Raw genomic sequence first — 288,358 nt, 5'->3', positions numbered from 1 at the left:
AGAACTAAACATTGTACAGATGTCATACATATTGCATTTTGAAGAGAAACTCTGAACGTTTTTTTTTTTTTTTACAAACATTCGATATGCGAAACACAACTGACCTGACAGACATCAATACGGTAATCAAATTCTTGCCATACACCTCCCAGCATGGCATCATCAACTGTGGCAGTCGCTTCCAGTATTCTGTACTGAAGCTCTGCTACATCACATGGTAGAGGCAGTACATATACTAGGTCTTTAATATGTCCCCACAGAAAAAAGTCACACAGAGTGAGATCTGGTGATTGGGGAGGCCAATTCATGAAATAGCTGTCCCCTTCTGTAGCACCGCCGATCCGTTGATGCGGCAGCTCCATGTTCAGGTACACACAAACTTCACGATGAAAATTGGGTGGAGCCCCAACCTGCTGTAAGATGAATGGAGAGTCTGATTACATTTGAGGCATCAGCCATTGCTGCAACATGTCCAAGTAGGAATACCCAGTGACAGTGCTCTTGGCAAAGAAGAATGTCCCCTACAGTTTTCAAAGTGACAAGGTGGCAAGGCACAAAAAATATTTATCTTTGGGGAACCATGCTCAAATTCAATGCATTTGTGTGGATGCTTTGTACCCCAGATTCGACAATTATGCCTGTTCACTTTCCCTTTAGTGTGAAAAGTGGCTTCGTTGCTAAAAATTAAGTGATCAGCAATGCAATCCCCATCCTCATTCAGTTGTTGCAACTGTGAATAAACTCAAAACGCTTGTCTTTGTCGTCGTCATTGAGCTTCTGCACTAGCTCCAATTTGAATGGTGTCATAGACAGCTTCTGTCGCAGGACTTTCCACACTGTCATTGGAGTCGTTTTGAGTTCACAGGATTCACAACGCACTGATTTCTTTGGACTCATGAATGTCTCTCGAACGTGCTTCACATTCACTTCACTCACACTGGGACGTCTGCTTCTCTTTGCTGGGTAAAAGCAACCCATGGTAATGAATTTGTTGTGCCAGTGGTAATTGGCCTTCCTTATTGGTGGCTTCTTACTGTACTTGGTTCTAAACATCTGTTGAACACTTGTTTTTGTTGAATTCCAACACACATAAAGCTCACTCCGCACCTGAACTCCCCATGTTTGCGACTAGCGCTGACTTTCAGCAAACTACACTGTGGTGGTATAAAAAAACCTTCAGGGTTTCTCTTCAAAATCACATATGTATGATATCTTTACTATGTTTGGTTCTTGTCCAATAAATAACTGAAAGTGTTCCCGCCTTTATGCACACCCTATATTTTTTCATCATAAAGTTTGTTGTAGGTCTACTACAGTTCAAAAGGAACAATGATGCACATAATTAGAATACCAGAAGGGAAAATGACATTCATTGATCTAAACTCTCTGAGGGAAAGCAAAATAAAATTTGAAAACAAACTAAAATATAATAAAAATTAAATAAAATATAAATTATGTGGCAGATGACAAAATAAAACTTGAAAACAAACAAAAAGGTTCTCATTGACAACTCCTATTCTGTAGAAGAATTTCTATTGTTGTAATGTGTAAAAGTAAAAGGTGGTGTATAGGATTAACTAACTCACGTCTCTAGATTTTTTTTAACACCTTATAAATGTGCAGCATGTAGCCATATTTAAGAATTAAGTTATGATTGTATGTAAAATGATTCATTCCTTTGCATTATGATTTATCACACAAATGATCCATAGAACATGAAACCGACTGACTTTGAATCAGCAGAATATATTTCTGAGGGATTCACAGGTATTGTTTTGTGTAACTGTAGTACTACAGTCAAAAATTGTTTGACCCTATGATAATGTGTGTTAATAAAATCTTTTGTAATACACTGATATTATGGAACAACTTGACTAAACTAAGGGATAGGTTGACAGGAATGGGGAATATAGTAATGAAGGAATGTATGGTAATTAAAAATTGTAGAGGTAGATGAAAGCCTAACTAGAGTAAAGAGGTTTGAGTGGATACAGGTTGCAGTACTTGTACTTGGGAGACGAGATTTGCGTAGGGTAAACCAGTCTGGAGAGTTGCAGCAAACTGAATTAGAGCATAATATACTGCATTGAAGTTTTGCAATAAACTTGCCAATAGGCATTTAATTCAAGAAAAGTTAATGAACATTGGGGGAAATTGGAACAGTTGTAATCAGTGACATAGCCTTTGTTTTGCATTCATTGAGAGATGTGAATGTACCACTAACTTCCCTAAAGGAAATAGGAACAGACAAAATTTTTGAAGGTGCAGCCATAAAACTTATAAATCTAATTCTCACTGTAGCTAGAATTTACTGTTCCCCCTCCAGTAAAATTAATGATTTCCTGTTCAAATCGGACTTGTTTTTAACTAAAATAAGTTAGTGGAAACATGATGTCAGTATATGTGGCGACTTTGATATTGACTCCCTCACCTCGTCTACTTGGCCTTGTATATGAGCCCACTAGAATAACACCCACACCCATGTCAGCCTTAGACTAAATTCTTGCAAACAGAAATAAACTTAGCTGAACACTACAAGTTTACAATGCAGGATTCTGCAATCACCAAGTTGTTGTACTAAATGTTGATGTAATCAAAGATCCCTCATATCCAATCCCAACTAAAACATTACAAGGGTGGTACACTCTGGATAACTTAAACTAAATGTCCTCCTACGAGATACGTACAACTACTGATGCCAAAATAAAATTCAACATATTTGTTGACACAGTGGTCCACCATTTCAAAGAGGCTTTTCAACAAAGATCAGTGTGAACAAATAATAATAAGGAAAATAAGAACTGGATTACACCAGCTATAAAAACCTCTTGCAAAAATGAGAGAATTACCCATATGTTATGTAGACATTTTGACTCTCATCAGCCAATCAAATACTATAAAAGCTACACTTATATCCTAAGGAGAGTAATAAGACAGGCTAAAAGGATGCACAATGGTAGTATGTTGTCAAATCCAACAACAAAGTAAAAGCAATGTGGAATATTATAAAAACGGAAAAAGAGGAAAACAAAGTTACACCTACAAACATAGAAATTAAACACAGCAATGAACTGATATCTAATCCTGTAGCTTGGTGAACATCTTCAACAAATTCTTTACAAGCATACCCATAAAATTGGTGATCAAAAGTAATCCAAACACAAAATGTCAATCAGAACACCAGAAATATCACACATGTACAGAATCTATATTCATTGCTGCAGTCACGGAACACAATGCAGCAAAAGCCCTCAGAGAGTTAAAAAAATCCTTATCAACTGGCATTGATAGTATTCCAGCAACTGTCATCAAAAATTGTGAGCAAATTATTGCTGAACCACTAACTCGCCCCAGTCACTGTTCTCTCCAGGCAGGTGCTTTCCCAGAAGCCCTGACATTAAACTATTTCCTGTTGTGTAAAAAAAGGTGATTATAAAGATTGGAGCAACTATGGGCCTATCACAATTTTGTCCTGTTTCTCTAATGTATTTGAAAAAGTTTTGCATAAAAAGCTGATTGGCTTTGTAGATAAAAAAAGGTTTACTAAGCTTATCCCAACATTAGTTTAGAAACAATAAATCTGCAGAAACAGCTGTGCATGAACACATTAATACTATAATAGATTCAGTATATACAAAAGACTCACAACAGGCATATTTCTAGATCTGTCAAAAGGCTCGTGGCACAGTGGATCACAAAATTTTGCTGGAAAAAATTGAACAGTGGTATTGTATCAGAGGAGTTGCAAATGAATGAATTTCAGCTTTCCTAAGCAATTGTATATAGAAAATCAGTATGAATATAATAGAGGGAAACATTCCACGTGGGAAAAATATATCTAAAAACAAAGATTTTGAGACTTACCAAACAAAAGCGCTGGCAGGTTGATAGACACACAAACAAACACAAACATACACACAAAATTCAAGCTTTCGCAACAAACAGTTGCTTCATCAGGAAAGAGGGAAGGAGAGGGAAAGACGAAAGGATGTGTGTTTTAAGGGAGAGGGTAAGGAGTCATTCCAATCCCGGGAGCGGAAAGACTTACCTCAGGGGGAAAAAAGGACAGGTATACACTCGCACACACACACACATATCCATCCGCACATACACAGACACCAAAAGGTGTCTGTGCGGATGGATATGTGTGTGTGTGTAAGGTAAGTCTTTCCGCTCCCGGGATTGGAATGACTCCTTACCCTCTCCCTTAAAACCCACATCCTTTCGTCTTTCCCTCTCCTTCCCTCTTTCCTGATGAAGCAACTGTTCGTTGCGAAAGCTTGAATTTTGTGTGTATGTTTGTGTTTGTTTGTGTGTCTATTGACCTGCCAGCGCTTTTGTTTGGTAAGTCTCAAAATCTTTGTGTTTAGAAAATCAGTATGAAGTACACTAACAAACAACTCAGTTCAGTAGCCAAAATTCTACCTACTAGTAAAACTGTTAAACAAGATGTGCCACAGTGCTCAATATTGGGCCTTCTTGATTTCAGCTGGAATGGAGATGCACACAGAATCGTAATATTTGATGATGACATAACAAAGGAGATGACACAGAGGCACTTCGAAAGCTGTGAATTTGACTTCTGAACAACTCACCAACTGGACTATATTCAACAGATTAACCATTAACACTAAAAACACAGTTTAATGAACTTTCACACCACATATAAAGCAAACACCTCTCAACTACTCTTAACAGTAAATAACCAACCGATAAGTACTAACACTGTGTTCAAATTACTGGGTCTGTAATGGAATAAATGTACTGAAAAGGTAAATGCCAAAATAAGTACTGGCTGCTACACACTGAGTGTGCTGAAACTGTGTGGCAGTGCATAATACCTGTACGTAAAGGCCGAGCCGGCTGCTGTGGCCTAGCGGTTCTAGGCGCTTCAGTTCGGAACCGTGCTGCTGCTATGGTCACAGGTTTGAATCCTGCCTTGGGCATGGATGTGTGTGATGTCCTTAGGTTAGTTAGATTTAACCTAGGGGACTGATGACCTCAGATGTTAAGTCCCATAGTGCTTAGAGCCATCTGAACCATTTTGAACCATTAAAGGCTGACATAAAATATGGTGTGATATTGTGGGGAAACTCTTCAACTGCACTAACACTGTCAGAATCCAGAAGAAAGCCTTGAGGATCATTAATGGAAGCAAACCTAGAGACTCTGACATATCCATCTTCAAGAAGCTGGAGATCCTAAAACTACCTTGCCTATACATTATCAAGACTAAGATTTTTCAAAAACCACTTAGTGCCAATTGTATACAGACTGAAAACAAGTAAATAAATAAATAGTGAAATACACAAACACACCATCAAAATAGACTAAAGTCTGCATGTGTTACATGCAAACACTCAACTTTGTAAAAGGATGCATTACACATGGGCCTCTGCCTGTTCAACAAGCTTCCCATATGTATTAAGACTATTGAAGACAACTCACAATTTAGTAAAGCTGTGAAGTCCTATTTGCTGTGTCACTGCCGTTACTCATTGAAAGAATACAATGAAAACTAATGTTTAAGTGCAAAACATGAACTGCTCATGAAGATACTTTAATCAAACTGTTACAATGTATTATAATACCATAATCTATCCATAATATAGGTTAACAAATTTTATCACATTATTTGTACTATATATAAAAACAAAGATGATGTAACTTACCAAACGAAAGCGTTGGCATGTTGATAGACATACAAACAAACACAAACACACACACAAAATTTAAGCTTTCGCAACCAATGGTTGCTTCACCAGGAAAGAGGGAAGGACGAAAGGATGTGGGTTTTAAGGGAGAGGGTAAGGAGTCATTCCAATCCCGGGAGTGGAAGGACTTACCTTAGGGGAAAAACGGACAGGTATACACTCGCACACACACACATATCCATCTGCACATATACAGACACAAGCAGTGTACACTCGCACACACACACATATCCATCCGCACATATACAGGCACAAGCAGACACTGCTTGTGTATGCGGATTGGTTGGATGAAGAATGTATGAAAAGAACGGAGCGTAACATAGAATGAATGAAATTATTTCAGAGAACAACCAGAGAAAATCGGAATGAATATAATGAGAAGCTCGTTGTAGCTAAGAGGGTTTGCAGACAGAAGAAAAGAACACTAGAAAAGAAAAAAAATTGGAATACATTGAATAGCTCGGAGAATAAAAGCAGTTACGTGAAATGTATCAAAAATTAAAGAAGGGATGCCCAGATTTCAAGCCAGAGCAGTTATGTGTAGGAGTAAAGAAAGGGATTTGATAGAGAAGAGTAATAAAGTATTTTCAATATTTACTGAATCCAGAAGTAGAAAGATTAGAACAAGAAGAACTGGTGGAAATAACTTATCATGGACCAGAACCCACAGTGGAGGAAGAGATACAACTATTAAGACCTTAAAAAACAAAAAAGCACCTGGAGAAGATCAGATCCAAGTCAAACATCTTAAATATGGTAGGGAAACACTGTGGAAAGCAGTACATAAAGTAATACTGAGCATCTGGCGGGAGGAATGCCAGTGGAGTGGATAACAGCTGTAATGTGCCCCATACATAAAAAAGGAGATAAATTAAACTGCCAGAACTATTTAGGAATCTCCATGCTGAGTACTACATATAATAGTTCTCCAAGATCCTAACTAGGAGGCTTACTCCCTGTGTAGATGAGAGAATTGAAGACTTATCAGAGTGGCTTTAGAAGAAATAGGTCAACAACCGACCAGATATTCATACTGCGCAAACTACTTGAAAAATGTCATGAACATCAACTGAACATACACCAGCTGTATATCAGTTTTAAACAAGCCTATGATAGCATCTCAAGAGTGGCATTATGGAATGTAATGGAAGAGGCTGGAATAGCTAAGAAGCTCATTAAAGTTACTATGATGACCCTTGGTGAACCCAACTGTAAAGTAAAAATACAAGGCGAAATCTCCATAAAAGTGGAAGTGAAGAAGGAACTGGGCAGTGTGACAATATCTCCTCACTGCTACTCATCTTCTGCCTAGAAACAGTCACAAGTCAGAGATCAGTAGAGGAGGAACCATTTTTAATTGTTCACTCCCTAGGCTATGCAGACCATGTGGCATTACTCACACAAAATACTGTTGTGCTGGCCAATGCCTGTCAACAACTGGAGAGAGGTACAAGGGAACTTGGCCTGCTAGTCAGTGTTGAAGACCAGCTATATGGCAATGACCGACCAACAAAGCGTACCAAATCTAAGGTTAGCCAACAAGGAGTTTGAAAGGCTGAGACTTCAAGTACCTTCAATTGACTGTCACAGAAATAAATGACACTGGCTGTGAGGTGAAAGCTAGAATAGCAGCAGGCAGCAGATACTAGTTTCCTTAACTGCCCATGCATAGGAGCCCACATCTATCATGAAAATCTAAAGTCCCCATTTACAAAACAATTATAAGACCGGTTGCTATGTTTGGTGCTGAGACATCGAGCATGACTACAAATGCGGAGAGTATCCATAGCATGTGGGAGAGAAGGTTGTGTGTGAAATATGTGGCCCAGTATATGATCAAGAAGGTTGGTGCATCCATATAAATGCAGAACTAGAACAACTTTTTGAAGAACCTGACATTGTCACCACTGTCAAAATAAGAAGGCTGTGGTGGTCAGGACATGTGGCCAGAATAGAGGAAGACAGAACCTGTAAGAGTATTTTTGATGGCAAGGTTGGAGGCAGAAGGGACATCCTAGAAAGAAATGGGTGGACAGAATTGAAGACGACGTGAAGAAGCTGGTTGTCAGAGGATGAGACAGAAAGCCATGGACTGGACACAATGGCAGGATATTGTGATGCAAGCCAAGGCCCTTCAAGGACTGTGGAGCTGAGAAATAAGTGAGTAAAGTTCACATTTTGTATATGAATATTTACAACCACATATTTCACTGAAACTTGCCTCCATATGGGCACAAAACATAATTTCATTGCTGTGTGCTACTCAATTGTTATCTAGGCGTGGCAATATAATGTAGTGTCTACATCATATATGTAGTAAATATAGTAGGAAAACAGATTTTCCATGCCTTATCTTCATACATTCCACTCCTCCCACCAACCCCAAGAATCAGCTACAAAGGACATCCTCTTATCACCTGTGATCACTATGGAGTGAAACAAGTGAACCATATACTTCGCCTGGGCCCTGATCATGCCCTGAAATGAGGGACATCCTGCCCAGGATCCTTCCCACCCCTCCTAAGTGATATTCCATCACCCACCAAACCTACACAACATCCTAGTCAACCCCTATGCCACATGTACTCTCAACACCTTTCCATGGGTATGGTATCTCCTTGGAAGACCCAGGTGCAAGATCTGCCCAGTTCCCACCCAGAAATTTCTACTCCAGTCCTGTCACATGCTTATCCTATCCCATCAGAGGCAGAGGCATCTGTGAAAGGACCCATTTCATACACCAACTCTGCAGCAATCACTGCATAGCATTTTATTTTGGCATGGCAACCGACCAGCTGTCCACCAGAACGAATAGCTACCATCGAACTGCAGTCAAAAACAAAGTTGACCACCTGGTGGCAAAATATGCAGCTGAGCACAACATGCTCGATTTCAGTGGCTGTACACTTTACTCCACCACCAGCTTTTCTGAACTATGCAGACAGGAGTTTCCTTACACCCCTACAAGGTGCCAGCTGAATTTTTCATAACTCCAAAAGCTAGCAAGTTTTCTTTCTTTGTTGTATGCCTGTAGACAACTCAGCACTTCTGCTTTTTGGTGAGTGGTCTCCTTTAATCTCCTCCTAAACCACTGGACTGGTTTCATCCAAATTTGGTACACATGCCACTTACTGTCTGGAAAGACTCATTGTGGGGATAAAAACTGCCTACTTATCAAAGAGTGAGGTTGGGGTAAAAAAGCAGTGTAGTCCCTGATGCACGAATACCCATACTTGAGTCATCCAGTATTTGAGAATGGGAGTACTTAGAGTGTTGCAACAAACTTTACACATAATTCCAAACATTTTCAAAACTTTTTCTCACTGACACCCCCACAAAATGATAAAAGGATAAAAATGTATTGCTTACTACATTTTTGCTGTTCATGCAGTAATATTCACATATACCACTGAATGTACCAGCTAAATTATATCATCGCATGACATATAGCTCAGGAGATACGACATCATGATGTGTGAAAAACTGCCACATAATGTGAGACATTTAAATTTATTAACTTGTTGCTGAAACTCTATTCACAGTATTTTTTGCAGGCAGTATCCTTATCTGCCACTGAATGTACCTACAAAAATATATCATTGTATGACACATGGTTCAGCAGATATGATGTCAAATGCTGAGATTCATGAAAAACTGCTGCAAAATGCATAACATTTTAATTTATAACTTCTTTACTACTAACTCTATACACATTTCACAGTCAGTAGCCACAGAGGAGATGGACAGACAAAGGAAAGAGGAGGAAATGGACAGAGAAAGGAAAGAGGAGGAAATGGACAGAGAAAGGAAAGAGGAGGAAATGGACAGAGAAAGGAAAGAGGAGGAGGATATGGATGGAGTGGGTGGGTGGAGGAGGTAGATAGAGAGTGGAGCTGGAGGAGATGAACAGAAGGGGTGAAAGAGGAGAGCAACTAATAAAAGATTGGAATAAATACATATCCAGGCAACACCGGGTACTCGGCTAGTAAACTATAAAGAGCAAGGGCTCAAGAACAGAGCCCTACGGAATTCCACTCTCTGTTTTTACAAGTTTTGACTACTTCTTATTAATATACCTTAGCTTTTACCTGTTGCTTAGATTGGATCTAATTAAATATAGTAACTTATGTACAACATGATAATTTGGTAACCGTTTTGGAATTATACCCTATGACACACAATCAAAAGCTTCACTCGACTCTTATATGTGTAGCACAGGCAGTTATCTCCTTTATTAAATGTTAGAATTATGTAGAATTTACATCCATGAGGCCAGAAATTCTGATGAATTGGAGGAGTGGCTAATGGAGTATTCCTTTACTTTATTTTTTTAATGTTCGAGGATTTTTAAATTTCTTCCTTATTCTACTGGCAAACTGACTCACAAACAATTAAAATATGATATCACACTGAAAAAAAACTTACATGATTTACAGACAGATGGCACTTCCTGTGGTTAACTGATGACACAGGAAGGGTATCTGACCAAAAAGTTAAAATAAATTTCGCAACTCATATAAAACAGTGGACCCTGTAGAACGGAGTAGGCACTGATTTATATTGGAGGGAGGGAGAGAGGGGGCGGGGGAGGGAAAGGGAGAGGGAGGGAGAAAGAGAGAGAGAGAGAGAGAGAGAGAGATTAACCACAACTACCATGTACTGGCATGTAAGTGTAAGAATCACAACGTTTTGCTGTAGAACAAACAGTATTGAGTGAAAGCATGCTAGCAGTCCTGCCTGCAGGTCAGAACTGTGGGAGATATTGTGGAAAGCGAACAGAACTGAGTTGATAATATATCCACATGCTGGGGCCATTTGAGTTTATTATTCATCCCAGTTGGCAATAAACATCAATAAAATTTTTACTCTTAGAACTTGCCCTAAAACTTTTTGTTACTGCCTCCATACAAAGTCTGATTTTAGCTCCATGTCAAAAATGCCAGAATTTTGTTGTGAAGATGGTTACCATTCAGCATTTACCTGGCACACATTTAATGTGCAATTTACCTGTTTGATACACCTCTCATAATAGGTGGAAATGTACATCAATATGCTCTATGCAACTCACAATTCCATGCCAATTGGATTGAGCTTGAATTATGCACTCAGAGAATGCAAGCAGTGTACAGTGACACAATTTCCCTAAAGAGTCGGCAGAAACTATCAACTTGGTAGGCAAGTACAAATCCAGTTCCAATTGTTGATAAGGGCATGGTGGCTTCAATTTGTGTTAAAGTGTGCACTAGAAGGATAAGTCCATTTAGGAAGTGGTGAGTGGCTGTTTCAATGGAATAGTGAGCATCAGTAAATGCTTCCAGCTCATCTATAGTTCTGCAGGTCGGTAGCTATATCAAAATAGCCTAAGCAAGGGCATCCATCCAGTAGTTTGTGGTGGTGGGAAAGGGGAGGGGGGAGGGACCTGGGGTTACGGAATATTTTTAATATTTTGGGAGATGAATGACAACTTGTAAATAGTCATTTAAAAACTCCATTTCAGAACCTGTAAAATACCTGTGTAATACTGACTTTTCAGTCATTTTCTTGAAAGAAAAACACCTGACTACATTATATTTTTTTTCCTTCGCCTACACGCTGATAGGGAAAGGGCTGCAGACCCCCTTGCCCACTTGTATGGGTGCCCTTGAGCTTAAGGTATGTTTAATCTCTGACCTAAAATTATCACGGTTTTTTTGCAGAAAAATGTGATATATATTTTACAGCATCTAAAATGTCTGAAAATGTTGCTAGTACTGTTAGATGCATCAACCATCTCATTGCTTCAGTTGTTACAATTGTTAATTTTTCCATGTGTATCAATTAGATGAAAATTTATATGTTGTGATTAAAAGTAAATAAAACTCTGTTACACGAAATAAGTCTGAACAACGAGTGCCAAATTGGATCTTACAACAACTTTGCCTATGTATTCATTTTTATATGTTATATATCTAAAAAGAAAGATGATGAGACTTACCAAACAAAAGCGCTGGCAGGTCGATAGACACACAAACAAACACAAACATACACACAAAATTCAAGCTTTTGCAACAAACGGTTGCTTCGTCAGGAAAGAGGGAAGGAGAGGGAAAGACGAAAGGATGTGGGTTCTAAGGGAGAGGGTAAGGAGTCATTCCAATCCCGGGAGCGGAAAGACTTACCTTAGGGGGAAAAAAGGACAGGTATACACTCGCACACACACACATATCCATCCGCATATACACAGACACAAGCAGACATTTGTAAAGGCAAAGAGTTTGCCAAACTTTTAAATCGGTATCCGGTGATCAGAAATATAAGATGTAATTTACAAAGAGTCACTTTCCGAAGTGAAGATGTTAACAATTTGTAGTATATTATCTGGGCTGAAAGATTAAGGAGTCCTATTAACTGTATGAAAAATGTCATAGTTTACTGTGAAGAAATATGTATTTAAATGGCATACCAACAATTGTTGGTCTGTGCCAGTCATAAATATTATCACATAGTTATTGAACCAGAATAGAGCATAAACAAAAGCTATTTAATATAACTGAGGAAGTAGCCACTTTATTTCAGAGAAGAGGCATTCCTGTTTACTTTAGTTTGGTAGATCTAGCTTAACAATACAAATAGTTTATAGCATGTGAACACTAGTTACTTATCTGCCTGTAGCCAAGGGCATTAGTACATGATTCATTTGTTAGTGCTCAAATTGGAGGTAGCTGGTTGAATACTGGTGTTGTAAGAAATTTTTATCATCAGTGTTTGGCCAGCATAGAAAGAGCAGGTGGTGGCATTCATTTAATGATTGCCAGATTATACACAAATGTCTACGATAAAAGTTCAAATATTTCTACAGTGTCTTATGGGATAGAATTTTGTAATACTGTTGATAGTGACCCTTCCCATCCTCTGAGGATAGTAAGAGGAAATTAAGCTTAGTAGCTTTCTTGTTACTATTTGAGAGGAATGGGTTATGTGCTGGCATATGGTTGCACTCTTTCCTTTCTCACTCTCAACATCAACAACACAAACACCCTACTAAGGGCTCCAACCAACTCTCTTCAGTCACATACTCTTAACAGATACTCTTAAGATGTGACCCCCCACACTTCTCAGAGATAAGATGCCATTAGGCCAGGAAGATGACTTCTTTTTGAATCATTCAGCTGCATGGATCTCATAGAGAGGGGTCTCTGCAACAGGAAATTAGTCAAAGACATTAACTCTATTGAAGTATAGTACAAAGAAATGAATTAACATCCTGAAAGATATTGTATTGCAGAGCTAATGTTAATTGTAAACTAACCTAAAAGTTGATTTTAAGAGTTTATGTGATGATATTCTTTAATAAACCAGGAGAAGATGCTCAAGACAAAGACCCTTGCATCAGTCTTAAAATTTCACCATGTTACATAGAGGACATTCAGTACTTCCCAGCAGGCTGTTGAATACTTGTTTACTCATGTATCTGATGCATTTCTGTACACATGGTAATGATGAAGGATGTTAATGGATATATACAGGGTGTCCATAATTAAAGTTCCAGTTTCAAAATGCTGTAGAAAGAGAACTACTGCTCAGAACGACAGCAAATTTTAACAGGATATTACTGACACAAGGTTTTATATAAAAGAGGGAAACATTCCACGTGGGAAAAATATATCTAAAAAGAAAGATGATGAGACTTACCAAACAAAAGCGCTGGCAGGTCGATAGACACACAAACAAACACAAACATACACACAAAATTCTAGCTTTCGTAACCAACGGTTGCCTCGTCAGGAAAGAGGGAAGGAGAGGGAAAGACAAAAGGATTTGGGTTTTAAGGGAGAGGGTAAGGAGTCATTCCAATCACGGGAGCGGAAAGGCTTACCTTAGGGGGAAAAAAAGACAGGTATACACTCGCGCACACACACACACACACACACACACATATCCATCCGCATATACACAGACACAAGCAGACATTTCTGCTTGTCTGCATGTCTGCTTGTGTTTGTGTATATGCGGATGGATATGTGTGTGTGTGCGAGTGTATACCTGTCCTTTTTTCCCCCTAAGGTAAGTCTTTCCGCTCCCGGGATTGGAATGACTCCTTACCCTCTCCCTTAAAACCCAAATCCTATTGTCTTTCCCTCTCCTTCCCTCTTTCCTGACGAGGCAACCGTTGGTTGTGAAAGCTAGAATTTTGTGTGTATGTTTGTGTTCGTTTGTGTGTCTGTCGACCAGCCAGCACTTTCATTTGGTATTGTGTTCGAGTATAATGACTTTTCTGGAGACTAGAAATCTACTCTGTAGGAATCAGCATGGGTTTCGAAAAAGACGGTCATGTGAAACCCAGCTCGCGCTATTCGTCCACGAGACTCAGAGGGCCATAGACACGGGTTCACAGGTAGATGCCGTGTTTCTTGACTTCCGCAAGGTGTTCGATACAGTTCCCCACAGTCGTTTATTGAACAAAGTAAGAGCATATGGACTATCAGACCAATTGTGTGATTGGATTGAGGAGTTCCTAGATAACAGGACGCAGCATGTTATTCTCAATGGAGAGAAGTCTTCCGAAGTAAGAGTAATTTCAGGTGTGCCGCAGGGGAGTGTCATAGGACCGTTGCTATTCACAATATACATAAATGACCTGGTGGATGACATCGGAAGTTCACTGAGGCTTTTTGCAGATGATGCTGTGGTGTATCGAGAGGTTGTAACAATGGAAAATTGTACTGAAATGCAGGAGGATCTGCAGCGAATTGACGCATGGTGCAGGGAATGGCAACTGAATCTCAATGTAGACAAGTGTAATGTGCTGCGAATACACAGAAAGATAGATCCTTTATCATTTAGCTACAAAATAGCAGGTCAGCAACTGGAAGCAGTTAATACCATAAATTATCTGGGAGTACGCATTAGGAGTGATTTAAAATGGAATGATCATATAATGTTGATTGTCGGTAAAGCAGATGCCAGACTGAGATTCATTGGAAGAATCCTAAGGAGATGCAATCCGAAAACAAAGGAAGTAGGTTACAGTACGCTTGTTCGCCCACTGCTTGAATACTGCTCAGCAGTGTGGGATCCGTACCAGATAGGGTTGATACAAGACATAGAGAAGATCCAACGGAGAGCAGCGCGCTTCGTTACAGGATCATTTAGTAATCGTGAAAGCGTTACGGAGATGATAGATAAACTCCAGTGGAAGACTCTGCAGGAGAGACGCTCAGTAGCTCGGTACGGGCTTTTGTCAAAGTTTAGAGAACATACCTTCACCGACGAGTCAAGCAGTATATTGCTCCCTCCTACGTATATCTCGCGAAGAGACCATGAGGATAAAATCAGAGAGATTAGAGCCCACACAGAGGCATACCGACAATCCTTCTTTCCACGAACAATACGAGACTGGAATAGAAGGGAGAACCGATAGAGGTACTGAAGGTACCCTCCGCCACACACCGTCAGGTGGCTTGCGGAGTATGGATGTAGATGTAGATGTAGATGTAGAAGTCACATCATCTTTGTTTTTAGGTATATTTTTCCTTCATGGAATGTTTCCTTCTATTATAACCATATATATATATAATACAAGGAAACATTCCATGAAGGAAAAATATACCTAAAAACAAAGATGATGTGACTTACCAAATGAAAGTGCTGGCAGGTCGACAGACACACAAACGAACACAAACATACACACAAAATTCAAGCTTTCACAACAAACTGTTGCCTCATCAGGAAAGAGGGAAGGAGAGGGAAAGACGAAAGGATGTGGGTTTTAAGGGAGAGGGTAAGGAGTCATTCCAGTCCCGGGAGTGGAAAGACTTACCTTATGGGGAAAAAAGGACGGGTATACACTCGCACACACACACATATCCATCCACACATATACAGACACAAGCAGACATATTTAAAGACTGCTTGTCTCTGTGTCTGTATATGTGTGGATGGATATGTGTGTGTGTGCGAGTGTATACCCGTCCTTTTTTCCCCATAAGGTAAGTCTTTCCACTCCCGGGACTGGAATGACTCCTTACCCTCTCCCTTAAAACCCACATCCTTTCGTCTTTCCCTCTCCTTCCCTCTTTCCTGATGAGGCAACAGTTTGTTGCGAAAGCTTGAATTTTGTGTGTATGTTTGTGTTCGTTTGTGTGTCTGTCGACCTGCCAGCACTTTCATTTGGTAAGTCACATCATCTTTGTTTTTAGGTATATATATATATATATATATATATATATATATATATATATATATATATATATACATTAAAACAAAGATGATGTGACTTACCAAATGAAAGTGCTGGCAGGTCGACAGACACGCAAACGAACACAAACATACACACAAAATTCAAGCTTTCGCAACAAACTGTTGCCTCATCAGGAATTTTTTCATACCAGATCTCCAATTGCTTTCTAGTTCGCCTTCATCTCTTCCCATATATTTCTATCTTTCTTTTTCATTTCAACCTCATGTTAAACTTTCCACCTTCTAATACCATGTCACCCTCACAACACCCCCACAAAAAGTCGACCTGCCAGCACTTTCATTTGGTAAGTCACATCATCTTTGTTTTAATGTATATTTTTCCTTCATGGAATGTTTCCTTCTATTATAACTATATATATATATATATATATATATATATATATATATATATATATATATATATATATATATATATATATATATATATATATCATCAGAGTACGCACACCAACAGACATGCAGCATGTGGCTGTTCATCAATTTGCATCTTAGGTGACCAGCATTACTAAGGAGGTCTCATGCTGCTCGTAAAGCTCTTTTACGAGAATGGTGACTGTGCTCCAGTAGCCCTGCAGAAGCATTCAAGGGTATGAAGAAAGGCATTGGTATGATGTCTGATAAGGGATGGAGCAAATGATTACAAAATTTGAAAATACAGTTTCTTTTGAAGAAGTACAATGAGGCAAAGGAAGGAAAACAGTTGATCCAACATCTGCAAAGATGTGCCACAGCATTGCAGGAGGGATCGAGTGGCAGTATGCAAACATGCAGTGCATGGGGAGTTGCCTGAATGTTGAACAAGCCTGTGAGCATGGTGCATAAAATCCTATGAAACATCCTGCATTGCTATCCGCATGAAGTCACCTATGTTCAGGTGTTGCATTCTGCTGACATGCAGGAAAGCCAAACATTCATGTGGAATTTCTTGCGTTCATGGAAGTGGATAGTGAGTGGCCATGGAGCATTCTGTGGACAGATAAACCCCATTTGCATCTCTCAGGACAATTCAGTATGCAGAATTGCAGAATATGGGCAGAAAATCTGCACAAACATCAACCGGTACCACTTCACTCTGCAAATATGACTGTGTGAAGCAGGTTGACACCATCATTTGTGATAGGGCCAATATTTTTGAGACGATGAATCCTGCGGGTCCTATTACCTGTACCGATACTGGGAAACGATGTGGGAATCTTTCGTGTACCAATGTCTTTCCAACCCTCCAACAGCATGGATGTGTAGGGAGGATCATTTTTATGTATTATGACTGAACAGCCAGTGAAGTAGCTGGCTGCAGAGGGATTTTGGAAATGCTAGAGTTATAAGACATCATTTCTCTGCAGCCGGGGTGGAAAAACTAGAGTGATCAGCCACCATTTCCCTCCAGTCTGCCCATCCACATCACCTGATTTTAATCTGTGTGCCTTCTGGCAGGGGGATTATCTGAAAGAGGTTGTGTTCAGTGCTCCAGTTATGAACGTAGTCAAATTGAAAGTACACAATGTGCAACGCTTTCTGAACATGATCCCTGAGACACTCCAATCTGTTGTGGAACATGTTTTTTGATTTCAGCTTGGAGCAGAAAATATTGGACAGTATATTGAACAAGTCTTGTGCCATCTCATGACAACTACAAACCAATATCATTTTGCTTTTTATGCAGTTTTTGGTCCCAGGACAATTAGAAACCAGTGCCATTCTGCTTTTTTATGCAGTTTTTGACCTCAGGACTGATTTTTCCTCTCTGTTGTGGTATGAGCTTGATGTGGGGGTTGGGCTTGCCTAACTAAAAGTGCCACAACTGTTGACTGCCAAACTTGTACAGCCTCACACATTGAACAATACGGATGGTGTAATGTTGAGGTCGAATCATAACCACAATATTGCAATTCATCTGTCATTTGTAGCCAACCCCATTTACATTAAGATGCATACAGTGCATCTATTGGTAAAATTTTCATTAAATTCTGTTGCTGTTCAAATTCGATATCATTCTGAGTGCTGGTTCTCTTTGTACAGTGTTTTGAAACTGGAACTTTAATTATGGACATCCTACATATTTTGAAGCAGGTGTCCGAATACCAAGTTTTTTAAAGACTTCCAGGCTGTTATAGAATTAACACCAAATATAGTTTGACAACATTCTTTTGTATTCCAAAAACACTATGTCTAGAAGTTCAGTTCCCATTCAAAATGATTCCAAAATTCATTAATAAATGGAAGTATGGAATAAACTAGTTTCAGCATTTCTATATCACCCATGCATATTGCAAACACAACTGAATTAAAACACAGAATCAATTCTAGGCCATGTGTTTTTCAGTTAAGGTTCTGCACTTCCAGAATCTTAACACTTTCTATTTCTTCTACTTTATTGTCTAAGCATATTATTTTTATTTCTAGTAGAGTTCAATGAGAAGGACTGAACTGCTTGTACAGAGTCCTGTTAAAATTTAATGATATCCCATGCTCCTCTTCTTTTATTATTCAGATTCTGTTTTTATCCAGTACCTAATAACCTACTACAAACAAACTTCATGCAGTACATTATCAGTTGTGTACATACTGGGTAATCTGAGGTCTGTTTAACACAAACACAGGAGTTAATCAGAATTTACAGCCCTGAATCCATTATGCTGCTAAATTGTAAGTGTGGCAAATAAGGTCTACTTTTACTTTGTTTTGAATATCTGGAGAATTTTAATTCCCTGCCTGATCTCTACTGATTACCTATCATAGAATTTTGCCCAGAATGTTAAATTCCATTCTGAATCCTAGAAAGAGATTATTTTTACCCTTGGTAGTACTGATATGAATTGCACAGTTCATCCTAAATACATTCTTGCTGTTTAACAGTAATACCATCACAGGCCAAATGCTTACAGAGAAGTTGGGCAAAAAAAAAAAAAAAAAAAAAAGTAAATGCTGCACGAAATGCATGCTCGAACATAAATGCGGATACACGTTAGCTGAGTCTGCAGATGGCACTGTTGTGCTTTCGACTGTGGCTAAATTGTTGGAGCGCATATGGTGGGTGCTTCTGTAGCAAGATAGCCGTAGTGTCGGTTTTTCAAGAGGCATTATATTGAATATTTGTGTTACATACAGGGAAAGCAGAAAAACATCATCTGCTAAGTCACCATGTGGATGAAAGTATATGTTCAGTGATTGTGACAGACAGTCACTGAAGAGGATTGTGATGAATAAGAAGACTACAGCTGCAAAAGTCAGTGCGGAACTGAATGTCAAACACACAAATCCTGCCAGCACCAAAATGACACGAAGAGAGCTGCATAATCCGAAAATTATAGGATGAGTCAGAATTCCAACATCGCACATCAGTGATGCAAATGATCATAACAGGAAACATGGTCTCGAAGTAATAAAACCTGGACTATGGAGCAATGGAAGATAGTCATTTGGTCAGATGAGTCTTGTTTCATATTGTTCCCAACTTCTAGCCATTTATGTCTGGAGTACACCATCCGAAACCTGTGATGCAGACTGCTTGCTGCCAACAGTGAAACATGGCGGGGCCGGCCGCGGTGGTCTAGCGGTTCTGGCGCTGCAGTCCGGAACCGCGGGACTGCTACGGTCGCAGGTTCGAATCCTGCCTCGGGCATGGGTGTGTGTGATGTCCTTAGGTTAGTTAGGCTTAAGTAGTTCTAAGTTCTAGGGGACTTATGACCTAAGATGTTGAGTCCCATAGTGCTCAGAGCCATTTGACCCATTTTTGAAACATGGCGGGGTTGGATGACAATTTGGGAAGCCATATAATGATATTCCATGGGACCTTTGGTTGCTCTGCAAGGTTGCATTACTGCCAAGGATTATGTCACTATTTTGACTGACCAGGACCATTCCGTGATGCAATATTTGTTCCCCAGTTGTGACGCTGTGTTCGAAGACAACAGAGTCCCGGTTCACATAGCTCGCATCATCCAAGATTGGTTTTGTAAGCAAGAGGATGAATTGTCACATCTCCCTTGGCCACCAAAGTCACAAGAACTCAATGTTACTGAGTCTTTGTGGTCTACCTCGGAGAGAGGGGTGCACAATTGCTGTCACCTCCATCATCATTACCTGCACTTGCCACTATTTTGCGGGAAGAATGGTATAAGAGTCCCTTGTAAATCATACAGGACCTGTATTTATCCAGTTCAAGAAGACTGGAAGCAGTTTTGAATGCCAACAGTTTCTCTACACCATATTAGGCACGATAATGTGTCGTCGTCTCAGTGTTTCCGTATTTTTGTCCACCCTTGTGAGTGAGAGAATCCTTAGGTCCCTGTAGTAGTTTCTGCAAGATGTTCATTTATCAACTTCAGACAATATTCGTACTGCAAGCCTCTATGGTATGAATATTTTTTTGGCGTTAGCCCCACAGCCCAAAAGATTTTTCCAAAGGACAGAACTGAGTGAAAGTATTGTGGTGGGACTGGGCAGTAGGTTGGAAATGGTGGGATTGAATGCTTGACTAACAAAAACCTTTAAAAATAAGAAGATGTTAACTTGACAGATTGCTCCCTAGAGCTTCTCAGCAAAACATATTTAGCTTGAGCTCGAGGAAATAACAAGTCAAACACATTAACTGTTGTAAAAACCTGCTCACAAGGAATTTAACTCAACCTCTTGAGAATTTAAAGCATCTTAGGAACTGTTTAAACATAGTACTTAAGAACCAGAGCCTCTTCCTAAAAATACAACTTAGTGGCAGTAAAGACAGTGTCTAAAACGGAGCTTGGAAGATAGCTTTTCTTTTCTTAATGACTCTGACGGTTCCTGGTTTGGATCCCAGATGACCTTGGTCAAACTTGGCTGCTATTAAACATCCACCTGTTTCCATTACACACACAGATTGGTTACAAAATTTTGGCTGCAAACTCAATCATCAGCAGCACTTATATTTTCATCAAAACTAACCACTTCTCAAAGGTTTATGTGAAAAGTTCAGTATTAGACACAAGACACAACATGTTAACAACATCAATTTGCATGAATTTAAATAATCTTTCAGTGCGGCATGTAACCTGATTACTAACAGCCATGTCATCTGACAGTCAGTTACAACAGATTCCAGTGAACTAAAACAATTCAATCACTGTGGCTAAGCTACAGGAGAATTAACGAAACAACAGCTCACAGTGCCTTATCAAAGCACAATCTTTCTAGGCATATGCTAATCACATTCAGGTCACTCCATAATGTACCATGTCCAAAATGTTAGAAATCACAGCCACAGCAGTGGGCCACAGGTCGCAAAATGTCAAGTGTGTACTCTGCCTGATAGGACACAGGAGTGCCTCAGCTGCTGTTTCCCAACACAATGTGCACTCTGAGTCCACAAACCAGAACTCAGCTCACAGTGAACTTCCCTGACTCTGTATGGAGCTGGGAGATATGACTGTTTCCGCCTGAAGGAGTACACACCATCTCTGTCCAGCAACTCACAGAACAAGAGTGGTACCAACCTAGTACAAAACCCCAAAAATAGCATCACAATATGTAAAATGTGTTAGTTATGCTTGGTGCAGTTCACAACAACAAGAGAGATTTCTAGTTGCAAAGCAGTAATAATTTAGCTTTTTGGTTAATTTATTTACAAGCCAGTACCAACTCAGCTTATTATCCATTTGTATGGATAGGAACTTCACACTTGAACTTTATATAGTACATATCCACTAATCTCTACTTCCAACATCTGTGAGTGATTTCTTAATTTGTTAAGAATGGCACAATATGATTCTTTGAAAATAATTTACAGGGTAAAGGCAACTGCTCATTGAATACTAGAGGTGCTGAGTTGTCGAAAGGCGCACAAATGAGACAGTGCTTTGTTAACTTTCATTCAAATCCTTTTTTCTTAGTTAACATATCTCCATTACAAAATTAATCTTATTCCTGGTGTATCATTTGTTAATTTGATCCTCTGTTTCCCGCTGTGAAAATATGACACCATCCACACAAGGAGTGTGTCTTTAATTCCATACCCTTTTAGTTTTCTTAGTAGAATTTTATGTTCTACACAATCAAAGGCCTTGACAAGTTTCCATAATCTGCCAAGAGAGTAATTTTCCTGTTTAGTTAAATGAAAGTAAGTCCATGAGAATATTGCTTATCATCAGAAAAGCCATTATGGGAACCAAATTGAGTTTATTCTCAGAAAGAGGATTCAATATTCTGGTCTAAATTACTGCCAAAAAATTTTTTAGAATGTGGAAAGCAGGTAGAAGTGTCTGCAACTTGATATCACTTCCTTATTTGCACCATTCTAAAAAGTTGTTACTGCTGGATAATTCAGAAATTACACATTGACCTATCGATTAGTTACAAAGCAATGAAAAAAGTTATTAAAAGTGTCTGCAATTTAGGAGCTATCTTTGATCAGTTTCTTATCTTCTTTCAAATAACATATACATCTATATTCTGCAAGCTACCTTACAGAGTGTGGCAGTGGGTACTTCTGGTACCACTATCTATTCTCCCTTCCCTAGTCCATTCATGAATAGTGCATGGGAAAAATCATCAGCAAACACTGAGCCACTTGATGTGGTCATTGCATGACTATTTTGACTATGCATAGTTATTAGCTTTTGTTATAAGGTGAAATCAGTAATTGTTTCGTAAATTAAATTCTATTGTTGGCGTATAACCAAATATAAATTCTGTACTAAGTATAAGCATTTGGAGGAACAACTAATAGTATTCTTAAAGGATCTATTTGGTTCTATTCGAATACATGTTAGCAAAGCGTGCCCTTAATTAATTCCTAAGTAATTAACAGTTTTGTCAGAAGCATTGTTTGTGTAACTATATATGTTAATTTCATGATTGAAAAACAAATAATTTGGCTTAACCCTTGCAGTTAATTTAATGAGTGAAGTTTTAATTGTAATTTCTGTAACTTAAAATTCAAACAATGTGTAGTTTCATCACATATTATTGTGAGGATATATAAGGGCCTGATTTTTGGTCCCGAGACAGTCAGTCCATGGCCGAGTTTCAGACAAGGAACCTGTGTTGGTTAGAACGACAACAATGCTTCAGCTTAACAGTGAAATAAGTGTTACACAATTAGGCCGTGTGTTAAAATAATGGCAGTGTCTCCTCCATACATACCTTTCTATTCTTCAAGAATTGTGAACTTTGTGAGTAGGTTTTTACTGCTCATAGATGTTCAACAGGGAAGTATTGTAGCAGTATGTGGATGTTCGCCTGCAACCTATTAATGAGGCTTATCGAAAGTGTAACAACTGTGCACTGGCCATAAAACTGTGTATTATTGGTGGGTTGTGACTAGTGAAAGTAAATAACTGTGAAACACTAATGTGCACCTGTCAGCTACGTCATTTAAAGTAGACAGTACTGCACTCCCACCTCCTATTTTTTCAGCTAGTTCATCAACACCAAGAACAATCAATGAAGAAATAAAGCAGGGAACATTGTCATACTGGCTCTCCCAAGGCTATCAGTAGTTCTAATGGAATCTTGTCTACTCCCAGGGCCTTGTTTCTACTTAGGTCTTTCAGTGCTCTATCAGGCTCTTCACACAGTATCATATCTCCAATTTCATCTTCATCTATGTCCTCTTCCATTTCCATAATATTACAATCAAGTACATTGCCCTTGTATAGACCCCCTCCATATACTCCTTCCACTTTCAGCCTTCCCTTCTTTGCTTAGAACTGGTTTTCCACCTGAGTTCTTGATATTCATACAAGTGGTTCTTTTTTCTCCATAGGTCTCTCTAATTTTCCTGTAGGCAGTATCTATCTTACCCCTAGTGATATATGCCTCTACATCCTTACATTTTTCCTGTAGCCATCCCTCCTTAGCCATTTTGCACTTCCTGTCAATCTCATTTTTGAGATGTCTGTATTCCTTTTTGTATGCCATTAGCATGAGTGACATAAAAGTAGATATCTTAGATGTTGCGAAACAACTCACATCACTTAAGAAAGGCAAGTCTTCTGGTCCAGATGGTATACCATTAGGTTCCTTTCAGAGTATGCAGACACAATAGTGCCTTTCTTAGCAATCATATACAACCACTCACTTGATGAAAGGTCTTTTCCTAAAGACTGGAAAGTAGCACAGGTCACACCAATATTCAAGAAAAGAAATAGGAGTAACACATTGAATTACATACCCATATCACTGACCTCAATCTGCAGTAGGATTTTGGAGCATATACTGTACTCAGACATTATGAATCACCTTGAAGAAAATGACTTACTGGTACATAAGCAACGCGGATTCAGAAACTATCGTTCTTGTGAAACACAACTAGCTCTTTATCCCCATGAAGTAATGAGTGCTGTCAACAAGGGATCTCAGATCATTTCTATATTCCTAAATTTCCAGAAGGCTTTTGATACCATTCCTCACAAGCAACTATTAATCAAATTGTGTGCATATGGAGTATCATCTCAGTTGTGTGACTGCATTCATGATTTCCTCTCAGAGAGGTCACAGTTCATAGTGATAGACGGTAAATCATTGAGTAGAGCAGAAGTGATATCTGGTGTCCTGCAAGGTAGTGTCATAGGCCCTCTGCTGTTCCTAATTTACATAAATCATCTAGGTGATAATCTGAGCAGCCCCCTTAGATTGTTTGCAGATGACACTGTAATTTACCGTCTAGTAATACCATTTGACGATTAATTCCAATTGCAAATTGATCTAGAGAGAATTTCTGCATGGGGCGAAAAGTGGCAATTGGCACTAAACAAAGGAAAGTGCGAGGTCATCCACATGGGTACTAAAAGAAATCTGATAAATTTAGGGTATATGATAAATCGCACAAATCTAAGGGCTGTCAATTCGACTAAATACCTAGGAATTACAATTACGAGCAACTTAAATTGACAGTCCTTTCACAAATCCAAACTGTTCATGTACCTGCATACCAAGTAGACTGACATCTCTAAATCTTTGGTTTATTGCCTTGGTATACGCCTCTGCCTTTATTCCTTTTACTGTTAATATCTACTCATCATTACTCTTAGTATGAACCTCAACAACAGAACATTATATCAAGATACAGTCCACCTTTTTATTCATTAACCAGCTCTGTAGGTTTCATCGATAAGGAGACTCTTAAGAATATTCAAAGCACTCATCATCACAAATATGAAGCAACTAAAATACTGGACCACTTGGGCCAGAACTACAGAGCATGACATGGACAGATTACTACTCACCACACAGAGAGGACACTGAGTGGCAGACAGGCAGTTTGATAAGAAACTGCCAAATATTATCAGCTATTGGACCAAGTCCTTTGTCAGACGTAGACGAAACACAGACATTCATACACACAGTGTATTGTCTAATCTAATGAAGGACTTAGTCTGATACCAGATAGTATGTAGATTCGTAAATTTGGAGCAACTGCTAAAACTGCATTAAAATTAATTACTAAAGATAACTGTTGTTGTATGAACTAGGGAATTGAACAATTATTTGCAAAATAGAGACTTGAAAGACATACAAAGAGCACATGCTGATAAAAAAGTATAATGCACTTTATAACATCAACACAGCTATTTTAATAACTACTATCCTGTGTAAGCTGCTTGGTAGAATTTTGCACAGAGCATAACTTAATCATAGGTAATACTTGGACTTGGTTTAAGAATCATGAATGAAGGTTTATATGTGGAAGAGGCCTGGAGACACTGGAAGACTTCAGATAGATTATATAATGGTAAGACAGAGATTTAGGAACCAGGTTTTAAACTGTAAGACATTTCCAGGGGCAGATGTTGACTCTGAGCACAATCTATTGGTTATGAACTGTAGATTAAAACTGAAGAAACTGCAAAAAGGTGGGAATATAAGGAGATGGGACCTGGATAAACTGAAAGAACCAGAGATTGTAGAGAGTTTCAGAGAGAGCATTAGGGAATGACTAACAAGAACGGAGGAATGGAGGAAAGAAATACAGTAGAAGAAGAATGGATAGCTTTGAGAGATGAAATAGAGAAGGCAGCAGAGGATCAAGTAGGTAAAAAGATGAGAGCTAGTAGAAATCCTTGGGTAACAGAAGAGATATTGAATTTAATTGATGAAAGGAGAAAATATAAAAATGCAGTAACATCTACATCTACAGGGTTACTCTGCATTTCACACTTAAGTGCCTGGCAGAGAGTTCATCGAACCATTTTCATACTACCATTCCACTCTCGAATGGCTTGTGGGAAAAAGGAACACTTAAATTTTTCCGTTCGAGCTCTGATTTCTCTTATTTTATTATGATGATCATTTCTCCTTATGTAGGTGGGTGTTAACAAAGTATTTTCGCATTCGGAAGAGAAAGTTGGTGATTGAAACTTCGTAAATAGATCTCACCACAGAGAAAACCGCCTTTGTTTCAGTGACTGCCACCTCAACTTGTGTAGTCCGCTTATTGAGTTTGATGTGGACTCTACCAGTGTAACGTCAGCCCTACATTCCGTCAACCTGTTCACCATGGACTACCATTCCATGCCAACTGATTTGTGGCCATTATCGTACGTACTGGACACATGTTGTCTCATCTGCACCATGTGGCAGGCCGTCCTTCCTTTAGTTTGTGCAGCTGCCAGTATTGCCAGCCACCACCAACCTGCAGTTCTTCCCATGCTAAGTGGCCATATTCTAACCACATTATCTAACTGAACAGTCAACTACTTCAAGGCTCATGTTACCCCTGTTCAGTATGGACAATGTGTGCCTTTGGTTTGCAGTCATCGAAAGTACGTTCACTTCACATGCCATCATCACAAATGACATGAAGTATGTCACTCTATCCAGACACTCTGGCACTCACACCAACATTATCTACGACATCATCCTGGCATTGCCATCTATGGACAAGTATGGGACAAAAAGAAAATGCTCTTACGACGCCACTCCCGGACTCCCATAGAGCAACTACACCAGGTACTTTACGTTTATAGGATGGGACCCCCTCTCAATTATGGGGACATCTTCGCAGCAAAATGGACCCATGCCTCATTCCCAGCAAGACACTGTGGATGATCAGAGTCATCAAGCTTCCATCTCAGGTCCAGATGACTTTATTCAGCACAATTAACCAGTCTCTTGACACCCACCTGTCCCCAACCCTGACATTACAGTGGCCATCGCCACCCATATTTACAGAAGAAACTCAACTCCAGCTGTCACTCCAGGTACATTGGCAGCTGTGCACATGCAGCCTCGTCTGTGTTGGAAGCACATCTGCTTTTGTGATACCACAAGCCTCTTGACTTGTGACTACGCAAACTTACTTCATGGCCCACGAGAGGTGCCCTGAGCTGTGAACGAAGTGTATACTGCCTCGATACACACAAAGCTGCTGACTTACGATTTCTCTCAAAACAAACACCTGTGTATCCTCGACCGCATCAGCGGACTACCTTTCCTGGTCGACACTGGATTGCAGATCACCATGGCATTTCATACACTTGCCTTGCCCATGTCTGAAGACTCATGCCTTTGCTTGGCAGCTACTAATGGCTCTCATATTGCTGTTGGCTTATCAAGACATGGACTCTAGAACTTGTCTTCACTACATCCTTTACTTAGTTGTTTATCACCACTGACATTGTGGAGCCAGTCCTGGGTGCTGATTTCCTATGAGTTTTTCACCTTGTGCCCTTAGTGCATGCAAATGAACTCACCTACATGCCTCCTCACCTTGCTACTGACAGTGCACATGTCCCAGCTGTCTCTTTGCCCCAACGCAACAACATCAACACTCCTTCACCCTCAGCCATGCCCATTCAATGGTACATACAACAGTGTGTGGTCTGTGCTGACCACTTACTACATTTCTGTCGACGCGCAAGAGACACTCGCACACCTCTGGCAGGACAATACGTCCATATGCAGTCACATCCAAGCAGCACAGGCAGAATTCGCGGAGGCTCGCTCCAACCATGGGAGTCTCTGTTTCTCACCTATCACCTATGCTTGCGGCCTGCATCTTTTACCCAAGCCCTCAAGTCTCCTGATGCTGCCAGCGCCCACCTCATTATTTATACAGGTCAGTACACTGCCTGCTGCTTATTCTGCACCTATTCCTCTGCCACCTAAGGATGCATGCGCCACACTTGCACTATTGATGGTCACCTCCCACATCCCTCCGCCACCGATGCCTCATCTGTGCCTGTGTAGTATTCTGCATACCACGCCGTGCCTGTGCAGGATGGCCTTGCCCATGCTGTGCCTGTGTAGAAAGCCGCAGGTCATGCTGAACCAGCAGCTGCACCCATTGCTGCCTGCTGCACTGCAAACCGAACCTCCACAGCTCATCGACTGCGCCGCAAGTGCACATGGCCTAGCCTCGTCCAGGCAGTTCAGCTCCAGTCTGTAGCTGCCATCTGCCACTGTTGCCTCCTGGTCCAAGCCAGTGCCTTACGCAGCGCTATCTACTGCATTGCATCTGCAGCTCACTGACCACACCGCGCATGAGCAGAGTACCATCTCAGTAGGGCTATTTGGCACCAATCTACAGCTGACATCTGATGTCATTTCTGCTCCTTGGGACACTGACCTCCACGCGGCCTGCACTGGCAAACTCTCAACCAGTGGGTCTTGTCTGGAAGACCTTTTTACCTTCTCAGCCCAGCCATCAACAACGGTCCGGTGCATGGCATTAATATTACACGCGGCCTGCCAGTTTGTCAGAACCCAAGGCATCTACCCCATACCACTTCTGCATGGTGAAGGCAATGGTGGACGAGTTGTTACAAGCCAGCATCATTTGCTCATCATATAGCAACTGGGTCTCACCCATTCACCTCGCCTCTAAGAAGAGCAGCTCAGCCAGACTTTGCACGGAGCATCATGGCTTGAATCCATGCATAATAATGGACAGTTACCTGGTCCCTAATATCCAAGACTCCAGACACTATCTTGCTGGCACTAAAGTGGTCATTGCAATTGATTGTAAGGTGTATCTGCAGATACCGATTTACAAAGATGACATTCACAAGACCACTGTAACCACACCTTTTGGATTGTTTGATTTACTCTGTATGCCTTAGGGACTAAAAAACGCCGCAAAAACCTGGGACTGTTTTATAAACAGCCAGCTTTTTAAATTTTCTTTTTGTTATGTGTATGTGGGCGATATTCTCATTTTTGCACCAGGCATGGACTCACATTCCATCCACCTCAAACAAGTTCTTGGCACTCTTGAAGCCAACGGTGCAGAGATCAATACTGACAAATGTACCCTCTGTCAGGTCCGAGTCACCTTCTTGGGCTACATCAGGCATCGCCAAACTTTTTAGTCCGCGGGCCACATTAACTCCTCCACGAAGTCATAAGGGCCAAGATCTACCTAGTGGGATTAAAGCACCCTATCACTCCATGATCACCGTAATGTAAGGCTAAAGGAAAGATGAAATCGCAAAACTCTAAGGTTGTGGGAATAGGTAGCACTGAAATGAACTATAATTTTTATTTAGTTACATAATTTTGATTCGTGGACGTACCTGACCGAAATTCTGGTGTATTTTATTCTGGTGAATTTCACCAACAAAAAAGTATGTCACTGCACATTCTTCACGAAAGCATCCTGCAAGTTAATGAAATCTCAAAATCATTGTTAGCAACACTATTATTGCAAGACATAACAGAGGTAGAGTATGTCAACGCATTATTATTTCAAGTGGCGCAACAATAAGTTTGATAAGTTTGTTTATGTAGTCTTGTGGCGAGTAGCAGAGCCAGAGCATATATTTGATAGGTAGGGAGGGGGGGAGGGAGTTGGGGGATTAGCAGAAAAGAAGAGAGTTAAAAAGATTGTGGGTGGATTGGTGGAGTGAGGACTGTGTAGTGCAGGAATGGGAACGGGGAAGGGGCTAGCGGGTATGGACAAAGACTAATGAAGGTCGAGGCCTGGAGGATTATGGGAACGTAGGGTATACTGCAGGGAGATTTCCCATATGTGCAATTCTGAAAAGGTGGTGTTGGTGGGAAAGATCCAGATGGCACAGGCTGTGAAGCAGTCACTGAAATTTTTGTTGTGCCTATCTGTGACTCAGTATCTACTGTATAGTGAGTAGCAACTATCCTTTTCATAATATTGTTACATTCCATCTTGGATTTTCCATTGCTGTATCCTTTTCATTATGCTGTTGTTATTCCATCCTGGAATTTCCATTGTTTGAGAAGGGAGAGCTTACAATTTGTAGCATTGTGGCCCTAGCGGAAAGCTCTTTTTGTATTGTCAAAGAAGAAATAGAAAGTTCCCTTCCATAGTAAAGCAACCAAGTAACAAATCTGAATCTCTCTGGGAGGCCGCAAGGTGCTTTTCAGGATCCATTAATTTTTGTGTGATGCGGAGGTCCTGCAGTGTCTGACCAGCCCTGGGTTAACACTGCTGTGAGCCATGTCTACACTGAGTTGAGCAGCCTGCTGCTGACTGAAATGAAGTGTCATATGAGTGCAGTGCCTGTTGCTACAATTAAGAAATGGGGATATAACAGACACAGCCTCATCTGAATAGGAGATGGAAAGATAGGTTGGCTGTGCTTCTTGCAGGTAATATCCGGAGGTTACCATCACACAAAGCAAGATTCCAGTGGTTACTGATATCAGAGACACCCCTTTTTTTATGTTACAATCAGGTTTCAGGTGCGCTGTTTTGCAAAAAGTCAAAATATCAGAAAAGCTTGACCAAATGCTTCAGAATGCATAGAAAAATAATGTTAGCTTATTTCATCAAATATTGGAAGAGTGAGTAATAAGGTAAAAGAGCTACTTGTCTGTTTGGAAAATTAGAAAGTTCTTGAAAGACAGACATCCTGTGCCTATCTGAGCACCAGATAACCACAAGGTTAGATAAATTACACATAAAAGATTACACTCTAGCAGCTTACTCACACAGAACTAGTATGGGAAACGGAGGACTTGTTACCTATATTAAGATGGAGGACATGTTCAAACACTATGAGATAATTAGATTTTGTAGTGATCAGTATGTAGAAGTCCATGCTTGTGAATTAACACAGAAAAATAGTTCACTTTTAATTGTAACTGTATACAGATCCCCACTAGCAAATTTTGAATTGTTTATGAGGAATCTGGATTCCTTACTATGCTATCCATCAGACCATAGCAAGCAGTTAATTGTCTGTGGTGACTTCAGTGTAGATTTCCTAAATTATTATGATAGGAAAAATGATTTGGAAACCTTATTTGGATTCTATAATTTGATTTTAGTAATTAACTTTCCAGCACAGATGGATAAAGACAATAGGATGATGAAGCTCAATGCAAGAAAATAACTGTTTACCTAGTAGCAAATGCTCTCTCTGATCGTGATGCACAGCTAGGACAAATAACACAGAGCCTTATATCATAGTATGTATACTCCTCAGTGGAAATCAGTTAGAATAATTAATGACACCAGGAAAAATGTTTTTAAGATCTTTTACAATAGAGGACTTGGGATGAAATTATTAATGCGAACATAAAATTCAATCTATTCCACAATCAATTCATATCATTATACGAAAATAGCTTTCTGCATCCAACATTCAAAGAGGACATGAAACAGCCATGTAAACAACCACGGACCACTACAGGGACTGAAGTATCCTGCGACAGGAGAAGGGAATTTTTTTTGTTAACAAGGCCAAGTAGAGGTCCTGCAATAATAACACACTGCAGAAGTTGCTCAAAATTATTAAGAAAGGCTATTAAAATCATGGAACATGATGATAATGTCAGAAATCAGTAATTTCAACAACAGACTTAAGGCTATACAGAATGTAGTGAAATGAGTGATAGGACAACCAGCCACAGAACAGGATAATGTCACTACTGGACTGAATGGAAGGACTATACATGATGAGTCAAGATAGCAACAGAAAGTCACAGGGACAAACATTTCAAGAGAAATTCAGAAAATTGTGCATTCTCTCAAAAATAAAAGCTCATCTGGTTTTGGTGGTGTTCGCAATAGAGTACTAGATATTTGTTCCCATGTAATAAGCCCCGTCGTATCTTAAATATGTAATGCATCACTAACTCAAGATATTATCCCAGAGAGACTGAAATATGTCATTGTCAAATCCCTCCATAATAAAGGTGATACAAGAGATGTCAGTAACTACCAACCTATTTCACATCATTTCCCAAAATTTTTGAGAAAGTGATGTATTCTAAAATAGTGTTTCATCTTAGCAACCACAATCTCCTCAGCAAATCACAGTTTGGATTTTAGAAGAGTTGCTCTACTGAGAATGCCATTTACATATTCACCCACCAGATTTTACAGGCACTAAATAATAATATAATGCCAGTTGGTATTTTGTGTGACCTAAGATATTTGAATGTGTGAATCACAGTATTCTCCTAGATAAATTGAAGTTCTATGGGGCACTGACTGTGTAGTCAACCAATGGATAATGTCATATCTAACCAGAGAATGCAGAAAGTTGTATTTAGTGATTCAACCAATATAGCTGGGACATAATTCTGACTGTGGAGAAATCACATATGGGGTTTCCCAAGGCTCAATCTTAGATCCACTATTGTGCCTCATATATGTAAATGATCTTTCACTTAATACACAACAATCAGAATTTCACACCATAAGGTCACGTAGGTTCAAATACTTTTAACAGCTTGGCCATTTTTGGAAATGTAAAAGAATAGTATCACACTTCGCACTTCTTGGCACACGGTTCCCCAATAGCACGAATGAAAACCTGTTTCATCATGACAAAGTGTGAATTTTCCCTTGTACCAGCACAAACAGAACCTCATCTATTCACAAAGCATGGACTCATTCAGTTTCTAATTGGCTGATGTCTTATATGGGATGCTCTGCTGCTGCTAATTTGAGACAGTTGGTCAGCTTCACCTCTTTGATGATGTCCTGTGAGTGGTACTACACTACCTATTCCAGCACACCGGTCCAGTCTAGGATCAAGATGCACTCTCCTCAATCCTCCACAGCCAAAAATTCCTTCTCTCCCAGTCATTTCACCTGGACTTCCTCAGCCCGATGTGCCATCCCCCTGGACACTGACTTTCACTGTTCTAATAGCTCCATTCATATTTCTGTCTGTATCAAGCCCACTAAACACCAATAGTATCTGGATTCTGGAGGCTTGCCATCCCTTCCATGACAAAAAAAATCACTCACCTCTAGTCTGGCCATCCATGGATGGCACATCTTCAGTGATGAGAATTACCTTGCCCAGTATGCTGAAGGTTTCACGAAGGCCTTCATAGACAAGCATGATCCTCCAAACCTAGTCCAAAGAAAAATTTCCTGCACCATTTCCTCAAACAGTCCTAATCCTATCTCCACCACCATTAGCCAATTTTATCTTGGACTGGAAGAAATGGACCATATCCTTTGTCAGGGCTTCAGCTGTCAAGCACTGTGACCAGAAGTTAGGAGCATCAAACCTACAATCTTTCCCAACCTTCTCCATTCCAATGCTACACCCAAGTTCAACTCCTTGTCACATGAGTCATATCCCTGCATAAGACCCAAATGCAAAATCTGTATGATTCACTCACCCACCATATCCTACATATCTCGCCACAAGCTTATCTTATCCCACCAGAGGCATGGCCACCTGTGAAAGCAGATATTTCACATACTAGGTCTGCTGCAATTTCTACGTTGCGTTTTATGTGGACATGATCAGGAACAAGCTTTCCACTGACTGACTGGTCAAGCTATGGCCAAGAGCAAAGCTGACCATCCAGTGGCAAAACATGCTACTGAGCACAACATGCTTGATTTCAGTGGCTGCTTCACAACCTGTCTTCTCTTGATCCTCCCCCACTCCACACACACACACACACACCAGTTTTTCTGAAATAAATAAATGTGAGTTGTCCGTGAAGCACATCCCTCATGGCCTCAGTCTTCATTAACACCCTGCCCACACTTGATTCCACCTTGCCCCTGGGCCTGCAACCACATCCTCCCCTTCCTCTGTTCTGTTACTCCCTCCCAATCCACTCCTCCATACCACTGTGCACTGCATAAACTTTCTGGTGCCATGTGTTGCATTTTTATTCCATGCATCTGCTGCCTCCCTCCAGGCCACAAGCCACCCTTCCCTCCCACTTTCCACCTCCCTTCTCCCTTCAGCCATACCGCCCAACACAACCCCTCACCTTAATCAGCCTGCATAACTATAGTCCCAGCATTGTGCATTCAGCCAACACAATGTACAGATGGTCCCGAGTTCGAGTCTCGGTCGGGCACACAGTTTTAATCTGCCAGGAAGTTTCAAAAGTTTGGTACCACATATTTCACACACTTTCAGTACATTTATGGCATACTGTCATTCACTGGCATAATAAACTACAGTTTCTGAGAAACTGATCAAAATGAGACCAGTACAATATATACAAATAATCTGCATGTAATTTCATACCCCATACAGAGTACAAAAATTTGTTCCTCATCAATATGCACACCTTATTAACAAATTGCCCTTAGTCATGCAACAACAAAAAAATAAATAATCCGCATAAATTCAAAACCAAATTAAAACCACTTTATATCCACTACATTACTGGAATATTGGGAACCTAGGCTTATGATTCTTTATTAGCACCAAAGGAAACGAATGTATGAAGACCCTGCCATTGTAACACCAAAAATGTTATAAATCATCAACCAATATACTCATATAATGATTAAGGCATGTAGTAGTAGATGAACCCAGTAAATGAACAGCATCAGTAGACGAACACCTGCTGAAAGCACAGAGCCTTTGCTTTTCTTTCTCTTTTATTTTTTGCAGCCTTTGTTAGTATGGACTAAAATATAGTAAGTGCTTTTGATTAACAACATGTCATTTCTTGTATCTTTAATGATCAAAATAGTAATGTACTACTACTACTACTACTACTACAACCACCACCACCATCAACACCACCACCAACTCCATTTCTCACAGGGTTGTCCCTCATGTGGAGAATAAATAAAATGATATGTGAATAGATTAATTAATACAGCTAAGCAAAGTAATCTATTCAGATACATGATACACAACAGGCAGTACAAACTGGTGAACCTTCTGGAGGAGATGCTTATCTGCACAAATTTGTAGCACCTGACAATCTCTTTAGAGTTCATAAAAGTAGGATACAGCTACTGATGCACTGAAGCTATGAGATGGTGCGGAATCCATATCCAGATGCCAGATAGTATTCTGTAGCATGCATGACCCCCGCCCCCGCCTCTACACACACACACACACACACACGCACACACAGAACCATAGTAACTCCTATACACTTTTATCTGACACAAATAGATGTGACAAACAATACACATCATGGTTCATAACTGAAGAGGTCAGCAGAAGAAATTGGTAACCCACAAGAGTACATTCTGAGTTATTGCATCTTACATATTCTGTTAAATATAAATATAAATAAAAGGACATAAATACTATAAGAGAATACAATTTCTATGGATGATAGTTATTTCTATCAGTATATATAGAATTATTATTACTATAATTTGGTTCATGTGAATAAACAACAGATAAGTTGATATGAGTATACTTTACCAGACTGAGGGTCATTGCTTGCTGCCACTGATCTCTTCTATTGGCCTAACCAACTACGGTTTACACTTGCAGCAAACTCATTCTGACATAATACAAATTTTTGATCTTCAGTATACAAGTAATAGTGCGCAGAGGGACAGAATGAGGGCCTCACTGTGTTCTTTCTCTGTTAGCTATCATGTTATGTTCCATGGTAAACAACACATTCTTCCTGTACCATTGTAAGACTAGTGTATTCTGAATGATTCTTGCAGTTGGGTACAATACTGAATAGCCTGGAAGGTATTTAGGAAGTCACAACAAATAAGAAAATTTCTTACCTGTTCAATACTCAACTGTTACTGTGTACTCAGAGATTTTTATAGTTGTTCCACAAAATTTCGGGCAAACCGCCGGATGTCTGTAACTTCCTGCGACAATACTTCAGCGCAGTGTCTTTTAGCCATCTTCAGGTGACACTCGAAAACGCACTGAGCTCTGGTATTTCAGGCCCTGCTGGCACATGCGTGGTGGATTCACTTGACGTTGCGCATGTGCTACTTGAGCATGTTTGATTCTGATGCGCCGCGTGCCCTCCTTGGTGAAAACTCACTGCATCAGTATCAATTTGATTGTCTTCCCACAGTTCCATCAGAGAACTATGTTGGCTGTGGAGGTCACAAAGCTTTTTAACAATTGGATTCTATGCCATATTCAATTGACATCTGCCGTCTCGATTTATAAGAGACTCACTGTCAGGCAGTCGTATTTCCACGGATAGGCAGAATACTAAGAAAATATGAAGTGAAAGCAATCTTTCGCCCTCCTGCAAAAATTTCATCACTGTTGGGATCTGTCAAAGACGACCTAGAGCTGCGCAAGGCAGGTGTGTACAGGATTCTGTGTGAATGCAGCAAATCTTATACAGGGCAAACGACGCATACTGTGCAGGATCACATTGTAGAATATCAGTGGCATACTCGCCTACTTCAGCCTTGTATGCCTGCCATTGCCGAACACTGTATTTCCACAGGTCATTATGAATTACAAAGAGACCAAACTTGTGGCCCATACGTCTAACTTTTGGAGTTCTGTTATTAATGAATCCGCGGAAATACGACTGTCTGACAGTGAGTCTCTTAGTAATCAAGACGGCGGATTTCATTTGAATTTGGCATGGAATCCAATCGTTGAAAAACTTCGTGACCTCCATAGCTGGCATTGTTCTGTGATGGAACCGCAGGAAGACAATTGAAATGATATTGATGTGGTGAGTTTTCACCATGGAAGGCTCGCGGCGTAGCAGAATCGAATGCGCTCAAGTAGCACATATGCAAAGCCAAGTGAATCTACCACACATGTGTCGGCAGGGCCTTAAGTACCAGTGCTCAGTGCTTTTTCGCCAGTATCACCTGAAAATGGCCAGAAGACTCTGCACCGAAATATTGTAGCACAATACGTATGCGAGGAAAGTTTTAAATCTCACATGATTATAGTTATCTAGTAAAGTCACTGCAAATGCATATACCGGGCCAAATGCACATTACTTAGGTTAAATAGTGTAAAATAATGTTTTACTAGCATATTTAAGAGACCTGTTAGTTCCTAAAATTTTAAATTAAATTTAGTAACTTAAAAAGCCTTTGTGGTTATGTACTTTCAGACTGGTTAAGACATTTAACTGTTGCATCACATTTCATGGTGCTGTGTATACAATGAATCTTGCATGATGTTGCTGGTAAGTAAAGCAATTGTTAAAATATTTGTGTTTGCCTGTGGACAGAGATAAGCACAAGAGCAATCAAATTTAAACACACATTCCAAGTAGCACGTAGCAGTTAAAGACAGCAATAACATGTTGTGACATGAACTTCATGGGAAACTAAAAGTAATGGGGTGCTGTACTGATCCATGACTGCTCATCTGGTGTCTGAACAAATTCCATATAGCATTGGAACTCATCTATCTGAGTGTTAATTTCAAGTCCTGGTGGAATGTAAACAATTTAAAGAGTAATCATCACAGGCAGTGAGCTGTCATGACATAATGGAACCACACAGGTGTGTGTGTGTGTGTGCACACTATAGCTCTGAAAAAGAATTTGTCCAAAGGTAAGCAAAGTTCTTAGTCTCCTTCATGCGCCTTTGGTGACTCAGCGTCTCTACTATTCAGTGAGTTCTTTAGTAATGAAATTCTTCAAGCTTTCCCGGCAAGGCGTTGTCACGTGGATTAATCAGTTTCTGTCAATTATTCACATCTTGCCTGCACAATATGTCAACTGTGTGGCTTGCAGTCTTCTTCTGGTGCTGTTTAGGTATTAATGTATTTAGGTTTAGTAACTTTTTGTGACAAAATCAAACACATATTTAAAATATTTTTTTGATTAAAGGAGATCATTCACTGAAAAGCAGAAGCGCTGAGTTGTCAATAGGCACACATGGAAGAAAAAAGCTTCCTAGCTCAACCCTTCTGCTTTTCAATGAATGGCCTCCTTTAATCCAAATGCATTTATATTCTGCAAGAACTTTTCTATGACACTTGTATCTTTAAAATTGACTTTTAGAACCCTATACAATTTGTATGATTCACACTTCTGTAAAGTCAGTCAATACAATTAAAAAGAAAATGTACATATTTCTGTGGCAAAATTTTGAAACCTACATTCTGTATTTTCCGCAGCTAGCTCACGTTTCACTGCAGCTGAGAGCTGGGAGTGCGGATGAAATAGGGCTATCTTTCATGTGTATGAAGGAGTTAATAAATCCTGGTACAAACCAACTGCAGCAAAAATGGCCATACTTAAAAAAAAACACAAAATATATTTCTGAGGCTTAATAGTATAAATATGAGCATTGTTTCATGAGTCTAGTAAAGTTGCACGAAAAAATTGAATATTTTTGTTGCGCTTTCATGGTAGGTAAGCTTGATTATTCCAATAATCATATAAAGAATTTCAACACTGTACGGTGTACAACCCATTGCTGACAGCTGTCTGAACTGGCCAATGTGTCGACTGCAATTGAAAACGGCGAAAACTGAATTTCGTGCTGTTATTTAATATTTTCATTTGAACAGCTGGACTACTGCACAAATAAAAACAGAATTGGATGAAGTTCATGTGGAGTCTGCACCATCACTGAAGACCATTTACCTATGTAGTAAAGAATTTAAACATGGTTGGATACAAGGACGTACACTTAGAAAAAGGCAGAACCATAGGTGGACCCTATTCTGCTTCACTGATGGATTTTTTGAAACTTGCACGGGCTGAAAAAAGACCAAGATTGGCATGCAAAAAAGTGCTCTTTCACCAGGATAGTGCATCATCCAACACATCAGCAATAACAATGGCAAAAATGCATGAACTGGTTTTGTGAAACAAACACTTTTTCTTGGTTTTTTACCAGTCCTAAAACACTCTCATGTAACTTGTCACGAAAGGGAACTTCAAAAATACAAACACTTATCAAGAAAATTTAGTTTGTAAAAAGACTTTCCTGTGCCAGGTCAGGAATAATCCTGATAGATTACTTGTAAAAATGCAGAACCATAACTGGACTCTATCATAGTTCACTGTTGGATCATTTGAAACTTTCCTTGGCTGAAAAAAGACCAAGACTGAAATTCAAAAAAGTGCTCTTTCACCAAGACAATGCACCATCCCACAAATTGGCGATAATAATGGCAAAAGTGTATCAGTTGGTCTTTCAATTGTTCCTCATCCACCCTATTCACCAGACTTGGCCGCAAGTGATGTCTTCCCATTCCCTAACTTGGAACTCTAGCTTTTTAGGAAAAAAATTTCATAAAATGAGAAAGTGATAGTTGCAGCCAACACATATTTTGCAGAGTTTGATAGAAACTATTTTTCTGATGGGATGAAAAAGCTGGAGGATCACTGGACCAAGTGTATATCTCTCAAAGGAGACTATGTCAAGAAGTAAGGTGAGTTGTTTATGAAACAAACATTTTTTCTTGCTTTTGTAACTGTCTCATCAAATCACCCTCATATCATTTGTCAAGAAAGGAAACTTTAAAAATATAAACACTTATCAACAGAATGAACAATTAGTATCAAAGCCCTTGCTATGCCTGGTCATTAATATTATATTACCATCTTATAACTCTATACAGAAAGTTAAACAATTGAAATTCCAAGGTAGGAAGATCAACAATGTAGGAAACAATAAATTGTTACTTATGATAAAGATGACATGTTAAGTTGCAGACAAGCACAATTAATAGGCACTTACACAAAGCTTTCAGCCTTAGTTTTCACCAGCAAAAGAGAAACACTGAAACACACACCATTCATTCATACACACAAGCAAACACATCTCATGCAAACATGACCACCAACTCTGGCAGCTTTGGCCAGAATAGTGAAAATTAATACTAAATATTAAAAATTAATGAGCAGCTTGAGCTTCCCAGTCTGTAAAATGCAAACTATGGGGGGATTACAAGCTTATCGAATATCTTCCCTAATATGCTATTTAGAACATTACTTCACAATTATATTGATTCCTAAGAATCAAACAGTCCCCACGAGTAAGACAGAAAATCATAACATTTGTCAAACTGTCAATAATTTCATCACTTAATTTGTATCACAGCACATCCCTTAATCGGGCAGGTAGGTTAGAAAATTTAAAAAGGGAAATGGATAGGTTAAGGTTAGATATAGTGGGAGTTAGTGAAGTTCGGTGGCAGGAAGAACAAAACTTTTGGTCAGGCGAATACAGGGTTATAAATACAAAATCAAATAGGGGTAATGCAGAGGTAGGTTTAATAATGAATAAAAAAAAATAGGAGTGCGGGTAAGCTACTACAAACAGCATAGTGAACTTATTATAGTGGCCAAGATAGGCACGAAGCCCATGCCTACTACAGTAGTACAAGTTTATATGCCAACTAGCTCTGCAGATGATGAAGAAATTGAAGAAATGTATGATGAGATAAAAGAAATTATTCAGGTAGTGAAGGGAGACGAAAATTTAATAGTCAAGGGTGACTGGAATTCGACAGTAGGAAAAGGGAGAGAAGGAAACATAGTAGGTGAATATGGATTGGGGCTAAGAAATGAAAGAGAAAGCTGTCTGTTAGAATTTTGCACAGAGCATAACTTAATCATAGCTAACACCTGGTTCAAGAATCATAAAAGAAGGTTGTATACATGCAAGAATCCTGGAGATACTAAAAGGTATCAGATAGATTATATAATGGTAAGACAGAGATTTAGGAACCAGGTTTTAAATTGTAGGACATTTCCAGGGGCAGATGTGGACTCTGACCACAATCTATTGGTTATGAACTGTAGATTAAAACTGAAGAAATTGCAAAAAGGTGGGAATTTAAGGAGATGGGACCTGGATAAACTGACTAAACCAGAGGTTGTACAGAGTTTTAGGGACTGCATAAGGGAACAATTGACAGGAATGGGGGAAAAAAATACAGTAGAAGACGGATGGGTAGCTCTGAGGGATGAAGTAGTGAAGGCAGCAGAGGATCAAGTAGATAAAAAGAAGAGGGCTAGTAGAAATCCTTGGGTAACAGAAGAAATATTGAATTTAATTGATGAAAGGAGAAAATATAAAAATGCAGTAAATGAAGCAGGCACATAGGAATACAAACGTCTCAAAAATGAGATCGACAGGAAGTGCAAAATGGCTAAGCAGGCATGGCTAGAGGACAAATGTAAGGATGTGGAGGCTTATCTCACTAGGGGTAAGATAGATACTGCCTACAGGAAAATTAAAGAGACCTTTGGAGAAAAGAGAGCCACTTGTATGAATATCAAGAGCTCAGATGGAAACCCAGTTCTAAGCAAAGAGGGGAAAGCAGAAAGGTGGAAGGAGTATATAGAGGGTCTATACAAGGGCGATGCACTTGAGGACAATATTATGGAAATGGAAGAGGATGTAGATGAAGATGAAATGGGAGATACGATACTGCGTGAAGAGTTTGACAGAGCACTGAAAGACCCGAGTCGAAACAAGGCCCCGGGAGTAGACAACATTCCATTAGAACTACTGACGGCCTTGGGAGAGCCAGTCCTGACAAAACTCTACCATCTGGTGAGCAAGATGTACGTGACAGGCGAAATACCCTCAGACTTCAAGAAGAATATAATAATTCCAATCCCAAAGAAAGCAGGTGTTGACAGATGTGAAAATTACCAAACTATCAGTTTAATAAGTCACAGCTGCAAAATACTAACGCGAATTATTTACAGACGAATGGAAAAACTGGTAGAAGCTGACCTCAGGGAAGATCAGTTTGGATTCCGTCGAAATGTTGGAACACGTGAGGCAATACTGACCTTACGACTTATCTCAGAAGAAAGATTAATTAAAGGCAAACCTACGTTTCTAGCATTTGTCGATTTAGAGAAAGCTTTTGACAATGTTGACTGGAATACTCTCTTTCAAATTCTAAAGGTGGCAGGGGTAAAATACAGGGAGCGAGAGGCTATTTACAATTTGTACAGAAACCAGATGGCAGTTATAAGAGTCGAGGGACATGAAAGGGAAGCAGCGGTTGGGAAGGGAGTGAGACAGGGTTGTAGCCTCTCCCCGATGTTATTCAATCTGTATATTGAGCAAGCAGTAAAGGAAACAAAAGTAAAATTCGGAGTAGGTATTAAAATCCATGGAGAAGAAATAAAAACTTTGAGGTTTGCTGATGACATTGTAATTCTGTCAGAGACAGCAAAGGACTTGGAAGAGCAGTTGAACAGAATGGTCAGTGTCTTGAAAGGAGGATATAAGATGAACATCAACAAAAGCAAAACGAGGATAATGGAATGTAGTCCAATTAAGCCGGATGATGCTGAGGGAATTAGATTAGGAAATGAGACACTTAAAGTAGTAAAGGAGTTTTGCTATTTGGGGAGCAAAATAACTGATGATGGTCGAAGTAGAGAGGATATAAAATGTAGAGTGGCAATGGCAAGGAAAGTGTTTCTGAAAAAGAGAAATTTGTTAACATCAAGTATAGATTCAAGTGTCAGGAAGTCGTTTCTGAAAGTATTTGTGTTGGAGTGTAGTCATGTATGGAAATGAAACATGGACAATAAATAGTTTGGACAAGAAGAGAATAGAAGCTTTCGAAATGTGGTGCTACAGAAGAATGTTGAAGATTAGGTGGGTAGATCACATAACTAATGAGGAGGTATTGAATAGGATTGGGGAGAAGAGAAGTTTGTGGCACAACTTGACCAGAAGAAGGGATCGGTTGGTAGGACATGTCCTGAGGCATCAAGGGATCACAAATTTAGCATTGGAGGGCAGCGTGGAGGGTAAAAATCGTAGAGGGAGACCAAGAGATGAATACACTAAGCAGATTCAGAAGGATGTACGTTGCAGTAGGTACTGGGAGATGAAGGAGCTTGCACAGGATAGATTAGCATGGAGAGCTGCATCAAACCAGTCTCAGGACTGAAGACCACAACAACAACAGCACATCATGTTGAGTTTTGAAACAGCTGATAATGTGTCACAAATTTCAGACAGTGGAAGAAACAGTTGTTGCGTAAACAACATGCCTGTTTGGTGTCACAAGTCAAATCACATTGTGTTTATTTTTTTCAATCATAAAAGAATTTGTTTTGCGACTGGCAATAGCAATAACTCAAATAAAGGATTCCAGCATTGTCTGGATAATGCCCATAGATGGTGATACAAAGCAAACATTTCCATCAAAATTCCTCTCATAATCCTTTCGTATTTCTGTCCAGCTGAGTGACCAATTTCTGTGGATCATTCCTCAATTTTTTTTTACAAGGTGGAGATATAGCACTTAAGTGACTTGACAGAAGGTATGGTTCACTAGAGACGTTTGAGTGAGCTGGAACAATGAAACAATGTTTCACGTTCTATCAAGGGACAGGTTATGGTAGGAACACATTTTGTTAATACTGCGGATTTATGGAAACTTACTGTACGGGTTGGGAAGTCATTATTTTTACCAGTGCTCTGGCAAAGTGGTAAGTTTGCTGAAAAGGATGTTAACACACATATGCACTTGCAGTCATCATTGCACAAGGGCAATCACATGCTGATTCAACTTTCTAAAGGTGCAGGAGAATATTTTTTTTTTTTTAAGGCCTTGCCTAGAGGTAAACAGTATTTTCCCTTACTTAATCTTCAAAGTGCTTCTTGTTTCCACTGTGGACAATCTATTTTCCAGTGGATGTTGAGCAACATGCAGAGATGAACAAGATGTACCTTCCTTAAGTTTATCTACAGAGCATTCCACACAATTAGCTTGTTCTTTGGAATACCTCACTGATTTGGATATACAAGGTGTTGGTGTTGTTGTTGTTGTTGTAGTAGTCTTCAGTCCAAAGACTGGTTTGATGCAGCTGTCCACACTGCTCTATCCCATGCAAGCCTCTTCATCTCTGAATAACTACTGCAACCTACATCTCTCTGAATCTGCTTACTGTATTCATCTCTTGGTCTGCCTCTATGATTTTGCCCCCCCCCCCCCCCCCCCCCAAAAAAAAAAAAAACACTAAACTGGTGATTCCTTGATGCCTCAGAATGTGTCCTACTAACTGATCCCTTCTTCTAGTCAGGTTGTACCACAAATTTCTCTTTATCCCAGTTCTATTCAGTACCTCCTCATTAGTTACTTGATTTACCTATTTCATCTTCAGCATTCTCCTGTAGCACTACATCTCAAAAGCTTCTATTCTCTTCTTGTCTAAACTGTTTATCGTCCATGTTTCACTTCCATACATGACTACACTCCATACAAATACTTTCAGAAAGGACGTCCTGACACTATACTCAATGTTAACAAATTTCTCCTCTTCAGAAAAGCTTTTCTTGCCATTGCCAGTCTACATTTTACATCCTCCCTACTTCGACCATCATCAGTTATTTTGCTTCCCAAATAGCAAAACTCATCTACTACTTTAAGTGTCTCATTTCCTTATCTAAATCCCTTAGCACCGCCTGATTTAATTCGACAACATTCCATTGTCCGCATTTTGCTTTTGTTGATGTTCATCTTATAATCTTCTTTCAAGACACCCTCCATTCCATTCAACTCCTCTTCCCAGTCGTTTACTGTCTCTGACAGAATTATCAATGTCATCTGCAATCATCAAAGTTTTTATTTCTTCTCTCTGGACCTTAATTCCTACTTCAAATTTTTCTTTTGTTTCCTTTACTGCTTGCTCAATATACAGATTGAATAACATTGGAGATGGCTACAGCACTGTCTCACTCCCTTCTCAACCACTGCTTCCCTTTCATCCCCCTCGACTCAAACTGCCATCTGTTTTCGGTATAAATTGTAAACAGCCCATCCATAACTGCTTTACCAAATTTACAGCTGGCTTCTTTCACAGTATCTACTTGCTACAAAATTCCTTTTTTTCACACTCTTTAGTAAAACTTCTGTGGTAGTGAACTCAGGATTATGGGTTCACTAGCAGCGTACTTATTCGAAATTTGTCGAACGACCTGAGAGGCTCATTATTAAGCACAATATGCTGCATCTGTGTATATCCACATTTAACTACCCAACGAATATGGTCTTCTCTATATAATTTTGTTATTTGTAAACCTGACACCACTCAGATGATGTTTCATCGCTTCAAGAAACTACAGTCTACTCAAGTCCTTGTTTGGTGCATGTCTGTAGTATTACTGTCTGTTAGTATCCACTAAAGGAAGAGTGTACAAACATATGCAATAATGAGTGAGACAAGTATGACAGAGTATTAGCAATATTTTGAAACACTTAAAATTTACTAGAAACTTTATGTTTTCAAACTGCACATATTTTGAAAAACTCAAATATTTGTACTCGGGCGCTCACTGAGTGGTATCACTATGACAACACAATGAAACCATATGTTTTATGTATTTGTGTACTTTCAATAGGACAGGGAAAATAATGAAAAAGGGTTCTCAGACACACTTCTAATCTTATGTTCATGTGCTTGTAATGAATTTTAATTTTTCTGTACAGTTAGTACATGTACCACATAAATATTTTTTCTCTTGTTGGCACTGAGAAAAAAACATTTGCAATAAAATCACTTTTCATATAAAGAAAAAAACAGCATTTTAATAAAAGAAGAACAAACAGAGAATAAATTATGATATTGTGTGTAATTCACATTCAAAGGGGAAAAACATCTTTTGGTGGTCTTAATCACAACACTGAATATATGCAAAATTATCATTTTCCTGTATTACTAATATTTACAATATACCTTTTAAAATAAAGGTAAAATATTTTGACAATATACATATAAACATACTTTACATAATAATACAGTTATTTTTCTCAAGTACAGATTTTTTTAAAAATTTAGAGAATATAAACTGCAAACAGCAACCTCTAGCACCATAATGTTTATCTTCAAACATTCAAAATATCTCATCATTTTCCAAAACACAAATCTATATTACAATATATTTCTATAAACACACCACAACCATGATCTGTGAAGGTACGGGAGAGTTAAGGATAGAGTTCCTGAACAAAAGTAAAACACCAAATTTCCATTTTTTTTAAACATTAAATATATCATAATATGCAAACCGAGAGGGAAAAATTAAGTCAATGATTTCAAATTTCATTTCATATTTTTGGATTCTCCGAAGATTCTAAATGAAAAAGAACTCTTGGAAGCACATTCTATCTTGAAGTGAAGCTCTCAAGTTACTATATCAAAGATTCAAAAGCATACAAAACAATTTAAGAAATTAATACTTCACATTTATTTTTAACCTAAAGACATACAAAGCACAAGAGCTTGTACTTTGGAAACTGCTGAAAAACAATGTGATATACTTTGCTACAGTACAATTTTTTGTGCTCAATAATTGAGCTTTTTACTAAAGTTTGTAGATCTCCGTCACACACATTCTTTCCTCAACTACTTCAAAGTTCATTTGAGAGCATACATCACACAGCTGAAGTTGTTTCTGAACTGAGGCAATTTTTCAATCAGACTCGTTGTTGTATAATCCAAGATAAAACATTCTTAAAGGTTTCTCATGTTTACAAAAGCTGACATCACAAAATTTCTATGATATTTCAGCTAGGAGATGTTTCACCATGGGAAGTTCCTTTCACTCATAACAAAAATAATATATGAGGCATGGCACACATATAAGCAAGGATAGTAGATTTTGGTCCCATGTCCCAATGCCATCCACTACTCTTCAGAAGTTTGTACTCACTTATTGCAGCAGTTTGTCTTGAAAAGCTAGACTGGTGCCCCCAACACTTCTCCTTAGAATACAATGCACCTAATGCTGCAACTCATCTTATGCAGAGGGACATACAGTTGCATAAATCTTCTCATGAACACCATCCCAACTGCTGATTGCTGCACACCACCTTCTTAGAATATCATGTAAGTTCTCTGACTTCACCAGCTACACACTCCATGAACTTTCCACATGAAAGGACTGTTGATCTCAGAGGGTGTCAGGAGTTACACCAGTTACACACTGGCGTCCACAAACTTCATATCTTCATTACTTATGTATTCTTTGTAAGTAAGATGAGTCGCTGATTCTGTTATGTATGTAAAACAAATTAAAATTTGGTTGCTAACTTGTCCTCCAGACAACAATTACTTACTAACAACTTTTCTTTAGAGTCCTTAAAGATGATTTAACATTATAGTGTGAAACAATCAACATGCTTCTTGTATTCTCGCAATAGAAAATAAAAGTTTGTAGTTCAGTGATGACATTCTGGTAATTTGGGAAGACACTATGAAATATATGAGATCTATAACACAAGCATCACACATGGAAAGAAAATTATCAGTCAACTCACTTGACATTCATTGTTCTTGTAGGTATCTGTCTTTTTCATTTTTGACAGTAAATAGTTTTGGCACATTACAGAAAATTCTGATAAGCAAATTATATACAGGTCATCAAAAATAATATGTTTAAAATATAATTTCTAACATTTACCCAGAATGACTGGTGAAGATATATTTCTGGGTGACCAACCAGGTTGACTAGACAATTTTTCTACAGAACATACTCAATTCTCTTCCTCAGGCACTATGAGCCATAGTCTTTGTCAGTTTGGCTAGAGTCCAGGCAGTGAGCACATTATGATGATTAATCACTCACAACACCTGATAAAGATAACCAGGCTACTTGTCAAAATACCGTGCAGGAAATGGAATTGCCACTGTGGTTGGAAACCTGGAAATATATCTTCAGGTACAAAATACACTTCAGAAACTTCATAATAACACCACGTATACATGTGGAACAAATACATACTAATACATATGATGTTGAACACAGCACTGAAATACATACTACATAAAGAGGATCAACTCTACAAGTCTTAACAAGAGCTTGCATACAAGTGACACTCAAGAATTTAGCACGCAATGTACTACATACGGCAACAGATACAATTGCTGTACATGCCACTTACGTGGAATGTTGTGGACCTACTGAGGGGGAGAAAAGAAAATATTGAGAATCTCAGGCTCTCTGAAAGAGGGTTCCTCAAAAAAAAAAAAAAAAAAAAAAAAAAAAAAAAAGGAAAGAAAGAAAGAAAGAAAGACAGATAAAGGAATACTACAGGAAGTCATGGACAATGTCAATTACTGCAAAGGTGAGGCTAAGCAATTCAGGAAACTAACATGACAGGGTGAGTGACGCAGAAAGAGAGAGTTATACAGAACTTTTTTATGAACTTTCTTATAAAAATAAATAAATAACTTTGAAATACAGTAAGAAGAAATGTTCCAAAATTGGGAGTTTTATTATAATTTGTATTTGTTTTTCATATTGTCCGAATAACGTATCTGGACTCCTAATCGAAAAGGTGCCATTCACTCATTTCAGTCATATTATTGATGACACTAATCACAACAGTGTTTTCTATTTCACAAACTGTCAGTTTCAATAACTTCCCTTACTCACTCAAAGCTTTTCTTAGACTGGCATAAGCTCACACAAGTGATAGTTTTAAATGTCACTCTGAAAAAATAAAGTTATTACATAATGATTTGTTAATTTGCAGGTACATGTCTGCTGTCTTGATACATTGTACTCTGCATTGCAATACTGCAGCAGGACACTGGAGGGGGAAGAAAGGAGTCACAGTGCATTGATAAAGTGGAGTATCATGTAAATTCATTTTCAGCAGAAATGAGGTACTGCACAATACTCCATTTTATCAAAAGGCTGCGCCATTTTGTTTTGGCTCCTCTAGTAGCTTTCAATGATATTGTGGTGCAGGGATTTCAATGTGTACCAGGGTTACAGACATGTAATGCAAACAAACAAAAAAACTAATTATGTAACTTTTTTTAAATTTTGAGGTGATAGTTAAAATTTTATAAAAACCACTTTGAAGTGACTAGCCCAGTGTTTTAATATTATTTGGAGAAAGAAAAATGTGTGTGTGTGTGTGTGTGTGTGTGTGTATGTGTGTGAGAGAGAGAGAGAGAGAGAGAGAGAGAGAGAGAGAGAGAGAGAGAGAGAGAGAGAGCACTACATGGCAAGACACACATATAACTACCAATACACACTATTTTTAAAAGAAGAAGAAGAAGAAGAAGAAGAGGAGGAGGAGGAGGAGGAGGAGAGAAAAAGAAAACAAAAAAAGGTCAGGCGAATTGAGTACTGGATCATCACATTGCAAATCTTCATTTTGTTACCTCAATTAATATTATTATCCTATATTATTATCCTACCAAAGGTTCTGTTCATGAAGTGCATTATTTTCTTTTCTTTTACTACATATACTGCCACTGTCCGTATGACAATTTCAAAACACCACTAGCATGTGGTCAGAGAGCTCTTACTAACAGTGATAAATTGTAATTGTCTCATAAACTGTTCAATTTCATGGCTTACGGTTACTGAATTTCTGACCACGTTTATAGGAATTTCTCGTTTCCTCAACTGTCTTGGCTCTGTGGGGGGGAACAAAATAAGAAACATAGGTTAAAAAGATGTTAATTCAACACACACTGATAAGGTAATGATAAAAAGCAACAGTAAAAACAATACAAATTTGGTGTGTTTTGAAGGAATCATTGAGGTAAAAAACAATTAGAAGTAATGTAAAATGTTGCCAGATATTGTGAATACAAGCCTGGGTAAGTCAGAAATACAATTTAAGAAGTAAAATGGAAAGACACTAACAATGTTCTTACATGACATCGGGCATAAAACATGAATGTGAATAATGGAGTAATAATAATAAAATTCAAGCAGCTTGCAGAAAAATGTAAGTAATAAAAAACAAAATAAAAAAATCACAAAAGTACGGGACGGGGGTGTCAGAATATAAAATGACAGCATAAGGATGGGAAAAAGAGTACAGGAATTAAAAAAGGAAAACCAGACACAAGGGAAAAGGTTAACACAAATTTGGTAGCTGTGGGGGCAATAAATCAAAGGAGAGAGAGAGATGAGTACAGACTATTTGCCTGAGCTTTTTCAATATGAAAGTTCCATGATTATGCAAATTAAGAAGTAAAACAGTGCTCCAAAATGACTTACTACTTTGAAAGCAGCTTTGTTCATTACAAAAATCAGTCTCTACAAGGGTCTATCAAAGTGTTCAGTGAGCAGAAAATGTATTTGCAATAACAAAACAAATCTGGACCATAGGAGACAGTCTTGTAGTGCCATGCAGTATGATGAGAATTTTGAAAACATTAGGTAATACGTAGTTGCCTCATATATCTTAGGACATAGTAGTATTTCAATGAGAAAGGTACATACCTTCAGCTTTAAAGCAAGAACAAAAGAGAAGCTAAAATGTCATTATAAATCATCTCAAGACACCAATGGCATGAAAGGAGTGGCACGTAAACAGCAGTAAGGAGGATAACCATTTACCTGATGAGAAATATGGCATGTGAAACACACATCTGATGTGAAATTTTATGGCTTATGGGAGGAGGGGAGAGGGGTGTTTGAAACTCAACAACTATTAAAATGCTAAAAGTGGGGCCCGTTAACACATTTTGTATCTATGGCATTGTCATGACAATCACAGAGCAGGTGTACTGAGAAAATGAACACACAAATTTATTTCACTGAAAACAAAGTAAAGATTTCATACCATGCTATTAAACTCAGACAATACTATACAAGTAAAGACATTCATGAAAGCCTTCAGCAATACAAAACTAGAAATGATTGGGACAGTGCTGTACGAAGTAAAATCAACAGTGACATGCTGTAACTAAAAGGGGACTGAGATAAGGAATGAAGTAAGAACTTCTAAAACATATTGACTTTACTAAACAAAGTGAGTTTTATGAATTGATTTGCAATATTGATCAACATAGGGGTAAAGTTTATTAAGTGATTTTTTGTGATTGAACAATTGTTTGATCAGTTATAAATGATATATACATTATGTAATGGAAGTATAATAATTTGTAAATGTTTACAAATAATGTGTGAATTACTACTAAAAGGAGCTTATGGTAATGAGCATACATGCTGCACAACCAGCTATGGGACGATAGTAGTGTGTGGACGATAGTAGCAAATATTATTCATCGCCTTATTCACTACCGCCTCCAATATCCAGTTTTTAATTCCTTTAATTCCTCCACTATTTCTATGACTATTTTACTTTCCACGAGTGCCTACACATTATAATCCACCTTCCTGATATTAACTGAGTGAATCCTGCCTTATATCCCTATATAAATCATTTGTACACTTATTGTCGTTTTTTCTTTTCATCCGTTTCACATAAATTCTTCTTTCTTTTTAATTTCTTTCATTGTCCTCTATTTGGTTCCATTAATTTCCAACATGGAATTTCTACGTAACTTCTCTCTCTACCCCCCCCCCCTCTTACCGCGCCATCACGCCCTGTAGAGCATTCTCTTTATCTATCCACCAAAGAAGGAAGTTCCCAAACTCAGAGAATGTGTTACATTTTTCACCACTGTATTTGTGGGTTTTAAAACTAACTGAATTAGACTTTTTGATTCAGCAAAAGGTCAACAATTTTTGTTTTCATCTCACTTGTGTGGATATATTTTGATAAGAAGAAGGATTGGGTAACTGAAATTTGCAGAAGGTGAATACTTATGAAAAGATATCCATACAAAGAACAAGAAAGCATTTACATCACAGTTGTGAAAAAGTGCACCTACAACAGAAGAATATAAGCTATTTGTGACACTATGAAAAACAAATGTAATGAGACACCTTATCTCTAAATCAGTTGAAATGGTCAAATGCCAGCTGGAATAATGAATTTACAAAAAAACTTACTTAAAAAAGGCTTGCTTTCAGGCAAAATCAATACTGGGTGATTAGAATAAATATTCATGCCACATTCTCATTAATCTACGAAGAGTAAGTATGTTCATGCATTTTATTGCACACATAATGGAGTTCCATTTGTCCTCCTCACAGAGACCACATAAAACTGCTTGACTGACCAAAAGACTGATTACAATCCCATTACTTAGACACCACACTGAAATTCGCCTTAAGTACATTATACGTCATAATGAAATCCTGTATTACCAGGAAAACTTATAGAATGAGAAATATGGGGAGTAAAACGAAAGAAAGGAAGCAGCTTTATAATCACTGTTTGCTGAATGTTAAATCAACACTTATTTGTACAAAATGTTCAAAACCATTCCCACTTGGTAAGTGTAGTTTATAATGCCTTTAACCGGTTTACCATATTCTTTTCCAACATATATGATTTGGTCCAACATCTATAGAACATTACATTGAAGAAATTATATATTTATATATATATATATATATAAAAGAACTGTACAGGTAATTTCTTTTAGCAACTCACATTCTGCACACATTCCAACATAATTAATAAAATAAAAATTTGCTTAAAATTGCACATTGAAGTTTTCCCTAACAGATGTAGAACTAAATGCCCAAATTCCATATGTTGTGCCACTCAATATTACCTTCATATTGTACTTAATACGAAGAGAATTCTAGATTAATACAAGAGTGTGTAAATGTATTGCTAGACAGACATCAATACTTCATTATATACATTTGAGCGGTCACATCTGGAAATCTCTATCACCGTTCCAAAGTATTGCATACACAAATGGTGCATAAGTACAAGGAATTGCAAAACATGAGGCACATAATAGCATCTCCACATTACACACTAACTGGTTATTTTGTTCACCTGCCATATCAGAGAAAAAGTAACAAAGTTCTTCACAATATTCTCTGTGCGAAGAAATAAACACGAAGATACAGAAAAATTTAATAGGCAAAAGTCTGATCATGAATTGCATTCCTGGTATAGTCTAAATTTAAGAACCATATTGAAACAAAAATTTAGAATGACACACATCACAATCATGGGACATTTCATGTCAGTTGTAAAGGCATAAATGTAATACAGTTACACTTATTCTCAGAAAATAAAATCAGGTAGCACAGAGACAACATGAATCACTGTCAACCTTACAAAAAAGTCTGAGTATAAGAAGCACTTTTCAACACACAGCAACCACACATAGTAACTTCAGTGACAAGTGTAGCTTTTGTGGTATGTAGCACAGTAACAATGACACGAAAGTTCACATATCACCAGCTGATGCCCACGACAAACCCGAGGAGGAGCTTGACTGGGCAGGTGCCGTACCTCATTTACCCATTCCGACCAATGCTTCGTCCATCAATTCGTCATCAGTGATGCAGGGTGACACAGAATGGGGAGAGGGGGTCACCAGGGGTGAGGCAGCTGGAGCTGGTGATTTGACTATGTGCACAGAAACAGATGGTGAACCTGCAGGAAAGGCAGGTGGTGGAGGGGGAAGAGGAGGAGGTGGGCTCCGTCTACGGCAAGGAATAGACGGCCCTGCCACTTGTAATGACTGTTTGGCAGCTGAAAAATCTAGCAGCAGCTCTGCTGCTTCCTGTGCAGAGGGAGCGTGCGAAGAGACTGTATCTGCGATAGGTCCCGAGTCCGACATTTCAGAACTATTATCACCGGATGGCAACACCGAAAGTGAACCCGCTACTGTTGGTGCTACTGGAAACCTTGCAGAAGGCGAAGGAGGTCGTGGTGGGGCTACAGGTTGTGAGGGAGTTTGCTGAAGCTGTAAAGACAGTACCTGTCTTGTACCAGGTACAGGACTTTTATTACCTTCGGCTACTACTGATTTTCCTGGCACAAATTTAGAATCGGGTCTATCTTGCACTGGCTGAATCACTCTGTCCACCACAGTTGACCTGTCGCTGCCCAGGGACACTGCTGTTGAGTTCGACCCACTGTTGCGTGCTGATAATTTGGGTATCTGAAATTTGGTATCAAGGCTTTTAAGTGGTGGCAGTGCTACCTCCAGTTTGGAAGATGTTCCAGTTCTGAATGGATCAGCAGCTACAGTATCCGTTCCGAGAGCTGCACCACTGCCTTTACGACTGTCACCTGGTTTACCACCAGCACCAAATGGAGATCCAAGTCTGTCACTGGATCCCTTGGCAGGGCGTGCCGTTTTCCCATCTCGTGTGCCCGTCTTCGGCGAACCACCGAGTTGCTTGGATCCACCAGTTTTGGAACTACCAGCCTTGCCACTGCCGCCAGTCTTGTTCGACGTGTTTGCCGGTGAACGAGCTCCACTCACAGACCCAGATGACGCAGCAACTGTCATCACTCCTGTTCCGGTTGCTGCTGTAGATGCAGATCCTGATGCAGTACCATTTGATGGTGATGTCTGTGACCTAGGCGGGCCACCTGAATGTGGTTTCTTTGAGGCAGGACCACTATTGACACCAGGCTTCAAACCAGTATGTGTTTTTGGGGATCCCGTACTTCCTGTCGACGAACCACTCGACTGATTGCGGCTTGCTGGCTTCGAGTCTTTGGTTCGTGTTTTATTGATAGTAAGTTTTATACCATCAGAACTGGGTTTTACCATGTACTCACCAGGCTGCTTAGGTCCAGTGGTGTTTCCACTATTTCCTCCTGCTCCAACTGTACCAGGAACACCACCTGACCTGGAACCATCTTTTACTATACTGTCACCTTGTTCACAATGCTGTGCCGTTAGCTTATCAATGACAGCTGACAGTGAGCCCTTTCGCTTGCCTGTGGGATTAGTGCCAGGTGCTCCTTTGCCTCCACTGCTGCTTCCACTGCCACTTGTGCCACTAGGAGGTGTTGTTCCACCACTAGAAGCACAACTCGTATTCACTCTCTCGAGAGTAAGATTGCTTGATGACAAATCCAGTTGTTTCAATTTCACACTTGATGACTTCAGTTTTGGACTTGATCCAGATCCTGTGAAAGGACAAAACACAGTGCCTGGATACCACTCCAGAATGATATAAAACGAACTTAACGTAACTACTATCAATACATGAGACAAGAAGTTTTTGATATAATGAGCTTAACAACAGACTATGTTTCTGGCAATGGCTATTTTATCCTTCTGGATGATGGAAAAAGAATCACTAAGTAATATTTCTGTCTGAGAATGGTGTCATGACTTGCATATTGTACCAATAATAGGAACAAGAATTATAACACTATTTGGAATTTAAAAAAAAGGACTGACTACTTACCAACTGCTGGAATAAGACCAAGAGGATCAGAAATATATGGGGTACATACAATGTGACTCATCACTGTTTTAGCAAGGCACTAATTCTACAGCTCAAAAAAACTCAATTGCACATGTCATTTATCAGTTCTGGAAGTCATCAGGGTCTGTAAGAACACAGATACTAATGCTTTTATTAATTAATCCAGCTATTGCTAACTGGGGAGATTCTCACATCTTATGTTATTTCACAATCAAATCACCACTGGTTGGTGGACTGCTAAATAGATCAGCAGGCAGAAGGGTAACCATCAGCAGAAAAACAGAGTGCATTGCATCATTAAGCTATGAAACTTTTGTCCACCACCTAACACATTGGCAGCAAGAAGTAATTTGCAGTTCTATATCTGTTCACCTACTGAACATACCATGAGCAATACAGCAATAGGTAATAAGTGAAATGTTGTTCTCATACTGTTAAGAAGTCTTTCACAGCAGCATTGTTAAACAGAATGTTTTCAGTTCTCTTTCCACATCAACTACACCTAAAATCTGAAGCTTTCAAGAAAGGTCCCCATCACTTTTGATAAGAACAAATAACTATCAAAAATACATACATGTTTTACTTTTTATGCTTAATTGTTAGTTGTCAAATTACAATTGGCTAGCTTGCATCACCATTATGTCATGTAGACTGTAGGGAATTTACAACCCATCTTTCCCACCCAGCCAGAAAAATAATAGAGCTGAGGTGCTCTGTTCAAAAATGTCTTGGTATCAGGGTACCAGATATTTACAATATTTCCCAAGTATTAAGGTAAGAAAGTTTGTTTGTACAGTTTTAGAAAACAGTGCTTGATATCAACACTAAGTCAAATAAAGAAATCTTGAAAAGTTAAAAGTGTGTAAACAAAGCCTCATGAAGATTATTTTTCAGAATACACTTCTTATATCAAGCATGTGCTAAATTACAGATATTAGCAATGTACTTCGTAATGCACAGTAGTATAAACTTCATGCAGAAGGACAGCAGAGCAGGGTACATTCTGACATGATATAGGCAACCAAGTGAACTCTATTTGAAATTGTTTAAAGGAATAGGTGTATGGCATTGTTTGATGGGAGACCTCAAGAGGTTGTTCAGTTGCCTAGTAAGAGAGGGTTTCCTCTTCTGCACACAATGATCTCTTTCCATGCAGTTTATGAGGCTTGTGTCTTAGAGGTATCTGATGGATGTAGGTGAGAGTAACGAGTATATGTATAATGTGGAGTCATGTTTGTGTTTTATGCTATTGACAGAAGGAAGAGGGCGAATCCTGGTGCCTGCACATACTCCACTCTTGAATAGCACAACTGTGGACTGCTGGACTTAACATCCCTGGCTGATGGACACAAAATATTTATAACACTTGCTGGGAATACAGAGTAATAATTTTGATAATTTGTTCACATGTTGTGCCTTTTGAAACATGAAAGGTGAAAATAACAATGAAACCACTAATAGATAATTAGTGGGCAAGAATGCCTCATCCAGGATACGAAAATAAAAGAGTTTTTCCCTCTCTGTAAAAAAAGGAGACAGGTGTCCATTTGTGGTAAAACTGACAACATAGTGCAATGGTGAGGATGGTGTATGTCTTTCATATTAGACTGTGTACTGTGCATTCTTGTAAACAGGACTACCAGCTCATGCACGTTTGTGCTTTTAGGCCAACAGTATCATCAGCTATGACTCATAAACCCTGGAAATACTATGATCAGACTATAGAAATGTGGAAATGATTTTCAGGGCCAGATGAATGCATTCTACTTGTTTCATATGATTTAAGGGCATGCCAAGATATATTTTCTATCAGGATAACATGTCCTTGACACATGCATCCCATACACACTCATGATGGTGGTGACAATAATGTGCAAGGGGAAACTATTCATTTGTGCCTCCCTACAACCCCTGGTTGTTGCAAAAAAAGCAGCTATGAAAGTGTAATTATTAGTGACTAAATGGATTCCTTCACAACTGATGTCTTCTCCACTTAACATCACATTTTCCACAAGAGTAACCGTTCATAGCACACTCTCAAAATAACACTACAGTAGTTTGGAGGGCATATGATAAAATTCCATATGATACCATAGCTCCCCAATTTGAAAAGCTACGATCTCTTAAAACACAAGGCTGTGTGATCTCTGTACGAACATGAGGTGTGTTGTCTACCTCCAGCTGCACATCAAAGACTACAATAATTCTTACTATGATGAGTTGCTGTCATTTTGTTACAGGAAAGTCACAAGCAATCAAGTGGATTGTTACAATGTTCTGACTGATCGATGGAATGCACTTTGGTGTCCATCTGCAGCAGGTGTAAGTGTTCTGTTGCTTATGTTTCATTAACCTGTTTCTTTTTATTTACTTTTTTTAAAAAGAAAAGACGACTACTAATCTGCAAACGAGTGATAGGTGACACACAGGCATACTTAAAGAAAAAAAAAAAGGCATATGCCTCCTCCCCACCTCCAACACAAACCCTCTCTCCCTCCAACACACACCACCTCTTGTTAGCATTCCACTATGAATTTCCCATTGATTGTTGTACATTTATCTCACATAATTTAAAAGTCAGAGTGCTACAACCTCATTAAAAGCAATTTTCCTTGACTTTTTAATATGAGATACATAACAAATTCTTCAAATGGTTGAATTTTCAAAAAAAGTATTACCACTAAGCATTAATTAAAGATATTAAAAATGCTTAAAATGACTCCAAAACATTATGAAAGGTAACAAATTGTGGGTTCAAACAAATAACATTGGAACCAAAGGACAAGATATCTAATTGAAGGAAGAATATATCAGGTTCAATCAGTTTCTTATACATTAATGCACTGTTCAGTGAATCAATGAACTACACATTAATCAATAAAAAAGGTACCTAAAATTTTACGCTGTTTATGTGGAAACAGTGTGAATCATTGAAAAATAACTTATGGGCATTGGATCACAGTAACTATTAATTCTGATGAATGAGCAACACCTATGTAATACTCCAACACTGGACAACAGTACTCTATTACGTCACAATTAATACCAGTAGTTGGCAAAATAGCATCAAAAATGTAATACTGCAACTTAGATATTTACCACATTGTCACTGTGCCCAGAGATGAAAATGATGAGCTAACCTTTAGTTTTATGACCACTGAGAAATCTCAGCTGAAACTGCAATACAAGCTGATGGGCATACTAGACAGAACGCATATCATAGGTTTTACAAACAGACAGGTAGGAAACTTATCATGAATGACGCCTACTCTCAAATTACTTCTCTGATTGAATCAATAATTATACTATTGAAAATCAAACAATGGAAAATCCAGGATGGAATGTAACAATATTATGAAAAAGAAATCTGATATTTACCATACAGTGGAGTCGCTAAGTTGCAGATAGGCACAACAAAAAGATTGTCAGAATATAATCTTTCAGCTAACAAGGCCTTTGTCAAAAAAAATTCACACACATGACTGTGTGTGTGTGTGTGTGTGTGTGTGTGTGTGTGTGTGTGTGTGTGTGTGTCTGTGTGTGTTTTGTCTATTTTTGACAAAGGTCTTGTTGACTGAAAGCGTATATTAAGAAAATCTTTTCGTTGTGCCTATCTGCAACTAACCATCTCTGCTATATGGTGAGTGGCAATTTCCTTTTCATAATTAAACTGTTGAAGAAATTATCACAGTTTATAAGTTCCAATTAAATAAACCCATTCCCAGATTAAATGCACTGAAGAATGTTTCAATCACTCATGAATTAGTGAGAAATCCTGTTATTACTCCTTACAGAATCATGTGCAAATGAAGGATTTAAAGTTACACAAATCTAGACTGGGTGAAATATTACACTCTGTACAGCTACATCCATGAATTATGATGATGATGATGATGTAACTAGGTAAAGATCCATAGGCAAACAGTACAAATAAATAAAACAAAGTACAAATTTGAGAAAGTGATTACATTATTGACCTGTCAAAGTCTCAAAAGACATAATACAATAGATTAACTATTCTGACTCTATAATGTGTCAAGTGTTTATCACTCACTACTTCTCTTTATTTGAAAGAATTTCCATTTTTTACATTAGCTGATACTGACCTATATTCTTCTCTATTCATTCCTTTTAGGGGACTACACAACCAGAGATTTGTTATGCCTATGTACTACACGCAGATACTGGTTACTGGTCAACATGTAACCCATAGAAAGAAATTTTTCAGCATTTTCATATTTAAATTATAAGAAAATAAAATTCTGACATTTATAACTAACAGCGATAAAAAGAAACGAGTAATGTTTCAGAATAATATGACTATATTACTTACAAAAAACTAATACTTTTTGAAAGATACATGAACTTCAACTGGAGCTTCCAAGTGCTACTGCATCAACTCAAATAAGACATTGGATTTGGCTATAATGTACTGACCAGCAAAATGTTTTGAATCCAATACTGCTATGCCACCAGCCAAGTGAGTATATTTATACAAGTTCCACTGGCAAAATATTTGATTAACAGTCAGACCTAGGAAGATTAGAAGTGATGTCTGTTAACCTCTAAAGAATGGGTTCATATTCCAAATGGCAAGTAGTTGGGCATCATATAGAAATACTGTTCTAGGACCACAGTGAGGAAATGTAAGAATTTATAATATGAAGGCTTTCACGAGGAAGGTTTACCAGAAGATATGTGAGAATTTAGCTTTACAATCTGCAAGAGTTCTGACAGCAAAATAACTATACTTTATGGCAGGCATGATCTCCAATGACATCTACATACTGGATCTCACTAATACCACTCTTGTTCATCCAGGATCATATGTCAACAGAGAGCTTTCAACTCGCATTCCAACTATCTGCCCATGTTGGAGAGCATATTTCACACAATTGGGTGCTGTGAATAGCACATTGTTACAGATGTGAGAGCCTAATTGCACTTACAAGAGACTCTCTCTCTCTCTCTCTCTCTCTCTCTCTCTCTCTCTCTCTCTCTCTCTCTGTGTGTGTGTGTGTGTGTGTGTGTGTGTGTGTGTGTGTTTTATTATCTCAAATTTTCTTGTAACTGTCCATTATCCTTTCAATTAAAAGACTGTCAGCTTATTACATAAAAAAAAGAAACATATAAAGAAGTTCAGTTCTCAATAATACTTCCTGTTTATCTGAGAACTCCATGACCGTGTTTATTTTTATTCATTAGGTCCTAAAAAATAAGATTTCTTCCCGAAAGCTACACTTATAATACGCTAATGTGATTCATTTTTAGATTTCTGAGGGGGAAAAAAAAAAAAAAAAAAAAAAGGAGGTACAATAAATGAGGGCTTGTGGACACTCCCTGGGGGCTGGTACAGTAACAACCCAAAGGGTTAATGAAACTCGACAGTGTTTGGCAAAAGAGCCTGATGAAGTGTGTTCACAGCATATATAAAAATGAAGCCACATTTTTTTTTTTTTTTTTTTTTTTTTTTTTTTTTTTTTTTTTGTGGGAGATCAGTGGTGGCATTAGGTTATTTAGAATTGTGTTAGGAACTACTTCAAACCATAAAAAATGTGATGTTACAGAAGAGCAAATAGAATCCTGGGTAATCAACGCAACACACACAAGACAGTCTTCACATAAAAGAAGAATTAAAGAACTGGCCACATTCAGTTTAAATATACAACTATGGAAAAATTATAGAAGTAGGCATGAGAGGGAGGGAGGGGGAGCCTCTTATGAAGTTAATGATGATGTGGTACTACAAGAACTGAATAATAAGGACACACTTTACAGTGAAAAGTGATATACATAGTACACCAGAGGGTGGGGGGGAGGGGGGTGGGGGGGGGGGGGGGGGGGGAAGAAAAGAGAAAAAAGAAAAAATTCAGTCGTACAACAATGATAAGTGGAAAGAGAAAAAAATATTACAACTGACAGCCATAAAGTTATTTTATTCAAACTACATATTAAAATAACACACTTAATCTAATGACCCAGCCTTCATTTATTTTATTAATTTAGTTATAAAGTTCCAAAGCTACTCGATCACAGAATGAATTAGTATTTAGTTTACTGTCAATTTATAAACAAAGAATTAAAGAACAGATAAAACATGAAGAAGCAGGGTGTATATGAATAAAAAACATGTTTCCGAGAAAATATCTCAACTATTATGAGGGAGACCTGTAAAGAATACAAGGAATGTTTGACATGGAAAGCTTTCAACTTGGATTTGAATGCTTGGGATTTATCACTCAATTTTTTTCAGTTCTGTTGGAAGCCTAGTAAAAATGAAACCTGCTAAATGGTGCAGCTCTTTCTGTACATTGCTTAGAAAGTGTTATTAAAGTGTGTATGGTTTTTCTGTATAGTCTTCACTGAACAAATGTTGTTTCTGCTGAATGAGTCGATATGGTCAACAGAACTAGAGCTCCAAGAGACCTGAACAATGGCCTACTTAAACAAAATTGCTTCTTTCCTGGCTAGATCTCTCTCCATCTAGGTATGGGAAAAAGCACATAAAAGGGCACTACTGCTTGAAAATGTCAACCTCAATGACTTATAACTGTCTCTTTGAAGTAACTCCAGGCTCAAAGTCAATCCAGCAGGTAATGCCACAGGAATACATCCTGCGTCTCTCTCATTTTGTTCCAAGTTGTATAAATGCTTTTCTTGAAGTTTGCATTGGCTTCATATTAAAATGTTGCTAATAATGACACTGTAATAGTCTGAAACTTTAACCATTTCTATCACAATTAGTCAAATATGCCATACAACCTACATTACCTGATTAAAAGTAGGCCTATCTGGGTACACCTACGTAATGTGGAATTTACCACTAAGTGTCCTGAATGTGGGTCCACCCATATGAAAGAAGGCAGGTAGTAATGTTTTGTCAGTAGGGAAAGAAGAAGAATGGGTTGGACCGGAAAATTCAGTGACTTTGAACATGGACTTGTCACTGGACATCACCTGAGTAACAAACTAATCGAATTCATTTCAACCCATCTAAAGCTGCCCAGGTCCATTGTTGGTGATGTGACTTTGAAATGTAAATGCAAAGGAACAACCACTGCTAAACTGAAACAAAACAGACCTCACGTACTGATGGACACGGACCATTGAGCGTCAGAGAGCGCAGTTATACAGAATCACACGAAATCAGTGGAAGGAATCAATTGCGAGTTCCAAAGTGTAACCAGCAGTCCATCTACACAATGAATATGCACAGGGACTTCAAAAAATGGTGTATAATGGTTGAGCAGTTCGTTGTAAGTGAGACAAGTGATGCTTGAGGTGGTGTAAAGGGCGATGTCACCTGACAGTGGATGACTGGAATTGAGTGGTTTAGAGTGATGAATCATGCTATAACCGTGTGACTATCCGATGGAAGGGTTTAATTTGATGAGTGCCTGGAGACTGTTACCCGTCATCCTGTGCAGAGCCAACAGTGAATTACAGAGGAGATGGTGTTATGGTACGGGGATGTTTTTCATGATCGAGGTGCAATCCCCTTAGTACACTTAAGAAAACTCTAAATGCAGAGGAATACGAGCACATTTTGCATGATTGTGTATTGTGTACAGCAAAAGAAAGTTTGGAGATGATGACACAGTGTGACACAGCACCCTGGCATAAAGTAGCATCTTTCTGGCAATCGTCTGTGAATAACAACATTCCTGAAAAGGACTGGCCTGCCCAGAGTCCTGACCTAAATCCAATGGGGCACCTTTGGGATATGTTAGAATGTTGACTTCACTCCATGACCCAGTGTCCCAACGTCATTACCTGCTATGGCTGAGCTCTTGGGGAGGAATGGTGTGTCATTCCTTCACAGACATTCAGGACCTCACTGGAAGTGCCCTCAGCAGATTTCAAGCAGTCATGAAGACGAAATGTGGACACACCCCATATTAATGTCAAAATAGGTGACCAGATACTTTTGATACGATAGTGCATACTTCGCTTATGATTTCTTCAGGATGTAGTACTTCCCTTGCGGAAGTGTACAAGGCTTCACAAACACTTTAAATTTGCAACGCCACCTCTGTTTCCCTTTTTCTTTCTCACTGCACACTTTACATCCTCGATCTGTTCTTTTCCCTCTTTGCAAAATTATTAGGAAACAGAATACCATTTATATATTTTCTACCTAGGAGTGCGGAAAGAGAATAAAACAATTTACTTTGCAACAATCTTCCAACTGTTCGCTGTTGGAAACTGAATATGAATGTCCACGTTATTTATACAAAGCTTTAATTTCACACAGACACCTCATGTATTCCACTGACAGTAATGTTATATATCCTTGTTGCCATGTACAATACCACACACTCAGAATACAGAAGTAAAGATCTGAAAATAAATGCAGTGTAGAAATAAAACGGCACTTACTAGTCATACTTCCAAAAAGGAAGAACAGAAGAAATGCCCACCGAAATAAATAAAAAGATGTCAAATGCTAAGTCTTTGGAAATGCCAATTTAAGAAATGCAAAGAGGGAGGGGGTTATAGTTTGAGAACTCTCGGTCATGGAATATAAAATGTGTAAATGATGATTGGTGATTGGTACTTCAATGCTCTATTGCTGGCACTCTTAAAATGTGCTATGAGATACCTTTTCCTCATCAATTATAATTTGCCATTTTACTAAGTTTTACAATAAAAGGGGGTACAACCAAGGTTGCCAAAAAATGTATACACACTTTAATATGTGAAAACAGCGTAATTTCTTTCAAAATTGGACACTTAAATACAACAAGAGAGTACTGCATGTGAATAGTACATTTACGAGCAAAATGGAGATGCAGCTCATTTTAAAAAAATGTGGCTGTCACCAAAGTGAGTCACAATTTTGACATTTATAGTAAGTTTGGCACTGTGTGTGATGTGCACAAATGAGGATGCGGGAAATCTTGTCCAGCAACAAGCTCTGCTTGTTTGGTCACCGTATTGAAAAATTTTGCAACTACAATGTAAAAGTGTACATCCATAGAGATACACAAATGTGAAATATGAACACTGATGACCAGAGGATGGCACAGTGAAAGATTTCAGAATATGTTGCATGAGAATGATGGCCTTGTTGGGAAATGGTCTACCCGATGAAGCACAATTTAAACAGACTGGAACAGGAAACTGGCACACTCATATCTAATGGCACGTGCAGACAATCCACATACCTTCGCGGAAAAAGCCAATTTACCACGAATGCAAATCTGGACTATTCATTTTTGATGGTCCATTAAGTGGTCAAGAGTATATCAACACACTACACAAGTCCACCTTACCTGTCATTGGTATGCACAGTCAAAGTGAAGAATTTTACTTCCAACATGATGGTGCCACCACATTACTGCACAGATGCACAAACTTATCTTGAGAACAAGCTTACAGGATACTAGAAAAGGTGAAGGGCTGTGACTGATATCAATATATTCTCCAGTAATAAGATTACTGGACTTCTAAGGGGAACCAGAATGAATGTATATACAATAGAAAAAGGTATACTGGAAGATAATCAAGATAAAACTGAAATGGCATGTACAGCAATCGCAGTGGATCCTTTGAAAAATGTCACTCGAGATACACTTCATCATAATAAGAGGAATGTGTATACATTTTTGGCAGCCTCTTTGTTAGGTTGCCATTACTGCAGTCATTATCCTTATTAAATACCAAAACTACTATTATTTTCATTATTAAAAAAATAAGTTTAAAGCCACAATTAGGAACAAGTAACTGTATTATGGTATATTTCCTACAACATTTCAGGCTGAAAATATTCTTAACGTAACTGACCTGATCCAGATGATACAGAGAATGTCGCCTTGGCTTGGCGATCACGCTCACGATCCTTGTCTTTGCTAGAGGACTTGAGTGGTCGCTCTGAGCTGCCACTAATACTGACAACAGATGTAACACTATGGTGCACAGGAGATTTCCCCGGTGAGGCTGCTGCAGACTTCAGTGCAGACATGCTTGGTTTTCCTGAACCACTTCCTGCTGTTCCACTTTTTGGTGAGCCATGATGTTTGGGACTACCTGTACCGTAATGACTAGGTGAACGTTTTGGGCTATGTCGTGCTCCTGACGGTGATACTGTCACTGCTCCTATAGGGGCTCCCCCAACAGGTCCACTCCCTGAGACATTTGTAGTTCCACTACCCGATTTGGAGACCCTCGTAGGTGATACAGACGACTTGTGTTGAGGTGAAGAAGCCCGTACTTCGCCTTTGGGGCTTGAAGCGGCAGCTGGCAAGCCGTGTTTCAACGTCCCTTCTGAACCTGTTTGCTTCAGAGGCAGTTTATCAGGTGGTCCCATACCCGGACTTTCCTCACGCTTCCGTTTACGTTTCTTCTCTACCTGTAGGTAAGAGACTATGATGTTACATACATATCTACTATAACTACAAACAATAATTTTATCAAGGTCATCCTGTCATTAATAATCACCAACAACATCACTTGACGTTTCCAAATTCCTGTAAACACTACAATAAGTATAGAAAGAGCTCCTTACCGAATATGACAAGAACAGAAAATCAAAAGAAAGCGAGGTCACAGCAGGTCCATTTCCCGTGACGTAAAATTACATGTGCCCCAACTAGCTACATTATCTGGCATTGTGTGTCTGTGGGGATTAAGTGTCAGGCCACAAATTCAAAGAATGTTCATTACCCGATGTGGTTATAAGAATTTTTTCTGGTACCCAACACAACTTTCATCTCCGGCAAAGCTTTGTGTATCTGAAAACTGCAAAATTCTAACATTTATCAGATTACACATCAAAATGTTAGCATCCCTTCAACTTGTTGGAAGAGATGGTTCTTGCTTCTGATTACTCACACTATCTCTGACAGGATTATATGTAGGAAATCTTTGTGGCGATCAAGTTGTGTGTTAACGGCAGCTTTAGCTAATGCTACAACAATGACTGCAAAATAGTCCTAAAGTAATTATCTATGTCAGTGAAAATGACTTTTCAAGGCTAAAGTCAGTAGATCCAACGCATAGTTAATTCCAAATGGATTCGTTGCACGAAATAAACATTGAAGTATGAAATGATATTCGGGTAAATAAAAAAAATTAAGAAAAATCTTCATTAGTTACAATTTTTATTCCATAGATCCACAGTTAGGTGATCTCCATGGATGTGGAACATGTTGCACAACAAGAATACACAATAAATGGTTTAAAAAATTATAATGTCCCTTACATGGATCCTAAGTGAAATGATCCTCGTAAATGTGGAACACATCAACAAAATCTGAAAACTATTTTAAGACGTAATAACAAATTTGACACAAAACATGTATATGTAATATGCACTGAGGTACCTACAATAATCTTAGACTATTGTAGCCACACATCATCAAACAAAAATTCAGTTAAATATGTTTGTTTACACTGATCACATTATTGCACTGAAGGTGTGCAGAAGTCAGATTTTATATAACACTCATGCACCATGTAATTACAAATCCAAAAATTCTGTCACATCATTTTGGATTATATAATGTTCCTAAAAGACATATACAACACAGTAGGTCCACAAGACTACAAATTTTTGACTCTACTCATGTAATATATACATCAGTACTACTAAGAATTTCATCAGTGGAGTAGAAGAAGTTATCTACCCGTAAATCCTCCAGCCTCCTCTTAAACTGAACTTTATTAATAGCTAAACTTTTTATGGCTGCTGGCGAGCTCCTGAATATATATGATCCTGAATAACAGACACAGTTCTGAGTCAAAATAAGTAACTTTTAATCTTCTGAAGATTATTCCTATTTCTAGTACTGACTTTATGAATTGGTCTGTTTGTTTGAAAAAGAAATATGTTATTTATGACTAGTGTCATTAAGAAATGACAATATAGGGAAGCACTAGCTAGTGTCTCCATTTCCATAAATAGGCCTCCACAAGGTTTTCTTGAGTTCATACCACAAATAATTAATATTTTATGCTTTTGGACCAGGGAACTTTAGCTTGGCTTTATGAGTTACCCCAAAAGAATGATCCCTCTTGACATTATGGAATAAACTAAATAAAGCTTGTTTGTTTTTATATCATGTATGTCTGACAACATTTACATTGCAAATAAATATTTGTTCTGGCATGTCAGCAGATCTGGTGGTGGGAAGGATCTTGGGAAGAATTCCCCTCGTTTCAGCGTATGATTGTAGATAATCAAAGCCCTGACAGAGGCTGTGGCTGATTATCTATCATGTCGTCATTTGTCAGCTACCTCCTTTGAAGTGAGTTACACTGCCCTAAGATTCTTCCAATGGATCTATCACACATCCGCCTTTCCTTCAACCACTTTTATTTCACTCACATTTAAAACTGCTCTAGATATATACTTTCAGATATTAGAGTGTGGGTGTTTCCACTGACAGATGATAAACTGGGTTATCCTAGAATAACAGGTTCCCCTGCTATTTATCACAATACTTTGTATTTGTTTTTGTAAACAGTAAACTTCAGGACATACACCAACAACTGAATGTCTATAGGTCTACCTGGAATTCACTACAAATTTCTAGTATTAATACTTTCTTATATACAACAGCTTAACTCTTGAATAACTGTACAGAATTTCCTGCTGCTACTTTCACATATAACAATTTCAACCCATTTCGAATGACATACTGAGTTTTACGAGCTAAGAAACTTTCAATCCAATCACAAAGCTGCTTATATATTCCACACTAGGTCAATGTAGTTTTTTGCAGCAACATAATTGATATTCCATAAGCTTGTATTCTGTTCAATAAGTAACAGCTACTTTCACATCTGATGATTTATTCCTTTTAAGAATAACACGATGGGTTCCCGAGACAGGAAGTTTTGCTTCCAGTTATGAATATGGTCTCATATTCCACGAACTCATATAAAACTGACAGTGTGAAACTTATTGAATGCCTCTCAGAAGTCACAGGAAGCAGCAAGAACTGCTCATTGCTACATGTAGCCTTCAGGATATTGGGAACAGAGTTTGCCGAGTAATGCAGGATCACTATTTGCAGATTTTTTTCTCTAAATGGGTTACAATGTGCAAACATAATGTGCACTATGATTCTAGAACAGACTAACATCAGCAATATAGGCCTACAGTTATGCATATCTGTCTGTTACTGGTTCTTCAAAACACAAATGACCCACATTTTTTCTCCAATTGTGTGAAACACTGTTTCTCAAGCAGCAAGAAGTATTGTTGAAAGGCAAAAATGGTGAAAAAACAACAAGAATTGGAAGAATTTTTTGATACTGGGAAAGGGCTTATACAAATGTATTCACATTTCTTTTCATCCGCATCTGCACTCCAAAAACCACCATGAGGAGCATGGCAAAGGGTACGTTCCATTGTACCAGTTATTTGGGAAGAATGATTGATTGAATGCCTCTGTGAGTGCAGTAATTTCTCTAATCTTAGCCTTACAATCTCTATATAAGTGGTTATAGTATATTCCTAGAGGAATCATTTAAAGCCAATTCTTGAAACTTTGTTAATGGACTTTCTCGGGATACTTTAAGTCTATCTTCAAGAGGCTTTCAGGTCAGTTCCTTCAGTATCTCTGTGATGCTCTCCCGTGGATTAAAAAAACCTGTGACCATTTGTGCCACCCTGCTCTGTGTACGTTCAATACCACCTGTTAGCCCCATTTGGTAAGGGTCCCACACACCTGAGCAAATTCTACAACTGGTTGCATGAGTGATTTGTAAGCAATCTCCTTTGTAGATGATTGCACTTTCGCAGTATTCTACCAATAAACTGAAGACTACCATCTGCTTTATCCACAAACTGAACCTATGTGATAATTCCATTTCACATTTCTACAACAAAGTATTATTCCCTGGTATTTGTATGAATTGGCTGATTCAAACAGTGACTCACTGATATTATAGTCATAGGATACTACATTTTTTTGTTTTGTGAAGTGCACAATTTTACATTTCTGAACATTTCAAAAAAAGTTGCCAGTTGTTGCATCACTTTGAAATCTTACCAAGATCTGACTGAATATTTATGCAGCTTCTTTCAGATACAACTTCATTATAGATAACTGCAGCATCTGCAAAAAGCCTGATTTTACTATTGATATTGTCTGCAAGGTCATTAATATACAACATGAACAGCAAGTGTCCCAACACATTTCCCTGGGGCACACCCGAACTTACTTTTACATCAGACAATGACTTTCAATCCACGAAAACACGCTGTGTTCTCCCTACCAAAAAATCCTTAGTCCAGTTACAAATTTCACTTGATGCCCCATATGACCATATTTGTTACAATAAGCATAGGTGTGGTGTCGAGTCAAATGCTTTTTGGAAATCAAGAAATACTGCTTCTATCTGGTTGCCTTGATTCAAAGCTTTCAGTACGTCATGAGAAAAGTGAGAGTTGTGTTTTGCATGATTTATGTTTTATTAATATGTGCTGGTCGGCATTGATGTGGTCAATCTGTTTGAGGTATCTTGTTATATTTTGAGCTCAGAATATGTTCTAAGATTCTACAGCAAATCAAGAATATTGCACCATAGTTTTGTGAATCATTTTGACTACCCTTATTGTAGGTGGGTGTGACCTGTGCCTTTGTCCAAGAACTGGGGCACAGCTTTTTGTTTGAGGGATCTATGATAGATTATAGTTAGAAGAGGGGCTAACTCAGCTGCAAATTCAGTATAGAATATGGCAGGGATTTGTTCAATTTTAACAGTTTCAGCTGTTTCTCAACACCGACACGAATACTTAATTCATTCATCTTTTCAGTGGCACAAGGATAAAATTGAGGCAATTCCCCTGGGCTTTCCTTTGTAAAGGCAAATTTGAAAATGGAATTAAGCATTTCAGCTTTTGCTTTTTCTGTTCCTGTCTCATTACCTAGGAACTGGACACTAACTTTGGTGCCACTAACAGCCTTTACATACGACCAGAATTTCTTTTGGTCCTGTGGAAGATCACTTGACAATATTCTGCTACGGTAGCCATTGAGGGCATCGTGCATTGCTCTCTTGACAACCAAATGTGTTTCATTCAGCATCTCTCTACATAAAGCCCTATGCTTTGTTTTACACCTATTATGCAGTAATCTCTGTTTCTTTAGATGTTTCTTCACAGTGACTGTATACTTGGAGGTTCTTCCCATTATGAAGTGTTACGCTACATACATATTTACCCCATGCATGGTCAACTATTCTTTTAAACTTGAGCCAGAGTTCCTCTACATGCTTACCCTGTGCTGAAAGTTTCAAGTTCCTCATTGAGATATGACACAAGTGACTTTTCAACTAGTTTACTGAACATATATATATCTTTCTGCTTGTGTTAGTTGTCTTTTGTGCTTTGGTAATCACTGCTACCACAACTGCATCATGATCACTGATACCAGTTATTTCAGTTTGTAAGGATAATATGCAACACAACAAAAATTACAAGCCTGACAGATATGGAAACTGGAATTAGAATGGAAGTGGGGGCATTTAACTAACAACTTAAGAGATACTGATGAGAGAATAATTATAGTGGGCAGTGAAAAAGATTTTAAAAATAAGACAGAAAAACTGTTAAACTAAAGTGACAAAAATATATCTAAGACTAAATTTGGGGGGAAAATCCTAATATAGGACTGAAGACTAATGTCGTGATGCAAGGGAAAATCAATGGGACAATGATTAATACACATTTTTAAAATCTATTATAGCAGAAAGCAGCTCAAATATTCCAAAAATAAAAAGAATGATACAGCATGGGAAAAATGCTGCAACTAGATGAAACAAATTAAAGGAAATTTCACTATTGAAGAATAAGAAATATTTTAGAAATTTTGGTCTTTTCAATAGTTCTGTATGAATATGAGTTGTGGACCACAAAGAAAATGGATCATAAGAAACTTGCATCTGGAGAAGGATCCTATGGGTTCTATGGGCAGAATTAAAAAAAAAAAAAAAAAAAAAAAAAAAAAAAACAAACTGTTTTGGAGAGAATAAAACCACAATTATCTTTAGATTCCAAAATACTGAAGATGTAGCTAAGACCCTTTGATATGTCATGAGCACAGAAGATTCATTAGAGAAAGCTATAATGTTCCGTAGAATAGGAAATCAAAAGCAAAGATGTGGATAGATGGCATCAAGAGACAGCACCAGAATATCACTGGAAGAAATTAGAACAAATGAAAATCCAGGAATATACTGACGGACATAATTAATCATGTCAGTCATGTCACCAGGAGTCAAAAAGGACCTGAGAGATTAACAGAAAAAATGGGGAGGGGGGGCAAGTTCTGTCACATAACCCATACAGTATCAAGTAAGTATATCATTAGGGCCAGTCATGTTTCCTCTGATGAGTGATTTTAATTATTTTTTCAGTTCTGTGATCCCTTGCATCAATACCTATCATTTAGTATTCCTGGGATGATTGAAAAGTATTACCTCAGCCCTATCATTCTCACTGAAATAACTTCAGAAGATTGTCAAGAAGGTTTGACTTCATGTAAATCCATGATGAAACACATTTTTCTTTTTTAGCAACATCCCAACATGGCTACTGCATCACACCAAAATTTTCTCATCCGTCACAGCTTTGTATGTCACAAATGCACTGGACAATGCCTTTGAATTTTATCCATTGATAATCCACTTTTTCAGCACCAGAGATTAATGTTTAATGTTGATTATTCATATAATCTTCAACTTGTTTCTTGTTGAACTTGCTAAGCAGAAATATTTTTTTCTACTTCTCCAAAAAATTCATTTTAACATATGTAGCAGCAACAGCCTCATGATTACCAACTCTCCCTCTACATTAACACAACTTTTAAAAAAAGTCTTGTTTGTAATTAGGAGTTCTAAGATCTACATCTACATCTACATCCATACTCCGCAAGCCACCTGACGGTGTGTGGCGGAGGGTACCTTGAGTACCTCTATCGGTTCTCCCTTCTATTCCAGTCTTGTATTGTTCCTGGAAAGAAGGATTGTCGGTATGCCTCTGTGTGGGCTCTAATCTCTCTGATTTTATCCTCATGGTCTCTTCGTGAGATGTACGTAGGAGGGAGCAATATACTGCTTGACTCTTCGGTGAAGGTATGTTCTCGAAACTTTGACAAAAGCCCGTACCGAGCTACTGAGCGTCTCTCCTGCAGAGTCTTCCACTGGAGTTTATCTATCATCTCCGTAACGCTTTCGCGATTACTAAATGATCCTGTAACGAAGCGCGCTGCTCTCCGTTGGATCTTCTCTATATTTTCTATCAACCCTATCTGGTACGGATCCCACACTGCTGAGCAGTATTCAAGCAGTGGGCGAACAAGCGTACTGTAACCTACTTCCTTTGTTTTTGGATTGCATTTCCTTAGGATTCTTCCAATGAATCTCAGTCTGGCATCTGCTTTACCGACGATCAACATTATATGATCATTATATGATCATTCCATTTTAAATCACTCCTAATGCGTACTCCCAGATAATTTATGGTATTAACTGCTTCCAGTTGCTGACCTGCTATTTTGTAGCTAAATGATAAAGGATCTATCTTTCTGTGTATTCGCAGCACATTACACTTCTCTACATTGAGATTCAATTGCCATTCCCTGCACCATGCGCCAATTCGCTACAGATCCTCCTGCATTTCAGTACAATTTTCCATTGTTACAACCTCTCGATACACCACAGCATCATCTGCAAAAAGCCTCAGTGAACTTCCGATGTCATCCACCAGGTCATTTATGTATATTGTGAATAGCAACGGTCCTATGACACTCCCCTGCAGCACACCTGAAATTACTCTTACTTCGGAAGACTTCTCTCCATTGAGAATGACATGCTGCATCCTGTTATCTAGGAACTCCTCAATCCAATCACACAATTGGTCTGATAGTACATATGCTCTTACTTTGTTCATTAAACGACTGTGGGGAACTGTATCGAACGCCTTGCGGAAGTTAAGAAACACGGCATCTACCTGTGAACCCGTGTCTATGGCCCTCTGAGTCTCGAGGAAGAAAAGCGCGAGCTGGGTTTCACATGACCGTCGTTTTCAAAACCCATGCTGATCCCTACAGAGTAGATTTCTAGTCTCCAGAAAAGTCATTATACTCGAACACAATACGTGGTCCAAAATTCTACAACTGATCGACGTTAGAGATAAAGGTCTATAGTTCTGCACATCTGTTCGACGTCCCTTCTTGAAAACGGCGATGACCTGTGCCCTTTTCCAATCCTTTGGAACGCTACGCTCTTCTAGAGACCTACGGTACACCGCTGCAAGAAGGGGGGCAAGTTCCTTCGCATACTCTGTGTAAAATTGAACTGGTATCCCATCAGGTCCAGAGGCCTTTCCTCTTTTGAGCGATTTTAATTGTTTCTCAATCCCTCTGTCGTCTATTTCGATATCTACCATTTTGTCATCTGTGCGACAATCTAGAGAAGGAACTACAGTGCAATCTTCCTCTGTGAAACAACTTTGGAAAAAGACATTTAGTATTTCGGCCTTTAGTCTGTCATCCTCTGTTTCAGTACCATTTTGGTCACAGAGTGTCTGGACATTTTGTTTTGATCCACCTACCGTTTTGACATAAGACCAAAATTTCTTAGGATTTTCTGCCAAGTCAGTACATAGAACTTTACTTTCGAATTCATTGAACGCCTCTCGCATAGCCCTCCTCACACTACATTTCGCTTCGCGTAATTTTTGTTTGTCTGCAAGGCTTTGGCTATGTTTATGTTTGCTGTGAAGTTCCCTTTGCTTCCGCAGCAGTTTTCTAACTCGGTTGTTATACCACGGTGGCTCTTTTCCATCTCTTACGATCTTGCTTGGCACATACTCATCTAACGCATTATGTACGACGGTTTTGAACTTTGTCCACTGAACCTCAACACTATCTGTACTTGAGACAAAACTTTTGTGTTGAGCCAACAGGTACTCTGAAATCTGCTTTTTGTCACTTTTTCTAAACAGAAAAATCTTCCTATCCTTTTTAATATTCCTATTTACGGCTGAAATCATCGATGCCGTAACCACTTTATGATCGCTGATTCCCTGTTCTGCGTTAACTTTTTCAAATAGTTCGGGTCTGTTTGTCACCAGAAGGTGCTATCCTCACTAATCCTTACTCTAATTGGCTAAGGTAATTTTCAAAAACTGCATTTAGTAGAATATAATACAAGTCCATGTATAAGTCTCACAGTGTCTAAAGCTGGAACGCTGAAATCTCTCATCTGTATGTCGGAGAATACCATGGGCATTACAAGCATTGCTCCTGAGACAGGTGGCCTATTGTATTAGACCTACCTTTAATGTTTCACCGTTACTCAAGTTATTATATCTCATTTTAAGCCAGCAATAACATCACAAAATGCAATGAAGTTTGTTAAAGTAATACATTTACTGTCACCTATGAAAATACCGTCCCTGTGATACATACTTCAGTTACAATTTAAGATTTTTCTGCTACTCATTCCTAGTTTCAGCCAATTTTCTGTTCCTTTTTACTATGCTAGGTAGTACAATTAGCATGTGACACCAACACCATATTAGCATGGTTACTTATACTTCTGCCAATGTTACAAAATGCTGTGATGTGCGCATCAGTTATGTTCATAGTCATGCAAAAGATGCATATTACAATTTCCATAATGTAAGTATGGGCATATTTCTTTTATAGTAGTTTTCAGCATTGGGTTACACAAATGGAATCCTAACAGGTTTGATTTGACTTATTCTACACAGAATTTGCAAGATGAGGTACAATCCACTTTGACCATAGTACACAACAGAACATTGGACAAAAAACTATGGCCAGTGACTGAAAGAAAGGACAGGTCACACTTGTCTACAAGAAGGCTAGCAGAGTGATACACAAAACTACCATCCAATTTCACTTATGTCCATCTACTGCAGAATCTTAGGTCTGCTGAGATATCTCAAAAAGAATGACCACCTCCACTTGAACTCGTGCGAATTCCGAGCAAATTAATCTGCGAAACCCTGTCGCACTTTTCTCACATGATATCCATTGCTTGACTTCTGAAAAGCATTTGACTTGATACCAGACCAACTTTTATTAATAAAGGGAATCAGACCAAACTTAAGACTGGACTGATGATTTCTTAGTAAGGACAAGACAGCACATGATCTCGAGTGGAGAGTTTGCAAACCTAGCAAGCAACCTCAAACTTTTGCAGGTAATGCAGTTACCTGCGATGGCTGAACAAATATCCAGTCAGATTGTAATAAGATTTCAAAGTTGTGTAAAAATTGGCAACTTGTGTTAAATGGACTGAAAAGTAAAATTATGCACTTCACAAAACGCAGAAGAATAGTATCCTATGACTATGTCAGTCAGTTAAAACTGGAATCAGTCTGCTCTCACAATCACCTGGATGCAACAATTTTCAGTGATTACAATGGCACAGTCCTAGGAATGACAGGTGGCAGACTTCCGTTCATAGACACGATATTGGGAAAATGCAGTTCGCCTACAAAGGACACAACTTATAAAATGCTGGTGCATCCCTAAGAATTTGGAAGTTTCAAGGACCCATACCAAATAGGGTGCATGGGGATATCAAATTTGTCTTTTCACAGATGGCTCTCTATTTGGTAGTATATGTTTTGCCAGTTATGGGCTGGTGTGGGTATGGTTGGAGGGAGCATCAGGCAAGTCTTACAGTGGGGATGATCATAACAGTAGGAGCCACATGGTAGGGAAATGGGTGCAGAAGCAGCGCATAGGACCTGACAGGGATCTTCTGGAGATTTAGTAATTTTTCTACCAGCCTAGTTCTAAAACAGATTTCTCAAGTCATCACATTCAATCCTCATACTGCTGATCCCTCCAAAAAATTACTTAGGAGTACTCCTCTTGTCATTCAGTTCCATCCTGTCTTGAATCCCCCCCCCCCCCCCCCCCAAAAAAAAACTGCAACATGCGGGTCAGACCATATGCTCCTGCTGCACCCATTTCCCTACCCTATGGCTTCTACCCTTGTGACTGTAAAACTTGCCCAATGTGCCCTCTTACCATTTTTTTTTTTAATTTTATAGGGAAAAGACAGGTACCGCCTATGGAAAATTAAGAGACCATTGGACAAAACAGAAGTAGATGTACGAATATTAAGAGCTCAGATGGAAAACCAGTACCAACCAAAGAAGAGAAAACTGAAAGGCAGCAGCAATACATAAAGGATCTACACAGGGAAAATGAACTTGAAGGCAACAATATCGAAAGGCAAGAGGAAGTAGATGAAGATGAGGAGGGAAAAATGATACCAAGAGATGAATCTGACAGAGCAATGAAAGACCTAAACCGAAACACGTCCCCTAGAGTAGACAACATTTCCTAAGAACTACTAATCTCGATGGGAGAACCAGCCATGAGAAAACTATGCCACCTCGTATGTATGGTGTACGAGGCAGAAAATACCCTAGATTTCAAGAAGAATATAATAATTCAAATTCCAAAGAAAGCACATGCTGACAGGTGTGAATATTACCAAAATATCAATTTAAAAAGTGGTGATTGCAAAATACTGAAACAAATTCTTTACAGAAAAAGGGAACAGCTGATAGCAACATGAGGAAGATTACTTTGGGTTCCACAGAAATGTAGGAAGACATGAGGCAATAATGACCCCAATAATTTCTCCAACAAAACAGGTTTAAGAAAGGAAAACTTATGTTTATAGCATTTGTAGACTTAGGGAAAGTGTTTGATAATACTGACTGGAATGTACTCTTTGGAATTCTGAAGACAGTGGGTGTAAAACAGCAGGAGTGAAATATTATATACAGCTTGTACACAAATCATAAGACAGTCATAAGGGTCAAAGGGCGTGAACGGCAAGCAGTGGTTGAGAAGGGAGTGAGACAGGGTTGCAACCTATCCTCAATATTATTCAATCTTTCCACAGAGCAAAAATACAAAAATAAAAATAAAAAATAAACAAAACATTAAAAAAATTGAAAAGTAATTAAGTTCAGGGAGAATAAATAATAAGTTTGAAATTTGCTGATGACATTGGACTCTGTCAGAGAGAGCAATGGACTTGAGGAAGAGCAGTTAAATGGAATGGACAGTGCCTTGAAAGGTGAATATAAGAGGAACATCAATAAAACAAAAAGAAGGTTAATGGAGTGTAGTTAAATTAAATATGGTGACGCTGTGGGAATTATATTAGGAAGTGAGACACTAAAAATTAGTTTTGCTATATGGGCAGTAAAATGGTGAAATTTGCACATGCTATAAGTACAAAATGTTCTGGAAGTGTAGAAAATGGTTACTCCAATGCTATCTGAGTATAGTATGTACTGTTTTCAATCAATTTCAAAGTGATAAAATGTGAAATTGGTCTGTTTCTATGAGATTTATTGAAATTAGTGTATTTCAGTGAAATTTATTACTTAAATGCTAAAAATTAGAATATACATTCACCAGACTTGTACTGTTTTTAATATATCCACAATTATATGTGTAATCACCACATAAATATGAGAAAAGAGAAAAAATTATGATTGTAAACAAAAATTTGTTGTGTAAGTACATATGTGCTAGATATGATATTCTGTTAACCTGTCCAATACAAATGATTATGCACTACAGAATTACCAAGGAGTAGGTAAAACAAGATAAATCTCTCTGATATTTTACATGATTAAAAAGTGAATGGTAAACCAAGGATGTTTTATAAAACCCACATAGAATAATGAGCAAATAAAAGAGAGGCAAGAAACAAGCATTGAAGTCAAGATACACAGCAGAAAAACAACATCTGCAGCTTACAAAACTTTGCTAGATGACTTTGAACAGTATGTTTCCTAGCTTCTAGTAGTCTAGAATTTTTTAATTTGATGCTTATCAATTTTTGCTTCACTTTTATTCGCTTCAGTCTGTTGTTGTTGTTGTGGTCTTCAGTCCTGAGACTGGTTTGATGCAGCTCTCCATGCTACTCTATCCTGTGCAAGCTTCTTCATCTCCCAGTACCTACTGCAACCTACATCCTTCTGAATCTGCTTAGTGTATTCATCTCTTGGTCTCCCCCTACGATTTTTACCCTCCACGCTGCCCCCCAATACTAAATTGGTGATCCCTTGATGCCTCAGAACAGGTCCTACCAACCGATCCCTTCTTCTGGTCAAGTTGTGCCACAAACTTCTCTTCTCCCCAATCCTATTCAATACTTCCTCATTAGTTATGTGATCTACCCATCTAATCTTCAGCATTCTTCTGTAGCACCACATTTCGAAAGCTTCTATTCTCTTCTTGTCCAAACTACTTACCGTCCATGTTTCACTTCCATACATGGCTACACTCCATACAAATACTTTCAGAAATGGCTTCCTGACACTTAAATCTATACTCGATGTTAACAAATTTCTCTTCTTCAGAAACGCTTTCCTTGCCATTGCCACTCTACATTTTATATCCTCTCTACTTCGACCATCATCAGTTATTTTGCTCCCCAAATAGCAAAACTCCTTTACTACTTTAAGTGTCTCATTTCCTAATCTAATACCCTCAACATTACCCGACTTAATTCGACTACATTCCATTATCCTCGTTTTGCTTTTGTTGATGTTCATCTTATATCCTCCCTTCAAGACACCATCCATTCCATTCAACTGCTCCTCCAAGTCCTTTGCTGTCTCTGACAGAATTACAATGTCATCGGCGAACCTCAAAGTTTTTATTTCTTCTCCATGGATTTTAATACCTACTCCGAACTTTTGTTTTGTTTCCTTTACTGCTTGCTCAATATACAGATTGAATAACATCGGGGATAGGCTACAACCCTGTCTTACTCCCTTCCCAACCGCTGCTTCCCTTTCATGTCCCTCGACTCTTATAACTGCCATCTGGTTTCTGTACAAATTGTAAATAGCCTTTAGCTCCCTGTATTTTACCCCTGACACCTTTAGAATTTGAAAGAGAGTATTCCAGTCAACATTGTCAAAAGCTTTCTCTAAGTCTACAAATGCTAGAAACGTAGGTTTGCCTTTCCTTAATCTTTCTTCTAAGATAAGTCGTAAGGTCAGTATTGCCTCACGTGTTCCAGTATTTCTACGGAATCTTCCCCGAGGTCGGCTTCTACTAGTTTTTCCATTCGTCTGTAAAGAATTTGTGTTAGTATTTTGCAGCTGTGGCTTATTAAACTGATTGTTCGGTAATTTTCACATCTGTCAACACCTGCTTTCTTTGGGATTGGCATTATTATATTCTTCTTGAAGTCTGAGGGTATTTCGCCTGTTTCAAACATCTTGCTCACCAGATGGTAGAGTTTTGTCAGGACTGGCTCTCCCAAGGCCGTCAGTAGTTCCAATGGAATGTTGTCTACTCTGGGGGCCTTGTCCTTGTTTCGACTCAGGTCTTTCAGTGCTCTGTCAAACTCTTCACGCAGTATCGTATCTCCCATTTCATCTTCATCTACATCCTCTTCCATTTCCATAATATTGTCCTCAAGTGCATCGCCCTTGTATAGACCCTCTATATACTCCTTCCACCTTTCTGCTTTCCCTTCTTTGCTTAGAACTGGGTTTCCATCTGAGCTCTTTATATTCATACAAGTGGTTCTCTTTTCTCCAAAGGTCTCTTTAATTTTCCTGTAGGCAGTATCTATCTTACCCCTAGCGAGATAAGCCTCTACATCCTTACATTTGTCCTCTAGCCATCCCTGCTTAGCCATTTTGCACTTCCTGTCGATCTCATTTTTGAGACGTTTGTATTCCTTTTTGCCTGCTTCATTTACTGCATTTTTATATTTTCTCCTTTCATCAATTAAATTCAATATTTCTTCTGTTACCCAAGGATTTCTACTAGCCCTCGTCTTTTTACCTACTTGATCCTCTGCTGCCTTCACTACTTCATCCCTCAAAGCTACCCATTCCTCTTCTACTGTATTTCTTTCCCCCATTCCTGTCAATTGTTCCCTTATGCTCTCCCTGAAACTCTGTACAACCTCTGGTTCTTTCAGTTTATCCAGGTCCCATCTCCTTAAATTCCCACCTTTTTGCAGTTTCTTCAGTTTTAATCTACAGGTCATAACCAATAGATTGTGGTCAGAGTCCACATCTGCCCCTGGAAATGTCTTACAATTTAAAACCTGGTTCCTAAATCTCTGTCTTACCATTATATAATCTATCTGATACCTTTTAGTATCTCCAGGGTTCTTCCATGTATACAACCTTCTATCATGATTCTTAAACCAAGTGTTAGCTATGATTAAGTTGTGCTCTGTGCAAAATTCTACCAGGCGGCTTCCTCTTTCATTTCTTAGCCCCAATCCATATTCACCTACTACGTTTCCTTCTCTCCCTTTTCCTACACTCGAATTCCAGTCACCCATGACTATTAAATTTTCGTCTCCCTTCACTATCTGAATAATATCTTTTATTTCCTCATACATTTCTTCAATTTCTTTGTCATCTGCAGAGCTAGTTGGCATATAAACTTGTACTACTGTAGTAGGTGTGGGCTTCGTATCTTGGCCACCATAATGCGTTCACTATGCTGTTTGTTTTCAGTCTGTATCCAGATATAAATTCAGCATCCTTGCACTGAACACAGAAATGTTTTTAGGAAAGTGGCACACGTACATTGCTTGCTTGAATTTTGAAATGGCTGTTTTTTTCAGTGTTCTGTTGTATTCTTTACTCTTTATTTTTTGTAATTATTGAACAAGATTTTCTAAAATATGAGTAAAGCTACAATTTTTTAAAAAATATTTTCGTCACATAGATATGGTACCACTGGAATTGCACACTCTTAATTATCCTTTACAGTGTAAAGTTTTGTTAATTCATAAATGATGTGAAGTGACTGTGTGTGTAAAACAATGGGTAGGCATAAATTAAGTGTGCATGAGCAACACAATGTGTATCCGAAAGAAGACGTCTTTTATGTTCACGAGAAAAATATCTTATGTGTGTCACTTTTGTAATGTGAAACTTGACTAGTAGTGATAGACACACACACCGAAAAATATAAATGCTAAATTTGAATTTCACAATGGTACAGTTTCATTGTTTATTTGCTGATTTTCATAGCTCGGGCTGACGATGGCCAAAGTAGAGAGGATATAAAATGTAAACTGGCAATGGTAAGAAAATCATTTCTGAAGTAGGTTGCACAACTAATGAGGAAGTACTAGATAAAATTGGGAAGAAAAGAAATTTGTGGCATAATTTGAGTAATAGAAGGGATCATTTGATAAGACATATTATGAAACATCAAGGAATAGTCAGTTTGGCAATGGAGGGAACTGTGGGGGAGTAAACATGGTAAAGGGCTAAATAGAGATGAATAAATTAAGCTCATTCAAACGGATTTAGGTTGCAGCACTTATTCGGAGATGAAGACGCTTGCACAGGATAGAGTAGCGTGGAGAGCTGCATCAAAGCAGTCTTCATACTGAAGACGAAAACAGCAAACAATTGCCAAGTTATGTCAAGATGAATAGGTATATAATAGCAATGCACAATACCCTGTTGCAGAGCATGTACACTAGAAGGGCCTGTGGTAAAAGTTAGGGTCCAAGCCCCAGGAATTTGTCATGAATATACATCACTATAGTAAGACCTACACTAATTTATAGGGCAACAGTATGCTGGAATAAAGTAGAACAGAAGGTGGCAGCTAAGAACCTTGGCAAGGTGCAGAGATTGGCCTGCTTAGCCATAATACGATGAAATAGCAGCACAGCAATTGCTGAAATGGAGAGACCATGTTGTATGGGCCCCCGTTGCACCTTTGGAATTCAAAGGAGGCCGCAGCAGGGGCACACAGGTTAAAAACTGGAAATAATTGGAAAACCTTAGGATACGTACAGTCCCACAACAACACAGTGAACGTGTTAAATACAGGAGTGAGCAAGGAAATATTAACAAAAGATCTGTTCATTTGTTTATCTGGAAAAATCATCCAGAACTTGAAAGTTTGGTTATTAAGAGGATTTACCGTATTTACTCAAATCTAAGCCGCACTTTTTTTCCGGTTTTTGTAATCCAAAAAGCCGCCTGCGGCTTAGAATCGAGTGCAAAGCAAGTGGAAGTTCTGAAAAATGTTGGTAGGTGCCGCCACAACTAACTTCTGTCGTCGAATATATGTAGCGCTACACAGGCATGCTTTGTAGGCACAAAGATAAATACTGGCGCCAAAATCTCCGCGTCAGTAAATAAATTTAAAAAAGAAAAGTTGGAAGACGAGTTTTTTTTCTCCGCCCTGAGTTTCGACCACTGCATTTTCATACATTATCCAACGAAGTAAATACAAATTCCGTATTGTTCATCTTCGAATGTAGCAGAATTTCAATGTAATACGAAAATCCGACATGCAAGACTGTTTGGGATGTTTGTCAATATGGCCAACTCTACTTTCTGAATTTTTTCCTACCTGTGAGAAGAGATGGTTGCTAATAGGAACCTGATGAAATGTGAATCACATGCAGTATTCTCTTCCCCATAAGAATAATACAAATATCAACATTTTGTCTTGTATTCTTTCGTGTTTGCTGCTATCTCATTTAAATCCTGCCTGCCTAATAAACTACGAAACTAGAGTGAGACAACAGCAAACGCGGAAGAATATACGTATCGTGTCATGTTTATATTCATATTATTCTTATGCCTAATAGTGATACAGTCAGAAATGAAGCACGGCAACTGACTAGATTTTTAATTCTAAGATGACTCTAATTTCTGTGCAGAATTTGATGTACTAAAGAAGCGGCCGCAAAGATTTTCAAACGGAGAAACATTTTCGCCTAACTCTCGTTCAGAACATGTTCTATTATACGCAGTCTACTATTTGGTTCTTGTTGATCATTATCAAAGAAAGCAGCAGTGTAAGTAACAACAAATAGTAGTCTCTTGCCATTGTTTCGCTAATGAGACGATTACTCTCTCTTTTTTTTGAATTGTAAGCGGTGGTAGCGCGCACAAAAGCAAGCCATGCCGCGAGCGGCGACAGGCCGTAAACACGCACTATCAGAATGCGACAAACAATGCATGACACAGTACAGTAATGCATTTTCAGCTTAGAGTGACGCAAACACCTATAACAAAGAAAACAGCACTTATCAGATCAAAGCAAAATAAGCAATTGATTCAAACCAGATGAAGCACGTGAGAAAGGAAGGGTACCCGTATAAATACGGACGGAGCGCCTGACACATAGCAATGGCTACCTGGTATAGCTTAACTGCTAAGCTTACGACTCGAACCAAACTACTGTAGCTGTCATTCGACCTAAATTGTGGCTCATATTACAATGGACAAACTTTGTTTCGATTTGGAGGTGCAGCCTAAAACTTTACTCTCCCCTTGAATTTCAAGTCTCAAATTTCCGGTGCGGCTTAGATTCGGCAATTTTTTTTCCCTTTATTTCGAGTCTCATTTTTCAGGTGCGGCTTAGATTCGAGTGCGGCTTAGATTTGAGTAAATACGGTACGTATGGTGCAAGTCTTGTTTCATACATTTTATTATTGTTGTTATCCTGCATGAGCTCGGTGCCATTCCAGGAACATTAAAACTGTTCTTAGCATCATGATGTGCACAGTAATTGGAGGCAGCAAAGAATCCTCTGTGCGAACCATGGGGTCAAGAAATGCCAAAGACCAGAAGATCCAATAATAATGTAAATACTGCTCTACCGATATTCTCTCTCTCTCTCTCTCTCTCTCTCTCTAAGTTTTTCTAAGTTTGGAATTTGTTAAAAAACAAATTGTACCCAGATGGTTAACCTCTGCTCAAGTTTTGTAATCAAAGGCACAATAAAAGCCTTCCTTTAAATTAGAGTTGATGAGTCCTGGTTTTGATAGAAATTGAACTCTTCCACAGACTTAAGAAGATCTATCAGCGAGTTGGGGGTTCTTCGACTTTTCGGAGCTGAAGACCAGCAGTTATGTAAATCGTAAATTAACTGAACCCTCATAAAAAGCTAGTTAACTGTAGAAAAACTCCCAGTAGCCTCAATAAACCTTTCAAGTTAACTATAGGAAGTAAGGAGCCATGGAAGAGAGAACCACAATACAAATCAGCAGAAACTGTCTGGTTTACTAAAAGGTTGAAGGAAACTGATGAGGGTGCTGGGGCAGGGGTACAAGCGGAACAGCTAGACTAGGGAGAGTAACCTCTCTAAGGAAGCTGGCTACAGTATCCAGGCAGAAATATGTCATGTTTCATGGGAAGTTCTGTAATCCTGGGCTTGAACAACAGACATATTATACTCACGGCACAGTTAACGGCTGTCCATGGCGAAGACTACAGGGAGAGAAACTGTACAATAAAATCTGTTTCTGTGTGGGGAATAGTGAGCTAAGAGCACTGTGGTTTTTTTTTTCCTGTGCAAATGAATCCAACCATGGTTTATTAAGGATTTCAATGGCAATGTAGAACTTCAAAATGGGCAGCAATCGGTACTTGTAACGTGAGACCTTAACGTTTCCACACTTGTAATGTGAGACCTTAACGTTTCCTGGCGAATTGAATGTTCAAATAATTTATGGGTTTGCTGCCGGCCGACGTCATCGACCACCTCTGATATTTTGACAGGAGCACACCCTGCCATCCTCAAGGCACAACTGCAAGGAGGAAGCAATGTGCAAGGAAATTTAATACCTCGGTTCACAGAGGAGAAACAAGGAAGATACCACAAACAAAACCAGTACCCGCAGAGTCAACACACAACCAAAGATAACCAACATCAGAAATATCAATAGTGACTATTAATCAACAGGTGAGGTAGCACTAATTCTGTCCCTCTTTTTTTTTTTTTTTTTTATGAGATGCAGAGCCGGATTCCAACCAGCATTTAGACAAAATCCACCATCTCTGTTTATAAGGTTGCTTGATAGTTTGATTTCAACTAGTTTGATTTCAACCGCTTCCTTAATGACACTATTCTAATAGCTGGACGTGCAAGCCAGAATCTCCGAGTTGTTGTATTCCATAGGATGACTGGTGTCAAGGCAAAGTTCTGCAATAGTGGATTGCTCGGCTGTTGTAAGTGTGTGTGATGCTTATGTTCAATACACCGGTCTTCCACAGTCCTGACTGTCTGACCAATATATGACATGCCACAACTGCAAGGAATACGATAGACACCAGCCTTACGTAAACCAAGATCATCTTATAAACAGAGATGGTGGATTTTGTCTAAATGCTGCTTGGAATTCGGCTCTGTCTCTCATCAAAAAACAGAGGGAGAGAATTAGTGCTACCTCACCTGTTGATTAATAGTCACTATTGATATTTCTGATGTTGGTTATCTTTGGTTATGTGTTGACTCTGCGGGTACTGGTTCTGTGTGTGGTATCTTCCTTGTTTCTCCTCTGTGAACCGAGGTATTAAATTCCCTTGCACATTGCTTCCTCCTTGCAGTTGTGCCTTGAGAATGGCAGGGTGTGCTCCTGTCGAAATATCGACGACGTCACCTGGCAGCAAACCCGTAAATTATTTGGGTACTTGTAACGTTAAACAGTTTCAATGTATCTGACTAGCAATGGAATATTGGGTGAATATGTATATCTTTAAAGTATTTGGGAACAATTTCAACATTTCCATTTACCATTACAATAAACTTTGTGTTTATGTATTTATAATGGCTCTTTATATTGTTATTATGTTCCTGTTTGAGTGCTGGTGAATATATTTGAAATGATATCTAACAGTGATTTTATTTCCTTATTCTGACTATAAATATAATTTACCAATATGTACCTTGAGGAGATGGAAAGTTCCTGCCACCACAAATCATCTGGCGTTCCCCTGCTTAATAAACAAGTGACAGTTAAAAATACCCATTTTTGGGAGTCATTCCAGAACTGTCTGTTCGATGGGGGTAGGCTTTGCAATCTGTACAATATGTATAGAGCATCTAAGCAGGTTCTCTCCCACTTCGTGAAAAAAGTCTTTGCATATCAGTTTAGCACATTTGTTATATGCCCTAGAGTACCATGTTTTGTTTGTTAGAATTATGCCAAGATGAGGTAGCAAAATTTTTTACTTTTAACAGCTCCTTGTTAAGTTTTGCATTTTAATTTTGTAAAAATATTATTTAGATTTTCAGCTTATTTAGGAATAAAGCAGACAAATCACCGAAAGGCAGCAGCACTGCATTGTCAATAGGTGCAGAAACAGAAGGTAGAGAGCTTTGCTAGCTTTTGGGGTGCACTTCATTTTTCAAGCATATAAAAAATTTGCATACACCTGTCTCCCTACATTATGATCAGTCAACTGCCAGGTCTTTCTTGGGCCACGGTGGATGTACTGGGATGAGAGGGTGGTGTGGGGTGAGGTGAAGGCAAGAAGCAGGGAGGGGGATGGGGGGGGAAGCATCTAGCGACTCACGGGAGAGTGAGGAGCCGTCTGTGAGCTAGCTAGGGGTCAGGTAGAGGGTGTAGGTGGCAGAGGGCTGGACATGTGATTTCACAAACTAGGGCATGAGACAGCAGCACAAAAGGAGGTTACAGGAGCAAAGGATGTGCTGTAAGGATAGCTTCCGTCTTCGCAGCTCAGAAAAGTTGGTGGTGCTAGGGAGGATCCAGATGGCATGGATTGTGAAGTAGCCTTTGAAATCTCACATGTTGTGCAACTGTGTGGTCCACCTCGTTTTTGGCAACAGTTTGGTGGGATGGACTAGGATGTTGTGGAGGTTGGGAGGGTGACGGAACATCACTTTGGGGGGGGGGGGGGGGGGATGGAAGTATCTGGAGTAGGTCATCCCTCATTTCATGGCATGATAATAGATGATCACAGCCCTGACAAAGGTTCTGTCATTCCAATCCAGGGTGGTACTGGGTGACAAGGGGGGAACTTTGTGATTGGTTCTTGGGGTGTAGGTGAGGATAAGGTACGTATTGGAAGATGGCAAAGGAAATCTGTTTGTGTATTAGGTATGGAGGGTATTGCCTGTCTGCGAAAGCCTTTGTGAGGCCTCCAGGATAATGGGCGAGGGAATTCTCACCAATGCAGATGTGTCTGCGTTGGGTGACCAGGCTGCGTGGGAGGGATTTTTTGGTGTGGATAGGGTGGCAGCTGTCAAAGTGCAGATACTGTTGGTGATTGGTGGGTTTGATGTGGACCAAGGTGAAATGGAGCCATCTGAGAGGAGGAGATTGATATCTCGGAAGGTGGCACAATGGGTGAAGGAAGACCAGGTGAAGTGGATAGGAGAGGTGTTGAGATTGTGGAGAAATGAGGATTAGATGTCCTGGCCTTCGGTCTAGATTATAAAGATGTTGACACTAATCCTGAACCAAACCAGGGGTTTGGGAAGCTAGGAAAGTTTCGCCTAGGTGGTCCACGATATAGCTGGCATGGACAGTGCCATGCGGATGCTCATGGCTGTGCCAAGAATTTGTTTGTATACCTTCCACTGAAAGATGACGAAGTTATGGGTCAGGATCCTACCCCATCAGAGGCCAGACCACCAGTGAAACCAACCATGTTATATACCAGCTCTGCTACAACCACTGCACAGCATTTTAACTTGGTATAACAACCAACTAGCTGCCAACTAGAATGACTGACCACCAAGTTGCACAACATGCGAGATTTCAAAGGCTACTTCACAATCCATGCAATCTGGATTCTCCCAGGGAATTGCCCACGAAAGGCGAATATCCCAAGTTCGAGTCTTCGTCCGGCACACAGTTTTAATCTCCCATGAAGTTTCACATCAGCACACACTCCGCTGCAGAGTGAAAATTCATTCTGGAAACAACCCCCAGGCTGTGGCTAAGCCACATCTCTGCAATATCCTTTCTTCCAGGAGTACTAGTCTTGCAAGGTTCACAGGAGAGCTTCTGTGAAGTTTGTAAGGTATGAGATGAGGTACTAGTGGAACTAAGGTTGTGAGGATGGGTTGTGAGTCAGGCTTGGGTAGCTCAGATGGTGGAGCACTTGCCTGCAAGTTCGAGTCTCGGTCTGGCACACAGTTTGAATCTGCCTGGAAGTTCCATATCAGCGCATACTCAGCTGCAGAGTGAAAATTCATTCTGGTATCTCTTCACTATTCACATATAGCACTTCCTACAGTTTGTAACAGTTTTTCGATGTATTGACATACTTATGCCTGTATTTATATCATTTTTCATAAATTACTTGATAGTTTCTACTTATGGCCTTGAGGCACTGCTGGAGGTCACACTGGACTTCTAAGATGGGATCAGGATCATAAGGTTTGTATGCAGAGGTGCTGGAAAGTTAGCAGAGACCCTCAACCACACAGACACTACACCTACATCGACACTCTGCAAATCACATTTAAGTGCCTGGCAGAGGGTTCTTCAATCCACCTTCACAATTCGCTATTATTCCAATCTCGTATAGTGCGCGGAAAGAATGAACACCTACATCTTTCTATACGAGCTCTGATTTCCCTTATTTTATCGTGGTGATTGTTCCTCCCTATGTAGGTCGGTGTCAACAAAATATTTTCGCATTCAGAGGAGAAAGTTGGTGACTGGAATTTCATGAGAAGATTCTGTTGCAACGAAAAATGCCTTTCTTTTAATGATGTCCTGCCCAAATCCTGTATCATTTCTATGACTCTCTCACCCATATTTCGCGACAATACAAAATGTGCTGCCTTTCTTTGAACTTTTTCAATGTACTCCATCAGTCCTATCTGGTAAGGATCCCACACTGCGCAGCAGTATTCTAAATGAGGACGGACAAGCGTAGTGCAGGCAGTCTCCTTAGTAGGTCTGTTACATTTTCTAAGTGTCCTGCCAATAAAGCGCAGTCTCTGGTTAGCCTTCCCCACAGCATTTTCTATGTGTTCCTTCCAATTTAAGTTGTTCGTAATTGTAATACCTAGGTATTTAGTTGAATTTACAGCTTTTAGATAAGACTGATTTATCATGTAACCGAAGTTTAACGAGTTCCTTTTAGCACTCATGTGAATGACCTCACACTTTTCATTATTTAGTGTCAACTGTCACTTTTTGCACCATTCAGATATCTTTCCTAAATCGTGCTGCAGTTTGATTTGATCTTCTGATAACTTTATTAGGTGATAAACGACAGCGTTATCTGCAAACAACCGAAGACAGCTGCTCAGATTGTCTCCCAAATCGTTTATATAGACAAGGGAAAGCAAAGGGCCTATAACATTACCTTGGAGAATGTCAAAAATCACTTCTGTTTTACTCGGTGACTTTCCGTCAGTTACTACAAACTGTGACCTCTCTGACAGGAAATCACAAATCCAGTCACATAACTGAGACGATATTCCCTAAGCATGCAATTTCACAATGAGCCGCTTGTGTGGTACAGTGTCAAAAGCCTTCCGGAAATACAGAAATACGGAATCGATCTGAAATCCCTTGTCAATAGCACTCAATACTTCATGTGAATAAAGAGCTAGTTGTGTTTCACAGGAACAATGTTTTCTAAACCCATGTTGACTGTGTGTCGATTTTCTTCGAGGTAATTCATAATGTTCGAACACAATATATGTTCCAAAATCCTGCTGCATATAGACGTTAACGATATGGGACTGTAATTTAGTGGATTACTCCTACTATCTTTCTTGAATATTGGTGTGACCTGTGCAACTTTCCAGTCTTTGAGTACGGATCTTTTGTTGAGCGAACGGATGTATATGATTGTTAAGTGTGGAGTTAATGCATCAGTATACTCCGAAGGGAACCTAATTGGTATACAGTTTGGACCAGAAGACTTGCTTTTATTAAGTGATTTAAGTTGCTTCACTACTCTGAGGATATTTACTTCTACGTTACTCATGTTGGCAGCTGTTCTAGATTCGAATTCTGGATTATTTGCTTCATCTTCTTATGTGAAAACATTTCGGAAGGCTGTATTTAGTAACTCTGCTTTGGCAGTACTGTCTTCGATAGTATCTCCATTGCTATTGCACAGAGAAGGCATTGATTGTTTCTTGGTGCTAACATACTTCACATACGACAAGAATCTCTTTGGATTTTCTGCCAGGTTTCAAGACAAAGTTTCATTGTGGAAACTGTTATAGGCATCTTGCATTGAAGTCCACGCTAAATTTTGAGCTTCTGTTAAAGATCGCCAATATTGGGGATTTTGCGTCTGTTTAAATTTGGCATGTTTGTTTCATTGTTTCTGCAACAGTGTTCTAACCCGTTTTGAGTACAAAGGAGGATCAGCACCGTCGTTTGTTAATTTATTTGGTATAAATCTCTCAATTGCTGCCGATACTGTTTCTTTGAATTTAAGCCACTTCTGGTGTACACTTATATTATTAATTTGGAATGAGTGGAGATTGTCTCTCAGGAAGGCATCAAGTGAATTTTTATCTGCTTTTTTGAATAGGTATATTTTTCGATTATTTTTCGAGGATTTGGGGATTACAATATTCAGTCTCGCTACGACAACCCTATGTTCACTAATCCCTGAATTGGTTCTGATGTTTGTTATTAACTCAGGATTATTTGTTACTAAGAGGTCAAGTGTGTTTTCACAACTGTTTACTATTCGCGTGGGCTCATGAACTAACTCCTTGAAATAATTTTCAGAGAATGAGTTTAGCACAATTTAGAATGATATTTTATGCGTACCTCTGCAATTAAACATGCATTTTCGCGAACCTATCGAAGGTAAATTAAAGTCACCACCAAGAATTATTGTATGATTTGGGTACATGTTTGAAATCAAACTCAAGTTTTCTTTGAACCTTTCAGCAACTGTATCACCTGAATTGGGAGGTTGGTAAAAGGATAGAATTATTATTTTATTCCAGTTACCAACAATGACCTCTGCCCATACTAACTCAAAGGAAGTATCTACTTTAATTTCGCAACAAGATAAACTATTCTGACAGCAACAAACACGCCACCGCTAACCATGTTTAGCCTATCCTTTTGGAACACCGTTACGTTCTTCGCAAAAATTTCAGCTGAGCTTATATTCAGCTTTAGCCAGCTTTCAGTGCCTATTACGATTTGAGCACCAATGCTTTCTATTAGCGATTGAAGCTCTGGTACTTTCCCAACACAGCTATGACAATTTACAACTGTTATACCAATGGTTCCTGTGTCTATGCTCTTCCTGTGTTCAGCCTGCACCCTTTGTGACTGAAACCCTTCTTGTGTTTTCCCGAGACCCTCTAACCTAAAAGCCTGCCCAGTGCATGCCACACAGCCCCTGCTACCCGTGTAGCCGCCTCCTGAATATAGTGGACACCTGACCTATTCAGCAGAACCCAAAACCCAACTACCCTTTGGCGCAAGTCGAGGAATCTGCAGCCTACACGGTCGTAGAACCGCCTGAGCCTCTGATTCAGACCCTCCACTCGGCTCTGTACCAGAGGTCCACAATCAGTCCTGTTGACTATGCTGCAAATGGTCAGCTCTACTTTCATCTTGCAAGCGAGACTGGCAGCCTTTACCACTTCAGTTAGCCGCTCGAAACCAGAGAGAATCTTTTTTGATCCAAACTGACACACATCATTGGTACTGACGTGAACAACCACCTGCAGTTGGCTGCACCCTGTGCTCTTCATGGCATCCGGAAGGACCCTTTCCACATCTGGAATGACCCACCCGGTATGCACAGGAATGCACATTGGTTTTCTTACTCTTCTTGGCAGCCAAGTCCCTAAGGGGCTCCATAAAGCGCCTAATATTGGAGCTCCCAACTACCAATAATCCCACCCTCTGTGATTGTCGGATCTTGCAGGCTGAGTGGTTTCCTCTGAAACAGGACAGGCGACAGCATCTGGCTCAGCGACAGTGTCAGCCACAGACAGCACCTGGAACCAGGGAGGCCTTATGTGTGGCCACCTGGGAAGTCTTTCGCCGCCTGCTTCGCCCCGGGGCGACCTCCCACTCGACCACAGGTGAGGGAGTCAGGCTCAGTGCGAGCAGTAACTGGGTTGGCCACTGGTGATGACCGATCTGAGGACTCTGACATGCTGGACGTCCGTTGGATCCCCACGGCCAGCCCACAACAGTGGTGCCCATCCACTGCAGCCCCAAGCTGTGTAACCGAAGCCATCACAGCCTGAAACTGAGAGCGAAATGTCACCAACTTGGCTTGCATCCGCACACAACAATCGCAGTCCCTGTCCATACTAAAGACCGTGGAAAACTACACTATGCAGATAAACGGACTATCGGCATGTGCTGCACAACTCTACTGTAGACCCTGACGAATACACACAAACTGTGCCTAGTAATTTGCAGATATTCAAAACCCTAACTACCAAAGCACTCAGGTGAAACTAAATAATTTCCCCAATTACGTCACAAAAAACGCGAGGACTGTGGCTATTAGATATTGAATTTACATGCACAAACTCAAGAAACTAAACTAAACACACAGATGATATAATAAAATTCGCTCCTGGTTAGGAACTTGTAAATCTCACAAAAGCGGTTACTTCCCTGTAGCTGCGTCTGTCTCAGTCAGCTACTACTGCCACTGTGGTGGAGCCTGTGTCTGGATTGGTTACATTCAAGATACTGCTCACTTCCTTAATTATTTTTCCACAGTTCCCATCCCACTTCCACTAGACTCCTTGTTGATCACTGTGAATGTGACATCTTTATACACCATCAACAGCCATGCCCATAGCCTTGCAGCCAAGGAACACTACCATTCTTAGCAAACCTATACCTCCTTCCTAGTCCTGAGGCAACGACATAAAAATTGACAAATATTTCACTTTCGAAGGCAAAATCTATAAACAAATCTGTGGTACTGCCGCCGTACCTGCATGACGTTGTCCTAGGCAACTTATGTATGGGCTACATGGAAGAATCCTTCCTATCCAGGCAATACCTAAAACACCTCATCTGGTTCAGATTCATTGATGACTTTTTTATGGTCTGGACTCATGGCAAGCACATCCTTTAATCCTTCCTTCGTAACCTCAACACCTATTTCAGAAATTTGTTTCACCTGGTCCTTCTTAACTCAATGATCCACCTTCAAATATGTTGATCTCCACCTCTCAGATGACTCCATAAATATGCCCGATAGTATGAAGTGCACCAACCATCAACAGTACCTCCACTTTGATTGATATATCCCATTCCAGGTCAAAAAGTCTCTTCCTTAAAGCCTTGTCACAAGCAGACACAGCCTCTACAGTGGAAAGCAGGTGTTGGCAAAATATATCAATAACCTTACCAGAACCTTTATTGACAGACAATATCCTGTCCATCTCATCCATAAACAAATCTTCCATGCAACTTCCACCTCTAACACCAGTGGAACCTGTTAACCAGCCGCCAACCAACACTCCCCTGATCAACTAGTATCAACCAGTACTTGAAAAGCTCAGCCACATCTTCCACCAGGATTTCAACTACTACTCATGATGCCCTGAGATGAGGGATACCCTACCCAAAATTCTACTCACTTAACCCAAAGTAGTGTTCTGCAGCCCATCCAACCTACAGGATATCCTTGTCCATCTCTCTACCGCAGTACAGTCACAGGCATTTACTACCCAATAAAAACACGGCCATGTGCGAAGACAACCATGCTGTGTATCAGCTATGCTGCAATTACTGTAAAGTATGCTATTTGGTCACAAAAAGTAACCACCTGTCTACTGACATTAATGGTCCCCAAACTGTGGCAAACTGCATTTGTAAAACATGCTGTGAACCATTAACGCAAATAATTTCAACAGCTGCTTCACTATGTTGACCATTTGGATACTCTCTTCCAGCACAAGTTTCTCTGACCTAAGTAGGTGAGAGTACTCTCTAAAACGTATCCTGTGTCTCGCAATCCCCCTGGCCTGAATCTCCACTAATCTGTTTTCCACTGCCTCAACTTAGCTTTTCCCTTCTATCTTCTGTCCCTACTACTCCTTCTCCATACAGTTCATGTACTGCCTTCTCCCCCCCCCCCCCCCCCCTTACACCCACCCACCATGCAGGCATTCTCTCACTCCCCTCTCTGTTTCCCTTTTCTTCTCCAGCTTCCTTCTCTCCCCCCCCCCCCCCCAAATCACTCCCCCTCCGCTCCTCCCTCTGTATCTTATAAATGCTCTACCTTCTACTCCTTTCATCTTGTTGTACAGCTGCTGAGGCATCTGTTGTAAGACATGACTCACACTATCCCACTACCCACTACCCCCTCCTTGCCTTTAGGCCATTCTCAAGCAATTTTGTGGTTCTGTGCAAAATAGAATATATTATCTACTAGAATAAAAACTTAATGATGTGAATGTGAACATATTCTAAATACGTTTACCTGTAATAGATAGCTATACCTTACTTACTGAAATATTAGTATCTTTAAATTGGCGTTCTGTTTTCATTTTCGTTCACAAATGCTGTCTTGCTGGTTCGACAGCTTGACATTTACAAAGGTATTATTAATACGTTTACATTCACATCATTACATTTCTATTTGTAAAGATAATATAACAAATTATCGTTTGTACAACACCACAAAATCACTCGAGAAAGACCTAGAAGACTGAAACTAGTAGCGAACAAATGAAAATTAATACAGCAAAGCAGAAGATGTCGTCTTCTTTTATTTTGTTGTATTTGACAAATCCTGTCTTGGACTATACAATTCATTGCCAGACAATACCTTTGCCTCTTTACGTTAAGCTATCCAGAAATCTTAACCTAAATTTTACCAAACACTCAGGTCAAATATAATAGTAGTTACATTCCTATAACTAGAAAGTGAGATCCTTTCTTATTTATCTTGTTTTATTTCATTGAATTTTCATCTATCAGTAATATTTGTGTGAAGGACATGATTGGAAATGTAAATCACAGTATAGCAAAATCACTCTGTACTAAGTTCATCTGTATTATGTTATAAGACGAGTGTAAGCTTTTGTGCTGAGCGCAGAGATTTTTCAGAATTCTCTTTTGCAACTCGAGGTTCCGATACATAGCAACAGGATGAATTTTTTCTAGAAGTAAGGAAGTGTGGGACACTTCGCTTTCAAACATTCCGCATTTCACAGAGTGCATTGTATACTTGGCCTTTAAGCTACTAAAAATGCTAAATTTCATTGATTGACAATGACTGATACATATTCAGGAAAAAACTAAAGAAGATTGAGGCAAGGAGGCCTATGCAAATGTAGGAGAGGCCAGGAGAGTTACACAAATGTAGGATATACTGCAGGGAGAGTTCCCACCTGCACAATTCAGATAAGCTGGTGTTGGTGGAAAGGAATCATATGGTGCAGGCTATAAAGCAGTTACTGAAATGAAGAACATTGTCTTGGGCGGCATGCTCAGCAATGGGGTGGTCCAGCTATTTCTTGACCAAAGTTTGTTGGTGGCCATTCATGAGGACAGACAGCTTGTTGATTGTCATGCCCACATCAAATGCAGCACAGCCCTGCCTTTGATGGGATAGGTGATGCTTGTGACTAGACTGGAGTACCTGTAGGTGATAGTGGGAGGATGTATGGGACAGGTCTTGTGTGTACGTCTATTACAGGGATATGGGCCATGAGGAAAGGGGATGGGAGCAGGAGTTGTGTAGGAATGGACGAGGATATTGTGTAAGTTCGGTGGCCACTGGAATACCACTGCAGGAGTGGGGAAGGATAGTGCGTAGGACATTCCTCATTTCACAACCCGACGAGAGGTAGTTGGAACCTTGGTGGAGAATATGGTTCGGTAGCTTGTCCTCAGTGGTACTCAGTCACAAGGGGAATGCTCCTCTGTGGCCAGATGGTGAGACTTTGGGAGGTGGTGGGTGACTGGAGAGATAAGATATGGGAGATTCCAGACGTATCTACAGTTAAAGTTCCGGTTTCAAAATGCTGTAGAAAGAGAATCACTGCACAGAATGACATCAATATTGAACAGCATATTATTGAAGCAGGGGAGGAAACAATGCTGGAACAAAAACAGATCTAACAAAAAAACTGAGCAATAGATGGTGTTGTAAGTGTCAGGATAAGCACACCACCAATCGCGCAGAACACAGCTGTTTCTCAGCTTGCATCCTAGGTGCCCATCATGACAGTCTACATTATTGCTCATATGCTGCAAGTGGAGAAAATGATTACAAAATTCAAAAAGACACGTACTTTTGAAGAGCATTGTGGCAGAGGGAGAAAAGCAGTTGATCAAATGTCAGTCAAAAGCATGGCAACAGCACTGCAGGAGGGGTCGAGCATGGGTGTGCAAATATGCAGTGCATGGGGACTTGCCTGAATGTTGGAAATGCCTGCAAGCATGAAACATAGAATCATACGAAACATTCTGCATTGCTATCCATACAAAGTCACCCATGTTCAGAAGTTGCTTCCTGCTGACCTCCCAGCAAGATGTTGGTTCGATCTGGAATTTCTTGCTCACATGGATGTGGACAACAATGGACATGGAACGTTCTTTAGACAGGCAAAGGCAATTTCCATCTCCAAGGACATCACCATATGGGCGATGTAAAATCTGCAAGCACATCAACTGATACCACTTCATTCTGCAAATGTGACTCTGTGATGTGGGTTGACGGCATTGTTTATCGTAGGGCCATATTTTTTCGAGGAAATGAGTCTGCAGGTCCTGTTAGCTGTACCATCACTGGTATACACTACAAGAGTCTTTTGTGCACCAATATCAGCCTAACCCTTCAGGAGCATGGCTATGTGGGTAGGATGATTTTTATACAAGAGGGCGTTCTTCACCACAACGCACAGCCCATGAAGCGACTGCTGAAAAGGTGTTTTGGAAATGCTAGAATTATCAGCCACATTTCCCTATAGCCTGGCTTCCAGATCACTTGATCTTAATCCGTGTGACTTCTGGCACTGGGATTATCTGAAAGATAATGTGTTCAGTGCTCTAATTATGAATGTAACTGAATTGAAGACACCCGATGCACAATGTGACCCCTGAGACCCTCGGATCTGTTGTGGAACATGCTCTTCTCAGTTTCAACTTGTGGCCGAAAACGGTGGACAAGATATTGACAATGTCTCGCATCAGTCTCACGACAGTTACAAACAGACGTAATTATGCTTTTTATGTGATTTTTGCCCCAGGACAATTAAAAACCAATGTAATTTTGATTTTTATATTGTTTTTGGCTCCACGGCAATTAAAAACCAATATAATTTTGCTTTTTGTGCGAATTTTTGCCTCAAGACAATTAGAAACCGATTTTTCCCATCCGATGTGATACGACCTTGATGTAGTGGACAGGTTTACCTAAATAACAGTGCCACCACTGTCGACTGCCAAACTTGTGCAATCATGCACAATGAACGGTACAGATGGTGTAATGTGCATATCAAACCACAACAACAGTACTGTGATTCAAATGTCAATTGTAGCCAACCTCATTTCGGTTAAGAAGCTTACAGTGCTATTGGTAAGATTTTTGTTAAATTTTTTTGTTCCATGATGATTCCCCTCTGTCGATAATATGCTGTTCAAATTTGACATTACTCTGAGCAGAGCTTCTCTTTCTACAGTGTTTTGAAACTGGAACTTTGGTTGTGGACACCCTGTATATTAGCAAGCTGACATTTTCTCAAAAGTTTCTTCTTAAATTTTGGTGTGCACACACTTGGTACTGTCTTGCTCAGACAATATCACATGCATGTTTGATCTCTTTCTTGGTGGATTTTGGTTTTTTGTCTAGCATGAAAAATTCACCACCTCTGTTTACTATTTCCCTATCCTTTCACAATACATTCAGATATTCTTCACACATCTCACTGCAATCTATTTCCAGTTTTAATCAGCATTCTGTACCTACCATTATGTGAGCTCCACAGCTATTAGGAATGCTTCAAACCCTGGCATTTTATTGCGAAAGTTTCAGCAGTTGATCACTATGATTTTAATACTCTCGCCAATATGAGGTACTACTTCAGATCTTACAGCAACACTCTGTACTTCCTAAAGCTGCCATTACCGTATTTTCTCGAATCTAAGCCGCACTCGAATCTAAACCGCACCTGAAAAATGAGACACGAAATAAAGGAAAAAAAATTTCCCGAATCTAAGCCACACCTGAAATTTGAGACTCGAAATTCAAGGGGAGAGAAAAGTTTTAGGCCGCACCTCCAAATCGAATCAAAGTTGGTCCATCGTAATATGAGACACAATTTAGGTCTAATGAATGACTATACAGCTACAGTAGTTTGGTTGGAGCTTAGCAGTTAAGCTTTACCAGGTAGCCATTGCTATGCGTCAGGTGCTCCGTCCGTATTTATAAGGGTACCCTTCCTTTTTCACGTGCTTCATCTGGTTTGAATCTATTGCTTATTTTGCTTCGATCTGATAAGTGGCGTTTTCTTTGTTATAGGTGTTTATGTCACTCTAAGCTGAAAACGCATTACTGTACTGTGTCATGCATTGTTTGTCGCATTCTGATAGTGCGTATTTACGGACTGTTGCCGCTCGCGGCATGGCTTGCTTTTGTGCGCGCTACTGCCGCTAACAATAAAAAAAAAGAGAGAGGAATCGTCTCATTAGCGAAACAATGGCAAGAGACTGCTATTTGTTGTTACTTACACTGCTGCTTTCTTTGATAATGATCAACAAGAACCAAATAATACACTGCGTATGATAGAACATGTTCTGAACGAGAGTTAGGCGAAAATTTTTCTCCGTTTGAAAATCTTTGCGGCCTCTTCTTTAGTACATCAAATTCTGCACAGAAATTAGAATTAGATTTGAAAATCAAGTCAGTTGCCGTGCTTCATTTCTGACTGTATCACTTAATACGAATATAAACATGACACGATACATATATTCTTCCACGTTTGCTGTTGTCTCACTCTAGTTTCGTAGTTTATTAGGCAGGCAGGATTTAAATGAGATAGCAGCAAACACGAAAGAAAACATGGCAAAATGTTTGTATTATTCTTCTGGTGAAGAGAATACTGCATGTGATTCACAATTCATAAAAGTTCCTATTAGCAACCATCTCTTGTCACAGGTAAGAAAAATTTCAGAACGTAGAGTTGGCCATATTGACAAACATCCCAGTCTTGCCAGTCGGATTTTCTTAGTACATTGAAATTCTGCTACATTCGAAGATGAACAATATGGAGTTTGTATTTACTTCGTTGGATAATGTATGAAAATGCAGTGGTCGAAACTCGGGGCGGAGAAAAAAAGCTCGTCTTCCACCTTTTTTTTTTTTTATTTATTTACTGACGCAGAGGTTTGGCGACAGTACTTATCTTTGTGCCTACAAACCATGACTGTGTAGTGCTACATATATTCAACGGCAGAAGTTCGTTGTGGCGGCACCTACCAACAGTTTTCAGAATTCCCGCATGCTTTGCACTCGATTCTAAGCCGCAAGCGGTTTTTTGGATTACAAAAACCGGAAAAAAAGCGCGGCTTAGATTCGAGTAAATACGGTATCTGTCCTGGACAGATAGTCACCTAATATAAAAAATCCTCATATGTTCCCCACACTGCTACTTGGGTACCAGACACTGATGTGTAGAATAGTAACTATGTACTATAGCCTAGAAACATGTATGTACTTTTCTGGAAGTGGAAGAATTAGTGACAGTCACAATTCAAGCCGGTACAGACTGTTTTTCCCCATTGCCAACCTTGGGTAGGAAACAACACAGTGTGCCGTAGCAATATAGTGTCGTAGCTTGCATTGTCGGCGCAATGTTGATTCCAATGTGATGTGTGCCGACTGATAATGAGGTGGGGGTTATTCTCCCTACACCTCTTCTCTCCCTCCATGAGCCCATGTGCTAAGCAAAAATTGCACGCTAATGATCCCAGCATCCCCCCAAAAAAGTGAAAAGTTATATAGTGCGTGTATTAGGTACTCGTGAACCAATCTAAACCTGTTACTGCACTATTTGTAGATTTACGTGAATGAGTCCAGGGCCATACATTTGTATTCTCCATTACAGCTGTCAGTAAATATATATAACTTTAAAACGAATATCAACATACATAAATAAATGCAGTACCCAAAAATATTCTGACTGCTTCAAACAGCAAACTGATCAATTATCGTTTACATTGAACCTCTGCATCTGTGTAACAGCAACAAATCAAAACAAATTCACGGAAAACTGAGGATAGAACAATATTATGAATATGAGGATATATCATTCCTCACCAAGTGAAGGAAGCATTGAGCAGTGAACATCACATGTGTGTTAAATCTGACAAAGGACTGTGCCCAAAAGCTTCACAGTTATTGTAATTTTCTATGGGCCAGTTTATTGCTCAGCTCCCATTCTATTTGGTGAGTAATGAGCAATCACCATATACAATTGTTTAACAGCAGTCGTAAATGTTATTTTATGTATACACACCCTGCCTTTGTCATCTTTAGATTTTCCTGCCTTGCGTTCACGGCTGCGGTCTTCTCCACCACCTCCTGATGACTTGCCCGAAGTACCACTTGAGTTACCAGGTATTGGCGTTATTGTGATCGAACTCTGCAGTGAAGAAGTAGGAACTGGTGCAGGTGCCGGAACAATAGGAATTATCTCAATACCAGGACGCCGTTCCAGGCCCATGCCTGTAAGCACGGAGTTGAGGCTTGGCCCACCTGCCCCAGTTACGGACACAGAAGAGGGCACTGATGAAGGGACAGCTGTGATACTCACGGAAGGTGGTACCAGGGATTTGCTTTCTGATGCTTCTAGAATTACAGGCTGTGGTGATGCCTGGAAATAATGTACATGAGACAGTGACTGGTGAGGTGAACTGACTATTCAGTAGTAGTAGCACAGTTAACTCAAAATAAAAAGAAATAAAATGTTACAGCAAAAGATGATTAAGCATTTTGATATTAACTTGCAATAAAAACCTGTAATTAAAAAAATGGCCCTTTAAATACCTATCAGTTGTGTTCCCATATATATATATATATATATATATATATATATATATATATATAGAGAGAGAGAGAGAGAGAGAGAGAGAGAGAGAGACAGAGAGAGGGAAATATTCCACGTGGCAAAAATATATCTAAAAACAAAGATGATGTGACTTACCAAACGAAAGTGCTGGCAGGTCGATAGACACACAAAACAAACACAAACATACACACAAAATTCAAGCTTTCGCAACCAACGGTTGCTTCATCAGGAAAGAGGGAAGGAGAGGGAAAGATGAAAGGATGTGGGTTTTAAGGGAGAGGGTAAGGAGTCATTCCAATCCCGGGAGCAGAAAGACTTACCTTAGGGGGAAAAAAGGACAGGTATACACTCGCACACACACCCATATCCAACCGCACATACACAGACACAAGCAGACTGCAAATGTCTGCTTGTGTCTGTGTATGTGCGGTTGGATATGGGTGTGTGTGCGAGTGTATACCTGTCCTTTTTTCCCCCTAAGGTAAGTCTTTCTGCTCCCGGGATTGGAATGACTCCTTACCCTCTCCCTTAAAACCCACATCCTTTCGTCTTTCCCTCTCCTTCCCTCTTTCCTGATGAAGCAACCGTTGGTAGCGAAAGCTTGAATTTTGTGTGTATGTTTGTGTGTCTATTGACTTGCCAGCGCTTTCGTTTGGTAAGTCACATCATCTTTGTTATATATATAATATGTGCACCTGCTATTTATAAAAATTGCAACATAATGAAGGAATTATCAGAAATGAATTAAATTTAGAGCATAACTGACCTACACTGAAGCAAACAAATCATTAAATGTACTAGGTAATAAAAAAATGTACAGTGTAATAAAACAATATAACATGCAAAAAAAGTTTTTTCTGCTAATATGAACCTCTACAAGTTGTGTTTCATCAAATAAGTTGTTTCACGTGCTGGACAATCATCAAGAGCAAGTTATCAACAGAAGCACATCCTCCGCATACAAAATGTGCAACTTGAAAGGTGAATGGACAAGTAAAAGAGCAGTTTTATGTTGTGCAGGGAAATTGTGTGAACAGCAACACGCTCATAAGCAAGTCATGCTGGAAAATGTTTTTAGAATATCTCCAAAGACACTGGTATTATAGCCCAATCAATGAAGAGAGAGAGAAAAAAAAGAGGTTGAATAGCAGACAAAATTTGTGTAGCTGCAAATTTTTGTACTGTGGTAGGGGGGAGGGCCATGAACAACATACTAAAAATCCCAACAAGGGGGTGTGAGCGTTTGGTGTGGGGGGCAGAGAGTTGAATGTCACTTTTTTTTATGTCTTTCTGGAATAACTCGAAACCTGCAGCTTCTAGTGAAAATGTTTACCAGTACAAAATGAGAATACATTAAACTGCCCATAAAAAGGTTATTTTATATTTTTTCTCTAGGCCTAACAGTCTCTGCATTGCACTGCATCGAAAAATTGCAGATTATTAAAAATAGAGATTTATTAGCATAAAATTAATGGTTCCCTCCTTCATCGGGCTCAAAAATGGTTCAAATGGCTCTGATCACTACGGGACTTAACACCTGAGGTCATCAGTCCCCTAGAACTTAGAACTACTTAAACCTAACTAACCTAAGGACATCACACACATCCATGCCCGAGGCAGAATTCGAACCTGCAACCTTAGCGGTCGCGCGGTTCCATAGTGAAGCGCCTAGAACCGCTCGGCCACACCGGCTGGCCCTCATCGGTCTCCTAACCGAAGAGAGTTCTTACTTTCCCTACCCAACATGTTACAAGAAGCAACTACACAGTATTTCGCAAAGTTAAACTGTCACTTCTGAAGCTTGCCTTATAAATCACTGGTGAGACAGTGTGTAGACACACCAGGAGAGCTGGAGGGGGGATTTTCACAAAGTGTTTTAACACTACACAGAATACAGATATGAATTACTACCAATACTAACGCAAGAAACAATATGTACAGATTCTATGTAAGTCTCTTGGACACTGTTCTACACTGATGGAAGGTAAATTGATTCTCAATGATCCTGTATGGTAGTAATTGTGTTCATAGCATTAGTGCTGCTCAGTTTTCAGTTTACACAGATTATATGTCCCCAGCAATTCCTGTCCAGTTACTCTTGCGCAAGTAGACAAAGTAACTTACTGAGCTCATGTTTAAATTGTTGTTGTTGTTGTTGTCTTCAGTCCTGAGACTGGTTTGATGCAGCTCTCCATGCTACTCTATCCTGTGCAAGCTGCTTCATCTCCCAGTACTTACTGCAACCTACATCCTTCTGAATCTGCTTAGTGTATTCATCTCTTGGTCTCCCTCTATGATTTTTACCCTCCACACTGCCCTCCAGTACTAAATTGGTGATCCCTTGATGCCTCAGAACATGTCCTACCAACCGGTCTCTTCTTCTGGTTAAGTTGTGCCACAAACTCCTCTTCTCCCCAATTCTATTCAATACCTCCTCATTAGTTATGTGATCTACCCATCTAATCTTCAGCATTCTTCTGTAGCACCACATTTTGAAAGCTTCTATTCTCTTCTTGTCCAAACTATTTATTGTCTGTATTTCACTTCCATACATGGCTTCAAATACTTTCAGAAACGACTTCCTGACACTTAATTCTATACTCGATGTTAACAAATTTCTCTTCTTCAGAAACGCTTTCCTTGCCATTGCCAGTCTACATTTGATATCCTCTCTACTGCGACCATCACCAGTTATTTTGCTCCCCAAATAGCAAAACTCCTTTACTACTTTAAGTGTCTCATTTCCTAATCTAATTCCCTCAGCATCACCCGACTTAATTCGACTACATTCCATTAGCCCCGTTTTGCTTTTGTTGATGTTCATCTTATACCCTCCTTTCAAGACACTGTCCAGTCTGTTCAACTGCTCTTTCAAGTCCTTTGCTGTCTCTGACAGAATTACAATGTCATCGGCGAACCTCAAAGTTTTTATTTCTTCTCCATGGATTTTAATACCAACTCCGAATTTTTCTTTTGTTTCCTTTACTGCTTGCTCAATATACAGATTGAATAGCATCGGGGAGAGGCTGCAACCCTGTCTCACTCCCTTCCCAAACACTGCTTCCCTTTCATAGTAAAGTAAACAGTAAAGTTATTTTCATTTTATTTAGTGGGTACTTATCTGCAGTTGTTAAGTGAGCTTTTATGTAAAATACAGTCCTATAAACAATGGCTGATAAGTGCGTAATTAGCAAGTGTCATGTTGATGGGAAAGGGATTGAATTGGTGTATTTGGGACCTTCCTGCTGCATATCACTGACATAACTGTGTTACTGTTAAATCTCTTCCATTCAGAAGCTGCTGGCACTGGTAGTACGGAGTGCACTGAGTGGACCCACATATCATATATCCCACAGAATATCTTGCAAGGTGGGTGTGAATATGTTTGATGGAATGGAACGGATTGTGTTCAAGTCTAGAACAGTAACCTGCTGTAATGCATTGCTTGACTTGTGTTAAATATCTGAAGTTCTGTAACACCTAGGTAATCTACTTCTGTTGCAGATGGAGTCAAAGTGAGCCTCTGGGTCTCTTCAGGTGTTCGAAGGGCTGGGGCTGGAGTGATGCATTTGATACCCTTCATACTGTGAAGAGTGTTCCATCCACTGGTAGTGGACGCAATGAAATCGATATTGTTGAATGCACATTGACAGTATGTTCCACATGGACTCTTCAGTGTGGTAGACAGTTAAGCTGTTGAGCTCTTTTACATAACAACACTCTTAACAACAAACAAGTACTAACTTAATAAACTGAAAGTGACTCCACTATATAAACATGAGCTCAGTAAAGTTATTTTGTATACCCACAAAAGAGAACTGACAAAGAAATGCTGGGAACACACAGTCTGTCTGTATGCTGAAAAGCAAACACACTGTGCAGAACTTTCCTTCCCTGGAAGAACTCCTTAACTGCTGCATGGGATGACTAAGAATTGACTTTGACTTCCCCTCTAGCAGTGTTGAACAGTTTGCAGAGTTTAAGCTAATTCTCTGCAAATGGGTTTCTTGTTTCATTATTATCTATCATAACTGTATTCCACATAGTGTTAATACACTTTCTGGAAATTAAACACACCCTAGGCATGTCTGTGCACTGCTTTGCCAGCGATCCGTAAGGCACACTGGGAAAGACCGGTATAGATTTGTGGAACACCCTGTAGTTGTTTATCATGACGTAGTGGGAGAGAAAAGATGGGGAATCACCTTCGGTCTTCAGTTTGTAGACCTGCGAAGGAGCTAACTGCACCACCACAAACCTGCTATCTACCTTTCCTTACGCTTCTACCACCCTCCTCTCTCCCATCACCACACTGTTACACATTCAGAACACAATGTATCCCTTAATATAGTTCTACTGCACTTCGATGTGATACATACATTTAATATTTGTTCTTAACCCATGTCACTCAACATTAAACACTAATTTTATACCAATAAATCATTATTTTTAATACCGGAACTTTTCCATCCTCTGCGAAGTGGAGACCATTAGCCTCAGAGAAAAAGAGGATTTGACCTTTTTGTAGGAAATTTAATGTAGTTTAATTTTGCATTGTGGAATATTTTTGTTAAGCCATATTTTTCAAGTTATTCAAGAAAAACTTGAAACAGTAATCTTTAAACAGCCTTCCATACCCACACTCAAACTCCTGTACCCCTACACTCAGATTCCTGATGGTCAGGATATTTTGTAAATTGTGCATGGCACTCCCTTCTACCACAGTACGAAAATGTGTGACTAGATGAATTCCTTCACTTACTTTTCTTTTCGGAGGGCTAGTAGAAATCCTTGGGTAACAGAAGAAACATTGAATTTAATTGATGAAAGGAGAAAATACAAAAATGCAGTAAATGAAGCAGGCAAAAAGGAACACAAACGTCTCAAAAATTAGATCGACAGGAAGTGCAAAATGGCTAAGCAGGGATGGCTAGAGGACAAATGTAAGGATGTAGAGGCTTATCTCACTAGGGGTCAGATAGATACTGCCTACAGGAAAATTAAAGAGACCTTTGGAGATAAGAGAACCACTTGCATGAACATCAAGAGCTCAGATGGAAACCCAGTTCTAAGCAAAGAAGGGAAAGCAGAAAGGTGGAAGGAGTATATAGAGGGTCTATACAAGGGCAATGTACTTGAAGACAATATTATGGAAATGGAAGAGGATGTAGATGAAGATGAAATGGGAGATACGATACTGCGTGAAGAGTTTGACAGAGCACTGAAAGACCTAAGTTGAAACAAGGCCCCCGGAGTAGATAACATTCCATTGGAACTACTGACGGCCTTGGGAGAGCTAGTCCTGACAAAACTCTACCACCTGGTGAGCAAGATGTACGTGACAGGCGAAATACCCTCAGACTTAAAGAAGAATATAATAATTCCAATCCCAAAGAAAGCAGGTGCTGACAGATGTGAAAATTACCGAACAATCAGTTTAATAAGCCACAGCTGCAAAATACTAACACGAATTCTTTACAGATGAATGGAAAGCTAGTAGAAGCCGACCTCGGGGAAGATCAGTTTGGATTCCGTAGAAATACTGGAACACGTGAGGCAATACTGACCTTATGACTTATCTTAGAAGAAAGAATAAGGAAATGCAAGCCTACATTTCTAGCATTTGTAGACTTAGAGAAAGCTTTTGACAATGCTGACTGGAATACTCTCTTTCAAATTCTAAAGGTGGCAGGAGTAAAATACAGGAAGCGAAGGGCTGTTTACAATTTGTACAGAAACCAGATGGCAGTTATAAGACTCGAGGGGCATGAAAGAGAAGCAGTGGTTGGGAAGGGAGTGAGACAGGGTTGTAGCCTCTCCCCGATGTTATTCAATCTGTATATTGAGCAAGCAGTAAAGGAAACAAAAGAAAAATTTGGAGTAGGTATTAAAATCCAGGGAGAAGAAATAAAAACTTTGAGGTTCGCCGATGACATTGTAATTCTGTCAGAGACAGCAAAGGACCTGGAAGAGCAGTTGAACGGAATGGACAGTGTCTTGAAAGGAGGATATAAGATGAACATCAACAAAAGCAAAACGAGAATAATGGAATGTAGTCGAATTAAGTCGGGTGATGTTGAGGGTATTAGATTAGGAAATGAGACACTTAAAGTAGGAGCGCTCCCTGCTCCAGGGAGCCGTGTCGCTCGCTGTGACCATTCAAGTGGGCCGGCACGCCAGCAAGCGTTTTGATGTGCCAGCTGCGTCTTACAAGATCGACAACCTCATACTCTTAGCTGCTACAATGTGGTGACATGCTAGACCAGGAAATACGATGTTCAGGAAATAAGTAAGAAACAACTGTTTTACAAGAAGTTGCATATTGAATTTATTGGGCCTCTGTAGCTCAACATTTTCTTTTCATTACAAGATCGGAAATATCAGGCGTCAAAGTGTTAGCAGCGTTAATGCGGAGGATGGACTACAGTGTTGCATCCTGAAGAAACGATCGTTCCTTACTTTTTACTCTTTTCATTGCTGAGAAAAGCTGCTCACAACAATACATAGATCCAAAAATGCAAATGATCTGAGCGGTATTGTTGTGAAGCTTGGGAAATGTTTTTCGCTGTAATGAACGATACCATCGTGACAAATCCAACGTGTTGTAGTACCTCTCTTTCAACAAAGTTGAATTTTGGAAATCAGTAATCTCCAATTGAAGTGACGATGACAAATCATGGGGGAAACTGAAAAAGGAGTGCTGAACACCTTAAGTTCCATTTTCAAACTAGTGAGGTCTTGGAATCGTGTTTCAAACGACGTGATGAGCTGCTTTCACTTTGCTTGGTAATAGCCGAAAGTAGTACCTTCAGGTAGTTTTAAAGAACCAAGACGATTGAAGAACGTTAAATGTCCACTACTCATCTGCCTCTCAAATAAACGTTACTTTTCCATGAACGCTTTGATCTGGTCGTGCATGTCAACGATTAGCTGCTCTTTGCCTTGCAATGACAGATTTAAATTATTCACATGCATAGTTATGTCAGCTAGGAACGCCAGGTCCGACATCCATTTTATATCTTTCAGACAACGAATTTCTTCCCGTTTCATTTCGAGAAAAAGGGATATTTCCTCACGAATGGCAAAGAAAACATCAAGAACTTTTCCCCGACTCAGCCAACGAACTGTACTGTGGTAAGGTATATCATCATACTCCGCTTCAATATCTTTCAGGAATCCTTTGAATTGGCGATGATTCATACCGTGACGCCACACAAAATTCACACACTTCATGACATCTTTCATTACACCACCTAGTTCTACTGTTTCAGCACATTGTGCCTCTTGGTGAATAAAACAATGAAGAGTCAAAATGTCTTTCCGAATTCGTCCCTGAGTTTATTTTTCAAACAAGAAGCAAAACCTTGGTGACGCCCGATCATTTTTGGTGCACCGTCTGTCGCTACAGAACGGAGCTTATCCCACGGCAAATTCATATTGTCCAGTGATCCACAAACAGCTTCAAAAACGTCACGTCTTGTTGCGGTGCAATCGAGTGGTACCACATCCAAGAGTTCTTCAGTTACTTGCAGCTCCATGTCGAACCACGCACAAAGACTGCAAGCTGAGCACAGTCCGATATGTCGATGCTTTCGTCCAGCGCTAGCGAAAATTCAACAAAGCTCTCCGCCTTTTTCCTGAGCTGTGTCTCTAAATCCGCTATCATGTCCAGGATTCGACGAGACATTGTTTGCCCTCGACAGGCAAACCCCTTCAATTACCCATTCAATTGCCTGCAACTCCCTTGGTAACAGACATTCTGCAACTGCTACCATGCACGATTTTACGAGTGGTCCTACCAAAAACGGCTTGCCACTCGTCACAATAATGTGAACGACCCTGTAGCTTGCTCGAATTTCAGATTCAGTAGTGTTTTCTCCGCATTCATTCACCTGAAAATTATAAACGCATTACAGAACACGAACTATGTTGCATGTTTTGATACCCTCTGTATTACAAAACTGTTTTTAAACATACTTCTCCTGGTAGGTCGTTCTTAAGCCTGGCTACCAGTTCTCTGCATGCAACGCCTTCTACCTAATCGTAGTGCGCTGCGTGAAGACATGTATAATGTCGTTGTATATTGTACCTCTTCACAGAATTAAATACCTTAAATGACATACAACACACTGCGGCGACCATCGCTCTCAACGAATAGAAAGGTATCCTCCAACAGAGGTACAGGGCTACCGCTTCTGTCATAGCTGTCATTAAACACGGATTATTGCGTCGGTTGCAACTGCATGTGGCCAGGGGGCAGTGAGTTCGCTTTCCCCCTCCACGCGGGCTCCGAGCTCCCGCTGTGAGCGCTCCGGCTTCCTGGAGCTCGGTTGGAACAGCCTGATATAAGATGAACATCAACAAAAGCAAAACGAGGATAATGGAATGTAGTCGAATTAAGTCGGGTGATGCTGAGGGAAATAGATTAGGAAATGAGACACTTAAAGTAGTAAAGGAGTTTTGCTATTAGGGGAGCAAAATAACTGATGATGGTCGAAGTAGAGAGGATATAAAATGTAGAATGGCAATGGCAAGGAAAGCGTTTCTAAAAAAGAGAAATTTGTTAACATCGAGTATAGATTTAAGTGTCAGGAAGTCGTTTCTGAAAGTATTTGTATGGAGTGGAGCCATGTATGGAAATGAAACATGGACAATAAATGGTTTGGACATGAAGAGAATAGAAGCTTTCGAAATGTGGTGCTACAGAATAATGTTGAAGATTAGGTGGGTAGATCACGTAACTAATGAGGAGGTATTGAATAGGATTGGGGAGAAGAGAAATTTGTGGCACAACTTGACTAGAAGAAGGGATCTGTTGGTAGGACATGTCCTGAGGCATCAAGGGATCACAAATTTAGCATTGGAAGGCAGTGTGGAGGGTAAAAATCATAGAGGGAGACCAAGAGATGAATACACTAAGCAGATTCAGAAGGATGTAGGTTGCAGTAGGTACTGGGAGATGAAGGAGCTTGCACAGGATAGAGTGGCATGGATAGCTTCATCAAACCAGTCTCAGGACTGAAGACCACAACAACAACACTTTTCTTTTGTTGGTTGGACTATTATTGGCTTTAAGACTGAAGTGCAGGAGAGAACTGGGAGGGAGATAGTACTGAGGAAGAGGGAGAATGTGGAGAGAAGGGAATTAATACGGATTGAATAAAATGGTGGCTTAGAAACAGCAGTGGATGTTGGTATGGGACAGGAGACTGGGGCCAGTAGGATTTCAGCACCGAAGGACGAATTCAGAGAAGCTGGTACTGGAGGGTAGGAGAGGAGGTATCCACATACACAGGTTGTGAAGCACCCATTAATGACCTACAGAAAAAAGTCTAAATTTCGTGCAACTCACAATGGTGCACTCCAGCGTGATAAAGCTGTTTGTAAATCAAAAAAACCTATTTAGAGTTGTAGATGTTAGTATTCAATGCAGGAGGATCATTAAAGTTCAGCAAGCTGTCAAAGTTCAACTGAAGGAAATTAAATCAATACAATGTGGCCATAAGTATATGCACTCCAACCCACACCACATAATGTGCTTTGTGACACCACACTACCATGAATCCATGGGTGTACAGATGTGTCAGACTCACAGAAGTATAAAAAGGAAAATGCTAAGACAAATGGGCTGCCCAGCATTCACGGAGTGCACCTACCATTATTACCAACAGAAAAACATAAACATAGCTTTCAGAATCACATGTTCCTTCTTCAGGGAGGAAAGGGAATTGGTTGGCAGCCACACAGAAATTTACCTAGGAGGGAACCATAACCTTGTATGAAGAAAAAGAGGGCAAAGAAAAGAATAATGCATCAGAGAGAATGTGAGATCAAAGGTAATAAATACACTGCCAGAAAAAAAAAAGCTACACCCTCAAGAACAAGGCCATTTTACTGACAGGTAGTTCATCAATGTAGAAATATAATAATAAATTCAGACCAAATGAAACATACATCACAGTAAAGGGTGCCAAAACAGTTGCATCAGTACACAGTATACCCCATCTAGTGGCAACTTAGCTATATATTTTCACAAGCAAATGATTGTAAGGGTGCTAAATGGCCTCCTGTGATAGATTGTCCTAAGCACCTTGCTCCTTTTGTTGTAATTCAGTGCACGTTCTGGAAAATGAGCAAGTTCCTACTTCACCATATCCTATACATGATGAACTGGTGACAGATTTGGTGATCTTGCTCACCAAGACAGTTGTTTTACACCACAACGAGCATGTTCTCTAGCAGCAGCCTTATGTGGATATGCACTGTCCTGCTGAGAAAGTGCAACACATTCTGTTGAAGAAATGGCGGAAGCATGGGGATAACACCATTAGAAATGTAGTGGGCACTGGTTGCTTTACCCTTCAAAAACACCAAATGTGACCGTAAGTTGTAACTGTAGGTTCCCTACACCATGAAGCTTGGGATTGGATCTGTGTAGCATGGGCAAATACACTCTGGGATATGCCGCTCACCAGGTCTCCACTTACTTGCGTATGTCTTATCACTCAGATACAGATAGTACCTACTCTCATCACTGAAGACAACATAGTACCATCCTAGTGCCATGGTGTCAGTGGCAGCCTAGCCAGAGCCACATGGGACCTTAGTCCTGTTGCAAGTAGAAAGTCCCAATGGTTATTGGTAACACGTCGGGAGCAACATGTGGCCAGATTTCTTCTCTGGATAATGTTCGACCAGCCACTGCTGCTCTCACAAAGCACTGATCTTGATGTGTGTCTGTACTATGTGGACATCCAGAACATGGCCCACAGCTGCAGAATGTTCCATATACCACTGCTGAAAACAGTGACACACCACCGATATCTTGTGCCCAACATGTGCAGCAACTTGTCAATTTCTCCATCCAGTTTGCCGCTGGCCCCTAATGCAACCCTGTTCAAATAGTAGAAGTTGTTCAACAGGTGTTCATATTCATTGGAGGGGCATGGGTGTATCCTAGAATGAATGTTGTTCACCTATAAACTCAACTCAGTTGCTGCCTGTGAGTCAAAAGAGAGAGGGAATAGACAGACCTCCAGAGCACCTCCGATCGCCGATGATCGTGACACGTATTATACCTGGATGCCACCGAACACATTCCTTGAGGGTGTTGCATTTCTTTCTGGTAGTGTACATTAGTGAGCACAATGACAATTTCTCCTCAGAAATGATAGGAGACATAGTGAAATATAGTGAGAAGTAATGAAATACTGAAACACGGAAGCTCCACTTCCTTCACACAAAATATTCATTTTATCACGAGCTTATCTACTATCCCTAGAAAAACTAGATCATATTGGGATACTCACAGAATAACTTGCAGTTTTACAGTGCACAAATTGACACTTTAGCCGTACTTCCCATAAGATAACTTATACTTACATATTGGTGCTACATAACTTGGCTATTGAACAAGTACAACACATTAAGTTTGCTACACACTGTTTTATGCCTGATATCAGACAACTGTTGTCTTAATATGATATGCCGCCACAGTGATAAATATCAAAACAGATGTACCTGTTCTCACCAGCACACCTGTGATTCTTTTCACTGTGTTTTTAACTTAAATCCCACAAGTCATTTTCTATCAATCCTTTATATTACTGATCAATTTTTGACAATATAATGTAATTGGATAGATAAAAAATCTACTCACCAAGCAGCAGCAGAACACACACACAAAAAATGTTGTAACTAGCCAAGCTTTCAGGGCCAGTTGCTCTTTCTTCAGGCAGAATGACTGAAGGGGAAAGAAGAAGGAAAAGGACTGGAGAGGTCTAAGAAAAGGGATAGATTTTGGAAACGTGACCCAGAACAACGTATCAGGAGACTTACCAGACGAGATTGGAAAATCTGGAAGCTTAAAGGTGGACAACAAGGTAATATGCAAAACAGAGACTACTGCTAAAACATTGTGTACAAGTTAACAAGAGTGAGAAGCTACGTGAATTGTACGTAACAGAGGTGAAACGGAACAGCAAAAAATAGATAGGTAGAAAACTAAAACAGAGTGAAGAAGGGAGTAGTTACTGTGAAGAAATGCCGTGACAAAAGAAATTAACATAAATTAAGGTCAGGTGGGTGGCGAGAACCATTGACATGTGTTGTGCTAGTTCTCACCAGTGGAGTTCTGAGAAACTGGTGACTGGGGAAAGAATCCAGAAGACGCATGTGGCGAAACAGGCACCAAGGCCACAATTATGCTCTGCAATAGGAAATTGTGTGTTATCATTATACTCCCTCTACCTATACCCATTCATACTAACTGATAATTTGGCAGTAGTCACACCGATGTACAAGGCTGAAGAGAGTTTACATAATAGCTGGCATATGATATGCCATTTCACAGATGTCTCTCCCTTTGATACTTTATATTTTGCCAGTTACAGGGCTGGTATAGGTGGTGGTAGGAGGGTGTATAGGGCAAGACTTGCAGTGGGGATGGTCACAGAGATAGGAGCCATAGGGCAGGAAGATGGGTGCACAGGGTCTAACAAGAATACTGTGGAGACTTGGAGGGTGACGAAAAGCTATTCTAGGTTTGACACGCAAAATCTCAGGGCATGATTTTAGGAAATCATAGCCTTATCGAAGTAGCTGATTAATACATTTACAACCAGGATAATACTGAGTGACCAGTGATGTGCTCCAAAATTGCTTTTTGGAGGGATATGGTGGCCTGGGAAATCTACTTTTGAATGAGGCTGGTGGGGTAGTTATGTCCAGTGAGAATGGTGGTGTATTGCTGTAAAGAGTCTCCATCCAAACAAATTTGTTTGCCTGTATGGGAGGGAACGCTCAACATGGACAGGATGGCAACTGTCAAAATCTAAGTACTGTTGTTCATTAGTAGGTTCAATGTGGGCAGAAGAGTACTTACAATCAGTCTTCCCTTCCCTTCCCATCCGGTAAGTCTCCCCTGATTCTCAGTTCTGGATGACTTTTCCGAAATGTACCCCTTTTTCAGTCCTTTTCCTTCACCCGTCTTCCTTGCCTTTCAACCTTCCTCCCTAAAGGAGCCACTGGCTATGAAAGTTTGCATTATTAAAACCATCTTTTATGTGTGTGTTCTGTTGCCACTTGGTGAGTAGAATTTTTGTCCATCCAATTACTTTAACATTTTGAGGATGCTGGAACCTCATACATTCTGGGGAAAAGACATTTCAATATAATAATGTCACTACATTAGTCTGTTATACTGATTCTGATTTACCATCAATGAGACAAATAGACTGGTAAAATGTCTTGAATTCTGTTACTATAATTAATGATTGTTTATGGACTATAATTAATGATTGTTTATGGAGTCTACTTTTCAGCAGGAGTAACATCTACAATTTTCTTCACTGAATGGACACTTGCACTGTCTGTTGGCCTGAAAGTTCTAAGTTACTTGTTCAAATTTACAATGGTGTCATCAGCTGAAAGAGTAGCACAATTCTGCCACAAAGAGCACTCTGGAAACCAGAGGAACATCTATTACACCTGGCATGCAGATTCTGTGTAATGTTCACCTTATTGTTTCCTACTTTTACGTATCTTGTTGTTGTTGTGGTCTTCAGTCCTGAGACTGGTTTGATGCAGCTCTCCATGCTATTCTATCCTGTGCAAGACTCTTCATCTCCCAGTACCTACTGCAACCTACATCCTTCTGAATCTGCTTAGTGTATTCATCTCTTGGTCTCCCTCTATGATTTTTACCCTCCACACTGCCGTCCAGTACTAAACTGGTGATCACTTGATGCCTCGGAACATGTCCTACCAACCGATCCCTTCTTCTGGTCAAGTTGTGCCACAAACTTCTCTTCTCCCCAATCCTATTCAATACTTCCTCATTAGTTATGTGGTCTACCCATCTAATCTTCAGCATTCTTCTGTAGCACCACATTTCGAAAGCTTCTATTCTCTTCTTGTCCAAACTATTTACCGTCCATGTTTCACTTCCATACATGGCTACACTCCATACAAATACTTTCAGAAATGGCTTCCTGACACTTAAATCTATACACGATGTTAGCAAATTTCTCTTCTTCAGAAACGCTTTCCTTGCCATTACCAGTTTACATTTTATACCCTCTCTACTTCGACCATCATCAGTTATTTTGCTCCCCTAATAGCAAAACTCCTTTACTAATCTAATACCCTCAACATCACCCGACTTAATTCGACTACATTCCATTATCCTCGTTTTGCTTTTGTTGATGTTCGTCTTATATCCTCCCTTCAAGACACCATCAATTCCGTTCAACTGCTCTTCCAAGTCCTTTGCTGTCTCTGATAGAATTACAATGTCATCGGCTAACCTCAAAGTTTTTATTTCTTCTCCATGGATTTTAATACCTACTCCGAATTTTTTTTTTGTTTCCTTTACTGCTTGCTCAATATACAGATTGAATAACATCGGGGATAGGCTACAACCCTGTCTTACTCCCTTCCCAACCACTGCTTCCCTTTCATGTCCCTCGACTCTTATAACTGCCATCTGGTTTCTGTACAAATTGTAAATAGCCTTTCGCTCCCTGCATTTTACTCCTGCCACCTTTAGAATTTGAAAGAGAGTATTCCAGTCAACATTGTCAAAAGCTTTCTCTAAGTCTACAAATGCTAGAAACGTAGGTTTGCCTTTCCTTATTCTTTCTTCTAAGATAAGTCGTAAGGTCAGTATTGCCTCACGTGTTCCAACATTTCTACGAAATCCAAACTGATCTTCCCCGAGGTCAGCTTCTACTAGTTTTTCCATTCATCTGTAAAGAATTCGTGTTAGTATTTTGCAGCTGTGGCTTATTAAACTGATTGTTCGGTAATTTTCACATCTGTCAACACCTGCTTTCTTTGGGATTGGAATTATTATATTCTTCTTGAAGTCTGAGGGTATTTCGCCTGTTTCATACATCTTGCTCACCAGATTGTAGAGTTTTGTCAGGACTGGCTCTCCCAAGGCCATCAGTAGTTCCAATGGAATGTTATCTACTCCGGGGGCCTTGTTTCAACTTAGGTCTTTCAGTGCTCTGTCAAACTCTTCACGCAGTATCGTATCTCCCATTTCATCTTCATCTACATCTTCTTCCATTTCCATAATATTGTCCTCAAGTACATTGCCCTTGTATAGACCCTCTATATACTCCTTCCACCTTTCTGCTTTCCCTTCTTTGCTTAGAACTGGGTTTCCATCTGAGCTCTTGATGTTCATACAAGTGGTTCTCTTATCTCCAAAGGTCTCTTTAATTTTCCTGTAGGCAGTATCTATCTTACCCTTAGTGAGATAAGCCTCTACATCCTTACATTTGTCCTCTAGCCATCCCTGCTTAGCCATTTTGCACTTCCTGTCGATCTCATTTTTGAGACGTTTGTATTCCTTTTTGCCTGCTTCATTTACTGCATTTTTATATTTTCTCCTTTCATCAATTAAATTCAATATTTCTTCTGTTACCCAAGGAGTTCTACTAGTCCTCGTCTTTTTACCTACTTGATCCTCTGCTGCCTTCACTACTTCATCCCTCAAAGCTACCCATTCTTCTTCTACTGTCTTTCTTTCCCCCGTTCCTGTCAATTGTTCCCTTATGCTCTCCCTGAAACTCTGTACAACCTCTGGCTCTTTCAGTTTATCCAGGTCCCATCCCCTTATATTCCCACCTTTTTGCAGTTTCTTCAGTTTTAATCTACAGTACATAACCAATAGATTGTGGTCAGAGTCCACATCTGCCCCTGGAAATGTCTTACAATTTAAAACCTGGTTCCTAAATCTCTGTCTTACCATTATATAATCTATCTGATACCTTTTAGTATCTCCAGGGTTCTTCCATGTATACAACCTTCTATCATGATTCTTAAACCAAGTGTTAGCTATGATTAAGTTGTGCTCTGTGCAAAATTCTACCAAGCGGCTTCCTCTTTCATTTCTTAGCCCCAATCCATATTCACCTACTATGTTTCCTTCTCTCCCTTTTCCTACACTCGAATTCCAGTCACCCATCACTATTAAATTTTCGTCTCCCTTCACTATCTGAATAATTTCTTTTATTTCATCATACATTTCTTCAATTTCTTCGTCATCTGCAGAGCTAGTTGGCATATAAACTTGTACTACTGTAGTAGGTGTGGGCTTCGTATCTATCTTGGCCACAATAATGCGTTCACTATGCTGTTTGTAGTAGCTTACCCGCATTCCTATTTTCCTATTCATTATTAAACCTACTCCTGCATTACCCCTATTTGACTTTGTGTTTATAACCCTGTAGTCACCGGACCAGAAGTCTTGTTCCTCCTGCCACCAAACTGCACTAATTCCCACTATATCTAACTTTAACCTATCCATTTCCCTTTTTAAATTTTCTAACCTACCTGCCCGATTAAGGGATCTGACATTCCAAGCTCCGATACGTAGAACGCCAGTTTTCTTTCTCCTGATAACGACATCCTCTTGAGTAGTCCCCGCCCGGAGATCCGAATGGGGGACTATTTTACCTCCGGAATATTTTACCCAAGAGGACGCCATCATCATTTAATCATACAGTAAAGCTGCATGCCCTCGGGAAAAATTACGGCCGTAGTTTCCCCTTGCTTTCAGCCGTTCGCAGTACCAGCACAGCAAGGCCGTTTTGGTTATTGTTACAAGGCCAGATCAGTCAATCATCCAGACTGTTGCCCCTGCAACTACTGAAAAGGCTGCTGCCCCTCTTCAGGAACCACACGTTTGTCTGGCCTCTCAACAGATACCCCTCCGTTGTGGTTGTACCTACGGTACGGCTATCTGTATCGCTGAGGCACGCATCATCTACCAAAAAACATAATCAAAAATACCCCTTCTTGGAGCAGCACACATCTCACTGGCTTATTTACTGAGCCATGTACGGAATGTATGCGGTCAGGGCACTGGCTGTAATAATAATAAGACAGCTTAGAAATACTGAGTTTATCAAAATTCTGTTTTGAATTGATGTTAACTTAGTTTTCTTCCTGTGGTGACCACCGTTTGGCATCATTTTGGGAATACGTCTCTACTGGTGACATACACTTAGGTGACAAAAGTCATGGGATAGCAATATGTACATATACAAATGGCAGTAATATTGTGTACACAAGGTATAAAAGGGCAGTGCATTGGCAGAGTTGTCATTTGTACTCAGTTGATTCGTGTGAAAAGGTTTCCAAAGTGATTGTGGTCACATGACGGGAATTAACAGACTTCGAACGGGGAACGGTATTTGGAGCTAGATGAGTGGGGCATTCCGTTTCAGAAAATGTTAGGGAATTTAATATCCTGAGAGCCACAGTGTCAAGAATGCGCCGAGAATACCAAATTTCAGGCATTACCTCTCACCACAGACAATGCAGTGGCTGATGGCCTACACTTAATGATCAAGAGCAGTGGCGTCTGTGTAGAGTTATCAGTGCTAACAGACAAGCAACACTGCATGAAATAACTGCAGAAATCAATGTGGGGCATACGATGAACATATCCATCAGTACAGTGCGGTGAAATTTGATGTTAATGAGCTATGGCAGCAGAAAGCCTTTGCTAACAGCATGACATCACCTGCAACACCTATCCTGGGTGCGTGACCATACTCGTTGCATCCTAGATGACTGGAAAACTGTGGCCTGATCAGATGAGTCCTTATTTCAGTTGGTAAGAGCTGATATAGGATTTGAATGTGGTGCAGACTGCACAAAGTCAGAGATCCAAACTGTCAACAAGGCACTGTGGAAGCTGATGGTGGCTCCATAATGGTGTGAGCTGTGTTTATACAAAATGGACTGGGTCTTGGTTATGTTTGTCTACCTGGAGACCATTTGCAGCCATTAATGGACTTCATGTTCCAAAACAACAAGTAAGCCATGTCAGTGGGCCATAATTGTTTGTGACTGGTTTGAAAAACATTCTGGACAATTCGAGTGAATGATTTGGCCACCGAGATCAGCCAACGTGAATCCCACGAATGTTTATGGGACATAATCAAGAGGTCAGTTCGTGCACAAAATCCTGCACCAGCAACACTTTTGCAATTATGGATGGCTACAGAGGCAGGATGGCTTAATATTTCTGCAGGGAGCTTCCAACAACTTTGCGAGTCCACGTCACGTCAAGCTGCTGCACTACGCTGGGTAAAAAGAGGTTGACACAATATTAGTAGGTACCCCATGACTTTCGTCACCTCAGTGTAATGTGCTAGTGAAATATAGCAGATGTGAAATTGGAAAGCACGATAATTGGAACTAATCAACAGAATAAATGGCAGGAGGATATTTTGGAAAGTGGGTTTGAATGTGATTCATGATGCAGCCTGAAATTTGCGTGGCTGCAGTGGAACTATCTAAGATTTAAAAAAAATCAAGATAGATCAAGAATGAGAAAGTTGCATTGGTTTTCTATTTTTTATTGTTTTGTTTATTTCTTTTTTTTTTTGAGGGGGGGGGGGGGGGGTTGGTAATGGCCAGGTATGAAACTGAAGAAAAGGGAAACAATACTGATAAAAACTGTACTCTCATTTCTTTTTTAGTGTTAAATAACTGCATGTGTTTTATGCAGTACCTACTTTAATTGTGAAGTCAAATACCGTATCATTCAGCCTAGAAAAAATTTTTACGTGAGCATCTGCAGTCAAACCCAAGTATTTTAACGCACAACTCTACCTACAACACTAACTGCACAGCTTAGCTAAACATTACTGAATGAAGACACCTGCTGTACATGTGATTACAGTGTTGGCAAATTGCCTTTAATTTGGAGCCCATTTTCTACTGAAAGTATGCATGGGGCAAAATTTTGTTACACACATTTTTGTACTGTTATCATGCAAGGAATCGTGCTGTGGCATCCAAATGCCAACTGCCTATAAGCCTCCATATGGGCCGAATTCCATTCGTCTTATGTTTGTGGTCCTTATGCAAAACATACAATATGCAACAGTGGAATCGATATGCAGTCAGCCTCAAATGCCGGTTCTCTAAATTTTTACAATAGTGGCTCACAAAAGAGAATCATCTTCCATTCAGGGATTCACACTTGGGTTCAAAAAGCATCCCTGTAATATTTACGAGCTTATTGAACATATCAGCAACAAATCTAGCTACAAACCTCTGAGTTGTTTCGATGTCTTACTTTAATTTGACCTGGTGGGCACACTAGCATCCTATACACTGTCCCTTAAAAATGAGCAACACTTCCTGACATTTCTACCAATAAAATGAAGTTGAGCTATCGCCTTCCCTAATGTCAACCTTACGTGTTCATTCCATTTCAAACTGCTCTGCAACATTATGCTTAGCTATTTAATCAATGTAACTGTGCCAAGCAGCACACTACTGATGCTGTATTCAAATGTTACAAGACTGTTTTCCCTACATATCTGCATTAACTTAAATTTTTCTACATTCAGAGCAAGTGCCATTTATCAAACCGACTAAAAATTCCATTTAGTCACCTTGTATCCTCCTGCTGAGGTAATGTGACATATCTCAAACATTTCAATAGAGTGGGGTAAACACAGTGGAAAGGTTACAATGACTTTGTTGTTCCAAGCTCCCTCTATATTCACTAAGGGAAGAACTATAAATCTGATTGCAATCTGCAAAGAATCATAGACTTTCCATATTCAATCAAGTAATATAAGTGTTGTGGTTCCCCTTAGCCAATACACAATCACAAGCAAGATTCGTAAGTGAACTCATGATGATAATATGTCATTAGTTATGTGTATGATAATGTATACTGAAAAATATGGTTCATCAGTTCTATTACTTCTATTGGGCTTCATAAGAATTAATTCAATTTAACAATTGAAAAAGGAGTCAAGCAAGGTGATACTGTATCACCAAAACTATTCTCAGCTGCCTTATTGGGGGTTTTATGATACTAAAAATGGGAAAATGAAGGAATGTGTGGTAATGGAACATGTCTGAAGTATCCATGCATTGTTGATCACATTGTGTTGTTTGACTCTAGTGTGGGTAGGCTCACATATTGGTAGGGTTGTTTCAACTATACTACAGAAGTTTGACTGGAAAGCCATACACATTCTCCATACAGTCCCAATCTTTCCCCATGCAATTTCCATATTTTTGGAGCCCTCAAGCATGACGTTCATAGCCATCGATTTACTTTGGATGAATCATGTTTCCGTAAGCAACAGCAAATATTATTCCACGAAATTATTGGCCATCTTATCTCACAGCAGGATAAATGTATAAACGGCTATGGTGATTACTTTTGAAATAATAAACAGTTTACTTACTTTTTCCATCTGTTTTGTTTTCATCTGACAGCCACTTATATCAAGGGTTTAAAGAGACTAATAAGGTCATCACCCTAATTAATACCCCAGTATGGAATTTGTGTACTCCCATCCACCTGCTTCTGAAGTAAATCGCACGTGCAAGAGTGAGAATGTTTTCTAAATGTTTGTGTAGTGTGTATCTGACGTGGGACTTGGTTACCAGCATGGTATTGACCTAGTGGGATGTGGGAACCTGCCTTGAAACTACATCCAGGCTAGCCAGCTTACCAACCCTTGTCATTAATCTGTAAAGTGTATTTCATCTGGGTCAGGCACATCTTCCCATATCCTGGAAGTGGTGTGTTAATGTGCTCGGCTATCTGGGCAGGTAAAGTCATGAACCAGTTTTGGTATTTATAGCAGTAGAAGACAATGACTCAAAAGGGAAAAAACAGAAAAGGAAAATGGTTTGGATATTTTTTGGTTAGTGAAAGAGGATTGTCAAAACTAGGCTACAGAGGTGTGACAAAAAGAAAGTTCACAATCAGTATGTACATTGGCTGACAAAAAGGAGAAGCATCCATAAAGGGAGGAGGAAACAAAACGAAACTTCACACACTGAGAGGGTACGTAATGTTACTTCAGTGATTACAAAACCAAGTCAAATTTACAAATAACTTGGCAGTATGATACCACTTATTCGCATAACATTGCACCTTTTCTGGCATGGCTGCATCCAGTCATTTGGTTGAGAAGAGCCATTTGTATTCTCTCCTGAGGCAAACCGGCTCACAGTTGTCATAACTCATCCTCGACATCCTGGATACTGGCAATGGGATGGAGATGATGTCTGAGGTAGATGGGCATAGATCTGTGGGGCTCCTGTAGACCACAGGAGAACTGTAACATCATGCAGGCATGTACCATGTGTGGACAAGCACTGTCTTGTTGAAAAATGGTACCACTGTACTGCTGGATGAGAGGTAACACTTCAAGAACACAGGATGTTTGTGAGGTACTATTATGCCACTAGAGTTACTTCAGTCACTATCAGCTGTGACCTGAATTCACACCCGATGGCTCCCCACACAGTGATACCGACAGTAATGCCGCTGTGCCTCTCCAAAACATTGGAAGAATGGAACCTCTCCCCAGTATAACACCCTAAATATAGAGCCCCTAATGACATCCTTTTTGACAGCAAAAGATATAAAAATTAGTTATCCTGACCTTGACGGCAGCTACTGGCAACAAAATATTAACACTATTGAAAGTTTGACCAACAGAAATACTAGGAAACTAACAACATCCATTCCATGGAAAGAACTAAATGAAAGACTATCAGATGATCAATTAAACTACAAAGTATGAAACTCTAAATAAAGAATTCGAAATATATGCTTTACAAAGGTTAAAACCCATACGAGATAAAGTGATTAGAGATAACATTTATCCAAGAAAAGAGTTGTAGCTGCATCGAGCTGTAAGTTCACTGCGACTACAATGAAAAACTACAATAGAGATGTTAATTCGCTCTCTTGTAAAAGTCGTGATAGAAGCATGATTATTGACTGATATTAGATTGTTTCAGACCGATCTGGAATTTTAAAGTTTTTCAAGTATCGTCTTGACGTATTAGTCAAAGTTCTGAAGAAAGGTGATAGAACATTTACCGTTTATCCGGACAATGGAACAGATAATATACGTGAGGGAAAAGTAACTCGTGTGATACTTAATCGATTCTGGGACTTGACTGTTGTGATCTGTGATTGTCACGAACATTGAGTAGGAAACATACACACACAATCATGAAGAATTCACAGGTACACCTTGTTATCGGAAGCTGTAGTCAATGTCAGAATTGCTGATGTAAATCATAGCTTCAAATCCTTGAATGACAGATCGGTGTGCTTTCCAGTGCAGTGGTTAAATAATTCAGAAGTTTAATAAACTCAGTTATAACTTTAATACTTCGTGTCATCTACATCATTTAATTGAACTTTATTGTGTTAACTGTGAATAATTATTTTCTTGAGAGAACGTCAAAGCTAAAGGTGACTGAATGACATTAATAACAGGGAACAGTAACTGAACATTGTATTGCGATGCTTTCTGTACGTTATTCAGAGAATACATTATCTCTGGATGTACTACGTAGGAGCTGTTGAATTAGCGACACATTAACGATGCTCTAATACTTCACAAATCAACATCCTCGCAAGACTATAATGTGGCATCGGCTTGAATGGTGGAACTTATAATTCAAGATGTCATATTATCTACGTTTGAACATTCATTTGCAAACCGGGCATAAAAACTACTGTTATCAAGTTTCGCGTAAGCTTGTAAGCCCATCGCGAACACGCAAAGGATATCTGGTTTATTGTTTCAGATAAAGGGAGTTGTTGCAGTACCGAGGGGTGCAGTCGCTGTGTGTAGCAGTAAAGAAGACAGATATCCTTCGAACACCATCGCTTCAATTATAAGTAAGGGCTACTTATACATTTCGGCAGGCTGCTCCATCGATACGCAGGTATCTGTTAAAGGGAGATAGTATATGAAACTAACCAAACAAAGCGAGGAGTTCATTTTAACATTTAGAGTTCGGAGTTGTCGCGATCAACAGACGACGACCTGTGTCAAACAGACTTGAACATCCATTTCCATTGAGCCAACACACACACACACACACACACACACACACACACACACACCACACCACACCACGTCACTGACATACTTGCCAACAATGCTAAGCCAAGTTAGTTCAGAATGACGATTCATCACTGAACACTACGCAATGCTATTCATCAGCGGTCTGTTCTCCTGGGTAGGGCATATTTTAGACGCAGCCATTTGTGCACAGTGTTGGTGGTAGCCTATGCATGGAATGGTAATCCCCTGTCTGGATGTTGGTAGTCTCTGACCAATGGTGCGGTATGACACAGAATGTTGCAGGGAGTCTATTACTTGTTGAGTCTATTACTTGTTCTCAGATGGTAAGTACAGGTGTGAAGAGGCTACAACGTGCTCAGTACACAATACAACACTCCTCCCTTATAGTGGTCAGACATGGTCAGACGTCGTTGAATGGACCTTGGACAAGGTGTAGGCCTACCCTCAGATTTACATGTTGTCCAACATCATACCAGTGTTACATCCAAATGATCAACAAGTCTTGTTATTGCACAATTCAACCAGCTGGTTAAATGGAGACCCGCAATGAGGGCCTTCCAAACTTAGTCAGGAGCTGACAATTCTGACTCACAAGAGTGCACGGCATCTCTGTGCACTTCACAGTGATTGCTCAACATCTGACATCGTTCAAGCCCTTATAAAACCCACCAGGCCTGCTAACAAAACCAGGCCCAAACAAAATTAGTGTACTCTGGTGGCCATTCAACCTGTCACAGAGGATTGCAGCTCCAATCATTGGTGTGTACATGTATGAAGTTAGACTGAAAGTCCACCATGTCTTCTGGGTGCTTCACTTTTTTGTCAGGCACAGTATTACCAATTTTGAGTTGAACAGTGAAGAAATATGGACAGTTAATGCTAATGCTAAACACACACACACACACACACACACACACAAAGAAGAAGACAGAAGGTTGCATAGTGAGCAATGGAGAGATGAATGCTGCAAAACAGTATGAAACACCGGATCATGGAAGACAACGTATTGGAAATGTAATTTTTACAGTAAATAAAAGGAAATTGAGGTGGATGGGACATGTAACCAGGTGGGTGGATGGTAAATGGACTAAAAGTTTATTAGCTCATTTACAAGAGATACGAAAGAACTGAAATAATGACCCAATGGAAGGTGGGTGGACTACATTAGAAAACATGCAGGAGCCACATGGATGTGTACTCTGTGGTAATGCCTCATTTATCCCACAGTGGATGTTGAATGGGTGATACGTATATACCACATTGCCCCGACTATAAGACAAGGCTTTTTTCGCAATTCGAAAAATACAGTATTGTCTTACAGTCGCAGATATCTACATCTGCATGCATACTGCACAAGCCACTGTATGGTGCACAGCAGAACCTTGTACCACTACTAGCCATTCCCTTTCCTGCTACACTTGAAAATGGAGAGAGGGAAAAACAGCAGCCTCCAAATGAGTCCTAATTTCTCTTATATAATCTTCGAAGTCCTTACATGAAATGTACGTTGGTGGCAGTAGAATCATTCTCCAGTCAATTTCAAATGCCGGTTCTATCTAAATTTTCTCAATAGGACCTCAAAAAAAGAACACTGTCTTCCCTTGTTTTGGTTGCTGAGGTAAATGTTTTTACATTGTGTAATAGCTTAAGATAAGGGTGGTCTTACATTCAAAGATGAAGCTTTGTTAGTTGAACCCATATGCAGATTTGATTTGATGATTTCAGTAAGATGGGATGCGATGCAGGGGCACCAGCATGGCCGAAAGTGGAGAAGGTAGTGGCAAGTAGGCAGTAAATTTTGTTGTTCTGCTAACTGTGGGAATGCATGCTGAGTACCTCGCTTTTGGTAAACATCTATCATATTCAAACCACATTTTGCTTGAATATAAATTTACTTAAAAATGAACTGACTTAACAAATCGAGAAATACTCAACTGTAGTAGTACGCATTTCTAAATAAGACAATTTAAAACTAATAACAACATGTCCACACAGAACACCTGAAACATGGTATGATAAATGAAACATGAGATTCAACAACAGCACCAAATCAGTTACTGCTCAACAGTACTGCGGATTTTTAAAGCTGACAATAAATGATGAAATACACTGTTAGCCTGAAGTGGTCCGATTTCTGTCAATTTAGCAATAAGGTAACATATTGTGTTATTCAGTTTCTCCATCTACATCATCTTGTGATGTGTGGTGGAGGGTAACTGGTGAACCGATATTCCTTCCCCTTTTCCCAGCTCCACTCGCTCTTCTTTTTATGTTCTCTATTTTCTTTGTCAATCCTATCTGGTACAAACCCCAGGCTGACGAGCAATATTCAAGTATTGGTTGAACAACTGTTTTGTAAAGTGCATCTCTTGTTGATAAGACTACATTTCCTGTTTAAATCACTCCGTACACATGTTACTGGATATTTTATGGAAGTAACTGCTTCCAGCGATTATTCTTCAATCATTTAATCATACAATAAAGGGTCTTTCTGTCTACATATTCACAATACATTACACTGGGCCATGCCTGAAATTCTAGAAACACTCCAATCTAATCACACAATTGGTCCGATATTCCATACTCTTGTACTCCGTTCATTGGGCAGCATTGTGGAACTGTATCAAACACCTTCCGGAAGTCAAGGAACATGGCATCTACCTGGACATCTGGATCTACTGCTTTCCAGATCTCATGGGCAAAGAGAGTGAGCTGAGTTTCGTATGATCATTGTTTGGGAAACTATTTTGATTCCTACAGATGAGATTTTTTTGTCTCCAGAAATGTCATCATCCACAAGCATAAAATATGTTCCAAAATACAACATACCATCAGTATACATACCTATAGTTTTACACATCAGTTTGACGACACTGTTTGAAAATGGGACTGACCCAAGATTTTTCCAATAATTAAAAATTCTTTGCTCCTCAACAACCTATGGTACATGGCTACTATCAGAGGGGCAAGTTCTTTCGCATACTCTACAGACAATCAGACTAGTATCACATCAGGTCCAGTGGCCTTTCCTCTGTCTTTTCTAACCCTTGGTCACTTATTTCAAAATCTGTTATTTTGCCATTCATCTGACAGTTTGAAGGAAGAATTACAGTGTGATCTTCCTCTGTGAAACACTTTTGGAAAAAGATGTTTAGTATTTCAGCCTTTTCTTGCCTCCTCCCGCTTCAGTGCTGTTATGGTCTGGACAGCTGCTTCAATCTGTTTACTGCTCTACCAAAAGATCAAAATTTCTTAGGATTTTCTGTCAATTCGGTAGATAGAATTTTACTTTCAAATTCATTAAACACTTTATGCTATGCTAATTTTGGTTTATTGTTGTTTTTGTTTGTCTGTGAGGCTTTGGCTTCATCCTAATTTGCAGTGAAGCTCTCTTTGCTTTCATATTGGCTTTCTAATAGTGTTGTTGAACCACAGAGTGTCTTTTCCATCCCACAAAACTTTACTCAGCACATACCTGTCTAAAGTGTATTGTTCAATGCTCTCGAACTTTGCCCTTGATGCTCATGATTATCAGTGCTGGAGATGAAATTTTCATGTTGATCTATAAGGTAATCTGAAATCTGTTTCTTGTTGCTCTTGCTAAACAGAAAGATGTTTCCTAACTTTATTTGTATTCTTACTTACAGCCATACCCAGTGTTGCTGTAACAGCCTTATGATAACTGATCCCCTGTTTTATACAACTGAGTCAAAAAGTTTGGGTGTGTTTGTCACCAGCAGATCTAAGATGTTACCTTCACAAGTCAGGTCACTGATTAACTACTCAGGGTAATTTTTAGAAAACACACTTAGAACAATTTCACACGATTCCCTGTCCCTACTACCCATCCTAATCACTTGAGTCCCCCAGCCTATAGCTGGTAAGCTGAAACCTCCACCTAAAACTATCGCACAACAACAAAATTTATGCAAACTGTTCTTCAAGTTTCTCCTTAATTGTTCCACCTCTACCACTCCTGAGGCAGGAGATTATAAAAGTATCTGATGACAATATTTGATCCACCTTTAACACTTCTCTCCATCCAAATTATTGCACTTTTTATTGGTATAAACATGCCTCCACCACCAGCATTCAATCTTTTTCACATACATACCAGATGGAGTTTAGAATTCCATTGCTATTGACATCTGATTTCAGCCAACTTTCTGTCAATAGTATTACAAGGGCACTGATATCGTTTATAAACAAGATTTGTTCTGGGATCTTTCCTTAGATGCACCTGCAGTTAACTAATAATATATTAACATTTTCCAATCTGCTATGACAAATTCTGGACTGGGTGCACTCTAGACCTCTCAGGATGATCAGCTACAGTCCCAACAGGTGAGGCTTCCCATGCTGGCTCTGATAGACTTTCAGCTCTCGGCAATACCTAAAAATCTGTTTTTGAGGCATAAGAGGTAGCCCATGCGGCTGGTACCTTTTATCGCCTTCCACCCAGGAATTTGTGACCCTGACACTGTTCCCCATTCACTGTCAGGCAAATGTTGACCATCAGGAATGTGCAAATAAGAAGGTGCAGAAGCAACATGGGTCTCAGGCAGTATCAAATGCTCCAGTGTGCCAAAGCATTTTTCAGGTGTCACAAAGCCACCCCAGCCCAGAGCACCAGGCTGAGGCCTGTCAACCATGACCATGACAGCTTCCAGCTGTTTGTGAACAGTGGCCAGTTCCCCCTGCATCCATACACAGCAGGTGAAGTCCTTATCCATCTTTAAGCAATTTTTGTCTGTATCACAAGTAATGTAACAGCAACTCTAGAAGTTGCTGTGCACTCTAATTTCTGCCACTATGAAACCTCTAATTGATACAACAGTAGAAAGGCAGTTTATACCAAGTTAATTCACCAGAATTTACACAAAAAGTTACAGTAAGTTATTAAACAGTAGACAGCACAATAAAAGACACAGGTACAATTCACTTCTTCACAAAAATATGTGAAAACAAGAACTAAACTACTAAGTATAAATTAGAGACTGCTAGTGTTCCAGTTGCATCCACTTGGCTACCTGACAGTTTGCTTAATGTTGTAAAAATAGTACATTGTACTGAATGAGACTGGTAGCAAATGACATGGTAGCAAATGACTGCTGTAATTCTGTTGAGAAATGTGCAGTTCACAACTGATTTACATACACAACACAAAATTAATTTTAAGTTGATGGTTACTCATGATGCAGAAGCCACAGATAACATTGCAGCAGCAAGGAAACTTGATTTCATAGAAACAAATGTTTGTAGGCCATTACACATCATCAGCTCAACATGTCAGACTTTCAGGGCACCAAGTCAGGGAAGGTTCATGAGCTGGAGCTGCAGGTTACAAAGTATGTGCAAAGAGAAATGCCTTCCTGCATACTAGAGAAATTATTTGAATTAAGCTGTTGAAGGTGGAGAGGACGTTTCAACAGATCACATTGCGAGACTTGAAGCAAGTACCAGCTGGTACGTGACAATGATGAAGAGGATGGGACTTATGTTACAACGCAGTGCAGTGACTTTCCACAGCTTATGATGAAAAACTATTTGTGTGCCAATGTCATATAATCTATCTAAGAAAACACCACTAATCGAGCAATGGGAACTCCAGGTAGAAATATCAACACTGTTGGAAAACACAGAGTGCTGCTTACTTACTGTAAAGAAGACACATTAAGTTGAAGACAGACACAATTAAAAGACAGCTACACATAAGCTTTCAGCTGCAGCCTTCCTCAGAAAAATAAACGCACACTGTTCATTCACACAAGCAAGCACACCTCACACGCACATAACCACCAATGCTGGCAGCTCAGGCGAGCATTCTGCAACTTGTACCTGTCTGCAACTAAATGTGTCATCTTTACAGTAAGTAAGTAGCAATCTATCTTTTCCTACATAGTTAAAACACCATTACTGTTTACATAGATAATATTAACTTCTTTAGGTTGACCTTAAGTACTTTATATCAACAAACAGTCTGAAAATTTGATAAGTCAGATTTCTCAAAGGTCTCTTCAAAACAGGAGGTCATCTTACATACAGGGTCGATGTCTTTTTGAATAAATGGGTACGCGTGCGACAGCATGCAGTGCATATAGGTTCCACAATGCCACACATAAAAATGGGATTCTTCTGAGGCTCATACCTCTAGTTATATTGGTGATAAATACGTAGGGTGAACTGGTTCGGCTAGCCCTCAGCCTAGGGGCCACTGTATGCCCAAAACAAGGATCGTCTTATGTCACTATACTACATCACAGGGTCAAAGTATGAATATTACACACTTCCTCCTGGTTAGGAAAATTGAGCAAATTAGTTGGTTCTTTTTGCATTTAATGTGGTCTAAGATGGGCCTTCTGGGGCTTATGGAGGCACCATTAGTTCATGGGCAGTTCCTTACAAAAACACAAAAAAAAAAAGTTTTTTTCCAAAACCAAGCCACAGATTCCAAGTTCGTTATGCACAGTAAATGGCTGAAATTTTTATACTATATTCCTAAGAGCCTGATGTCCAACAACCTTGAAAACTTTCTTGATATCTTTATCCTATGTTGTAGTACTGAAGCACATGCAAAACTTTTGTGCACATAAAATCCAGCCTGAGGTGAAAAATTGGTTTTGTTTTATTTCAGTTTCACTTATATAAATATCAAAATTTTACTGATCCATCAAGTTATTTTAATATGAGGGACATGTCTTGCTGAAGCAGTGAGGAAGGAAGGGATTCCGAGAAAAATTCATCTATTGGAATACACAAAAAAGGGCAAACATCCTCCTTTTTAAAAGTATTCAACTGTAAAGTGAGGTACTAACTGCCTCATTCAACCTTCCTCAGCATCTTTAAAAATAATCCCAAAAATTTTAGCATATGAAAATATGAGAGAGAGGGGGAGATAATGTCAGTGGGTAAGAGATGGAAAAGCAATTAATGCGGGAAGATAGCAGACAGTAGTTGTGATACAGAAAGAGTGAAGAAGACAATGACAGCGTGAGAGAAAGAGGGGGCACATTAGCAGTGAATCACAGTTGACAGTGACAGAACAGTGCTGGAAACGAGTAAAGGACAGAGTGCCACTGGGAAAGGAATAAAGAGATGGTAAAAATGGATGTGGGTGAGATCCAGTGATAATAAGAGACAGAGTCTATGAAAGTGACGAATACAAATAGAGAAACAGTGACAGAGAGAAGAGACAGTAGTAGTAGTAGGACAGAATGAAGGAGACTGTGGCTGTGGGCTGAATGAGAGACTGGGAATGGGCAGTGGGAGTGGATGGGTATGAGCAACTTATGTGATGGACTAGTGGGTGTGAGTGGGTTAAAGTTAGGGGAGCTTCTGGGAGTGAGAGATAAGTTGCATGTTAAAAAGGAGGTGCTGGGAAATGTAACATAAGGCAGGTGGTACCCCACTTTTCAGTCAGACACTTTTAAAAAGGAGCATATTCATCCTTTTGCACTCTGATAGGAGCAATTTTCCACTGGGACACTATCTGATGAAAGTACCTGAACATCCCTATCTACTGTGGAATTCACCACTAGATGTCATGAAATGCAGATCCCTCAATGTACAAGGAGTATGAGAGTATTGTGTTATCTGCAGAAAAGCAGGAGCAGCTGAATGGGTCTGTGAGGAGAGCTCAGTGACTTAAGAGTGTGGACTAGTCATTGGATGTCACCTGAGTAACACATCCATCAGGGGAATTTGAAACCTTCTAGAGATGTCCAATTTGACTGTGGTTGATGTTTTGAATATTTCTAGAGTATGCTGTCCAGCAGTCTCAACAAACTGTATGAACTGCATGTGGATCTTACTACAACAATATGTGGGTTATGTTAACCACAGCTGACCCAAGACCAAGCAGACCTCAAGTACGGACGGACAGGGGCTGTCATTCATAGTGGAGAGTGATTATAAAGAATTGCATGAATCAGCAGAAAATATCACTCACGATTTCCAAAATGCTGCCAGCAGTCCAGCTAGCATAATGACTGAGCGTAAGGAGTTAAAAAAGAATGGGTACAATGGTGGAGCAGCTCCTCATAAGTATTTCGGTGTACAGAGAGGTACCACTGGGCGATAGATGACTAAAAATGGCTGATTTTGGAGTGATGAATCATGCTGTACCCAGTGACAATCCAGCAGAAGGGTTTGAGTTTGGTGAATGCCATCACGTGTAATGCCAACAGTGAAGTGCGGAGGAGGTTGTGTTACGATATAGGTGATTTTTTTTGTGGTTAGGGTGTGGTCTCCTTATTGTACTCGAGAAAACACTAAACGATGAAGGATACAGACACATTTTTCAGCACTGTATCCTGCGTACAGAAGAGGAACTGTTCAGAGACAACTATTGATTCTATCAGCATGGCAATGCATGCTCTCATGAAGCATCTGTGAGACAGTTGTCTACAGACTGGCTTACTCAGAGTCCGAGTGTGAACCCGATGGAACTCTTTTGGGATGAGTTAGAATGCTGAGTTCGCTCCAGACCCAAATGTCCAACATCACTACCTTCACTGGTTTCACCTCTTGAGGAAAAATGAGCTGCACAGACAATCAGACACCTCATGTAAAGTATTCCCAACAGTGTTCAAGCCATCATAAAGGTGAAGGGTGGACACAGCCTATAATAATGTCCACTAATAAGTGACCGACTACTTTTGATCAGATACTGTATAACAATACATGGTAATGATTTCAAGCTCAATAATGGCAATCATGTCTTATCCATAGTAGGCTTTATCTAATTTATACACGTGTGTTAGAAGATGTTTTGTACTTTTTCAATTTATATTATGAAAATACGCTGATTTCTGTATCTTTAGACAGCCTGTAGGAATTGACACACATGGTGTATCTGTCGTTTGAACCCATGAGATTAAAACAGACTCACACAAGCTTTATGGAGTGATTGAAGGCTTCACTTTCAAGTTTCCAGATCAATTAAAATGAAGTGGTCCGATAAAAATTAAGTTGGTTGCTAGGCCATTTTTAAATATTTCAATTGAAAAGTTCAAAACAGCTTTTAAAAATATTTTACCTTTCACCTCTACTGAATGGCGGCCATTTTCGTTTGTAAGCAGACGACGATGTTTCAGATTAGAGACGTTAGCAAAAATATGAATACCTCTGCACTGGGTTAAGTTACAACATTGCAATTGACATGATTGTTTTTAGAAAAGTGTCCTCTACAACCTTGTCTATTACACAAAATACCCTAAATTCAAAAATAACCAGTCAAAATGGCCTCAAAAAGTTTGGTATCCAAATTTTCAAAAATCCGCTTTTAAGGGCCAAAAATAATAAACAAGGAGTGATTTATGAGAGCCTATTTTTTTCCTATAGTTAGATATACTACTAGCCTCATATAGAGCAAGAACACTTACAAACGTTTCCTTAATTTTTACTTTTTTGAAAATTTTCATTTTTTGTGAAGTTTGGGGTTAGTTATCTCAGATGGGACTGAATATAAAAATACGATTTTTGCAGTTTTTACACCTATATGATAGCAACGTATTGTAAAAATTTTAACATTGATATCTGACTGTGAACAAAGATATTAATTTTTTAAAATGAGGAAATAATTCACATTACTCTACAACTGATCTTATGGCTGTCGCCTATTCATGTGTGATATTGGCGGGATATAATCAATTATTGTAGAAGTAAGGTACTGAATTATAACAAAAAGTGGAAACATCACTGAAATTAACATTTAGGCTACATTATTCTGACATACTTAAAATAAATATTTTCAATTAACATCCTTCGAGATGTAACTGTTCCTAAACCTGTTGGTGAATGTTAAGAACTGTGATTTCTTCAGACAGCTTCTGTGATACAGAATAAGACCTCCCTGTTGCTGTAGTAAGTTCAAACACTGAAAGTTTCCTTAAAATATTTTTCATTGGTATCCACACTTTGTCACTAGTAGATTTCTTGAATGATGTTCTTGGGCCAGCAGGGTAGTAAAAATGCACAAAAACATCATTGTTTTTCAAACTCATTTTTTCAACCTCTGCAAGCCACCACTGCCCATCACACACATGCCACTATGTCATTCAACGTTAAAGAGAGTGATTTAATTTTACTGACACAATGATCCTCATAAATTTTGGTTTCTGATGTTACATAGCATTGAACTAAGTTTCCTGCAATGCCAAGGAATTTTGGGGAAATGCCTTGTTCCTTTTATCCCTACACAGTTTTCAAATCTGGTTTGAAGTGTTGTTTTCATATGCAGAACCACTTCTTCTTTCTTGATCAGAAAATAGGTAATGCCTTTAATATAATCCTTGCAGAGGACATACATGTCCTGTACTGTGAGAATTTGGTTTGTGGCTGGTCTTTACTTACTTCATGTTTTGTTGTACCTCCTACTCCATCACATACATTTTTACCATGACAAAAGTGCCATTCATCCTCCAACCCAAAGTCTACTTTGTGGTTGCACAGATTTGAAAAATTCTTTTTTGTTCTTATACTGAAAAGTATATCAGCTTCTCAACCCTGGGAATTTTTTTTTTCTTTTTGTAATTTATTTCATACTTTTGAAACACATGGAAGTAGTCACTTAGAATGCAAACTGAATAACTGCAAAATTCATCTTTCTCATTTTTAAAGTAGAGAGTAAATGGATGCACTGTTTCCTGGTCATTCACCCAGTGTTACCCTTGTATTGCATCCTGAATTACAAATGTAAAATTTTCTGCAAAATCAGCTAGAACTATACATTCAGTTTCATGTAGCCTAGTTGTGCTTTTTTGTCCTTCAAAAACTTACTTTGGATTTTAGAAACACAGTGGTGGCTTTTGAGTTTTGGTAAGTTATCAATTAAAGATTCCAAGTACTCTTCCTGAGATTTAGCCACTGTTATCATTTCTGCCCTCTGAGTTGTGACCCACTGTTTGAAGGTAATACTGTCTGGCATTTCCTCATCACATCTGTGAAACAATTCAATAATGGTTTCCTTACCAGGGCATTTATTACACAAACTCAGCATGCAGTCATAACTTTTAGTGTCACAGATCATTAAACCTAGTAACTCTTTCTAGTTACATGAAGTTCATTTAAATTTGACAGCACTAATCGTTTCTACTTGGTTACTTCAACTCCATTTATAACTCTTTTGTTATCATTGCAACCTGGACATATTCTACTGTTTTCATCATCTTCAAAAAACTACTGGATCTTTTTAATTGTTTCTTCACTTATACATACTCCTTTCTTCTTTCTTAAAACTGGAAGAATGCCTTGCTCTTTCACTAATTTTCAGGTTAGTTTAACCAAACGGTGAAAAATGCTGAATTCATGAACTATTTTTTCTCTTGACTATGAGTCAGGGAGCAAACTTAAAATTGTAACTTTTTCCTCTTTAGATTTCACCAAAATTTTAATCTTTAATTTCTCTATTAAGCTTCAATATTCAGCATCAGATGATGCTGGTGGTAGGTTTTCTTCTTCTTTAGAAATAATGTTGGTATCTGTATTATTGAGGCATGATCCCAAGTCTTTTCTAATTTTATCTGAAATTTGTTGTATCTTATTCTCAATAGCTGTTTTTATTTTTCTGCTACTTAATTTTATTATTTTCAAAGCAAGAGATACGTCTAACTTAGAACAAGCAAAATCCAACGTGCTAACAGCTTCCTCATTAGGAATATAAATGTCATTAACAAGGTTACATGATTCTGGTTCTGGATTCACAACAAATATTTTTGAGTAACAAATTGGGCACAGGGAATTTCCAGGAATCACATTACATTTCACTTGGGACACTGTTTCACTCTCACATAACAAGGACAAATGTTCAATTTTATTGCCCTCAAACCTTAGAAATAAGCTTTTGGTGAACTTTAAGTGGATCACAGCATTTTCTTCCAAAAATGTGTTTGCACTTCAGAATATATTTCTTCTAATGATACTCACAAACCAGTGTTACATAAGAACTTAATAGAAATTAAAACAAAGTTCGTCTAACTTCATCAAAGTCATTGACATTTTTCAAGTTTTTTGATACTGAACCGTAAATTGTTTTGTGACACACTTCACTTGCTATCTGTCCAACAGAGCACTGTTCATCCATGTTATTGCATTCCTGTTAATCTCTCAAAATTAATTACAAATTACACACAGAACAAAGCACATAACACATTCTACACTCTCGATGAAGTATGTACATCCACTCTAACAGAGGTTTCAAAACAGACTGACTACAACAATGCCACACCCACCAATAACGTACTTCTACAATATGACACCCAGCAATAACATACTTCTTTATTGACAATAAACCTAAACGTAAATGGACATTTTTATTACCATATAACAAAAGCGAAAGCTCCTATTGTTTAATATTGCATTACTAAAAATAAATAAACTAAATGAATATTGGGTGATAGTGTTAACTAAATATATGTCACAATCAAATTTTATTACAATGAAGCAATAAACCATTTAAATGGGCAACAGCCATAAGGTCAATTCTAGAGTAATGTGAATTATTTCCTCGTTTAAAAAAAATCATATCTTTGTTCACAGTCAGATATCAATGCTGAAATTTTTACAGTACATTTCTATCAAACAGGTGTACAAACTGTGCAAAAATCATATTTTTATATTCAGTCCCACCTGAGATAACTAACTCCAAACCTTACAAAACATGAAAATTTTCAAAAAGTAAAAATTAAGGAAATATTTGTAAGTGTTCTTGTGCTATGTGAGGTTAGCAGTGTATGAAATCTAAGTATAGGAAAAAAATAGACTCTCACAATCACTCCTTGTTTGTTATTTTTGAGCTTAAAAAGTGGATTTTTGAAAATTTGGATACCAAACTTTGGAGGTCATTTTGACTGGTTATTCTTGAATTAGGTATTTTGTGTAATAGACAATGTTGTAGAGGACACTTTTCTACAAACAATCACGTCAACTGCAATGTTGTAGCTTTCAAATTTTCGCTAATGTCTCCAGACTGAAAAACTGTCACGTGCCTACAAATAAAAATGGCCGCCATCCAGTAAAGGTGCATAATAAATTATTTTAAAACTATGTTTTGAACTTCTCAAATATAGGGCAATCACGTATAAAAACTTAAAATATTTAAAAATGGTCAAGCAACCATTACTGGACCACTTCATGTGGATTGACCCGAATATGAACTGCAACAATTTCCCAGACCTTGACTGTTTTCTTTGGAAGTGCATTTCCCTTAATAATCATATGATTTAGTTCCAGTTGCTTTTTTGGAACAAAAATAACCTGTAAATAATTTCAGAGTAAAGGAGACCTATCATCAAACAGCGTAAGTATTGAGTCATAAACAGAAAACTTAGCATGCTTTTGGAACCAATCCTTTGATGAGCTGGAGTACACACCCCACCCCTCTGCACTAACATTTTTTTCCAGCTGGACATTAAATACTGGGATTGCATTTTGGCAGGTGGGCTGGGCTAGGGTTTGTTCTCACAATCACTCCTTGTCTGTTATTTCTGAGCTTAAAAAGTGGATTTTTGAAAATTTGGATACCAAACTTTGGAGGTCATTTTGACTGGTTATTCTTGAATTAGGTATTTTGTGTAATAGACAATGTTGTAGAGGACACTTTTCTACAAACAATCACGTCAACTGCAATGTTGTAACTTTCAAATTTACGCTAACGTCTCCAGACTGAAAAACTGTCACGCGCCTACAAATAAAAATGGCCGCCATCCAGTAAAGGTGCATGATAAATTATTTTAAAACTATGTTTTGAACTTCTCAAATATAGGGCAATCACGTATAAAAACTTAAAATATTTAAAAATGGTCAAGCAACCATCACTGGACCACTTCATGTGGATTGACCCGAATATGAACTGCAACAATTTCCCAGACCTTGACTGTTTTCTTTGGAAGTGAATTTTCCTTAATAATCATATGATTTAGTTCCAGTTGCTTTTTTGGAACAAAAATAACCTGTAAATAATTTCAGAGTAAAGGAGACCTATCATCAAACAGCGAAGTATTGAGTCATAAACAGAAAACTTAGCATGTTTTTGGAATCAATCCTTTGATGAGCTTGAGTACACCCCCCACCCCTCTGCACTAACATTTTTCCAGCTGGACATTAAATACCGGGATTGCATTTTGGCAGGTGGGCTGGGCTAGGGTTTGTTCTGAGTGCGGTGGGGTGGCTAGATGCAGAAAGAGGTGAGAAGCAGGAGGAGGGGTTGGTGACAGGTAGGTAATGACTTGGAGGGCAGCAACCAGTGCAGGATAGCAGTGTGAAAGGGATGGGTGGCAGGTGCACAGGCTAGGCACACAACATGTGGGCACCGAAGCACACGGTGTGTGGCACATGGTGAAGGCGATGAGGCACAAATTGGCAGAGTGAGACACGACAGAGGAAGAGAAAACTGTGGGGTTGAGGGTAAGGGGAGGCTGAGAGTTGGTAGAGATTGAAGCCAGGAGGATTATGGGAGCAAAGGATGTGTTGAAAAGGTAATTCTCATCCGTATAGTTGAGAAAAGGTGGTGCTAGAGGCAAGTATCCAAAGCAGCCATTGAACTCGACGATGTTGTGTTCAGCAGTGTGTTGTGTCTGTAAACCTCCAGTCCTTAATCTCTGCTAAACCACTGCTCCCACGCTCTAGCCAACAATTTACCCTCTCCCAATCCACATCCATACCACCTTCATTGTGTGTCTTAACTCACTTGCCCACGTGTTGCATGCCTAGCCCACACATCTGCTACCCCTCCCCCACCCGCTTTTATCCCGCACATGTGCTGCCTTCTCCAAGCTGCTAATTACCTCTCCCTAACCCCTACTCCTTCTCCCTGACTCTCTCTCCTACCCAATCCTAGCCTGCCTCAATCTCCACCCCAGCCCACCTGAATCTTGCCGGTACTGTGTGTGCAGCAAGCACAGTGTAAATGCGCAGGTGTGTGTGTGTGTGTGTGTGTGTGTGTGTGTGTGTGTGTGTGTGTGTGAGAGAGAGAGAGAGAGAGAGAGAGAGAGAGAGAGAGAGAGAGAGTACTCTCTAGGTCTTACAAAACCTATCAAAGTTTTCATTCTTTTTGTGTGAGTTCAATGCTTCTGCTATTTGGTACGTGGCCCCTTTAGTCCCAAATTATTTATATTCAGCCAGAACTTTGCTAATACCTTGGAGGTATTTTGCACACAGTGCACACAGAGAGCCATTAGCAGAACACCTGGCCTCCAAGGACGACACAACTCGCAAGTCCCAAGATTTTAGCAGTGTGCAGTAGCGACATTCACCAATGGCACATGCAGCCTCACAGTACACCTGTATTTGAACCAGTGACTTCCATGGCAGTCAGCGTGTTAAGAATTCACAAACTAAAGTATGAAGAGAATACAATGAGACATTTATTCCCACAAAAGAGCAGTAATGTCATTTATGGGAGCAAAGCCAACAACATTAATAGCTAAGTTAACAGTGGAACAATACACCAAGTGAAAGGCTTCAGATGTATAGGATCCAAAATAATCAACATCCGAGACATTGAATAAAATTTGACAAAATCCAATTTCAGATGTGTAACGTCTACCAAAATACTGAAAAATAAAGCGTTGGAGGGGCATTAATGATACACTACAAAATGATGGCTTCCCCAATAAACACAAACAAAAAGAATGCTGGATCTTTACTACCGAGCAGGTGCAAGCAATTAAATTTCTTAGAAGAATGAAAGCAAGTATAGCCTTCATAAAGGCAAACAGGATTAGATATGATAAACAGGAGACCAAGTAAATATTCAAGGCCTTTGAAATGGAATGTCCATCTGGAGAGAACATATAGAGAAAAAATACCCATGAAAGGCTCTTTATCCAGTCAGAGAGCAATGCCAAAATAATGTATCCAATGAAAAATGATAGTTCTAATAACGTATAGTTATTTAAAATGGTTTGGTGTGTGCATACCTTTCTATCTTTCTTGCTTTTCCGAGGTTTCACGGCTTCAACTTCTGGCACATCAAACATTTCTGCATCTGTAAAATCTGATCCCTGGCGGTCCGACGCACCATGGTCTTGTGTATCCGATGTAGATGAATCTGAGTCACTAGCAGAACTATCTGCACCAGTGGAACCAATATCAGCATCAGATAGACCTCTGTGCCAGGGAGATGTTTTATGAGGAGGTAAGGCACGCCTCCTGCCCGGACCACCAACACCAGCAGGCCACCCTCCATCTGCACCTCCAGGTCCTGGTATGCCACCACCACAACCTGACTGTCCACCGTCTGGTTCAGTCTTTATGATTGGTGGACCACCATCAAAGCCAGGGGGCCCACGACCACCTCCTGAACCAGGGCCTCCTTGATTTCCTGCTGGTGTTCCACACTCATTGGGTCCTCCACATCCTCTCATTGCTTGCTGGTGCCAAGATCGGAGCAATGAACGCATTGTCACTGGGATGGACAGGCTCCTACAGCATTTACAGAATACACTATCAAAGAACAACATATGCTACAATATTTGAGACAGATACAAGTGCGTGCAAATCACAGACACAATCTTATAACAATCAACTTGCTATAATGCAGGAAAACTAAACACACTGTAAATGAAACAATTCCATCAATCCATTATTATTTTGAAATTAACATAAACAAAAATTATGCATCTTGTGAAAATTACATATTCTTCATTCGGTGAACATAGTCATAGATATGTAAAATGGTTGTAACTTTAATAATGGCAACTTTTATTTACAACTGACAAAATAGATACATGTGTCAAAGTTTTACTGGCTTCAAAGTAGTCACCAGCATTGTGTACAACCTTTCCAGCAATGTATAAGTTGTAGGTTACTCTTAGCAGAGCTAGTTTTGACAGTTAGAATGGAGCAGTCCACTGCACTGGATATCGATAAAGGTAGGTCCGCATGACAATTTTTTTCTATTCAACTGTGCGCATGCACTTACATTTCCAACAGCACAACTGTGTGAATGCACTTACATTTCCAACAGTGCAAGCATGCCTTCTTAATTTTTTCTTTAAATTGGAGAGTGTGCGTCATAGTGCATTGCTTCCCAGATTCAGATGCATTGTTTAGCAGATGACAGGCAGCTGGGGTCCATGTGTTTCATTGAGTAGTGTCTTGAGGTTATTCTTTATGGTGATTACATACAATAATGCCTGCTGACTCCAAAGAAAGCATGCTGAAGTTTATCGATTACTACAGACAAGGAGAATCATATGGAATGTCACTTTCAAAGATTACAGCAGAGTCCCGCTAATCCGAACATGAAAAATGTTAGTCTAAGTACGGAAAACTGTGCGGTAAACTGCTGTACATACACATAATTTTAATTTACACATTACAGTAAACATGTATTAGAAAAATTGGCATGAAAACATTAAGTTTAAACAATGCATAACACTGAAAGAAAAGCTGTCAAACTTACTAAAATACAGCAGACATTTTATCCCTACTTTTTAGATGACAAAAACTCATGACATAATGAAGACAGTCTGTTATATGACGCATAGTTGTGCCATCATCTCATAATCATCAAATCAGCAGGTATCGCAGTGGGCTGTTGCTCCAAATAACGTAGCGTGAGGTCAAGGGCTTCTGCTGTGTCACTGCATGGCACCAGTTCTCCTTTGTCGCTTTCAGGCTCATTGTCACTTCCTTTACAGCAGTCCACTTCTTCTTGGTCTTGAGTCACAGCAGCAACTAGATCAGAGTCAGTAAGGTTCTCCACACATGCCCCATCAGCTGCCAGGCCACTCATCTACGTCTCCTTCACTTGCTTCTTCACACCCTGGGATTGTCTGTATCATTTGTAGTAGATTTTCCTCTTTATTTTCAACTAGGTTGTCCTGAAATTCCAAGAGATGTTCACAGTTTTCTCCACGATTTTCTCAGAGTATTTTCTGAAATATTTTGCCATGCCTCAGTGGCCCAATAAATAACATCCTTCACATTGGTCTTTTTTATTTTGTCCACTAAAGGAATGTTATCATCTTGGATCAGCATTCTTAAAAATTGTTTTCTGTAAATCAGTTTTAATGTTTGCAGTATACCCTGGGCCATCGGCTGCAGAAGTGATGTAACATTTGGCGGCAAAAACTTTGCCACAATTTCTCCACCACATAATTCCTCAGTTCTGGAGTGAGATGGCGCATTATCAATGGAAAGGACTGTACAAGGAGACAAATGATTTTCCTTAGAAGACCATCAAACAGAGGGAACAAACTGAGCGTGAAACCATTCTTTGAACAGCTTACCAACCATTCTTGCTTTTTTCTGGTCGCGAGAATATACGGGCAGCGACTTCATGTTGCAGTTTTCAAAAGCTCTGGGCCTAGCAGATTTGACGATCAGCATTAAAGGCAGCTTGTGATTACCAGCAGCATTGCAGCACGCTAATAAAGTCACACAATTTAAAATCAGAAGCATGGTAGTCTGCTTTTGATGCCAGGCTTTTTGTTGGCAATGCCGTAAAATTAAGGCCAGTCTCGTCAGCGTTATAAATTTGTTGGGGAGAGTACTGTCCCTCTCTTATCATTTTTTCAAACTCATCCAAGTATTCCTTCGCTGCATCACGGCCAGAAGAAATCTTTTCTCCAGTAATTGTTAGCTGACGGAATCCACCATGTTTCTTGAATCTGTCCAACCAACCCATACTCGCACTAAAAGACTCATCACCCATCATAAACTTGTTCAGGTAAACAGTCTTCTCCTGAACCAGTGCTCCACTCAAAGGAGTTCCCCTTTCTCTCTCGTGTGTAAACCAGAGGAAAAGAGCTTCATCCACTTTATCGTATTGGGACTGTTTCAATGTTTGCCAAATTTCGAGTGTTGTTCTCGAAGATGTTGCACAGGACTGTTCAAACATCGCTTGGTTCTTCTTCCAATCACAAATGGTTGCTTTACCAACACCCAGTTCCATTGCCAGTTTAGATACATTCTCACCATTGTCTATCCACTTCAAAGCATTCAGTTTTTCTTTGAGAGTTAACGTTGTATGTTTCCATTTACTCCTGATGAAAATACGTACACCACTGCACCTGAACGAATACAACTGTTCTGCATGCCAGTGATCGATAACTAACATAACCAAGCGCTTTGCGAGCCAACTGGCGGTGCACTGACCTCAGTCACTACAAAGGTCTCAACAATGCACAACAACAAGGGCAGGGAGTGAGAGTGAGCCATTGTTCCCACACTTGTTCCCATTTGTTACCATGGTGTACCTACTTATCTGCTTGGTATACTTCATTCTAGAAACTCATCACCGTAATTCCGGCTAATCCGAACAAATTGGTAATCCAAACAAGGTCCGGTCCCAATTAGTTCAGATTAATGGGACTCTTCTGTATTTGAATAAAATTTTGAGATATAATGCCCTGAGTGTCACGTATTAGGTAAAGTGTCTCTAATCATAATTCTGTAAAGAATGATATAAGTCTCAAAGTAGGAAAACAGAGAAGCAGCAGCTTATAAATTTATGACAAGTGCGTACAAAAACTGTGGATGAATATTCGTTTTATGGCAACTTAATAGAATAACAATTGAGGAGTGCAGCATTACAACAAAAGAAAAGGAAAACAATCAAACAAAATTAGAAAACACAACCTTCATTCTAGTAGATTCTGGGGTCTATGACACTCAAACTTGTTGAGTCTGAGAATGTTAATTTGTATATAATATTTTTTTTACTGAAGTCGTGTAAACAACTTAAAAAAAAAAAAACAGCAACTTAATAAAAAAAATAAATAGCTCAAACCGATATACAAGTCATCAGTTACCATCTAAAGAAATGTTATTGCTGTTCTTATCGTTGTTTTCCCAGCAGAAAAACTAAATTCTCACTGTGAACTCCTGAAATTTGCAATCAAAATGTCACTGTCATGTTGTATTCTTCATACTTCTATTATTTATATACTATTTTACCCTCTGTCACCTTGGTATTTTATTTTTCTGCCATCTTACATCACAATAAACACAGCACAAACAGCCGAGCAAAGAAATGAAATAATGTAAAATTCAGGAAGAAGTAATGACAATATTATGAAAAGGATAGATTGCTATTCACCATATAGAGGAGACATGGGGAAGGGCTAATGCTGGGTGCCTAGGCTTTATGCAACAGACTTCTTGGTATGGAAAGGGCAGTACCTGTAGAAGTAGAGGTATTGCTGATGGTCTGTTGGTCTGATATTGGCAGAGGTACCTATGTAGCCATCTTTGAGGTGAAGTCAACTTTGAGGAAAGTCACTTGTTAGGTTGAGGACGGCCAGGTGATGCTAGCCGCCTGTGGCCATCACATCTGTAGTGATGATCCGTCCCTCTCCAAATATACCAAGGGTCTCACAGAGGCTTTCACAGACATGAATTATCCTCTCAACCTTGTACAGAAACAGATCCCTCATGCCTTGACTCTCCAGTCACCTACCACCACATTGTCAACATTTGGCCACAACGAGCACACCGCTCTTGACTCAGTACCACCCAGGACTGAAACAACTGCATCACGTTTTCCAACAGGGTTTTGACTACCTCTTGGTGTGGCCTGAAATGAGGAATACCCCACCCACTATCCCTCCCATCATCCCAGAGCTGTATTCTGCTGTCCCATGAAACTACACAATATTCTTGTCCATCCCTACTCCACACCTTCTCTGAACCTCCTGTCTCATTGCTCATATCCCTGTAATAGACCTAGATGCAAGACCTGTCTTATACATCCTCTCACCAACACTTACTCCAGTCCACTCACAGCCATCACCTATCCCATCAAAGGCAAGGAGGACTACCTGTGAAACCAGCCATGTGATCTGCAAACTAAGATGTAACCACTGTGCTGCATTCTACGGGTACATGACAACCAGCAAGCTGTCTGTCTGCATGAACGGCCACCAACAGGGTGTGGCTGAGAGACTGCTGGAGCCCACAGTTACTGAACATGTTGCCCAACACAACATGTTTCACTACAATAACTGCTTTGCAGCCTACATCATCTGGATCTTTCCTACCAACACCAGCCTTTCTGAATTGCTCAGGCGAGAACTATCTCTGCAATATATCCTAAGCTCCTGTGGCTCCTGTACTCTGTGGCCTCAACGTTCATCAGTCCCTATCCATCACCAACCCGTCCCCCTTTCCTGCTACTACTACAGCACTACGTAGCCTTCTATTCCACCAACCCACCCACTAGTTCCCCCCCCCTCTCCTCCTCCACTTCTCTACTGCCCCCCCCCCCCCCCTTCAACCTCATGACTGCACTTAGCAGTCCCCATGTTGTCTCTGCATGCTCCCACAAGCAGCACTGCACCTGCCCCCATCCCTCACCTGCCAACCTTTGCCCTACCCATCCCAGCCTACTCCCAATCCCCACCACCAACAGATTGCTTCTCTCGTCTCGAGCAGCTGCTGTACACAGTCCCCAGCCTCAGTGGCCAGGAGAGTTGTCGTATTGGCAAGCAAAGAAATGGGTGCACAGCAGACTGCTTGAACACTGAAGCAATGTGTGGACATGAAAGCACTGCATTTTTACTACCAATTTTTATGCATGTGCTTTTGTTCCCCTATGTCTGCGTCTGCACACGAGGAACAAGACATTGTGTTATCATACCTTAACAATTCTGAGGCAAATGCCACAAAGTACTTCCTTCATCTTAGGAATCAGGTCAAAGTCACAAGAGCTAAGTCTTGGAAGTAGGGTGGATGATACAGCATTTACCAGCACCACAGCGTGAACAAATTGGTCAGTTTGTACTGAGTGCAATGCAGTACTGTCATGAAAAAGTGCTGCCACTTCTTTCTTGAAGCTAGTTGCAGGTTGTGTTTCAAATACAAACAGTAATATAGTGCACTGACATTTTGCTACTGGGGAACAGCATACATTAAGGTATCATCATCATAGTCATACAGGAGAAACACCGTAAGTTTCGTAGTCCCAGTATTCTGACAAACATTAGGTATCACCGTGACCTTAATGACCCTGTTGATTTGACTGATGTTTCTGGCATGGCTCATACAACTGGAATTATAATAGCCATAACAGCAGTATTTAAAATTTGATATTTCATAAAATGGTCACAGACCTCTTATGTGAGTGTATGTCACACCTCAAATTCAAACAACAGGGCCCACATCTCATTCAACATAATGATATAGTACAAGAGCAAATCTCCTTTATATTCATAGTGTTTTCAGAGGGTACAAGCAGCATCATACAGAAGATATTTCTCACAATCATTTGAAACTTCTCTTGTGCTTAGGCATTCCTTCAGAATATGAAGCACAGTTGTATGCACTGATCTTGTCTCTCCAGCCAGATTTTTGTATTATTCATTGAAAGCTTTTAACCACCTTCCTACAGTTCAACAAGGCAATACAGATTCCCAACAAACTTCTTTAAGACTTTAATGACACTGTTGTGCTGTACTTCCTCTGACACATTCAACTTTTATCTAGCTCCATTTTTATTATTTTCAAAACATCATGGTAGCACAACATAAGACAGTCTGCTACATGAGACTCTGTGGTTCTCACAACTGTGTGTGCGGGTGATGTGGGAAGGGAGAGTCTGTTTGTGCTGACATAAGGTAGTTGTACGTAAATAAGATATGGTACAAGAAACTTTAATTTACCGCATTGTGTTGCATTTCTATTGAAAATGTTACCATACATCATGTATTGAAATACAAACAATGTGACAGAGGCAAAACAAAAGCAAGCTACACAGTAAAACCTCCACCTAGGTGTGGGAGAGTTCCAAGTAGTTTACCACGTATAACGAACACTAAGAACTGAAAATTTGAAGAAATAGGTTGAGAGGACACATCATAAGGAGTCAAGGAATTGTCGACTTCATATGGAGGGAAGCATTGTGTGTTAAAATTGTGGAAGGAGAGCATGGCTTGACTACAGTAAACAGGTTAAAATATATGTACAGTGTGTATGCACGAGATATACTATCACTGAGAGTTACAGCAAACTAGTCTTCAGTCTGAAAACAACAACAACCACCATGCGTGGAGAGGAATAATGCTATAGTGCATAGTAGTATGCATATCGTAATCATGATCACTTATATCCATTCTCCAATGGCACATGTAGCAATGAGAGATCAAAATGCAAAACAATGCTTGCTCACACACACGTCTCAGCTGCTGATGGCATAAACTGAACTGGTGTGCATTTTTTCGCAGTGTTAGTGCTGAAACAAGTGTTAATGAATGGTATGTCTCCCATTGGAGGTATTAGTGATAGTATCAGCCAGAAACAGGAAAATTCTGTTAAATATAAATTTTATTTTTGTTCAGCAACACTAGCATAATCCGCTAAGATTGAGTGTTATCACAACTTTCACAAACATGAATTTCAAAGTATGGGATACTGGTCTTTCTAATTTCGTCTGGGCAGCCATGACAGTCACAGCTGCTGCATTAATACTTTATTCATACAGGTAGTAGCTATGTACCTTTTAAAATTTTAGTAATTGCATAAGTAGTACACAAATTAATAAAGCATAGTCTTTTAACTTCACAGAAGTTGTGTGCAAAGTAAACAGAGATACCATATTCATTTTATCACAACAAGCTAAGATATGACGGTTATTCGGAAAGTAAGGTCCGATTTCTAATTTTTTCAAAAAACTGTTTTTACATAATTTCTTGCATTTTTTCTCTATTTTTATACGTAGTTTCCATATCTGTTTAAATATTTTTCATAATACCATTCTACAAGCTTTTGTGTCCCTGAGTCATAGATATTTGCCGCCTGTGAGGATAATCAGTCATTATCTGCTTCTTTCACCTTGTCTACCGTTGTGAAGCGTTTACTGTTGAGAAACTCTTTTAGGTAGTGTAACAAATGAAAATTGCTACACCACAAGTCTGTACTGTACAGTAGGTGGACAGTCTGTTCCCATTCAAAGGATCAGATCTGATTTTGGGTGTCAACGGCAGAATGAGGTCCGACATTGTCTTGTAGCAACAGAACTCCAGATGTCAGAAGGCCACATTGTTTATTCTGTATTGTATGTCGATGTTTAGTCAGGGCAGTGCTATAAGCAGCTATGTTTGTCATTGTTCAAATGGTTCAAATGGCTCTGGGCACTATGGGACTTAACTTCTGAGGTCATCAGTCCCCTAGAACTTAGAACTACTTAAACCTAACTAACCTAAGGACATCACACACATCCATGCCCGAGGCAGGATTCGAACCTGCGACCGTAGCAGTCGTGCAGTTCCAGACTGTAGCGCCTAGAACCGCTCGGCCACCCCAGCTGGCTGTCGTTGTTCCTTGCTGCATGAACTCTACCACCAAGACTCCACGTCTATCGCAAAACACGAGTGCCGTAATCTTGCGTGTCGAGATTGTCTGCTTCAACTTGACACTGACTGGTGATGTCATGTGATGCCATTCCATTGACTGAAACTTAGACTCTGGAGTCATGTGAGAAACTCAAGTCTGATACTCTGTGACAACGATCTCTAAAAACTGATCACCTTCCTTATGATATAGGTCCAAAAACTCGAGTGCACAACCCATTCTTTTCATTTTGTGTTTCTCGGTAAGCAGCCTGGGAATCCAATGTGTGCACAATTTACAAAGCTGCAACTTCTCGGGGACAATTCTGTGCAAAGTTGTTCTACATTCGGAAATTCCAATACCAAATTTGAAATTTTGCATTAGCGGTTTTCATGAATCTTCTCACCCACGCTATGATCAAATCTTCTGAAATCACTGATGACCTGCCTGATTTCGGTTTATCATGGACATTTTCCCATCTGTCCTTGAAAGCTTTCATCCACTTATGAATTTTGCTGTCACTCATCACAATGGAGCCACACACTTGCACATCTGTCAACGAATTTCCACTGCCGCAATGTTCCTTGTTGTCCGAAGTTGAATCACTGACCATAATTCACAATCAGCAGGCTGATCAGTTGTTACAAACACCTGCCACTGTGAACAGCACAGAGTGACAATACAAATCCAAATGGCATTATTTGACAAGCAATGCATGCCAGGAGTCAGTGCACATCCGTGTTTCAATGTTCGCAAGACATTCGATTAGCTGCAGCAATGCGGACTTACTTCCAACTAACCCTCAACTTCTGCACCCACAAGAAACATTTATTAATAGATGACACCATAATAAAGTGCTCAAAAATCCATCAGAGTGCAGAACTGGAAAGCAAAAGAATGTTATTTCCTCTGTCAAAAGGCAATTTTTCGATAAATTGTTCCCATTCAGAAATCAAAAGTTTTTGACAGTATTAATACCAAATGTAGTTAACATTATCCTAGTTATGTAATATCTATTTATTTTACACAAAAAGATCAAGAGGAAATCTATGTTGTTGAAGAAATGACAAAGAGAACCACAATATATGTAAATGCCCAACCAAAGATTAGAACAACAGTAAGAAAACTAGGAAATTCACACACCAATATAATTTCTGGACCCTCGGCCCCATCCACAAAAGAATAATATCCCAGTCGTTCAGTGACCTTCGATTTATCCTTTTACAAAAGTCATTGTAAATCTATGGGTTACTAAAGCAAGAGGAAAGAAGTAAGGACATAAACATATTCCAGGTGGCAATAACTGTCCGTTTTTTTGTAAAAGTCAGTCATAGTTAAAGGTATATTGAATTAATAAACAGCACATTGGTTCTCAGGCTTTTTTTGTCCATGACACACTATACAATGCAGCAAGTTCCCACAGCACACTGACATAAGAGCCGACAACAGTCAGAGGGAGGTAACATACGACTCAGCAACAATACAAGAGCCTCCATCTAGCGCACTGCCAGATTATCTTCACCAATCAGTTTGTAGTCTCAAAGTCCTCTATTTTAGTCTATTGATTTCATCAGCAGAAAAGCACGCCAAATCTATAGTAAGGAGATAAATTATTTCTGAAAAAGCACAAGTGGCCAGTTATAATGCAGCTGAAGTAGTAGTGGGAAAAAAAAAGCATCTCCATAATACTGCACAGGACATAATTTTTCAAATGGTGAAATCAATGTTAGGTGACGGTGCCAAGAAGGAAATATCTTTGGATTCATTGTGTCCATGAAGAGCTAAGAGACACTTGTGCATTTTCACTACAGCTCGATGAGTCAACTGATATATGTAAGAAATTTCAATTTACTGACTTACATAAAATCTGTTCAATAGGATTCGATTTCTGAACAATTTCTTTCATGTACTGAACTGCTATGGTTCAGGTGCATATAATTCAGTATCCAGCACTTTGGAACAAAATGAGCTGGCCTGGAAAAGCTGTCTTTTTGTTTACACTGATGGCACACCAGCAATGAGTGGAAGATTCAAAGGATTTGTTGCAAGACTGAAACAAGATTTCCTGACTGTAGGTTCAACACATTGCTTCATAACATCATGAGTCTCTGATGGTGAAGACCATGTCAACAGAATTTAAAAGTGTTTTACTTGCAGTCATTAACATGGTAAATTCTGTTAAGTCTAGGGCTGTTACGACAAGATTCCTCAAACAATTGTGCCATGACACTTTGGTTCTGGTTCCTGAGAAGGTTTTTTGAAATGAGCTACTAAATATGCTTAGCGTCAAACAGCCAGACTTTGCTGAGGAGTGGTGTGCAAAGTTAGCGTGTTAAATTACCTTAACAAAAGTATGCAACAAAAAAAAGTGTGCTGACATCAAGTGAGAAACTCACCAGGTTCTTAAAAGAACTTAGAATAGGGAAATCACATGTTGAAAAGAAAAATCTGAAGTGGTTCCTCTTACTTCTGAGATAAATCCACACAGTTACATAACCTCGAACTCGATTTCAAATTACCTCATAGTTCTTGAGAATAACATGACACAGTATTTTCATTCCATCAACTGTCAGCAAATATGACTGAATGTGCAATTCTCATATATGTCTCCAGAATCCACCAGTAACTTTTCTCTGGAGGAAGAACAGCAGCTTGTAGAACTTCAGACAGACTGAACACTTCAACTGATATGAGTTACCACTTATCAAGTTTTGGATGTTAGCAAAGAAAGAGAACCCAGTAATACTGTTACATTTTTCCACTACCTATATGTACCAAATTGGATTTTTGGCACTAATTGACATATGAAACAAGAACCATGAGAGACTTCTCTCAGTTAAATAGAGAATGCGTGACAACGCAAACTTGTAAGGCATGTTGTTGTTGTGGTCTTCAGTCCAGAGACTGGTTTGATGCAGTTCTTCATGCTACTCTATCCTGTGCAAGCTTCTTCATCTCCCAGTACTTACTGCAACCTACACCTTTCTGTTTGGTGTATTCATTTCTTGATCTCCCTCTACGATTTTTACCCTCCACACTGCCCTCCAATACTAAATCGGCAATCCCTTGATGCCTCAGAACATGTCTTACCAACTAATCCCTTCTTCTAGTCAAGTTGTGCCACAAATTTCTCTTCTCACCAATTCTATTCAGTACCTCACCATTAGTTGTGTGATCTACCCATCTAATATTCAACATTCTTCTGTAGCACCACATTTCGAAAGCTTCTATTCTCTTCTTGTCCAAACTATTTATCGTCCGTATTTCACTTCCATACATGGCTACACTCCATACAAATACTTTCAGAAACGACTTCCTGACACTTAAATCTATACTCGATGTTAACAAATTTCTCTTTTTCTGAAACGCTTTCCTTGCCATTGCCAGTGTACATTTTATATCCTCTCTACTTCGACCATCATCAGTTATTTTGCTCCCCAAATGGCAAAACTCATTTACTACTTTAAGTGTCTCATTTCCTAATCTAATACCCTCTGCATCAACCGATTTAATTCGACTACATTCCATTATCGTTGTTTTGCTTTTGTTGATGTTCATCTTATATCCTCCTTTCAAGACACTGTCCATTCCGTTCAGCTGCTCTTACAGGTCCTTCGCTGTCTCCGACAGTATTGCAATGTCATCGGTAAACCACAAAGTTTTTATTTCTTCCCCATGGATTTTAATTCCTATTCTGAATTTTTCTTTTGTTTCCTTTATTGCTTGCTCAATATACAGATTGAATAATATCGAGGATAGGCTACAACCCTCTCTCACTCCCTTCCCAACCATTCCTTCCCTTCCATACCCCTCGAGTCTTATAACTGCCATGTGGTTTCTGTAAAAACTGTAAATAGCCTTTCACTCCCTGTAATTGACCCCTGCCACCTTCATAATTTAAAAGAGAGTATTCCAGTCAACATTGTCAAAAGGTTTGCAGGAGAGCTTCTGTAAAGTTTGGAAGGTAGGAGACGAGATACTGGCAGAAGTAAAGCTGTGAGTACCGGGCGTGAGTCGTGCTTCGGTAGCTCAGATGGTAGAGCACTTGCCCGCGAAAGGCAAAGGTCCCGAGTTCGAGTCTCAGTCGGGCACACAGTTTTAATCTGCCAGGAAGTTTAACATTGTCAAAAGTTTTCTCTAAGTCTACAAATGCTAGAAACATAAGTTTGCCTTATGTCTATGTCTATTTTCTAAGATAAGTCGAAGTGTCAGTATTGCCTCGTGTTCTGACATTTCTGCGGAATCCAAACTGATCTTACCAGAGGCCGGCTTCTACCAGCTTTTCCATTTGTCTGTAAAGAATTCATGTTAGTATTTTGCAGCCATGACTTATTAAACTGATTGTTCGGTAATTTTCACATACGTCAACACCTGCTTTCTTTGGGATTGGAATTATTATATTCTTCTTGAAGTCTGAGGGTATTTCGCCTGTCTCATACATCTTGCTCACCAGATGTTAGAGTTTTGTCAGGGCTGGCTCTCCCAAGGCCATCAGTAGTTCTAATGGAATGTTGTCTGCTCCGGGGGCCTTGTTTCGACTTAGGTCTTTCAGAGCTCTGTCAAACTCTTCACGCAGTACCATATCTTCCATTTCGTCTTCATCTACGTTCTCTTCCATTTCCCTAATATTGTTCTCAAGTACATCGCCCTTGTATAGCCCCTTTCTTCTTTCCCTTCTCAGTTTAGAACTGGGTTTCCACCTGAGCTCTTGATATTCATGCAAATGGTTCTCTTTTTGCCAGAGGTCTCTTTAATTTTCCTGTAGGCAGTATCTATTTTACCCCTAGTGACATATGCCTCTACATCCTTACATTTGTCCTCTGGTCATCCCTGCTTAGCCATATTGCACTTCCTGTCGATCTCATTTTTGAGACATTTGCCTGCTTCATTTACTGCCCTTTTATATTTTCTCCTTTCATCATTAAATTCAATATTTCTTCTGTTACCCAAGGATTTCTACTAGCCCTCGTCTTTTTACCTACTTGATCCTCTGCTGCCTTCACTATTTCATCTCTCAAAGCTACCCATTCTTCTTCTACTGTATTTCTTTCCTCCGTTCTTGTCAGTCATTCCCTAATGCTCTCTCTGAAACACTTTACAACCTCTGGTTCTTTCAGTTTATCCAGGTCCCATCTGCTTAAATTCCCACCTTTTTGCAGTTTCTTCAGTTTTAATCTACTGTTCAGATCCAATAGATTGTGGTCAGAGTCCACATCTGCCCCTGGAAATGTCTTACAATTTAAAACCTGGTTCCTACATCTCTGTCTTACCATTATATAATCTATCTGGTACCTTCTAGTATCTCCAGGATTTTTCCATGTATACAACCAAGTGTTAGCTATGATTAAGTTACGCTCTGTGAAAAATTCTACCAGGCGGCTTCATTCCTTATTACTTCAATCACTTTTATTAGCAACATCGTAAATGCTCAGAAGTGTCATAGCACATTGAGCTGTTCTTGCAGCACAGTACTGTGCCACAGCAAATCCACTGACAACCACTGCACAATGCAATTTGAGTTATTTGGAGGTCATCTGTGGCACAACACAGACCTAATGGTACAGGATGTAAACAATGCTTAACCTAAGTAATAAAATATGATGCACTGGAGAATATTAAAGATTGTCAGCAGTACTCCTGATCAGTGGAGGCATGGAAAATGTGTTCCGCAGCAAAATACACTGAGAGTTATAACAAAATCATCACACATGATCAATATTATAAGAAAAAAAATTAATAACTGTGGACAGAACAAAAGGAAGCGTTTTTCTGCATAAGTGGCAAGACTTGTTACAGTCAGTTACAATGAAAACCAATGCCACTAGTAAATGTCAACAGTCTCCACGTACAGTGATGCACTCCTTGGAGTAGGTATTACTTAAGCTTCTCAGTCTCCAATGCATGTGCCGTGTCTGAAGGTGAACTCCCATGAACATCATAGTGCAATGAACTTACAAAACCTTCAGATTAGTAACTGTCAGGTGAATTAAAACACATTATGAACAAAATCATGTATGTCAGAATTTTTTGTATGTTTTCTATAGTAAACATAAAGTTCAGATTAATTTCTTCATACTTGTGAGCTACAGCACAGCAATAAATCATGTTATAGTCCAGGCCAGATTAAGGTGAGATCAGATCCCCTATGCTGAGAATCCTGATTTCTGTCAACATTTAACCCATTATATCTGAAACTACACAAGATATCACTACCAAATTTTTATTTTTTACATTTAAATATGCCTGTTTTTGGAAAAAGAGAGAGAGAGAGAGAGAGAGAGATGACTTTATACAACACAGCATCAATTACGTACCTCTCAGAAAACTAATTGTTGATCCATAATATCACCTTCACTAAATGAATAATTTCCACAATTTTTATGTTGATATGTATATTGGTTCCTGAGAAAATGGGGCTTTTGGTCAGAGAATTTATGGATTTAAAAAAAATCTGATTTAAAGCAGTAAGCTATGAAAACACATCTTTCTCCCTGAAAACTACCTAAAACCTGTCTGATATTTCCTCTCCAACTAACTTCTTCTGTCCTTCACTTCCTTCTTGCCTTCTTGGTCATTTGCTGAGCAGACATTTCAGTCTTCTGCACTCTTCATCGGTCCATAGTTTACAATGTTCTTGCTGTATTCTGTTCTGTATTTATTCCTAGCTCATCCAGGATTTTTATTCCTCCAAGATACCTATCACTGAAGGTGATCACACACACCAAATCTTTAAGTATTTATGCCTATAAAGACAGTTTTTGGAATCCATTAACATTTTGTGTCTTCTGACGAGGCACTTCTTTAGCAAGTCTATTGCTAAGTTTCTGAATATAGACCTAATGGCCTTGATTACTACTTCAGGTACAGAAAGTGTTGTACATCGGCGGTAGGCCGACCATGTACGAAGCCAGTCTAATGTCTTCATCCTGCGGGTGCCTATCCATCGCCTGTAAGCGTCTCCCTTCTGCCGATTATTTGCTAATACAGCACAGGCATCACATGTTATGGACACAATACTGTAAATAAACAGCCCGTTGATACACTGTCTATTACATGTGCTACTACAGGGCACCAGCCACGTTTCCGTGCAGTGTGCGTATCAGGAAACTAGCGGTGCTGCTATTGAGCCACACATTACATGTTCACAGATATACTTCCATCTGCTGGATACTTAAGATGAAGCACTGCTTCCAGCTGGTAGTCAGCTGCTCCTCTGTTCTGGGCCAGGAGTCAGCTACAGACGTAGGTTAGCAATTGGAACCTGCAAGACCAGCAAGAATGTTCTGCTCAACATTGTCTCCGTACAGCACCATGGCACACTACATGGTGTGGCCCCCACATATGCCACCTTACAGCCACTCGGGATGAGGCTTCCTGGAGAACAGGTATCATGTCAGTGAACGTTGTTTCTATTATTTTCAAGTGATCATGAACGATTTTTCAGTTGTTCTTGGGACTAACTTACATGTGACCTTGTGCTGTGAATAAAGCGTTCTTGCTTCAACTTGCAAATCACCATTTCCTAAGGCGTGCATCACCAAGAAGTAGGACATTAAAGAACGTTTATGTCTGAATGCATGTAGTTTACCAGCTGACTCCGATTTTCTATATTTGCAGCACGTATCTGGTGCTGGTGGGCACAAATTCTGTGCAGTGTTAGCGTCTGTGGACAGCCTGTGAAAGTATGTTGCACACACTGCTTTTCTCATGCAATTCAAATCGTGCTGTTTTTTCTACTGGCTTTGCCATAGTATTCCTGATATTCATCAATAACAGTAAGCCTTTTGGTGCATTTCATACTTTTACCATCCAATAATTTGGTATTGCCAAGTTTCTTTTTCAGCTGATGAAGGCACATTCCCATCCTTTTCTTTACATGGCTGACACTTCACTTCAAGCTTTGCAATACGTTCAGCATATCATTTGCTTTTTAAAACAGTATTGAAGAATTTACAGATCCCATCTCCCAGATATATTTCATATATTAAGCTCCTCACTCAGACTGTGAGCAATGAAAAACATCCATAGTAACTGCTACCTTCATACTTCCACTTGACCCCTCATGGTTCTTTGTACACAAGGGCCAATGGAAACACTTTTTCCCTTCATTGCCACCTACTAAGGTGTACCAATGACAATATTTGGTGAGAACTTCAAAATCCAATACCTTACCTGTTTCGACACTTACTGCACTAGTAAATCCATTTTTGGAAGTTTGACCCCTTTTCTGCCATGACCCATCGGATGCTAGACAAATGTGTGTTCCATCACTATCATTTACAGCTTCTGCAGCTGCAGTTTCATAGATTCTGTTGCAACAGAGTCTATGTATTTGCCGAAAATTTCAGTGTACTACTCATATTGTGTTAGTGGGTTTGGTATGTTCAAGAGAGCACAAAGTAGTTTACACTATGACAACCTTTCCCCATACACTTAACTCCATATAATGACCTCACATTGGCTCCACATAGTTCATTATATGAGCATTTGGCGGAAGTTAAAAATGGCTTATCAATTCCACCATTTGTGCACATAATTTTCAGTTCACAGAGTACTCCATTCCTAGCAGTTACAACTTCGGGAAGCACTATACCCCCACCATGTAACTTCCATGCCGCAAGCTCTTTCAACACTGATATTAAAATATTCAGATCTATAATTAAATTTACACTACTGCCTTCATTGATACATAATGTATATCCTACATATAAGCTTGTAAATTTTTTTCAGTGCACTGGAAGGGGTGTCCACAGTCTTCTCATTACTACAACTGTCACTTTGCACTATTTCACTGCTGACCACAATTGTGTAGTTCTACAGTATCTGTTTCCTTTGTTCCGGTGTATCTCTCTGTCAGTTATTATAAAATGATAGCAACAATGCATAAATGATAATGCCCTTGTATACAGAAGGAAAAAGTCTCAAGTTTGATTCTTGGTCCAGCACACATTTTAATCTGCCAGGAAGTTTTAAATCAGCACACAATCTGCTGCAGCAGAGTAAAAGCTCATTCTGGAAACATCCGAAGGCTGCGGGCAAGCCATGTCTCCACAACATCCTTTCCCTTAGGAATACTAGTCTTGGAAGTTTTGCAGGAAAACTTCTGTGAAGTGTGGAAGGTAAGAGATGAGAAACTGGTTGAAGTAAAGCTGTGAAGACAGGTCACGAATCGTGCTTGGGTAGCTCAGTGGCAAAGCACTTGCCCAAGACATGAGTTCGAGTCTATCTGGCACACAGTTTTAATCTGCCAGGATGTTCCTTTAAGATGCTGTCAATGATAATGTGTCTTTTCTTCTCAGTGATATGATTTCATGAAGACAAACGAAGTTGAAGTAAGAATCTTGTAAACATTTGTAGCTATAATTTAGTCAATTCTATGGAATAGAAGAAAATAAACTTAAGATGCAGATGCCTATAGAAATATGTTTTAATTCATCAAACTTATTACTGTATCATGAAACTCTCCCCACCACCACTTTTCACAGGAAGCTACACATAAATTGCAGCTACACACAAATTATCAGACATTACACACAAAAGACTGAACTCATTAATTCATCAGTAGAACACAGAAAATGTACAGCAACAGTGATAACGATATGCCTTAAACAGGTTAACTATCTATTTTCATGCCATTATTACAAAGAACATGAGCCTGCAGTATCTCTCTCACATAAAAAAAGCTTAAGCAAGAAAATGGAGAATACTGATAAATGGCAAAAATGGAGGCCTTTTGAAACCTAGCCCCACAAAACTTTTAGCTGCACTCACCTCTGGAGAACTCTGCTAGCCATTTCAGCCACAGTTCCAGCATCACAGCCTGTTCCATAGACACGACACCGCAAATTACCAATGTCTGTCAACTCAAGTTCAGCAGTTGCCATATTCTCCTCTAATGGGTGCTCAAAAGATACAGAGAGGCTCTGAGCAGATAGTGCTGTCACTTCAAATACAGTAGGCAGCTCTTGTGATCCAGTAAGTGCCTTTGACGTATCATCTTTTTCCGCATCTGCTGAACATAAATACATCACAAAACATAAGAGCATATTTGCAAATTTGAATGTTTCCTCTGAAGAAGATGATATCTGCAGTGTATACAATCCTGTTGCTACCCTTGCGTCTATAAATGAGGTAGTAAGTACGATAAGAGCCCAAAGCACAGACACAAACTTCTGAGAACAACAGATGTTTGTGAAAATTCGTCTTGTAGGCAAATCACCAGTCTCATACGTCTGACTTCTTTTTTAACCGAACATCAATATCCTATATTTCCTGTGAAAAACTAATCTATCCACTTTATGTTACGAAATTTCAAGTAATATTTGTGGTTATTATTATTATTATTATTATTATTATTTCACGAAATTTTCATATATAGACTAGAGACAATAGGTAACAGGTGTAAAGTTTGTAATTAATTTGCAACTAGAATTAGGACAAAGTTCAGATACTAAATGCACCACACACCTATTCAGACACTTCATGGGCTTCATTATCATCATTTTCTTCACTCACATTCTGTGGCTTGAGGTTCACAAAAAACTGTTTGCCCACTTCAGGCTTGAAATCTAATTGTTTTGATGAGTCTCTGCGTTTCAAGGTTGACATTAGCCTTTTATCTATGTATATGGGCACTAGATTTAGCAAGGCATCTATAAACTGTATTTTGTGCCCCTATGGAAGTGAATATCTGAGAAATCGGTGAAACTGCTTTTCATGAATTTTCATATGTACAATGTGGGCCTACTGTACAGATAAAGCCGGTTCACCAAAAGATCAACAGATACAGTTACCAGGTTTTCTAACTGAAAATATGGGAGATTCTGTATCTTCTACTTCAGATCTCTAACTTAACCAACTTAATAATTTTGTTTTACATGGCATTTCTAGAAATTCATTTCATAAAATTTAAAAGTTTTTCCTCAATCTGTCTGGCGTTCAGCAAAAACAGAGTGCAGCTCTCACTTAAAATTGTTTGTCAATCTCGCCAAAGATAAACTTAACTCTATTAAGAGGGGCATTCAGACATGCCACAAACACCAAAGACTGGTCAACCATACCCCTCCCCCCCCCTTCTCCCACCCAGCCTCAACTCTCCACATACAAAGCAACACTTTTCTCTCTGTTGTAAGGTTCTCCCATTCCAAAATGATATGACAATCGGCAAGAAAGTGGTAGGTTGTGATCCCTGCAATGGCTGAATACCACCTACGACTGCTGCTCATGGAAGAAGAAGTTACAGACATATCTGAGCTCAGTATTTGGAGAGGACACATCATCATTAAATGAAAGAAATGGCTGCTGCAGCTACTGATGACGATGGTATGATCTCCAGACTAATGAGACATGGTATTTTAATCCTCTTCATCAAACTTGGGAAGAACTATACACTCCTGAGTTGTTGTTGTAGTGTTGCACACATCAGCTGTGTAGAATTGAATTTCGATACAATGACAAGATGTCACCTTGTCAGGATATTAAAATCCAGACAATTCCCGAATCTCTTGTGGCATGTGTTCAGAAGATATCACTCTAACATTGATAACATAACTGGAGTTGGCTACACAACAGTCTTTCTTGCACAGGCATCTTGTAATGATATTGAAGGTCTGTGTTACTATATGGAGGGTTAATATCCTTTGACAGCTGCAAAAACTGGGCTTCCAAGGATGTAAGTCCACCACTACAAGGTCCACTCTGTTTCCATGTTATTCTGGATATCAACATGGCTATCTTCCATCTGGGCATTTAGAAAAAGAACAGTTTCCCTCAAGATAGTGTATTAAATATGATTGCGTTTGCAGTCGCCAACGGTATAACAATTAAGTATGATTGTGTTTGCTAACACTAACAGTATGACATCAACTGTAAGAAGTCCTATCTGATTTTTTATATTTGTAAATTATTTCTCCTTCTTTTATCCTTGCTCCAACCTTGCATCAGGAACCCATCAGTTGCAACTGACAATTAGAAAGCCTCCGGAATCATTAGGGGAGAAAGGTTTTAAGAGTGGCTGATGGAACAAAATCAAAGAAATATCAAAGAACAAAGATGATGCATAACTTTGTCAGAGTGCTCGGAAGTTTACATCTCGCCAAGGGCAGAATGCCAATTGTACAAATGTAATTTAAGTCACTAAACACAGACTGACATTTAAAGAATTTACAAAATTTCTGAGAAGTTGTTGGAGGGTACCTGTAAGCTGTTGATTTAATGGATTAGATATGAAATTGTTCTGTTGTTGTTGTGGTCTTCAGTCCAGAGACTGGTTTGATGCAGCTCTCCATGCTACCCTATCCTGTGCAAGATTCTTCATCTCCCAGTACCTACTGCAGCCTACATCCTTCTGAATCTGCCTAATGTATTCATCTCTTGGTCTCCCTCTACTACTTTAAGCGTCTCATTTCCTAATCTAATTCCCTCAGCATCACCCGACTTAATTCGACTACATTCCATTATCCCCGTTTTGCTTTTGTTGATGTTCATCTTATATCCTCCTTTCAAGACACTGTCCATTCCGTTCAACTGCTCTTCCAAGTCCTTTGCTGTCTCTGACAGAATTACAATGTCATCGGCAAACCTCAAAGTTTTTATTTCTTCTCCCTGGATTTTAATATCTACTCCAATTTTTTTTTTTTTTTTTTTTTTTTTCCTTTACTTCTTGCTCAATAGACAGATTGAATAACATCGGGGATAGGCTACAACCCTGTCTCAGTCCCTTCTCAACCACTGCTTCCCTTTCATGCCCCTCGACTCTTATAACTGCCATCTGGTTTCTGTACAAATTGTAAATAGCCTTTCGCTCCCTGTATTTTACCCCTGCCACCTTTAGAATTTGAAAGAGAGTATTCCAGTCAACATTGTCAAAAGCTTTCTCTAAGTCTACAAATGCTAGAAATGTAGGTTTGCCTTTCCTTAATCTAGCTTCTAAGATAAGTCGTAGGGTCAGTATTGCCTCACGTGTTCCAACATTTTTATGGAATCCTAATCGATTTTCCCCGAGGTCGGCTTCTACCAGTTTTTCCAATCGTCTGTAAATAATTCGTGTTAATATTTTGCAGCTGTGACTTATTAAACTGATAGTTCGGTAATTTTTACATCTGTCAACACCTGCTTTCTTCGGGATTGGAATTATTATATTCTTCTTGAAGTCTGAGGGTATTTCGCCTGTCTCATACATCTTACTCACCAGATGGTAGAGTTTTGTCAGGACTGGCTCTCCCAAGCCCGTCAGTAGTTCTAATGGAATTTTGTCTACTCCCGGGGCCTTGTTTCGACTCAGGTCTTTCAGTGCTCTGTCAAACCCTTCACGCAGTATCGTATCTCCCATTTCATCTTCATCTACATCCTCTTCCATTTCCATAATATTGTCCTCAAGTACATCGCCCTTGTATAGACCCTCTATATACTCCTTCCACCTTTCTGCTTTCCCTTCTTTGTTTAGAGAGATATATACACCACATAAATTAATAAGTGATGGTACTGATACCCCATTGTACACAAAACGGCTCAGATCACTGTTGCAGAAGCTACGAAAAAAGCATGTGAAATTAAAAAGAGCGCAAAATCCTCGAGATTGGCAAAGTTTTGCATAAGTTTAAAATATAGTGCATGCTTCAATGCAAGATGCTTTTAATAATTTCCATAATGAAAATCTGACTCAGAATCTGGCAGAAAACCCAAAGATATTCTGGTCATACATAAAGCACACCAGTGGCATGATGCAATAAATATCTTCACTGTGCGATAACAATGGTGAAGTCACTGATAACAGTGCCACTAAAGCAGAGTTATTAAACATGGTTTTCCGAAACTCCTTCACCAAAGACAACAAAGTAAATATTCATGAATTCCAATCAAGAACAACTGCCAAGATGGGAAACATAGAAGCAGATATCCTCGGTGTAGCAAAGCAGCTTAAATCACTTAATAAAGGCAAGACCTCCTGTCCAGGTTGTATACCAATCAGGTTCCTTTCAGAGTATGCTGATACAATAACTCCATATTTAGTGATTATATACAACCACTCACTCACAGAAAGTTCTGTACCTAAAGGCTGGAAATGTGCTCAAGTCACACCAATACCCAAAAAGGGAAATAGTAATCCGCTGAATTACAGGCCCATGTCACTAACTTCGATTTGCAGTAGGGTTTTGGAACATATACTGTGTTCGAACATTATGAATTACCTCGAATAAAACGATTTATTAACACACAGTCAGCTCAAATTCAAAAAATGTAATTCTTGTGAAATATAACTAGCTCTTTATACTCATGAAGTAATGAGCGCTATCGACAGGAGATGTCACATTGATTCCATATTTTTAGATTTCCAGAAGGCTTTCACCACTATTCCTCACAAGCATCTTCAAAACAAACTGCGTGCCTATGGAATATCGCCTCAGTTGTGCGACTAGATCATGATTTCCTGTCAGAAAGGTAACAGTTCATAGCAATAGATGGAAGGTGATAGAGTAAAATAGAAGTAATGTCCGGCGTTCCCCAAGGAAGTGTTATATACCCTCTATTGTTCCTGATCTATATTAACGATATAGGAGACAATCTCAATAGCTGTCTTAAATTGTTTGCAGATGATGCTGTCATTTGCAGTCTTGTAAAGTCATCAGATGACCGAAACGAATTGCAAAATGACTTAGATAAGATGCCTGTATGGTGTGAAAAGTGGCAATTGACCCTGAATAAAGGAAAGTGTGAAATTATTCACATTAGTAATAACAGAAATCAGTTAAATTTCAATTACGCGATAAGTCACGCAAATCTTAAGGCTGTAAATTCAACTAAATACTTAGGGATTACAATTACAAATAACCTAAATTGGAACGATCACACAGATAATGTTTTGGGTACAGCAAAAAGAAGACTGCGATTCATTGGCAGAACACTTAGAAGGTGCAACAGGTCTACTAAAGAGACTGCTTACACCATGCTCGTGCGCCCTGTTCTGGAGTACTGCTGTGCGTTGTGGGATCCGCGTCAGATGAGACTGATGGATGACATCGAAAAAGTTCAAAGAAGGGTGGCTCGTTTTGTAATATCGCAAAATAGGGGAGACAGTGCCACAGACATGATACATGAATTAGAGTCGCAATCATTAAAACAAAGGTGTTTTTAATTGCGACAGGATCTTCTCATGAAATTTCAATCACCAGTTTTCACCTCCAATTGCGAAAACATTCTGTTGGCACCCACCTACATAGGGGAAAAGATCATCACAATAAAATAAGAGATCAGGGCTCGTACAGAAAAATTTAAGTGCTCGTTTTTCCCACATACCGTCTGAGAGTGGAATGGTAGAGAGACAGCTTGAAGATGATTCACCGAACCCTCTGCCAGGCACTTTATTGTGAATAGTAGAGAAATCAGGTGGATGTAGAGAGAAGGAGCATACTGCTGACATCAGTCTTGGTCTACTGAAGGGCCACCAACTCGCTTCCCAGGTCTGATGTCAGCATTGCTGAATTCCAATGCAAGTACCATCGATCTGGGGCGGGGGCCAGTTGTCCACTGACGTTCGCTGGCCTGCTGTGTCCGAGTGGGTGTGTGTCTCTCACTGACATGGAGAAATGTAATTAAACAATGGAAGATCCAGGATAGAATGTAATACAGGATGTAATATGTGGTTTCAGCTCTCTGAGACTGCATACATGTGTGCAAGTTGCGCGTGTGTGTGTGTGTGTGTGTGTGTGTGTGTGTGTGTGTGTGTGTGTGTACTGCTGACAAGGGCCTTAATGGCCGAAAGCTATGTGTGAATCTTTTTCTTTTGTGCCTATTGCGACTCAGCATCTCCGCTATATGGTGAGTAGAAATGTAATTAAAAGTGATAAGTACCTCTTCAACCACCAGTCTGTCACTGGGTCCCACCAGCCCACAACTCAGCCCCACCTTGGCCAGCCAGGCCCTACAGAGCAGTATCAAGAGAACTGACGTCACCACAAGTAAACAGCAGAGGGTTTGCCACCCACTACAGCACATCTGAGCCACAGCCTATAGTATCTTCATTGTGGGGTGAGTGAAACTGTTATTTGTGGTTTGTGACAGAAATGGGGTCGAGAACTGAGGGTCACTGCAACTTCAAAGTTATTTTTGTGAGACCAGAAGAACCAGTGGCTGTTTGTTGATTCAAGGGTAATTGTAAGGATCAGTGGTTAGAGCCTGCCAGATATACACAGTGTAATTTGCTTGGGCATTTTGCCCCTTGTGCCGAGTCTGTGGCAGCTGTATGTTTTATGTGTCATCATTTTGGCTGTAGGACGAGACAATGCAGGGAGTTGAGATGGCTCATTGTTAGAAATAAGGGACAAGTATTGTAGTACTGTTGATTACAGGTTGTTATTTTTGCCGTTATTATTAGGTTTATAAAATATGAGTACAAGTAGCGCAATTGCAGAATCAGAGACAAGGTGTCACCGGACCGGAAGCTGTGCAATCATTAGTTAATGAAGTAATAAGGTTAAGAGCAGAAAATATGTTTCCAAGAAATGAGGTGACAGTGAGAAATGAGGATTTGAGATTATTGTGAGCACACAATCTAGGATTAGATCCAGCTGTTGAGAACCTTGTTACTCCTTTCTACAGTAGGGCGTCCGAGGACGTGTTATCGTTTGTGGAGGACCTCTTCTCATCTGCTGAGATAGGGGGTTAGTTAGGCAAGCAGTTGTTACAAGTAGCAAGATTGTGCCTTTCAGGAGAAGCAACATCCTCTATACAATGCACAGAAGCACTAATCAAAACAAACTTTTAAGCAGTTAAAACAAGCATTATTGCATAGGTACAAGAAGCAAAATATTGTGCGTCTTTTTCATGAGCAACTATGTCTAATGAACCCACAGAGGATTTTTGAGACAGATTAGGAAAATTAATTGCAGAGTTATGCGGCAACCAAGTTAGTGGGCATCTGAAATGCCTTCGAGTGTGCACACTGACGCACTTGCAGATCTCCATGCAGCAGTGAGGATTGTTTTAATTGTGGGCATTCTCAGTAAAAATGAAATACAAATGCAGGGGCAGAATTTGCCGTAGTGGTTATATCAGATGTACGAAGGTTTAAGTTTCTGTAGGATACGTGGGCCCAAGTGTCAGTGGCCTCAAGAGATGTAGCAGGTAGGAGGCAACGGAACCCATCACACAATAGTTTTGGTTGGGTGGGGAATAACAATATACTGCCAAAGGAGTTGGTAATGGTGAATTTCTAATTGGAGGCAACCAAGTTTAGGTAACTTCAAGAAATGGCATCTCATGCAAGCAAGAGTTGCAGCATGATCTTAGGGTTAGACTTTTTGCATCAGCATCATGCCGTAATTTACCTTCAACGACACGTGGTGGAACTCAGTGGGAAGGTATCCTGGTAGTCATTAAATCCAAAGGAGGATACTTTGATGAAAGTAAAATATAATGATTGTGACTGTATTATATATTTGGAAGCCAATATTATTACATTTTGTGAGAAATAACATTTGATTTGTGTTGTAAATCTGAAATACCAGGGTGTATTGAAATTAATGAGCAGTACTGTACATAATGGTGTACACTGCGTGGCCAAATGTCCAAAATTCTTAAATGCTCTGGCATTTATGCATCTTGAAAATTAATTTATAAATAGTGCTTATATAAACGTTTAAGCCAATATTCTATATTAGAAAAGGTGTTTTGCAGCACTGCTTCCATAATGGTCGGGTAACCAAGTTGAAAACACTGACTGACAATTATGGGAGAGTTATTTGGGGAAATAAACTGGCCTGTAAACACGATTTTTTACATCTTTAATGAGGTCAGTTCTTGAGGTAGTACATAATTTAAAAAAACACTCAATTTCAAAGGTAATTTTTAAATAAAATATCATTTATATTGCGTAGTTCACCTGTAGGTAGTATTTTTACTTATACTGCAAAAAATTAGAGTAAAGGAAAGTTTATCCATAATGATGTTATGTATAAATGTTAAGGATATTGGTCTTTAATTCTGTGGATCAATTCTTTTACGTTTCTTATATTATTATATTCCAATTCCATGATTAAAAGAATCTCTGATTCTCAGGGAATCGATTAGTATTGGAATCTAATGATTCCAGTGGCTTGGGCATGGATTCTTTGCTATGAAATCTTTTTGATGTTTTCATTTTATTTTCACAGCAGTGCAGTCATACGAAAGCCAATAAAGAAAGGAGCAGAACAGAAAACTATAGTCTTGTTTCAAATGTCGCTACATCTGACTATAAAGCAACATCACCCCCCCCCCCCCCCACACACACACACACACTGAAAACACTTTAACATTTAAGAATACATTATCATCAAGAAACATGTATCAGCTGCTCAATACATTCAGTAATAATTTTGTTATCAATAATCATTCTTAAATAATATTCAAGAGAATTGACACCAGTTATAAAGTGTGTTACATTACATAGCGATGACCTAAGGAACAAAATTTTTATTCTGGCTAATCATTACACAGGTAGTCCAGTGTGTGTGTGTGGGGGGGGGGGGGCATACAAGTGTTTGTGTGTGTGTGTGTGTGTGTGTGTGTGTGTGTGTGTGTGTGTGTGTGTGCGCGCGCGCGCGCATGCATGCGAAAAAGAGAGACCAAGAGTGAAGAGTAGAAATGGCAAAAAGGAAAAAATGGACATTGTGAATGATAAGCAACAAACATCCTTCCTTGGTACAGCAAGTTGGATTTTTTTTAATGGAGAGAGAGAGAGAGAGAGAGAGAGAGAGAGAGAACATGCTTCTTTCTTCCTCTTGTTAGTGATAAAGGCAATGAATAACATGTGTGTGTTTCCTCGTGTGTTTAAGTGTAAACATTTATTAACTTTCAATTTTGGGGGTATTGTCCCATCCCTTATTTTAATTGGTAAATTGTACATTCTAGGAGTTAAAACTTTAAAAAGTATTTTTTTATATAAATGCCCAGATTTTGGGCATTTAAAACTGTACTGGGAAAATTCCTTGGCAAATGTCCATTTATAAATGTCCTGCCCGCTGCGTATTTGCCCGTTCCACATCACTAGTTGTACATGTACAGGAAAAGGATAGAAATATTTTAATACTCATCAATGTGTACAACTGTGGCACCAAGGAGGATAAGTTGTTGAAGGGAAGAGATTTCAGAAGAGGAAGACTGCTGCACAGTAAGTGTGACGTATGAACAGGCACAGGGCACCACAAAGACTGCATTTCATGAGGAAGTTAAAACATTTGAGAACAACAGAGAGAGCACATGTGGAAGAACTGTTCTGTTGGAGTTTCAAGATTTGTTTTTACTGTGGGAGCATTCCCTGCAACACTGATGACCCAGCACAGGATTCCTATGGGGAACAAAGCACCAGTGTATTAGAAACCGTACAGAATACCACAATACCCGCAGCAGATTTTAGAAGAATTTATCAATCAGCTGCTAACCGACAGGATAACAGAAGAAAGTCATAGCCCATGAGGGGCAGGAATTGTAATCATATCCAAAAAATCTACGGATGGGTAAAGGAAGTACCAATAATATTGTGACTATTGCCATTTAAACAGTAGATGATAACAGATGCTCACCCCACTTTAAACATCAAGGGAACAATTGATAACTCCTGCATATAAGAAACGTAAAAGAATTGATCCACAGAATTAAAGACCAATATCCTTAACATCAGTTGGCTACAGAATTCTTGAACACGTTCTGAGTTTGAATATAACAAATTTCCTCAAGATAGAAAAGTTGCTGTTCACAAATCAGTGGGGATTTAGAAAGCATTGCTCATGTGAAACTCAGCTTTCCCTTTCCTCACCTGATATTCTACAAACCATGGGTGGAGGGCTATATTTCTGGGAAGGATTTGACAGAGTGCCGCACCACAGACTGTTGGCGAAGGTCTGAGCACACACATTAGGATCCCAGACATGTGAGTGGTTCAAAGGCTTTTTAAGCAATACAATCCAGCACATTGTCCTCAATATGAGTGTACATTAAAGACCAGGGCATTGTCAGGAGTGCCCCATGGAAGCGTGATAGACTGCTCTTTTTCTCTATATAGATAACTGAACTGACAAACAGGGTGAGCAGCAATTTAAGGCTGTCTGCTGAGGATGCTGTCATGTACAAGAAGGTGTCGTCATTTAGTGATTTTGCAGGATACAATATGACTGAAGACAGAATTTCTAGTTGGTCTGGTGAATGGCAGCTTGCTCTAAATGTAGAAAAATTTAAGTTAATGGCGACGAGTAGGAAAAACAGTCCTGTAATGTTTGAGTACAGCATTAATAGGGAGCTGTTTGACATAGTGACACAGATTACGTATCTAGGTGTAAAATTATAAAACAATAAATATGAACTGGAATGAACAACTGATTTTGGTAGTAGGGAAGAATTTTGGGAAAGTGTAGTGCATCTATAAAGGAGACAATACATTGAACTTTGCATGACCTCTTCTTATTTGAATGTTTGGGAATTGCTCCAAGTTGGATTAAAGGAAGACATCAAAGCAATTCAGATGTGTGCCACTAGATTTTGTTACCAATAGGTTTGATCAGCACACAAGTAGTAGTAGTACGTGGTACACTCCACCAAGCAATACATGGTGGCTTGCAGAGTATGTATGTAGTTGTAGATAATCTTGGACAGTGTCAGTGTTTCTTGATGATGGATCTGAGTAGTGGCCACTATCAATTGGAGGTGATTCTAGAGGGCAGAGCAAAGATTGTGCTTTCATTGTCTTGGGGACACTATCTGTACAGAAGAATTCCATTTGGTTTGAAGAATGCACCAGCAATACTTCAGCATTGTTAAACAGAGAGTTGAAGGGATTACAGCCTTGTCAACATTTAATGTATTTGGATGACATAATTGTTTTTTCAAGAGTGGCGCAAGAGCACAAGCAGGCAGCAATTGAGAGAACCATTCAGGAGATTATGGGGCTGCACATTTAACACTGAGTACCGAGAAGTGTCATTTTGCACTGGAAGAAGTGAATTTCTTGGGAAATGTAATTAGTAAGGATGGTGTGAGGACCAATCCGAGACTGATACAGGCTGAGCAAGATTTTCCAGCACCAGGGAAACGGAAGGATGGAACGGATCCATCAAACGACTGGGAGGATGCTCAGTTATTATTTCAATTCCATTCCACAGTGACTAGGATATGTGTGCAGTTTTTTTGAGTGCGTATATTTCAGAAGTACACACTTGCAGGGGGCTGCCACCATTCGAGATGTTGCATGGTAAACAGATCTCATCACCATCTGATTTGATTAAGCAGAGAGGGAGCAGGGCTGGTGAGTCAGTGCGAGAACTTGCAAGAAATGTGGGAGAAGTATGGGAGAGGATCCAAAAAGTGAACACCAAGGTGTTGTAGAGGCAAAAGGAGGCAGTGAAGAGCAAAGGAACCTCACCTCACTAGCCAGTGGGTGGTAATGTTGAGTCCATATACTCCAAAAGGAAAAACAAAAAAATTCATGACACGATAGTTGGGCCTGTACCAGGTGATTGAAACAATGTCATGTGAGAATGACAAGTTACAATTACCAATGAGGTGAATGAGCGTACATGTCAGATGCTTAACACTGTTCAAGTGCGTCCCATAAACAGTCCCAGGAGGAGTATCAGTATGAATCTTTCTTACACAACTTTTACCTCTACAACTATGAACAGGTGAATAACTTCAAGCAGTAGCTGTTAAAATTCATTCACATACACAATCTCTGGCTACTGCCTGCTGAGAACTATAATTCAGGACAGAACATGGAGAAATATTTTTACCTGGACTCAACTGCTGTATCTAGTGTGTGGTGACATAATAGTTTTGTGAGGGTGGGGAGTTACAGATGGCTTATGGGACGCATCTGAAAGAGGTAACTGTAGATTATGGGTTAGTACTGCTTAATGACAGAAAATCAACCACAGTATCTAGTCTGAACAAATGACAGACAGCGGTAGATCTAACCATATGTTTACTTGAATTGGCTACTTTACCTCACTGGGCAGTTCAGAGTGATACGTTAGACTCAGATCATCTCCCAATTGCAATTAACCTACAAATAACTCCTATGTTAGAGAAGTACGTACAGATGAGTGGAAAATGGAGAATAAAAAAAGTGTAGTGGGAAGAATACAAGACATGGGGTCAGCACCTAATTCCACAACTAAGAATATTCCACAATCTAGAAGATGTCTAGGAAGTATTTATCAAACTCATAAGCAGAACACCTTCTGAAACAATTCCAACGAAGAAAATATAAAAAAAACCAATGACAAATTCAACAATTTGGTGGGATGCAGGAAGTTCAAGAGCAATTGCAGCAAGACAAAACACATTGAGAGAATATCGTGCAAACCAATCACTCAATAAGTACTTACAATATAAGAAAATAAATTCCCAAATGATGCACATTTTAAAGAAAAAGAAGAAAGAGAGCTGGAGAGCATTTTGTAACAAATTACATAAAGATACTAATATTACAGATACATGGAGACACATTAAGGCTCTTCAACTTAGGAACCAAGGATATATCAATTTCAGAAGGATGGCTGGCTCATTTGCAGACATATTTCTACAACAAAATAACGTGCCCCGCAGTACCAGCAGAACCTTTGAGTGCTCAAGAAGAATTGTGACATCATTTCTTATGCTCGCCATATATGAAAAAGAACTGTTGATTGCCTTAACCCGCTCAGCAAACACAGCACCAAGAGTGGATAATATTTATTACAAGACCCTGCAGAATTTATCTGACTCCACACAAGGGTGGCTGTTGGATATCTACAATCGAATATGGTTATACAAATCATTTTCTGAAAACTGGAAATGATCCAGCATCTGCCAACTCCTACAGACCCATAGCACTATCATCATGCACTGCAAAAACTTGGAACAATTAACTAAAAATAACCTTGAATGGTGGCTCAAAACTAATAATATACCACCATATTATCAATATGGTTTTTGGAAACATTGCTCTACATTGGATGATTTGAAACAACTCACTTTGGACATACAAAGTGCACTCATGGAAAGGGAGTATGTTACATTCACGTTTGTGGCTACTGAAGGGGGCATACAATAACATTGTCATTCCCTTATTAAGGCAGAGAACGATAAATAGGACTGCCATACCATGTTGTTTATGATATACTCAAACTTTTTGTTAGAAGGACTGTCCTCTTACACTTAAAAAATAAAACCGTTTGCCCAAAATATGCCACTATTGGTCTTCTACAGGGATCGATATTGAGCCCTAATCTGACTCAGTAGTTACTTGGGAATGAACAACCTTGCACAGGATAGATTAGCATGGAGAGCTTCATCAAACCAGCCTCTGGACTGGAGACGACGACGACGAGGACGACGACAATTTTTTGAGAGAGATTACGATCCCGTTGTCAAACCCGTCCATAAGAAAGGTGATACTAGAGATGTCAATAAGTACCAAACTGTTTCACCAGTTATATCATTTTCCAAAATTTTTGAGAAGGTGGTGTGTTCTACAATAGTATCTCACCTGAGCGACAATAATATCCTCAACAAATCCCAGTTTGGATTTCAGAAGAGTTGTTCTCCTGAGAAAGGGAGTAACATGTTCACTCACTGAATTTCACAAGCACTAAATAATAAAACAGTACCGGTTGGTATTTTCTGTGATTATCTAAAGCATTTGACTGTGTAAATTACAATATTTTCCTTGATAAATTCAAATTTCATGGGACTGATGGTATAACCAACCAGTGGATAATTTCATATGTAACCAAAAGAGTGCAGAAAGTTGTACTTAGTAATTCAACCAACGTAGTCTTGGACATTAATCTGACTGGGGAGAAATCATGTATGAGGTTCCCGAAGGCTCAACCTTGTGTCCACTATTGTCCTTACATATGTAAATGATCTTCCATCTAATATATAACAAGCAGAATTAGTTCTTTTTGCAGATGACACTAGTACTGCAATCAATCCAAGCATACACAAAAAAAGAAGAAATAGTAAACAACTTTCTTAAAAGTATCACTGTGTAGTTTTCTGCAAATGGTCTCAGACCCTCAATTTTAAACAGACACAACATATTCAGTTCTGCACATATAAGGATTCTACATGAGTGACAAGTGGTACACATGGTGAAGAAATGATAAATAAGATGGAAACTTCAAAATTCTTAGGGGTCCCTACTGATGAGAACTTAAACTGGAAAAAGCACATTTTGGAACTCTTCAAACAACTTAGTTCAGCCACATATGCAATTGGAATAGTTGTACATCTTGGGGAGAAACAATCAGTATGTATAAGCTGACATACTTTGCATATTTTCATTCTATAATGTTATATGGAATAATTGTGTTAACTCACCTTTAAGAAAGAAAGTCTTCACTGCTCAAAAACATGAGTAAGAGTAATCACGGTGGCCATTCAAACTTGGAAAGAAAAAAATTCACTAATTCCATGTGTGAGGAGGAAGATGGTATCAAGAAGCTGCTCCTAATAAATTAATGGCATGTGTGTGGAGTGGGGTGGGGAGGGGCAGCATACAACAATAATGACTTTTCTTTCCTCTCATCTGAGCTATATACCAAGCCACAAGCAGTAGTTCAACTGCAATTTTTAAACATAATAAATTTATATCGAGTAATATTCATACAGTTAACAAACTCTGAAATATTAAGTGTTTTAAAATTTAACAATGGAAATTCCATGATGGAAGATGCCGAGTCGCAAATAGGCAAACAAAAGGACTGTCTAACAAAGCTTTCAGCTGAACACACCTCATCAGAATTTCAGAGTTAAGACTACACACACACACACACACACACACACACACACACACACACACAGGTACACACGCAAACACAACTCTCACACACACGACCACACTCTCTGGCTGCCGAGGCCAGGCTGTGAGCAGCAGCACGTGATGGGAGAGAAGCAAACTGGATCACAGGTGTAAAGAGGAGGCTGGGACAGGGGCGGGAAGGAAGGAAGCAGGGTAGGGGTAGGAGACGATAAAGTGCTGCTTGTGGGAGCATATGGGGAGAAGGTGGGGACAAGGTAGGGCAGCTAGGCTAGTTGTGAGGTTAGATGGAGAGCCAGAAGGGAGGGTAGCAGAAAAGGGAGAAGTAAAAAGACTATAGGTGTGTTGGTGGAATAGAGGGCTGCGTAGTGCTGGAATGGGGAAAAGGAAGGGTGTAGGTGGGTAAAGGACAATGACTAATGAAGGTTGGAGCCAGGATGCTTACAGGGATGTAGGACATACTGTAGGGAGAGTTCCAACGTGCACAATTCAGAAAAGCTGGTGTTGGTGGGGAGGATCCAGATGGCGCAGGCTGTGAAGCAGTCACTGAAATAAAGTTTTCGTGTTAGGCGGCGCACTCAACAGGCTGGTCCAGCAGTTTCTATGCATGCAGACATCTTGTAGCTGTCATGCCCACGTAGAACGCAGCACAGTGACTGGATCACATGAGTGGTTTCACAGGTAGCCCTGTCTTTGATGGAATGAGTGATGCTGGTGACCAGACTGGAGAAAATGGTAGTGGGAGGATGTACAGGACAGGTCTTGCATCTATGTCTATAAGAGGGATATGAGCAAGTGGTTGTGTAGGGATGGACAAGGGTACTGTGTGGATTCGATGGGCAGTGGGATACCACTGCAGGAGAGGAGGAAGGATAGTGGGTAGGATATTCCTCATTTCAGGCCATGATAAGAAGTCATCGAAACCCTGGCAAAGAATGTGATTCAGTTGCTCCAGTCCTCGGTGGTACTGAGTCGCAAAGGAAATATTCCTTTGGAGCAGGATGGTGGGACTTTGAGAGATGGTGGGTGAATGGAGAGATAAGTTAATGAGAATTTGTAGGACGAACAAACCTGTAATGTTCTGCCTGACACAGTCAATTCTTTCAAATATCTATGCGTAACATTGAAAAGTGGTACGAAATGGAATGAGCATTTGTGAACAGTGGCAGGAAAGGTGAATGGTTCACTCCAGTTTTTTGGGAGAATTTTAGGATAGTGTGTTTCAGCTGTAAAGGAGACCACATATAGGATGCAGGTGTGACCTATTCTTAAATACTGTTCGAGTGTTTTGGGCCCGTACTAGGTCAGATTGAAGGAAGACATCGAAACAATTCAGAGGCAGACTGCTTTATTTGTTACCAGTCAGTTCAAACAACACTTAAGTGTTACGGTGATGCTTTGGGAACACAAATGAAAATCCCTGGAGGGAAACCGATGTTCTTTTCAAGAAACATAATTCAGTAAATTTAAAGAACATGCATTTGAAGCTGACAGTGGAACGATTCTACTGCCGCCAACATTTGTTAGACGTAAGGACCACCAAGATAAGATACGAGAAATTAGAGCTCATACAGAGGCATATACACAGTCTTTTTTCCCCTCGCTCTTTTTGCTGGTGGAATAGGAAATGAAATGACTAGTGACAGTGCAGGGTACCCTACGCCCCACACTGAAAGGTGGCTTCTGAAGTACCTATGTAGATGTAGATGTAGATAAGGCACAGGAGATCTGTTTTTGTACAAGGATGGGAGCATAATTATGATCTGTGAAGGCCTCAGTTAGACCATTGGCATATTTTGAGAGGGACTGCTCATCATTACAGATGCGACTGCCAAGGGTGGGTAGGCTGTATGGAAGGGACTTCTTGATATGGAATGGGTGGCTGTTGTCTCAGTGGAGGTATTGCTGGTGGTTAGTCGGTTTGATACTGACAGAGTTACTGATGTAGCTACTTTTGAGGTGGAGGTCAACATCGAGGAAGTGGTTTTGTCAGGTTGAGGAGGACCAAATGAAGTGAATGGGGGAGAAGAGAAGGTGTTGATGTTCCGAAGGAATGCGGATAGTATGTCCTCACCCTTGATCAAGATCACAAAGCTGTCATCAATGAACGTGAACCAGCTGAAGGGTTTGGTACTCTGGATGATTAGGAGGGATTCCTCTAGGTAGCACATGAATAGGTTGGCATCGGATGGTACAATGCTGATGCCCATAGCTGTATCCTTGATTAGTTTGTAGGTGATGCTTTCGAAGGAGAAATAATGGTGGGTGAGAATTCAGTCAGCCATGGTGACTAGGATGAAGAGGATGTATGTTTGTAATCTGTTCAGCATTGGCATTGGAAAAGGTAGTAATCAACAGCAGCAAGGCCATGGGCATTAGGGACGGTAGTGTAAAGGGAGGTGGCATCAACAGTGAGGAGCAGGGCACCATGTAGTAAAGAAGCAAGAATGGTGGAGAGTTGGCAGAGGAAATGGTTGGTATCTTTTATGTAGGAGGGTAGGCTGTGGGGTACTAGGCTGAAGGTTTTGGTCTATAAGAGCAGAGATTCTCTCAGTGGGGGCATAGTAACTGGCCACAATATGGCATCCTGGGTGGTTGGGATTATGGACTTTAGGAAGCATGTAGAAGGTAGGAGTGCGGGGTATGGCTATGGGCATCCACATGACACCATCTAATGCCAACCTATTCTTGGGCCCTCTAAAGCAATCCTTTCTAACCACTCAAAATCCCAAACCTCTCACATGGTTCAGATTCAATGATGACATCTTCGTGATCTGGATCAAGGGCGAGGACATCCTATCCTAATTCCTCTAGAACCTCAACACCTTTTACCCCATTTGCTTATACCAATGGTGTCAGCGAGGCCTTCAAAGACTGTATTTACACCCCCAACCTTGTAGAAAAACAGATCTCTCATGTCTTATCTCTCCAGTCACCCACCACGTCCAGCCACAGAGCAGCATTCCCTCGTGACTCAGTACCTCTCAGGAATGGAACAACTGAATCACATTCTCCACCAGCATTTTGACTACCTCTCGTCGTGACATGAAATGAAAAATGTCTTACCCACTACCCTTCCCACCCACACAATATCCTTGTCCATGCCTACACAATCTCTGCTGTAGTAGACCTACATGTAAGACCTGTCCCATACATCTTCCCACCACCACCTACTCCAGTCCGGTCACAAGCACCACCAATCCCATCAAAGGCAGGGCTACCTGTGAAACTAGTCATGTAATCTACAAGCTAAGCTGAACCACTGTGCTGCATTCTACATGGGCATCACAACCAACAAGCTGTCTATCCACATGAATGACCACTGACAAACTGTGGCTAAGAAACAGCTGGACCACCCAGCTGCTGAGCACGCTGTGCAACACAATGTTCTTCATTTCAATGACTGCTTCACAGCCTGTGCCATCTGGATCCTTCCCACCAATACCAGATTCTCAGAATTGCAGATGTGGGGACTCTCCCTACAATATATCCCACATTCCTGTAACTGTGCTAGCCTCAACCTTCCTTAGTCATTATCCTTTACCCATCTATGCTCTTCCCTTTTCCCATTCCTGACTACACAGCCTTTTATTTCACCAACAAACCTACTGTCCTTTTACTTCTTTTATTTTCCGCTGCCACCCCATCCCCCTCTGCCCACCCACCATCCAACCATGAAGACTAAACCTAACAGCCCTACCCTCTCCCCACCTCGTCCCTGTATGCGCCCACAAGCAGTATTTTACTGTCCCCCACCCCTACTCTGCTATATCTCCCTCTCCCTACCCGAGGCTCCTCTTTGCCCCCATCACCCAGTTTGCTTCTGCCCCATCATGCACTCCTACTCGCAGTCTGGCCTTGGAAGGCAAACACTGTTGTCATGTGGATGACAGTTGCCTGTGTATGTGTGTGTATGTTGGTGGGGGGAGTGTCTAATTTTGAAGAAGGCCTTTTTCACAAAGAGCTTTGTTTAACAGTCTTGTTTTTGTGCCGATCTGTGACTTAGCATCTTCACTATATGGTGAGTGGCAACTCTCCTGTTCATAGTATTTTGAAATTTGTGATTTATAAAACTCAACAAAATTCAGTTTCAATGCTAGGGTAAAAATCCAAAATTCCCAGGGTGTTAATGAAATTCCTGAAATTCACTAGGCTCCCCGTTTTTTCTTCTTTTCTTTTTTTCTTTTTTTTTTTTTTTTCCCAGGTAAAATGTAATTCCCTGAGAATATCAGGTTTGCAGAAGTGCACATCCATAATCATCTTGTAGATCTCTGTTTAAGGAGTTGGGCATTCTGATTATTGCTTCACATTGAATTTTTTTCTTTGTGAGGTATGTTGTAAATAATCCACTCCAGATCAAAGGAACACTGATGTACATAATTAAAATAGCGGAAGGAAAAATGACATTCATTACTCCACATTAAGATTGTCTTAAGCACAAAATGGGGCACACAATGCTGCAACAAAATTTTTGATCATTTACCCTGACGAAAAGTTTCTCGTTGACAACTCCTTCTGTTCTGTAGAATAGTCTCTATTACTGTAATGGGTAAAAGGTGGTGGTTAGGAATTACGAACTCACATCTGTAGATGTTTAAAAAAACTCTATAAATGTTCAGCATGTACCCATACTTAAAAATTGATTTGCGATGATATGTAGAAGATTCATTCCACTTCATTACAGATGATCAACAGAAAATGAAACTAACTAAAACTAATTCTCTTTCCAAATTTATTCTTGGTCTCCTTTACTGCTTCCTCAAGGTACATACTGAATAACATCAGGAATAGGCTACAACCCTGTCCCAATCCCTCCTCAATCACTGCTTCCCTCACTTGTTGCTCAACTCTTTATAACTGCAGTCTGGTTTCTGTACAAATTATAAATACCTTTTGCTCAAGTATTTTATTTTTCACCTTGAGAATTCGCAAGAGTGTAGTGCAGTAAACATTGTCAAAAACTGTCAGCACCTGCTTTCTTTTGAATTGGAATTATTAGTCTTCTTGATGTCTGAGGATATTTCACATGCCTCATGTATCTTGTACACCAATTGGAATAGTTTTGTCATGGCTGGCTCTCGCAAGAATCTCAGTAATTCTGAGGAAATGCAATATACTCCAGCAGCTGTTTTTTGAATTAGATCTTTCAGTGCTCTATCAAATTCTTATCACAGTATCATATCTCCCAATCTCCATCTACTTCACTTCCTCTTCTCTTTCTATAATATTCTCTTCAAATTAAATTCCCTTTTAGAAACCCTCCTTATATTGCCCCCCCCCCCCTTTCAGCTTGCTCTTTTTGGCATCTGAACTCTTGATATTCATACGGTTGCTTCTCTTTTCTCCAACAGTCTCATTAATCTTCTGTTGGTGGTATCTGTCTTTCCTCTAGTTATGTCTGATTTTATAGCCTTGGATCTGTCCTCTAGTCATTCCTGTTTATACATTTAACACTTTCTGTCACTATCAGTACACATCTATACTCCGCCTTCTTGCCTGCTACATTTTCATACTTTCTCCTTTCATCAGTTTAAATTCAGTAAGTTTTAATTTCCAGTTGATAAGAAATAAATTATGGTCAGAGTTCACAGATGTCCCCAGAAATGTCTTACAGTTTAAAATCTGGTTTCAAAATACCTGCCTTACCATTACACACTAATCAGCCAGAACATTATGACTACCTACCTAATAGCCAGTATGTCCAGCTTTGGCACAGGTAACATTAGCGACACATTGTGCCATGGAAGGAATGAGGCCTTGATAGGTCACTGGAGGGAGCTGGCACCACATCTGCACATACAAGTCACCTAATACCCGTAAATTCTGAGGAGGAGTGGACGAGCTTTGACACCACATTCAATAACATCCCACATGTGTTCGATCAGGTTCAGATCTGGCAAGTTGGGAGGCCAGCACATGGATTGGAGCTCGCCACTGTGTTCCCCAAACCATTCAATCACACTCCTGGCTTTGTGATATGGTACATTATCTTGTTCAAATATGTCACTGCCATTGAGAAACATGATTGTCATTAAGGGGTGCACGTGGTCTGAAACCAGTGTAAGATACTCCTTGACCGTTTTGGGGCCTTGCATGAACTCCACTGGACCCATGGATGTCCACGTGAATATTTTCCAGGTCATAATGGTGCCGCCAACAGCTTGTCTTCATCCTGCACTACACATGTCAAGGGCTGTGCCCTCTCATTGGCACCATGAAGAAGGTACTGGGATTCATCATACCATGCAATACTCTGCCACTGTGCCAATGTCCAGTGGCAATGGTCACATTGCTGTCTCAGTTGTAGTTGCTGATGTCAATGTGTTAACATTGGCGCATGCGGAGGCCCATTGTTACAAGTGTTTGGTGCACTGTGAGTTCAGACACACTTGTACTCTGTGCAATATTAAAATCTGATGTTAGTTCTGCCACAGTCCGCCTAGTCTATGACGTTTGAAATCTGTAATGAAGGGTGGCAGCCGAACCCCATGACATCTGGATGGGGTTTCACCTTGGTTTACTCATGTGTTGAAGACACTCACCACAGCACTCCTCGAATACCTGACATGTGCAGTTTCCGAAATGCTCATGCCAAGCCTCCAGGTCATCACAATCTGCCCTCAGACAAACTTTGACAGATTGCGCGCCTTCCCCATCCTGCACACAGGCAGCACACTCATTGATACTACATGCAACATGCGTGTGTGTGACTAGCAGTCATTCCTTGCCAAGTGACACTGCTATCAATACTAGGTCAGAGATCATAATGTTCTGGACGATCAGTGTGTAATCAATCTGAAATCTCCTAGGGCCTCCAGGTCTCTTCCATGCATAAAACCTTCTTAATTATTCTTAAACACTTGTTAGCAATGATTAAATTATGCTGTGTGCTAAACTGTATTAGACAACTATCTCTTTCATTTCTTTTTCAATATCCCAACATCAACCTATCATATCCCTTTTAAAATTCTCTAACATCCCTACCTGATTAAAGGATCTAATGTTCCACATTTCAATCCTTAGAATGACAGTTTCATTTTTTCTGATGACATCCCCACCTGGAGATCTGAATGGGGGACTATTTCACCTCCAGAATATTTTACCTAAAAGGATGTGCCACCATTGTTTATCCGTAAAGAAGAGTTGCATACCCTCAGGAAAAAATAATGGATGTAGTTTTCCCTTGCTTTCAGCTGTTGACAGTACCAACACAGCAAATTCGTGTTGGCTAAAGCTACAAGGCCAGATCAGTCAATCATCCATACAGTGGCCCTCCAACTACTAAAAAGGCTGTTGCCCCTCTTCAGGAACACATTTGTCTGGCCTCTCCACTGCTGTGTTGTGGTTTCACCTATAGTATAGGTGTCCCTATTGTTGGAGCACTCGATCCACCCCACATTGGTGCAGTTCGTAGCGGGAGATTCTTCTATATGCTTCCTACAATACAAAAGCCTATCAACAGTGGCTGCATCATTGGGGCTGTCATTCTGCCATAGTTGACCAATCCATTTCCTATGTCCTGAACATCAACCATTTCCTTCACCTTATCAGCAATGGGACAATGTAGCTGTCTATGTTTGTTCCCTCTGAAGGAGGATGTGACCAAACAGCTGCACTACCAGGTCCATAACTTGTTTATCAATCTGTCTACAGATCAATGTCTCCACTATGTGGTGCACAATTATCTTTATTTTCCCTTCACTTAGGACTAAACAATATAGCAGCAGTAACAGCACAGAAGTATTTAAAGCTGCATTTCAGATAAATGTGGCTGACTGACTACTGTGATAAATGATGAAAAAAAAACCATCATAATGAAATATGATAAAACTGTGTATGTATCCCCCTCCCAACACAAACCGACAAAAATTTCACAGGTACATAATATAAAGGATAATATGCACTGTCTGGTCACATAGCCAGTGGGATTCACTTCACCTGTTTTGGAGAAACCTGTTTTGTCTGGGGAGGCAAATGCAAAAGGGTTGGGTCTCATTGGTGGCAGTTCAAACGTACAGGGGATGATGGTACCCCTTAGGGAAATGGCAGAAAGGGACAGAAAAGGGCACCAGATGCACTCTTTGTGTATGCCTGGGGACTCGTTCAGCATATGAGGAGGCTATTCCGGCAGCTATTGAGGGAACAGGGTGCAACCAATTGCAGATTTTGGAACAAATTATGCCTGTTGTCTGGACTCCAAGGTCATTCTTGGGCCATTCCAGGGACTTGCAGAGAAGTTTGGGAAGACCAACCTTGTGCATGGGGTTTCAACAAAGCTCACAATTTGCAGCATTGTCCCCAGAGCCGATTGTAGTTCTTTAGTTCTGAACTGAATGGAAGGACTGAACCAGGGACTTGAAAGGTTCTGTGACAAGCTAGGCTAAAGCTTCCTGGACTTGCGCCATACGACTGAGAACCTGTTGGGTCCCCCTAAACAGGTCTGGTGTGCATTAAACATCAAGCTGTTACTCAGGTAGCTAACTAGTTGTAGGGAGCACATAAGAGTTTCTTAGATTAGGCAACTCTCCATCCTGTAACAATAGCTGTAGGAAACCCAGAAGTATTAGTGTAAAATCGAAAGAAATGCCTCCCACAGGTGAGAGTATAAAATCCAAATGGTAAACTGTGAAAGCCTTCACAAAAAAGTGCACGAGTTTGAAGCACTCATGAAAAGCAGTGAAGCTCACATAACACTAGATACAGAAAGCTGGTTGAAACCTGCAATTCATAGCATTGAGATTTTAGGGGCCAAAGCAGATTTCTATGAGGAAGGTCAACAATAGACAATATTTTCAACCTGTTTCAGATTTCGGAGAAAACTGCTTATAGAATTGGGACACATCACTTCTTTATTGACTTTAAGGCTGCATATGACAGTGTCAATAGAAACCAGTTGTTTCATGTCTTACAGGAGATGGGGATGTGTGGAAAACTCATAAGAATGATTAAAATCATTATGTCCATCGTAAGAAGCTGCATTCGAGTTTGAGGAAATTACTCAGACTGCCTGGAAGTAAAAAAAAATGGACTACATCAAGGAGATGCATTAGCATGCTTATTATTTAATGTAGCACTCGAGAAGGTGATCAGAGAAGCAGGCCTACAGACCAGGGGCACCATCTTCTGCAAGTCAGTGCAGATGACGTATACATCATAGCATGGACAGTACTAACACTGAAAGAAGCTTTTACAGCCTTAAGACACGCAAGTAAGAAGATGGGTCTTATGATAAATGAAGATAAGCTAAATACATGGCCTATGGGAAAGCATATCAACCCAATATGCCATCAACTTTTAGTGTGAATGGATACACATTTGACAGAGTTGATAGCTTCAAGTATCTTGGTTCCACAGTCACCTGTTTTAATGACATTTCAACTGAAATTAAGATTAGGCTGATATCAGTAAATAAGGCATATTCACCTTCAGTAATTTATTCTGGTCAAGACTCTTCAGCTGCCCAACAAAATTCACTATTTATAAAACCCTTGTTAGACCAGTTCTCACTAATGCTTCGGAAACATCGCCCTTGATGGAAACCTATGCAAAGCTGCTCGAAGGATGTGAGAGGAAAGTTTTGAGGAGAATAACTTGTCCTGCGTATGACAGAGAACAATGGAGGAAAATGTACAATGTAGCATTGTACACTATATATGCCAATGCTCCTGTAATAAAAATCATAGGATCAGAAATGACAAAATGGGCAGGTCATGTGGCAAGAATGGAGAAGTCTGAGGTGATAAAGAAGATTCCCTTTGGTAATCCAGGACAAAGAGGGCAAGGCTGACCTCGAGCAAGATGGCTGGATGGACTGGAAGAAGACCTACGGAAGCTCGGATGCAGAAACTGGAGGAGGGTAGCATGTGACCAACCTCACCTCCCAGAGAAATAAAGCTCGAGTATTCACTGTACAGCCACAACAAAAGGCACTGAGGTCAGACCACTCCCCCTACATATAAGACAGTTGGAGGAGGTAAGTCCCATTTACTGTTATCTGCAATGCAAACGCTCCTCTAACATGAGCGATTAGAATTACTCAGATAAAATCATACAAGTCATATCCTGACAAGAGCTGATAACAGAAATTTGGATATCTGAAAGCAATTAATACACAGAGTGGAAGTGATACTAAAGAACAAGAACATACAGAATTTTTTCTACGGCTGAACATATACATTGTTTACAAGATAAGCTTCAAAATACAAATAAATCATATATTTGACAATTTCTGAATTAAAAATGTAAATTATAAGCAAGAGACATCCCATCAATAAATGAAAAAATGGCCGAGGTTCTTTTTTATGTTTGTATCAGAAATTTACAATAAAAGATTGGCAGGGCATTCCTACTGGTAATAAGCAAGTATGATACCATTCCAGATCATAATCTGCAAGTCCCAATTTTTTCACTCTTAAGTTTTATTTGGCACATGAAACATAACAGCCCATTAAGGCCTATTTAAAATGAACATTTTCCAGTCTAATTCAGGATTGCACATGTAAACAAAATATGTAACTCAACCAAAAAAACTTATAACTGACAAAACAACTGTTTAATCTATTTCAGTTCAAAGTGTAGAAGCTCTGTAAATGAAGGAAATAATTCCCGTGAAGGGAATTTCCAGTAATTAATAGAAAACATAAATGTATTATTGTAATTCCTTATTTGAGAGTTTATTCTCGAATGAAATAACAGACGTACTAATATCGTAGTGTACTTACTGTTCTGAGCAGACATACATTTATATATGTATTTTCTGTTTTTATATGTAAATTTTAATTGTTAATTAATCAAAAAATGAATTCAAACAATGCTGAGGATTGTTCGGGATTGTTAAGAAATTATAAATAGTGACTGCCATGTTGGCATAGGGGATCAGTCTGGTTTTAGTTTTTGAGCAGCACCTGAGCATGTAGCTGCTCCTTTTGTATTGTAAGTATTGTTTGCCTTTGTAATAATACTTTTATTTTGTTTTGAAGGTATAATAAAATTGAATAAAATAAATACCAAGATGATTCTTAATCAACTCTCCAGTAGTTGTGTTACAGTGACCTTAATGTTCTCAGGACCGCGACTGCAGCACATGAAGCGTAACTATAATCAACTCCATTAATACGAGTAGTAAGAGAAATGTTATACACAACATTGCTATATTATCAATTAGAGTATTAGGAACTAGGACTGTCACAGGACTTACCTTGCTTTACTGGTCGACGTACACAACTGGAAACTAAGACATTGAAAAGCGCCTGCTGACGCAGAAAACCAAGAATCTGTGGGACATGCCCTGGATGTGTAAATGGTATGCTTGACACAATAATACCTTCTGTACCTCGAGTCTCAGTCATATAATAGCAATGCTGCTGATCTGGTAAGTGCTGTAAAAAATCATAATTATTTCAGTGGAAAATATATTATTAAAACTGGTAAATACAACAATAGTCTGAATTATTTTATGCAGCACAAGACACACTGGATTTGTTGACCAGATAATACATAAGACTGAACTACAAAAATGAACACTCACCACGATAAGACCACGACTGCTGTCAATGTGTCCTTCAGATGCTGTCTGAACTATGAGATCAAGCAGAGGTTGAGGACTTGTAATATCACCAAACTCAACCTCAGTAATTTGCTGAATTCTTCGCACCAATGAAACACACACAGGCATAGGTTTAGCAAGCCTCAAGGAGAACACTGCTGGCAGAAGAGCACTGTTGGCAGCTGTCAATGGCGCATACTGTGGTGTACTGCAACAGGATATTAATACAACATTTTCCATTTTACAAGTTCTGCACCACCAAACACTATCTCACATATATAATGTTGTGACTATCATTTATTATTACACAAGTACATAAAACTAGTTTGGTTTCCAAATGATGATAAAATCTCTGGCTTTTGCCACTCCCATCCCCAGCAGTAAGTGGTACAGCACACCTTCACAGCATGTAGTGCTGCATGCCTTCACTTTGACTAATACACAACTGGAAAATGAGAAAAAGACACCATGACGCAAATGGCTACAGCACGCCATAATTACACGGAACACTAAGAGAGGGCAGTTAATGTGACAGTCACACGTGCAGCGCTGCGGAAAACCAGGGACTGTGTTATCAGCTGCGGAATGATACAAGCTTTGCACCAGTTGTTCACCTCCGTAGCCAGTAAAAGCCAAATTTTCACGGAGCATGAAGCTCCGTCCGTGTCTGCAACATCATTACTGTGCTGAGACAGCACAGACGTGAGCCATTTGTGCAACTGACAGTTTGAGCGAGGGTGTATACAGGGTGTTACAAAAAGGTACGGCCAAACTTTCAGGAAACATTCCTCACACACAAATAAAGAAAAGATGTTATGTGGACATGTGTCCGGAAACGCTTAATTTCCATGTTAGAGCTCATTTTAGTTTCGTCAGTATGTACTGTACTTCCTTGATTAACCGCCAGTTGGCCCAATTGAAGGAAGGTCATGTTGACTTCTGTGCTTGTGTTGACATGCGACTCATTGCTCTACAGTACTAGCATCATGCACATCAGTACGTAGCATCAACAGGTTAGTGTTCATCACGAACGTGGTTTTGCAGTCAGTGCAATGTTTACAAATGCGGAGTTGGCAGATGCCCATTTGATGTATGGATTAGCATGGGACAATAGCTGTGGCGCGGTACGTTTGAATCGAGACAGATTTCCAGAACGAAGGTGTCCCGACAGGAAGACGTTCGAAGCAATTGATCGGCGTCTTAGGGAGCACGGAACATTCCAGCCTATGACTCGCGACTGGGGAAGACCTAGAATGACGAGGACACCTGCAATGGACGAGGCAATTCTTCGTGCAGTTGACGATAACAATTCTTCGTGCAGTTGACGATAACAATTCTTCGTGCAGTTGACGATAACCCTAATGTCAGCATCAGAGAAGTTGCTGCTGTACAAGGTAACGTTGACCACGTCACTGTATGGAGAGTGCTACGGGAGAACCAGTTGTTTCCGTACCATGTACAGCGTGTGCAGGCACTATCAGCAGCTGATTGGCCTCCGCAGGTACACTTCTGCAAATGGTTCATCCAACAATGTGTCAATCCTCATTTCAGTGCAAATGTTCTCTTTACGGGTGAGGCTTCATTCCAACGTGATCAAATTGTAAATTTTCACAATCAACATGTGTGGGCTGACAAGAATCCGCACGCAATTGTGCAATCACGTCAACACAGATTTTCTGTGAACATTTGGGCAGGCATTGTTGGTGATTTCTTGATTGGGCCCCATGTTCTTCCACCTACGCTCAATGGAGCACGTTATCATGATTTCATACGGGATACTCGACCTGTGCTGCTAGAACATGTGCCTTTACAAGTACGACACAACAGGTGCTTCATGCGCGATGAAGCTCCTGCACATTTCAGTCGAAGTGTTCGTACGCTTCTCAACAACAGATTCGGTGATGCGATGGATTGGTAGAGGCGGACCAATTCCATGGCCTCCACGCTCTCCTGACCTCAACCCTCTTGACTTTCATTTATGGGGGCATTTGAAAGCTCTTGTCTACGCAACCCCGGTACCAAATGTAGAGACTCTTCGTGCTCGTATTGTGGACGGCTGTGATACAATACGCCATTCTCCAGGGCTGCATCAGCGCAATTCCACGCGACGGAGGGTGGATGCATGTATACTCGCTAACGGAGGACATTTTGAACATTTCCTGTAACAAAGTGTTTGAAGTCATGCTGGTACGTTCTGTTGCTGTGTGTTTCCATTCCATGATTAATGTGATTTGAAGAGAAGTAATAAAATGAGCTCTAACATGGAAAGTAAGCATTTCCGGACACAAGTCCACATAACATATTTTCTTTCTTTGTGTGTGAGGACTGTTTCCTGAAAGTTTGGCCATACCTTTTTGTAACACCCTGTATAGTGGGTCTGTGGGACGCTAGGTTGTCATACCACAAAACTGCACTAAAAGTGGGACATGAGGTTTCCTCAGTCCATCAATGTTGTCACCACTGATCAGTAGAAGGTGTATATGCTCGTCAGCCTGGGTCCGAGCAGAGGTGGCACGCAGATGAGTGCCAAGACATTCGCATCTTATGAAGTGCTGTACTGGACTACACCGCGATTTCACAACACATTACTCACACTGTCGCTCTGGGGTATCAGCGAGGATTACTCATGATGGTCTCTGTGAAGCATAGCTATGATTCTGCATGCTGTTGGAGCATCTTCCACTTGTGCTTGACATCCTGCAGCCCGACTCCTGTGGTTTCATGATAGGCACTTGTGGAAGGATGAGTGGAGACTTCTTGTCTCCAATGAGGAGAGTCACTTCTGCCTTTAGTGCCAAAGATGGTCATGTGTGTGTGTGCGTAGTGCCAACATCTGGAATGTATACGACAGAGGCACACAGGGCCAACACTCGGCACTGTGGTTCGGCGAGCCATATCTAACAACGGCCTTCTCCTCTGGTGATCGTAGAGGGGATACTGAAAAGTGCAAGGTACATCCAAAACATTAGTCAACCCATCGTGATATCGTAAGCCCACCGATTAGGTAATGTGTTTTTCCAACATGACGCTGAATGTTCACACGGATCCTATTGACACCCAACTTGCTCTCTGATCCCCATATTTCTTCTCCATTGAGGAAGTCTGGGACTGGATGAAATGTCATCTTGCGCTGTCTGCAAGACCGGCAGGAAATCTGGCCCAATTGAGGCAACAGGTGAAAATCGCACAGCAGGCCATTCTGTGAGACTACATTCATCACCTTTTATGATCATCTCCATAGGACAGCTGCAGCCTGCACTGCTGCAAAAGGTGGCATACAGTATACTAGTGCTGACACTCCACATGCCCTGTCACCTGCAATCAGATGCATATGGCTCTGTTGGTTGGACTGATTGATGTATACGTTCTCAAGAGTGTGTCAATAAAATTTCCCTCCGGTGAGCCGATGAATTCATGGTTCTACTTTTCATTTTTCCTGTAGCATATTTCAACCTCCAATGAACTGTGTCTGTCACTTCCATATTTTTCATAAAGAATAAACATTACAGTAAATGCAGATAAAGTGAATTAAATAATTGGCATTCTGGTCCAACATGCCAGAGATGGCAGTCTTGTCTGCCTGAGGTGTGCTTACTTTTTTTTGTGGTGTGGTGTGGTGTGTGTGTGTGTGTGTGTGTGTGTGTGTGTGTGTGTGTGAGAGAGAGAGAGAGAGAGAGAGAGAGAGAGAGAGAGAGAGAGAGAAGGCTTTGACTGACCCAAAGAAGAAACAAAATGCACACCAGAAACATTCCACTGATTACTTATGTGAACAAATGTATTAGGCACCTATTTGTGCAATACCACAAACAGTACAGGCATTTAACAGCTTCGAGAAAACTTCACAGCTTTTATCAGATGTGACTGGACTTCAAAGTTAGCATCGAAACCCTAAGTATAATTGTTCCGCTTATTTAACGTGATTTTTAAAGGTGCCAGAATAAATGATTCATCGTGTGTGAGTGAGATGACTTAGCTAAGGAGAGGCTACACTTCATGAGATAAAAAAAAGCACCAGTATTATAATGGCCAATGGTCTGTTCAGATGAAACATGAATTCACATACATCAAATGGCATTGTGACAGACTGTGAGGAGTACTGTAAAAAACAAAGTATTAGTCAGCCTTGAATCATAGTACATGCAGATACTGACAAGAGTTTCATTCCAGGTTCATTTCTCATGTATGACTTAAAAAAGTAAAACTTTAAACCATCATTTACACTATGTCACCAAAAGTGGAGAAGTTGAGTTGCAGATAGGCACAACAAAAAGACTACTAAAAAGGTAAGCCTTTGGCCAAAAGGCCTTCTTCTGATGTAGAAGGCCTTCTGGCTGAGACCTTACCTGTTTAGCAGTCTTTTTGTTGTGCCTACCTGCAACTCAAAATCACCACTACATGTTGAGCAGCAACTTATCCTTTTCGTAATTTGTCATTATTCCATCCAGGATTTTCCATTGTTTCATTATCATATGTAATTATTTCTTTCCAGTTATTATTGTATAGTGCAGGACTATTCTATATAAAATGCACTTAACATTGCTTAATGCAAAATTTTATGTTTATTGCATGTCTGGGAAGGAATATTGTATTGTCTACTGGTATTTCATGCATCAAACATTTGCATTTGATTTTGAATTATGTACTCATTTATTTCTGAATCTGTAATTTTTGCGTCCATCTGACCATCAATTTTGGCTTCTTAGATACCATCTATCGACCAATTGCACACCACTCCAAAATGATTCCCTTTTAAGATGATCACATGTGTATAATTTCCTTGTTGGTGTCGTTCTATAACAAGAGAGCTACGCAACAATGAATATGCTTAACTTTTATTGTTTATTTACTAACATGAGTTTACTGTTGGCACTAATTATTCCAGTCTCTTCGGCAACAACCAGTTTACAAGGCAACTCTAATTCTCACTCAAAATTTGTGAACTGTTCATCGCTCTCAACACACTTACACATATTAACTGTTCATGTACAGCATCACTCACAGAAAAATTCCAAGCCCAGATGAACCCAGTAAATACTCATAAAACATGGAAGTTCATTATCTAGCTGAGGAAAAGATTAAGGACCACTATCATAAATAAAACAGAAGACTTATGCTACCTTGTCTCAGTGGAAATAAGCAGCACTTACCAATAAAATAAAATCCACATATAACAAGAAATGAATGTACATTCATAGTTGCATTCTCAAATTACAGTACATGTACCATTGGTTATAAACATAGTGTTTGAGAAATAGAGCTAAGCATAATATGTAATTGTAAAAATAAGGATTAGATCAGCATTGGCTAAGCATGTGAAATCATGTTGTGAATGGGTATGGGTTCAGTGTCAAATCTGTAAGGCTATCATGATCTATATCCTTGAAAGCGAGCCAGGTAAAAGCAGGAGTTGGTTGGCAAGCGTTAGCTTCTAGAACTTGATGTAGTCTTCTGCCTTTTCTGGCAAAGTGAGCACTGTCATGTTGTGGCGACAATGCATGTTAGTACAGAGCCTGTAAGAGCAGTAGTGGGGCTGACTCATTAGGTAAATATGCAATGAAAGAGCTGTAAGCCAGAAATAAGCAAAGTTGAATTTTAAAGAAGGGCACTGAGGGAAATATTTCACTAGAATAGTAATATGGACTTGTGCATGGCTTTTTTGGAGTGCATGAACTTTAAATTTTGTCTGCATCATAAAAAGAATGAGTGTGGTGCAGTTAGGCATGTTTTACATTGTTTACAGTTAAATAAAGCAAGTAAAGGATGTCATCTTCTATATCAAACATACCTTAAATCCGTGATCAATTTTGTTGTATATAACAACATCCACGTCATGTAAAATTAAACTGCAGTTTAGTGTTCTGCGTGATCATGCCTGACGGAAGTCTCTCACCCAGAGACCCATAACTGACCATTAGGATCTCTGTCAGATTTCTCAAACTTATCGGGAAGGGGGGGGGGGGGGGATATTACAAGTGGTGTACCATGTCACGACACAATTTCCAGGTCTAATAAGCACAGAAGAGAAATTACCAAACTATGCAAGGCAACAATAGGGTACGTAATGCGTACGCAAATACTGATGATTGTTGACATGTGCAGAAGTGTCATATATGTGAAACAGTGAACACCGTCATCAAGCAACGAAGCAAGCTATGTTCACTAACCAACTTTACTGGCATAGTCAGCTGCATGTGTCACTGCTGCTGTAGACAGTGTCGGGTAGAAGTGCATTCTGCAAGTGAGTTGTGAATAAACTAATGTACTACATCAGAAAGTGAGAATCAGTGTAATGAACTTAAAATAGTAGAAATCATGGAGAAAAATTTCAAGGTAGGTACTGAAAGTAATTTTAATTTATACAAGCTGGCAACCTGAAAGTGTAATGGCTAAGAGAAAGGGATGCAGATCCTCTGCAGAAATGTTGGGAACTGGTGCAACAGAATCTTGTTTCAGGAATGAGACAGGGGAAGTGAAAGACAGTAGTTCACCAGTGTCGAATTCATGTCAAGATGATTTACAAGATAAAGGAAATAAGACAGAATGAGAACCTACACAGACATGTACTGGAGACAGCAACACTAATGGCTAGACACCTTGACAAAAAGGTAAGAGGTAAACACTGCTGAAATGAGACAAATAAAAACTTAGTCAGCAGAATTCATTGTTAAGTTGAGTGAGCAATCAGAGAATGCAAGGAATGAGTTTACGTTTATGAACTAAGAATCCTGCAGGCTGCAGCAGTTGCAACAGGTTGTGCCAAGAATTATAGGCAGTTCTGCATGCAGCTAATCTCTTTATGACACAAGGAAAAAACAAAGCAGCAAAAAAGAAAACAGATTAGTGAAAGAAGTGAGGCAGAAGTTGCTAAGACCAAAACAGAATTAATAATGATTGCTAGCATTGTGACAATGAACGATAATAACTCTGGTAACTTTGTAATGGACACCTAAAAGAAAGAAGCTAGAAACCTCAACAAAGAAATAAATAACATAGTATTGACTCGTTTGGAGAAAGTACATGCTTTCAATAGGGATTGCAACAGATTTTGACTGTGAGAAGACCATACCCAATGGCAATTTTGTGCAGGCTTAAAAGATTGATGCCTGAAGAATGTACGGACACTTAAAAAATTGCCAACAAGGCAGAGGGAAGAAGGTATAGCCAACTAGGCAGATTCCCTGAATTTAGACACGATGATGTACAACAACTTTGAAAAAACTTTCGCAGAGAAATACTGGTCACAGGAAATGCAAGAATGTCAAGGATTAACTGCAGCTATGAACATACAGTAGAGTGATGTATGGGCCACTAGTTGGCATATTGGAAGAGTCACTAGAATTAAACAGATATCTGGACATGCCAGTGGGTGAAAAAACATTGGTAAGATAGCTACTAAGCGGAGCACATGGGTGATGTGGAGATATGTCATATGGTCTTACGACTGAGAAAGAAGAGCAAGCAAGATAATTAAACATGTAGAAGAAAGAGGTCAACTGGGAGGCCCAGATAGTAATAGGAATAACGGGGCCTGAACTACTGAAGAGAATGAGCAATGCCCCAGTGGCATGACAATGACTGGCCATGCAAAGACTGGGACAATGGATGGTGAGAAGGCAGAGATGGCTACAATCCAAAGAAAGATTCAATTAAGAGTAGGATATTTGAGCAGAAGTGGGGAACAACTTTGTACCATTTGAGCACTAACTTGAAAAATCAACAGATTATCATGGGAACAGAGAATATATTGTCTTTATACTGAAGAAATAAAACAATTTCTCCATCAGCGAATGACATCAATAAGTTTGTCATTTATCTGGAAAGTGCAGAACATCTACTGAAGGAAGAAGTAGGGAATACAGGCCGCCTATTAGGCAAAATGACAACACGGTTGAGGAAGATGTGAACAAAATAGGAATGTAAAGACAACACAATTCTTCAGGAAAGTACAGAGGATGAAGGGGTTCTGCTGAAAAAAGTATTACAACAGGAAAATAAATGCTGATATCAACATCAGCAATCAGCTGAATGGGCAGAACAACCTTCCAGGCAGCCATGAAAACGTAATACCAATGTTAATGACAGAACAGGAGATCAGGAAAGCTAACAGCAGTCTGTAAGGCAAATTTTATGAAACAAACATATCAACCTCCTGACAAATTCCGCATATTTCCATTTAATAATGTCATACAAAATAATTTTCTAGGGTAGCTCAAATCATCACTTACAAAGAAAGTATAAATTGGACAAAAGCGGGCAGTAAGACTATTATGTAGTGTTCACCAATGAATGAATGTCATGTAGGTACCTCTTCAAGGAGCGAGGCACTTTAACTGTGCCATCACAATACATGTATTTGCTAATGAAATTAATCATAAACATTTTTGTTAGATAATTATTAATAGCTGTCAAGCAATTCATGAATTGCATATTTGACCATTAGCTGTTTTATAGAAAACCTTAAGCATCAACCAGTTTCTGTCTTAGACCATCATCAATAGAGATAGAGTTAAAAACAGTTCAAATAAATACAACTCTCATGTCATTAATTGGCATTGGATACATCCCAGGTGTTATCATATGTAATAAATTCCAGTACAGTAAGTTCTACACCTTCTTTTATGATTCTTGAACCAACTGTTAGCTTAAAAGAAGGTTGTATACATGGAAGAACCCTGGAGATACTGACAGGTTTAAGATAGATTACATAATGGTAAGACAGAGATTTAGGAACCAGGTTTTAAATTGTAAGACATTTCCAGGAGCAGATGTGGACTCTGATCACAATCTATTGGTTATGAACTGTAGATTAAAACTGAAGAAACTGCAAAAAGGTGGGAATTTAAGGAGATGGGACCTGGATAAACTGAAAGAGCCAGAGGTTGTAAAGAGTTTCAGGGAGAGCATAAGGGAACAATTGACAGGAACGGGGGAAAGAAAGACAGTAGAAGAAGAATGGGTAGCTTTGAGGGATGAAGTAGTGAAGGCAGCAGAGGACCTAGTAGGTAAAAAGACGAGGGCTAGTAGAAATCCTTGGGTAACAGAAGAAATACTGAATTTAATTGATGAAAGGAGAAAATATAAAAATGCAGTAAATGATGCAGGCAAAAAGGAATACAAACATCTCAAAAACAAGATCGACAGGAAGTGCAAAATGGCTAAGCAGCGATGGCTAGAGGATAAATGTAAGGATGTAGAGGGTTATCTCACTAGGGGTAAGATAGATACTGCCTACAGGAAAATTAAAGAGACATTTGGAGAAAAGAGAACCACTTGTATGAATATCAAGAGCTCAGATGGAAACTCAGTTCTAAGCAAAGAGGGGAAAGCAGAAAGGTGGAAGGAGTATATAGAGGGCCTATACAAGGGCAAAGTACTTGAGGACAATATTATGGAAATGGAAGAGGATGTAGATGAAGATGAAATGGGAGATATGATACTGTGCGAAGAGTTCGACAGAACACTGAAAGACCTGAGTCGAAACAAGGCCCCGGGAGTAGACAACATTCCATTAGAACTACTGACGGCCTTGGGAGAGACAGTCCTGACAAAACTCTACCATCTGGTGAGCAAGATGTATGAGACAGGCGAAATACCCTCAGACTTCAAGAAGAATATAATAATTCCAACCCCAAAGAAAGCAGGTGTTCACAGATGTGAAAATTACTGAACGATCAGTTTAATAAATCACGGATGCAAAATACTAATGCGAATTCTTTATAGACGAATGGAAAAACTAGTAGAAGCTGACCTCGGGGAAAATCAGTTTGGATTCCGTAGAAATATCAGAACACGTGAGGCAATACTGACCCTACGACTTATCTTAGAAGAAAGATTAAGGAAAGGCAAACCTACGTTTCTAGCATTTGTAGACTTAGAGAAAGCTTTTGACAATGTTAACTGGAATACTCTCTTTCAAATTCTGAAGGTGGCAAGGGGAAAATACAGGGAGCGAAGGCTATTTACAATTTGTACAGAAACCAGATGGCAGTTATAAGAGTCGAGGGGCACGAAAGGGAAGCAGTGGTTGGGAAGGGAGTGAAACAGGGTTGTAGCCTGTCCCCGATGTTATTCAATCTGTATATTGAGCAAGCAGTAAAGGAAACAAAAGAAAAATTTGGAGTAGGTAATAAAATCCAGGGAGAAGAAATAAAAACTTTGAGGTTTGCCGATGACATTGTAATTCTGTCAGAGACAGCAAAGGACCTGGAAGAGCAGTTGAACGGAATGGACAGTGTCTTGAAAGGAGGATATAAGATGAACATCAACAATAGCAAAACGAGGATAATGGAATGTAGTCGAATTAAGTCGGGTGATACTGAGGGAATTAGATTAGGAAATGAGACACTTAAAGTAGTAAAGGAGTTTTGCTATCTGGGGAGCAAAATAACTGATGATGGTCGAAGCAGAGAGGATATAAAATCTAGACTGGCAATGGCAAGGAAAGCGTTTCTGAAGAAGAGAAATTTGTTAACATCGAGTACTGATTTAAGTGTCAGGAAGTCGTTTCTGAAAGTATTTGTATGGAGTGTAGCCATGTATGGAAGTGAAACATGGACGATAACTAGTTTGGACAAGAAGAGAATAGAAGCTTTCGAAATGTGGTGCTACAGAAGAATGCTGAAGATTAGATGGGTAGATCATATAACTAATGAGGAGGTATTGAATAGGATTGGGGAGAAGATAAGTTTGTGGCACAACTTGACCAGAAGAAGGGATCGGTTGGTAGGACCTGTTCTGAGGCATCAAGGGATCACCAATTTAGTATTGGGGGGCAGCGTGGAGGGTAAAAATCGTAGGGGGAGACCAAGAGATGAATACACTAAGCAGATTCAGAAGGATGTAGGTTGCAGTAGGTACTGGGAGATGAAGAGGCTTGCACAGGATAGAGTAGCATGGAGAGCTGCATCAAACCAGTCTCATGACTGAAGACCACAACAACAACAACAACAACAACAAGTTCTACACAAGACATTTTGGGTATACTGAGTAGTGACATCAATTAACAGGACAAATTAATTTAATTAATTTATATACACTAATTAATTTCTTTTATCTTACTGTACATTTCTTCAATCTCTTCATCATCTACAGAACTAGTTAGCACACAATCTTGCATATACAATGCTCAGGTATAGAAAAATACTGACTGCAGATAGCAAAAGAGGAACATATAACTCTTAATTACAACAGTCAATACAGATTCTTGGAAAGGTATGGATGCTGGCAGTTTTTATCTATTTCCAGTTGTCAACAGCCGAACTCAATAATGTAGAAGGCAATATTACCCCAAAATCATTTAACTAATGTACACTCTTAAACATCATGTGGTTTGTTTTACACTATTAACTAATAAACCTTCTATTCCATTCAAACATTAATAAATTATTCACAGATTATTATTTATTAACAGACCTCTTGCCTCCGGGGCTCCTATTGATAGAGATAAGAGGTGCAGTCTGTAATTTGTGTGTTGCTGAGCCCTCTACACAAACAGTCACACTAAAACCCAATCCTTTGTTTATGACCTCCTCTGCTGTCAGTGGATGCATAGTGTGCTTTTCTGGATCCAAGAGCTCATAAGGAGGAACTAAATAGGTAAGGCGCATTGCGTGGCCTGAAAAGTTACAGAGTCTTTGAAGAACTGCACATTTCAATTTATCACAAGGGCATAAAAATCCTATCATTAAGTAATGCTTTTGAAATACTGCTTTGTATTTGCAGTCAATCATTTTTATTTTATTCTAGTAAATGAAAAACAAGAGTAATCAAGTACAACCATTAAAAAAAGTATAAAACCACATCAAAAATATAAACAAGATTGAGAGTACCTCCTCTCCTTTTCTGCAATATACCAACTGGAGATTTATGCACTAAGTTGAATGGTTCCTTGATAAAGTTCTGTAATTGTGCCAATGCTCCAAGATCTGCTTCAAGACCCTGAAGGGCACTGAATGCCTTGCATTTAACTTTTTTCTCTGCATTTAATTGGTAAATCGACGCTAGTCCTTCTAGCTGTGCTGTGAAGTCGGCAAAATCACCGCGGGATAGGCATAAAACTAGTTCTTCACAACTCTGGAAGAAAAATGTTTTAGTTATATACCCAAACAAAATAATGTTAAGAAGTATCTGTGCAAATGAAACTAATGAAAGGCTCTTATCTGAAACTTTTTCTAAAGTATGGCAGAAATATGTACCAAATACAGCATAATATAGGGTAATTTTTTACCACATATTGCCTGTTAAAATCAAAACATTTGAAAGATGAAGAATATTGATCACAATATTCATAAGGTAAGAATGCTGTGGTGATAACTCCTTATCTTCATACTCACAATGATGCTAACCATAACTTTACAACAGTGATCTCTTAAGCCTGAGTATCAATTGCAGCTTGGTGTTGCAAATGGTAGACTTCAATGTGGCTTGATCACCCCCCCCCCCCCCCCCTCCTATGCGTGTGCACAATTAATAACCCACCCAACTACACACACACACACACACACACACACACAGACAATGTGCCAAGAGGCCTACAGGCATGAAGCCACTGGTCGGATCACAACCACATACAAGGTATGATTGGAAAGTATTAACAATGGGCTTGTAATTGAACAATGGTGGTACTTACATGCTACTGTGATGCATCTCCTTCAAAATAGTTCCCTTCAGACTGAACACACCTACTCCAACGGTGTTTCCACTTTTGGAAACATTCCTGCAAATTATTTTACCTGAAGTGTGTCAAGGACACTCTCCGTATTTGTCTGGATGTCTTCAATCGAGTCAAACCGCTTCCCTTTCAGTGAAAATTTTAGTTTAGGAAACAGGTAGACGTATGCAGGGGCAAAATCAGGGGAATGTGGCAGTTGTGGAAGCAGAGGAATTTTGAATTAGGTCAAAAATTCAACAATGGAGAATGCACGATGAGCCGGAGCATTGTCATTGTGTAGCACCCAACTCCTGTCTTTCCATAACTCAGGCCTTTTCTTCTGCACCTTTTCGCATAAATGGTCAAGGACACATTGGTAGTACTCCTGGTCAATTGTATATCCTCCAGGGGTAAATTCATGATGCATAATACTGGTAAAATCGAAAAAAAAAATCACCAACATTGTCTTCACCTTAGACCGACTTTGCCATGCTTTTTTCGGTTGTGGTGAACCTGGAGTCTTCCACTGAGAAGACTGCACTTTGGTTTCAGGATCATATCCATATACCTATGATTTGTCACCTGCAATTACCCAATTTAACGAATCTGGGTCATTTTTAGTCTGATTAATCAGTTCTTGACACAGTTCAAATCGGTATTGTCCCTGGTCACTTGACAACACTTTTGGAATGAATTTCGTGGATACTTGATGCATGTTCAGATCTTCTGTTAAAATTAACTGAACTGCATAGAAACTTAAGTTCATCAGCCATCTCACTAATTGTAAGTCTACGATTGGAGCACTCTAAGTCGTGAACTTTCACAACACTTTCATTTGTTTCTGAGGTGGAAGGACGGCTGGACTGTGGATCATCTTCAAATGATTTGTGGCCATTTTTAAACCTGTTGAACCAGACAAAAACATTTGACTGGCTCATATAATTATCTCCAAAAGCTGTTTTTAATAGTTCGGAAGTCTCAAAAGCTGATTTCTGGTTTTAAAATAAAATTTCAAACAAACTCCATTTTCACACAGACAGAATCTGGCAACAAGCCCTAGCAGACCCGCACTCAACCAGCTGCTACAACAAACTGAATAAAGGACACACAGAGTGTGTTCAAGGGCAAGGCAATGACTCATTCCCCACCCTCCGTGTACCTGCCCGCCAAACCAGTAAGCAGTAGCGGATCCATTCTTAAAACTTTCCAATCATGCCTCATACATCAGCAATGTAGTGTAGACTTAAAGTCTGTGTTTGCAGTCACCTCTATCTATGACCTGTCACAATACACTTGGAAAATTTCACTCTATATCAACTAATAGCAACCAGAAATTTTCATCATCTTCAAAGACGTTTGTCTGCCCATTCCACATAGTCAATTCACAACTACTTATGTCTTGGACTGCTGTTGGACAACAATGTACAAAAATCAGCATGCTGATCTACAACAGTCTAGACTCGGCAGCCAGAGACAGTGGTCATGTGTGTGTGAGAGACTTACGGTAAGTCTCCCCTGACATGCTGTTCTGGGTGAGTTTCCCAAAATCTACCCCTTTTGAAGTAGTTTGAAAGATTTTGGTCGTGACATAAACACATTAATTAAAAGTTGACTGCTGTGTTCTGATAGTATATTCTGTACAAATTACAACTGATATGTTATATACATTTTCCCCATCAAGAGCAGCATATATTGTCTGGATTTTTTGAAAACTTAAACTATTTTCAAGTCCGTCACTTGAGTTTATTAGAGAGCATACCTACTACAAAATAGAACTTCAAAGTTCCAAGCAGTTTCATGCAGTCAGTAGATTTTATCTCAGGTTTATCTCTTGTCGTAATAGAAATCACTTTGTAGGAAGTTCAACGATTCAGTTCTTAAAATGAACTTATAATCACTGTAGTGTAGTAGAGCCAGGAATTTAAAGAAATCAAAACATGTAGCTGAAAATTATTCTGAAAAACACTGCACCAGTCACAACGCAGCCCACTGTTAACATTATTTCCTAACACAGAACGAGTTGTTGCTGTTTAAGATGAGATGACAACTGCCCTTACTGTCATCAAGTAATTCGGAATTGCTACAAATGTCTGCGTTGGGAGAGCTACCTTGAGTCATGTACTAGAGATATCGATGGTACCTCATGTACTATTCTCTCCGATGCATACCGTCTCCTCTATAGGAAGTACAGGGCCTGTCACCACTCATCAACTTGAATGTGACTGGCGTGTTAGTGGTAGGTTTAGGGAGCCTCTACAGGTGACGCAAGAGGCAAGATGCAGGGACCAAGAGGAGCTTAGGGTGTCACACCCTCACCCTAAGTAACAGATTCGTCTTCCAATGAAACTGAAACTGAGGCTGTTAAACTCACTTCATCTGTTAAGAAACATGCTGTACCAAGTCAGAGAGAAAGCAAACATAAAATGGGCACAAATCTGTCAACTGTCAGCAATTCAGAAGTACCTGGAATACTGGTAACTATTAGGAAATGGCAGCAAGGGATAGGAAGGAGCACTCACTCACATGGGAAGGTCCCCAGGGATGGGATTGACTTTTTGAAACCATCTATACAGTGGTGCAAGGTAGGGTCTCAGGTATCACATGCTACAACCATTCATCAAAGTGAGTCCTCATTCACAAGTAATCAGAGAAATAGAATTTCACATGATTATGTAGAGGCTTTAATATAATAGCGTTGCACACTGCAGTGGCATAGATTAGTGGTTAAGATATATCCCTGAGGTGCAGAAGGTTGTGTGTTCAAATCTCATCAGGTGCTGTGAATTTTTTTATGTTTAGATCTTTATCAAAATGTTTTTGATAGTAATTGTTGTTTAATTAATTGGTTTAAATGTATTTTTTTTAATTTTTACTCCTCTGCTGAATCATTTTCATCATCACACTAACATTTTTATTTGCTCTTATGTTTACTTCCTGTCATTCTCTATTCACCTGGAATCCTTGTGCATATGATTTTAATTTTTAAATAATAATATTTAAATGTATGAAAATGCCAATCCATTGATTAAAAAACTGAAAAATGAAATCATCTATCTCTGTGCAATGGTGTACAAAATGTATGTTTTGTTACAAGATGTACTTTTTTATGGTAATTGTCACAGAAACATTAAAACCTGAATTCTTGTTGCCCTATGGATAAAATAGCACAGATGAAGATTTCAACGAAAGAAGGGAACATAAATAAAATTAAATTCAAACAAACTGAGGAACAGAAATGATGAATATAAGAACTTGGGACAGTAATATAAAGTGATACAATGGAAGAAATTAAATAGAAGTTTAAGAATAATTAAAATCACTTGGACAATGATCTCAAATGAAAAAAGAATGACAGGAAGAAAAAATTACCCAATGAAAAAGTTAATATGATGATTGAAAAAAGTGAGAACTGATCAGAAATAACATAATTACAATGAAACCGATTACCTGAATAAAAATAATCAAAGTAAATTCAATAAAGATTTAAAAATAAAAAATTTCAAAATGCTTGAGATCTGAACCCAAATCCACCTGCATGTCAGGAATGCATCACAAATACTACCCTACACTGCCACTCTGCACAACACTACTACATTTAAGCTTCTACACTCCAGAGCATCACGCCAAACTCTTTTCCATCGAACACACGCAAACAAGGGCCCACTTCGATGAATGGCTCCAGACTGTGATAACTAGGAACCTAACCTTCACAATCGTACAGGTGATTTCAAAAAGTAGATCTCTCCTAGTCAGTGTGTGTGGTGGTCTCATTCAACACGTTTATGTTCTTCTGGTAGGTACTGAGGGAACAGGGAGCAACAAACTGCAGATTGTAGCAGATTTTGGAAGGAACAATGCCTGTCATCTCAATTCTGAATCATGCTTGGAACATTCCAGCAAATGGCAGAGAAGGTCGAGAGGACCAGCCTTGCTCACAATCTGCAGAACTTAGCATAACCCACTGTCTCTAAGTTGAGTGGAATATGCTGAACCAGAGACTTCAAAGATTCAATGACAAGGTAAGCTCCAATTTCCTAGACCTGCAACACCAGGTTGAGAACTGTATGGTCTCCCTAAATAGGCCATGTATGCAATACAGACCAAATGCTATATGGGCCAGAGGTGCACTACACATCAGAGGCTGCTAGCCAGCAAGCTATATGTGTGGGTGCACACAAGTTTCTTGTTTTTTAAACAACTCTCCATCTAGTGCAAATAACAATACCCATAGAAGACTTCAAAGTATTAACATAAGATCCAAAGGTATTCCCCAGCAGATGTGATTATTAAAATCCACATGATCAACTTCTGAACCATTTGCAACATAGTGGTAAGAGTTTGAAGTACTCCTAAGAAGCAGTGAAACTCGCATTATATCAGGTGCAAAAAGCTGGCTATAAAGTGAAACAAACAGCAGTGATAATTCTGAAGTACATCCATGTGCATATCGATAATAGCTGAGCTAATGGGAACTGGAGGTGGTGTATTTGCCACAGCAAAATAGAAATTGAAATCCACAGAGATTCAATTGAAGCTACATGAGGGACTATTTGGGCAATATTCATTATTAAGGTTGGGCATAAACTTAAAATTGGGTCATACTATCAACCACAAGTCTTACTCTGAGATGAAGCCAAAGACTTCAAAGAAAAACTCGGCTGACAAGTGTATATAGTGTCATAATATGAGGCGATTTTAATCCAACAACAATAATTACAATAGTAAAATTTGCTAAAAACAATCTTGATTGCTTGAATATTTTATTTAAATTGGTGACCAGTTCTGATCCATTGTACTTCGGTCATCTTCAGGCCTCGTACTCCATGATGGTAACCGGAGCTGGGCTAGAGCAATCTACTCAGCCAGCACAGATCCTGTCACCATCATGGAGTGCAAGATCTGAATATGATTCAAGTACAACAGATCGAAACCGGTCACCCATTTAAATAAAATATTTATGCCATCAAGATAGTTTTTAGCAAATTTTATTGGTACATCTGAGATCGCTGTTTTCCTAGAATAATGTTCCAGAAAGTTTTGTAACTGGTGAGTGTGACAAAGACATCCTGTGAAACAATACTAAATTCCTTCCCTGAGAACTGCTGACAACAGTGCACTCATGAGGGAAATATATTGGTTGTAATGGCAACGAATCGACATCACCTCTCTGGTACGTCCACACTGGAACAGCTATAAGTGACTAAGAAGCTGTTGTAGCAATAAAAAGTACCTAAGTAAAGAAATGGGGGACGGGGAGGTGAAGAAAGTAGAAAGATATACACGTTCAATAATCCAACAAAGAGGCAGTAGCACCACAGTTGGAGGAACCTGAAATATTTAGCTGTGAGGAACAGTTGCTACTGTTTAAAAGAATATGGTATTTGGTCAAGCTTTGCACATGGCTTGATATGTACCAATTAAAAAAGTTAATGATAGGAGGGGCCTTCTATGGTATGCCATCTCTGTAAATAAACTTCAAAAGAAACAGTGACTTCTGCATGAGAAGTATAAAACAAAATAAAGGAGTATGCTTCGGTACATGAACTCAAAGTTGGCCCTGAATGTAAATAAACGTAATTTATTGTGCATAAATGGGTGAAGATAACCATTATTGTTCAATCAGATATTGGTGGAAAATCATTGGAAAAACAATAGTAAAATACCTAGTAGTAACCATACAGAGAGACCTAAAGTGAAATGACATCATAAAACTTATAGTAGGAAAAGCTGATTTTGGCTTTAAGATGTCCCTTTACGAAGGAAAATTCAAGAGTTCTGCCCCAGTTTAATTCTTGTACAACTACAAAGATGAGCAATGTAGAAATAGTGCCAGTAGTTTTGAGAAACAACTAAATATATTCATACCACTTTTCTTCAAATAATGCAGTTATCTATAATGAAGTACAATCAGAAAGAAGAAGCACATAGATTCAGTCAGATCTTAATAATATTTCAAAGTGGCGCAAAGACTGGTTGTTGTTGTTGTGGTCTTCAGTCCTGAGACTAGTTTGATGCAGCTCTCCATGCTACTCTATCCTGTGCAACCTTCTTCACCTCCCAGTACTTACTGCAACCTACATCCTTCTGAATATGCTTAATGTATTCATCTCTTGGTCTCCCTATACGATTTTTACCCTCCACGCTGCCCTCCAACGCTAAATTTGGGATCCCTTGATGCCTCAGAACATGCCCTACCAACCGGTCCCTTCTTCTTGTCAAGTTGTGCCACAAACTCTTCTTCTCCCCTATTCTATTCAATACCTCCTCATTAGTTACGTGATCTACCCATCTAATCTTCAGCATTCTTCTGTAGCACCACATTTCGAAAGCTTCTATTCTCTTCCTGTCCAAACTATTTATTGTCCATGTTTCACTTCCATACATGGTGGTAACATTTTTTAAAAAGTCAGAGTTCCCTTCACAAAAAACATAATATTCTATGACTGCTACATCAATGAGTCATAATTAGGATCAGTCAATTCAGACAAAAACATAGGTGTAACAATTTGCAGGGCTGTGAAATGAAATCATCACATTGGTTCAATCACAGCTTAAACAAGAGATGGACTTCAGTTAATCAGTAGGACATTGGTAAATGCAATCAGTCTATGAAGGAGATAGCTTATAAAATACTCAGTGACTCGACCTACAATATCGCTTATTCAGTGACTTGATCCACAATATCACTTAACTGAGTGGGACACATACAAATAGGACCAACAGGGGATACTGAATGTATATGAAAAAAGAGCACTAATGGCCACAGGTTTGTCTGAGCCACAGTAGAGCTGCGTGGAATGCCAAAATGTATGAACTGACAGACACTCAAAGACAGATGCCAACAATCATGAGAAGGACTACTTACAAAGTTTCAAGTACCACAATCTCGGAATACCCTACACCCCACATGTAACCATGTTAAGACAAGGTATGGAAATTTCAGCATACATAGAGGCATTTAAGTACTCATTCTCCCCTTCCCCTTACTTCATACATAAATGGTATGGGAAGAAATCCCAACACACTGACACCACTTCACAGTGGTACACAGGGTGTAAATGTAGATGTACATATGAATTAATTAATTTTTTTATATCAGGAATATAACTCACATAATAATGGGCTAACATTGTATGATAGATCAAAAGATAGTAGCATGGTAAGGTGATGATTCTTCACTATTGCTTTATCTCCCTTCTTGCTTAGTATCTATAAAACAGCACTTTTAACTCTGCCTGAGAATATACCAATAAGGAAAGATTCACTTCATTACGTAACTTAGAATATTATAAAGCTCAGTTAACCAATATTTGATTATTTTACTACAGATTTCATACTAACCACTAGAACATTTAATTCCTAAGAGAGAGGATAACATTTAAAACTTTTTTGGAGATATGCTGCTATTTTTGTTTTGATTTATATCAGAGCATCTCAAAAATCACTGCATAAATTCCTCTGTTTCTTAGTTTTAAGAATAATGGCGTATTAACACAAAACATACACCAATGGCCATACATAGTTACATGCAGTGGGAAAACTACCCCATTTACAAAATGTGGTCTGTTAGTAACTAAATGAATTTTCATGTTTGCAATAATATCAGACAGTTTTGATGTTCTCCATCTACACATCATTGACGTTAAACAATTTTCACAAATATGAAATATTAAGTGTTTGTATTCTATTTCATAAAAAAACACTTTAATTTTAAATCTTGTTTGCCAGACATTGCATTTAGCAAAGTTGGCAAGTGTCATTAAGCACAATGCAGACCATGGAATTGGTACACCATTTTTAATTTTACCAGCTGCTTGAATAGCATCGGCTACAATATCAGGTATCATTGGAACATTTATACTACTAGCAAAAATATAACATTTTGGCAATCTGTAATTGGTAAGAATATAATTCATTTTTGATATTCTATATGTTAACAGTATATCATCTTCAACAGTAGATGGCAATTCTAATTTTAAAGCATCTAATGCATTTTCCAGTTGACCACATACTGCTACTTTGGCCAAATTATATAGTGTCTCCATTATTCAGAAATGTACTTACAAATGTGGTGTTGCTGCTGCTGCTCGTAGATGTCGACGTTATCGGTTCAGAGGACATGATGTGCTGTGCTCCAAATCACCCTCCTTATATACTAAAATTCGGGTACAGACGGTTAAAACAAATCCTGTTATCAACACATGTCGGGCAACCTTTTGCTGGCATGGGAGCTTGCTCAGATAATTGTCCTAAAAGGACAAATTATCTCGGCGGGACAGTGACGCCGTCATCGCGACCTTGGGATCCCAGGGAGCCCCATTTTTTTTATCAGTTGCTGACCCTTGAATCATGAAACGACTGCGTCATGTTTCAGTTCATGAGGGTCAGCAACTGATAAAAAAAATGCTCTCCTGTTTTATAAGCATACTTCACATTTTGAGTAATTAAAAAAAAATAAGTTTTGATCATGAGTTCTTTATGTTGGCTCTGGAATGGCACTAAAAGGAAGCTGCAGGATGAAGCTCTGATATGACCCTTAGTATTTTAATTCAACTCTCACTCCAGCCCATACTTTAACCTGTTGTACATCAAAGTTTTAACATATTTATCATATTTACTCAACAACTTTATCCTAGTTGTTAAGTCTTTGTTATTTGTGTTTAACCTATTCCTTCAAGTGTACTTTTGTTTTGGCTGTACGTTGTTGTTTTCTGCATGTTTATTTCCCCTAAGGTTTATACTCATAATTAATGTCTGTTCTGTTATAACAGGATAATGGAATATACTAAATGCAATACAGTGAGTAAAGATAATCACTCACTGTGTAGCACACATATCAAGCTGTAAAAAGACACAAAAATTTTTGTTAACCTGTATTTTTCATAATCTTTTTTTCTTTTACACCTACACATAAACACTCATCTTTGATGTGTTTCCTTTCAGATCTTACACTTCATTTTTTTCCTAGCTCATCATTACCCAGCTGACATCCTTTTTATTCCTATCACAATTCCTAGAACATATTAATATTATGGCTTGTACAAATAGTGCTTCGCTGTTTTCTGACATAATTTTCACTCCTATCAGCATTGTACAAGATAAAAGTGACAAGTGCTGGCATTTTACACAAAAAACACCATGCTTAACATGACATACTGCTTTTCTCCAGTCTTCTAATGTCACAGCAGCAAGAGCCTCAAACAGTATATTTATTTATTTATTTATTTATTTATTTTACCCCTAGATGGAAATACTTGACATATTATATTATGAATACTGGTATTATTCTTTGCAGGATTTCAGATTAGTTCTAAGGAACATAAGTCTGAATGATATGGCAGTAGTCAGAGGAGTACAAACCCATTTATTTGGAACATTGGTGCTCCATAACTAATGGCAGAAGTTCGACTTTCCTTGTACCTTGACCAATTTATATCATTAACTGGTCAGTCTGGTGTATGTTTCATTTTTAGCAAATTAGAAGAAGGCAATTTGTTCTCCTGCTTATTGTAACAGCATGATGAAAATAACTACATATCTAGAAGGCATTCCTAGATAATGCTGGTTCTATCAGTATCCTTTTTAGGAAAAAAAAGTGTTGTCCATATGCACACTATATGGTCAAAAGTATCCAGACACCCCCAAAAACATATGTTTTTCATATTAGGTGCATTGTGCTGCCACCTACTGCCAGGTACTCCATATCAGTGACCTCAGTAGTCATTACACATCATGAGAGAGCAGAATGGGGCGCTCCGCGGAATTCACAGACTTCGAACGTGGTCAAGTGATTGAATGTCACTTTTATCATACATCTGCATGCGAGATTTTCACACTCCTAAACATCCCTAGGTCTACTGTTTCCAATATGATAGTGAAGTGGAAACGTGAAGGGACACGTACAGCACAAAAGCGTATAGGCTGACCTCATCTGTTGACTGACAGAGACCGCCTACAGTTGAAGAGGGTCGTAATGTGTAATAGGCAGACATCTATCCAGACCATCACACAGGAATTCCAAACTGCATCAGGATCCACTGCAAGTACTGTGACAGTTAGGTGGGAGGTGAGAAAACTTCAGTTTTATGGTCAAGCGGCTGCTCAGAAGCCACGCATCATGCCGGTAAACGCCAAATGACGCCTCGCTGGGTGTAAGGAGTGTAAACATTGGACGATTGAACAGTGGTAAAACATTATGTGGTGTGACTAATCACAGTACACAATGTGGCAATGCAATGGCAGGGTGTGGGTATAGCGAATTCCCGATGAACGCCATCTGCCAGCATATGTAGTGCCAACAGTAAAATTCGGAGGCAGCAGTGTTATGGTGTAGTCATGTTTTTTATGGAGGGGGCTTGCACCCCTTGTTGTTTTGCATGACACTGTCACAGAAAGGCCTACACTGACGTTTCAAGCACCTTCTTGCTTCCCACTGTTGAAGAGCAATTCGGAGATGGCAATTGCATCTTTCAACATGATCGAGCACCTGTTCATAATGCACGGCCTGTGGCGGAGCGGTTACATGACAATAACATCCCTGTAATGGACGGGCCTGCACAGAGTCCTGACCTGAATCCTATAGAACACCTTTGGGATGTTTTGGAATGAAAACTTCGTGCCAGGCCTCACCGACCAACATCGAAACGTCTTCTCAGTGCAGCACTCCGTGAAGAATGGGCTGCCATTCTCCAAGAATCCTTCCAGTCCCTGACTGAACATATGCCTGTGAGAGTGGAAGCTGTCATCAAGGCTAAGGGTGGTCCAACATCATATTGAATTCCAGAATTACCGATGGAGGGTGCCATGAACTTTTAATTCATTTTCAGCCAGTTGTCCAGACAATTTTGATGACATAGTGTAAATGATGATTCAAAGTTTTACTTTTTTAAGTCATACATGAGAAATGAAACTGGAATGAAACTCTTGTCAGGTTCTGGATGTAATATGAGTCAAGGCTGACTAATACTTTGTTTTTACAATACTCGTCACACACTGTCACAATGCCATTTGATGTACGTGAATTCATATTTCATCTGAACAGACCATTGGCCATTATAATACTGGTGCTTTTTTTTATCTCATAAAGTGTACCCTCTCCTTAGCTAAGTCATCTCACTCGCACATGATGAATCATTTATTCTGCATATCGTTGATTTCAAAACTTCTAACATTTGTCTTCTCCACCTGTACTGTCATTCCTTTCTCCTTCTCATCATCAGTAAATTTATTTACGTTAACAGTGACATAGTGGAACCCAGTGGTGAATAAGCTCATTAAAGAGTTAAATGCTAGAGCTTACTTTTGCCAATAATATGCAGGTGATTTAGTTATACGAATACTTGGCAAACTTGCATGGAGCATTGGAAAACTGACACACACTATTCTGAACACTGTGCAAAACTAGCATAAGAAATTTCAATGAAACTCTACTGGTAGAGGGGACAGTGAAGTATCCAGTTGTAACCTTTGATGTGAAACATGGACCCCTCGTATAAAGAATATATTAAGTTTATCCATTACGGATGTTTAAGAACCCGTGACTGTTTATTCAATGTAAATAAATAAAATTGCAACCAGTGCTTTCTTGAAATAGTTATTTAGTCCATGAATCGGTTCTCATCTATCTGCTTCCATTCTGATGGCCAGTTGGTACCACATAACTCACTTTTACGGAATTTGTATGCATAAACACTAAGATAATGAAACTTTGCCAGCATCTAGCATGTGCTATACAACTGTTACTTGTAACAAAGTTATAGTATTTTATTCACATTACCTCTAGCTGAAATTAACAGACTCTGCCTTTACTGATATTCCAGATCATGTTAATGTAAGAATAAAAGAAAGTCAGCAATTCATTTGAAGTTTTGTTCTTGTTTTTAAATTTTAAATATAAAGTTCATGGTCATACAAACAGCTCCAGTTCATTGCAAAAACTATAACTCTGTATTATTTTATTCCTGGATATTCATGTTAACGCCAGTCCAGATTGAAGTATTTGCTTATAAACTGACCTTATTACATATATTAACACCAGATTCTTTGAAATTTGTTCTTGTAATAATATAATTATCTATTTTATTTTTGGCTTTCAGTTAGTGCCAGTTTTGTTTAAAATATTTGCCCATACACCGATTTTAACACATGCATCATCATCATCATCATCATCATCATGAAAGACTGATTATGCCTTTCAGCGTTCAGTCTGGAGCATAGCCCCCCCCCCCCTTATATCTTAGGAGTCCCTGGTTTGTCAGTTAGAGGTGGGACTCCGTCATCTCCAAAGGTCCGAGGCATTTTGCTCTGATTGTTGCCAGCATCATATTTAAAGTACCAGGGAAGCAGGTTGCTAGCCTTACTTGCCCCGAGTCCCATTGGGTTTTACCCCTAACGGCTGAGGGACTAACCGGTGGATTTGGTAGTCTTTGCCGTATGAGCACAAAGGTGACCACAACTCAGAATATGTCCGAGATGCCCAGCCTTATTCCAAAGTAACTGGTATCCCGACTGTCGGGACCACTTACTTGGCCACTCGTACGTTGCCCGTGGTTCATGAACTAGGACATGACTACAGGAACCCACACCATGAACCACTAACACATGCAGACAAAAACAAATAATATCTGTGAGGAAAGTAAGCCTATTTCATGTCTTTGTAAGAAGTAACAGTTGTATAGCACAAGTTGGATGCTGGCAAAGTTTCATTATCACATTGCATATGCATACATATTGTGTAAAAGTGCTGTAGTACCAACTGGCCAACACAATAGAAGCAGACGGATGGTTATTAACAACAGAAGATGCCCATACTGTTGCAGTACGTACAAAACTAATTTGGATCCAAATCAGCATATAAACAGTACTCGTGGCAATACACTAAAGCATGTTCCACCTTCTTGTCACAGAGCCGGCACCCAACATTACACTTTGAAATACCTATGCAACTTCCTCAAAAGGTTCAAAAACTGGTTCATGGAATAAATAACTACTTCAAAAATGTGACTGGTTGCAGTTTTATGTATTTACAATAAGGTATATGTTGTGTTGGCAGAAGAGCCAACACCGTGTTACGAGGGGAGGCCGAAATGCACGCGTTTTAGCTCACGCAGGCTGACCTGAGGAGGGAAGAACTATACTGATGTGAGGTCTGGAACATGACAAGGAATGAGAATTCAGAAAGTGGACGTAATTAGTTTGATACTGAACTTTAATCCATTAATGATGAACATCGCTCTTAATGGTACATGATTCACAATATTATCTGTTCAGAATTATAGTAACTGAAAATGGCGCCTTGCTAGGTCGTAGCAAATGACGTAGCTGAAGGCTAAACTGTCGTCTCTGCAAATGAGAGTGTATGTAGTCAGTGAACCATCGCTAGCAAAGTCTGCTGTACAACTGGGGCGAGTGCAAGGGAGTCTCTCTCGACTAGACCTGCCGTGTGGTGGCACTCGGTCTGCAATCACTGATAGTGGCGACACACGGGTCTGACATATACTAACGGACCGTGGCCGATTTAAAGGCTACCACCTAACAAGTGTGGTGTTTGGCGGTGACACCACAGTATATATGTTCCAAGGCAAAAGATGCTCTTACGTGCACAATAAGACCTTATGGAAAAAGCCCAGAAGTACGTTCCAGGTCTGTAATAAGGCCTATGAAGGCATCAACGTGGCATACACGCTAAAAACTAAAAAAAAATTGGCAATCTTTAGGACACCCAAATCCGACACTAATATAATGAATGTGTTAAATTTGGGAATGATCAGGGAAATGCTAGCTGACTACCCAGTTTTCAGCTGCTTCAACAAACCTTTCAATGTAACAATCAACCATTCATGTATACAGTCTTGTTTATTGATGAACGAATAACAGATGATGGTGCTGGAGCCGGCGTACAGAGGGTACAGCATAGACTACACAGCTCAATATGTCTAGGGAAGCTGGCTAAATTATTCCAGACAGAAACATTTACCATTGTGGATGCGCATAGAGGGGAAGCTATATAGGTACTACAAGAATCATGCCATCTATGCTCATTCAGACAGCCAAGCAGTTCTAAAATCCCTATCAGCCCCAGCAATGAGATCAAGATTGTGACAGAACGCCACAAATCTTCTGGTGAGGCTAGGGGAAAGCAACAGGATAAATGTGCTGTTCGTCCCTGGTCACTTAGAAATTGGTAGTAATAAACAAGCAGATAGATTGGAAAGGCAAGAACAACATCAAGATTTGTTGGACCAGAGCCTGTCTTCACCATCACTAAGGAAATGGCAAAATCTAAACCACATAGCTGAATCGAGAGAAAGCACACAGAATATTACGACTAAAATCAAAAACCAAAAGCATGGCAAGCTAATGAAGCTGAAGCCATGTTTTAAAAGAAGTTCTGGAATCTTGGCCTGAAACAAATCAGATTAAACTCAAGGTAGGTCTAAAGTCTGGCCATGAGAACTTGAAGAAGCCTGACCATGATGGGTATAGAGAAGTAAGTTCCTATGTGGAGACCATGTGATGCGGAAGATGAAACTGCACCACTTTCAATTTTTCAGTGTGAAGCACTGGAGCCAAAATATAAAATATGTGAGTCATTAACTCCTGAAGAGATTGCATCTAACAAAGACCTAATAAAGCACAAAGATTATTACACTAAAATCCAAAAACGAAAAACAAAAAAATGGCAAGCTGTAATGATACTGAAACCGTGTTTTAAGAGAAGTTTTGCAATCTTGGGCTGAAACAAATTTTCTTTAGTAATTTCTACCTGCTCCACCCACTCTTCTCACATTTCTCCCCGACAATTCTGTATGACTCCATGCATGTTTTATGGAGTTTGTAAATGTCATTTACTTTAATAAAAGCACAAGAAATGTTCCAGATAAAAATTAGTAGTTAACTTTAATGTGTTCCAGTCAATATTGGCTGTTTTATCACTGTTCTCATAACCCACTTTGCAATGTTAAATATTCATTCTCCATTACCTAAAAATACAGCATAACTCAGAATGCTATATTAATAATCACAATGCAGTCAAATAAGTAAATAAAAATGTCTACAGTAGATGGGAACTGTAAAAGAACTTAATAAAACATCAGTGATTCTCACCTGCTGTTCAACTTTGCCCTCATGGTGAATTTTTACATCTTTTACACTTCCTGTGGGTTCCAGCACAACTTCCAAGTAGAACATGTCTGAGGAAATGAACCAGTCAAAACCAGTTGGCCCCGCTACAAACTTCAGCCTACAGGAAAAAAAGAATGAGTTAATACTAATATGAACAAAGACTAGTTTAAATAATATTCAACAAGCACATGCCAATACCTCACAGAAGTGTGGTTGACTGAAATCGTACAACATTTATAAAAATAATGCACAAGAAAGAGAGAACTATTGCATTTATTTTGATTTTGTCCATTTTTAAAAGCATTATAATACATATAGTCTATTTTGGAGATTGGTTAATTGTTTCTGGTATTAAGCACACCACTGCACATGTGCGTGCGTGTACACACACACACACACACACACACACACACACACACACACACACACAAAAGCAGGATGACAAAGTTTGTATGTGGTTGTCGTTTGAGGTCAACACGTTTATAAAGGTAGGAAAACTAATATGTGAAACTGCAATTTGTGAAACAGTGCTCATCAAGAAATGGTATCTCTCAATATCAATGGGCAATCCACTATTCCCATAATAAAAAGAGAAGAGTAAATGAGAAACAATTCAGGAAAAGAACTCCATAAAAGAATAAACTGTCATTATCTAAGAAAATCTTAAGTGTTTTAACAGCTACATAACTATGATAATCCGATGTAAAACATAATGTTGGAAGCTGGAATAGTTAACAGAAGAAAAGAAGGAAAAATTGATGAGACTTTTTAATTGGGTCAACAGCAATGATTCTAATCAACCTGAATCGAACTCCTTTTGGACACACAAAATATGCACTACAACAGTCATCAACAAGTATAAATGGGGGCAAAAGAGCTGAACACCTGTTACACTGCAAGATTTGTGATCGGCAGAAGTAATAAACAAAAGATAATGAGCTTTAGAGAAGGAGACTCATGAATAAGTAGACAATTTATTGGAAGAACTTTGTTAACTGGAAGAAAGGAGCCAATCTGTTGAGAATGTACCAATTTTGTTCTTTATGCACTGAGGACTTCACTATGCAAACTTGACTGTACTGTACCTATCTTGCCATGTGGCAACACAATACAATGTATCCATTACGTGAATTACAACACAACTGGCGACAATTGTGGGAATTTTTCTTGTTCATTACATAACCATGCACCCTACGCAACAGGTTACATTCTCTGGTGTGCTGATGGCAATCATGCTATAGCAACTTCTGTAACAGCAGTTAGAGGGACAGAGACATCATTAAGCCTTGTTGTCTGCATTGCTCTCCCAGCAGTCAGCCACAAATCTGCCACCATTCCTGCCTTATAACGAGACTGCGGAAGAGTGGGAAGCATATGAGAAGTGCCTCTGACAGAACTCTGCCGTATTCCAGGTAACGGATCAAGCTACCGGAAAATCACTTTTCCAGTTGTTCTCACGCGGTATGTACCAGCTTTTGTGCAAACTGGCGCCTCTCCCGCAACCAGCAACTTACACAAAATATGTGCTCTATTAACTTCCCACTTTCATTGACACTTCCATGCCATTGCATTCTGTGTGGGATTTTATCAGTGTCATAAACAGCCTGATCAGTAATACCATGTAGGGGCATCTGAACTGCTGGGGTCCAGTAGGAAGTCTTGCTTTGTGACGCCAGTAAACAAGGAAACATATGCGAAGGAGATCTACATCTACATCTACATCTATACTCCGCAAGCCACCTGACCGTGTGTGGCAGAGGGTACCTTGAGTACCTCTATCGGTTCTCCCTTCTATTCCAGTCTCGTATTGTTCGTGGAAAGAAGGATTGTCGGTATGCCTCTGTGTGGGCTCTAATCTCTCTGATTTTATCCTCATGGTCTCTTCGTGAGATATACGTAGGAGGGAGCAATATACTGCTTGACTCTTCGGTGAAGGTATGTTCTCAAAACTTTGACAAAAGCCCGTACCGAGCTACTGAGCGTCTCTCCTGCAGAGTCTTCCACTGGAGTTTATCTATCATCTCCGTAACGCTTTCGCAATTACTAAATGATCTTGTAACGAAGTGCGCTGCTCTCAATTGGATCTTCCCTATATCTTCTATCAACCCTATCTGGTACGGATCCCACACTGCTGAGCAGTATTCAAGCAGTGGGCGAACAAGTGTACTGTAACCTACTTCCTTTGTTTTCGGATTGCATTTCCTTAGGATTCTTCCAATGAATCTCAGTCTGGCATCTGCTTTACCGACGATCAACATTATATGATCATTCCATTTTAAATCACTCCTAATGCGTACTCCCAGATAATTTATGGTATTAACTGCTTCCAGTTGCTGACCTGCTATTTTGTAGCTAAATGATAAAGGATCTATCTTTCTGTGTATTCGCAGCACATTACACTTGTCTACATTGAGATTCAATTGCCATTCCCTGCACCATGCGTCAATTCGCTGCAGATCCTCCTGCATTTCAGTACAATTTTCCATTGTTACAACCTCTCGATACACCACAGCATCAACTGCAAAAAGCCTCAATGAACTTCCGATGTCATCCAATAGGTCATTTATGTATATTGTGAATAGCAACGGTCCTATGACACTCTCCTGCGGCACACCTGAAATCACTCTTACTTCAGAAGACTTCTCTCCACTGAGAATGACATGCTGTGTCCTGTTATCTAGGAACTCCTCAATCCAATCACACAATTGGTCTGATAGTCCATATGCTCTTACTTTGTTCATTAAACGACTGTGGGGAACTGTATCGAACGCCTTGCAGAAGTCAAGCAACACGGCATCTACCTGTGAACCCGTGTCTATGGCCCTCTGAGTCTCGTGGACGAATAGCGCGAGCTGGGTTTCACATGACCGTCTTTTTCGAAACCCATGCTGATTCCTACAGAGTAGATTTCTAGTCTCCAGAAAATTCATTAAACTCAAACACAATACGTGTTCCAAAATTCTACAACTGATCGACGATAGAGATATAGGTCTATAGTTCTGCACATCTGTTCGACGTCCCTTCTTGAAAACGGGGATGACCTGTGCCCTTTTCCAATCCTTTGGAACGCTACGCTCTTCTAGAGACCTACGGTACACCGCTGCAAGAAGGGGGGCAAGTTCCTTCGCGTACTCTGTGTAAAACTGAACTGGTATCCCATCAGGTCCAGAGGCCTTTCCTCTTTTGAGCGATTTTAATTGTTTCTCAATCCCTCTGTCGTCTATTTCGATATCTACCATTTTGTCATCTGTGCGACAATCTAGAGAAGGAACTACAGTGCAATCTTCCTCTGTGAAACAACTTTGGAAAAAGACATTTAGTATTTCGGCCTTTAGTCTGTCATCCTCTGTTTCAGTACCATTTTGGTCACAGAGTGTCTGGACATTTTGTTTTGATCCACCTACCGCTTTGACATAAGACCAAAATTTCTTAGGATTTTCTGCCAAGTCAGTACATAGAACTTTACTTTCGAATTCATTGAATGCCTCTCGCATAGCCCTCCTCACACTACATTTCGCTTCACGTAATTTTTGTTTGTCTGCAAGGCTTTGGCTATGTTTATGTTTGCTGTGAAGTTCCCTTTGCTTCCGCAGCAGTTTTCTAACTCAGTTGTTGTACCACGGTGGCTCTTTTCCATCTCTTACGATCTTGCTTGGCACATACTCATCTAACGCATTATGTACGACGGTTTTGAACTTTGTCCACTGATCCTCAACACTATCTGTACTTGAGACAAAACTTTTGTGTTGAGCCAACAGGTACTCTGAAATCTGCTTTTTGTCACTTTTTCCAAACAGAAAAATCTTCCTACCCTTTTTAATATTCCTGTTTACGGCTGAAATCATCGATGCCGTAACCGCTTTATGATCGCTGATTCCCTGTTCTGCGTTAACTTTTTCAAATAGTTTGGGTCTGTTTGTCACCAGAAGGTCTAATATGTTATCGCCACGAGTCGGTTCTCTGTTTAACTGCTCAAGGTAGTTTTCAGATAAAGCACTTAAAAAAATTTCACTGGATTCTTTGTCCCTGCCACCCGTTATGAACGTCTGAGTCTCCCAGTCTATATCCGGCAAATTAAAATCTCCACCCAGAACTATAACATGGTGGGGAAATCTAGTCGAAATATTTTCCAAATTATCCTTCAGGTGCTCAGCCACAACAGCTGCTGAGCCAGGGGGCCTATAGAGACATCCAATTACCATGTCTGAGCCTGCTTTAACCGTGACCTTCACCCAAATCATTTCACATTTCGGATCTCCGTCAATTTCCTTCGATACTATTGCACTTCTTATCGTTATAAACACGCCTCCCCCTTCACTGTCCAGCCTGTCTCTGCGGTATACATTTCAATCTGAGTTTAGGATTTCATTACTGTTTACATCTGGTTTCAGCCAACTTTTTGTCCCCAGTACTATATGGGCGTTGTGACCGTTTATTAATGAGAGCAGTTCTGGGACCTTTCTGTAGACGCTCCTGCAGTTTACTATTAGCACATTAATATTGTTATTCCCTGTTGCATTTTGCTTACTCCTACCTTGCCGCGTCTCAGGAGGTGTCTTGTCGGGCCTAGGGAGGGGATTCTCTAACCTAAAAAACCCCCATGTGCACTCCACACGTACTCCGCTACCCTTGTAGCCGCTTCCGGCGTGTAGTGCACGCCTGACCTATTCAGGGGGCCCCTACATTTCTCCACCCGATAGCGGAGGTCGAGAAATTTGCACCCCAGATCTCCGCAGAATCGTCTGAGCCTCTGGTTTAAGCCTTCCACTCGGCTCCAAACCAGAGGACCTCAATCGGTTCTGGGAACGATACAACAAATAGTTAGCTCTGATTTCACCCCGCGAGCGAGGCTTTCCACCTTCACCAATTCCGCCAACCGCCTGTACAAACTGAGGATGACCTCTGAACCCAGACGGCAGGAGTCATTGGTGCCGAAATGAGCAACAATTTGCAGTCGGGTGCACCCAGTGCTCTCTATCGCTGCCGGTAGGGCCTCCTCCACATCTCGGATGAGACCCCCCGGCAAGCAGACAGAGTGAACACTGGCCTTCTTCCCCGACCTTCCTGCTATTTCCCTAAGGGGCTCCGTCACCCGCCTAACGTTGGAGCTCCCAATAACTAATAAACCCCTCCCCCCGTGTGCCTGCTCGGACCTTGCTGAAGGAGCAGCCACATGTCCACTCACAGGCAGAGCGGGCGATGCCACACGGCCAGCCTCCACATTGACCCTCCGCCTCGTGCGCCGCGAACGCCGCTGAACCCGCCACTCCCCTTGGGGAGAGGGTGGCCCAACCGCGCCCAGTACCCGCGAAGATGTCTCGACAGCAGGGACAGTGGGTGAAGCATGTAACACCTGGGGTGTACCTTGCGATGCACCAGACTCCCCACTGCTGCTACACTCCGAGGCAGCAGCCTGAAGATGGCTGACTGCGGCCATCAACACGCTCAGCTGTTCGCGAACAGTGGCCAGCTCCTCCTGCATCCGTACACAGCAGTCACACATCCTATCCATCCTAAGGAATCAATTTATTGAAAAGAGTTAATCAACCTTTAACTAGACTGCTAATTCACTAAAGGTGGCTGTTTATTCACTAAACTGTGGTTGCTAGCCACTTCTTGTAGAAAACAATGAAAATAGCGCTACCTGTCTCTGGACTGTATTGAAAACAAACACTAGCACTACTGGCACTATGGTTGACTAAAGGGACTCTCTCTGACTGTATTCAAAACAAACACAAAATCTATGGAACACTATTAATAGCACCCGACAATTAAAGCTTCCTAAAAGCAAATACACAGGGAAGAAGAAGTAACAAGTAAGAAAAATACAGTTAATACTTAAATTAAGGTAGCTCGCTGCACAGCAGACGTGAAGCAGACGGCAGTTACGACGACACTGACTCTACTGATTAGCAACACGATCAGACACCTCCAGATAAGAAGGGGCATCAGAAAGTGTCAGAGGACCCTACTTTGGATTAAAATGGGGCCAATCCTTCAAAGTTTCTCAGGTCACAAGCTGTCAATCAGAGCTCTGGGGTAAGGTGGCGGCCGTCGCATCAGACTAGGGAGAGGGATCCACCTTTGCCGACAAAGCAACTGCAACGACAATGGACATTAATATGATTTCATCAGCTTCTCATACTGTATTGGTGTCACCTAAGAAACTGTTCATCATGCTCACTTTGCACAATAAACAAGTTCAGCTACAGGTTGGTACCGGGGCCTCTGCATCTGTTTTAAAGACTCAAACATATCTCCAGCTTGGTGTGCCGCCCCTTCAATCCACATTTCGCCACTTCATGCTATGCACAGTCCTGACACATTAATGTGATCACCTGTCAAAAGCCTGAAAAACAATCTGTCAAAAACATGAAAAACCAAATTTTGAAGTGTGGACGTGCCTAAAGAGAGTCAGTGAGGTTGTGAAGGATACTGACAGGAATGTGGAGTATACTGACATTTTCTCTAGTGGTCTAGGAAAAATGGAGAACTCAAAGGCACACATTACGTTAGAGAAACCGAAGTACCCTCACTTCTTCCATGCATGACCTGTACCCCTTGTACTACAGGATGCCATCAAGAATGAGCTAGATAGACTGACAGTCTTGGACATCAATGAATCCATATCAGCAGGTGAATGGGCAACACCTTTGGTTATTGTGAAAAAACTTTCAGGGAAATTTTGTCTGTGTGGAGACTTCGAAGTGATACCCAGTTCTCAGTCAGAGATCAATTAGTATCCCACATGAGCTTTTCTCTGCACTCACAGCAGGTCACTCTCTCCGGAGCTTGCTTACAAATACCCCTAGGTGAGGAATCATTGTAAGCCTTGGTAGTCAACGCGTTGTACAGATTATATCATTTCAAATGCTTAGTTATCAGGGCGGCCAGTGGCCCAGCAATCTTTCAAAGGTTCCTCAGGCAACTGCTGCAGCATGTTCCAGGCTGCATAAATTATCTAGATAACACTGTAATTAAAAGGGCCGCAATGGAAGAACACTTAGGAAACTTGTGATGGCTGTTCCACACCCATCAGTCCACAGGCCTCAAATGCAATCTTGAAAAATCTCTCTCTCTTTCAACAGTCAATGGAATACCTAGCGTACATCATCTCTTGTGAAGGTATTAAGCCCACACAGAAGGTGGTCCAAGCCATCACCCCACTTCCTCGCCCCACAAATGTAAAGCAGCTCCAGTCCTCCTTGGGAAAAGTAACATATGACAGTCAACAGCCGTTGTCTTCGTCTTTCCATCCTAATCAGTTGGTGAGGGTGAAAGACAAGTGCCGACTTCTAAAATTTTTACCACGTGTTGCATCTATTGTGCATCCACCCAACACCTTGCAGAAGAAGGGTGTGTCTTTTGTTTGGTCGAAGGCATGTGAAAAAGCATTCAAGACCCTGAGACAAACCTTCATATCAGCACCGTGTTTTGCTATATTTCAACAGGCAAACATCTAGTTGTGGCGGGGGACATCTCTGAATGGGACTTACGAGGCCATCCTGGTACATAGAGATGAGGACAGCTCTTAACGTCCGATCACATATGCAGTGAAGATGCTCAATACTGCAGAGAAGAGGTAGTCACAAACTGGGAAAGAGCCCTCATGATTGTCTTTGTGCTGAAGAAACTTCATTTATTCTTATATGGAACAAAGTTTTACCTCTTTACAGATCATAAGCCACTGACCTCCATCTTTGGCCCTGCAGCAAAATTACATAAGAACTGTGCACTCTTTCTCAGAAGGTATAATTACAAAATTCACTTTTGCACTACAACTCAATGTTCCAACAAGGATGCTCTATCCTGTCTCCTGATGGGCCCCAAATGAGAGTTCAATCAATCCAAGATCTTCTGCTCCCATTTGGATGAAAAGGTTCACAGGGTAGTGGGTGCTTTTCCCCTCGCAGGGGCTGCGCAGCCGCACCCATGGCCAAGGACACCATCTTAAAACAGGTACGGCCGTACATATAAAAAAGGCTGGCTGGACTACATTCGCAGTCGGGACTCCAATCCATTGCAACAGTACTTCCAGCCACTGGCTAATCCTGGCGGATGAAGTGATCTTACCAATCAGAGGTAGTCCCAGCAGAACCTCTGCAACTGACAATCTTACAACTCTTGAACCAAGGCCACTGAGACATCTTGTGAATTAAACTGCTTGCACAGCGTCATGTATATTGGCTAGGCATAGACCAGAAGGTTGAACCTCTTGTCTGCAACTGTCATCAGTGTGAAAAACAGCAAGCGGCTCCCCCAAACCTTCTCACCCTGGCCGATGCCCTCATGCCCGTGGGGTCAGGTTCGCGTCGAATTCGGCCCCTTCCGGGATGCAACTTGGCCAATTATCCTCAATGCATACTCTAACTTTCTGTACATATTCAACTGTAGGTCCACAAATGCAGAGGCTATAGTTGCAGCGCTCAGCACTGTTCTCGCTACTGAAAGACACTCTCTCATGCTGGAGTCAGGCAAAGGATCACAATTTTGCTTCCAAGTTTTCGAAGAGTTCTGCCACAGAGATGGCAGTCAACACCTTCTGTCTCCACATTTTCACCCTAATCAGTTGGTGAGGGTGAAAGACTAGTGCCAACTTTTAAAATAAAGATTAAAAAATACATGACCGATGCTCCTACAAATACAAAATCTACAATTTTTTTTAAGTTCCTACAGATCGACACCAAGAAGGGAGAGGAGACCAGCGAAACTCTTCCACGGCTATTAGCCCCGCAAGCTCCTCTGTCTCATGCTGCCAACACCTGTGGGGCCATCCACAGCACTGTCTCCATGCTTCCAGCCAGGCACCAACAGGTGGTCCTGGGGCTTCAGACAGCAGGATTCCGACAGACGTCCAGCAGCAGGGGGTACACCTCATGTTCTCTTTGGCCGTGGAGGATCTTGCGGTGACATGCCATCAAAACCAGCTTTACTTGTGGTGGGAGACCCAGCTTCCACCATCTCTGAGCCCTTTGGTTAACACACATCCAAGGTGCCGCCACCTTTCATTTCTCCTGCGCCAGCCCTTTTGCTACCTCCCCTCCTGCTCCCAAGCTTTCCTGTTTTCTGGTTCTTAGGCCTCCTTGTCAATCTCAGCCATGCCCTCACCATCTTCTGTTTAAAGGCCACCCGAGATGGCCAGATATCAAAAGAACATCAGGCTGTAGCATTTGTCCCAACGGCACTGCCCCCAACACTGCAGCCTTCCACCCTTGCCAGGTCCCAACATGGAAATGCAGTGGCCTCCGCTAACAATGTCAGAGCCACCAAGACTCTGAGAGTGGGGCCAGGTGGGGATCTCCCACCCATATGCTCCCATACATATCAACCAGCAGCTGGTAAAACCAGAAGGGCTGTCCAACACCTGAATACATCGGCCTGGTTCGCATTGCTCCCCTGGTGCCAGGCCAGGCAGAGGTCAACTCACTGAAATGCAGCTTGCGGGTTCTTTGTGGAAGAAAGGGATGTGGTAACCCACTGGGCTACCACCTAGAAGTCAGGCAGCAGCTGACATTCTAACATCGGCTACCGACACAAGGTTGGCACATATGATGCGACGGTCACTCCGTCCCCACTACTGCAAAACATGGCCACCAGGAGGAGACATCATGGCTGAGCGACAGCACGACACCTGCGTGGGCACCTCCATGCACCACCTGTGGCACGCCATCCAAGTATGCCATCTGGTGATCACCCTGTCTGCTCTCACTCATAATGCTATCTACTGTGCTAGCTAGAGTTGTACTGTACCTGTCTTGGCATGTGGCTATTATATACATTGTATCCATTGTGAATTATTGACCTGTGAGATCTCTTGTTCTCGAGGTGTCGTATCATATTTTTATGTCAAGAATTACAATAATATAGAACTAAAGAATGGCAGGTGAGTGATATGACAGACCAGCTCAATCAGTTTGGGAAAATGGAGGGAGCATATGAATCAGTGCATGGATCATTTGGAAAAGAGTGTGGAATAAGTATTTAAAAAGGAATGGGTGATTGATTATAGATTACAAGCTGTGGAGGACAATACAGTTTACCAGATACAAGTTACAACATAAAATATTCAGTCTGCTCAAGAAGGGCTGCAAAACAATAGCACAACAGCTGTGATTGTAAGAATAAAATAACTATGAAAGTGTATTACAATGATGATGGTGTATCAGTTCTCAGTGACACAGTGTGACCCCAGCTGGATCAGGTAGAGAATCAGATGAAGGCAATGGCTTGTGGGAAATGTTGCATTGAAAGAAATTGGCATCAATGAAGTTAAAGTGTTGAGGGATGAGCAACTGAGGTCAAACACAGATTATATTAAAATTAAAGTACTGAATGAATCATGGAGTAGAACAGTTTGAAAACAGTCTACACATAAATGAAATAATTATTCATATTTATAGTAGGCAGGGGAAGATGCATGAAAAGAATCTAAACACCTTCTGAGTCACCAGTGACAAATGGTTAATTGGCAAAAAGAAGTTTCACTGAAAGTATTTCAATCTGGTTTCATTTCTAAAATTCTTTAAAGGAATGTTACCTGAATTTTGAGACAAAGAATCAGATTTGTTATGAATCACCTAGAAGGTGATCAGAATAGTGGAAAATATTTCACCTACATAAATTTGAAACATGTGTCTAATTTGGCTGCACATGGGGTATAGAGGATCATCAAAATATTGGTTGGAAAGAGCCCATATGTAGCTCAGGTTGTGAAACAACATTTTATGAAGACATCAGAGATAATTGAGATTGGTCGTGTGTGGCAATCAGCTCATGCATGGTACTATGGAAATTGCCCAATGCAACACTATGTCTGCTGATGTGTAGCACAGATTATATTAGTTACAGTGAACTGCAATTCACCATCTTGAAGAGAGGTACTATATAAGTGACAAAGTGACACATTCATTAGTTACAAAGCCAAAAAGTTTTCTGTACCAGGATTTCAGTATATAATAAATAACAACTGTAATTATATGTTCATGAAAGAGAACAAATAGTCAGGTTAAAGCACTCATCAATACACATTGATTGAGCTATCTGTATGTTTGACTACATACATAATTAACCTGTGAGAGGCAATTTACTCAGTCACTTAATTAAAGTTAGCTTAACTAACGGACCCAAACAGAAGCACAATCAGCATGGTAGTATGTGTTAGCCAAAATTTACACACTTCACTTACAACATTTAGAATAGAAGTTTTGTGCGCTTCATTGCCAACTGTAATTAATTATTCAGAATTTTGTATATTTTGGCCTGTAATTTAAATGTGATTAGACATGCTTTAATTTAAATTACAGCAGTGAAAACAGCTTAACATTTCCTGGAAGACAGTCATGCCATACATGTGTATACAATTATTATTCAAGGAACAGCGAGCAAAGACTGAAAACTGATCACTGCAGTTAAAATATGAATAGATTTAAATTAGATTTGTTGGAAAACTCCCTAATGTATTATTGAGCTGTAATGCAAGAGTGTAATTTCAATCAGGTTTTTGGCATGCTTCTGATGACACATCAGGTTTCATGATTGGATTTCTGCGTAAAAATATGTAAATAAGACTACTAATTTCTCTCAAACTCGTTAAGTGACGTAGGTCCTTGAGATTTCTGACAGTAGGAAGGGGGGGAGGGGGAGGTACAGAACTTATAAAAGGTGGCAGTCATTTGCTGATGCTTAAATGACACTTGCCTCTGTTACATTACATGTGAACTGTGCTAAAAGCACTTCCATGAGGACGACTGACGTTCTTCAGAACCTCTGATTTGATCATTAAGCTAATAACAGGCCACTGGTATCCCTTGGGCTGTGGAAGATTTGAACACCAAACGTCAGTTGTTGAATACTTGGCAGACAATCATACATAAAGTGTCAAATTCTCTGCCTGCACAGCAAGTAAAGTTTCATAGAGTCCATGCAAAAGCTTTTCAAATGCTTCCATTCTTTGCCAACACAAACTTCAGAAAAGAAAGGTAAATGCACACATTCACATAAGCAAGCACACTGTGTGCACACAAACTGCTATCTCCAGCCGCTCTGGCCAGACTGCAACTGTTGAGGGGAACGGAAGCAGTAATCTGGAGTGGGGGAAGAAAGGGGGGGAGAGAGCACCGTACTGGTTGGGGGGGGGGGGGAGAAGATAGCTGTCTGGCAGAGCATGGAGGGACTAGAAGGCTGCCAGGTACAGCATAAGGAGGCTGTAGGAGTGGGGGAGCAGGAAGCAGAAAAAAAGAGAAGCAGAGAGGAGAAAAGACTTGTGGGCGTGTTGGCAGTGAGCAGCACATAGTGAGGGGAGGGGATGTGAGTTGGGAGGAAGTGATATGACAGAGGGAGGGTGTGAGAACAGTAGGTTATCATAGGTTGAGATCGTGATAATTTTGTCATAAGGATAACTCCCATGTGTGCAGTTCAGAAAAGCTGGTGGTAGAGAGCAGATAGCATGTGTTGTTAAGCAGCCATTGAAATCAAGCATTTATGTTTGGTTGCATGTTGTGCCACAGAGTAGTACACTTTGCTCTTGGCCACAGTTCAGTGGTGTACATTCATCATGGGTTGTTAGTTGTATCAATATAAAAACCTGTGACATGGTTGCAGCAGAGCTCGTGTATGACATGGTTGCTTTCACAGGTGGCCTGGCCTCTGATGGCATAGGATAAGCCTGTGGCAGGACTGGGACAGGAAGTGCTGGGTGGTTGGATTGGACAGGTCTTCCACTTGATTCTTCTGTAGGATATGGTCCCTCTGTCAAGGGGCTGGGATTTGGAGTGGCATACGAGTGGACTAGGATGTTGTGGAGATTGAGTGGGCAATGGAACACCACTTTAAGAGAGGTGGACTGGATCTTGGATACAGTGCCCTCATTTCAGAGCATGATGATAGGCAGAGCAATGATGAAGGATGTGGTTCAGTTACAGCAGTCCGGAGTGGTACTGAGTGACAAAGGGAGTGCTCCTTTGTAGTTGGTTCTTGAGGGGTGGTTGGAGAATTGAGGCTGTCTGCCAATATGGTACAGGAAATCTGTTTTTAAATCAGGTCTGGCGGATAGCACTTATCTGTGAAGGCCTTTGCAAGGTGGAGTTCTTGTCACTGCAGAAACACAATCCCAGAGGCCAGGCTGTATAGGATGGGTTTTCTGGTGTGGGAGAGATGGCAGCAGTCGAAATGCAGGTAGTGTCGGTGGTTGGTAGGTACAATGTGGACAGACGTGTGGATACAGGAGCGTGCTACGGAAGCCCCCTCCCCCCCCCAAACCCACCCCCAATGACTTACCTGTAAAAATTCCTTTCACTGGATCTCAACCCTTCTTTTACAATGACCTTTACCTTTCCAGATTTCAACAGTCACTATTCCTTACACATCTGGTGCTGCAAAAACACAGTTCCATGGCACAGGCATCCCAGAACCTCTTTTGCTCCCTCCACAAGATACCACTACTGTACAATCCCTACTATATACGTCACATCTCTGAAAATTAATCCCTTGCTCCTTCTAATAATTTCCGGGTATGCAGCCAGATCCCGTCGACATTCTGCCACGATATTTCGGCCCAGAGACGTCCGGCCATCATCAGGTGAGTACACAACTACTGAAGAGCCCAGGTGCAGTCGCGGTATTTATGCCGAATCTCGCGCATGTGAAATGTACTGGCATCCTACAGCGCATGCGTCAGGTGTTGACATGCGCAGCATAGCCGAGTTGTACGTGCTGCCCTCGGTGGTGGAAATAAAGGTTCATCTAGTCATTGAGTATCGAATGACACTGTCGATTCCGCTGTGATTGTATAATTTTAATAACAGGATTCCAATTTTTATCCAGCTGAAAGCCGTTGTCACGATTTATAAGATTATTGGCAAGACGTATTTCCACTGATTCCTTGATTAAGGAATCCCAAAAACCGGAAACCGGGGATAAAATTTTTGTTACATTGTATTCCATTGAATGTCCCAAAGAAATACAGTGCTCTGCTGCTGCCGATTTTGACGGTTGCCGCAGACGGGTGTATCCCTTGCTCTCCAGCACCTGGAAGTGCATTCCAGTTACCACCGCTGTAAGTTATCCAACCTGCCAACATCCAGCTGCTGCCTTGGGGGCACTACTATCCAATCCCTATCCTACCCACAGTGTTCCTCCTCATCAACACCTCATAAAACCCAGACCCTGCCTAGCTGATCTTTTCAATTTGCCACACCTCTCAAAACTCCTTATCAACAACACACTAAATCCAGAGTTGAAACAATCCCCAAAACATTAGTGTTGCACCAAAATCTTCAGCCCTACAGCTACAGAAAAAGTAAGGTTAGAAATCACATCGAAATGTTTCCAAAGTACACATCACATTACAGTAGAATGCACAATCTGAACAAGTCCTACATAACCTCTGTTCATTCGATTGCTGGAATGTATTGTTTGTACTGTAAAGATCTTAAAAATACAGATGAAGTCCCAGTGAAACAACATGTGTGTGAAACCATTTTCAACATTGAATATAATATTGGTTTTAAATTGCTGTCTGGTGATACATGTCATATTTGTGATTCTGCTAAAGCATGTAATAACACCAAATCCACAGACATCAAACTACACCTTGAGAAAGCTCAAAATGCATATAGTGCTCTGAAAAGTGAATCAAATGAGTCAAAATAGGATGGTAGTGATGCACTCGTTTTGTGCATGGACTTACAACAAGCATTGCCAGTACCATATACTTCGACCAGCAAAACCATATACTTTGACTGAAACAGTTTTTTATAAGAAACAACCCTGGACATATAATTTCTGTATTCACCATTGTAGTGATAAGAAGGTAGTGATGTGTGTCTCGTCTGAAAATGTTGCACCTAGATGGGACGATGAAGTTGCTAGCTGCGTTTTAAAGGCTTTAGACAAGGTGAAGGAAGAACGTCATCAAAGGCTCATCATTTATTGATTCATGTGCTGGACAAAATAAAAACCATATTATCCTAGGTCTGTGGTTGTACTTCCTAGATAAAAAATATTTTGATGTTATTGAGCACAAATTTCTCCTCCTTGATCTTACGTTCCTGTAATGTGACAGGGATTTTGGAGTTATTGAGAAGCTGAAAAGAAAGACACAGGCTGTGTACACTCCAGCTAAATGGGCTGAACTTATAAGAAAGAGCAAGAAAAAGAACCCTTTCATTGTGGTTGAAATGAAGAAAGATGACTTTGTATCTTTGTCATCTATAATGAACAGTACATCAAATGTAACATTACCTCCAAAACCAATGGTGTTTAGATTAGTGAGTGGTGAACATCCTGTATACGAGATATGTCCGCAAAGTAAGTTCTGTTTGGTTATATAATACAAATATGTACAGATACAGAAAAAATATTTATTGTACAAAAATCTACAACTGTTAAACTACTTTTCTACATAGCTTCCGAAATTTTGTAGGCACTTGTCACAGCGTGGCACAAGTTTTTGTATGTCTTCTTCATAGAAGGTTGCCGCCTGTGTATTCAACCATGAGGTAACATGTTCTTTCAGCTCGTTGTCATCGTAGAAGTGTTGACCACCAAGGACAGATTTTAGGTGTAAGGAGAGACGAAAGTCGCTAGGAGCAATGTCCGGGCTGTACGGAGGATGATCAAACGTGTCCCAGTGAAATTCCCGTAAGAGTTGTTTGGTCACATTTGCCGTTTTCTTCATCATGCACTTGATCAACTCCTTCATTGAACAGTCTGACCCATCTTCTGACCATTGAATCACTCATAGCATTTTGCCGTAAACCTCGCAGATTTGCCGACGAATTTCCTTTGGTTTAACCTTCTTTGCATTTAGAAAATTAATTACAGATCTGATTTCACACATGGCAGCATTTTCAACTATGGCTGACATTATAAACAAACACTACAAAGCACATGTCGGCAGCAGCGATCTGAAAATCTTGAGGCAGAGTAACTGCCGCGCATGTTCGGAACTGTGATTGTAGCGCTGCCGCGGATAGAAATAGAAACGGAACATACTTTGCTGACAACCCTCGTATATAAAATATTCACATAATCAAACTGAGAAACCTGAGTGAGTTAGTTTACAGAAGTGTCATAGGTGATTTACAAAGCTTGCAGATTGCCAGTTAGTTCCTAAGTCTCCAAATGGACATCAAATTAAGGCAGCAAAGTTCAAGGACCTTTATAGCTTACTGCAATTTGTGCCTCCAATATATTCAAGTTTCTATCAGTCACTGATAAGTGACAATGGTACAGGAAAACATGGATGAGGAGTTTGACTATTAATAACATGTTATGTAATATGTCTACGTGTCAAGGATTTCATTTTCTGTACTTTAAATTGTAATAAAGTGGCCTAATATTTAATAGTATTCACAAATCACCACTTAGTTGCTGTAATAACTGTTGGTTATCACAGCAGGAGTTCACATTACTATACAAAATCATATTTCCTTAATGCCCATTTTCTGATAACATACTCTGGTGGCATGTGCCCCTTTTCCACTGGACCCCTCATTTATCAGTTTAGTTCTTCTCAATGTTCTTCCAGGACACTGTAACACACCGAAATCTGCTCCTAATTTAGGGAGGGCCCTCCATAATACACAAAATTTTAAAACTGGCACCATATATCACATATCAGAAATTAGTGAATTTACTGCCACAAGACACTCTGACTGCCTGCAAAACAATACATAAATCCACCAAACCTAACAGAAATTACAGAGCTATTTGTTTGACACCTTTTATTCCACAGCTGAATTTTTAGTTTCATATTAAAGTCCTATGTGCAGTAAACATGCAAATGCATTTTCGGCCACTATTAAGATCTATGAAATATATTTCACTTTGGATGCAAGCGAGTACAGTACAGGCCCATCAAGGACTCTATTTTGAAGCTCTATATTTTCCAAAATATCACTAAACTTGATTATTTTCATTCTTACATTAAAAATATGACTGATAAACGAATAGAATTATAAACTCATCAAGTTTGTACCCCATATGTTCAATAAGCACCCCTTGTCGCAAATGTCCACCAAGCGGTAATCAAGTTCATTCCATATCTTACGTACCGACGTACATGTATGTCAATGGTCATTACAGCAGCATTGACGTGTTCACTGAGCTCTTCCAGTGTGCTCTGCAGTGGAATTTCATAAACACAGTCCTTAATGTAGCCCCAAAGAAAAATTCAAAAGTTGTATGTCAAGGGACTGGAGGAGGGGGGAGAGGGGGAGCAAAAGGAAACAGGGCTCCATTATCTTCACCACTATGCCCAATCCAGCAATACATAAGTTTGTCATTTAGGTAGTAAAAATTATCAGTGCTCCAATAAGACGATCCCACCTTGTTGGGATATGAAATTCTTGGAATCAGCAGTCAGACAACAACAACTGTAACATCTCAAGGTAGGAGGTACATGTTACAGCCTTCTCACAGAAGGAAAACAGCTCACACGGCTTCATATGCGACGCTGTACATAAAGCATTTACTGCAGGAAAATCTCATTCGTGTGACACAATTTCATGAGGATTTTGAGTGCTCTGTGCTCTCATACTGTGACAATTGGCCTTTCCACATAAATGGAAGGTTGCTGCATTGTTGACTATCAGCCTGAAGTGCTTGCTGCAATGTGATGTGAAGTTGAAGGCATCGGCCATAATCTTCCAGTTCTAACTGTTCCACGAGTGCAGACAGTACTGTTTGACATGTAACCTCTATCAAAAAATCTTCCACAAAGATGGTATTACACATTCATGGGTTACACAGGACCATTGATTTTTATAGACTGCATATCACCCTCTCCATGGTTGCATCTGGAACACTTAGTCAACCAGTACTTTTTTGTTGACAGCGACAACTACTGTCTCTAATTTTTGATACTAATGCACAATACTCTGTTTACATGGCAGTTCTTTTCCACGATTCCTTGACGGCATGCTATACCGTTGTAAATGAAAAACCTCTCGCATATTCCAACACATGAAAATTCTTTTCTTGCTTTGTCACCATCTTGTCGAGGCACTGTACTTGTAAGCCAATTGATAAGCATAATGAAAACTCAGTGAGTTAGCGATTTTAGTGATGTGTCATTCATATCTGTGCATTAATACTTCAAAAAAATATATAAATCTGAAAATGAATGGATCAGTTATAGTAGCCTGTACATTAATACCTCAGCTTCAATTAAGAATAAGTTCCTTTTGTAACATCATTACTTTCATAAAGTGTTACAATATAGTGTTTTACACATTTTGCCCCACATGTACAAAATTAAAAAAGAAAATCTATTTTCAGTAATAATGATGAAATTGGTTCACATATAAATGGCATACTGGGTAGTTGACAGCACTGTTGGTTATAAAGGAAACAGGAAGTAAACTCCAGCTTAGTGATCTCCATTTATTTTCACAATGCTAATAAAATCAGAGAGAATTATCGTCTTAAAAATAAGCTACAAAGTGGTTTTAGTGCTGTTCAGTAGACAAATGGTATGACCCTTTGACTCTTGGAAAGAGCAGTTTATGATTATCAAAGCTTTGAAGAACAAGAAGCAATATTTTTAAGAAACTGTACTAGGGAAAATAGATTACAGAACTTACTTGGAAAACAAACATACCAGTTTGCAGCAACTGTTTAATCATACATATGTAAACATTTAGAAACAGTATTATAAAATGGTGTAACTAGGCTGTATACTACTGACAGTAATCTCACCATAATTTTACTTTAAATTTATTGAAGAATGTTACAGCAGGAATTATGACATATACTGGCTGCTTTGAACAGTTTTGCATTAAGGGTGATGCAGCTCCTGTTTGTTATGCATATATTTATTGATCTCACAACTGTAAACATCTTTCTGTGTGCTGACATTCACAAAAAGAGGAAAGGTCAAATATTCAAAAGCTAAGCAGCAGTATTTGAGAGGCACACACTCAAAAGAGAATGAAAACTTTGCCACCCATCAGAATGCATCCTTCAATGGTCTGGAGTGTGCACACACATGCACACAGTTTTCACTCTCACTTCCTGGGTCTCTGTGTGACAGTTTTCGCTGTGTAATGCAATATGTTAGCTGGAGGGTAGGTTGCTTCTCTCTCTCTCTCTCTCTCTCTCTCTCTCTCTCTCCCCTCCCCCCCCCCCTCCCCCACCTTCCCACCAAGTTGCCAAGTCGGTATCCACCTACGCTGTGTATGCCTCATACACTATATGACCAAAAGTATGCAGACACCCCCAAAAACATATGTTTTTCATATTAGGTGCATTGTGCTGCCACCTACTGGCAGGTTCTCCATATAGTGACCTCAGTAGCCATTAGACATTGTGAGAGAGCAGAATGGGGCACTCCGTGGAACTCATGGACTTCGAACGTGGTCAGGTGATTGGGTGTCACTTGTGTCATACGTCTGTATGAGAGATTTCCACACTCCTAAACAACTCCAGGTCCACTGTTTCTGATGTGATAGGGAAGTGGAAACAAGAAGTGACATGTACAGCACAAAAGCATATAGGCTGACCTCATCTGTTGACTGACAGTGACCGCCTACAGTTGAAGAGGGTCATAATGTGTAATAGACAGACATCAATCCAGACCATCATACAGGAATTCCAAACTGCATCAGGATCCACTGCAAGTACTATGATAGCTAGGTGGGAAGTGAGAAAACTTGGATTTCATGGTCGAGTGGCTGCTCAGAAGTCACACATCATGCCAGTAAATACCAAATGACACCTCGCTGGGTGTAAGGAATGTAAACATTGGGCGACTGAACAGTGGTAAAACATTGTGTGGTGTGACCAATCACGGTACACAATGTGGCGATGCAATGGCAGGATGTGGGTATGGTGAATGCCAGATGAATGCCATACGCCAGCATATGTAGTGCCAACAGTAAAATTCGGAGGCAGCAGTGTTATGGTGTGGTCGTGTTTTTCACGGAGGGGGCTTGCATCCCTTGTTGTTTTGGAAGGCACTATCACAGCACAGACCTACATTGATGTTTTAAGCACCTTCTTGCTTCACACTGTTGAAGAGCAATTACGGGATGACGATTGCATCTTTCAATGCGATCAAGCACCTGTTCATAATCCACGGCCTGTGGCAGAGTTGTTACACAACAATAATATCACTGTAATGGACTGGCCTGCACAGAGTCCTTATCCGAATCCTATAGAACACATCTGGGACATTTTGGAACGCCGAATTCGTGCCAGGCCTCACCGACCAATATCGATACCTCTTCTGCAGCACTCCGTGAAGAATGGGCTGCCTTTCCCCAAGAAACCTTCCAGCAATTGACTAAACATATGCTTGTGACAGTGGAAGCTGTCATCAAGGCTGAATTCCAGCATTACCGAGGGAGGGTGCCACAAACTTTTAAGTCATTTTCAGCCAGGTGTCCAGATACTTTTGATGACATAGTGTACCACTGACCGTGTCTTCTCTTTTGTTGGTTACTGAGTACTGGAACTTCACCAACAGACTACTTCTATACACAGTACTAAATACAACTTTCTTCTTTTGTAAGCCACATGCATGTAAGAACATCACTATACACCCAGAAAACACTTCCAACAATTCTCTGTCTCTTGAAAAGTATATTTCAACAATATTTACAACAAACCAAGTTACAGCAGCCCTACCCTCGAACCTCGTTTTTGTCCTGTGACTTTCTTATGCATTGCTATGGGCATCTTCTTCCATGAAGGCCAATGTAACTCCAAGGTACAGATCTTCCGTATGGAGGAAACATTAAAAACAGCAAATGTAGCCAAGGGCGAGCTGCCACCAGTGTCGCCCCATATAGTAGCAACACCATCTCCCTTAACAATCAATCAACATGTGCGTGCAGAAAAACCCCATGCTAAACACGCATGTCCCACTTCCCAAACTGTATTACTTACTTAATGTATCACTCATCATTCCTAAATATACTGTGCAACACACTACTTCAACCAAGTGACTCTAGCAAAGTTTTAGTTCTATTTTAAGTGTGCCTTTCAATGACTTAATGCCTCTGATGTTCAGTCAGTGGTCTCCTTTACTCCTAAATATTTGAATCCTATCAGATCTTTCATACTTATTAGTAGTGTCACACAGGTGTTTGATCAGCACAGAGAAGAATAAGTGCAGGAAGTTCATATTCATAAATAAAGTAAACTTAGAAACATCCTCATATCACAAACTTATATGATTTATATGAAAGACTATAGCACTACTCAACTTTTATTCTCAACACATATAATGTACATGATATGCACATTACTCTATTCAAATTTTATGGAATGGTCAAACAATTCTCAGGGCTCAAGCTGCAATACATACCCCAACTGTCGTGAGACACTCTCTAGACGTTCCACCATGCCTTGAAGTGAAGTCACCTTAATGGAGTGTTGCAGTGTATCCAAGCACTTCTGCAATTGGCTCCGTTCCACGCTGTCTATTGCATATCTTTTTTCCTAGAACCAAGTTACACACCATAATGATGCAACACCACAAAACAGGATCAACTCACACAGTTTATATATAATTGAATCCGAGGAATACGATGTAAAGAATGTACCAAATAGAAGTAATAACTACAACCTCATTGACTTTCCTTCTATAGAAGCAGTCATAGTTTGTGTTAGTGCACCACTCCCCATGTTCTTCTTCATCATCATAATTACTATAATCAACATACTTCAAAATTCAAATTCAGCAACTTAGCCACTACTAAAATGGCACAATTGTCATAAGCATCTTGTAAAATGTTTTATTATATACTTAAGCTTCAGGTCACTCAAATGGTATCATTACCAATTTTGGTGGGACCGATGGCCCTAGCAGTCTGATCTCTTCATTCCCACAAACCAACCAACCAACCAATTTTGGCTTATTAACAAGTCATGATAAGATGCAGCTACAAGCAGTAAAGATGATGGCTGCCTGTTCACGCCATCTGCTACCGTACGAGTGCAGTCTGATACTCACAGATCACTCCTACATGTGGACATCACCCATCCTGCTCCCAGTTGCATCTGATGATGACGTGGTAGTAAGTCAAAATCCATTCGAATATCAAACTAGATCATAACTACTGGATCAAGTCTGCAGGGTGGTGACAACTTTGTAGCGAGCCAAAACTGGCAATGATATCCTTTGAGTTTTCTGAAACTGAAATATTTAATAAAATCTGACTTCTATTGTTAATTTTCCCATCAGAATTAAATAAGGAAGCAGTACACTAACACACAACATATTTGTAAGTCGTCATTAATCGAGGATATAAATATTTATCCAGTAGTGAGTGGTCTCTCTGACCATTAGGTACTACTAAGTACACAGTAAGTAACTTACCTCATCACAACGAAGTGGTATCACAGAGAACAGTTAAAGAAACTAACGAAAAGACAACAGAAAGTTTCAGGGTAAACCACATACGAAGCTGACTGGACGGCGATGTGTATAATTTTGATAGATGTCAGTTTTAAATTTAATATAAAATCAAAGAATGGAAAATCCAGGATTGAATAATGACAATATTGTGACAACGATCATTGCTACTTACCATAATGTGGAAATGGTTAGTAGCATACAGACATGACAAAAAGACTGCTAAACAATAAGCTTTTGGCAAAAGATCTTCTGAATTAGACTACACACACACACACACACACACACACACACACACACACACACAGAGAGAGAGAGAGAGAGAGAGAGAGAGAGAGAGAGAGAGAGAGAGAGACCAGGCTGCAAGCAACAGTGCTTGATGGGACAAGCCATCTGGTCAGTGGGATTACAGAGAAGACTGGGTTGGAGAGGAGGATGGATAGCACAGTGAGGTGGGGAAGATAAAGTACTGCTTGTGGGAGCATACAGAGACGAGGTGAAGAGAGGGTAAGGCTGCCACGTGCAGTCGGGAGGTTAGGTGGAGGGCAGTGGGGCAGTGGAAGAGAAGAGAAGTAAAAATATTGTGGGTGCATTGGTGAAATAGAAGGCTGTGTAGTGCTACAGTGGGAACAGGGAAGGGGATTGGTGGGTGATGGACACTGATTAACAAAGGCTGAGGGCAAAAGCTTACAAGAATATAAGGTATATTTCAGGAAGAGTTCACAACAGCGTAATTCAGAAAAGCTGGTGTTCTTAGGAAGGATCCAGATGGCACAGGCTATGAAGCAGTCACTGAAATGAAGAACGTTGTGTTGCACAGCATGCTCAACAACTGCGTGGTCCAGCTGTTTCTTGGTCACAGTTTGTTGATGGCCATTCATGTGGACAGACAGCTTGTTAGTTGTCATGTCCACATAGAATGCAGGACAATGGCTGCATTTTAGCTTGCAGATTACATGACTGGTTTCACAGGTAGTCCTGCCTTTGTTGGATAGGTGACGCTTGAGACCAGACTGGAATACGTGGTGGTGGAAGGATGTATGGGACAGGTCCTGCATTTAAGTCTATTACAGGGATATGAGCCATGAGGAAAGGGGTTGGGAGCAGAGACTACATAGAGATGGACAAGGATATTCTCTAGGATCGGTGGGTGGCAGAATACCACAGTTGGAGGGGCAGGAAGGATAGTGGGTAGAGTGCTCTTCATTCCAGAGCACAAAGAGAGGTTGTCAAAACCCTGGCAGAGAATGTGCATCAGTTGTTCCAGTCCTGGGGGGTACTGAGTCCAATGGGAATGCTCCTCTGTGACCTGACAGTGGGACATTGGGAGGTGGTGGGTGACCCGGAGGGATTAGACACAGGAAATTGTTTCTGTACAAGATTGGGAGGCGTAATTATGGTCTGTGAAGGCCTCAGTGAGGTTCTTGGTATATTTAGAGAGGGACTGCTCATCACTATGGAAGTACAAGTCCCGGGTGACTAGGCTGTATTGAATGGACTTCTTGGTATGCACTGGGTGGCAGGTCTGAAAGTTAAGCTCTTGTTTGTTGGGTGGTTTGTTTTAGGACGTAAAAATAACTGAGGTCATGAGTGCTCATGTCATAACCTTAGAACATCAATAAGTAAAACAAGTTAAAAGCGACTATATATTAAGCCCAACCAATGGAAGAAAAGAGCTAAAAACAAGGACTTCCCCTTGGCAAAGGTCCACAAAATACACCACAGAGACGACAGAGGTAACTAACTAAAGATTACATGTCCTTTGCCATATTGCTATGATGGATAAAAACTAAAACACAATCAACAGCTGCATGTTGATTGCTAAAATGACTGATAACTCAGACAGCAAACATAGAGTGGAATATAAGTGGTTAAAAAAAGGGCATTGAATCAGGAAATGGCAAACCATCAAAGGCTGATGACAATGAGCACAATGTGCTGGGGGATCACCACTTAACAAATGGCGATGGCTAAAAAGACAGTGCCCAAAACACAACATAGCTAAAATTATCCCCTTGCAACAAGAGGGCTGAGAGAATGTTGGCCAAGTCACTGGGGGAGGTTTCATTCCCCTGAGCTAGTTCCCATGAAGAGAAGACTTCCTGTGACTTTGGTGATGCCAAAGTAACACCATCTGCCGACAGACGGCAACATGGAGATCATCCAGAGGAATGGAAAATCTAGCAGGCCAAGGTAGGAGGACTGCAACCTTGGCAGCAGCATCAGCAGCCTCATTTCCAGTCAGACCAAAGTGACCAGGAATCTACACGAACATCACAGTGGCTCCATCAACAGTGAGCAAAGAGAAATTTCTTTGGACCCACTGCACTAAGGGATGGACTGTGTACAGAACAGAGAGGGTCTGAAGGACACAGAGAATCAGAGCACATGACACACTGAAAAAGCCTGTGTCGCCAGATGTACTGGGTGGCTCGATAGATGGCAAAGAGCTCTGTTGTAGAAATCAAGCAGTGTGCTGGAAGCCAGTAACAAAAAAGGTTGGTGCCAATGTCGAAGGCACATCCGACACTATAGTCAGTCAGAGCTATCAGTGTACACGAAGGTCCTATTACTAAGTTGCGTGCAAAGGTCGAGAAACTTACAGTGGTACATCGAATTCGGAGAGGTGTCATTGAGAAGTGAAGGAAGACCAAGATGAAAACAGGTCACTGCACAAAGCCGAGGTGAGAAAGGGTTCACACCTATCGGGAATGTACCAAGTAGCTAAAGTGAAGCTGCCAGAGCAGTAGCTGAAAGCGAACTCTGAGAGGTTATAAAACAATATTTGTCTATGGTTCATTTAAATTTTTAATTTTTTTTTTTGCTTTAAAATTTTTGCATATTGTTACTATATTTTCCATACAAGTAAAGTAAAGTGTACTATACGGGAGATTGAAGTTCTTTGCATTGCATGTGAGTACCGTATGTAAAATACTATGTAAATTGTTTATTATGTTAAATAATTTTCTGATGACCTTTTGTATTTAAAAATATTTGTGTGTATAAATTGTTCATGTAAATGTAAATTTGACAATTTGAGAAGTGGTCATGCTTAGCAACAATATAAGAAATAAAATTTGTTTAAAATGAAAGTGGCTCTGGTGAATGGAAAAGGTGGCAAGGGTGAATTGGCGCACTACCTAGAGCAAGCGCGGGAAGTAAGACACAGTCTGTAGGCAGCAGTGATTGAGGCAAAACCTTTGTGGAGAAGGAGAAGCTTTGCCAGCAAATTCGCACAAAATGCCTCGGATGGAGACTTCAAATGCATTACGGCATAGCTGCGAGTTGTTGGGCTACTGTATGTAGATAGACCGAGACCAAGAAGAGAAACAGACTTACAGGCCGTACTGTGACTGTTCGCCACATCCAAGCCTACAGCCACCACATAAGACTTTTTATAGTAAATTTACTTTTGTACAGTGTCAACCATTAATCTGAATTGCTTTAATAATCATGCTTGAACTTTAAAGAAAGTAGTTCACCCTGTTATTTCATCCTAATCATACACCTACATAGGGTTCCTTCCTAATGTTTGATGAATCTGAGTATCCTATTTTACAGACTTATGAAGTGCCAAGTTAATATAAAGAGGCACCATTTCAATTGTTTTTCGCGTTTTCATAACAACTGCAAAGTGCTATAGTAAAGTGTGCTTACGTAAAATTCAATCAGACTAGCCAAGTTACTAGACCCTGGTAAATGACTATACAGAAATAGTTCAAAGAACAATAGCTTTTGAAAGTAAATTCCAGTGAGAAAGGTGTTTTCTTGTAGTGAAATGATCAGTACAAAAGTGTATGTGCTTTAGTATCTAAGTATTTTAGTATGTGAGTTGTTTATTATAGAAAATGCTTTTCTGTATGTCCCCCCTGGCCAAATTTTTTTAGCTTCCCTGAAGTTATCTACTGGGCTTTTTCTCTTTTAAAAACGTAATGTATGAGGGTTTAATAGTTGCACCAACATTGTTTACATGGAGTAATATTAATTTGAAGAACCTAATTAAACAGAAGGAAGAAAGTAGGCAAAATTCATACTTCTGCTTTTCCAATACTTCACTGTTTCATTGCCTGGATAGGCTGGTGACTATTAGTACATGTTTTAAACCACTAAATGAACTTGGAACTGAGTTGTCCTAGCTTTAGTATATTATTCATATTGCATTTCTATTTAACCACTGGGTAAAAGTCTAGGAAAAGAATTGAATAGTCTGATTTACTTATCCATTAGACACAGTCAAGGGTAACTCTACTGATTAGCTTTTCCTATTAACAAGACCATCCTCCCATAGTGTACTTTATTTGGAAACTAAACTAAAATTTAGTAAGAGGGTTATACATGGCTTTTTCAGTAACAGGAATATTTGTTCTGTTGGGGTATAGTATATGTGAGAACATAGAGATAGGTTTTTTTTGTTATTTAGGGAAAAGCATACTAAATTACAACAGTAATCATAGGGTTATAAGGCAACAGAGAAGGGTGCGCCCCATACTGGCGGTCAAGGGAGTCATCAAACAAGGGAGTATAGGATGTGTGGCTGCGCACGGCAGTAAACAGTATGCGTACGTACTGAGGAGAACACCACACTGGTATGACAGTGGTAGTTCAGCAGCTTCTACATAGAGACTAGTGCAAAAGGCGTCAGTGGCCAAACATATTCCACGATGGTGTATTGTGTTAATATGGCGTAAGATGGACGGAATGTAGATGAAAAAACGAAACATCCATAGTCTAGTTTCGAACGGACAAGGGATCATTATAAACGCAGGAGGGTGGTCCAACCCACTCCCCAGGATGTACTGCTTAGGACATGTAGGACACTGAGGGACCGGGTACAGCATGTGGCCAGGTAATACACATGGGAGGACCAAGGAAGTTTCCTATTAAGCATGAGCTCCAGGAATTTTGTAGCTTCAGCGAATGGAAGAGCAACATGCCCAACATGTAAAGAAGGTGGAAGAAACCCACTGCGCTGTCAAAAATTCATACAAAGAGTTTCATCAGTGGAAAAGCAAGCAAAAGCCATTGTTGATGCTCCATGAGTATAGATGATGGGGACACTGCTGAAGACGCCACACAAGAAAACAAGTCCGTGAAGACTTACTATAGATGCAAAGTCATCAACGGGAAGGGAGCCATAGATATCTGGTGGGAGACAGTCTGTAATAGGATTAATGGCTATAGCAGAGGATGACGCTCGGGATGGAGCCTTGAGGCACACTGTTCTGCTGGATACAGGTGTCCAACAAGGCCAAACCCACACGTACATTGAAAACTTTGGCTTTTAAAAATCCATGATGAAAATGGGGAAAGCGGCCTCAAATGCCACACGTGTACAGAGTATGGAGGATACCAGTCCTCCAGAAGGTGTCGTAGGCTTTCTTCAAATCAAAAAACACGTCCACAGTCCGGTATTTCCGCAGGAAGCCATTCGTGACATGGGTTGACAGAGTGATGAGATGGACAACCGCAGAGCAGCGTGCATGAAATCCACATTGTGCAGTGGTTAGTATATTGTTGAGACTGAAGCCACATACCAACCGGGCATGAATCATACATTTCATCATCTTGCAAACACAGCTGGTGAGAGAAATGGGGTGGTAGCTAGAAGGAAGGTATTTGTACTTACTGGGCTTAGGTAGGGGTATGACAGTAGCTTCACGCCAGCATCTGAGAAACGTTCCATCTGCCCAAATGGGATTGTACATATGAAAGGAGAAAGTACTTGCCCGCAAGAAAAAGGCGCTGCAACATCTGAGTATGAACATCATTCAGCCATTGGGTGGAAGATCGCATGGTCAAGCTCCTTCACAGTAAAGGTGGCACTGTAGCATTCACGATTCTGAGAGGAGAAGGATATCTCCTCCTCCATTTGTTTCCGAATGAGGAAGGTGGTATGATAGAGGGTGCAGCTTGAAATCTATGCAAAATAGTGGCCCAAGGTGTTGGAGATAGCAATAGGTTGGCTGACTGATTAATTGAGGGGTTATGGGACTAAACGTCAAGGTCATCAGACCCACAATTCCAAAGTTACTCGTGGAAGAGAGAGGGTCTGCTATAAGTGGACCGATCCAGTCAGAGTATTCAAACTATAAAACAAGGAACTTAAGACACACACAGCAGAAGGTACAAAAGGGTAGACTAAATCTAAAAACTGGAAAAACACAGGAATAAAAGAGTGGTCTTTCCATGGGGGAGTGTTCATGGGTCCCAGCACGAGAAAACATGAAGAGAGGCCCCAACCACAACCACCCTGCCCTGCTCCAGGAATAAAGCAAAACATTATGTCTGAAAATAAAAACCAGTTTCACGGAGGAAACTGCAGACCACTTCAACCACCTATAAATATAAATTGTCTGCTAATATTAAATTTAAGGAATCTGAAAGACTATACTTAGTATGAATGACCAAAAGAAGGGGACATTCCACAAATATAGAGGATAGTGTCAGTCTAGCTCCACAACTACATTGTGGGGGTCTTCTGTTATGAAAGAGGAAACAGCGGGTGATGCTGGTATGACCAATGCGTAGATGGCATAAAACAATGGACTCCATCCAAGCAGAGCAGAAGGAAGAGCACCAAATTACAGCAGTCTCCTAGATTGTGCGTAATTTATTATTGACAGTAGTAGACCACAGATGTCATTCCACAAAGAGAGATTTATGTAAATCCGCATATCCACAGCTGGAATTATGAAAGAGAATGGGGAGTAAGTATCTGCTTCTCTAGCCAAGCCATCAGCCAGTTTGTTCCATGTGATGCCCACATGACTTGGTACCCAGGGAAAGACAACTGAGGAGGTGGCACGGCCAAGGGCAGAGAAAATATCAGGGGTAGCAGAGACTGAAGGGTGATGAGGGTAGCATCGGTCAATAGCCTGCAGGCTGCTCATTGAGTCGGTACATACTAAAACACTGTGCAGAGAGGCATGAGTAACAAAATGGAGGGCCCTGTTAATGGCTAGCAGCTCTACTGTGAACACACTACATGATCCCAGCAATAAATGGTGTTCTAAGTCAGCAGGAGACATGAAAGCGTATCCTGCCTTATCTATCATCTTAGAACCATTACTGTAGAAGATGGTGGCACCCTGGAACTCTGTGAGGATGGAATGTACGAAATGCTGGAAGGGGTGACAGAGACCTTAGGACCCTGGAAAGGTTGGTCCTATCCGTGGTCTAGGCACCATCCAAGCAGGGATTTGGGACGAAATAAACAGGGCACATTCCAGTGAGTGGAGGTAGACATCCCGACAGAGGGAAGTGAGACGTATTCCAACCGACAATCCCGCCCATGGGTGGTTATCAGGAAGGACATGCCTTGTTTGCAAAGAGGACAGGGTACACAGGATGGCCAGGGAATCAGTGAATGGCGATTGCATATGAAACCAGGAGTTGGCGCCATCATTCCCCGCTTCTGTGAGAAGACTGTCAACAAGTGCAAAATGCACCAATAGCCAGACGCACCCCACAATGGTGAACAGGGTCAAGTATTTTCAGAGTGGAAGGAGCCGCTGAGTCCTAAACCTGACTTCCATAATCTAGCCTGGACTACATCATAGTACGGTAACGATGGAGAAGAGTAGCATGGTCTGCACCTCAACATGTGTTGGCCATGACGCAGAGAGCAGTAAGATTCCGCATGCATGTAGTCTTCAGGTGGCATATATGGGGCAGCCACATCAGCTTTTTATCAAAAATAAGGTCCAAGAAACGGGTCTGTGCTACAACATCTAAGAGCTGGTCATCAAATTGAAGTTTGGGTTGTGGGTGTGCTGTGGATTGACAACAAAAAATGCATGACCTGTGTTTTGGAGGGGAAAAAACTGGAAGCCACGGGAGATGGCCCATGCAGAGGCCCATTGGATGGCACCTTGGAGCCGGCACTCAGCAGATGCTATCGAGAGGGAGCTGCACAATACGCAAATCCTGAATGAAGTACCAACTTGAACCGGAAGAGCTGGTGGAATAAAAACTTGAGGATAGAAACCAGGAGGAGGCCGCAAAAGCCCCAGTCGTGGAAGTTAACTAAAATGTGATGGCGCCAAGCCGTGTCGTATGTCTTATGTAGGTCAAAGAAGACTGCGACAAGGTGCCAGCGGTTAGTAAAAGCCTGTTGGATTGCTGTTTCCAATATGAGTCAGTTGGAGATCATCCCTCCTTGAAGCCACATTGATACAGGAACAAAAGGCCCCAAGCTTTGAGTACCAAGATAATCAGAAGCTAACCATCCTCTCAGGCAGTTTACAAAGTACATTTGCCAGACTAATCGGGCAGTAGCTGTTGAGAGACAAGTTCTCCCCGGGCTTAAGGAGAGGAGAAACTATACTGTCTCGCCATTGCAAGGGGAAGGCACGCATGAGCCAAATGCAGTTAAAGGGCCCGAGTTGATGTTGCCTCTGAGTAATGTTCAATTGTTGGATCATCTGGTTGTGTATGGAATCTGATTCTGAGACTGTGTCAGGCAAAGAGGCAAGAGACTGCAAGAATTCCCATTCAGTGAAGGGTTCATTAAAGGGTTCAGCTTGGTGAGGGTTGAAACAGAGGGGGCATCTGTTCAACTTAGCGTTTCTGTCAGAGAAAGGTAGTAGGATAGGAAGAGGACACCAATTTTGTCGCAGTGTGTCATGAGGTACGAGGGCTATCCACAAAGTACATTACGTTTTGGAATTAAAAATAAATAAAGTATTGGAAATTTTTTTTATTATATACAGATGAAAGCCACACTTAAATACTACTTTTCTACATAGTTGCCATTTAAATTAAGGCACTTATCGTAGCAATGGACGAGCTTGGAAATTCATTCGTCGTAAAATTCGGCCGCCTGCGCCTTCAACCACGTGGTTACCTCTTCTTGAAGCTGTGCATCGTCATCAAAACGCTGCATAGCCAACCACTTCTTCATTGCTGGGAATAAGTGGAAGTCGCTTGGTGCCAGTTCGGGACTGTGCGGCAGATGAGGAAACAACTCCCACTTAAAAGATTCGAGAACTTCACGAGTGGCATTTGCCGTGTGGGCCCGGGCGTTGTCGTGAATCAGCAAGATCTTTGAGCCCAACTTTCCCCTGCACTTGTTTTGTATTGCTCTTCTGAGGTTGTGCAGAGTTTGGCAATACCTTTGAGAGTTTATTGCAGTGCTTCTTTCCAGGAAATCCACAAAAGTCACACCTTTTCTGTCCCAAAAGACAGTCACAATCACCTTCCTTGACGACATTGTCTGCACGCATTTCTTGGGGTTTTGGGGGGAATTTGTGTTCCCCCACTGCATTGACTGGAATTTTGTCTCGCAGTTCACATGCTTAACCCATGTTTCGTCACCAGTAACGATGCAATCGAGTAATGAGTCGCCATCTTTCTCGTAAGCGTCCAAAAACGTTAATGCTGCAGCCATTCGCTGATTTTTATGAATCTCTGTCAAGATTTTTGGTATCCATCTTGCACAAAACTTGTGGTAACCAAGCTTTTCGGTAATGATTTTGTGCAACAAACTTCGTGAAATTTGTGGAAAACTCATAGAGAGTTCCGTTATTGTGAAATTACGGTTTTCACGGACCGCGGCATCGACTTTTTCGACAAGTTCGGCAGTCACTATGCTGGGTCTTCCACTTCGCTCTTCGTCGTGAACGTTAGTTTGGCCATTTTTAAATTTTATGACCCATTGACACACTCTACCTTCAGTGATTATGTTGTCTCCATACACTTCACAAAGCTGCCGATAGATTTCTATCGGTGTACAGTTTTTTGCAGTCAGAAACCTTATTACAGCACGCACTTCACACTTCGCAGCATTTTCAATTAACGCTGACATTTCAAACCGTCACAGTAACTCAACGGAGTACAGCACGAACCTCTCACTAGCACGGCAGGATGCCAACTGAGCGGCGGAATGCCATGACACCAAGATGGCCGCGCTAGCCCCACCCCTAACGGACACAAACGAAAACGTAATGTGCTTTGTAGATAGCCCTCGTATTATGCAAGGACCAATGGATCGGCACACAGAGCACCTTGGAGGGCAAGACCATGGACAGTGGATTGTCACTGGCAGCCAAGACGACTCAAGAGCTTAGACCAAAATCTGCGATGAAGTGACACATGTCTCCAGGGAGGAAACATAGAACCCCTAGCATTTATTTTTACTCTGCTTAATAAGGTAGGGAGCCTTAGCACAGAGACACTTAAAATGAGGAGGTTGGTCTGTGAAGTGTGTTGTTTAAATTGTTGCAGTGCCCAGTGATGTTCCTGGACAGCAACTGCTATGTCCTTGGTCCACCACGGTACCGGTTGATGACGAGGGGGACCTGAGGATAGGGGGACAGCAGTGCCACGAGCATGAAGAATAGTTGCAGAGAAGCTCTGCATGACCGCATCAATGCAGCTTGTGAGACAGCTGTCAAAGTGCGCAGCAGATGTATATAAAGACCAATTGGCTCTGCACAATGCCCAATGTGGAAGCGTGTCTGCCTGGTGGTGGCAGGGGAACAAAAATCTCATCGGAAAGTGATCACTGTCACAAAGATCATCTTGGGGTGAACAATGCCGGGAAGCCACGTGAGCAGAGGAGTAGATTGTGAGATCGATAGCAGTAAAGGTGCCATGAGCAGCCCTGAAGTTGGTAAGGAAATCATTGTTTAGCAGACACAAATCAAAGTCTTTAATAAGTTGGTCAATTATAAGACCCCCTACCCATCGAAGTGGCACTCACCCACAGAGGGTGGAGTGCACTGAAGTCCCAGAAGAGGAGACATGGGGATGGGAGCTGCTGTTGAAGGTAGACAGTTCTACATATTCTACATAAGGAAGTGTCCTACCTGGAGCCGCACGCAGTAGCCGTGAGGTCTAGGGCACCTTGCCACGGTTCGCGCAGCTTCCCCTGTCTGAGGTTCGAGTCCTCTCTTGGACATGGATGTGTGTGTTGTCCTTAATGTAAGTTAGTTTCAGTTAGATTAAGTACTGTAAGTCTAGGGATCTATGACCATAGAACTTACAACAAATTTACAAATTTTCCTACCTGGAGGGAGGTAGACATTGCAAATGGTGATTCCCGGAGTTGTTTGCACTCTAAACCATTTTTGCTTCCAAACTAGTACAAATGGGAATCCAGTCACTAATGACACTGGCATGACCCGAAGTGCAGATCCTTCCAGGTGCTACCCCCGGGTGGGCACAGATCTGACAGAACGCCCGATAACCATGAAACATTGGAGAGTGGTCATCATGGAAATGCTTTCTTGAAAAGCAAGACAGAAAAAAGAATAGGAGAAAACAAGGCATTGTATTTCCAGCAGGTGACGATAATATCCATTGCATTTCCACTGGATTATCATATGGTAACACATCGTATGGTTAGACATAAAAAAACCAAGGGAAGGTCATGTCACTCGGTCAGTGGTTGTCACCGACAGGGATGACGTGACATCCATAAATAGGAAGTCAGTCTCAGGTTGTGAGGGCAGAGATGGTACCTCGGGGGCAAAGGAAGGGCTTTGTCCAGGGACTTGTGTTTTCTCCTCCTCCTCCTCCTCCTCCTCCTTCAGAGGTAGAGTAGGGCAGGGCATAGAGGGAGAACGGGCTTCTGCAAGATCCGGAACCGAAAGAGAGCAGGCGATATCAGAGTGCACAGATGGTGTGTCTCATGGCCAAGTTGTGCTAGTAGGCTTCCGGCCTGAGAGACACCGGAGGGAGGGTCCTGGGAGGAGGAGCGGGGGGGGGGGGGGGGCACTTCTTCAGCCGGGGAGGGGGAGCAGCTCCCAGAGGGGAAGGGGAAGGGGAAGGGGAAGGGGAGGGGGAGGGGGAGGGGGGAGGGGAAGGGGAGAGGGGGATGGGACTGGGGAAAGGAACAGGTAGGAGGGGGAAAGAATGTAATGCAGGCAAAAGTTGATGACAGTGACAATGGATGGAGTCCGGCAATCCAGGGACTTGTATTCTTGGTCTTCTTTCTCTCTTGTAAGCTCGGCAATCTGAAGAGTGTGGAGAGTGGTGGTCATGACAATTCACACACAGGTGGTGGAACACAGGGGCTTCCCTCATGGAGTGGGTGTCTACAGTTACCACACAAATGGTCTGCCGTACAGCGGGAAGACATTTGCCCAAAACATATGCACTGAAAGCACCTCATGGGTGGTGGGGCGTACAGCTTCACATCACAAATGGTTCAAATGGCTCTGAGCACTATGGGACTTAACTGCTGAGCTCATCAGTGCCCTAGAACTTAGAACTACTTAAACCTAACTAACCTAAGGACATCACACACATCCATGCCCGAGGCAGGATTCGAACCTGCGACCGTAGTGGTTGCGCAGTTCCAGACTGAAGTGCCTAGAACCACTCAGCCACAGTGGATGGTGCTTCACATCACATCTGTAGAACATAAACTTGACCTTCTCTGGGAGGGTATCTGCCTCAAAAGCCAGAATGAAGGCGCCGATATTAGTGCGCCCGTCAAACAATATGAAGCCGAGTCGCTCTAGATTAATCCGGAGCTCCTCATCAGTTTGCAGGATGAGGTGCCTATGAAAAATCACTCTCTGCACCAATTCAGAGACTGGTGAGGGGTAATAGACACTGTGACATTGTCAAGACGATCATAAGCACAAAGAACTGCAGATTGTGCAGCTGAAGACGCTTTGATCAACAGGGAGTCCGACCTGAGAGACTTATCTTTACCAATCTTGTCCTCAATATTCCCCACAAAAACAATGGCTTTGTGGAGGTGAATGTGTCCCCACCCGTTCTAGTACAGACCAGGTAGCAGGGCAAGTGTTTTGTCCAAAGCCAGGGAGCCTGGCCCTCCTTCCAGGGTGTAGCCAGGGAAGGGAAGGCCGCAGGATCATAAGAAGTAGTATTCAATGATTTGTTGCCACTCAAAGAGATGGCCTTAGGAGATTGGCCAGATTTTTCGAGCCTCATATGCTTCATGTGCGAAGCATCCACCCTGATAACACCCACTCCAATCAGGGGCTCTCCCCATGGAAACCACTGAGCCACAGCAAGGGCCATCTGGCATGGCAGCTAGTGCCTGAAGTTCTGATGCTCTGAAGTGACAAGCAACCACTCCTAGGCACACATGGGGAGGCAACAGCTCAGGTATCAGAAGTGTGATCCCTGTGTTGTCAGGGTACTCAGTCAGATGGGTACATGGCAGCCCCATCACAAGGATTGGCTTCAGGTGCTGGTGACCTAGTGGGGTGAAGCGACTACAGCAGAGAAGGAAAAGGGGAAGGAAGGGGGAGAGGAATCCACGCCGTAGATGCTAGGGAGGAAGTTCTTCCCCAAATGGTTCACACTATAAACAGAAAATTTAGAACTAGAAGTCAAAACTAAAGCGGGGACCTAAACGCCACAAAGGATGAAAGGGAACAGGCAAGAAGAACAAAATTACAAGCAATACAGGGAACTAGGTGGATAGCCAGGTCAACATAAATCAAAACACAGAGAGGGGACGGAGGGAGGAGGGGGGTAGGGAGGGCCACTGTTAAGAAAATGCAGCCAGGGGAGGAAGAATGGACTGCAATAGCTTGATAGCTTGGGGCCCCCAGCGCACACGCATGAACTGACAAAAGAACCATGAGCTCCATGGGGGGGGGCACAGTAATAGGGTTCATGACGTCATCTGCTACGGTCAGGTCGGAAATCACGGAATGAATCTTGATCCCAGAGAGCTGATGGACGTTGCACCACATGATGCAAGAGGTAGTGAAACTGTTAAAAGAACTAGTAAAGGAAATTCAGCTACCTTTTTTGTTATCTGTAAGAATGCGATGTAGCTGTTTCTAATGAATACAGTTCACCATCGAAGCACGACAGTTAAAAATGCAGAGAGCACATCTCACGCGTGAATCTCATAGCAGAATGCCTCAGTCTACCAGGGGACTAAGACACAGGACGGTAAAGAAGAAGTGCGAGGTATGGAAAATTCTGCCGTAGTAAGGATAACATTTGTAAGGTAGTCTACCTGGTCATCGCAATTGTGGAAATGTTGATCATCGAAGGTCGCCGACTGGGTTTACATGCACGTGAGGTATGAGTCAGCAAAAGGAATTGCACATGGGAAGTGGATGCTCAAGTACGTGTCAGAGAGAATGGACCATTCAAGGCAATGGGCAAGCTAGGCAGTGCAGAATGAGAGGTCCAAGTGGGAACAGGTTCGCATGGGGTCTGAACGGAACGTAGGCACTCCAGTGTTAAGACAGATGAGGTTAAGTTGATGGAGAAGGACAGCCAAGTGGGAACCTCTTGGATAGGTTCTCGCAGAGCCCCAAAGGGGATGGTGGGCATTAAAGTTGCAGAGCAGCAAAAACGAGTGAGGGAGCTGACCAGTAAGCTGGAGCAAATGGCAAATGATGAAAGGATGTAGAAGTTACAAAGAGAAAACATGAAACGAGGAAGGAAAATGCAAGCTGCAACAGCTTGCAGTGGGGTGTTCAGTGAGATGGTTTGGCTATAGACATCAACTCATCCCGAATGAGCAGTATGACTCCTCCATGATGTAGAATGCTGCCCTCGGGGGAGGGGGGCGGTCAATGTGGATCAGAAGGAAATGAGGGAGGTCGAAGCAGCCACAAAGATGCAATTTTGTTTCCTGGATGTACAAAACAACTGGACATTGTGATTTCAAGAGCAGCCATAATTCCTCCTAGTTGGATCTAATGCCATGAACGTTCCATTGGAGAAAATTCATACTGGGGAAAGGAGGATAAGGAACAAATGAAGGGCAGTCACCTTGCTGATTGCCGAGTACCAGCCTTTCAAGGCTCACGGCAGAAAAATGGTAGGCAGTGGGCACTGGCGAAATGGAGGTCAGCTGGGTGAGGGTATCACGTAGTGATAATCAAAATTTTGACGACGACATGTACTCACTTCAGATAGTCTTATATTCTGACGGAATGTAAGTTATGTACATTCCTCACCAATTTTTGTAATTACGCTACTATCTTAATGAAATGCTTGTTTAATTATGTATATACAGCCTGTGCTTCATTTTTGTATTTTTTGTGTTTAGGTAACTTTTGTCGTCTTACTTGAAAATGGTCCTAAGGCCGAAATTGCAATTGTAATAATCAATATTTCATACAGTCAACGCCGACTATGATGTCTTTTAAGAAATATTATATGACTGTGAATCCCAGCCATGAGAAGTTAATTTTTTTCACACTGTTTTCTTGAATGATTTCTCCCAAGTATTTAAACCGAGAAAACCTTTTTATTTTCAAATATTTCATTTTCAAAATCTACAGTACTGGTATGTTGTATGTCATATATTCCATTTTTTCAAATGATATTTATAGTCCTACTTTTCCACAAGTTCTTTAGGAATTTCAATTTGCTTTTGAGCTATGGTGACATCCCTAGTTAAAATTGCCTGCTCATCTGCAAATGCAGGGCAGTCTATTCTGATATTGCTTCTGCCTAACTTGATTGATTGATCTACATTTTGACTCAACTTTTGCTCTCGACATTCAGTTATTACCTTTTCCAAAACACAGTTAAACAGTAATAGGCAGTTAAACAGTAATAAGGAGAGTCCATCTCTCTGTCTATCACCAATCTTTATATCAAATGCTTCAGGAATTTCTCACATGAATTTAACTTTAGAGCTAATGTGGGTTAACGTTTCCTTAATCAGTGTTAGATTTTTATTATCTAGCATCTGTTCCTTTAAAATTTGGAAAAAAGATTCACCATCAACTGAGTTGTAGATCATTTCAAAATCCACAAATGTATTTACACCTCACCCCTGCCCTCCATCTAACCTGCAGCACTTAACTGTCTGGCACCCCCACCATACTATCCCTCCCCCTCCCTGCTCCAGCCTTCTCCTTAGCCCCACCTAGTCGCCACTCCCATCGTGCACTGGTGTGCTGCTCTAAGTGTGGTTTCCGTTGCCTGAGACTGCAGTCATGTGTGTGACTTGGGTTTGCGTGTGTGTGTGTGTGTGTGTGTGTGTGTGTGTGTGTGTGTGCGCGTGCGCGCATGTGTGTGTTTATTGTTGACAACGGCCTTAATGGCCGAAAGCTATAATTGTGAGAGCCTTTTTGTTGTGCCTATCTGCGACTCAGCATCTCCGCTATATGGTGAGTAGCAGCTTTCCTTCTCATAATACTGTTGCATTCCATCCTGGATTTTCCATTGTTTAATTTGTACATACAATATTGTTACTAGAGATCCTTCGGTGCCTAAGAATTAGTTTTAAATTAAGAATCTGCTCTGGACAGGATCTTTTTGGTCTAAAGCCTGCCTTGCTTCACCAATTTTAGGTTCTAACCGTTCTTGGGCTCGATCAAGTAAACACTGCAAGACAATTTTGTATGTGACCAGGTGAAGAGAGATTCCTAGGTAATTATTAACACAGGTTCTATCCCCGTTTTTATGCAATGGATGAATTAGGGCAGTTTTCCAGTCTTCGGATAATTTCTAAGTTTGATAGATATGTCCTATTAGTTGAGTGATCTCTTTCGTAGTGTTAGGGTCAACTGATTTTAGCAGTTCTGCAATTATACCATCTTCTCTGGATGCTTTATTGTTTTTAAGTCTCTTAATTTGTTTTGTTATTCCAATTTCATCACATTCTTTAGAATTAGGGTTGGTTTTGTTAGTTAGCTGTAGTTGGAATTTATTCACTGGTTCTGGACAGTGTAACAGTTTTTCAAAAATGGTTCAAATGGCTCTGAGCACTATGGGACTTAACACCTGAGGTCATTAATCCCCTAGAACTTAGAACTAGTTAAACCTAACTAACCTAAGGACATCACACACATCCATGCCCGAGGCAGGATTCGAACCTGAGACCGTAGCGGTCGCGCGGTTCCAGACTGAAGCGCCTAGAACTGCTCGGCCACATCGACCGGCTAACAATTTTTCAAAATAATTAGTAAGTATCTTACAATTTTCCTGGTTTTTAAGAGTCACACTGCCATTTTCATTTTTGAAGCAAATACTGTGATGTTAAGTCATTAGTTTTGTTTTGAATGATTCATAAAAGTGTCTTGTATTGTTCTTTTGGAAATCTTTTCAAGTTTCTAAAAGCTGTGACTTTTTGTTATTTCTTTTAGTCTGTCAAATTAATTTAGATGTTTCTTTTGTTACAGTTAGAAAGTGTTGTACATTTTTTTCAGTTTTGTTACTATTCTAATTTTTGAATGCCTCAAGCCTAGAATTACCTACTGTTTCACAATTTGTGTTCCACCAAGGTTGGTTTTGTTTCTTTTGAATTGGAATTACATTTTGTGCTGTTTCGATGAAATTTTCTTTTAGGTTTTGCCAATTGTTAGGTTTTTTTTTTGGTCAAGTTCCCTTGCAATGTCCAGTGGATCTAGGGATGTTTAGGAGTGTGGAAATCTCACGTACAGATGTATGACATGAGTGACACCCATCACCTGACCATGTTCGAAGTCCATGAGTTCCGCGGAGCGCCCCATTCTGCTCTCACACAACATCTAATGACTACTGAGGTCGCTGATATGGAGTACCTGGCAGTAGGTGCAGAACAATGCACCTAATATGAAAAACATGTTTTTTTGAGGGTGTCTGGATACTTTAGATCACATAGTGTAGGTATAATTTTAAAAGCGTAATCAGTAATCTGTAAGTTTATTGAGATTTTGAAAAACCAGTGTTGCATATTTAAAACGAAGAATCAGGATAGCATTACATTACACACTGCCAGACAAAAAAAGAGAAGCAACCGGAACATATGATCAAATGTCAATATAGCGTTACTCCATACACATACACATCTTTGGTGTGTTTGTAAATGATTAAGAATTGCAAACCTATGTGGCAGAATGGCCACCAGAGTGTATTAGTGATGTTCATGTTGAGTACTATTAACAAGGGGGGAACAGTTTCAGATACTGAGCGATCACTGTGAAGGACACGCAGATGTCGAGTACACGTGTGAGACTGTGTTCTCAGTAGAGATGGGTAGTTCGCAAACGAACAGGTGCAAAGGAATGGTTCACCAAGATGAACGAAAGGACCGAGGAATGAATTCCAACGAACTATTGGTTCATAGTTCATTTTGGTCACGGCAGTCTACTTATAGTTCCGGGAACGAGGAACGATCGGTTCATAGTTCACTTCGGTCGTGGCGGCCTACTTATAGTTCCCGGGAACGAGGAATGATCGGTTCCTAGTTCACTTCGGTTGCGGTGATCACTTAGGCAGTTCTCATTCCAGCCTCGGTCGTGTGCTCGTCTCAGTCTCGATCTCCCTCGGCCGCACTCATCGTTCTTCGCATGACAACCTGTCTCAGTTCACTGCCGACTGCTCCTAGTTAGTTCAGTATCCAGTTGTTCGTTTCATTCACTGCGCTCGCCTATTTTACGTGTGTTCCAAACTGTTCTTGCTCTTGGTTCTGGCTATTCAGCGTCCACGACCGGTAATCAAAAAGTATTTTATAGTTACGTAAATTACATAAAAATTACGTTTTATGTAATAGGTACGTCTTTTTAGGTAACAAAAGGGCATATCAGCTCATTTCATTATATCGATGAACAGCAGAAGACATACTTATAACAAGTCAAGTTTTTTTTTGTTATACATATATTTTTTGGTTTCATCGACTTGATTTAGCAGCTATCTTAATTTTTGGTGTAAGAAAATTCATATAAAACGATTTTCGTGTATCTTTCATATACAAAACATTACATTTAGGAAGGCTCTAATTATTTTTAAGTTTGGTTGTTTCCAATTTGCATTACCTGCTAGTTTGGTTTCTTTGGGGGAAAAAAAAGTGGGTTGTGGGTCGTTTGGGCTCAGTAGGAAAAGCAGTGCCTCTCCATTTGAAAAGGCATAGATTGCCATAAAATCATATTTACTTATTATCTCAAAAACATTTGTGTAGGAGCAGCTTTCAAACCAAATACTTTATTACTGCGAACTTAATTATTATTATTATTATTGTTGTTGCATTAACGTTAATAATGCAACATAAAAACCTAATTTTTACTAAGAGACGCAAGTATCAGAAAACCACATTTTATTTTATGCTTCCATTAAAGTCTCTACTTTGCCTACCAACTCAGAGACAATGTGAAGTATATATCGGGTGTAAACGATTATTGTTTACAACGAAGCATAGCTATGTAGCGGAAGTCGAAACAAAGAATTTTATACAAGACACTTGTGGTCTATTAAGTTGGGAAACAGCCACCAACCACCAACAGGTTTACAAGACTACATGAGCTATAGTCCATGTGGGCCACGTGAGATTTTCATGTTCTCTTCTCCAGCTCTCTACACATCGTCATCGATTGTTTCGCAATTGTTGCTTGCATTAGCTTGTTATTTCTTCACTGCTTAATTATTATATGTTTGTCTGTTTGTTGTATCTGCTCATAACGTGCAACACATCGTCCGTCAGTGGCGAGCAGTCTGTACTCGGGGCCGGTTTTCCGTGCGCCACCCTATATTATTTCCCTGCGATCAGCCACACAAGACTATGGTTGGCTAAACGACACATTCTGCAGAATCACAGAAATTACTTCTAAAAGTGTGTAAGAATTCTGAAATGAATAAAAACTCTATACTCCAAGGGGGGAGGCAAGTGTCCCCTCTTGGTGCCCCCCATCCTTCAGTCATCTACACAACTAGTTTTCAGTTTTTCATAAGAACCATATACCAAACACAAATGAACGGTTCCCAAAAAAGAACGATCAGCAGTTAACTAGTACCCAAGGATGAACGAGTTTGCCCATCTCTAGTTCTCAGCATCTAACAGAGTTTGAAAGGGGACTCATTGTGGGTCTCCATTAGACCAGAAGGTAGAAACCTGCAATATCCAGGTTTGTGGAGCATTCAGATGTGACAGTGGCCCAATGATGGACTGCACGGAAGTGTGAGAGCAGGCCTACTCATCATAAAGCCCCAGATTTGTCCCCAACAGAATATGTGTGAGACTGTTTCAGTGACAGTATCCAGGATACTGAGGATCAGTTACAACAGGAGGACCATCTTGCCTCAGGAGAAGATATATATTGGCTTTATGCCATCCTCAACCAAATTAATGCATGCATTCAGGCCACAGGGGTGCAATGTCCTACCAAAAAATTGGCTCATACCGCCAATCCTTTGTAAATTTGACTCGATTTTCTAATCACTGAAATAACACGAAATACCCTCCCAATTCACGAACTATCATTTCGTTTCCTCCTTCTGGACACTGCTTTTTTTTTCCTGGCATTGTATATCGATCAAAAATTGTGTAGAAACATATACAGTAGTCAGTGTGTCAGCAGCAGTACAAGGTAAGACAAAGTTGTCCTAAGCCAGAAGGTTTGTTGAAAACTAGGCATGGTCCTGATGGAGATGGTGCAATTTTGCTTTCCTTTGTACCAACTTCCCAGCCATACAGAGTGACCTACAGTTTAACACTGCCTCCAAACAATAGCGCAATCTGGCATTTTTTCACTCTGATGTATCTTCGCCATGGACAAAAGAAGCAATAAGTGACACAGAATAAAAATTCTTTGGGCTGACTGGGGCTTGAGCCCAAGTTTTTCCGATAAGTGGTTTGATGCTTATTCAGTTAGACATACTGAAGCCTGAAATACTACCATTCATCATTGAAACTAATTTTTGGAAGTAAAGGTTTTGGTATCAGATTGATTTGGAGCACAGATTGTAACATAGATGAAATTGGAAAGTGAAACTTTGCTAGGAGGCAACAAATGTGTCACTGCAACAACATATTTTTTTAGGAAAAAAATCTAAGTTGTAGAAATGGACTGACATTTAGCATAATTTGAAGTCAAGCTTAGGTTCAAATTCATAGTTTGGTTGTGAACTAGCATGACCAACAAATACTGCACAATAACAATCTATTTTTATGCAATGTGCATTTTTATGTAACTTCCCCCTGAAAACTCTTATTTTCCCACAGTGGTCTGAGGTTTACAAGTTTTTAATAGTTTCACAAGCATTAATAATGAGAATTCCCCCTCCTCCCCCTCTCCACTGAAAACCCCATGTTCCCACAGAGGTCTTGATACTTCGGAAGCTAAAATATGCATAACTGTATGGTGTAATAATTCTCATACAGGCTATGCAGTGCTGACGAACTATTGCCTTGCTGATAGCATCAATTTCAAAAGCTGATGTACTTTATTGTACATACGTATTCCTCACCAACCATTGCCAACCATGTAGCAACCAAACACCTCAAGTAGATTTAGTTTAAATAAAAACTTTTTTACTGCACCTGCGTGTAATTAGGTGAATCTTACATATCTGCCTATTTTCCCATGAATATCATCTGAACAGCACATACATTACGTAACCCATTTAAATATAAACCAGGAATTGAAAAAACAAAACAGGGAATTTCAGATTAGCAAGTAGCTTCTGCAGAAGAAACAAGTCATGTGGAGACTCATGTATACTTCTACATAATGACATAAATTACGAGACCAGAAATTGTTTTAATTATTTAAATGATGAATTGGGTTTGAGAGCTATTGTGTAGAAATACTGTACTCACTCACAAATGTTATAATCATCTTAATATACAGCATTCCAGAGGTATGAACAACACAACTATTCTCGTCTAAGCTTCAAATTATGCTAGAAGACCTTTGTTGAGCAAAAAAAAAAAAAACTGTTACACTTCAAGATTTACTGACTTAGTACAGAAATATGGTTACAAATTGAATTTCTTTTAATCTACCAGAGACAATGGCCGATCAGCAACTTGTACTGTTAATGTTCTAACTAATTATATACATGAAGACGTGTATAAATTTTGTCTAGATCTAGGTATTTCAGACCTTTGTGCATTGTTCACTGAGCCGCCACAGACAGACCGGAACATTTCACGTATGAAAACTTCAGCAAAGAAAACTTGCTAATATTTTGTAAGAAGCTAAAAGAGAAAAAATGGCCTTTTGATCATTGTAACTCAAGTGATAAAAACTTTGAGAAATTCCTAAACAGTTTTCTTGGTGTCTTTAATGAAACATTTCCACCAGACTCTGCAGCAATAAAATGACAAATAAATTAAAGTGGATTACCCAGGGCATAAAAATTTTCAGTGTAATGAAAAGGCAACTGCACGGAGAATTAAAATATAATAAAGATATTGATTTCATTGAATATGTTAGACTCTATAAAATCATATTCAGGCTAATTTTAAATTATAAAAATAAGACAAAGGCTGTGTGGCCAGCCATTAAATCTGAGCTAGGTGCTGAAGCCTGCAACCAAGAAATTTCAAAAATTGACATTGAAGGAAATACTATTGTAAGTCCAACTCAAATACCAGAGTACTTTAATGAATTCTTTACAAATGTATCAATGTCTGATGTAGATGTAACAGATTATCACAACAAAGTAAATCCCTTTGGCTTAAGAGAAAACTCTGAAAACTTTACAAAATTTTTAAAAGTTTCTGTGGAGGATGTACAAAATGCTATTCTCACACTAAGAAACAAAAAATCTGGAGATTGGGATAGAATACCCACCAAAGTTATTAAAGCAGTACACAATAAAATTGCAAACCCACTAGCTCAAATAATAAATCAAAGTTTTGAAGAGGGCTGTTTGCCTGAGGTACTGAAATATACTGAAGTCAAACTACTCTTCAAGAAGGGATCAAGCACGGTCATGGGAAATTAACGTCCTATCTCAATTCTCCCAGTCATATCTAAAATACCTGAAAAATTTGCTGTTGCCCAAATCCAATACTTCTTTGCAAAATATTCTATTATTCTAAACAATTAATTTGGTTTTCAGCGGGGAAAAACACCATAGATGCAGTGGACAGTTTCACTGAGAAAATAAGTATGTCACTAGACAAGAGAAATAAGGAGGAAGGAATTTTATGCAACCTCACGAAAGCGTTTGATTCTGTAAACCACGCACTGCTTATTTACAAACTGGAAAAGTATGGCATTAGCGGCAGCACCCTACAGTGGCTTAAATCCTACTTATCAAACAGAAAGCAAAGCATTAGCATCTCTTTAAATGGCACATATTCTTTTTCTGACTAAAAAAAGGCTCCACATTAGGCCCAGTCCTATTTCTCTTCTACGTAAATTACTTACCATTAAATATCGGTTCCCCATCAGTTCTGTATTACTTGAAAATCAGGATTCGGAAAAAATTCCCAAATTTGTAAACAGTGCCCTCAGTACCTTTGTTTCAGCTAAACTTATCTAAGATTGGCATGATGCAATTCAAAACCAAACAGTCAAAATATGAGCAGATTAACACTGTTCACAATAATCAAGATATAGAAAAAGTTGACTCAGTCAAATTCTTAGGTATAGATGTAAATAAAAATTTGAGCTGGCAGGCACACATTCAATACTTGTCAAACAAACTAAGCAGCTTTGCATTTTCAATGCAAATATTATCAGCTGAAACTGACATGAACACACAAAAAGCAGCATATACAAGCTACTTTGAATCCATTATTAGGTATGGTATTGTTTTTTGGGGTAACTCCACAAACAGTGAGTATACTAAAAATACAGAAAAAAACATTCAAAATATGTGCACTGCAAATCGTACAGAACCATGACGTCCATTATTTAGCAAACTTAAAATATTAACTCTGCCATTCATATATGAGATTATTATATTTTTGTACAACAATCATGAATTATTTGAGTGAAACCATTTTGTCCCTTCACATGATACCAGAAACAAAGATAGTTTCATGGTCTCCACATACCACCTCAGACTATAAGCCTAGGGACCTTAATAAATGGGAATAAAATTTTGTAATAAATTAAAAGGGAACAAGTTAATGCAGATGAATTTAGGTCCACTTAAGAGAAAGCTATATGAGGCACAGACACTGAAATGTTATTACTCAGTGGATGAATTCATGCAGGACAAACTGGAAATTTGAGCTGAACTCAATGTGTTACATACACCAAGAAATATCCTTATAAAGTTATTATTTATTTTAATGTTATAACTTACTAGTGTTAAACTCACTGTAGCAGTATTATAAATTTTTGACATGTCTCCTGTACACAAACCACATGGATTGCAAATGTAACGTCATGAGATGAATAAAACACAATTCCGCAACTGCAATATTGGCACATTCCATATCGTAATGAATTATCACAAAAACAATTCACGGAACATCCAAATCTCTATGTTCTTGTGGCCATCACAAACTGGGCAAAAGAAGTGTTAAGCTCATCAGCATCCCCCACAAAGAAATGCTTGCGTACTGCCATCCACCTTGTGTGCATGCCCATAAACCATAAACAAACACAGTGTCATACCCCACTGTTTTGCTAGCAGTCAAGAAGGAACTGTACATATTAGCTATGTCAGTTAAGTCTTCAATTGATTTCTGATGTTATCACTACCAAATTCGAAAATTGTCCAATATACAGCAAATGTACTCCTTGCCACCTTATCGTCATTGAGGAGCTGCTGTGTCCAAATTCTGATGGAGCATGGTCTTGCACTTGAGTTAAAATATTTCAATCTGCTCAAAAAAGTCGGTATATGTCATTGAATCAGCCTGTCTGTAATTAAAAGCTGCAATGTTGTGTTATACACTGTGAGCTACATCCATGTCCAGGCTCTGCAAACCACTGTGAAGTAGGTGACATTATTTCCCATTGAACTACATATAATCATTTTTTCATGTTCCGTATTGTGTACGGAGTGCAGGAAGAATGCTTCAGTGTATGCTGTAATTAGTCTAATCTGGCCCTATGTGAGTACTGAGAGAGGTGGCGCAGTGGTAACACACTGGACTCGCATTCGGGAGGACGACGGTTCAATCCCGCGTCCGGCCATCCTGATTTAGGTTCTCCGTAATTTCCCTAAATCGCTCCAGGCAAGTGCTGGGATGGTTTATTTGAAAGGGCACGGCCGACTTCCTTCCCCATCCTTCTCTAATCCAATGGGACCGATGACCTCGATGTTTGGTCTCTTCCCCCAAACAATCCAATCCAATCCCTATGTGAGTGATATGATGGGAGCTGTAATATATTCTTAGATTCTAACTTTAATACTAGTTTTTGACACTATGTATACAGGCTTCTGTGGAATAGCTGACACTTATCATCAATTATCTTTTGTAAAACAACATTTTCTAGAAAAAAGGTGGCTAGAAGATGAATACAAATAAAAATTAGGTAAAATTAGTTGAATAATCATGTTATGAGACCCAACATGAGCAACAAAGCATGCCAAATGGTAATACTTTCTTTTAGTAAGTAATGCCCCACTGGATGTGAGAACATTATTAATTAGGTCAGTTACATAAAAATGACTAGTACCGGTCAGAATGTTGTTGGGCGTATCATGTAGAAAATTTTTTAGATAGCCTCAACCATCTTCAGCAGAAAGATATTTCAGTGCAGCACTGTCCAAGTAAGTGCAACAATGCACAACACAAATTCTTTTTTGTACCAGCTGTGAGAAAAGCTTGTCTTCAGCATGACTATATTTGAGGCAATCGTCATAAACAGCACCCAGAATTATTTAAAAAGGAATTTATCAAAAATCTGCAAAAACAAGATAACTTAAACTTAAACATTTTGAATTGTTTGCAGCTTTAACTAATTATCATCTTACTTGACCTAAAGCTTGCTTGGTTCTTTCCTGTTGGATGGCAGGATTGCCAGTAACACATTAATAGATACATGGGCAGAGGTGTTTCCTCGATTCAGGAGTTAATCGTTGGGAAATGATATGTCTATTTATCCATAACTATCAAACAAGACATTCCCTGACAAATTTTAAAATTAAGATTGTTAGCGTGGATGACATTTCTTCGTTACAAGCTAACAAAATATTTATATACAACTTACCAATAGTGCCATACGCACCGCCTTCGCACATTCGACGAAGGATTTGAACTGGCTTGATTTGGTGCGAAGTTTCTCCATCAATAATTCCATCTGCCATTCTTTGCTTTTGTCGAATGACGGGCCTTTAGGAAATAATGAAGGCACGTTCATTAGCCAGTACTTGGATCTATATGGGAATGCGATTTATTTAGTTTTCATACAACAATGTTTCTCTTACCGGTTGGTTTCTGATTTACTGCTCCTTCCGAATAACCTTTAACTGGGTACGATGACATTTCTGTTTAGCGTCGTGTTAACAATGAACGACACGCTTTATGACTGAAAATATGGTTTATCACAGTTTCACAAACCAATACCAAACTTGCCAAAAAGTATTTAGATAGCCAGTAAAACCGCTATCAGCAGCACTAGTGGCTTAGTATTCCGTTTCTGCGGTGGTAAATGGGCAATATGAATATTTAAAATTAAAAACACTATTTTATTCGACGATGCGGGAGTTTGTCCACTTCACCCCACAGCAGCTTCCCCAACAAACCAAAGATGACTTATGAAGCACGGTGCTGAATCCCAGAGATTCACAACCCATCTGTTGAGAATAGATGACACAGCTTGTCAACTGATCAGATGATCACAACAAACAAAGGCGTTGTTTTTGTAAGCAAACTAAGTATGTTGAGGTATGTAATATTATTACTAGTAGCTTTCTGTAAATAAAACCTCGTGTATGGATAAAGTAATGTACCCGGGATGTTATTGCATTAGCTTAACAATGACAATAAAATATAGCGTGCTCGAGTCAGTATACTGTATGTTACCTCCCAGTTCCGTCCGTGAATATGAAGATATTTGTAATGTTTGTATAACAGAAAAGTTATAAACAGTTGAAGGACCAAAAAAGTTAAAACCTGTAGATCAGAAAGTGTAAAGCTGTGATGTACTCGTCGTGATCTGTAACCTGTAGATACGTACAGATATTTCTGTTCGCAGTTTATGTCATAATTTAATGTCGGCATTCGAAATTAAACATTAGGCTGTTGTCGCATGGGCGAGAGAATTATTCTGGAAAGTTCTTCTTTCACATTGGTAGATAATATCAGTATCAGTTCTGCAGTTTTCCAAAGAGCGGTTTACAGTGTTATAGGATCGATCATTTTAATATGGTAAACGTAATTCATATCTGAGATATATGAATACAGGCCGGGAAGATAGTAGTTACAGGTGGTTGGCGCCGTGATCTTGATGAAGAAACCTGTTACATCAGTTAGTTATGCTGAAAGACCTGCCCTTGTAACTGAGTGCATTAAAGCGGTGCTTCCAGCATATGTCTGGCTAGCCTAGCATGGGCGAATCCACTCTGTTGATTAATGATGAGAATGGTAAACCAGCTAGCCCAGTTGTGGTTTTTAACTGGTTTTCCACAACCAGCTTGGTACATATGGGGCTAGGACACATATCCTGACTCAGATACATGATCTGCAAACATCTTGAAAATATTCTCACATGTTAACATAGTTTTATCCTAGACGCAGACAGATGGGGTACACAGATTCCGTCCCGAAGGGAGTGGTGGTGTCAAGAAGGGTCACCAACTACCACAAACATTGCATCAACCCATATAACAATGCCGACACCATTGGAATGGTGGGATAAGGCAAAAGAAGAAGCTGAAGCTATACCTAACATATAATTTTCCTGTATTTGTACATACTTGGAACTAGTAAGAATAATACATTAAAATAATTGACATACCAAAAGTTAATCAAAGTACCAAAAAATAATTATACATTGTTTATTTAGTTATGTCACTGCATACTATACCATACACTTGCCAGTGATTTTAGGGCCACAACCATGCTTCCACACATTCATTACATCATCATCCCATCCCTATGCTTGTCTGAAAAATCAGCATCCCCTTAGACGAAAGGATGTGGGTTTTAAGGGAGAGGGTAAGGAGTCATTCCAATCCCGGGAGCGAAAAGACTTACCTTGTCCTTTTTTCCCCCTAACCGTTGGTTGCAAAAGCTTGAATTTTGTGTGTATGTTTGTGTTTATTTGTGTGTCTATCGACCTGCCAGCACTTTCGTTTGGTAAGTCACATCATCTTTGTTAACCTCTATCCTGAATTCTCCAAATAAACTTTAATTGCACTGTGTGCAATATTTAAGAGGTAAACTTTTGACAATCATATAAATAAAGGTGTTTTGTTATCTATTTAATTTTCTTAGGCAAATTATTGTACAATTTTAATCCCTGAAAGAAAATGCTGATAAGAATTTTTTTGCCTGTTTTTCCTAGGCAAATGTAAGTCTTAAATGGCTCTTGTTCCATGATCATGTATATGACATTTTGTGATATAGTAACTGACATACACAACAGATTGGTAAATGAATTCACTCGACACATCAAGGATACACAGTCTTTTTAAACACTCTTTGACAATGAGCCCAACTACTATTTTTAGTTACTATCCTCATGGCCATTTCCTGCAATTTGAAAACTGCATCCACATATTGTACATTTGATCCCCGGAACAGAAACTCATACTGTAACTAAGAATAAAGTAAATTTAGGAATGTATGTCACCACAAAGCACTTGATGTTACACATTGATGACAGGAACGTAAGGACAAAGCATTTTGATGACATTCTCGTGGGCAATATCTCCATGTCAACTGAAAATCAATGCTCATTCCTAAATGCTTTGTGTTTGCTACAAAGACTACATACTTATTATGTATGCTACAAGTAGCAGAGTTAGTTTTCCTCCTCAAACTGAAATTCATGTTATTACACTCTGCCCAGTTGTACACATCCTTCACAGTTTCATTTGCCTCATCATCTAGGTGTTCTGTCATTTTATCTGTGACTGTAATGTTGCTGTCATCTGCAAAGATAATTTTTTCTTCATATTGCCTGGAAAGTCACTGGTGTATACTGCTACTAAGAATAGAACGGTTTCAATATACTTCTCTGTGGAACACCCATGTGAATGACCGGAACCACTCATTAGCTGTTCCTCTTATATTTAGTCCTTCTAGTTTGTTTAATAATATTTAATGGTTGACAGTGTAGAAACCCTTGATCAGGCCTAGAAATAAGCCTGGTACATAGTCATCCCTATTAAGAGCTTCAAGTACCACTGTTATAAACTATATTGGCAGAAACTATACTTCTGCTACCTCAGAAACCAAACTGTGCTCCGTTAAGAAGCTTGTATTTATTCAGATAACTTATTACTCTGTCTTTCACAATTTATTGGATTAGGCTTATTTTTGAAAATGATGAAAATAGGATAAGCTGGTCTGTAGTTTTCAATATTTTCCACATTGTTGTTGTTGTGGTCTTCAGTCCTGAGACTGGTTTGATGCAGCTCTACAAACTACTCTATCCTGTGCAAGCTTCTTCATCTCCCAGTACGTACTGCAACTTACATCCATCCTTCTGCATCCGTTTAGTGTATTCATCTCTTGGTCTCCCTCTATGATTTTTACCCTCACACTGCCCTCCAATACTGAATTGGTGATCCCTTGATGCCTCAAAACATGTCCTACCAACCAATCCCTTCTTCTAGTGAAGTTGTGCCACAAACTCCTCTTCTCCCCAATTTTATTCAATGCCTCCTCATTAGTTATGTGATTGACTCATCTAATCTTCAGCATTCTTCTGTAGCACCACATTTCAAAAGCTTCTATTCTCTTCTTGTCCAAACTATTTATCGTCCATGTTTCACTTCCATACATGGCTACACTCCATACAAATACTTTTAGGAACGACTTCCTGACACTTAACTCTATACTCGATGTTAACAAATTTCTCTTCTTCAGAAATGCTTTCCTTCCCATTGTCAGTCTACATTTTATATCATCTCTACTTTGACCATCATCAGTTATTTTGCTCCCCAAATACCAAAACTCATCTACTACTTCAAATGTCTCATTTCCTAATCTAATTCCCTCAGCATGACCCGACTTAATTCGACTACATTCCATTATCCTCATTTTGCTTTTGTTGATGTTCATCTTATATCCCCTTTCAAGACACTGTCCATTCCATTTAACTGCTCTTCCACGTCCTTTTCTGTCTCTGACAGAATCCCAATGTCATCGGCGAACCTCAAAGTTTTTATTTCTTCTCCATGGATTTTAATACCTACTCCGAATTTTTCTTTTGTTTCCTTCACTGCTTGCTCAATATACAGATTGAATAACATCAGGGAGAGGCTACAACCCTGTCTCACTCCCTTCCCAAGCATGTCTCTCGACTCTTATTACCACCATCCGGTTTCTGTACAAATTGTAAATAACCTTTTGCTCCCTGTATTTTACCCCTGCCACCTTCAGAATATGAAAGAGAGTAATCCAGCAACATTGTCATAAGGTTTCTCTAAGTCTACAAATGCTTGAAACATAGGTTTGCCTTTCCTTAATCTTTCTTCTAAGATACGTCGTAGGGTCAGTATTGCCTCATGTGTTCCAATATTTCTATGGAATCCAAACTGATCTTCCCTGAGGTCGGCTTCTACCAGTTTTTCCATTCATCTGTAAAGAATTCACATTAGTATTTTGCAGCTGTGACTTATTAAACTGATAGTTTGGTAATTTTCACATCTGTCAACACCTGCTTTCTTTGGGATTGGGATTATTATATTCTTCTTGAAGTCTGAGGGTATTTCAACTGTCTCATACATCTTGCTCACCAGATGGTAGAGTTTTGTCAGGACTGGCTCTCCCAAGACCATCAGTAGTTCTAATGGAATGTTGTCTACTCCCGGGGCCTTGTTTCGACTCAGGTCTTTCTGTGTTCTGTCGAACTCTTCACACAGTATCATATCTCCCATTTCATCTTCATCTACATCCTCTTCCATTTCCATAATATTGTCCTCAAGTACATCGCCCTTGTATAGACCCTCTATATACTCCTTCCACCTTTCTGCTTTCCCTTCTTTGCTTAGAACTGGGTTTCCATCTGAGCTCTTGATATTCATGCAAGTGGTTCTCTTTTCTCCAAAGGTCTCTTTAATTTTCCTGTAGGCAGTATCTATCTTACCCCTAGTGAGATATGCCTCTACATCCTTACATTTATCCTCTAGCATCCCTGCTTAGCCATTTTGCACTTCCTGTTGATCCAATTTTTGAGACATTTGTATTCCTTTTTGCCTGCTTCATTTACTGTATTTTTTATATTTCCTCCTTTCATCAATTAAATTCAATATTTCTTCTGTTACCCAAGTATTTCTACTAGCCTTTATCTTTTTACCTACTTGATCCTCGGTTGCCTTCACTCCTTCATCCCTCAAAGCTACCCATTCTTCTTCTAATGTATTTCTTTCCCCAATTCCTGCCATTTGTTCCCTTACCCTCTCCCTGAAACTCTGTACAACCTCTGGTTTAGTCAGTTTATCCAGGTCCCATCTCCTTAAATTCCCACCTTTTTGCAGTTTCTTCAGTTTTAATCTACAGTTCATAACCAATAGATTGTGGTCAGAGTCCACATCTGCCACTGGAAATGTCTTACAACATTAACTTTCTTTAATAACAGCACAACCTGTGTATGGGATAGTCTGGAAAATACCCTTTAGAACAGACATTGGCACACCTCTATTACTGTTATTATTATTATTATTTTAAATAAATGTCTTCCTGACTTCTTGCTGTGTTACAAAATACATCATTGTTGTGTTGGCTATATAATTAATTTTGGCTGCTCCAACAGGAAAGTTTCATTGTTGTTTCTTTGCAGTAACTGAGAAGTAGTCATTTACAAAATTCTAATGTTGTGGAGTTTCTGTTAACCTACTCCTATCATTGATTTGTATGTTGTACTTGTGTCAGCTTTTCACAGTTTCTTTTTTATGATGCGTGATATAGTTTTCTTTTATTTTCTTTATTGTGTATCATTCAGCCATTCAATTATTTTTTCAGCAAACAATACCCTCCTGTATATTTCTTTCTAACTGTGGTGATAATTTAGGAACTCTGGTTTAGTAATCTGGTAAAAAACCAAGTTATTTAACATTATCAGAGCACCTTCAAACACCCACAGTAATTTATTTATTTTCCTTAGCTGCTGCTGCTGAAGCAGTCACTTTTGTAAATGTCTCTTAAAAAATTAGTTTGGACAATGTGCAGAATGTAGAGAATTTTACATTTACATTGTTTTGTGTATGTACTTCTTTCCAGATTTGTTTTTCAGATAGCCTTCAAACAATATATATTTTAGACCTAGAGAGTATTCTCTTATAGGCCTACAGTTTATTGTTTGGCTGTGATTATCTGACAGACCAAGATCATAAAGAGGGGGTTAGTCAGTTCTTCTTAATTTTTCAGAAAAGAAGATTTTAACACCAAAACTTCTGTACCGAATGCAATTTTTAGCTAGTTCTCTTGAAATTTATGTTTCGTATAGCCTTACTTATAGTCGTTAGATAAGTCTACAAGGTTTTTGTGTAAACGTACTGTAACAACCTAAAGAAAATATTATATCGAATAACTTTAATTTTTTGTTGGGAAATAGGGGGTAAGTCATCATAAAAGGGGCAATGTCAGTAAATGTCGCTGATTCATTAACTTCGTTAAACCTAGTACAATTAGAACTATCAGTATTATTTAAGATGTCATTAAAAAATGTAACAAATGAATGTGCAAAAATTCTTTATAAACAGAACAAAACTTTGTAGGCCCAAACAGTTTCTTTGTAAACGATGTTCATTCATTTTTTTATTCAGTTCCCTCTGGGTCCGCTTCTTAGCACTTGCACTTATTGGTTTTGGAATAACAGTGTCATCTTGATGACACAGTTTCTTGTTATGCTTTTGTCCTTTTTCCACTTTTGGCAGCTGGGGAAAAAACTGCCTAACCTCTTCTGCACAAAACATCTTTTAAGCATCTTTTAAGCGAAGGTTGAATCACAATAGCAACATGCGTTACATCACTTATAAGCGTCTTTTCCAGAGCATTTGAATGATGGTAAAAAAAATTGTAGCATCCCATTTAAAAAACATGTACTTTCCTCATTATCTTGGTCAATATAAACGTTGTGATTATTGTGCATGTACCAAAGTATGTGCCCCATAGTCGGCTATGATTCGCCAAACACCGCTTGTCGATATGTGCAATCGCCAACGGAATAATAGGGTGTTACGTCTTACGTGACTCACCCTGTATATATGGCCATGTTACGATCACATTTGAGGTAAGAGAGGCTACGGATTGGAAAAGTCATTTTCATTTGCCCAAGTCTCTTGACGTGATGAACGATGTGATGCAGCAGGCGGAAATTAGTCCAGTTCTTGTTCTGTACCCCCCCCCCCCTCCCCCCCTCCCCCTTGCAAGAGTCTGAAGATACATGTAATTTTCTAACAGAGGAATCGAGAATTGTCATCATAAAATAAAACAAAAAGGAAGAGACCTCATTAGACCCTTTGTAGGCTATTCTTCATCATACACAAAGAAATATGATTCATCTGTTGACAATATATGAATATTAGACATGCACAATGTTAACTGTCTCTTGTAGTACAAATTGTTAGTTGTGATGTTGGGGATAGGTAAGTTCTTCTGGAAATCCATGGTATTACTTTCACATTCTTTTGATGCCCTGCTGTTTGCTTTAGAACTTCTTTTATGACTTTTATTAGTATAAAACATGTCAGATTTTAATAAGTGAAGTTTTTTCACCGTTGACAGTTGACTGATTTTTTTTTTCTCTCTGAACTCGCCCTTTCTGAGCTGTTTTCCTGGTACAATTTCAAAGCATGTTCAACGGCTTGAATTTTGGCAGCATGCCTATCACAGTAACTACAAGTGTCCATTCTAGGGTACTCGAAACCGACGTTAAATTCTTTATTGAAAACAAGTCTATATTTTTCATTGACACAGATTGAGTAGTGTATGTTTTCTTAAATAACTCATACATCGTATTGATGTTAAGATCTAGTGGTAGATACACTTTCTTAGAGGTTTTCAAGCTGTAATGGCTTCATTCACCTTTAAATGAACTAATGTGCTGGCGAACTGTGTCAAGTGCCTCCAATGTCACATGATATTTCCAATTAGTGTGTTGCCCTCGGCCATCCTTAGGACTCACACCTTTTTTCAGATAATGTTGTAGTACTTCCATTTTATATATATATTTTTATATATATATATATATATATATATATATATATATATATATATATACCTAAAAAGAAAGATGATGAAACTTACCAAACAAAAGCGCTGGCAGGTCGATAGACACACAAACAAACAGAAACATACACACAAAATTCTAGCTTTCGCAACCAGTGGTTGCCTCGTCAGGAAAGAGGGAAGGCGAAGGAAAGACAAAAGGATATGGGTTTTAAGGGAGAGGGTAAGGAGTCATTCCAATCCCGGGAGCGGAAAGACTTACCTTAGGGGGAAAAAAGGACAGGTATACACTCGCACACACACACATATCCATCCACACATACACAGACACAAGCAGACATTATATATATATATATATATATATTCTATGAAAGGATGTAAAGGTTTTAGAACAAACATTAACTTCAGTGACAGAATTCTCCCTCTTCACTCTTAAATGATATGAATAACTGTTGTCACAAAATTTAGCTTCATTTTCTGGTTGCCTGGGTCTCTTTTACCATATACTATTTACATTAATTAGGCCTGCCAAGTAAGCATTCTGCTCATTCACAGTCATTTTGTTGTAATTAGATATAATATACCCACGTTCTGTGTCAGTGGTACTCTGAAAACATTTCAATCTGGAACATTTACAGTCTGGCCCTAATTCATGGGTTGATGATAAAAGTTTTTTCCTCACGTCAGAAAGTCAACCTGTTCTCTTCCTTTTCTTCATCGAATGTGACAGTTGGCTGAAGGTGATACTTTCCTCATCTTCGTTTTCCATGTTCACTTCCACATTTCAGTTGAAATGTAAAACAAACGAAACAATTCACACAACACACAAAGCACCAACTTAACCTCTCCAACAGCACATACTCAACACCTGATAATCAGAGACAATGGAACATACTCTGAGACTACCCCCCTTCTTTCCATGAAACAAAAACTGATAAAAGCAGCATGTTGAAAGCTTTCTGAAACTGTAATAACCTAAAATTTCAGATTTTGACTTAACCCCTTTTTCCTGTGGACCCTTCATATATATACAGGGTGAACCAGAACTACACCAACAAACAGTGTGTTCAGGAACATTTTCTGAATATTTTGGTATTGGGAACTTATTGTGTCCAATGGCCTGTCAGAGAATAAGAGGGTCATTCCATTCAAGTGTCCTAGGGCTCCCAGTTCGACCATCTTCAGTTTTGATGAAATTTTTACAGTTTGTTCCTGAAGGATCTGCACAGACTTCTACAAACTTTCAGGTTCACATGTAACTTTGGTTGAGGTACTAGAGCCATTTTTGTGGGGACCACTTTTTCGGAGAGTGAATAGTCACGAAGAAATCATCAAGTTTGGCATGCCACTGTATCTAAAAAAGCAAGCCCCTTGCTTCTGAGTGTGGTGGTTCAACTTTTTGTGCTCAACACATAAATGATCCTAGTAAAGTTCAGAGAGCAATGTGTTTGACATAATCTCAGTTCAAAGTGGGCAACAAATCATGTCGCGACAAATTACCCCATAGTTTAACAAGACATAAGTAGGGCACTATGGACCCGGTCTTTTGCCAAACTATTGCCTCTTTGGCTGTTAGATATTTCACAAAGCTTACCTTGCGTGTTTAATTACTGTGTTACCACCCTATAAATTTGCTAAAAACTCATCCTCTAAATTTGCTAAAAAATATGAACGTACCAAATTATACCCACATTCAAAGTCGTATGTCTCAAAATGGGCACGTACGACATTACATTCACTATGACCAGTGGCACATACCACATTACATTCACTACGACCAGTCTAAGGAGCACATTATGTTCTATTACAACTACTTATTTCCATTTTGGTGTCTCTTTGGGGAAAAATTCTGCCCTAAACTGTTAACAGTTTTTTGTAAGCTGAGAAAAATCCTTGTATTGGTCCATGGTGGCTATGCCACTACCAGTCTTAGTGACTGGCAACTCCATTGCCAAAGGCCTCGCCTGACAGCTAGGCAAAGTCAGCCACAGGTGGGGTTCCTTACTGCAGGTTTCCAAGCCTGAATGTGGGTATCTCGCAGGTTCCCAAGCCTGAATGTGGGTATCTAGCAGGTTACTCTATGAATCTGAAGTCACTTTTCATCAACTGGTACAAAATGGTGATGCTCCCTTGTACCAGAAACTGTACATGCAAAACGCTTCTGTTGATTAATTTTTGCATCTTAAATAATCTTTTTTTTTTTTGCTATAAATAAATTCAATGCCTTGCACATTTGCTTTGAGATATTCAAACAGATCTGTTGGTTAAGATTTGCTTTTCCACTGGATGCTGGAGACTAGCTCTTGCTGCTAAATGCTTAACTGTGCCTCCATTTCCACCACATGGTGATTTCCCATGGCTTGTTTAAAAAAAAAAAAAAATCCATTCTTCAGTAATGAAAAAATCTTTTTGACAATAGCAAAGATTTAGAAAGTTCTCAAAATTTTTGTACTTAGCAGCATAACTGTCACTAAAATAATGAATATGCTTAATTTCTGTGAAAGTGCACCTCTGGGATTCGATAAATTAAGTTAAAAACACATGCACTGCGACTGTGTCATGTTGGAGGCAGTCACTGATCATGCTGATGCTTTTTAGTTCTTTCATTATCGTTGTAGTAAAAGACCAATGGATGTAACATAGCTTCACTATCTTCCCAATGAAATCCTTGAACTGCATTTTGGAAAATAAAGGAATAATTTTCAGCAAAATCCATTAATCAATCAATACTCTTGGTTAGGGACATTTAGTCAATTGCAAATACTTGCTCTGATACCTTGCAATGTAGTGGTGAGTAGGAAGGGCCAAAATTTTGTAACTAATTCTTCAATGCTGTTAGTGTAAATCCACTGTTTAAACTGAATTGGATCCTCAGGATCAATATCTGCAGAAATACTTTCTAAACATTCCTTTAGAGCTTCTGTTCCTGAACATACTTCACGGTGACGAAGCATGCAATCCTTCTTTTCCAAATTACTGACAATTTTGCTCAGTAAAATTTCATAATCTTCTTTTATTGGACTGTGTGCCAACATTAGGTTCACATTCTGATGTATTGTGCAGATGCAAACTGAATGTGAACCAGCTGCACCTACAGTCAAATACCACTTCGGCCTTAATTCACAAAATTTGGAAAATCCTATTTCCAATCTGTTTTTATTGTAGTAAGCAACAAATACTTTTTTTAAGTTGTTCAATAAAAGTACTTTTGTTTTTGAACCTTTTCCCCCACCTATTTGAGCAGTAATACAGTCCTTTTTACCTGGAAAAATCCAGCTAAATTGTTCGTCATAAAAATACAGTGACTCTTGCCTTCACAGCCTCAGAAATCTTTTCCCCGCATTTACCTTTGGGCTGTGCCAGTATTCCCTGTTCAACTTCTAATTTTGTAGCCTTTCTTACCATTCTTTCTGGAACACAAAATTCTCCCATAACTTTTTGATAGAGCAGCTTTGGGGAACAAAGGTCAAAATTTGAATTCTCTCATTATGATTTGATATATGTAATTTTTCTTTCAGTTCTTGGGTCAGCTGACTGTAATCTAAACAAGTCAAAAATTGCTTGCTTGTGTGTGCTTGCTCCAGTTCACTGGGATCAAAACTTCCAACTGCTGCAATTTTCTTAATAATTTCACCTTTAATTTGGTGTATTTTTTACTTTGCATAGCCTTTTGTATCCTTTGTTCCAGTTCACTGAAACTTTAATGGTGATATCCCAACAGCCTTTAAGTTTGCATTCAAATTGTGAGAAACATTAGTCTTCTCATCTTCATCTGATTGAAGCGTGACTTCCATTTGTGAATACTTCATTGTATAAAATTCAGTTCTACAAGATGGACACATTTTTGGCCTGGTTTAATATCAGACGTGGTTATCCTTTTTAGCTGCTCAGCTGTTTTCATGTTGATTGAGCCAAAAGCTTTGCTCTCTGAACTTTACTTTCATCATTTAAGTGTTGGGCACGAAAAGTTGTACCACTATGCCCAGAAGCAAGCTCTTTAGATAGTAACAACGGCTTGCCAAGCTGGAAGATTTCTCCTTGACAGGGAATGACCCAATAATGTTATTATGATGTAGATGTATTCTATTTGTTGCCATAATTACTTTTGTCTCTGTGTAAATACCTTCACAGTGGTGAGAAAGCCTGCAATATGCAGCCAGCAAAAAATACAACACAGAACAGACATGTACAACTAACATTGCTGGAAAAACAAATCTAAGCCAGAAGTAACCAAATTTAAGGGTGAGAGATAAAGTGAGAATTACTATTGTCAGCAGCAAGTACCATGAGTGAATGGAACATGTTTGTATTCAGACAAGATGCACAGTGCATACCATCAACATTTACAATCTAATGTATTATTTTCAGTGCAATACAGATACAAAGCTAGTTAGAGCAAAAAACCAAGCAAAATATAGTAATCCTGTAATGGTGTGCCAGAGACTTTAGCCCCTTTTACCAAAATGCTCCCTGAACAACATCTGAAACTTTAATCACTGGAGTTCTAATTTATCCTGTACACTGCAGTTTTCACTGTTTATGTCCAAACACACTTATACACTGAGATGACAGAAATCATTGGTTAGTGATATGCAGATATACAGATGGTGGTAGTATTGCACACACAGGGTATAAAAGGGCACTTCATTGGCAGAGCTCTCACTTGTACTCAGCGAATTCATGTAAAAAGGTTTCCACCATGGTTATGGCCACATGACGGGAATTAACAGACTTTGAACATGGAATGTTAGTTGGAACTAGAGTGTGGGACATTCCAATTCAGAATTCATTAGGGAATTCAATATTCCAAGACCCGCAGCATCAAGAGTGTGGTGAGAATACCAAATTTCAGGCATTACCTCTCACCACAGACAACACAATGGCCTACAGTCTTCACGTGACGACTGAGAGCAGCAGTGTTTGTGTAGAGTTGCCAGTGCTAACAGACAAGCAACATTGAGTGAAATAACCATAGAAATCAATGTGTGACTGTATCCTTTAGGACAGTGCAGTGAAATTTGGCATTAATGGGCTACGGCAGCAGATGACTGATGCGAGTGCCTTTGCAAACAGCATGACATCGCATGCAGTGCCTCTTCTGCGCCAGTGACCATATCAGTTGGACCCTAAATGACTGGGAAGCCATTGCCTTGTCGGATGTTCCCCTGTTTCAGTTGATAGAAGCTGGTGGTAGGGTTTAAGTGTGGCAAGAACCCTGTGAAGCTATGGACCCAGGTTGTCAAGAATGCAAGCTAGTGGTGGCTTCTTATTGGTGTGGACTGTTTACATGGAATGGACCAGATCCTCTGGTCCATCTGAACTGTGTTACTGGGCCGCAATTTTTCATTATTGGTTTGAAGAACATCTGGACAATTCGAGCAAATGATTTGGCCACTCACATCGTCCGACATGAATCCTGTAGAACATATGTGAGACAGTCGAGAGGTCAGTTTGTACACAAAATTCTGCACTGGCAACACTTTCGCAATTCTAGATCACTTTAGAAACACCGCAGCTCAGTATTTCTGCAGTGGACTTCCAACAGCTTGTTGAGTCCATGCTACATCAAGTTGCTGCCCTACATCGGGCAAAAGTAGGTCCACCATGATATTAGGAGATATATCGTGACTTTTGTCACCTCAGTCTATGGTTTGAGATGGAAGCTGAATTTTCTGTTACTATTGTAGCAGCAAGAAATAAAAACTTTGAGGTTCACCCATGACATTGTAATTCTATCAGAGACAGCAAAGGACTTGGAAGAGCAGTTGAACAGAATGGACAGTGTCTTGAAAGGAGGATATAAGATGAACATCAACAAAAGCAAAACGAGGATAATGGAATGTAGTCTAATTAAGTCGGGTGATGCTAAGGGAGTTGATTAGGAAATGAGACACTTAAAGTAGTAAAGGAGTTTTGCTATTTGGGGAGCAAAATAACTGGTGATGAGAGGATATAAAATGTAGACTGGCAATGGCAAGGAAAGCTTTTCTGAAGAAGAGAAATTTGTTAACATCGACTATAGATTTAAGTGTCAGGAAGTCGTTTCTGAAAGTATGTGTATGGCGTGTAGCCATGTATGGAAGTGAAACATGGACGATAACTAGTTTGGACAAGAAGAGAATAGAACATTTCGAAATGTGGTGCTACAGAAGAATGTTGAAGATTAGATGGGTAGATCACATAACTAATGAGGAGATAATGAATAGGATTGGGGAGAAGAGGAGTTTGTGGCACAACTTGACTAGAAGAAGGGATCGGTTGGTAGGACATGTTCTGAGGCATCAAGGGATCACCAATTTAGTACTGGAGGGCAGTGTGGAGGGTAAAAATCGTAGAGGGAGACCAAGAGATGAATAAACTAAGCAGATTCAGAAGGATGTAGGTTGCAGTACGTGCTGGGAGATGAAGAAGCTTGCGCAGGATAGAGTAGCATGGAGAGTTGCATCAAACCAGTCTTAGGACTGAAGACAACAACAACAACAACAACAACATCCCATTTTTACCATGCCTAAATATTCATAATGTTATTACCAATTTCATCCTTAAAATTTGAGTTCATGTACAAAGCTCCATGTAAAATTTTAGATTTAGGAGCTGGAACTCTGTCCAGATCATCAGTTAATTTATTAAACAGGTGTCCACATTTTCACTACATGAGTAGTACACATAGAATTAACTTTTTATGGATGTCAAGTTATCTTTAAAATATGTCCCATCTCTGATATACGTGCACAATTCCCTGTCGTCTATGGCTGACTTAAGTAACAGCTTACCCTTTTATATGATGAGATTATTATTTGATTTCAGTGTTCTACACCAGTAGAACATACCTGCAAACTCTACAGAGACAGCAATTCAACTTCAGGCTGTTGTATTTGTATTTTAGTTTTAACAGTTGCACTTGCTGATGAATTAATAATTCCTTGTACATTTTTGTGGTGTTTCTCATGTTACTGATTGTCATGCCCAACATGATCTCCGGGTGGGGACTACTCAAGAGGACGTCGTTATCGGGAGAAAGAAAACTGGCATTCTATGGATCGGAGCATGGAATGTCAGATCCCTTAATCGGGCAGGTAGGTAAGAAAATTTAAAAAGGGAAATGAATAGGTTAAAGTTAGATATAGTGGAAATTAGTGAAGTTTGGTGGCAGGGGGAACAAGACTTTTGGTCAGGCAAATACAGGGTTATAAATACAAAGTCAAACAGGGGTAATGCAGGAGAAGGTTTAATAATGAATAAAAAATAGGAGTACGGGTAAGCTACTACAAACAGCATAGTGAATGCATTATTTTGGTCAAGATAGACATGAAGCTCATGCCTACTACAATAGTACAAGTTTATATGCCAACTAGCTCTGCAGATGACGAAGAAATTGAAGAAATGTATGATGAAATAAAAGAAATTATTTAGATAGTGAAGGGAGACGAAAATTTAATAGTCATGGGTGACTGGAATTCGGTAGTAGGAAAAGGGAGAGAAGGAAACGTAGTAGGTGAATATGGATTGGGGCTAAGAAATGAAAGAGGAAGACGAATGGTAGAATTCTGCACAGAGCACAACTTAATCATAGCTAACACTTGGTTCAAGAATCATACAAGATGGCTGTATACATGGAAGAAGCCTGGACATACTGACAGGTTTCAGATAGATTTTATAATGGTAAGACAGAGATTTAGGAACAAGGTTTTAAATTGTAAGACATTTCCAGGGGCAGATGTGGACTCCGACCACAATCTATTGGTTATGAACTGTAGATTAAAAATGAAGAAACTGCAAAAAGGTGGGAATTTAAGGAGATGGGACTTGGATAAACTGACTAAACCAGAGGTTGTACAGAGTTTCAAGAAGAGCATAAGGGAACAATTGACAGGAATGGGGGAAAGAAATACAGTAGAAGAAGAATGGGTAGCTTTGAGAGATGAAGTAGTAAGGCAGCCGAGGATCAAGTAGGTAAAAAGACGAGGCCTAGTAGAAATCCTTGGGTAACAGAAGAATATTGAATTTAATTGATGAAAGGAGAAAATATAAAAATGCAGTAAATGAAGCAGGCAAAAAGGAAGACAAACGTCTCAAAAATGAGATCGACAGGAAGTGCAAAATGGCTAAGCAGGGATGCCTAGAGGATAAATGTAAGGATGTAGAGGCATATTTCACTAGGGGTAAGATAGATACTGCCTACAGGAAAATTAAAGAGACCTTTGGAGAAAAGAGAACCACTTGCATGAATATCAAGAGCTCAGATGGAAACCCAGTTCTAAGCAAAGAAGGGAAAGCAGAAAGGTGGAAGGAGTATATAGAGGGTCTATACAAGGGCGATGTACTTGAGGACAATATTATGGAAATGGAAGAGGATGTAGATGAAGATGAAATGGGAGGTATGATACTGCGTGAAGAGTTCGACAGAACACTGAAAGACCTGAGTCGAAACAAGGCCCCGGGAGTAGACAGCATTCCATTAGCCTTGGGAGAGCCAGTCCTGACAAAACTCTACCATCTGGTGAACAAGATGTATGAGACAGGCGAAATACCCTCAGATTTCAAGAAGAATATAATAATCCCAATCCCAAAGAAAGCAGGTGTTGACAGATGTGAAAATTACCGAACTATCAGTTTAATAAGCCACAGCTGCAAAATACTAACACAAATTCTTTACAGACGAATGGACAAAGTAGTAGAAGCTGACTTTGGGGAAGATCAGTTTGGATTCCATAGAAATATTGGTACATGTGAGGCAATACTGACCCTACGGCTTATCTTAGAAGCTCGATTAAGGAAAGGCAAACCTACGTTTCTAGCATTTGTAGACTTAGGGAAAGCTTTTGACATTGTTGACTGGAATACTCTCTTTCAAATTCTGAAGGTGGCAGGGGTAAAATATAGGGAGCGAAAGGCTATTTACAATTAGTATAAAAACCAAATGGCAGTTATAAGAGTTGAGGGGCATGAAATGGAAGCAGTGGTTGGGAAGGGAGTGAGACAGGGTTTTAGCCTCTCCCCGATGTTATTCAATCTGTATATTGAGCAAGCAGTGAAGGAAACAAAAGAAAAATTCGGAGTAGGTATTAAAATCCATGGAGAAGAAATAAAAACTTTGGGGTTCGCCGATGACATTGTAATTCTGTCAGAGACAGCAAAGGACTTGGAAGAGCAGTTGAACGGAATGGATGGTGTCTTGAAGGGAGGATATAAGATGAACATCAACAAAAGCAAAACGAGGATAATGGAATGTAGTCGAATTAAGTCGGGTGATGTTGAGGGTATTAGATTAGGAAATGAGACATTTAAAGTAGTAAAGGAGTTTTGCTATTTGGGGAGCAAAATAACTGATGATGTTCAAAGTAGAGAGGATATAAAATGTAGACTGGCAATGGCAAGGAAAGCTTTTCTGAAGAAGAGAAATTTGTTAACATCGAGTATTGATTTAAGTGTTAGGGAGTCATTTCTGAAAGTATTTGTATGGAGTGTAGCCATGTATGGAAGTGAAACATGGACGATAAATAGTTTAGACAAGAAGAGAATAGAAGCTTTCAAAATGTGGTGCTACAGAAGAATGCTGAAGATTAGATGGGTAGATCACATAACTAATGAGGGGGTGTTGAATAGGATTGGGGAGAAGAGAAGTTTGTGGCACAACTTGGCTAGAAGAAAGGATCGGTTGGTAGGACATGTTCTGAGGCATCAAGGGATCACCAATTTAGTATTGGAGGGCAGCGTGGAGGGTAGAAATCATAGAGGGAGACCAAGAGATGAATACACCAAGCTGATTCAGAAGGATGTAGGTTGCAGTAGGTACTGGGAGATGAAGTAGCTTGCACAGGATAGAGTAGCATGGAGAGCTGAATCAAACCAGTCTCAGGACTGAAGACCACAACAACAACAACAACAACAACAATGCCCAACAGAGTGATACAACACATTTCCTGTGCATCTGTTGCGGAAACACTTTTTAGGCATGGAAATATGTTGTCATGATCTATCATAATAGTTGGTCTATACCTCCTATCCATGACAACAGAGATTAGACCAAGTTTGGCCATGTCGTTACCATCTATACTCTTACTAATTAGCTCTATCAACTTTACCATCCCAGGCCTATTGCGGTGCAGGCCATGCATAATGAAACCCCATCTCACAACAGCCTTGACCTGCATCAGTGCAGTATGTCCCCAATCAACAGTCACCATTGTCATTTTAAGTCCCGAATTAACTCACTGCCCTGCACCACCAAGGTGTTACACATAATGGTGCTGAAATAGCGCAGCCATGTGCACAGTAGAAGCATATTTTGCTCAAGTCACCACCTTTGTCATATTTCCTTTCCTTGTCCAAGCTGTTCCCTGCACCTCCCACTATTACTACCTGATATATTTAGTTAAATCCTTGTGTAAATGACTGAATATTTGTATCATTCGATCGAGCACTTTATATGGCTCGAAAAAGGTGGTGGTCTAATACTCTGATCTTGTCTTTTCCTGTAACCAAGGACCTACACATCTGGTATGATTATAACCTAGCAGCATTACGTCTTTCTTCCTAACACTAGCAATTTTCATATTTTTTCTGATCACAAACAGCATCTGCTGCAAACTGCCTACTTCTCCTCATGCTTGAGGCTCTTCTCCACTCAGCCCTGGCAGCTACAACCTGTTTTTGGCACTTGAAACAAAACTGTCAGTCCCTGTCATCTTCCTCCCAGCCTTCCCACCAGTTGCCACTTCTCAACCACCACCTTCCACTGCCTTCCTTCATCCTCATGTACTCTTTCCTTGTTTCTTCCTTGCCTGCTCCTCTATAAAACAATTATGAAGCTATTCCTATAGCATATCATGCAGCTCCAAGAAAGGTCCTCTGTGACTTTGCCAGTGTTATCCCCACTACATTCACCTGAGTGAAACCATTTACTAGATCCTCACAATGAATCTCATTACATGCTTTCCTACAACAGCTCCCACAGTTTCCACTTGTCGTCAGATCTATGGCAAACAACCAAAAACACTGTTTATTAAAACACAAAATAGCATGTCTTCACCTTTGTGGCAGGACAGATGGCAGTGCCAGAAGCAGAGGGTATGTAAAGCATGTCGGGGGGTGAGGGAGGGAATGCAGAAAACCAAAAGGGCATGATCGTTGGCTTTCAGGCCAAGAGTGGACACATTTCTGAAATGCTTAAGTTTGTAAACTGTGTGCATGCCGTCATAGCTAAAGTATACTGTGCATGAAAAAATGGTGCTATCCAAAACCATCACTGAAGCAGCTGTGGTGCACTGTGGGCCATAGACGACAGGGATGAATGATGGCTGCAGAGATGTTTACAGGCAAATAGACATGCAACTGTTGAGTAATTGACTTCCCAGATGAAACAAGCGTCTACCAACAGTGTCTTCTCATTAGTCGTTCAGTGAATGTCGCTGTGTATGGACCTCCACAGCAGGTACCTGGTTCTTGCACCCACACTGACTGCTGTTCATGGGTGACAAAGAGTGGAATGTGCATGCCATTACTGCGACTGGATGCTCACTGACTGACAAAAGGTGGCTTTTGGTGGTCATTGGTGTGCACGGCCTTGCAGCAATCGTCGGAAGGGTCGAAGCTCGAGGAGGGAGCATTATGGTCTGGGGAATGTTTGTGTGGCATTCCCTGGATGATCTCATCATTCTGGAGGCACACTGGGTCAACACACTCCTGAATCTATCCTTGGTAACCATGATCGTCCCTACGTGTGGTTTGTTTTATCCTCAGCACGATGGCCTCTACCAGAACAGTGCAGCGTGTACACAGCTTCCAGTGTATGTATGTGGTTTGAAGAGCACCAGATAAATTTACCCTACTCCCCCACCCGCTCACCAAACTCCCCAGATTTAAACCGAATCAAGAATCTGTGGGACCACCTCAGTCTGTTCACGCAATACATCCTCAGCCGAGAAACCTATTACAGCTGACTACTGCACTGAGAGTTGACATGGGTCCACATACCTGTCAGTATCTTCCAGAAAATCTGTGACTCTCGTCCTGCATGTCCATGTCGAAAAAGGTGGTTATTCATGGTTTTGACAGGTGGTCATGTTAATATGACTGGACTGTGTACATGTAAAAACATGAAAGAATTTTCAAAGTTAGTTGTAAATGGAAGTTCAGTATATTGGTTGTAAGTAAACAAATGTCAGATCTAGTTTGTGTGTATCAAAACTTTAGCGTACAGATAAACCTTTATTAAATTTACTACTGTTGTTGTTGTTGTTGTTGTTGTGGTTGTTGTGGTCTTCAGTCCTGAGACTGGTTTGATGAGCTCTCCATGCTACTCTATTCTGTGCAAGCTTCTTCATCTCCCAGTACTTACTGCAACCTATATCCTTTTGAATCTGCGTAGTATATTCATCTCTTGGTCTCCGTCTATGATTTTTACCCTCCACGCTGCCCTCCAATACTAAATTGGTGATCCCTTGATGCCTCAGAACATGTCCTACCAACCGATCCCTCCTTCTAGTGAAGTTGTGCCACAAACTTCTCTTCTCCCCAATCCTATTCAATACCTCCTCATTATTTATGTGATCTACCCATCTAATCTTCAGCATTCTTCTGTAGCACCACATTTCGAAAGCTTCTATTCTCTTCTTGTCCAAACTATTTTTCGTCCATGTTTCACTTCCATACATGGCTACACTCCATACGAACACTTTCAGAAATGACTTCGTGACACTTAAAACTATACTCAATGTTAACAAATTTCTCTTCTTCAGAAATGCTTTCCTTGCCATTGCCAGTCTACATTTTATATCCTCTCTACTTCGACCATCATCAGTTATTTTGCTCCCCAAATAGCAAAACCCCTTTACTACTTTAAGTGACTCATTTCCTAATCTAATTCCCTCAGCATCACCGACTTAATTCGACTACATTCCATTATCCTCGTTTGGCTTTTGTTGAAGTTCATATTATATCTTCCTTTCAAGACACGATCCATTCCGTTCAGCTGCTCTTCCAAGTCCTTTGCTGTCTCTGACACAACTACAATGTCATCGGCAAACCTCAAAGATTTTATTTCTTCTCCATGGATTGTAATTCCTACTCCGAATTTTTCTTATGTTTCCTTCATTGCTTGCTCAATATACAGATTGAATAACATCGGGGAAAGGCTACAACCCTGTCTCACTCCCTTCCCAACCACTGCTTCTCCTTCATGTCCCTCGACTCTTATTACCACCATCTGGTTTCTGTACAAATTTGTATTTTACCCCTGCCACCTTCAGAATTTGAAAGAGAGTATTCCAGTCAACATTGTCAAAAGCTTTCTCTAAGTCTACAAATGCTAGAAACATAGGTTTGCCTTTCCTTAATCTTTCTTCTAAGACAAGTCGTAGGATTAGTATTGCCTCACATGTTCCAGTATTTCTACGGAATCCAAACTGATCTTCCCCAAAGTCGGCTTCTGCTACTTTGTCCATTCGTCTGTAAAGAATTTGCGTTAGTATTTTGCAGCTGGGGCTTATTAAACTGATTGTTCAGAAATTTTCACATCTGTCAACACCTGATTACTTTGGGATTGGAATTATTATATTCTTCTTGAAGTCTGAGGGTATTTCGCCTGTCTCATACATCTTACTCACCAGATGGTAGAGTTTTGTCAGGACTGGCTCTCCCAAGGCCGTCAGTAGTTCTAATGGAATGTTGTCTACTCCCGGGGCCTTGTTTCGACTCAGGTCTTTCAGTGCTCTGTCAAATTCTTCACGCAGTATCGGATCTCCCATTTCATCTTCATCTACATCCTCTTCCATTTCCATAATATTGTCCTCAAGTACATCGCCCTTGTATAGACCCTCTGTATACTCCTTCCACCTTTCTGCTTTCCCTTCTTTGCTTAGAACTGAGTTTCCATCTGAGCTGTTGATATTCATACAAGTGGCTCTCATTTCTTCAAAGGTCTCTTTAATTTTCCTGTAGGCAGTATCTATCTTACCCCTAGTGATATATACCTCTACATCCTTACATTTGTTCTCTAGCCATCCCTGCTTAGCCATTTTGCACTTCCTGTCGATCTCATTTTTGAGACGTTTGTATTCCTTTTTGCCTGCTTCATTTACTGCATTTTTATATTTTCTCCTTTCATCAATTAAATTCAATATTCTTCTGTTACCCAAGGAGTTCTACTAGCCCTCGTCTTTTTACCTACTTGATCCTCGGCTGCCTTCACTACTTCATCCCTCAAAGCTACCCATTTTTCTTCTACTGTATTTCTTTCCCCCATTCCTGTCAATTGTTCCCTTATGCTCTCCTTGAAACTCTGTACAACCTCTGGTTTAGTTAGTTTATCCAAGTCCCATCTCCTTAAATTCCCACCTTTTTGCAGTTTCTTCATTTTTAATCTACAGTTCATAACCAATAGATTGTGGTCGGAGTCCACATCTGCCCCTGGAAATGTCTTACAATTTAAAACCTTGTTCCTAAATCTCTGTCTTACCATTATAAAATCTATCTGAAACCTGTCAGTATGTCCAGGCTTCTTCCATGTATACAGCCATCTTGTATGATTCTTGAACCAAGTGTTAGCTATGATTAAGTTGTGCTCTGTGCAGAATTCTACCAGTCGGCTTCCTCTTTCATTTCTTAGCCCCAATCCATATTCACCTACTACGTTTCCTTCTCTCCCTTTTCCTACTACCGAATTCCAGTCACCCATGACTATTAAATTTTCGTCTCCCTTCACTATCTAAATAATTTCTTTTATTTCATCATACATTTCTTCAATTTCTTCGTCATCTGCAGAGCTAGTTGGCATATAAACTTGTACTATTGTAGTAGGCATGAGCTTCATGTCTATCTTGACCAAAATAATGCATTCACTATGCTGTTTGTAGTAGCTTACCCGTACTCCTATTTTTTTATTCATTATTAAACCTTCTCCTGCATTACTCCTATTTGATTTTGTATTTATAATCCTGTATTCGCCTGACCAAAAGTCTTGTTCTTCCTGCCACCGAACTTCACTAATTCCCACTATATCTAACTTTAACCTATCCATTTCCCTTTTTCAATTTTCTAACCTACCTGCCCAATTAAGGGATTTGACATTCCATGCTCTGATCCGTAGGATGCCAGTTTTCTTTCTCCTGATAACGATGTCCTATTGAGTAGTCCCCGCCCGGAGATCCGAATTGGGGACTATTTTACCTCCGGAATATTTTACCCAAGAGGACACCATCATCATTTAACCATACAGTAAAGCTGCATGCCCTCGGGAAAAATTACGGCTGTAGTTTCCCCTTGCTTTCAGCCGGTTGCTGTACCAGCACAGCAAGGCCGGTTTGGTTAGTGTTACAAGGCCAGATCAGTCAATCATCCAGACTGTTGCCCCTGCAACTACTGAAAAGGTTGCTGCCCCTCTTCAGGAACCACGCGTTTGTTTGGCCTCTCAACAGATACCCCTCCATTGTGGTTGCACCTACGGTATGGCTATGTGTATCGCTGAGGCACGCAAGCCTCCCCACCAACGGCAAGGTCCATGGTTCATGGGGGGAAGTCATTTACTACTATATAAACTAAACATTTACTACTACATAAACTAAGCAAAGTAGCTACATCCACACCCTGCAAACCACCTTGAGGTGCATGGCAAAAGGTACGTACCAGTTATTAGGGTCTCTTCCTGTTCCACTCATGTATGGAGCTTGGGAAGAATGATTGTTTCACTGCCTCTGTGCATGCAGTAATTATTCTAATCTTATCCTCACTATCCCTATGTGGGCAATACATAGGGAGTTGTAGTATATTCCTAGAGCAATCATTTAAAGCAGTTCATGAAACTTTGTGAATACACTTTCTACAGATAGTTTACATTTATCTTCAAGAGTCTTCCAGTTCAGTCCTTCATTATCTCTGTGACACTCTTCCACGGAATAAGCAAACCTGTGGTGATTTGTGCTGCTCTTCTCTGTATATATTCTAGAATCCCTGTTAGTCCTCTCTGGTATAGGTCCCGTGCTTTTGAGCAATACTCTACAACCAGTCGCATGAGTGGTTTGTGAGTAATTTTCTTTGTAGATTGAGTGTACTTCCTCAGTATTCTTCCAATAAACCGAAGTCTACCACCTGCTTTATCTACATTGTAAAGCAGGTAAAATAATGAGGAAAGCTCAATTAAAACTGAAGTTTTCAAAACACAAAAGTATCTGCAGAGCCAGGATTTGTGACATCAGTCTGTTACAGGATCTTAGAGCATATTCTGAGCTCAACGTAACTAGATGTCTTGAACAGAATTACCATCCAGCCAACCAGAATTCTGAGAACATGAATCACGCAAATGCAAATCACTTTTTCTTCACTTGAAATCCTTGAAGTCATGGAAGCAATGAGGTCAAGGCAATCAGTCAGATGCAGTTTTTCTTGTCCCCCTAAAAGCATTTGACTCATTATTATGCCAATGCATATTAACAACATTATGGTCATATATAGGGTTGTTGTTGTTGTGGTCTTCAGTCCTGAGACTGGTTTGATGCACCTCTCCATGCTACTCTATCCTGTGCAAGTTTCTTCATCTCCCAATACATACTGCAGCCTACATCCTTCTGAATCTGTTTAGTGTATTCATCTCTTGGTCTCCCTCTACGATTTTTACCCTCCACACTGCCCTCCATACTAAATTGGTGATCCCTTGATGCCTCAGAACATGCCCTACCAACCGATCCCTTCTTCTTGTCAAGTTGTATTTATGATTAATTGAGGATTTATTTGTAGGGAGGACACACCATGTTATCTTTGTCAAGAATCATTGACAGATATAGAAGTATCTTCAGGAGTGCACATAGGAAATGTGTTGGTACCCCTGCTGTTTCTGTAGTATATTAATGATTTGCAGACAATATTAATAGTAGCCTCAGGCTTTTGCAGAAAATGGATTTATCTGTAATGAACTACTATGTGAAAATGTTGCACTAATATTTGGTCAGATCTTGACACCATTTTAATGGGTGCAGAGATTGGAAACTTACTTTAAATGTTCAGAAATACAAAACTGCGCACTTTGCAAAATGCAAAACTGTATTACCCTGTGGCTGCACTATATATAAATGAGTCATCATTGGAGTCAGACAGCTTATAGAAATATCTAGGTTTAACAGTTTGTAGTGATATGAAGTGGAATGATCACATAGGCTTAGTCATAGGTAAAGTTGGTGGCAGACTTGGGTTCGCTGGCAGGACACTGACAGAATACATTCAGTTTAGAAGGTAATTTTCTTACGGAACTACGTTGAAACTTGTCCTTGGATATTACTCAAGCATGTGGGACCCATTTCAAGTAGGACTAACATGATGCATAGAAAGGTAGCATGAATGGTGACAGGTTTGTTTGAGCCATGAGAAATTGTCATGGAGTTTGTGAGGGCTTGTTTATATTTTAAGTTACCTCATTGTGATCTTCAGCTCAGAGTAGTCTGTGAACCCCCAACTTGTTAAATATTCTTCTTATCTGTAGAATAACTTAATTTTTACTGCAAACCAGGACTTGGCAACTCTGATCTTTTAAGGCTTTTATTGCAACTTTAAATACAACATATATTATATAATACATATCTTGTTACAGGAGACAAATAACAAGTGTTTTTTTTTCTTTTTTTCCCCCTGAATACATACGTATTTTCATTACTGATATAAACTTCTGGTCATTGGTATTCCTTGACAGCATGGCTGGTGCAGAAGATTCTTTGCCAGGTTTGACTACTTTGCCCATCAAGACTCCCAGTACGTCTTCAGCTCTTGTCTATCAGCATGAAGACCAGGCAGAATACCTCATGCAAATGATAAAATACACAAAACAGGACTTGTCCCCTAATAAATCATCGTACATAATAATTAAAACTTTATATGCTGAACAATTATCCTGGATAACAAAAATGCATATAATTCTACTAATAAAGCTTGTTCATTTATATTCAGAATTAATACAAGATGTAACTTCCACTCAGCGAAATTATTTATTTCCAAATTTTGGCTACAAAATATCTGGAAAATCAGAGGCAGATGTTTTTAGATAGACACTCCCACAAATGCTTTCTTACAAAGTTGAAAGAACCACAGTTAAGTCAGGAGTGTATATATATATCACAGCCCCTGTACATGGTGGAGTGTGGTAAATTGCTGATTTGGGAATGAAGTAAAAAGAATATGAACACTTAGAAACTTAGATTTTTATTTTTCTCTTACTGGACAATAATGGATGTTTCTAATTACATGGTTTAAACAGTGTATCTGGCAAATGTCTACCTTCACAATCCACACACTGCCACAGTCATTTTCTGAAATTCTCATGCACTCTTTCAAGCACGTCTTCTGGTATTCTTGCAATTTCAGCCTCAGTATTGTTCTGTAGGTCTTGCAGAGTGTTGGGATGGTTGCAATACACCTTTGACTTCAGGTAACCCCAAAGAAAAAAATTGCATGGGGCTAAGTCCGGCGATCGCGAGAGCCAGTTGAGATCTCCCATCCGAGAGATAAGCCTTCCAGGAAAAATTTGCCTCAAGAAATTCATGGTAATGCCTGTTGATTGTGCAGTGGCACCGTCTTGTTGAAACTAGGTATCCTGTAATTGCATTGCCACGAAAGCTGGTTGGAAAAACTCTTGCAGCATAGTTAAGTAATGATCCAAATTCACTGTTACATGATGATTTTCCTGGAAAAAGTCAGGGCCAATGGTGCCTACTCGTGATAGGGTACACCACACAGTTACGCAGTCTGAGTGCAGTGGGGGTCTGGTGAATTTGCCTGGGGTTCGTGTCACTCCAGTACTGCATATTCTGTTTGTTTACACACCCACTGAAGTGAAAATGTGCCTCATCAGAAAAGAACACATTTGCGTCACGGGGTATGGTTGCAGGGTCCGCAGCTCGTGGTCGTGCGGTAGCATTCTCGCTTCCCGCGCCCGGGTTCGATTCCCGGCGGGGTCGGGGATATTCTCTGCCTCGTGATGACTGGGTGTTGTGTGCTGTCCTTAGGTTGGTTAGGTTTAAGTAGTTCTAAGTTCTAGGGGACTGATGACCATAGCTGTTAAGTCCCATAGTGCTCAGAGCCATATGGTTGCAGGCAGGTCTTCATAATATGTTCTTCGTGTTACATAATCCTGTACTGACAATTTCTGGACCATGCACATTTTATAAGGGTGAAAATTCAGTTTGTTATGAAGAATCTGGTGGAGAGAACATCTAGAAATGCCAAGAGCAAGTGTGTGTTTCCAAGCTGAGCATTTCAGAGATTGCAGTACTGCTACTCTAACTCGTTTGACACTTTGTGGTGTTGTAACACTTCTCTCAGGTCCTCTTTGTACAGATGACATATCCCCTGTTGTTCTGAATGCATTTACCCAATTTAAAATTGATTGCTGTGCAGGAACATGTCCACATGGGGGTACTGCAAATCGCAAACGAAAAGCACGCTGCATGGTTTTAATGATCAAGTAGGAATTTGAGAAATACACTTCAACACAAAAACTGAGCACTCCTCATGTGTCCACTGAATTATCGCAACTGAACAGCAACTGAATACAAACCTCCCATTAGTCACTATAAACCACACCCAATCTCCCCTCTATTCAACCAACAGTGCCACTGCAATGTGAATTCTAAAAAAGCAATTTACTGTGCTCCACCCTGTATATCATCCCTACAGGGACAGTATTGGACTAATTACCGTGGACACATCAGGATTTAAGCAGCTCATACTTCCTACTTTTCCACTGAATGAGACTTGAGGAGACCCTGTTATGCGGTAGTGCGGGAAGTATCCTCTGCCTTGCACTTCACAGTGGTTTGCAGAGTGTGGACGTGGATATAGATGAGTTTTAAGTAAATGTGTAGAATCACATAATGAATAAACACGACAGGTAGCTCTTGGAATAAATTTTACAGCAAATCACTCCAAAAGTTTCCCTCGAATTCAGAATAAGATAATGTCTGTCTGCTCTAGTTACATGATTAAAAAC

General features: G+C 39.9%; 1 protein-coding gene and 1 long non-coding RNA gene across 2 annotated transcripts in view; one reads left to right on the top strand and one right to left on the bottom strand.

Moving 5' to 3' along the window:
* Positions 1–52,287: 52,287 nt before the first annotated feature.
* Positions 52,288–260,928, bottom strand: LOC126177099 (mediator of RNA polymerase II transcription subunit 1-like). Its single transcript, XM_049924359.1, has 13 exons — positions 260,475–260,928; positions 260,258–260,379; positions 233,427–233,560; positions 212,099–212,234; positions 196,173–196,416; positions 195,757–195,958; positions 184,327–184,552; positions 183,997–184,177; positions 157,799–158,039; positions 139,675–140,179; positions 100,311–100,667; positions 64,855–65,419; positions 52,288–54,763 (listed from the first exon to the last, which is right to left on the bottom strand). Exons 1-13 carry the CDS (start codon positions 260,530–260,532, stop codon positions 53,127–53,129), a joined length of 4,608 nt encoding a protein of 1,535 aa, XP_049780316.1. The 5' UTR covers positions 260,533–260,928; the 3' UTR covers positions 52,288–53,126.
* Positions 260,929–274,942: 14,014 nt separating this feature from the next.
* LOC126177100 (uncharacterized) overlaps positions 274,943–288,358 on the top strand; it is a 19,196-nt gene continuing 5,780 nt past the window's right edge. The window contains exon 1 of the long non-coding RNA XR_007535748.1: positions 274,943–275,465. This is a non-coding gene — a long non-coding RNA (uncharacterized LOC126177100). The remainder of the gene's footprint in view (positions 275,466–288,358) is intronic.

The sequence above is a fragment of the Schistocerca cancellata genome, chromosome 3 (assembly GCF_023864275.1).
Source record: "Schistocerca cancellata isolate TAMUIC-IGC-003103 chromosome 3, iqSchCanc2.1, whole genome shotgun sequence".
NCBI lineage: Eukaryota > Metazoa > Arthropoda > Insecta > Orthoptera > Acrididae > Schistocerca > Schistocerca cancellata.
This window is presented reverse-complemented; position numbering and strand designations above follow the sequence as displayed.

What these genes read in the sequence shown, in the direction of transcription:
- LOC126177099 (XM_049924359.1), bottom strand. Translation starts at nt 260,532, where the DNA reads ATGTCATCGTACCCAGTTAAAGGTTATTCGGAAGGAGCAGTAAATCAG. An exon ending in AGTGTCTCACGACAGTTGGG is followed by an intron (nt 212,235 to 233,426) that starts GTATGTATTGCA and finishes TTTTTCCTGTAG; the next exon opens with GCTGAAGTTTGTAGCGGGGC. An exon ending in AAAGCAAGAAAGATAGAAAG is followed by an intron (nt 100,668 to 139,674) that starts GTATGCACACAC and finishes CATTATTTCCAG; the next exon opens with GCATCACCACAGCCTGTAAT.